This window comes from Pecten maximus, chromosome 13 (genome assembly GCF_902652985.1).
Source record: "Pecten maximus chromosome 13, xPecMax1.1, whole genome shotgun sequence".
In the NCBI taxonomy this organism is placed as follows: Eukaryota; Metazoa; Mollusca; class Bivalvia; order Pectinida; family Pectinidae; genus Pecten; species Pecten maximus.
Window position 1 is genome coordinate 39,218,579 of NC_047027.1, and position 288,358 is coordinate 39,506,936.

The 288,358-nt window shown below is 38.0% G+C and overlaps 7 protein-coding genes across 14 annotated transcripts in view; 2 read left to right on the plus strand and 5 right to left on the minus strand.

The window, feature by feature from the left end:
* Nucleotides 1-10,253: 10,253 nt before the first annotated feature.
* LOC117340996 (brain-specific homeobox protein homolog) lies at nt 10,254-38,919 on the minus strand. The gene is made up of 4 exons (XM_033902791.1): nt 38,438-38,919; nt 24,516-24,801; nt 11,898-12,091; nt 10,254-11,527 (listed from the first exon to the last, which is right to left on the minus strand). Exons 2-4 carry the CDS (start codon nt 24,778-24,780, stop codon nt 11,222-11,224), a joined length of 765 nt encoding a protein of 254 aa, XP_033758682.1. The 5' UTR covers nt 24,781-24,801; nt 38,438-38,919; the 3' UTR covers nt 10,254-11,221.
* Nucleotides 38,920-46,633: 7,714 nt separating this feature from the next.
* Nucleotides 46,634-63,815, plus strand: LOC117340177. The gene is made up of 6 exons (XM_033901938.1): nt 46,634-47,679; nt 48,463-48,555; nt 50,025-50,174; nt 50,783-50,897; nt 53,382-53,505; nt 63,437-63,815. The coding sequence occupies exons 1-6, from the start codon at nt 47,289-47,291 to the stop codon at nt 63,530-63,532; spliced, it is 969 nt and encodes a 322-aa protein (XP_033757829.1). The 5' UTR covers nt 46,634-47,288; the 3' UTR covers nt 63,533-63,815.
* Nucleotides 63,816-71,298: 7,483 nt separating this feature from the next.
* On the minus strand, nt 71,299-120,793 carry LOC117341324. 6 transcript variants are annotated; one of them, XM_033903179.1, is made up of 7 exons: nt 89,645-89,759; nt 88,067-88,162; nt 86,106-86,128; nt 84,309-84,572; nt 74,268-74,444; nt 72,688-73,611; nt 71,299-72,291 (listed from the first exon to the last, which is right to left on the minus strand). In XM_033903179.1, exons 6-7 carry the CDS (start codon nt 73,010-73,012, stop codon nt 71,360-71,362), a joined length of 1,257 nt encoding a protein of 418 aa, XP_033759070.1. In that variant the 5' UTR covers nt 73,013-73,611; nt 74,268-74,444; nt 84,309-84,572; nt 86,106-86,128; nt 88,067-88,162; nt 89,645-89,759; the 3' UTR covers nt 71,299-71,359. The 6 variants fall into 6 exon arrangements, with proteins under 6 accessions (XP_033759070.1, XP_033759071.1, XP_033759069.1 ...); XM_033903180.1 differs by having other exon boundaries at nt 73,210-73,611; nt 89,645-89,758; XM_033903178.1 differs by having other exon boundaries at nt 71,299-72,846; nt 73,345-73,611; nt 89,645-89,755.
* Nucleotides 96,841-155,669, plus strand: LOC117341323 (nicastrin-like). The gene is given in 18 exon segments (XM_033903175.1): nt 96,841-96,909; nt 101,247-101,345; nt 101,582-101,705; nt 103,830-103,951; nt 104,297-104,439; nt 111,231-111,302; nt 111,942-112,121; nt 113,380-113,541; nt 119,026-119,247; nt 119,674-119,843; nt 121,177-121,351; nt 123,407-123,494; nt 131,158-131,309; nt 133,496-133,613; nt 141,896-141,906; nt 141,908-142,000; nt 145,153-145,304; nt 153,136-155,669. Coding segments are annotated over 17 exon segments (2,124 nt in total). The 5' UTR covers nt 96,841-96,851; the 3' UTR covers nt 145,288-145,304; nt 153,136-155,669.
* A 772-nt stretch (nt 155,670-156,441) lies between these two features.
* LOC117341325 (adhesive plaque matrix protein-like) lies at nt 156,442-158,066 on the minus strand. The gene is made up of 2 exons (XM_033903182.1): nt 157,726-158,066; nt 156,442-157,676 (listed from the first exon to the last, which is right to left on the minus strand). The coding sequence occupies exon 2, from the start codon at nt 157,583-157,585 to the stop codon at nt 156,677-156,679; it is 909 nt and encodes a 302-aa protein (XP_033759073.1). The 5' UTR covers nt 157,586-157,676; nt 157,726-158,066; the 3' UTR covers nt 156,442-156,676.
* Nucleotides 158,067-166,748: 8,682 nt separating this feature from the next.
* Nucleotides 166,749-238,098, minus strand: LOC117341171 (dimethylaniline monooxygenase [N-oxide-forming] 3-like). Its single transcript, XM_033903015.1, has 6 exons — nt 237,935-238,098; nt 216,759-216,977; nt 186,987-187,125; nt 177,007-177,143; nt 168,083-168,260; nt 166,749-167,869 (listed from the first exon to the last, which is right to left on the minus strand). The coding sequence occupies exons 1-6, from the start codon at nt 238,057-238,059 to the stop codon at nt 167,237-167,239; spliced, it is 1,431 nt and encodes a 476-aa protein (XP_033758906.1). The 5' UTR covers nt 238,060-238,098; the 3' UTR covers nt 166,749-167,236.
* Nucleotides 238,099-287,100: 49,002 nt separating this feature from the next.
* The window catches only part of LOC117341023, a 51,947-nt gene continuing 50,689 nt past the window's right edge, over nt 287,101-288,358 (minus strand). For all 3 annotated transcript variants that reach the window (XM_033902832.1, XM_033902831.1, XM_033902830.1), the window contains one exon: nt 287,101-288,358. This exon is cut by the window's right edge and continues 2,906 nt beyond it. The gene's annotated coding sequence lies outside the window, so the exon portion shown is untranslated.

A 288,358-nucleotide genomic window follows, 5' to 3' on the forward strand; every position in this document is an offset into this window, starting at 1 on the left:
TGGGTCTGGAGAGATGTCACTGTGTCTGTGTCCGGTATAATGGGTCTGGAGAGATGTCACTGTGTCTGTGGCAAGACATTCCGGTGTAATGGACCTGGAGAGATGTCACTGTGTCTGTGGCATGACATTCCGATATAATGGGTCTGGAGAGATGTCACTGTGTCTGTGGCATGACATTCCGGTATAATGGGTCTGGAGAGATGTCACTGTGTCTGTGGCATGACATTCCGGTGTAATGGGTCTGGAGAGATGTCAATGTGTCTGTGACAAGACATTCCGGTGTAATGGACCTGGAGAGATGTCACTGTGTCTGTGGCATGACATTCCGATATAATGGGTCTGGAGAGATGCCACTGTGTCTGTGTCCGGTGTAATGGGTCTGGAGAGATGTCACTGTGTCTGTGGCATGACATTCGGTATAATGGGTCTGGAGAGATGTCACTGTGTCTGTGGCATGACATTCCGATATAATGGGTCTGGAGAGATGTCACTGTGTCTGTGTCCGGTATAATGGGTCTGGAGAGATGTCACTGTGTCTGTGGCAGGACATTCCGGTGTAATGGGTCTGGAGAGATGTCACTGTGTCTGTGGCATGACATTCCGATGTAATGGATCTGGAGAGATGTCACTGTGTCTGTGGCAGGACATTCCGGTATAATGGGTCTGGAGAGATGTCACTGTGTCTGTGGCAGGACATTCCGGTGTAATGGGTCTGGAGAGATGTCAATGTGTCTGTGACAAGACATTCCGGTGTAATGGGTCTGGAGAGATGTCAATGTGTCTGTGACAAGACATTCCGGTGTAATGGACCTGGAGAGATGTCACTGTGTCTGTGGCATGACATTCCGATATAATGGGTCTGGAGAGATGTCACTGTGTCTGTGGCATGACATTCCGGTGTAATGGGTCTGGAGAGATGTCACTGTGTCTGTGGCATGACATTCCGATATAATGGGTCTGGAGAGATGTCGCTATGTCTGTGGCATGACATTCCGGTGTAATGGGTCTGGAGAGATGTCACTGTGTCTGTGGTATGACATTCCGGTGTAATGGATCTGGAGAGATGTCACTGTGTCTGTGTCCGGTGTAATGGATCTGGAGAGATGTCACTGTGTCTGTGGCAGGACATTCTGGTATAATGGGTCTGGAGAGATGTCACTGTGTCTGTGGCATGACATTCCGGTGTAATGGGTCTGGAGAGATGTCAATGTGTCTGTGACAAGACATTCCGGTGTAATGGACCTGGAGAGATGTCGCTATGTCTGTGGCATGACATTCCGGTGTAATGGGTCTGGAGAGATGTCACTGTGTCTGTGGTATGACATTCCGGTGTAATGGATCTGGAGAGATGTCACTGTGTCTGTGTCCGGTGTAATGGATCTGGAGAGATGTCACTGTGTCTGTGGCAGGACATTCTGGTATAATGGGTCTGGAGAGATGTCACTGTGTCTGTGGCATGACATTCCGGTGTAATGGGTCTGGAGAGATGTCAATGTGTCTGTGACAAGACATTCCGGTGTAATGGACCTGGAGAGATGTCACTGTGTCTGTGGCATGACATTCCGATATAATGGGTCTGGAGAGATGTCACTGTGTCTGTGTCCGGTGTAATGGGTCTGGAGAGATGTCACTGTGTCTGTGGCATGACATTCCGGTATAATGGGTCTGGAGAGATGTCGCTATGTCTGTGGCATGACATTCCGGTATAATGGGTCTGGAGAGATGTCACTGTGTCTGTGGCATGACATTCCGGTATAATGGGTCTGGAGAGATGTCACTGTGTCTGTGGCATGACATTCCGGTATAATGGGTCTGGAGAGATGTCACTGTGTCTGTGGCATGACATTCCGGTATAATGGGTCTGGAGAGATGTCACTGTGTCTGTGGCATGACATTCCGGTATAATGGGTCTGGAGAGATGTCACTGTGTCTGTGGCATGACATTCCGGTGTAATGGGTCTGGAGAGATGTCAATGTGTCTGTGACAAGACATTCCGGTGTAATGGACCTGGAGAGATGTCACTGTGTCTGTGGCATGACATTCCGATATAATGGGTCTGGAGAGATGTCACTGTGTCTGTGTCCGGTGTAATGGGTCTGGAGAGATGTCACTGTGTCTGTGGCATGACATTCGGTATAATGGGTCTGGAGAGATGTCACTGTGTCTGTGGCATGACATTCCGATATAATGGGTCTGGAGAGATGTCACTGTGTCTGTGTCCGGTGTAATGGGTCTGGAGAGATGTCACTGTGTCTGTGGCATGACATTCGGTATAATGGGTCTGGAGAAGATGTCACTGTGTCTGTGGGCATGACATTCAGATATATGGGGTTCTGGAGAGATGTCCACTGTGTCCTGGGGTCCGGTAATAAGGGGCTGGAGAGATGTTCACTGTGTCCTGGTGGCAGGACATTCCGGTGTAATTGGTCTGGATAGATGTCACTGTGTCTGTGGCAGACATTCCGGTGTAATGGATCTGAAGATGTCATGTGTCTGTGGCAGGACATTCCGGTTATAAGGGGGGGGGGGTCTGGAGAGATGTCAACTGTGTCGTGGCAGGACATTCCGGTTAATGGGTCTGGAGAATGTCATGTGTCCTGTGACAAGACATTCCGGTGTAATGGGTCTGGAAAGATGTCAGGTGGTCTGTGACAGACATTCCGATGTAATGGACCTGGAGAGATGTCCACTTGTCTGTGGCATGACATTCCGATATATGGGTCTGGAGAGATTCACTGTGTCTGTGGCATGAATACATTTCCGGTGTAATGGGTCTGGAGAGATGTCACTGTGTCCTGTGGCATGACATTCCGGATATAATGGGTCCTGGAGAGATGTCACTGTGTCTGTGGCATGACATTCCGGTGTAATGGGTCTGGAGAGATGTCACTGTGTCTGTGGCATGACATTCCGGTGTAATGGGTCTGGAGAGATGTCACTGGTCTGTGGCATGACATTCCGGTGTAATGGGATCTGGAGAGATGTCACTGTGTCTGTGGCAGGACATTCTGGTATAATGGGTCTGGAGAGATGTCACTGTGTCTGTGGCATGACATTCCGTGTAATGGGTCTGGAGAGATGTCAATGTGTCTGTGACATGACATTCCGGTGTAATGGACCTGGAGAGATGTCACTGTGTCTGTGGCATGACATTCCGATATAATGGGTCTGGAGAGATGTCACTGTGTCTGTGTCCGGTGTAATGGATCTGGAGAGATGTCACTGTGTCTGTGCATGACATTCCGGTATAATGGGTCTGGAGAGATGTCGCTGTGTCTGTGGCATGACATTCCGGTATAAATGGGTCTGGAGAGATGTCACTGTGTCTGTGGCATGACATTCCGGTGTAATGGGTCTGGAGAGATGTCACTGTGTCTGTGGCATGACATTCCGGTATAATGGGTCTGGAGAGATGTCACTGTGTCTGTGGCATGACATTCCGATATAATGGGTCTGGAGAGATGTCACTGTGTCTGTGGCATGACATTCCGGTGTAATGGGATCTGAGAGATGTCACTGTGTCTGTGGCATGACATTCCGGTATAATGGGTCTGGAGAGATGTCACTGTGTCTGTGGCATGACATTCCGGTATAATGGGTCTGGAGAGATGTCACTGTGTCTGTGGCATGACATTCCGGTATAATGGAACCTGGAGAGATGTCACTGTGTCTGTGGCATGACATTCCGGTGTAATGGGTCTGGAGAGATGTCACTGTGTCTGTGGCAGGACATTCCGGTGTAATGGATCTGGAGAGATGTCACTGTGTCTGTGGCATGACATTCCGGTGTAATGGGTCTGGAGAGATGTCACTGTGTCTGTGGCATGACATTCCGATATAATGGGTCTGGAGAGATGTCACTGTGTCTGTGGCATGACATTCCGGTGTAATGGATCTGGAGAGATGTCACTGTGTCTGTGGCATGACATTCCGGTGTAATGGGTCTGGAGAGATGTCACTGTGTCTGTGGCATGACATTCCGGTATAATGGGTCTGGAGAGATGTCACTGTGTCTGTGGCATGACATTCCGGTGTAATGGATCTGGAGAGATGTCACTGTGTCTGTGGCATGACATTCCGGTATAATGGGTCTGGAGAGATGTCACTGTGTCTGTGGCATGACATTCCGGTATAATGGGTCTGGAGAGATGTCACTGTGTCTGTGGCATGACATTCCGGTGTAATGGATCTGGAGAGATGTCACTGTGTCTGTGGCATGACATTCCGGTATAATGGGACCTGGAGAGATGTCACTGTGTCTGTGGCATGACATTCCGATATAATGGGTCTGGAGAGATGTCACTGTGTCTGTGGCATGACATTCCGGTGTAATGGATCTGGAGAGATGTCACTGTGTCTGTGGCAGGACATTCCGGTATAATGGGTCTGGAGAGATGTCACTGTGTCTGTGGCAGGACATTCCGGTGTAATGGGTCTGGAGAGATGTCAATGTGTCTGTGACAAGACATTCCGGTGTAATGGGTCTGGAGAGATGTCAATGTGTCTGTGACAAGACATTCCGATGTAATGGACCTGGAGAGATGTCACTGTGTCTGTGGCATGACATTCCGATATAATGGGTCTGGAGAGATGTCACTGTGTCTGTGGCATGACATTCCGGTGTAATGGGTCTGGAGAGATGTCACTGTGTCTGTGGCATGACATTCCGATATAATGGGTCTGGAGAGATGTCACTGTGTCTGTGGCATGACATTCCGGTGTAATGGGTCTGGAGAGATGTCACTGTGTCTGTGGCATGACATTCCGGTGTAATGGATCTGGAGAGATGTCACTGTGTCTGTGTCCGGTGTAATGGATCTGGAGAGATGTCACTGTGTCTGTGGCAGGACATTCTGGTATAATGGGTCTGGAGAGATGTCACTGTGTCTGTGGCATGACATTCCGGTGTAATGGGTCTGGAGAGATGTCAATGTGTCTGTGACAAGACATTCCGGTGTAATGGACCTGGAGAGATGTCACTGTGTCTGTGGCATGACATTCCGATATAATGGGTCTGGAGAGATGTCACTGTGTCTGTGTCCGGTGTAATGGGTCTGGAGAGATGTCACTGTGTCTGTGGCATGACATTCCGGTATAATGGGTCTGGAGAGATGTCGCTATGTCTGTGGCATGACATTCCGGTATAATGGGTCTGGAGAGATGTCACTGTGTCTGTGACAAGACATTCCGGTGTAATGGGTCTGGAGAGATGTCAATGTGTCTGTGACAAGACATTCCGGTGTAATGGACCTGGAGAGATGTCACTGTGTCGGTGGCAAGACATTCCGGTATAATAGATCTGGAGAGATGTCACTGTGTTTGTGGCAAGACATTCCGGTATAATGGACCTGGAGAGATGTCACTGTGTCTGTGGCATGACATTCCGGTATAATGGGTCTGGAGAGATGTCACTGTGTCTGTGTCCGGTGAAATGGATCTGGAGAGATGTCACTGTGTCTGTGGCAAGACATTCCGGTATAATGGACCTGGAGAGATGTCAATGTGCTTTTTATATGACATCATGGTGGGATCAGGAGAGATGGGTGGGAGGTGGAGAGATGGGTGGGACCTGGAGTTATGGGTTGGACCTGGAGATATGGGTGGGACCTGGAGAGATGGGTTGTACCTGGAGATATGGGTGGGACCTCGAGAGATGGGTGGGACCTGGACAGATGGGTTGGACCTGGACAGATGGGTTGGACCTGGAGATATGGGTGGGACCTGGAGATATGGGTTGTACCTGGAGAGATGGGCGGGACCTGGATATATGGGTGGGACCTGGAGAGATGGGTGGGACCTGGAGATATGGGTGGGACCTGGAGATATGGGTGGGACCTGGATATATGGGTGGGACCTCGAGAGATGGGTGGGACCTGGAGAGATGGGTTGGACCTGGAGAGATAGACGGGACCTGTAGAGATGGGTTGGGCCTGGAGAGATGGGTTGGACCTGGAGAGATGGGTGGGACCTGGAAAGATGGTTGGGACCTGGAGAGATGGGTGGGACCTCGAGAGATGGGTGGGACCTGGACAGATGGGTTGGACCTGGAGAGATGTGTTGGACCTGGAGATATGGGTGGGACCTGGACAGATGGGTTGGACCTGGAGATATGGTTGGGACCTGGAGAGATGGTTGGGACCTGGAGAGATGGGTGGGACCTCGAGATATGGGTTGGACCTGGAGAGATGGGTGGGACCTGGACAGATGGGTTGGACCTGGAGATATGGGTGGGACCTGGAGAGATGGGTTGGACCTGGAGAGATGGGTGGGACCTGGAGAGATTGGTGGGACCTGGAGATATGGGTGGGACCTCGAAAGATGGGCGGGACCTGGAGAGATGGGTGGGACCTGGAGAGATGGGTGGGACCTGGAGAGATGGGCGGGACCTGGAGAGATGGGTGGGACCTGGAGATATGGGTGGGACCTGGAGATATGGGATGGGACCTGGAGATATGGGTGGGACCTCGAGAGATGGGCGGGACCTGGAGAGATGGGTGAGACCTGGAGAGATGGGTGGGGACCTGGTGATATGGGTGGGACCTGGAGATATGGGTGGGACCTGGAGAGATGGGTGGGACCTCGAGAGATGGGTGGGACCTGGAGAGATGGGTGGGACCTCGAGAGATGGGTGGGACCTGGAGAGATGGGTGGGACCTGGAGAGATGGGTTGGACCTGGAGATATGGGTGGGACCTGGAGATATGAGTTGTACCTGGAGATATGGGTGGGACCTCGAGAGATGGGTGGGACCTGGAGATATGGGTTGGACCTGGAGAGATGGGTGGGACCTGGAGAGATGGGTGGGACCTGGAGATATGGGTGGGACCTGGAATATTATGAGTGTACTTTCACAAATTATATAGGAGACATTTAATTTTGAGTTCAGATCTTCGCTCGTAACATTTGGAAAATGGTCACATGAAATATATTTTCCAATCAAACAATAGTTGAGAATTCACACTTGTCTTTCAGAAAAAAAAGAGAAAAAAAAGAATAAACACACAAGTCAAACATATTTATATTAATTTATTGATAATTTCAATATTACCCTGGTCGAATTTAGACGAAAGCTCCTTAAGCACTAAGACTATGATATGTAACTGGACTTGGTACAGATTGTAATCTGATAAGTAGGTAGAACGTACGATGTACCTAACGAATGAAATAAGGTATACACTTGTACAAATACAAATGTACCTACAAACACTTGTACATGTACAAATGTACCTACAAACACTTGTACACGTACAAATGTACCTACAAACTTATAATAAATGAAACAAGGTGTACACTTGTACACGTACATACGTACCTACAAACACTTGTACACATACAAATGTAGCTACGAACACTTGTACACATACAAATGTACCTACAAACTTATAATGAATATAACAAGGTGTACACTTGTACACGTATAAAATTGTTACGCTGGTAACTATGGCAATGGTGTTAAAGGTTTCAGCGGATAAAATGCGTATATATACATTTACAGTTACTGGATGTTTGTAACAAAAACGCCGTGTTAAAAGATCGGCAAAGCAACTACGTATAGCACATGTTTGTAAGATATTAACAACTGTCAGAATCAGTATATCGAATGCTGCCTATAACCTCGTCACGTGAGTATTACTGTACACTGTATTGCCTTGGAATTTAAATAAATTCGTTTCTGTGTGATCTACATACTATATTGTTTGTGATGTACATATTATATTGTTTGTGATGTACATACTGTATTGTTTGTGACGTATATACTATATTGTTTGTGACGTACATACTGTATTGTTTGTGACGTACATACTGTATTGTTTGTGACGTACATACTGTATTGTTTGTGACGTACATACTGTATTGTTTGTGACGTATATACTATATTGTTTGTGACGTACATACTATATTGTTTGTGACGTACATACTATATTGTTTGTGACGTACATACTGTATTGTTTGTGACGTATATACTATATTGTTTGTGACGTACATACTGTATTGTTTGTGACGTATATACTGTATTGTTTAAATAAATTCGTTTCTGTGTGATCTACATACTATATTGTTTGTGATGTACATATTATATTGTTTGTGATGTACATACTGTATTGTTTGTGACGTATATACTATATTGTTTGTGACGTACATACTGTATTGTTTGTGACGTACATACTGTATTGTTTGTGACGTACATACTGTATTGTTTGTGACGTACATACTGTATTGTTTGTGACGTATATACTATATTGTTTGTGACGTACATACTATATTGTTTGTGACGTACATAATATATTGTTTGTGATGTATATATTATATTGTTTGTGATGTACATACTATATTGTTTGTGACGTACATACTATATTGTTTGTGATGTTTAGAATTTGTACATAAGTTTACTCTCATCATACGACGCCATGTTGAAAACATTTAAGACGAGATTAATTATCAATGAAGTATTTCTTTCTCGGCCTTATTATTCTATAGTAGGTAAGTCACGTGGTATTTGTCATAGTGTATAAAAACATTTACAGTGCATTGTAATAAGAAACATACATTATATATCACACATATAAATAGTTCCTGACAAGGTGTTGGAAGAGCTGGGAGTACAAACATGCTACAGTGAGTTAACAATGTCTACACAACACTGGTGGGTACAGGTCATGATATTACAAGGAACAGTGTTGAATTATGTTAAATCATATTACAGCAATATCGTCATCATAATATAAAACATATAGAGATTTAGCACTGATTAGTTGATACACCGACATGTTGGCCAAGTAGTGAAAACGTGAAGGAAACACATTTATAAACATTCCGCTCGTTAAGTTACATGATAGGTAGATCTAACTGACTAATTAATAAAATACAGTATATAAACCAGAGATAGATGTTATCACAAGTGGGTTAATAACATTGATGATGCTACAAACTGTCGGTCTCGTCCGCTCTGTCGGTCTCGTCCGCTCTGTCGGACAGCTGAGATTTGAGTAGAGACGTCTACGTCATCATAAAAACACGACGTCATTTCTCTTATTGTCTCTCTTGACGCATTTGCCATGACGGCGTTAAGTTGATCAGATTAAAGCAGAAGGAAACAGTAGTAATAAGTAAACATGTGCCAGGACAACTGATATATTACCTGTTTGTGTGATTTGGGTTTGATTTCTCGGTGTGACAATCTGTAACATTTCTCAGGTGATGATGACAACTTGGAGACATTGTGTATAGAGTAAAGCTAAGACGTACACGGATAAACTATAAAAACTTACAACTGTTTACATCATGTGTTAAAAACCTGTTACTTTAAATAAGGTTTTCGTCGTTCATTATTATTAGAGATCTTCCATGAAACTGAATTAAACAAATTACAAATGTATCTCAAACACAAATCCAGAAGGCATACGCATGCGCTTTGCGACTACGCCTGGTTTGGCTACTGGTCTACCATACACCTCACTAACGACAATCAGTTAAAGGTACGACCTCTGGGCGCCATGATGTTACCGTTAATGATGTGTAAGCTACATGTTGGTACTCCTGGTAGGAGAAGGTGTCCTGTAATGTGATGTGGTTGTGGGAGGATTTCCGGATGTTACAGGCGAACCATTTTATCATATTAGTGTCGTAACATAAGTAACACAGATAGTCACGGTTAGTAACTAGTTATCCCAGGTACACGTATGTCTGGTGTGAAAGAAAATACCGGAATTCCAAAGGTAATTTGTTGGTTTGTTTTTATAATGTAAGATTATTTACCTGTAGGGCGACAACCAAATGTCTTACTCTATGGGAATTCATTAAGTAAAAATGTACATATTCTCCTACGTATGTGTATCCGGTATAATTGTGTGAGGTCTGACACCAAATCTTATCAAACAAAGGAAATCTCACGTGGGAAATGAACGAGGACGTTGATAATATCAACTGAAGGTAATCCGTCTTAATTATAAATAATTTACAGTCATCATTTATCAATCACTCATCAATCACTCATCGAATTACACACATCCACACATCCCTAGTTTACCATATTTATAACATTATAACTGCGGTCAACCTAGGTTAGTCTAGTTTAAATCAGGCAAAATGAACTTTGGATGAACGAACATTACATAAATTGTGAAAAGGTGTCGGAAATCGGACACGTACTACAACAATATGTCATAGATTGGATAAAATGTGAAGAGATTTCGGAAACTGGAAAGGTGCAGCTATGATGTGTCGTAAATTGGATAAAATGTAACAAGATGTAGTGACTGGACAGCTATGATATATCTTTACTTGGATAAAATATGAAGACGTTTTGGAAACTGGACAAGAAAGACAAATGTGATGTTCAAAACAGGAACAGTAATTCAAAACTGTCTTAAAAGTTATGAGGATTTGTAAACTTCACAGGAAAAATGACAAAAAAACTATTTATCAAACAGATCATGTGATCAGCTCTAAAGACATAAATAAAAAAAGCACCTATTGAGATTAACAGCACAACACACACATAAATATATATAGTTAGAAAAACGTCAGTGTTCTTGTCGAGTGGAAATGGGGGGAACAAATAAGTTCAAGGACCAACTTACAAGCAGCTTTCACCCTTTGTTTAGCTCTTCAGGTAAAGTTTATTTTCAAAGGACAACTCCGTGACGTCATAAATAACGTGGCGTCATTATGGACATGCGTTCACATAACAAGAATACACAATTTTAGTTTGGCATGTTGAGACAAATTGCACTACTTTGTATTCAGTACTTGTTTTGTGAACCCAGGTACATTGTGACGTCATGTCGTTTATGACGTCATTTGAAAGTAAAACCTGACCGGAAAAATCCCGACAAAAGGTGTAAGCTGCTAGTAGCTTGATCGTCGAACTGTATTCCCCCTGTCATTATATAGACGATGGGACATCTAAACGTTACGGCGTAGTCTATAACAGATATACAACTAGTATCATGTCTTTGGTGAAAGCTTCTATAACATTTTGTCAAAAAGGACAAACAATAGCATTTAATGTAAACGGCAATAACATCTTACTGAACATAAACATTCAGACAACTAAATTGGATCCAGGAATTCATCGAGAGAATGAAATGCGGCTTTAAAACCATATCGATATGATAGTCACGTGATCATTACCCCCGGGACATCTGGATCCGGTGTAAACATCATGTTGTATATATACTGATGACAGTTATAACAGTGACGATATAACGATAACAGCTCATCACGGGATTTTTTCACTGTCAGAGTCCACAACGTCAATTTCCTCATCTGCCTCGTTGTCAGAATCGTCGTAAAGGGTAACATCGGAAGCAATAGACTGCGCATGAACGTAACTGGGATTTAAGCTTCCAACTGATAGAGACGACATCCCATCCAAAGATGAGTTGTCGTTTTGTTTAGACGAAAAGCTGTCCGGAATGTCTGACTCGTCGTTCATATCGTTTGTATTTTCATCGTCATCGCCATCAGCTCCTTTCTTCTGTAACTTTTTATGTTTCATTCTTCTATTCTGAAACCATGTTTTAACCTGAAATGAGAAATAGTCATGTTTTAAAACAAAATAACGATTTCTTATTTTGTTTTGATTTAAACACATCTGATTAAAATACAGTATAACACCGATAAGGTTGTCCTGTAATTAAACACCATACAATTATTTCAGAGTGTATGGAGATTAAGGTTACAAAAGAGAATCTTCATAATATTTCAAATGTGTTAAATAAATGGAAAATATATAAAACCGAGAACTAGGTCATGTTAACATTTCTATTTGTTCCATTTCCTATCTTCTGATTAAAGTTATCGCCATTTCCCAATCACACATCATGTTCGTGTATACAGGTCTATACGGAGTCGACGATAACCATGACATTACATCCCATTATGTGACCCTGTACCTGTGTTTCAGACAGGCTCAGCTGAGAGGCGAGTTCCACTCTTTCTGGAGTTGAGAGATAGCGTTGAGATTCGAACCTCTTTTCCAATCCATTTAACTGTTGGTCACTGAAAACTGTGCGGGCTTTCCTCCGTCGACAGTGACTGTGTTTCCCCGGACTGTCGTGTTGGAAGAGAGGGTTCAGAGGGAATCCGGCTGTAAATAGGAAACGTTTAGATTTCAGATTGTCTGCACTGTATCGATGTTTTACGGTATCATCACAGGCTAAGAAACATTGAATATATTGTAACATTAAAACTTAATTGTAACACATACTGTACGCTGTTTTATTATATGATTGGTATGTAACACTATCACTCATTGGTCCTTATGAGATCACATGACATCAATTATTTACTTGGAAATATCTCATGACATCACCGAGGAGTCAATACTTATATTAACTTCTGCTAAAAATAGAAGCTATGTCATGTGTGCTGAGATGTGTTTTAGCAGAGGTTCATAAAAATTCCACGAACCAGGCGAAACGTTATATTGACCTCCCGGTGATGTGATGAGGTATTTTAAAGGAACTTTCTTAGTTTTTTCTTTTTTTGTAATTTTTTTTTGTGTTTTGTTTGTTTGTTTTTTTTTTTTTTTTTTTTAATTAGCATAAATCATACAAAATTAAGTAAATATATACTTAATTTCGGGCAATCCATGGTTTTACCGACCTTCCCTGAACGATATTTTCCGGGCCAAGTCCGTAAAACCATCGATCGTCCTCAACCTAAATCAAAGTCTTCATATTATTAAGTATTTAGTTGATGATCTTTTCTCTCAGGTACCTGTCTTATCGATATCATAGTGTGTTAATGTATCTCCGGTGCTATTCATGTCGTTGTCACCTCTTGTGAAGAAGGCTGTGGTAAGTTTTGATAATGTAGGTTTAATTCAACTAAAGCTAAACAGTTATTTCTCTATTTACACAGAGAAAACCTCTCGATCGCACATGGTCATAGTGTCACTAACGGATGGTTTAATAGAGACATTTGTATCAATGTAAGAAATCAACTTAAAGTTTGAATTAATATATCAAAATGGAGGGTCTAGAACGCGGAACGACTGATGGAATCTTATTTCTGGTCAAGATAATTTGCATTTATTGAATAGATGTGTAAAACATGATAAAATTGCTGTTATACAAAATTTACTTTGATTAACATACAAGCCTACAAAGCTTCAATAAGGAAACAACATAGCAGAGTTAACTGTCTGTTTCTATATACATTATTTATCGTAATGATATAAGCGACATCATTTTAAATTTGTAATGATAAGGGGACACTATTTCGGCATAAGAGGCAAGACGTTTCCCCTTTACAACAATCGGCAATGCCACATACACACAGATGTGTTTTATGCGTGTCAAGATTATATTCCAATAATACATTAATTAACAACATACTAAAAAGTTAAGCAGACACTTACAACGTGATATATTGTCTTATCTCAATGATGTAAGCGACCGGGCAGTACGTTTATAAATACTGTTAGGCTATTGTGTTCGCTATCATTTCGTCACAGCCTCGGTGTCAAGTATTGTCCCGGAAGTCCTAAAACTGCATGGAGACCGTATCTGAATTACCCACCGAACACTGTACAACGAGTCATGTATTACGAAACCTGTGATAATGTGTGTGTTTAGAACGGAATTATCTCGGGTCTTATCATTACACGCTTAAGTCTCGTTGATTCAGTGATAACGCGAGAAGATACTGTTCAAACGTGCCGTTCATGTCCCAACGACGTTGTGTTGTTGGTGATAACGATATCCTGTGTGAAGTAAAACACCATGTGTGCCATGGAACAGACCGGATCATGGAAACTTCAACAAATAATTATATTAATGTATTGGAGACTAGGCAGCCCTGTTTGACAGACTTGACGGCTAGAAATGTTTATGTACAATTGTATTAGCAAGAGTCAAACAATACTACAGGTTAAAAACGGATCCATACTTATTAGATGAGGATAAACTTGATCGAAAATAGAGATAACGCTGAGACACAGTTATACAAACTGAGACAAAGTTATACACACTGAGACCAAAGTTATACAAACTGAGACCAAAGTTATACACACTGAGACCAAAGTTATACACACTGAGACCAAAGTTATACACACTGAGACAAGGTTATACACACTGAGACAAAGTTATGCACACTGAGACAAAGTTATACACACTGAGACAAAGTTATACACAATGAGACAAAGTTATACACACTGAGACAAAGTTATACACACTGAGACAAAGTTATACAAACTGAGACAAAGTTATACACACTGAGACAAAGTTATACACACTGAGACAAAGTTATACACACTGAGACAAAGTTATACAAACCGAGACAAAGTTATTCACACTGAGACAAAGTTATACACAATGAGACAAAGTTATACACACTGAGACAAAGTTATACACACTGAGACAAAGTTATACACACTGAGACAAAGTTATACACACTGAGACAAAGTTATACACACTGAGACAAAGTTATACACACTGAGACAAAGTTATACAAACTAAGACAAAGTTATACACACTGAGACAAAGTTATACACACTATACACACTGAGACAAAGTTATACACACTGAGACCAAAGTTATACACACTGAGACAAAGTTATACACACTGAGACAAAGTTATACAAACTGAGACAAAGTTATACACACTGAGACAAAGTTATACACACTGAGACAAAGTTATACACACTGAGACAAAGTTATACAAACCGAGACAAAGTTATTCACACTGAGACAAAGTTATACACAATGAGACAAAGTTATACACACTGAGACAAAGTTATACACACTGAGACAAAGTTATACAAACTGAGACAAAGTTATACACACTGAGACAAAGTTATACACACTGAGACAAAGTTATACAAACTGAGACAAAGTTATACACACTGAGACAAAGTTATACACACTATACACACTGAGACAAAGTTATACACACTGAGACCAAAGTTATACACACTGAGACAAAGTTATACACACTGAGACAAAGTTATAGACAAAGTTATACACACTGAGACAAAGTTATACACACTGAGACAAAGTTATACACACTGAGACAAGGTTATACACACTGAGACCAAAGTTATACACACTGAGACCAAAGCTATACACACTGAGACCAAAGTTATACACACTGAGACAAAGTCATACACACTGAGACAAAGTTATACACACTGAGACCAAAGTTATACACACTGAGACAAAGTTATACACGCTGAGACAAAGTTATACACACTGAGACAAAGTTATACACAATGAGACAAAGGTATACACACTGAGACCAAAGTTATACACACTGAGACAAAGTTATACACAATGAGACAAAGTTATACAAACTGAGACAAAGTTATACAAACTGAGACAAAGTTATACACACTGAGATAAAGTTATACACACTGAGACAAAGTTATACACACTGAGACAAAGTTATACACACTGAGACAAAGTTATACACACTGAGACAAGGTTATACACACTGAGACAAAGTTATACACACTGTGACAAAGTTATACACACTGTGACAAAGTTATACACACTGAGACAAAGTTATACACACTGAGACAAAGTTATACACACTGAGACAAAGTTATACACACTGAGACAAAGTAATACACACTTAGACAAAGTTATACACACTGAGACAAAGTTATACACAATGAGACAAAGTTATACACACTGAGACAAAGTTATACACACTGAGACCAAAGTTATACACACTGAGACAAAGTTATACACACTGAGACCAAAGTTATACACACTGATACAAAGTTATACACAATGAGACAAAGTTATACAAACTGAGACCAAAGTTATACACACTGAGACAAAGTTATACAAACCGAGACAAAGTTATACACACTGAGACAAGGTTATACACACTGAGACCAAAGTTATACACACTGAGACAAGGTTATACACACTGAGACAAAGTTATACACACTGAGACAAAGTTATACACACTGAGACCAAAGTTATACACACTGAGACAAAGTTATACACACTGAGACAAAGTTATACACACTGAGACAAAGTTATACACACTGAGACAAAGTTATACACACTGAGATAAAGTTATACACACTGAGACAAAGTTATACACACTGAGACAAAGTTATACACACTGAGACAAGGTTATACACACTGAGACAAAGTTATACACTGTATCTTCTTTTTTAGTGTGAGTTTACCGTAGATAGTTTTGTTTGCTCGCCTACTTTAGCCCCCCCCCCTGTCATCCCCCCCCCCCCCCCCCCCCCCCCCCCCCCCTGTCACCCCTCCTCTTCCCCACCCCAAGATTTTCTGTCCGTGCATTAAGAGCCATTCCTGTTGATATACTAATATATAATCCGAGTGCTATAAAACACATTTTAACAATCGTGATTGATTTCAAACACCAAAGTAATTTGTTCTCTTCTTCTTTTTGTGGGATAAGAGATTATATCTCCGGAGTGAAAATATTGATAGGATTATTATAATCAATTTTTTTTACGTTTTGGAGCTGATTCTAAAAGAGAACCTCCTACCTGTAGGATAAATAATAGAATTGTTATAATGGCTACGGTGTTTAAACTTCCTAGGCACCTTTGTCCATGTAGTGTTCTACTGAAGGGGAAGGGAGATAACTCGTCAATAAGGACAGGCGGAACCTACCAAGGCCCGCCCCTAAACTAGGAACTAATCGGAATGTTATATTATTTTACTTTGATAAATTAATACAGGTACTACATTTCCAGGAACAAATAAATGAATATACAAATAAAAGTTACATACTTATCAACGACCGTCATTACATCGCCGGTATTATTTTCAATTAGTTGGTAACAAATAGATAAATCTAGGGCGCCATTTGTTGGTGTTTATTAGATATATTTTTTAACTAGGGCACCATTTGTTGTTAATTAGATATATTTCATACATCTAGGGTGCCTTTCGTTGGTGTTAATTACAAATATTTCTATAATTAGGGCGCCATTTGTTGGTGTTAATTTTTTTTAGCTTCGTCTGTAGGTGATTGTTACATTATTTTAACTTCGTCTGTAAGTGATTGTTACATTTTTTTAGCTTCGTCTGTAGGTGATTGTTACATTTTTTTTAGCTTCGTCTGTAGGTGATTGTTACATTTTTTTTTAGCTTCGTCTGTAGGTGATTGTTACATTTTTTTTAGCTTTGTCTGTAGGTGATTGTTACATTTTTTAACTTCGTCTGTAGGTGATTGTTACATTTTTTTTTTAGCTTTGTCTGTAGGTGATTGTTACATTTTTTTTTAGCTTTGTCTGTAGGTGATTGTTACATTTTTTTTAGCTTCGTCTGTAGGTGATTGTTACATTTTTTTTAGCTTCGTCTGTAGGTGATTGTTACATTTTTTTTTAGCTTTGTCTGTAGGTGATTGAAACGTTTGTATGAATACAGTCCCGATGAAATGACTGATATACGGTGAGTGACTATAACCACATTGTCTGACCATCACATGTAGCGTCACGTCAAGTGCGCTTAGGAAGTCTGGTCGCTAGTAAGAGTCAGACGTCGGGATCGAAGATTGCCCTCTTTTAATCCCAGCTAGCTGATGAAAGGGGCTGAATTGACTTGTAAAAACAGCAAGAAGAATCAATGTTCTAATTCCCCCGAAATCCCGCCTCGCTGATGAAAGGGGCGAAATCGGCATGTAAAACTGTCAAGGGGATCTACAGATTAAATACAAGACACTCCAGATATAATTATTTTGATAACCTGACAAATCAGCATTAAACAAACTAGTTATTCACGGTATTAACGGAAGCTAATCACGCCACTCTGTTATCATTACTGACAATTATGTCGCGCGAGCTCCCCGCCACGTGCATGCGTGTAATTATGTGGTCAATCACGGTAGTTTGTAAACACCATTGGGCGGAGCCCTGCATGCAGTCTCAACAGTGATCACAATATTGATAATTATTAATTATATCAAAGTCAGTTATTGTGTATTCGTCAAAATTTACATTTCATTATTCAGGTTATAATTTTGACAATCTCATTATCGAATTAGTGGGAATTTTCGTGATCATGCTCAGGAGACAATGGAAAATGAAAACAAAAGGAAGCAGCCCTACGTTGTCAACAGCATCTTCACGTTGGCTATCGAGCATCTCAGTCGCATGGTGACATTCCAATGTCCGTGGACAGTGACGTCATACTAATTCAAACATAACTTAAGGCATTGATAATTACAAATAACATATTTTATTCAAACCATTTTGATGATTTAGCTGATTATGAATTTATAAAAATCAACACTCGGTTATAAAGACAATTAAGTACCCTCTTGTTTAAATCATTGTTATATTTGTCGTCCTAACACTTCATTCTTCTTTCTCCTTCCATTTTTTCTGAAGAGCCCAGTAAAGTACATATGTGTATATTTATCATATATAATTTGTCTATTTATCATATATAATTTGTATATCTATCATATATAATTTGTATATTTATCATATATAATTTGTATATTTATCATATATAATTTGTATATTTATCATATATAATTTGTATATTTATCATATATAATTTGTATATTTATCATATATAATTTGTATATTTATCACATATATGTGTATATTTATCATATATAATTTGTATATTTATCATATATAATTTGTATATTTATCATATATAATTTGTATATTTATCACATATACATGTATGTGTATATTTATCATATATAATTTGTATATTTATCATATATATGTGTATATTTATCATATATAATTTGTATATTTATCATATATATGTGTATATTTATCATGGTCAATGTATGCTGCGGTCGGTGCACTATTAAATACCATCTCATGTATATTAATTAATATTCAGTGTTATTCTAGATAAAGAAACTACCTATATATATATAACTATAGGGATTGTAGGTGTTATTGCGTTTACGGCGGTAGCGCTGTATATTGAATATGTCTGTATCCCATTACGTTCATACCACCGTAAACGCAAAAAAAAAACACCGTTCAATACATAAACAAATCGTTGAAATACCGTATGAAGAAAATAAAAGTCGAGTTGTGTAGCGACATTGTCGGTAACTACAGCAGTCGTGATTGCTAAGATAATATAGTTACAGTGGATCTACGTAAATACACCAGTATTGTTTACAAAATTAAAAGAAACAACTCAACATTTTTGTTTAATATATTTTACGTTAACGTTTTTTACTGCTTTACACTAATTTTAATGCAGTCAGAGATTACTAAGCTGAAGAAGAGAGAGATGTGAATAATATATATGTATAAATAGTGAAGATAAGCGTGAATTATATAGAAGTTACAATTTGTTGATCAGTAATAAATAACCTGTATGAATTACTGTAAACAACGATTATTTATACATGTATACTACATTTTAGACACTGAGAACACAGTATGTGGATGACTCTCGTAGAAATGACAATATGTGTTTTGTACAATCAATCGATAGATGTTAATGTAATATTGGGTGAACTTTTCTATCCTTTCAGACGCCGTCTACCTATTAAACAATGGCCTACATTGATTGACCAGACTATTAATCTGGTGTGTCTCTTGAATAAAAGCATTATTTTACTGATATTTCCTCCTGTTTTACTAATTTTCTATGGTTGAAAATTCGATTTATGTTCAGATGTTTGTTTCTTACAACATCAGTCACACTGCCAGTTTATTCATTTGTCAATAACAAACTTAACAAATATGTATAGATTAAAATGGACGTTTATTAAAACGACATTCATAGTCAAATTCCAAAACCTTACATATCAGGTCATTACGTAATTACTACCTAATTTCATCATGTTAAATGATTTTGTTTGATTATAAATACCAGAAAATATGTTCAGTGTTTTGAAGATGCTACACTGTTCATAAGGATTTCCAAACGACCAAAATGAACTGTTTATGGCCAATTTCGACCAAATAAATATGCTTCATATCGGCAAACCCCCGGTAATTATACGGCTCAAATGATACCTTATGTGGAACAGCATGTAATCGATTGTTAATTCCTAAAACAGGTCTACTGATGAAAAATATGTTTAACTCGCTCTATAAAATATGTCTATATCCCATTTCGTCCATACCACCGTAAACGCAATAAAGACATCGTTCAATCCCTATAACAACAACCATGTGTGCATTCAAATCAGAATTGCGTCATATTTGAACGGTAGGTCGTACCAGTGACCGTCCCTAAAAATTACTTAAGAAATATAATTGTTATTTATATGGTATTTTGGTAGAAAAATATCTTTAACCAATGTCAAATTTTAGTTTTTATTGGTAAATCAGAGCATTGTCTACAATGTATTTTCATGAACTACTGACTGACAATTAATTGATTAAGTAATTAATGTAAAATGTGTTGAGTTTAAAAACATAATGCGGTTCTCGGCAATGCATTATTTCATTTAAGATAACTAACCAGTATTTACACGTAATCTTTCTAAATGAGTTGATATGATGAATACTATTCGTTACGCCACAATGTGTAAAGAATGAAGTGTGAATCATTTGGGCCCAGTTGTTCAAAAGGCGATCACCTTCATCACTTGATTGGTGCAAATATTATTTCTCTTGTACTTCAAAATCTGAGTGTGAATATTCCTTAAAATAGACAGGAAGTACGAGACTGGTGAGTGCTATATCTCATAAAATGTTTAGTTACTTTTACCAGAAATGACGTTATAGGGAGGGAGAGGGGTAAGGAGGGGGTCGTTATCTTCTCCTTTAGTAGGGCCTCATGTGACGTCATGTTTATTGAATTAATGTCTTGAGGTCAATAAGTAATTACAATTGTATCAATGTACAATATAAAAAATATCTGGACATATATATGATGTTTAAGTAAAGTATTTTCGACAATTATATTGAGTAATATTTATAAATTAATTAGTTGACGGACAGTTGTAAACTTACGTGGATATAAAAAGAAGATGGATACTGAATATGTAAATGATATTGTTAGAAATGGCTGTGAAACAAACCTCGAAAGAGTAATCGTGAACAGAACAATATAGCGGACATAATCATGGACAGGAAGTAACGGACAGAACGGCTACCCATTAGGCGTGATAAAATAAACGTAATGATTAACTTGATTGTAAGTATGTATACCCTAGTTACAAATCCCGTCTATACTATAATATGTTTAAATATTAACACGTTTCTATGATGGTGGTGAATTCTAATATATTTTTTTCGTGAACTCTTAAACATATTGGACAAATGAGAATGAAATGGAACTCATCTCCTACCGACTTCTGGTTAAAATAAGTACATACTATACACTCTCAGGAGACATTAGGATATCTCCCATCGTTTATAAGTAGCTGATGAGACAATAAACGGATGTTAGATATCGGTCTAAGATAATGATCTGTGGTAGATTTTGTCATGTAATCAATATTATATCTGTAGTTTATTGTGTAACGCGTGAATCCTTATGCGAGAGGTGATAATGAGCGTGAATGAATTTTGTTCTAATTTGTAAATTATTTCTGTATACTCTTCACATCTTGGAGGAAATAAAGAAATAATAATAATAAAGGTAAAGCATTTACCGTAATCAAATATGTATCAATATACAAATTATATCAAAGTAATCCTTCTAATATTAAAAACAGCAGCCGAATAAAATACAAAGACGAAAATAACGCAAACTTAACATTAAACGGATTTTTTTCAAATACCAATACAACCGTACTTATACATTAAAGATATTACAGCGCCGACTGTCTATACACTGCCTGTCACATATATTATAAAATGGCGTACTACTTATAGATATATATCTAATTAACTACAACAAATGAAAAAAAAAAACAGCGATCATCTATAAGACAGCAAGTTACATACAAAACACAAGTACTGATGTATTCACTTCCAATTAAATAAAGGTAAAAAAAAAGAAACGTTTCGTTTGCAACTTTTGGTATAAAAAGATACAACGCTCTACTGTTGTTTTAAATCAATTGTAATTACCGTTTGTCAGAGACCTTTACATTGTAATTACCGTTTGTCAGAGACCTTTGTTCTCATTAAACATCATTAGTCTAACATATTATCTAAACATTTTGTTGACTATGTATGTCTGCAACCTTACTTAAGTAAGCCTTTTCCGGTTAAATAAAAAAAGGCAATTGTCAAAATACGTTTGTCTTCACATAACCTGTTAATTGACACTGGACGGCACAGAAAAATTCCTCACAATTTAAAATTTTGTCTTTTCTGTAGAAATGACGTAGAAGATGAATACCATTTCATTTTAAAATGTCCCTCCTTTAACAGTCTCAGAATAAAATATATAAAGCCTTATCATCGGGTTAACCCCTCTGTCTATAAGTTAATAAGTTTACTTTCAACGGGTAATGTTAAAAAATTAAGTAATCTGGGCAAGTTTTTATACAGCGCATCTTTACTACGTTCTACTCTGTTGGCTTCTAGTAACTAGTAGTTTGATCCATACTATTCATTTCCTTATTGAGTCATATATATATACATATACAAACATGTGCATGCTATAATGTCATATGCCAGTCCATTGCTCTACCCGAGCTGACTTGTAATATTTTCTTGTATTCTTGTAATTGTATCATGTCGATGAGATGTAACTCTCCAGACTAATTAAGAATTGAATATCTATATCATTGCTTTTCTCATTAAGTGATAAATAACAGGTCGTATCCACTACACTAGATCTACCAGCCTTTAAGGGACCTTCAATTAAAAACATTTGATATTAAGATTGAATGGTACGGACCGTGTTTTTCCTACACAGTATATAATTACCCCGGATCTCTGTAAGATTTTTATTGTACTGATCATATTTGAAGGAGGTTTTTGAATTACTTCCATTATTGGGGTTTTTCCCTTTCCAGTTCTGTTAGATAATAATATAAAAACACTGTGCTTTAGTTGGTCGCTGTGCTGTATAAAAATGTGATAACAAATTGTTTGTAATTGGTTGTATATTTCCTTGAAGAAATATATACGATAACGGATAATATTCCAGTTACGGAGTATAAAAATAAATGACTGTGCCGTACCAGAGAAAGTGTGGTATTAAAACGTTACCTAATTGTTTGTTACTTGTTTGTTCCCTTTTCAAATATTTGTACCATTTTCATATTATGAAATAGTTTTACAATATGCCTATAGTACAGTATTGATATTCAAACAGACTGCAGGACTCTTCCGGGAAATCAGTCCCGGAATATCTTTTCTATATTTCCCCATAACATCATCCAAATAAGTAAATCTATTTCTTATCAAAAATCTATCACTACTTTTAACTACCGGATATGTTAATATGTTAAGATATAAGAAATAAGAGTTACAATAAGGAAATTATAATTGAAAATTGATATAGAAACTCCAGCGAAAGATCTTTATTATTATAATTACCATTCCTATTACTATTGTTGTTGTTGTTCAAATAAGTCAATTCAATCACGTTAAGATTCTTTTTAATGTTATAAATTGTTTTTTTCCAGTAACTTTAATCAAGTTAGTTTATCTTACCACGTTAAGATTTGAATTATTATTGTTATTTTAGTTAGTTTATCTTACCACGTTAAGATTTGAATTATTATTGTTATTCTAGTAAGTTTATCTTATCACGTTAAGGTTTGTATTATTATTGTTTTTCTAGCTGGTTTAATTAGTCAGGTTAAGAATAGTATTGTTATCGTTATTCCAGTTAGTTAGTTTAATCACATTAAGATTTTTATTTTTATTTTATTTATTTTGTTTATCCAGTTATTTTATTTCATCACATTAAGATTTTCATTTTCAATGTTATTTCAGTTAGTTAACTTAATCACGTTAAGATTTTCATTGTTATTTAAGTTAGTTTATTTAATCACGTTATGATTGTCATTGTTATTTAAGTTATTTTATTTCATCACGTTAAGATTTTCATTGTTATTTCAGTTAGTTAACTTAATCACGTTAAGATTTTCATTGTTATTTAAGTTATTTTATTTCATCACGTTAAGATTTTCATTTTCAATGTTATTTCAGTTAGTTTATTTAATCACGTTAAGAGCTTTTTTATAACATGTATCTTGGACTCAATCAACTTTCTTTATTATTGCAACAAAAATTTGTTTATATAAAAATCAATGATACAATAAAAACAATGGTGTCTTTGAAGTTTCCCTTATAAGTGTCAACACCATCTGTGGTACACACCATACCGACGATCAGTGTCCTTGTAAAGAATTTACCGACGATCAGTGTCCTTGTAAAGAATTTATCGACATCAGTGTCCTTGTAAAGAATTTATAGCCATTTCATCTGAACGATTCATGCTTCGTAAAAGCAATGCGATTAAGGTAAGACTTTTTGACTATCATGAATATAGAATATGATATAGTGTTGTACCAGAAGAAAATTTATTTAATATTTCCGTATTTTATACTGAAAATGTGTTTGACTCTATATAGAAAAGTCGTGTCATTTTAAGTATAAGAATAAAAAGATTTATAGTTCAATTTTTGATTAATTCAAACTTGAAAAAAGTCATATAACAACTTACCTGAAGTCGGGACTAAAAACGGATGTTCGGAATGCTTCGGCATGAATCCTTGGGCATGTTGAAAAAACTGGTGTGGGTAGATTACATGAGCGCCCCCTAGGCATGGATATCCGTACTCTGAGAGACCCGGGTGGCGCACTAACGCTGAAAGGGAGCTCACGTCCCGACATAACTGTTTTGGCTTGTGAAGTAAAATGTCTTCGATGAAAAATGAGGTATGACGTGGGGTGGGGTGTCCCTCCGAGCTGAACGGTGTCAAATTCATGTTGTCAAGGTAACCATACGACTGAAATTAGGTGTGGTATGACACATTAATTTTTTCTTCCAACTAATGAAAAATATAAAACTCTTGATTAATTTGTTTGAATGCCGATATTGCAAAACAAAAGCAAACAACCTTACGTATCATACGTATAAAATAATTCTAAAATCGCTTCTAAGACTGAAATATGTAGAACATCATAAGCAATAAAAATATATCAAGTTTTTTTTACATCCCACAACAAATGAGGAAACCAACAACTGAGACGCCAATTGCAAAATACTACTGATTAATTATTCTTACTAATTGATTAATTAACAGGCTCATTGATCTTGAACTTACATCAATAATATTATTTGATGAAAAACTTTTATACAATAATCCTGATTTGAAACTACAGTTAACAGCTCGAGAGCGCGTGTGCCATGAACGACAATGTGTGATCAAAATGAGCCTATATCTACGATCAGCTGTGTTACAGCGCCCGACACTGATAAAAATCAAATCGCTAAATACTATCCTCTTCAACAAAATGCACAATTATCCCTCCGCAAGGACTATTTGTCGACGACGGTGCGAGCGGAGAATGGCGGAGGAAACCGGAGGTGTAGTTAATCAAATGTTATTAGTAAATGGATGAAATTAATCAGCGCAGGGGACTTGTTAATTCCACTTTAAAACACTCTAATTCATCATTTCCTTCTCCTTCCTGTAGTAATTTGCTATTCCGGCCGCCTTATAGCGTTGATTCGTGATCATTTGAAATTGTCATGAAACCATCTGAGCCCTTATGCTTGTGTGTAGAGTATGGGGCTAATTAGGGAAGGCAAGTCGCCGTGTCATTGCGACAGAGGACTTGGAGATGATGCTTGTCTCTTTTACCGTGTAGGGATGATAAAGAAGTTAGGAAAAATAGAATACAATAAATAGTCTTGATCCGGATTCCGGGTTTTCTATTTTCTCTATTAGTTTCTACTTTAATATCATTACAGCGACAGTGTGTTTAATGGAATCATATTATAGTTAATTAAGAAAACAAAACCCATGAGAGCGTAAGTTATGTAATATTAAGTTTGATCCTTTTTAGATGAAGATTGTTTGGTTGGAGTCTATCTCTTCTAACTTCTACTAACGCCGTGAAAACAAAAAGAGGGGTAATATTTTATTATATATATACATGTTTGTCCTACTACGTGTAAAACATATACCAAGGGATGCTAATCGTTAACATATCTGTAATTTTCATAACTTAGTAAACCGTCATGGGAGTTATCAGTACAGATTCATACATTATATGTTAGATAGAGTCTCTCGGTAAGTTTACATAGTCCACCAATAAACAGCTACCAACACATTCAACCGATAAATAAACAACAGGAAACAGATATAAGAACGAAATTAAAAAAAAACCTGGAAAAAAAGAAACAAATATCAATAAACAACAGGAAAACAGATATGAATATCGATAAAAAAAGAACAGGAAAAAGGAAATAAACATCAATAAACAAAAGGAAAAAGATACAAATATCATTAAACAACAGGGGAAAAAAATAAAAATATTAATTAACAACAGGAAAATAGATATAAGTTTCAATTAACAAAAAGAAAAAGGATACATAAACATCAATAAACAAAAGATATAAATATCAATAAACAAAAGATATAAGTATCAATAAACAAAAGGAAAAAAGATACAAATATCAATAAAAACAGTAAAAAGGATATAGATATCAATAAAGAAAAGGAAAAAGATATAAATATCAATAAACAACAGAAACAAATACATGAATATCAATAAATAACAGGAAAAGAGATATAGATATAAAAAACCAGGAAAAAAGATATGAATATCAATAAACAACAGGAAAACAGATATAAATATCAATAAACAACAGGAAAAAGATGGAGATATCAATAAACAACAGGAAAAAATTATAAATACCAATAAACAACAGAAAAAAAGATATAAATATTAATATCCGTTGTGTGAACGTTATGTAACCTTAGTAACAAAGTGTGTGAACGGGAAATTTGATATTTATGAAAACATTGTTAATAGCCGAAACGGTGTACACATGTGCAATTAGTGTGAATGCGCAGTGACTATTTAAAAAAAAAAACAAGAATTATTCCTTAAACTACAGATATAAAAAAAACTAAATGTCAATAAACAACAGAAAAAGAAACAAAATAATAAACAATTTTTTAAACAATCCGGAATTAAGCGAAAAATACACAACATATTAATAATACAGAACAAATTAACAATACAAAACAGATTAACAATGAAAAACAACTCACATCAAGTAAACAACAAGAAACAATTCACAAAAATTTAACAACAGAAAATAATACACCAATGAATTCACAACAGAAAACAATTCACAATAAATTAACAACAAAAAAACAATACACAATGAATTAACAACAAAAAACAATACACAATGAATTAATGAAATAACAACAGAAAACAATACACAATGAATTAATGAAATAACAACAGAAAACAATACACATTAATAAAAATAAAACAATGTACAATCTGTATTTATAAACCTATTTCTATCCAATTTGATAACTTTTTGAATTAATATAATACTTTTGTTTTAAGTTGTTCAGTGACTTTATTTTGACATGGTACAATTATTTTGCAATTTAAATGTATATGAACTACAGTAGTTTCCGAAATAATGAAGTCTTTATAAATCATGTTTATATCGATATCAAAAGTCTTTATAAAACATGTTTATATCGATATTAGAAGTCTTTATAAATCATGTTTATAGGGATATTAGAAGTTTTTATAAAACATGTTTATACGGATATCAGAACTACTTTCCCCTTATGTGCTGCTGCATGTAAGAGGTATCAGCCTATTACAGCCGAACAGACGGACATTGAGGTTTGATATTTTCTTACAGTTACCGTCCTACTTGACCTCAGCAGGGTAGATGCGTGCTTGAATTTGCCAAAGAAAAGTTACAATTGAATTGTGCGCCCCTGATTGAATTGAGGGATATTAGATAAACGCGTCCACCAAAGAAACATTGATTAGGTTGTTTTCCTAACGGTTTTCCGTCATTTGTGAATATGTTTAATTATGGGATGGCGTGTGCGCAGCGCCCCCTAGGGACAGTCTCGCGGCGAGCATTCTGACAAGATAAACTAGTAACTAGGCATGGTAATAGCAAATAAAACGGCTTGATGTGAATATTTTCCCAATTAGGGAAACAAATGAGGACGGAGGGGAAATGCTTGTGTGTCGGGTTTATCCAAATCCCAAAGAGACTAATTTTCTCAAATCTTCGTCTGATGTTCCTTGAACCAACCGGATTGTAAAGTAATATTCTCAGAGGGATTCCGAACAGCAATGCAACTTTTGCCGACCTTTCGTAATGAACCGTTAAGTTGCCTTTATCGTCGTCTCGTGCGCTGAATAGAAAAATCAAAGCTACTTCTCACTCGCCTCTTACCGTATTGTTGGTATTACTTAATTAGGTAGGAGCCTTTTTTTGTCGTTATATACACATTTCCCTGCGAAAATTAGGACATTTTGAGATAATAAACATTTCCTTCATCTCTTCTAATCCTTATGTTGCATACAGTTTCATAGTTTCCTGACCTCGCTGTTTCCTATTGGTTCCAATATTGTGTGTCTATTCTTCAACAATATAATAAACATAGATGGATTAATAAATTGTGTTTAGAAATATTATGAATTAATTAACTTTGTGTGTGATCAATTTGCGGTAACATTGTCATCAGTTGTGTTATTAAGCACCACTCAGCTCTGTGATCACAGCGCCCTCTGGTTCTACGATCAGCTCTGTGATCACAGCGCCCTCTGGTTCTACGATCAGCTCTGTGATCAAAGCGCCCTCTGGTTCTACGATCAGCTCTGTGATCAAAGCGCCCTCTGGTTCTACGATCAGCTCTGTGATCACAGCGCCCTCTGGTTCTACGATCAGCTCTGTGATCACAGCGCCCTCTGGTTCTACGATCAGCTCTGTGATCACAGCGCCCTCTGGTTCTACGATTAGCGTTAAAAAAGAGTGTCCTCTGTTTCTGTTGATCAGTCCTCGAAAATAGTGCTATGATCAGTGTTCATGAAGACTGTACTGTCTTATCATTGATAGGTGTTCCTTTGAACTTGAACCTTGGCCGTTAACGTGTTCCACTGTTTTGTATTAAACGCATGAAACTAGGAATCAATTCCGGAAATATATTAATCCATTTTGGATCTAAGCTAATTTGTCATGGATGACCAACAAATTGGAGATTGCTGTCATATAAATGCTGCTGGAGTTTTGATTTGATTGAGAAATGAACTGTATACAGCTTTAGTATACTATTTACTGTAAAATGCTAATAGTAATTAATTAACGTTTACAATCAGGCGGTCACATTGACAACACTTCACATGCATATCATGTTCATTGCATCCATTTTCATATCAAATTTGAATTTCTGAAAGTTTGCAAGTCTATGAGATTCCCTGACGATCGATCACGTGGTGTTTTCGGCCGAGTTGTTTTCGCTATGTTGTTTCTGTGATCCTAATTCTACACTCGATATGCCTGGTGACTGTCACCGCCCTAGTTCACATTTTGAGAACGTGGTATGTCCCTGACATATCCTGGACTTACATGGTGGGTGTCTGGGATGAATCAGATGGCGGTTCCTTTTTCCTTACAACTGGTCGGTCATGTGCTTTTCAACGATATGTATCTGTTAATACATTGATCAAATTTGAGCTCGATTTACAATTTCATTTTTATCATCATTCGTAATTAATAACAATTTAAACAACATATCAGTGTAAATATACGGAGTATCCATGTGGTTTAAAAAATCCTAAAAATGTAATTATGAACGCTTGTGTCTAAAACAAGTGTAACAAGATATATGTATGAATACTAATATCACATTGTTTCTGATTTCGGCGAAATACCATTGTAAATCTTTTTTTTTATATTTGTTTTATTTTTTAAGACATTTTTAATACATAAATATATAAGAACCACACACACACACACACATCAATTCCAATTGGTATGGTTTGCCTGTCATCATAATCATAATTGTATCATACTAATCATCATCATAACCTCATCATCATCATAGTAATCATCATCATTGTAATCTTATCATCGTACTCAACATCATACTAATCATCATCATCATCATCAACCATTGTAAATCTTAAAGTTTATATCTTTAAATACTTTTATATATAAAAATGTCTAGTTCGCGACTTATTATTATCAGTGAGAGGGGGAGATATGAAAATCTAGCTATTCTTTGTATGCATGTTTTAGTAAACGGTACTATAGCCTTATGCTTTAACATTGTGAATCGAAAAAAAAGTTTCTATGTACAATCATGATGTTAACCATGAAACCTTCCCGTGGTCTTTACAACCTGTATAACTCGAAACCTGCATGTGTTGTTAAGTTCTCCGTCACCTGTCGAGATCTGTCACAGAAATCGTGATTATCGGAACAAGTCAGTGGATAGTTGATTAACTAACATCTAATATGTAACGACAGTAGGCAATGGAAGCAGGGCTATCGCAATCAAGAAATGGAAAATTAAAAGCAGATGGGAATTCTTAGTTAACATTGTAAGCTACCCGAGTGGTTACATATTTTAGGGGCTCCTTGGTGACGTTGTTTTACCGAAATGCATTGTTTTCTTAATTTTTGGTCCCATTTAATGTCTGTCCGTGCGCCTTGTGTAACCAAGCTGAGATTTGTGTTTTCAGTAATTACACTACTGGCCATTTAGTTTTGTATACGTTTCGTATGTAGCCTTCAAACATCATTTCTTACAGAAGAACTTTGGTCAGATTTATGGCAATTGAGATTATTTTATTCACGAGAACTACCGTCAGGTTTCGTGGACAATCTTGTAAGTTATTCAACTTCACATCAACGTAATATATCAATTATCAGAAAAACATATGATAGATTCAGCAATGTTTGTCATGTTTTGAGACACGTTTGATAGTGTAGGAGCCATACTAACAATCCGTAGCTCTCCAACACATCTCGTCTGGTCGGAGTCACGGTGTATGGTAGTCTTACTATATAGACTGAATTATCGAGGTGAGAGAAGCCGTCGACAATGTAATAAGAATTTGTACATAAATCGAACCACATTGGAAACCAACTCAAAACATCGGGCGTTATTGACTTTGAATTCAAAACGTTTTCATCTTTATCTGTAAAGTCGCATGTCGTTTCCAGTCTGATGATAGGTGGCGCTATCAATTTGCGTGTGGAGGAAGGACTTCGCAATCCGCATGGTCGCGTGTGGGCCTTAGGGCTGACAATCAGATTTAAGGCCCGTGGATAATCTCGTGCTGACAGCTATCGTGCGTTTAACTACAGCAATGATCGGAATTAGCCCAAATTAGTTTAATTCTTGCCAGTTCGGTATAGTTTACACGAGAACGACGTGCTCTGAAACACCAAAGTAATGTCCGTACCCGCCATCAACATTCGTCTCAGGAACCGTTTTCAGTCGGTTTAGCAATTTCTGTAATTTTTCTCCCAGCGTGCGTCAGAGAAACAAGCCTCACCAAGACAGTGGGTGTCGGATACAGTAAGTTACAAGCTTTCAGCGGCTAAGCGATTTCTGAACAATATTTAAAAGCTTTCCTAATATGAGTAAATGGGTTTGGCGCGGGAAAATTACTCTTTTAAGTGAAGTAATGCTACTTAATTTCATATAATGAAATGAAAAATGATGCGAATTGGTTTGAAACGATGGTTGTCGAACGATTTTGGACATACAAGTAACGTGAATTATCTTATTTTGTGTCTAATTTTCCCTCACGATGATTTTACTTGTTCAGTGAATTTGGCGTAGGCACGAAACCTTGTATTTTACGTCCTGTAGTAAATCAATATATATGACAGGCTAACGTTGTAGGTATACCATTACCTATCACATCAACACTACCTTGACAGGTTGTTCACGTGGAGAAGTTTAATATGACATGTTTATATACAGAAACTGTTACAGAGTTTTAACACGGGTATTTATTTGAAATATAAATCTAATTATTAAGAATGTATTTTACTAAGACTGATTTTGCACTTGATGGAAGTTGCGTGTGTATTTGAATACTGAGTGATAAGACGTTGGTGTGACAAGTTAATATGATTCCATTGTTCTTAGCTTTGTTCCGTACACACCACTAGAAATCTAGTGATGTAATGTGCAAGTTTAACTTAATGTAGATCAATGGTATATTTGTTGTTATAAGTAAAGAAGAATTAAAGATAAACTTCTTAAAACTGACATGGTTTGGTCTGGCGATATGATATAGTTACAACATACATTATATTGTGTCTAATGTCGGATAGTGACATGGGGATATTCTATCTTTTTTACCATCATCATTTGAAGTTTAAACTGTGTTTTATTTGTCGATTTCCATTTATATATACAACATATAAATTATACAAAAGGAATCAGAGACAAGTGTCAAGACACTTATATAAATCTGACACCTATATATATATAGATTGACGTTACATAACAGTATAGACATGATAAAACACAACATCGTATCATATTGACAATAGAGTCTATTGTGAATACATTAGTTGGGATTTGATCAACTAATTAAATATATTATATATATATATATATATAAGAAGGTAGAAAAACGTGAAAGTAGGATTTGCTGTTTCCATCTGGTGTTCGATATATAGTTAATGTGTTATCAATCTAAAATAATAAACGTACACAATATGTGCATGCTCTACGTTAGTATTGAAAATCTGTTTGATTTTACAAGGAAGTTTTGCACAGCAAGGAATATCCTCGTGTTATTGTCGATAGAAAGAGAAGCATCCCCAGACAGTAATAAACTTACAGTTATGTTATATGGTAAGGTGAGAATATATTTATGTCTTAGATAGGAAAAAATAGTTGATGCACATGCATCAAATTTGATTTGTTTGTACATTGTTGTAAATATGTTTTTCTCTGTACATCTACATAAACCATGTAGTTTGGTGTATTTTTTTCAATCCTAGAAAAAAATTACAAAAATACAAGTGTCGTATATCATATTTTTTTTGTGAAATCACAGATTTCAAAAAAACACACCAAAAATAAATTAGACAAATAAATAAATAAATAAATAAATAAAGATTAAATAAACAAATGAATAAATAACATTAAGATGGGTTTAATTCTGGATTAAAAATAACAAAACAATCCTGACATAGCAAATGATGGATTTATAGTTTTTGGCATCATTAAAGGAACATGTTTGCGAAACAACTATACCTATGTATTTTACATTATTTCACATGTTCGACATTGAAAATGTTTTATTAATGAGAAGTATTAATCTTTAATTTGCAATGTTTTCAGTCAGAAAACACATTGTAGTGCTACCTGCGTACAGAAAGATAAAGGAATACATTTATAGAACTCGGAGTTCAGTTTCAAACTCGCTACTGATCCTTTAATGACTCGAATATCATTACTGTATTAGAGAAAATCTTCAACATCATTAAGGTAAAAAAATAAAAATGGTAGGTGTCCTACTTCTCATTTAACGGGGGACAGATCATGAGACTTTTTGAAACATAATGTTTATAAATCTACATAAATTTCTTGACTTTTTCACATTTTGTTTTTGTGTTCATTATTTCTGAAAATTTAACAACATTTGGTAATTCGTATACGTTCTATTTTTTTTCTGTATTCAAATAAGGATATTTCAATAAATAGTGGAATTCATCTCCGATTTCATGTGTATTGCTATTATGACATATTCTATTTTTATATTCAATATTTTGCCATCTCCCAGTTTCAACTATAAATGTATGATTACAAGTTCTAAATTTACACAATAGCCTTCGCTCATTGTCACTTTATAATTCTAAATAATTTTCAAAATCACAATTATTTTTATATATATTCTATAACAAACAGATTAAGAGGAATTAAAAAATTTCACAGCTAAATTCTTGTTAAAACTCATCATGTAGTATTTGTTTTACAGATAGTTGTACCCAATCTGGGTTACCTATTCCAAAAAAATAGGAATTCCATACCCTCGTCAATCCAAATTCATTCAAAACAGTTTGTATCAATCCCAAGTAAGGAATTGTTTTGTTTTCAACAACAAAAACATGATATAACATAGTATACATGACATAATTCAATTTACCTTTTTTTCGATTGTAGCATTCGTGACCAATAACCTATAACTCTTGAGTTTACTTCTACTAGGAGGGGACATATACTAAGTTCATCATACACTATTTGTACTATGTACTATTTTTCAAACCTAGCAATAATTTACAAAATTTCAAATGGAAACATACAATAGTCTTAATATTTGTGTAAACTCACAGTTCACATCCGTGGATGAGGATAGGTGTTACTATTTTATCGAAGAGTTCATATCTACATTTAATTGATAAATTTAGTTTTCTGCCTTTTTTCAAATATCGTACATAGCAATCTTGGCTTATTTGATATTATGATTTTTAGCATCATTAAAAGAGCACGTGCGTGTGAACACTGTTCCCAGGTACGTACATTTTTCTACATATCCTATTTTTTCACTATCTAAATTGAAAATATTTCTATTTACAAATCTACCTCTGCAAAAAACCATGTATTTTGTTTTATCAATATTTACTTTTAACTTCCATATTTTAGAATATGTAAACATATGGATTATCTTAAAATTATATTGTGTCATCTGTATACAGGAGGATAAAAAGTCGAGTAATGTTAAAAGTTCAGATTTAAATTTATCAATGAGACAATCTACACCTTTAACATTATTTTGTATCATAAATTTTTCGACATCATTTAGATACAGACTAAAAATATGGGAGATAAATTTCCTCTTGTCTCAACTGATGTCAAAGGGAAAATAATTTGATTCTTGACCATTTAGAACAATGTTAGATTTTATACCTTGATACATATTATATATAATATTGTACATCTTATCATTCACATTATTCATCGACAGTTTATTCCAGAGGCCATTCCGCCACACATTATCGAACGCTTTTTCAAAATCGACAAAAATACAGTAAAGCTTTTTTTCCATCTAATTATTAAGATACACTAAGGAATGAAAAATTACAAGCCAACTGAAATAAAAGTTAAAATGATTACTTGCTGAACAAGAATGGTACTGTCTAGAAAAAGTCAATTGAATTTTGTAATTTGTGTCATGTTTTATATAAATAAAAACAGAATTGCCCCATATGTTTTCTACACATTGTTTTGAATCATTGTGAGTTGATGTAAATCTTGAATTCACAACGGTTATAACTCACTACTAGTACAAGGTGTACGATCTATTCTTCCGAAAACAGAAAGGTGATGTTTTTAATTCTTCCATGTTTGTGATGCAGAATGAATAAAAAGGATTGTAATTTAAATATTTGGTTTTTGGTTTTTTAAGGATAATAAAGAACATATGACTTTTCAAGTTCAGAATAAATTATTGATAGTTCAAGTTGTTCATTACCTTGAGTCAAACATAGCGGAGGTGAGGACAAAGGTATGGTGTGTCCGTACCGACATACTTAGGAGTGATGGCTTAATTATCTACTACAATGTCCTTTCTGACTTTAGAAAGAATGTTCATATTTCGGAGATATGTCAAAGAGGACTGTTACTAACACTACCAAAATTTAAAGGAACATCTGGAAAATTGAAAGTTAGTAGCACAGCCAAAACTTAAGTTACTAACACATACACAGCCAAAACTAAAGTTACTAACACATACACAGCCAAAACTAAAGTTACTAACACATACATAGCCAAAACTAAAGTTACTAACACATACATAGCCAAAACTAAAGTTACTAACACATACACAGCCAAAACTAAAGTTACTAACACATACACAGCCAAAACTAAAGTTACTAACACATACACAGCCAAAACTAAAGTTACTAACACATACATAGCCAAAACTAAAGTTACTAACACATACACAGCCAAAACTAAAGTTACTAACACTACTAAAATTGGAACCGTACACGAGAAATACATTTTATGCATCAGAACAATTTATACCAACATATCATCGTTATCATCCTGAAAATAGCGAGTGTTCAGAATTATGTACAAATGTTTGGACACAAATCATTCGAAAAATTCTTCGAAGCTGCATTGGAAGTTATATTTACATGTAAAATATGAAATGCAATGATTGAAACTGATAATTTGATAATTAAAAAAATGTATGATTGTTTAACTTGAACAGTTGAGCAGAGATGACAGTATATATAATGAGGCTTGATGACTTGTATCGTGTTTGTTATATAAAACTTAGGGTCCAGCACCGGTTTGTTTTGATCAATATTTTCATGTGGATATCAAACCAGGTTTAGGTTTCATCATCCGCACCCACCCGGCCTACTGACAAAGTTGACAGTTTCAGGTTTCCTTACCACATTTTATATACATTGATATCCATAGACATGGCTAATGTTGACAGTCGTATGCATACAGTCCATTAAGATAATAATCCAAAGATAGTTTCTTAAAATATATTCTCTGTGAGATTTGAGTGATATATAACTTCCTCGATATCAGCGTGAGTGTTTTCGCCTGGAAACGAGGATGAATTATTTACAGATCACACAGACAAGATTATTATCCGGAATTATTACTGGAGGTACATTTCTACACCGAGGACAGCCCAATGTCACATGATACAATTAAATTGTGTGTGCTATCAAATGAAAATTATTTTGATATAAAGCCATTGACCGTTAAATTAAAAAGAAAATCTTAAACCCGTTTCTTCTGTATACAAACACATTGATTGCTGTGTTAATATATTGGACATGTGTAAGTCTTCTTTATGATGGAGTACATTGCTCGATTTGTCAAGAAATTATCCATAACACGTGTACTACGAAGGGCCAATAATTGTATAGTTGTTGTGTTTAAAAATAATGTTTCTGATAGTACACAAATCAAATGTTCATGTTCAAATTGTAAACAAAAAACAAAACAAAAAAACAGCATTCAATGTTTCCGTCGTGTGAATACTGGTAATAAAACAGCAGCAATGTCACGTGGTTGTGTCACTAAATATATATTAAAACAAGTAATAATTACGTTTAACATATAGATTTATTTTTTTAAAGAAAAAAAATCGATTCCATAAAAATGTTTTCTTTTTTGTATTATCGATGGGACATTTGTAGGATTAATACGCTATGAGCCTTCAGGAAGGTAATAACGGCCAAAGGTAAAATGTCAAGTCAATGTCATCTAATTAAAATTAATGGTTTTTCTGATCATTCATCATAGAAGTTATAAAATATATATATATATATATATCTTCAGAAAGTAACGAAATTATTTGTCAAAAATCATGTCAATAATGAATTTTATTTTCAAGATATCTATTTCGAAATTAGTCTGTTTAGGATTGTTTTTTTTATAATATCAAAAAATATCAAAAGTGTTAAAATAAATGATAACAGAAGCCGACTTATTAAATATTAACTGATATAAAACCTAAAAAAAATAATTGTTTCTTTTCTGGTGTAAAAGGTGATTTCTTTTTGAATATTTAAATGACACACTTTTTGTTAGATAAACAGTTAATTGATGTGTTTTGGGGCTGTTATATATTGATGAAGTCTCGTGAATAAAATAAATCTTAAAATAATAATATCTATCTGGTGTCAATCGGTGAACATGGAAATCGCTCCCTTCTCCTTACTTTTGTACATTTTGTTTATTGAGCAAAAACGGTCTTATTAGTAGGTTTTTACATTAACATGTTCATCGATTTTCTAGGCCCCGGCTATCTGTAACCGGGCACCGTTGTTATAGTTTACAATGATACGATTTTAAACAAATTTTCCTAGTTTTTACATTAGAAATTTCTAACAAAGTTGGGAAACAGAATGTGTAGATTTGTACATGTTTTGACTTCGTGTTATAAGTGTGTTTGTGGTTTAAATCTGCTACATGTTTTATATTTACAGATCACCAGGAAACCTGACTGCCAGCATTACAAAAAAAAAAAATCGATAAACTAATCCACGACTTTCCACGTTGACAATAAACTAATTATTAAGGTTGTATAACAATATAAATTTGTTGGTAATATATTTTGTAACGAATTCATTGATATTAAATAAAAACAGTTACTTCTAAAGTATTTAATTGCCGGATATAATGGAACAAGAATTTATCTCAAATAAATTATTTATTTGATTATGGGTAAATAGATTATACACATATATGGACCTTTTATCATTGTTGTTGAAATAAAATCAACGATTTTAAATTACCATGTTGTCAATAAATATACTTGTCGATGCGTCCTGACATTATTTTGTCGCGACATGTATATACTATAACTATGAATTAATTATTTTGTCATTGATAAACAAAACATACTTGGTTTCAAATTGGACGAGTTAAAATGTCATATTTATATACTTTGACTTTGTTCAAAAATGATTTTGTTATATAGCTAAATTCTTTGGGGTTTTTCCGGGGTATTATTTAAAATATAACATAATTAAATCCTCCACCTTGTAAGAAATATATTCATTACAGCATGAATTGAATTTTAGTGTTCAATTGCTTACTGAATGCGTCAGAATTTTCCTCGTAAAATACTTACCACCGTATTTAGAGGTCTGATGTTTTCAAATCGTCAGCAAAGTTTTGTGAAACATTGTCAATCCGAACAGTCAACGTAGTCTCCCGAGAAATAACACAGGGTTGTTATTTTTTGGCCAATTCCGATAATATACGTTCAGATTTGCTGATGGTGTTTATGAAAATCTATAAACTGAAATCATTGGTTCATTTCGTCAGGGAGAAAGAACTGCAGCACAAAGATATGACACATGTTATCAGATCTGTTGAGTTCCTTTCAAAATCCAGTTTTTGAAATAAAATCCAAAATCAGTTGTAAACTTTACGAATGCGAATCGCTGTATGATGGGAAACACTCGCAGAAAATATAAAAAAAAAACTGTAAAAAAAAGTTTTATAACTTGAAGTTGAAATAATTCTTGATCCTTTCTTATGCCATTGCTCTGCATATAATCAAACGTTCGATTTTCACGTATGTATATATTGACAAGGTGGTCAAGAAAATCGGCCATTTTGAGCTATTTTGATATACCTATTGTATCGGTAATGAATATTCATGACATTGTATTGTCCAGTTGATGACGTATGATTGGCGAGAGAGATCTTTCCTGGGGCACCGACAGGGTATTTATGAGTGTTGCCCAAAACCCGGCCCACTGACGGCGCCATAAGATTGGTTCAGTGTACGGAACTTTGTCAGTTTTCTACCACTTTGGTACGGGAATGAAACATAGATGGTTATCGCAAAATATGTAATACATCTGGAGTATTTCTCACAGGCGTGATCCTTCTTACACTGATATCAACGGAACACTTCATATTGATGGTTATAGCTGACAACAGTCAAACCAATATCGGACAAACCAACACATTATAATTAGGACGTTTTAAAAAATATACTGATCCGATTTTGTCATTGGTACCGTGAAGCACCGCTCGGGACATTGGCCGGACAGACGTATCAATTGCACTTGGGTCGACTTGTATTACGTCATAACAACAACCAACCCGGCACGTCTTTACTAGGCATGTGTGATTGGTTGTTTAAAAAAACTCTTCCAACAATGGTGACTAATTGCTCTCCGGAATTGCCGTTATCCCGTCTGGCGAAAAAAACGGAACAATACAAAGAGTGAATGTGTGGTACGAGTGGTCACTGTGGTGTCTATCTGGGGGAGACGTGTGATCTAACTCGAATCTGGGGGAGTTCACGACAATTGTTGTTATAATAACAGGTGTGATGGCAGTAAGGTCAGTCGGGACACTTATATCGATACCAAGATTAATTTATTTCTCATATTTAAACACAAACTAATGGTATTGAGAATACACAATACAGAATGGTACCTTTTTATAGCAGTAGGCAGCAGTTATTACACAGAGAACCTACTTTATCATGGTAATATTGATAAACATACACAAATTACTCAATTTTCTTACAATAGTACAATTCATTATAGAAGAAAATTTACAAAAAGAAAAAAAAAATCACTCTTTCACAATAGTAATTATCTAGTTGATATTTTCGTTGGACTTTCGTCTCCAATTACACATTGTATATCAGTATACATAGATTTATTACAACATATCCTTTCACTTCCCCCTATTATTTCCCCATCTGCCAATTTCGATTGGTAATCTATGAATGCATATTCTGATTTACACAACAATATTAAATTTCCGACATTGAAAACATCAAGATAATTTTCAAAGCATAAACAATTCCTAAAAATACGATAGCAAACTGTCTGCAATGTTAGTTGATGTTAAATTTCAACTTTTACATCAAATGATCATTCAAGTTGATCTTAACCAGATCACCCAACCACACACACACACGGTTATATCCACTTGGTGTAACCAGGTACTGTATAACCAATTCCATAGTTTTCTAGTGTACTATTGTAAGGGAATGGGATTTGAAAGAAAATATACCACATTTGTACATCAAAAAGATGCAACATTTCTATTGATGAAATCAATGTCTAAATAAAGATTATATAATTGCTTGATTAAATCAATGTCTAAATAAAGATTATATAATTGCTTGATTAAATCAATGTCTAAATAAAGATTATATAATTGCTTGATTAAATCAATGTCTAAATAAAGATTATATAATTGCTTGATTAAATCAATGTCTAAATAAAGATTATAATTGCTTGATTAAATCAATGTCCCTGTACATGTCAAGGAATTAACACCAAAACGTATAGGAAAAAGGGGCACACAAAGACCGTCTGGCCAATTGAGAATTTTCAGGGCTTAATACTTGAAGAAATTCGGTTTTTCTCGAGAATTAAAGCGTCCAATTTATGTGAAGATAATAACTTTTACTGCTTGAGGAAAATACTTATTTCCCCACTAAGTTTCATTTTGACGGCCTAAAGTTTGTCCAAATGCGGTAATGTCCCTTGGATACCAGATAAGTTTATGCCTTTTTCAAACATATTCCATATCATATGATAAGGAAATTGAGAACCATTCTAAAACTACATTTATATATATATATATATATATGTGTGTGTATCTTTTACTTTTTTAAATGTAAGGAAAATGTCTTGCATATACATGTATTAAATTTTAAAATATGAACGGGGACTATATAACTATTATTGCACGTGTTGTTGTGAAGCACGGAGACGAAAGTACGAAGACATGAAGTAGCCATCAGATGATGAATTAAAACAAAACCCCAAGCATTTTTAACATTCGACTGACTTATTATTACTTCTTTTTGTCTGAAAAAAGAGGCTTAACAATTACGTCTGTTTAGAACTGTGCCCATTGATAACTCACAAGGGTGTATAGAAACATGACGATATTTATATGCGTTTTAATTGAAGAAAAGTATCTGAACGATCAAAAAAAAAAAAAATCGAACTTGCCGTTTGTTGTCACTCTGAGAATGCTGTAAGTATGCTGTAACGTGTGAATGACTTCTATCCGCTTGGAACGTTTATCTAAAAAGCAGTGATCCAATATTTGCATAAAAAGTTTAACAACTTAGGATAGCCATAATAATATGGTAAATGTCCCTTCATATGCTAGTGACAGGGGTGGATCCAGGATTGGGGTGGGGGTAGGGGAGGGGGTGGGGGTGGGGGTGGGGGTAGGGGAGGGGGTGGGGTGGGGTAGGGTAGGGGTGGGGATAGGGGAGGGGGTGGGGGACAAATCATTCAGGCGAGGGGCTTGAGTGCTGCCCAAGCCCCCAGAAACTATCCAAGAAATGGTGCAAAAATCCTGCATTCTTAGAAATGGATCTATGGTATATATAATCTATATTTTAAGTATGTTTGTATTATTGGTGTTTTTGTTTTTGTTTCTTTGTTTTGTTTTTTTTATTCTTATTTTTTTCTCTTTTTTTTTCATGATAAACTGTTTAGGATGTACGTAACAAAGGAAACAAGGCGGGAGTCTGGGAGCCGCCCAGGTCCCCAGAAGCTGAGTCTGGGAGCCGCCCAGGTCCCCAGAAGCTGAGTCTGGGAGCCGCCCAGGTCCCCAGAAGCTGAGTCTGGGCGCCGCCCAGGTCCCCAGAAGCTGAGTCTGGGAGCCGCCCAGGTCCCCAGAAGCTCTCGACAAAGTGGTGCATATCATCAAATTCTGGGAGTTTCTGAACTATATTTAATATAGTTTTTCGTTTTAGTTCTTTGTTTTATCTTCAAGATATTATATTCGATGATTAATTGCTCTATAGGGTCAAGAAAATAAGGCGGGCTCTGGAAGCCATGCTTAATTCTTTTTCTGAATGATGTTTTCGGGATTAACTATTAATGTGTACACATAGAAAACAAGGCAGGGATCTGGGGGCCGCCCTAGAAGCTCTTAATACAATAGTGTATTATCATCATATTGTGGAAGTTTCAGGATCACATTTTACCTATTTCAATTTTCGCAATTTTCTAAATGAATTTTCAGGATTAACTGTTTTTAGAGTTTGGGGCATCAAAGAAAATCAAGCGGGGATCTCGGAGCAGTCCAAGACTAATTGGTTTTAAAATTGAGCTAATAACACGTTATGTTATATAATACGTGTGGCTATCTTTAAAAGTGTCCATACAAACTATCACACATGCAGAGTTTTCAGATTACATAGAAAATATAAGGTCGTTTTCTCTTTCAATTTGTTGTCGTGCATTCTTTGTTTTAGATTTTAAATCCTAAGGCACCATAGTCCTCCACCTCCGGGTTGCGAGTTCGAAACGAACATGAACCGGTGAATCAGGACGTGTACAGGATGCATTCCGGACAAACCGAACACCTAACGGATATTAACGCGCGCGTGCAGAAAATACACAAGATATATGCATTTCTCCGGCGATCAGTTGTCAAAAAGTTGCAGTGCTGACTGCCTCGCCAAAATGCCTCGCGGTAGAAAAATAAACAAAAACGTTCCTGCAAAAGCGCAAGACACAGAAGAAGTGTCTGTCGATGCTGTTGATGCTGTTGCACAGGAAACCGAAACTGAAACTGAAACAGAGCATGATAAAGGTGGTGATGATATTCCAGTTGAAGGTGGCGAAGTAGAAGTTGATACTTGTAATGCAGGTGAAGTGGAAGGGTTTGAAGAAGTTGTGCCAAAAAACTTTAAACTTTAAACTTTAGTCTGACATTCCATGCTGACAACTGTCTGTGAATCTAATTTGGAAGCTTCCAAGAACCTTTTTATATGCCTGCGATAATTAATCAGTTTCTGTCGGTAGTCAGTTCCTCCCCCTGTAGGTATCCTGTAGGTATTCTGTATTCATCCGTTCTGTGCGTGTTATCCGTTTTCAATCCGTTTGTCTATTCGTCGTGTCCGGTGTTAATCCTGCAAGCATCCTGTGTTTGCCTATAATACCCTACTTAGTGTCACACTATCACAGCCTGCAAGTTTTCAGATTACATAGAAAATATAAGGTCGTTTTCTCTTTCAATTTGTTGTCGTGCATTCTTTGTTTTAGATTTTAAATCCTAAGGCACCATAGTCCTCCACCTCCGGGTTGCGAGTTCGAAACCTACATGGGGCAGTTGCCTGGTACTGACTGTAGGCCGGTGGTTTTTCCCGGGTACTCCGGCTTTCCTCCGCCTCCAAAACCAGTCACGTCCTTAAATAAGCCTAGCTGTTAATAGGACGTTAAACAAAAACAAAACCAGACACGTCCTTAAATGACCCTGGCTGTTAATAGGACGTTAAACAAAAACAAAACCAGGCACGTCCTTAAATGACCCTGGCTGTTAAAAGGACGTTAAACAAAAACAAAACCAGGCACGTCCTTAAATGAGCCTAGCTGTTAATAGGAGGTTAAACAAAAACAAATCAAATAAACTAAGGTAGCAGGATATTGTTTCGATCGAGAATTTACTAAATGTCTTACTACGGCTATCAAGTGTACACGTAGACATTCTATACACGGAGAAAATGACGATGGAAACGACTGAAAACTGTCAGGGAGGCTGAGAAAGATTTGTGTTTAACCTAGTCACCTTTATATATAACCTTGGTGTCTGACCTAGTCACCTTTATATATAACCTTGGTGTCTGACCTAGTCACCTTTATATATAACCTTGGGGTCTGACCTAGTCACCTTTATATATAACCTTGGTGTCTGACCTAGTCACCTTTATATATAACCTTGGTGTCTGACCTAGTCACCTTTATCGTTAACCTTGGTGTCTGACCTAGTCACCTTTATAGTTAACCTTGGTGTCTGACCTAGTCACCTTTATAGTTAACCTTGGTGTCTGACCTAGTCACCTTTATATATAACCTTGGTGTCTGACCTAGTCACCTTTATAGTTAACCTTGGTGTCTGACCTAGTCACCTTTATATATAACCTTGGTGTCTGACCTAGTCACCTTTAAAGTTAACCTTGGTGTCTGACCTAGTCACCTTTATAGTTAACCTTGGTGTCTGACCTAGTCACCTTTATATATAACCTTGGTGTCTGACCTAGTCACCTTTATCGTTAACCTTTGTGTCTGACCTAGTCACCTTTATATATAACCTTGGTGTCTGACCTAGTCACCTTTATCGTTAACCTTGGTGTCTGACCTAGTCACCTTTATATATAACCTTGGTGTCTGACCTAGTCACCTTTATATATAACCTTGGTGTCTGACCTAGTCACCTTTATCGTTAACCTTTGTGTCTGACCTAGTCACCTTTATATATAACCTTGGTGTCTGACCTAGTCACCTATATAGCTAACCTTGGTGTCTGACCTAGTCACCTTTATCGTTAACCTTGGTGTCTGACCTAGTTACCTTTATTGTTGACCTTGGTGTCTGACCTAGTCACCTTTATCGTTAACCTTTGTGTCTGACCTAGTCACCTATATAGCTAACCTTGGTGTCTGACCTAGTCACCTTTATATATAACCTTGGTGTCTGACCTAGTCACCTTTATCGTTAACCTTGGTGTCTGACCTAGTTACCTTTATTGTTGACCTTGGTGTCTGACCTAGTCACCTTTATCGTTAAGCTTTGTGTCTGACCTAGTCACCTTTATCGTTAACCTTGGTGTCTGACCTAGTCACCTTTATCGTTAACCTTGGTGTCTGACCTAGTCACCTTTATCGTTAACCTTTGTGTCTGACATAGTCACCTTTATTTATAACCTTGGTATCTGACCTAGTCACCTTTATATATAACCTTGGTGTCTGACCTAGTCACCTTTATATATAACCTTTGTGTCTGACCTAGTCACCTTTATATATAACCTTGGTGTCTGACCTAGTCACCTTTATATATAACCTTGGTGTCTGACCTAGTCACCTGTATATATAACCTTGGTGTCTGACCTAGTCACCTTTATATATAACCTTGGTGTCTGACCTAGTCACCTTTATATATAACCTTTGTGTCTGACCTAGTCACCTTTATCGTTAACCTTGGTGTCTGACCTAGTCACCTTTATATATAACCTTTGTGTCTGACCTAGTCACCTGTATATATAACCTTGGTGTCTGACCTAATCACCTTTATCGTTAACCTTGGTGTCTGACCTAGTCACCTTTATATATAACCTTGGTGTCTGACCTAGTCACCTTTATCGCTAACCTTGGTGTCTGACCTAGTCACCTTTATATATAACCTTGGTGTCTGACCTAGTCACCTTTATCGTTAACCTTGGTGTCTGACCTAGTCAACTTTATATATAACCTTGGTGTCTGACCTAGTCACCTTTATATATAACCTTGGTGTCTGACCTAGACACCTTTATCGTTAACCTTTGTGTCTGACCTAGTCACCTTTATCGTTAACCTTGGTGTCTGACCTAGTCACCTTTATTGTTAACCTTGGTGTCTGACCTAGTCATCTTTATATATAATCTTGGTGTCTGACCTAGTCACCTTTATTGTTAACCTTGGTGTCTGACCTAGTCACCTTTATATATAACCTTGGTGTCTGACCTAGTCACCTTTATATATAACCTTGGTGTCTGACCTAGTCACCTTTATATATAACCTTGGTGTCTGACCTAGTCACCTTTATATATAACCTTTGTGTCTGATCTAGTCACCTTTATATATAACCTTTGTGTCTGACCTAGTCACCTTTATCGTTAACCTTTGTGTCTGACCTAGTCACCTTTATATATAACCTTTTTGTCTGACCTAGTCACCTTTATCGTTAACCTTGGTGTCTGACCTAGTCACCTTTATAGTTACCCTTGGTGTCTGACCTAGTCACCTTTATATATAACCTTGGTGTCTGACCTAGTCACCTTTATCGTTAACCTTGGTGTCTGACCTAGTCACCTTTATATATAACCTTGGTGTCTGACCTAGTCACCTTTATATATAACCTTGGTGTCTGACCTAGTCACCTTTATTGTTAACCTTGGTGTCTGATCTAGTCACCTTTATCGTTAACCTTGGTGTCTGACCTAGTCACCTTTATTGTTAACCTTGGTGTCTGACCTAGTCACCTTTATATATAACCTTGGTGTCTGACCTAGTCACCTTTATATATAACCTTGGTGTCTGACCTAGTCACCTTTATCGTTAACCTTTGTGTCTGACCTAGTCACCTTTATATATAACTTTGGTGTCTGACCTAGTCACCTTTATATATAACCTTGGTGTCTGACCTAGTCACCTTTATAGTTAACCTTTGTGTCTGACCTAGTCACCTGTATCGTTAACCTTGGTGTCTGACCTAGTCACCTTTATAGATAATCTTGGTGTCTGACCTAGTCACCTTTATATATAACCTTGGTGTCTGACCTAGTCACCTTTATAGTTACCCTTGGTGTCTGACCTAGTCACCTTTATATATAACCTTGGTGTCTGACCTAGTCACCTTTATCGTTAACCTTGGTGTCTGACCTAGTCACCTTTATCGTTAACCTTGGTGTCTGACCTAGTCACCTTTATCGTTAACCTTGGTGTCTGACCTAGTCACCTTTATATATAACCTTGGTGTCTGACCTAGTCACCTTTATCTTTAACCTTGGTGTCTGACCTAGTCACCTTTATAGTTAACCTTGGTGTCTGACCTAGTCATCTTTATATATAACCTTGGTGTCTGACCTAGTCATCTTTATCATTTACCTTGGTGTCTGACCTAGTCACCTTTATATATAACCTTGGTGTCTGACCTAGTCACCTTTATATATAACCTTGGTGTCTGACCTAGTCACCTTTATCGTTAACCTTGGTGTCTGACCTAGTCACCTTTATATATAACCTTGGTGTCTGACCTAGTCACCTCTATAGTTAACCTTGGTGTCTGACCTAGTCACCTTTATCGTTAACCTTGGTGTCTGACCTAGTCACCTTTGCCCGGTCGCTGCTCTATATAGATTACATGTATGTAAACTATATTGATAAGATTCTTAGACTGTTACCTGTTGATGTTGCCACGTCACTAAACGAGTTGAAATAAATGTATCTTAGATACATTTTTGCGGCATGTTTGACGGCCTGCCTAGTCCAGACTCGCATGCCGTGTAACGACAGCGCATGCGTCCTCCCTGCGTGTCGTTGTTTCTCAGATCGGAGCATTCCCGGATACATCTCTCCGTTTTTAACTCCTCAGATCGTGACAATAACGTTGGAGAAGAGTCTCACTTCTGATTTGAAGCCTCTTTACGATTCGCTGCTAAATTTCCGTAATCCAAACAACTGTAGTATACGAGTGTCCTTCTATATCGACGACACAGGAACAGACTATAATATTGTGTCTAACTATGCCAGTCAGGGACACGAGATCGGGATACAGTCACGGAACGGGACTTCTCCACGTAATTCTACTGACTGGATCGACATGATAAAGTGTAAGTTTTCTGGAGACATTTACAGTTATATGTACCGGATATAGCGTTTTGTGCAAAGGGGAACAACCCTGGGTTGTCATCTTTTACACGTAGACTCTCCGTAATTAACTCCATTCCTACAATAACGATGTGAGTGGACATTAGTCTATATTAAACCCCTATCTGCTATAATTATTTTGGTAAATCGTGTTACCGTATCGCGACATTAGATAATACGATGACAGAAATATGCCACCATTACCGACTACGTACACCATAGATAATGGTTTAAGCTTGAGGTATTTCTTACTAGGCGATTATCGTTAGTTTGAAGCCCGGTCATGGATGAGTTTGAAAATGTCTTCTTTTGTCTTTTGTGCTACGATATGTATATATAGAGGATATCTAACAGTGTCTTCAGTAATACCAAATATATTTCAACGAAAAACCTACCCCGTATGCTAACTAGGCCCACAGCGAAAGTTTGCAAACGTTTACCGCTGTTCCCCCTGTCCAGGTGCTGACATATATGTCGGGCTTTCTGATTGGTCAATTATTTTGGTATTTTCTAATCTTTAATTTGATTGGTCAAATCAGCAAAAGTGATATTTTTCACTAGTGAAATATCACTTTTACAGAATGAATAATTTTTGATATTTCACTGGTAAAAATGTAATAAATATATATATATGCATGTGTGTGTGTATATAAATGTTACTCATACTTCTTTCTAATGCTTCAAAATGAACCATTTTCTTTTAAAACGTCATCACTGATCTTTTTCTTTTTTTATTAATTTGACAGACATGAAGAAAAGACTGAATACCATTGGAATTCCGCACGTGACAGGTGTACGAGCCCCTCTCCTTTCTTTCGGTGGGACAGACGAGTACATAGGTACGGCCAACACTCCTGTTTATTTAACTACAGTTATGTGATCGCACAACGTTCTACGCTGTGCGATGTGCGCACGCACGGTGTGCGGTCTGTGCGATGCGGATCGTGCAGGCAAATATGCGCACGATGGGCGATCGGAACGGTACATGTGCGATATGTATCGTGGTCGATATAAAATGAGGAACGCATCATCTTATTATGTAAACGTGTGGAACGATTGTAAAAGATATACAACGATTAACATTTTACGAGGCAGCTTATTACCATAGTTTTGGTGAAATAACTGCAATAATTATTGTGAATGAAACTAAACACCGATGTATAGTTAAATAAGTTGTCTAAATGATTATTAAAGAACTTTATATAATTTGCTCGGACGTCGTCGAGGACACCACTAGGCCTTGGCGAGTCGAAGAAATGTGTATTCAGCGAGATTATATACAGGCTACTTAATACATGTAGAACTAATCACAAATAAAAAACAACTTGTTATGAATAGAAACATTTCTGCTGTGTTTAAAAAAACATAATATATGTAATTTATGTATTAAGTAAGATAAATAATCGTAGTGATGTCCGTCTACCATTCTGGTACATGTACATGTAGATGTATCACCAGGCCGTCGAAAACATCACGAATACTTGCGAGACAAAATGACGGTACTTAAACGGCAAAAATTAACAGGTCATGCTTGTACATGTTCCATGAATGAAAACAATTGTTATGCAGCACGTATATATAAAAGCGACCATCTTATATCATAATTTTATTTTTTTCGTATATCTTTTCGTATAACTAGTTATTCCGTAATATATATATAACCCTATCGTTAGCTGTGCGGTTTGTATCGCACATCGCACATTTGTGCGCACGATGTGCGCGCGATGTCTGCACGGTGTGCGCACGATGTTTTTGGAACGTTGTGCGATCACACAACTATTTATGAGAAATCACCCTTCAATAGGTATGAAATCTAGGTAAGGTTAAATCGACTTTTGAATAGGAACCAAAATGGTGACAGACACACCACCAGACAAATGATAACTACTGATAACTTTACCCATTGTTTAATCTCTAACCCCCACAGGCATACAGTCAAATGATAACTTCTGATATGTTTACCCGGTTGTTTAATCTCTAACCTCTTCACAGGTATACAGTCAAATGATAACTTCTGATAACTTTACCCATTGTTTAATCTCTAACCTCTTCACAGGTATACAGTCAAATGATAACTTCTGATAACTTTACCCATTGTTTAATCTCTAACCTCTTCACAGGTATACAGTCAAATGATAACTTCTGATAACTTTACCCATTGTTTAATCTCTAACCTCTTCACATGTATACAGTCAAATGATAACTTCTGATAACTTTACCCATTGTTTAATCTCTAACCCCCACAGGTATACAGTCAAATGATAACTTCTGATAACTTTACCCATTGTTTAATCTCTAACCCCCACAGGTATACAGTCAAATGATATGATTTACGACTCAAGCTGTGTGACGTCAGAATTCGTGACCCCTGGAACATTAAAATGGCCATTCACGTATGACTATGACTACGGGTTATTAAAATGCAACATTGGAGAGAGAGTCGACAAGGCATTTCCAGGTAGGCGAAGTGACATTCCAGTACAATCATGTTTCAAATCATTAATCAAATAACCACAAAATAATCCAAAGAATAATTTTCCATTAATTTGTAATTTTAATAATAATTACCCAAAAGAACCCGTAAAGATAGTGGATATACAAGCCTACACAAATATGCCTCATAAGAGGATTTACATACCATTGGTCACATTGCTACCATCCTGTCCAAAATGCCAGGAGTAATCGGTAAGCGCATACCATTGGAATATTTATAACGACTGAAACTTTGCAGCACCTTCCTAACTAAAAATGTCTGTGTTGGGTCAACATAACTTAAAACCTTACATCTATATGCAACTGCTGACACGTATGACCGAGCAAACCGCAAAGCCCCGAAGTGATCAATATGACACAGCATTTACTGCATTTGACGCCACAGGTGGCCAAACTAGCCGCAGGCCATATTCCACCCGGAAGGCCTCAAGTTTCTGTATACAAGTAACTTATATCTTCTTAGTGCTTACTGACAAGGAACTGTAATTCTCAATATTCAATATATTAATTATACTTTAGGACAAAACAAATCTTCCATTGTTCTTTTAACGTGTATGGAGGATTTTGTTTCAGGTCTGTGGCAGGTGATGCTGCCGTCCTACAGGTATCAGGGTACCGACTGTGATGTACCGGACGGTTGTATGAACGTCAAAACAGAGACTCAAGCATTTGACATTCTTAACGAGGCGTAAGTATTAGGTGGGGGAATAAAAAAAAGCCCATTTGGTAGTGAAAGTAGAAGAGGGATAGAGGAACGGTTGACCTAGCCGCAGTCGGAAGTAAAAGTAGAAGATCAAAGTTAACTGTAATTGAGTTATCTGCCCTTTGAACTGATAAATCACGTTCGCTGATGCATTTTGACCGACCTTTCACGTCAGCTTGTCGATTTCTGCGATAAGCTGACTTTGTATATCTTATTACTCATCATTATAATTAGTTGTGTTTATTTTGAGTTTAACGACTCTATTGACACTTACATCAGGATTAGCGACACCTCGTAAAACATCATTAATAGTCAGCGCATTGAACAGATTCAACAATGCAAAGCGGGCATTCGGGCATGGGGGTAGCCCATTCAAATACTATATTAAGAAACTTTGAACGAATCAACCGGTTATTACTCTTGTCATGACATCATGGAAACTCAAATCTACTCGACCAATCAAATTTCAGATAGTTATATCTAAAAATAAGTCCGTAATTTCCCCGGTTTGCTTTGTTGAACGGCAACCGGTGTTAGGTGAAAATCACAGACAAAGAAAAGTTCCGATCAAACAATTTTATTATCATAACATATTTTACACATAACAACCGTTACTTTACGTCGATAATCCTTACAGGATAAAACCCAGCAGTCCAACTTGTCCTTCTATTAGTATTTCTGGTAGCAATATTGTACCTTGTATTCGGTGGATTTGAAAGGTCCCTGTGAAAAAAGGGTAATGGTATAAGCCATATATTCAATGATTTCATACAGAAAGTTGTTACATAAATTATAGCTGGATAAAATGCCATGTGTATATAAAAAAAATTTCATACCTTACCTTTATTTTCAATATTCTCAATTGCTTTACATTCAGCAGTCCAATAAGCTTGTCAAAAGACCCCCCCCCCCCCCCCCCCCCCTACTATACTTACTATAGTAACATTATAACAGGAAACACAATTGCCTAGGCACCGGTTTTCTTTAGCCGACAGTATTCTAATCAATAATTACAATTAGCATGAGATATTTCCAATCAGCGACATATATTTTATAAACTGTGTAAATTGACATCAAAACTTACTTACGAATATGACGAAAGAGCATTTCCATCAGGAGAAATTATCTTTCTCGGTCGCATCTCCGCGTTACCCGCCATTGCCTTGATGGGATGTGCCTTTTCCAATCAAGGGAGATAACTCTATTTTACAGTCAACTTTGATCTGATGGTTGGTCAGGCCTGAGTCGAAAGTGAAAGTAGGAGAGGTATAGGGGAACGGTTGAATAATTGGTCGTGTCTCAGTCAATGAAAGTGAAAGTGGGATAGGGGAACGGTTGGTTAGTCCTCAGTCGAAAGTGAAAGTGGGATTGGGGAACGGTTGGTTAGTCCTCAGTCGAAAGTGAAAGTGGGATTGGGGAACGGTTGGTTAGTCCCCAGTCGAAAGTGAAAGTGGGATTGGGGAACGGTTGGTTAGTCCTCAGTCGAAAGTGAAAGTGGGATTGGGGAACGGTTGGTTAGTCCTCAGTCGAAAGTGAAAGTGGGATTGGGGAACGGTTGGTTAGTCCTCAGTCGAAAGTGAAAGTGGGATTGGGGAACGGTTGGCCAGGCCTCAGTCGAAAGTGAAAGTGGGATTGGGGAACGGTTGGTTAGTCCTCAGTCGAAAGTGAAAGTGGGATTGGGGAACGGTTGGTTAGTCCTCAGTCGAAAGTGAAAGTGGGATTGGGGAACGGTTGGTTAGTCCTCAGTCGAAAGTGAAAGTGGGATTGGGGAAAGGTTGGCCAGGCCTCAGTCGAAAGTGAAAGTAGTAGCGGGATAGCGGAACGGTTGAATAATTGGTCGTGTCTCAGTCAATGAAAGTAGAAGCGAGATAGGGGAACGGTTGGTCGGGCCTTAGTCGAGAGTGAAACTAGAAGGGGGATGAAGACGAGTTCATAAAGTGACCGTCGATGTGGGAAGAGTACAACACTGGGAGTGGGTCCACTGGGATGGGGTACGTAGTACGAAGCTGGTCAGGTACTTTTCCACTTTGGAACGAGGCTGGTCAGGCGCTTCAAGGATAGGGAACAATGCTGTTCAGCTGCTAATACACTGGGAAGAGGAACGATGCTGACCAGGCGCTTATCCACTGAAATGTCCAATGGAATGGGGCATGATGCTGGTCAAACGTTTGTCCATTTAGATGTTCTCTGGGAGGAGTTGTGAGGCTGATCTGGCGCTTGTTCACAGGGATTGGAAACGAGTGTCCCGAGAAGAGCAGTATGTTTAACAAATTACTGCTGTGTATACAAGTGAATGACGTGGAGGGTGGTAGGCGGGGAGGGCGTGTGATAACGGGTTGACGAGGCGTGTGATATCTACTGTGGTTTATCAGAAGGGTTACAATATATGCAGAGATATATTAGTACTATAACACATGTTTTAAGACAAATCTATCAAATACCGATATATACTGTAACGTTTATTGATAGGTTCTTAGACCATTACCTTGGAGACAGAGCACCGTATACTGTAGTTATCTCCCCTGCATGGATGACGACTGACTACAAGAGGGCGGGCCTGTTGCAATTCCTCACCAATATCACCAAACACACCGTAAGTTATCTAGCCTGAGCAAAGGCTACCGACACAATCTTTCATGCGCGAGATAATCTTACACACGTGATAATCTGACATACGTGATAATCTTACACACGTGATAATCTTACATACACGTGATAATCTTACATACACGTGGTAATCTTATATACACGTGGTAATCTTACACACGTGATAATCTTACACACGTGATAATCTTACATACACGTGATAATCTTACATACACGTGATAAGCTTACATACACGTGGTAATCTTACATTCACGTGATAATCTTACATACACGTGATAATCTTACACACGTGATAATCTAACATACACGTGATAATCTTACATACACGTGATAATCTTACATACACGTGGTAATCTTACATACACGTGATAATCTTACACACGTGGTAATCTTACACACGTGATAATCTTACATACACGTGATAATCTTACATACACGTGATAATCTTACACATGTGATAATCTTACATACATGTGATAATCTTACACATGTGATAATCTTACATACACGTGATAATCTTACATAAACGTGGTAATCGTACACACGTGATAATCTTACACACATGATAATCTTACATACACGTGATAATCTTGCATACACGTGGTAATCTTACATACACGTGATAATCTTACATACACGTGATAATCTTACATACACGTGATAATCTTACATACACGTGATAATCTTACACACGTGATAATCTTACACACACGTGATAATCTTACACACGTGATAATCTTACATACACGTGATAATCTTACACACGTGATAATCTTACATACGTGATAATCTTACATTCACGTGATAATCTTACATACACGTGATAATCTTACACACGTGATAATCTTACATACACGTGATAATCTTACATACACTTGATAATCTTACACACGAGATAATCTTACATACACGAGATAATCTTACATACACGTGATAATCTTACATACACGTGGTAATCTTACACACGTGGTAATCTTACACATGTGATAATCTTACATACACGTGATAATCTTACATACACGTGGTAATCTTACACACGTGATAATCTTACATACACGTGATAATCTTACATACACGTGATAATCTTACACACGTGATACTCTTACATACACGTGATAATCTTACACACGTGATAATCTTACATACGTGATAATCTTACATACACGTGATAATCTTACATACACGTGATAATCTTACATACACGTAATGTTACATACACGTGATAATCTTACATACACGTGATAATCTTACACACGTGATAATCTTACATACACGTGATAATCTTACATACACTTGATAATCTTACACACGAGATAATCTTACATACACGAGATAATCTTACATACACGTGATAATCTTACATACACGTGGTAATCTTACACACGTGGTAATCTTACACATGTGATAATCTTACATACACGTGATAATCTTACATACACGTGATAATCTTACATACACGTGATAATCTTACACACGTGATAATCTTACATACACGTGATAATCTTACACATGTGATAATCTTACATACGTGATAATCTTACATACACGTGATAATCTTACATACACGTGATAATCTTACATACACGTGATAATCTTACATACACGTGATAATATTACATACACGTGATAATCTTACATACACATAATGTTACATACAGGTGATAATCTTACATACACGTGATAATCTTACATACACGTGATAATCTTACATACACGTGATAATCTTACATACACGTGATAATCTTACACACGTGATAATCTTACATACACGTGATAATCTTACACACGTGATAATCTTACATACGTGATAATCTTACATACACGTGATAATCTTACATACACGTGATAATCTTACATACACGTGATAATATTACATACACGTGATAATGTTACATACACATAATGTTACATACACGTGATAATCTTACATACACGTGATAATCTTACATACACGTGATAATCTTACATACACGTGATAATGATACATACACGTAATAATCTTACACACGTGGTAATCTTACACACGTGATAATCTTACATACACGAGATAATCCAAATACATGTTACATATTCCAGTGATTGAAGGGAGACAATCTTTACAGAAATGTTTAACTCCTGCAACCTTTAATATAAACAGACTTATCTGGAATATTCTCGAAGAGAGATCTGTCATGATATTTTGTTTACACGTATTTATTGACAAATGGTTGTTTACAAGAAATGTGTTAGAGAATTCTAAATAAAGAGATGGTTGGAGAATGTACTTTGAAAATTTGACAATATACGATGTAGTACAGATACCACGAGAGACAAATTGTTATTAGGAACTGGTTTACAATCGTCAAGGAGAGCTATATTAACTATGTTGGATCATTATGTACTATGTACCCATGTGAGAAGTAACGGTATTCAGACTAGAGACAGTAGTCGTGATAATAATATTAAAGGTATAAAAATAAAATGGAATGATGGACATGCAAAAAATGTTTTCTGAACAGGGTAAAAAAGCACTTTTTGCAGTAGCTAATGTCTGTCAGAAAAACTTTTTAAATATAGAAACACAGCTTCATGTATCTGATACCTATGTTGCTAGCATTTTAAACTACGGTAATGAAGTGTGGCGATTTCATAACGCACCAAGGATAGAAAAACTACATTTAGATTTTTTTAAGAGATTACTAGGAGTTAAAAAATGCACGGCAAATTGTATGATATATCAGGAACTAGGGAGATATCCGATGACCATTATAAGGAAATTGAGGATCTTTAAGTATTGGTATAAATTAAGAAATTCAAATAACTGTATTTTAAACGCTTGTTACCAAGGAATTCTTGAGAAAGGAAGTGAATGGTCTGACAGTATACGAGATGAATTATATAGAATGGGGTTAGGGTATATATGGCAAAGTGACAACGGCGTTGGCAACCATTTTAAAAATTATTAAACGTAGAATGTATAATATGTTCCAACAAGATTGCAACGACAAGATAGTTACATACACAAAATGTTCTTTATACGAACACATTAATGAGGGTTTTAGTTTACAGAAATATTTAACGAAACCTATAGGTAGTCATAATCTGAAACAAATATCGAAAATCCGTATGTCGTCACATAAGCTGAATATTGAGGTAGGTCGTTACAACAATACTGAACGATGCCGTAGAATATGTACATCATGTAATAGCGGGGATATTGAAGATGAGTATCACTTTATAATAATATGTGAATGTTATAAACATATAAGAAACAAGCTTATAAATACATATTATTCTCTAAAGCCTAGTATGTTCAAATTTATTCAATTATTGAAAACAGATAACAAAAAAGATTTGTCAAATTTAGCAAAGTGTCTCAGATTAAGTAACAAAAAGCGAATAGTTAATTAATGCTATGCAACAGCGATAGACAAATATGACATGTGGGTCATAGATTAATGTGAGATTGGTTAATATGATGTGAGAATAATAGTTTGATGAGTAGATGAATGGAATGGGAAAAATTACATAATGTAATGTGAGAATGATAGATAAAGGTAATGTGAATAATAAATCGCTGTAATGTGAGAATGATAGAATGTTAGATAAATGTTTTGAGAACATTGTATCATTATGTATATACTGTGAGAATGATAAATAAATGTATATACAAATAAATCCCTAGAGTAACATTTGAATGTGATGTGAGAATAATAGATGCAATGTGATATATATAATAGATGTAATTGTAGGTTATTGTAATGTGAGAGGTCTCTCTACACTATATATGATGTGAGTGTTGTGTCTGTATATAGTTTGTGTCGTTTTTGTTTGCACTTTATATATATATGCACTGTACTGATGAACCAAATGGTTTAAAGTAATAAAGAACATGAACATGAACGTTAATTGCCTGAAACTGTAGGATTTATAAACATTCTTAATTCTTAAGAAACGGATAGGAAAGATTACTTAAGGACAGCTGTTATCAGATAAGTAATTAACTGTATTGATTTAATACACATTCTTTTGCACCAATTAATTGTAATTGTGAATTATCTCTGTAACCGGCTTAGTTTTGTATACATCATTTAAAATTTGTTTTGAACTTAGCTGCTGGGTTTCATCTTTCTGTTATTATCTCGTAACATAAATTGGTGGCTAGTCCGGGATACGTTTTGTTTAATCAAAATTAAAGATTTGAAATATTAGCATACAGTTTATTTGTCAAATATATTCATACTTTGAAACCAACAGCTTAATAAGTATGGCTGCACGTACAAATGTAGACGAGTTTGTAGGAGTGCCTTCCCTGGATATTCTTTTGAAAGTTAGAAAGAGTGATTTATTGTTATTAGGAAATGCAAATTAAACAAATGAAAATGAAACAATTAGAATTGGAAATGAGACAGAAAAAGATAGAAAAAGAACGAGCATTAAGAGAAAAAGAAACAGAAAACGAACGTAGAGAGAAAGAAATTGAGAGTGATAGACAATAAGAATCAGTAAAAAGAAGTTGACAAAGATTTCATGCATTTTGAGAAAATTACAAATAGTATTAAATGACCTGAGGGTAAACTAACGATGTTACTACAAAGTGTTTTGATAGGTGATGAAAGAAATATTTATTCTTCTTTGTCAGTGGAAAAAACTGCAGACTATCAGTATCAGGTAAATAAAACTATTCTAAAAGCTTATGAGCTCGTGCCGGATGCTTATCGCCAGAAATTCCGAAATTCAAAAAAGAAAGAAGAACAGACTCGTGTAGAATGTTGTCGAGAGAAAGAAAATTTGTTCAATAGGTGGTATGATTCCAAAGAAATTTACAATGATTTTGACAAACTAAGGCAATTATTGTTAATAGAGGAATTCAAACGTTGTTTACTTGGAAATATCGGAACTCATTTAGATGAGATGTCGAATCACTGAGTGATGCGGCTGTAATGGCCGACAGTTACGATCTCACTCAAAAAGGTTTATTTATGACAACCAGTTCTCAAGAGAAAAACAGTGCCACAGGTACTGGTACTACTCAGCCAGTTCTCAAGGGAAAGCGAGTTCCTGTGGTAATCAGCCTAGGAACCCAGCCTTTAGTGACACTTCAAGTAATAAACCTAAACTGGGTGATTAGGCTAGGTCTGATCCCAAGCCAGGTCAAAGGGCAGGTGCGTGTCTCCTTTTGGTCATCTTTGTAATTACTACAAAAAGGTAGGACATGTTATGTCTGAGTGTTATCTCCTCCAGCGTGAGGAGCAAAGACACACTCAGTTCCTTTTATGTTAGTCAAGTCAAAGCCTAGTCAGAAACTTAATGATATCATGGAAGAGTCTAAACTGTCTATTGGGGTTAAGAGCTCAGAGTCTGATGGTGTATTGGAGAAGTACTCTCTATTGAGGTTAAGAGCTCAGAGTCTGATGGTGTATTGGAGTAGTACTCTCTATTGAGGTTAAGAGCTCAGAGTCTGATGGTGTATTGGAGAAGTACTCTCTATTGAGGTTAAGAGCTCAGAGTCTGATGGTGTATTGGAGTAGTACTCTCTGTTGAGGTTAAGAGCTCACAGTCTGATGTGTATTGGAGAAGTACTCTCTATTGAGGTTAAGAGCTCAGAGTCTGATGGTGTATTGGAGTAGTACTCTCTATTGAGGTTAAGAGCTCAGAGTCTGATGGTGTATTGGAGTAATAATCTTTATTGAGGTTTAGAGCTCAGAGTCTGATGGTGTATTGGAGTAGTACTCTCTATTGAGGTTAAGAGCTCAGAGTCTGATGGTGTATTGGAGTAGTACTCTCTATTGAGGTTAAGAGCTCACAGTCTGATGGTGTATTGGAGTAGCACTCTCTATTGAGGTTAAGAGCTCAGAGTCTGATGGTGTATTGGAGTAATAATCTCTATTGAGGTTTAGAGCTCAGAGTCTGATGGTGTATTGGAGTAGTACTCTCTATTGAGGTTAAGAGCTCAGAGTCTGATGGTGTATTGGAGAAGTAATCTCTATTGAGAGCTCAGAGTCTGATGGTGTATTGGAGTAATACACTCTATTGAGGTTTAGAGCTCAGAGTCTGATGGTGTATTGGAGTAGTACTCTCTATTGAGGCTAAGAGCTCAGAGTCTGATGGTGTATTGGAGTAGTACTCTCTATTGAGGTTAAGAGCTCAGAGTCTGAGCGTGTATTGGAGTAGTACTCGCTATTGAGGTTAAAAGCTCAGAGTCTGATGGTGTAATTGAAAAGTACTCTCTATAGGGGTTAAGAGCTCAGAGTCTGATGGTGTATTGGAGTAGTACTCTCTATTGAGGTTAAGAGCTCACAGTCTGATGGTGTATTGGAGAAGTACTCTCTATTGAGAGCTCAGAGTCTGATGGTGTATTGGAGTAGTACTCTCTATTGAGAGCTCAGAGTCTGATGGTGTATTGGAGTAGTACTCTATATAGGGGTTAAGAGCTCAGAGTCTGATGGTGTATTGGAGTAGTACTCTCTATTGAGAGCTCAGAGTCTGATGGTGTATTGGAGTAGTACTCGCTATTGAGGTTAAAAGCTCAGAGTCTGATGGTGTAATTGAAAAGTACTCTCTATAGGGGTTAAGAGCTCAGAGTCTGATGGTGTATTGGAGTAGTACTCTCTATTGAGGTTAAGAGCTCACAGTCTGATGGTGTATTGGAGAAGTACTCTCTATTGAGAGCTCAGAGTCTGATGGTGTATTGGAGTAGTACTCTCTATTGAGAGCTCAGAGTCTGATGGTGTATTGGAGTAGTACTCTATATAGGGGTTAAGAGCTCAGAGTCTGATGGTGTATTGGAGTAGTACTCTCTATTGAGAGCTCAGAGTCTGATGGTGTATTGGAGAAGTACTCTATTGAGGTTAAAAACTCAGAGTCTGATGGTGTATTGGAGAAGTACTCTATTGAGGTTAAGAGCTCAGAGTCTGATGGTGTATTGGAGTAGTACTCTCTATTGAGGTTAAGAGCTCAGAGTCTGATGGTGTATTGGAGTAGTACTCTCTATTGAGGTTAAGAGCTCAGAGTCTGATGGTGTATTGAAGTAGTACTCTCTATTGAGGTTAAGAGCTCAGAGTCTGATGGTGTATTGGAGTAGTACTCTCTATTGAGGTTTAGAGCTCACAGTCTGATGGTGTATTGGAGTAGTACTCTCTATTGCGAGCTCAGAGTCTGATGGTGTATTGGAGAAGTACTCTCTATTGAGGTTAAGAGCTCAGAGTCTGATGGTGTATTGGAGTAATAATCTCTATTGAGGCTAAGAGCTCAGAGTCTGATGGTGTATTGGAGTAGTACTCTCTATTGAGGTTAAGAGCTCACAGTCTGATGGTGTATTGGAGTAGTACTCTCTATTGAGGTTAAGAGCTCAGAGTCTGATGGTGTATTCGAGTAGTACTCTCTATTGAGAGCTCAGAGTCTGATGGTGTATTGGAGAAGTACTCTCTATTGAGGTTAAGAGCTCAGAGTCTGATGGTGTATTGGAGTAGTACTCTCTATTGAGAGCTCAGATTCTGATGGTGTATTGGAAAAGTACTCTATTGAGGTTAAGAGCTCAGAGTCTGATGGTGTATTGGAGAAGTACTCTCTATTGAGAGCTCAGAGTCTGATGGTGTATTGGAGAAGTACTCTATTGAGGTTAAGAGCTCAGAGTCTGATGGTGTATTGGAGAAGTACTCTCTATTGAGAGCTCAGAGTCTGATGGTGTATTGGAGTAGTACTCTCTATTGAGGTTAAGAGCTCACAGTCTGATGGTGTATTGGAGTAGTACTCTCTATTGAGGTTAAGAGCTCACAGTCTGATGGTGTATTGGAGAAGTACTCTCTATTGAGAGATCAGAGTCTGATGGTGTATTGGAGAAGTACTCTATTGAGGTTAAGAGCTCACAGTCTGATGATGTATTGGAGAAGTACTCTCTATTGAGGTTAAGAGCTCAGAGTCTGATGGTGTATTGGAGAAGTACTCTCTATTGAGGTTAAGAGCTCACAGTCTGATGGTGTATTGGAGAAGTACTCTCTATTGAGGTTAAGAGCTCACAGTCTGATGGTGTATTGGAGTAGTACTCTCTATTGAGGTTTAGAGCTCACAGTCTGATGATGTATTGGAGAAGTACTCTCTATTGAGGTTAAGAGCTCACAGTTTGATGGTGTATTGGAGTAGCACTCTCTATTGAGGTTAAGAGCTCAGAGTCTGATGGTGTATTGGAGTAGTACTCTCTGTTGAGGTTAAGAGCTCAGAGTCTGATGGTGTATTGGAGTAGTACTCTCTATAGGGGTTAAGAGCTCAGAGTCTGATGGTGTATTGGAGTAGCACTCTCTATTGAGGTTAAGAGCTCAGAGTCTGATGGTGTATTGGAGAAGTACTCTCTATTGAGGTTAAGAGCTCAGAGTCTGATGGTGTATTGGAGTAGTACTCTCTATTGAGGTTAAGAGCTCAGAGTCTGATGGTGTATTGGAGTAGTACTCTCTATTGAGGTTAAGAGCTCAGAGTCTGATGGTGTATTGGAGAAGTACTCTCTATTGAGAGCTCAGAGTCTGATGGTGTATTGGAGAAGCACTCTCTATTGAGGTTAAGAGCTCAGAGTCTGATGGTGTATTGGAGTAGTACTCTCTATTGAGGTTAAGAGCTCACAGTCTGATGGTGTATTGGAGAAGTACTCTATTGAGGTTAAGAGCTCAGAGTCTGATGGTGTATTGGAGTAGTACTCTCTATTGAGGTTAAGAGCTCACAGTCTGATGGTGTATTGGAGTAGTACTCTCTATTGAGGTTAAGAGCTCAGAGTCTGATGGTGTATTGGAGAAGTACTCTCTGTTGAGGTTAAGAGCTCACAGTCTGATGGTGTATTGGAGAAGTACTATATTGAGGTTAAGAGCTCAGAGTCTGGTGGTGTATTGGAGTAGCATTCTCCTTTCATTTCTGAAGATTTTGTTTCACTTGTCGGTGATAATACCAACTTGACACCTGTGAAGATTTTACGTGATACTGGAGCTTCTCAGTCTTTGATATTTGGTGCCTTTGTCTGCGAAGACTCCCTGTGGTGTTAGTGTTTTACTTCATGGTGTAGAGTTAGGTTTTGTTAATGTGCCTCTCCATTGTGTTTATCTTTAGTCAGACTTTCAGGGCCTGTAACTGATGGTTTTAGACCGGAACTTCCTAAAGAGGGCGTGTCGCTCATTTTAGGCAATGACTTGGCAAGAGAGAATGTTAGGGTATATCCCTTAGTGTCCAGTACTCCTGATAAGACAGGAAGTGTTGAGGCTATTGAACAGGAATTCCTCGTATATTCAAATGTGATCTTCTGAGTAATCCTGTAGACTTTGATGTAGATAGGGGTGTTCTTGGCAAGGGCACTTCTATAGTGGATATGAAGGGTACATCATCCATAGGTCAGGTGTGTTGATGCACAAATGGCTTCCTCCTGATGTGTCTCCTAAGGTCATCAATCAAATAGTTGTCCCACCGAGGTATAGGAAAGACATACCGAGTTTGTCTTTACCTTTAGCATGGCATTTAGGTGTGACATATAACAGGATATTAGATCATTTCTTTTGGCCTAAGTTGAAACATGATGTGGCTGAGTTTTATAGGTAATTCCATACATGTCATGTGGTAGGGAAACCTAATCAGAAAATCTCTGTTGCACCTTAACATCCCAGCTTTTGAGGAACCTTTTAGTAGGATCGTTATAAACTATAGACTGTGTAGGTCATGATGTGATCTTATTGTTTTGAGAGCAAGAGAGATGGAGACGACGGTATACACATGTTGTTTGGTGTAGGAGAGTCTGTACAGGAATGTCAGAAATTGTTATCGTTATTGCCCTGAGCAGTAAGCTGTTTAAGATTATCTCGTGTATAAGATTAATAAAACAAAATGGTCGACAGTTTTTTTTTCAAAATGAGTTGTAACAATGCTCGTATAGAAGTAATCTATTATGTAATATCTCTCCTGTACAGGACGTGTGGCTAGTTTCCCAGGAACAGGCTTTACGGTGGGTCCAGCATCCTACAACATTAGACAATATCATGAAGTTTGAGCCCTGGAAGTGTTGATCGGGCCAGCTGGAGTAGGCCACAGGACTCTTCACAGTGAGCCCTGGAAGTGTTGATCGGGCCAGCTGGGGTAGGCCACAGGACTCTTCACAGTGAGCCCTGGAAGTGTTGATCGGGCCAGCTGGAGTAGGCCACAGGACTCTTCACAGTGAGCACTGCTGTACTGTAACTTATAGGGAAACCCGTCCGATTACTGATAGTAACGGTCTGTTAAAGTAACTCATTCCTTGGCGTTCAAAAAATAATATAAAAACGAAGAAATATTAAATCGTTTCGTATTGACTTCATGTTTTATTTCAATATTTAGTGACAACTTAATGTCGGTAGATAGATGTTGACACGGCCTATTTATAAAAGTTCCAGTTTGGTGTACGGTAGATATCTGTTGACACGACCTATTTATAAAAGTTCCTGTTTGGTGTACGGTAGATATATGTTAACAAGACCTATTTATAAAAGTTCCTGTTTGGTGTACGGTAGATATATGTTAACACGACCTATTTATAAAAGTTCCTGTTTGATGTACGGTAGATATCTGTTGACACGACCTATTTATAAAAGTTCCTGTTTGATGTACGGTAGATATATGTTAACAAGACCTATTTATAAAAGTTCCTGTTTGATGTACGGTAGATATATGTTAACAAGACCTATTTATAAAAGTTCCTGTTTGATGTACGGTAGATATCTGTTGACACGACCTATTTATAAAAGTTCCTGTTTGATGTACGGTAGATATATGTTAACACGACCTATTTATAAAAGTTCCAGTTTGGTGTACGGTAGATATCTGTTGACACGACCTATTTATAAAAGTTCCTGTTTGGTGTACGGTAGATATATGTTAACAAGACCTATTTATAAAAGTTCCTGTTTGGTGTACGGTAGATATCTGTTGACACGACCTATTTATAAAAGTTCCTGTTTGATGTACGGTAGATATCTGTTGAAACGACCTATTTATAAAGTTCCGCGTTGTATGTACGGTAGAAAAATGTTGACCCGCTATATTTCTAAAAGTTCAAGTTTGATGTACGGTAGATATATGTTGACGCCCCCTGTTGTCACAAAGATGTTACGGCATTAACAGTCTATACACTGTCTGTCACAAAGATGTTACGGCATTAACAGTCTATACACTGCATGTTACAAAGATGTTACAGCGCCGACAGCCTATAGACTGCCTGTCACAAAGATGTTTCAGCTCCGACAGTCTATACACTGTCTGTCACAAAGCTGTTACAGTGCCGACAGTCTATACACTGTCTGTCACAAAGATGTTACATCGACGACAGTCTATACACTGTCTGTCACAAAGATGTTACAGTGCCGACAGTCTATACACTGCCTGTCACAAAGATGTTACATCGACGACAGTCTATACACTGCCTGTCACAAAGATGTTACAGCGCCGACAGTCTATACACTGTCTGTCACAAAGATGTTACAGTGCCGACAGTCTATACACTGTCTGTCACAAAGCTGTTACAGTGCCGACAGTCTATACACTGTCTGTCACAAAGATGTTACAGTACCGACAGTCTATACACTGTCTGTCACAAAGCTGTTACAGTGCCGACAGTCTATACACTGCCTGTCACAAAGATGTTACATCGACGAGAGTCTATGCACTGTCACAAAGATACTACAGCCCCGACAGTCTATACACTGCCTGTCACAAAGATACTACAACTCCAACAGTCTATACACTGTCTGTCACAAAGATACTACAGCCCCGACAGTCTATACACTGTCCGTCACAAAGATGTTACAGTGCCGACAGTCTATACACTGTCTGTCACAAAGATGTTACAGTGCCGACAGTCTATACACTGTCTGTTATAAAGATACTACAGCCCCGACAGTCTATACACTGTCTGTCACAAAGATACTACAGCCCCGACAGTCTATACACTGTCTGTCACAAAGATATTACATCGCCGACAGTCTATACACTGTCTGTCACAAAGATGTTACAGTGCCGACAGTCTATACACTGTCCGTCACAAAGATGTTACAAAGCCGACAGTCTATACACTGTCTGTGACAAAGATGTTACAGTACCGACAGTCTATACACTGTCTGTCACACAGATGTTACAGCGCCGACAGTCTATACACTGCCTGTCACAAAGATACTACAGCCCCGACAGTCTATACACTGCCTGTCACAAAGCTGTTACAGTGCCAACAGTCTATACACTGTCTGTCACAAAGATGTTACATCGCCGACAGTCTATACACTGTCTGTCACACAGATGTTACAGCGCCGACAGTCTATACACTGCCTGTCACAAAGATACTACAGCCCCGACAGTCTATACACTGCCTGTCACAAAGATGTTACATCGCCGACAGTCTATACACTGCCTGTCACAAAGATGTTACAGTGCCGACAGTCTATACACTGTCTGTGACAAAGATGTTACAGCGCCGACAGTCTATACACTGTCTGTCACAAAGATGTTGCAGTACCGACAGTCTATACACTGTCTGTCACAAAGATGTTACAGCGCCGACAGTCTATACACTGCCTGTCACAAAGATGTTACAGTACCGACAGTCTATACACTGTCTGTCACAAAGATGTTACAGTGCCGACAGTCTATACCCTATCTGTCACAAAGATGTTACATCGCCGACAGTCTATACACTGTCTGTCACAAAGATGTTACATCGCCGACAGTCTATACACTGCCTGTCACAAAGATGTTACAGTACCGACAGTCTAAACACTGCCTGTCACAAAGATGTTACAGCGCCGACAGTCTATACACTGTCAGTCACAAAGATGTTACATCGCCGACAGTCTATACACTGCCTGTCACAAAGATGTTACAGTACCGACAGTCTATACACTGTCTGTCACAAAGATGTTACATCGCCGACAGTCTATACACTGCCTGTCACAAAGATGTTACAGTACCGACAGTCTATACACTGTCTGCCACAAAGATGTTACATCGCCGACAGTCTATACACTGCCTGTCACAAAGATGTTACAGTACCGACAGTCTATACACTGCCTGTCACAAAGATGTTACAGTACCGACAGTCTATACACTGCCTGTCACAAAGATGTTACAGCGCCGACAGTCTATACACTGTCTGTCACAAAGATGTTACATCGCCGACAGTCTATACACTGTCTGTCACAAAGCTGTTACAGTACCGACAGTCTATACACTGTCTGTCACAAACATGTTACATTGCCGACAGTCTATACACTGCCTGTCACAAAGATGTTACAGTGCCGACAGTCTATACACTGTCTGTCACAAACATGTTACAATGCCGACAGTCTATACACTGTCTGTCACAAACATGTTACATTGCCGACAGTCTATACACTGCCTGTCACAAACATGCTACAGTGCCGACAGTCTATACACTGTCTGTCACAAACATGTTACAATGCCGACAGTCTATACACTGTCTGTCAAAAAGATGTTACAGTACCGACAGTCTATACACTGCCTGTCACAAAGATGTTACAGCCCCAACAGTCTATACGCTGTCTGTCACAAAGATGTTACAGTACCGACAGTCTATACACTGCCTGTCACAAAGATGTTACAGTGCCGACAGTCTATACACTGCCTGTCACAAAGATGTTACATTGCCGACAGTCTATACACTGCCTGTCACAAAGATGTTACAGTACCGACAGTCTATACACTGCCACTCACAAAGATGTTACAGTACCGACAGTCTATACACTGCCTGTCACAAAGATGTTACAGTACCGACAGTCTATACACTGCCTGTCCCAAAGATGTTACATCGCCGACAGTCTATACACTGCCACTCACAAAGATGTTACAGCGCCGACAGTCTATACACTGTCTGTCACAAAGATATTACAGCGCCGACAGTCTATACACTGCCTGTCACAAAGCTGTTACAGTACCGACAGTCTATACACTGTCTGTCACAAAGATGTTACAGTACCGACAGTCTATACACTGTCTGCCACAAAGATGTTACAGCGCCGACAGTCTATACACTGTCTGTCACAAAGATACCACAGCCCCGACAGTCTATACACTGTCTGTCACAAAGATACTACAGCCCCGACAGTCTATACACTGTCCGTCACAAAGATGTTACAGTGCCGACAGTCTATACACTGTCTGTCACAAAGATGTTACAGTGCCGACAGTCTATACACTGTCTGTTATAAAGATACTACAGCCCCGACAGTCTATACACTGTCTGTCACAAAGATACTACAGCCCCGACAGTCTATACACTGTCTGTCACAAAGATATTACATCGCCGACAGTCTATACACTGTCTGTCACAAAGATGTTACAGTGCCGACAGTCTATACACTGTCCGTCACAAAGATGTTACAAAGCCGACAGTCTATACACTGTCTGTGACAAAGATGTTACAGTACCGACAGTCTATACACTGTCTGTCACACAGATGTTACAGCGCCGACAGTCCTATACACTGCCTGTCACAAAGATACTACAGCCCCGACAGTCTATACACTGCCTGTCCCAAAGCTGTTACAGTGCCAACAGTCTATACACTGTCTGTCTACAAAGATGTTACATCGCCGACAGTCTATACACTGTCTGTCACACAGATGTTACAGCGCCGACAGTCTATACACTGCCTGTCACAAAGATACTACAGCCCCGACAGTCTATACACTGCCTGTCACAAAGATGTTACATCGCCGACAGTCTATACACTGCCTGTCACAAAGATGTTACAGTGCCGACAGTCTATACACTGTCTGTGACAAAGATGTTACAGCGCCGACAGTCTATACACTGTCTGTCACAAAGATGTTGCAGTACCGACAGTCTATACACTGTCTGTCACAAAGATGTTACAGCGCCGACAGTCTATACACTGCCTGTCACAAAGATGTTACAGTACCGACAGTCTATACACTGTCTGTCACAAAGATGTTACAGTGCCGACAGTCTATACCCTATCTGTCACAAAGATGTTACATCGCCGACAGTCTATACACTGTCTGTCACAAAGATGTTACATCGCCGACAGTCTATACACTGCCTGTCACAAAGATGTTACAGTACCGACAGTCTAAACACTGCCTGTCACAAAGATGTTACAGCGCCGACAGTCTATACACTGTCAGTCACAAAGATGTTACATCGCCGACAGTCTATACACTGCCTGTCACAAAGATGTTACAGTACCGACAGTCTATACACTGTCTGTCACAAAGATGTTACATCGCCGACAGTCTATACACTGCCTGTCACAAAGATGTTACAGTACCGACAGTCTATACACTGTCTGCCACAAAGATGTTACATCGCCGACAGTCTATACACTGCCTGTCACAAAGATGTTACAGTACCGACAGTCTATACACTGCCTGTCACAAAGATGTTACAGTACCGACAGTCTATACACTGCCTGTCACAAAGATGTTACAGCGCCGACAGTCTATACACTGTCTGTCACAAAGATGTTACATCGCCGACAGTCTATACACTGTCTGTCACAAAGCTGTTACAGTACCGACAGTCTATACACTGTCTGTCACAAACATGTTACATTGCCGACAGTCTATACACTGCCTGTCACAAACATGTTACAGTGCCGACAGTCTATACACTGTCTGTCACAAACATGTTACATTGCCGACAGTCTATACACTGTCTGTCACAAACATGTTACAATGCCGACAGTCTATACACTGCCTGTCACAAACATGTTACAGTGCCGACAGTCTATACACTGTCTGTCACAAAGATGTTACAGCGCCGACAGTCTATACACTGTCTGTCAAAAAGATGTTACAGTACCGACAGTCTATACACTGCCTGTCACAAAGATGTTACAGCCCCAACAGTCTATACGCTGTCTGTCACAAAGATGTTACAGTACCGACAGTCTATACACTGCCTGTCACAAAGATGTTACAGTGCCGACAGTCTATACACTGCCTGTCACAAAGATGTTACATCGCCGACAGTCTATACACTGCCTGTCACAAAGATGTTACAGTACCGACAGTCTATACACTGCCACTCACAAAGATGTTACAGTACCGACAGTCTATACACTGCCTGTCACAAAGATGTTACAGTACCGACAGTCTATACACTGCCTGTCACAAAGATGTTACATCGCCGACAGTCTATACACTGCCACTCACAAAGATGTTACAGCGCCGACAGTCTATACACTGTCTGTCACAAAGATATTACAGCGCCGACAGTCTATACACTGCCTGTCACAAAGCTGTTACAGTACCGACAGTCTATACACTGTCTGTCACAAAGATGTTACAGTACCGACAGTCTATACACTGTCTGCCACAAAGATGTTACAGCGCCGACAGTCTATACACTGTCTGTCACAAAGATACCACAGCCCCGACAGTCTATACACTGCCTGTCACAAAGATGTTACAGTACCGACAGTCTATACACTGCCTGTCACAAAGATGTTACAGTACCGACAGTCTATACACTGTCTGTCAAAAAGATGTTACATCGCCGACAGTCTATACACTGCCACTCACAAAGATGTTACAGCGCCGACAGTCTATACACTGTCTGTCACAAAGATATTACAGCGCCGACAGTCTATACACTGCCTGTCACAAAGATGTTACAGTACCGACAGTCTATACACTGCCACTCACAAAGATGTTACAGTACCGACAGTCTATACACTGCCACTCACAAAGATGTTACATCGACGACAGTCTATACACTGCCACTCACAAAGATGTTACAGTACCGACAGTCTATACACTGCCACTCACAAAGATGTTACAGCGCCGGCAGTCTATACACTGCCTGTCACAAAGATGTTACAGTACCGACAGTCTATACACTACCACTCACAAAGATGTTACAGTACCGACAGTCTATACACTGCCACTCACAAAGATGTTACAGCGCCGACAGTCTATACACTGTCTGTCACAAAGATGTTACAGCCCCGACAGTCTATACACTGTCTGTCAAAAAGATGTTACAGTGCCGACAGTCTATACACTGCCTGTCACAAAGATGTTACAGTGCCGACAGTCAAGAGGTTTGATCGGCTGGCTGATATGTGTCCTATGTACATATTATATCAAAATATGAGAATCAACAGTAATTATAAATCTATTATGTCGCACTCTGCAACGCTCTATAGCATCATATTCCTCTACAATTACACCTCCACCATGGAAACTGAGGTAAAATTGCAGACTAAACAAGAGGCCAAATGGGCCTGCTTCGCTCACCTGGCTTTAATCTGAAACGTGAGTTTAAGGTGAAACACTTAATTGTTAAGCATTATGAGTTTGTTTGGTCGTTTTGGGTTTTATTTCGAGATATACTGTACATATAGGATAGCAACATTGGTGGCATAATTACACATGAATGCAGTTGACAGCAAACATATTCTATGGAATGCACGTCGGTCATTTTGCTATTAAGATGAAATTGATAAAACTTTTTAACACCTTTTTCTGACCTTGAAAGTACATTGAGGTCATTCTTTTTTGTTGATAGCAGGTTATCCAAATATATCATTGGCCAAATGGCATTACACCAACTCTTTTGAATAAATATTTTAAACACATATAATCCTGGTGACTTTGAATGTAGGTCAAGGTCATTCATTTGAACAAACGTGTAAGTCCTTCATACCAGCATGTTACAGGTCCAATATAAGTCTTTTGGTTATTTAGAATAAGTCATTTGAAGATTGTAATACATTTCACCCAACGAAGCTTTAAATGTACGCCAGGAAAATTTTAAAAGAACCCACTTTTAGTTTTGATTTACTTTTTATTCATTTTTAAATATTTCGCAAGGCATGCAATAACACATCACGGTTGTACATAACGATACATGATTGTTGTCACTAAGACGGAAAACAACATTACTATGACATGTCTAGAGTGACGTAAAACACACGAGAACATTACTATGACATGTCTACAGTGACGTACTATGACATGTCTACAGTGACGTAAAACACACGAGAACATTACTATGACATGTCTACAGTGACGTACTATGACATGTCTACAGTGACGTACTATGACATGTCTAGAGTGACGTAAAACACACGAGAACATTACTATGACATGTCTACAGTGACGTAAAACACACGAGAACAACATTACTATGACATGTCTACAGTGACGTACTATGACATGTCTACAGTGACGTAAAACACACGATAACATTACTATGACATGTCTACAGTGACGTACTATGACATGTCTACAGTGACGTAATTTGACATGTCTACAATGACGTAAAACACACGAGAACAACATTACTATGACATGTCTACAGTGACGTACTATGACATGTCTACAGTGACGTAATTTGACATGTCTACAGTGACGTAAAACACACAAGAACAACATTACTATGACATGTCTACAGTGACGTAATTTGACATGTCTACAGTGACGTAAAACACACGAGAACATTACTATGACATGTCTACAGTGACGTACTATGACATGTCTACAGTGACGTACTATGACATGTCTACAGTGACGTAATATGACATGTCTACAGTGACGTAAAACACACGAGAACAACATTACTATGACATGTCTACAGTGACGTAACATGACATGTCTACAGTGACGTAACATGACATGGGTAGAGTGACGTAATATGACATGTCTACAGTGACGTACTATGACATGTCTACAGTGACGTAATTTGACATGTCTACAGTGACGTAAAACACACAAGAACAACATTACTATGACATGTCTACAGTGACGTAATTTGACATGTCTACAGTGACGTAAAACACACGAGAACATTACTATGACATGTCTACAGTGACGTACTATGACATGTCTACAGTGACGTACTATGACATGTCTACAGTGACGTAATATGACATGTCTACAGTGACGTAAAACACACGAGAACAACATTACTATGACATGTCTACAGTGACGTAACATGACATGTCTACAGTGACGTAACATGACATGGGTACAGTGACGTAATATGACATGTCTACAGTGACGTACTATGACATGTCTACAGTGACGTACTATGACATGTCTACAGTGACGTAAAACACACAAGAACAACATTACTATGACATGTGTACAGTGACGTACCATGACATGTATACAGTGACGTACCATGACATGTATACAGTGACGTAATATGACATGTCTACAGTGACGTAAAACACACGAGAACATTACTATGACATGTCTACAGTGACGTAATATGACATGTCTACAGTGACGTAATATGACATGTCTACAGTGACGTAATATGACATGTCTACAGTGACGTAAAACACACGAGAATAACATTACTATGACATGTCTACAGTGACGTAAAACACACGAGAACATTACTATGACATGTCTATAGTGACGTAATATGACATGTCTACAGTGACGTAAAACACACGATAATATCATTACTATGCCATGTCTACAGTGACGTACTATGACATGGCTACAGCGACGTAAAACACACAAGAACATTACTATGACATGTCTACAGTGACGTACTATGACATGTCTACAGTGACGTAATATGACATGTCTACAGTGACGTTAAACATACAAGAACATTACTATGACATGTCTACAGCGACGTACTATGACATTTCTACAGTGACATAATATGACATGTCTACAGTGACGTACTATGACATGTCTACAGTGACGTAATATGACATGTCTACAGTGACGTAAAACACACGAGAACATTACTATGACCTGTCTACACTGACGTGATATGACATGTCTACAGTGACGTACTATGACATGTCTACAGTGACGTAAAACACACGAGAATAACATTACTATGACATGTCTACAGTGACGTAACATGACATGTCTACAGTGACGTAATATGACATGCCTAGATATGACGTAACACATATGGTCCTGAAGAGTCATCAGTCAGCTATTGTAGCTATCAGACCCAGGTTATAAGTCTGAATTCGGATTATCTCTCCTAGATTTAGGACAATCTGTCTAACGTAGGACGTCCTCCTTAGATCTAGGTAATCCTGCTCAGATGTTATTCTGTCCAGATCATCATATTTATTTCATCTTCAGTGATCAAGGGTCTCCTCCTGCAATATGAAAATTAAAGAAATCGTGTCACGTATTTATAGTAACTCTTCGTGTAGACCCGCCTTGGCTTGGTTTTATAGGTTATTTATGTGATTGTTGCGAGGGTGGTCAGGTGGTTAACACCGTCGTCTGTCATGGAACACGTGGATTTTCTCCAGTCTATCCCACTGTAACACCCGTCACGCTTCAATTCCTACCAGCAACATTGATTTTTACTAAAGCAGTGTATTGTAGGTACATGCAAATCATTTTATATATTGATCGATTTTTTTTTAACTTTTGCAGATCCTTACAGGTGAAACTGAAATTTATTAAAATTATTATTCTCTTTCTCCCAATTTCTTGATCTTTATTTCAATAACGTCTTAATCTGGTTGGAAGTTCTCTCGAGATTGCGAGACATACCCACATGACCGAGACAAAATTGTCTCTGAAATGAGGTATTTTTAATCAAACGTGCATAAAGTGTTCTTGAAAATTAAACTTTATATAAGACTTGATGGGTGTTACAATACTGCATGTTGTATATTTGTAGCTGATAATGAACAATAGTACTAACCGAGGTAATTTGCTTTGAATTAATTTGGTTCGTTGGAAATTTTCCATTGTTTTCAATATTGTGTAATTGTTAAAAGTTTTATAAAGCTAGACTTACCTTTTGTTTAGGTGACTATACATGTAGGGTCCAATATGCAGTCTTTCCGCGAATCATCGTAGCCGAGACCCGCCCGACAGCGAATCTTAGACAGCACACTATTGTGACACTCGATGTACATGTTACAGTAGGACGGGTGATGTTGTCGTCCATTGGGCTTCTCACAGGTAACATCAGCTGGGGGACATCAGTTTAGGGTATCACAGTATAAGTAATATATCGCAGTGCATATGTTAATGGTAAAAAGTTTCCCTCGCCGCCATTGCCAATACCCTAGTCATCATTAAAAGTTTATAAATGGCTAGTGTTGATGAAACATGTCTTTTATGTCTTTTGATAAAACACAATGAAATGTAGATAAATTGATATACAAATATATAGTAATTGATATACTCAAAATACTTTAAAGAGGCTTGCCCGCAGAGAGATCAGAAAATTGGCTAATAGAAAAAGATTTCTTACACATGACAGATTGTTGGAATTCTTGAGTTATTCATTTTACTTTCCTTATAAAACGCTGAAAAGTGATATTAAAACCTCATTTTTTAAATATTATTTATTTAATCGCAACCCGCAATAAGTCCCCGCTATAAAGTGGAGTCTAATTTGATAGACACATCAAAGAAACAAGCACGTGCACAGTGCCGCACAGTGATAACTTCAAAGGCAGCGGCGATTTACAAAGAAGATTTGCCGTTATATTCCATACATTTCCCTCTCAGGTTGAGTTTTAAAACGTCTTTTAAATACATATTCTGTAATTGTTTTCAAGAAATAAAGTCGGAAAGCCTCTAATTTTGTCACATAGAAACGTGTACTGAAGTTTATTTAGTGATCGGAGATGTGCCGTTTACCGGTCCGTCTGCGGGTAAGCCTCTTTAAACTAAGTTACTAGATTTGGCGTACTTTCTGTTTTGAGTTATGGTATGAGGATTATAATCAACTGAATCCTATTCTGAGCTACATTTGTATTTACACACATTTACTATTAAATTGTTTGTCGACTGCCTGTTTATGATCACGTTTACCATTAAATTGTTTGTCGGCTGCCTGTTTATGATTACGTTTACCATTAAATTGTTTGTCGGCTGCCTGTTTATGACCACGTTTACCATTAAATTGTTTGTCGACTGCCTGTTTATGATGATCACATTTACCATTAAATTGTTTGTCGGCTGCCTGTTTATGATCACGTTTACCATTAAATTGTTTGTCGGCTGCCTGTTTATGACCACGTTTACCATTAAATTGTTTGTCGACTGCCTGTTTATGATGATCACATTTACCATTAAATTGTTTGTCGGCTGCCTGTTTATGATCACGTTTACCATTAAATTGTTTGTCGACTGCCTGTTTATGATTACGTTTACCATTAAATTGTTTGTCGACTGCCTGTTTATGATCACGTTTACCATTAAACTGTTTGTCGGCTGCCTGTTTATGATTACGTTTACCATTAAATTGTTTGTCGACTGCCTGTTTATGACCACGTTTACCATTAAATTGTTTGTCGACTGCCTGTTTATGATCACATTTACCATTAAATTGTTTGTCGACTGCCTGTTTATGATCACGTTTACCATTAAATTGTTTGTCGACTGCCTGTTTATGATCACGTTTACCATTAAATTGTTTGTCGACTGCCTGTTTATGATCACGTTTACCATTAAATTGTTTGTCGACTGCCTGTTTATGATAACGTTTACCATTAAATTGTTTGTCGACTGCCTGTTTATGATCACGTTTATATTAAATTGTTTGTCGGCTGCCTGTTTATGATCACGTTAACTATTAAATTGTTTGTCGACTGCCTGTTTATGATCACGTTTATATTAAATTGTTTGTCGGCTGCCTGTTTATGATCACGTTAACCATTAAATTGTTTGTCGACTGCCTGTTTATGATCACGTTTACCATTAAATTGTTTGTCGACTGCCTGTTTATGATCACGTTTACCATTAAATTGTTTGTCGACTGCCTGTTTATGATCACGTTTACCATTAAATTGTTTGTCGACTGCCTGTTTATGATAACGTTTACCATTAAATTGTTTGTCGACTGCCTGTTTATGATCACGTTTATATTAAATTGTTTGTCGGCTGCCTGTTTATGATCACGTTAACTATTAAATTGTTTGTCGACTGCCTGTTTATGATCACGTTTATATTAAATTGTTTGTCGGCTGCCTGTTTATGATCACGTTAACCATTAAATTGTTTGTCGACTGCCTGTTTATGATCACGTTTACCATTAAATTGTTTGTCGACTGCCTGTTTATGATCACGTTAACCATTAAATTGTTTGTCGACTGCCTGTTTATGATCACGTTTACCATTAAATTGTTTGTTGACTGCCTGTTTATGATCACCTCGGCTTCGGTGAGTTTCCCTTCAATCTTTTTGAAGAATGATAAATGTATTATTAGCGGATGATTTCCTAGTTACCATAGGACTTTTCTTTCCAGAAATTTTGTATGGTGTAGGTCTTGAACGCTTTGGCCTTAACAGTATCACCAAGTTCCAACTTGTCTGGTTTAATGTACTCCAAAGGTCTGCATACATTGCATTTCCCCTTCGTCATGATATCATTGACGCGAATGTCTAAATGGGAGCTGTTGACTGTTAAATCATTGGACATTGAATATTCTGGAAATGTTGACATTATGTTTCGAGTAAACAAAGCCGGAGGTACATTCGAGGAACTAGGAGCGGCACTTCTGTCATTTCGTAGTTGAATTCTTTGTCTTGATCCGTTATCTGATGTCAATAACGGTGGAATTTCATAATCAGAGAATATTTTGTCCAACTCAGCCGAGCAGAAGATCAGGGCGGAGATTTAACTTCCCAGTCAATCTCCATTAATTCAAGGTACCCCGCTAGTTCTGTAGTTACCTACGTGTTACAGTACCCCGCTAGTTCTATAGTTACCCACGTGTTTATCTACAGTACCCCGCTAGTTCTATAGTTACCTACGTGTTTATCTACAGTACCCCACTAGTTCTATAGTTACCTACGTGTTACAGTACCCCGCTAGTTCTATAGTTACCTACGTGTTACAGTACCCCACTAGTTCTATAGTTACCTACGTGTTTATCTACAGTACCCCACTAGTTCTATAGTTACCTACGTGTTTATCTACAGTACCCCACTAGTTCTATAGTTACCTACGTGTTACAGTACCCCGCTAGTTCTATAGTTACCTACGTGTTACAGTACCCCACTAGTTCTATAGTTACCTACGTGTTACAGTACCCCACTAGTTCTATAGTTACCTACGTGTTTATCTACAGTACCCCACTAGTTCTATAGTTACCTACGTGTTTATCTACAGTACCCCACTAGTTCTATAGTTACCTACGTGTTACAGTACCCCGCTAGTTCTATAGTTACCTACGTGTTTACAGTACCCCGCTAGTTCTATAGTTACCTACGTGTTTATCTACAGTACCCCACTAGTTCTATAGTTACCTACGTGTTTATCTACAGTACCCCACTAGTTCTATAGCTACCTACGTGTTTATCTACAGTACCCCACTAGTTCTATAGTTACCTACGTGTTTATCTACAGTACCCCACTAGTTCTATAGTTACCTACGTGTTTATCTACAGTACCCCACTAGTTCTGTTGTTACCTACGTGTTTATCTACAGTACCCCGCTAGTTCTATAGTTACCTACGTGTTACAGTACCCCACTAGTTCTATAGTTACCTACGTGTTGATCTACAGTACCCCACTAGTTCTATAGTTACCTACGTGTTACAGTACCCCGCTAGTTCTGTAGTTACCTACGTGTTTATCTACAGTACCCCGCTAGTTCTATAGTTACCCACGTGTTTATCTACAGTACCCCACTAGTTCTATAGTTACCTACGTGTTACAGTACCCCACTAGTTCTATAGTTACCTACGTGTTTATCTACAGTACCCCACTAGTTCTGTAGTTACCTACGTGTTTATCTACAGTACCCCACTAGTTCTATAGTTACCTACGTGTTTATCTACAGTACCCCACTAGTTCTGTAGTTACCTACGTGTTACAGTACCCCACTAGTTCTATAGTTACCTACGTGTTTATATACATTACCCCGTTAGTTCTATAGTTACCTACGTGTTACAGTACCCCGCTAGTTCTATAGTTACCTACGTGTTTATCTACAGTACCCCACTAGTTCTATAGTTACCTACGTGTTTATCTACAGTACCCCACTAGTTCTGTAGTTACCTACGTGTTTATATACAGTACCCCACTAGTTCTATAGTTACCTACGTGTTTATCTACAGTACCCCACTAGTTCTGTAGTTACCTACGTGTTTATCTACAGTACCCCACTAGTTCTATAGTTACCTACGTGTTTATCTACAGTACCCCGCTAGTTCTGTAGTTACCTACGTGTTACAGTACCCCACTAGTTCTATAGTTACCTACGTGTTTATCTACAGTACCCCACTAGTTCTGTAGTTACCTACGTGTTTATCTACAGTACCCCGCTAGTTCTATAGTTACCTACGTGTTACAGTACCCCGCTAGTTCTGTAGTTACCTACGTGTTACAGTACCCCACTAGTTCTATAGTTACCTACGTGTTTATATACAGTACCCCGCTAGTTCTGTAGTTACCTACGTGTTACAGTACCCCACTAGTTCTATAGTTACCTACGTGTTTATCTACAGTACCCCACTAGTTCTGTAGTTACCTACGTGTTTATCTACAGTACCCCGCTAGTTCTATAGTTACCTACGTGTTACTGTACCCCGCTAGTTCTATAGTTACCTACGTGTTACAGTACCCCGCTAGTTCTATAGTTACCTACGTGATACAGTACCCCACTAGTTCTATAGTTACCTACGTGTTACAGTACCCCACTAGTTCTATAGTTACCTACGTGTTACAGTACCCCACTAGTTCTGTTGTTACCTACGTGTTGATCTACAGTACCCCGCTAGTTCTATAGTTACCTACGTGTTTACTACAGTACCCCACTAGTTCTGTTGTTACCTACGTGTTGATCTACAGTACCCCGCTAGTTCTATAGTTACCTACGTGTTACAGTACCCCACTAGTTCTATAGTTACCTACGTGTTGATCTACAGTACCCCACTAGTTCTATAGTTACCTACGTGTTACAGTACCCCGCTAGTTCTATAGTTACCTACGTGTTGATCTACAGTACCCCGCTAGTTCTATAGTTACCTACGTGTTACATTACCCCACTAGTTCTATAGTTACCTACGTGTTTATCTACAGTACCCCACTAGTTCTATAGTTACCTACGTGTTACAGTACCCCACTAGTTCTGTTGTTACCTACGTGTTGATCTACAGTACCCCGCTAGTTCTATAGTTACCTACGTGTTTACTACAGTACCCCACTAGTTCTGTTGTTACCTACGTGTTGATCTACAGTACCCCGCTAGTTCTATAGTTACCTACGTGTTACAGTACCCCACTAGTTCTATAGTTACCTACGTGTTGATCTACAGTACCCCGCTAATTCTATAGTTACCTACGTGTTTATCTACAGTACCCCACTAGTTCTATAGTTACCTACGTGTTGATCTACAGTACCCCGCTAGTTCTATAGTTACCTACGTGTTTATATACATTACCCCGCTAGTTCTATAGTTACCTACGTGTTACAGTACCCCGCTAGTTCTATAGTTACCTACGTGTTTACTACAGTACCCCACTAGTTATGTTGTTACCTACGTGTTGATCTACAGTACCCCGCTAGTTCTATAGTTACCTACGTGTTTACTACAGTACCCCACTAGTTCTATAGTTACCTACGTGTTTACTACAGTACCCCACTAGTTCTGTTGTTACCTACGTGTTGATCTACAGTACCCCGCTAGTTCTATAGTTACCTACGTGTTACAGTACCCCACTAGTTCTATAGTTACCTACGTGTTACAGTACCCCACTAGTTCTATAGTTACCTACGTGTTTATCTACAGTACCCCGCTAGTTCTATAGTTACCTACGTGTTTATCTACAGTACCCCACTAGTTCTATAGTTACCTACGTGTTACAGTACCCCGCTAGTTCTATAGTTACCTACGTGTTACAGTACCCCACTAGTTCTGTAGTTACCTACGTGTTGATCTACAGTACCCCACTAGTTCTATAGTTACCTACGTGTTACAGTACCCCGCTAGTTCTGTAGTTACCTACGTGTTTATCTACAGTACCCCGCTAGTTCTATAGTTACCTACGTGTTTATCTACAGTACCCCACTAGTTCTATAGTTACCTACGTGTTACAGTACCCCGCTAGTTCTATAGTTACCTACGTGTTACAGTACCCCACTAGTTCTGTAGTTACCTACGTGTTTATCTACAGTACCCTACTAGTTCTATAGTTACCTACGTGTTTATCTACAGTACCCCGCTAGTTCTATAGTTACCTACGTGTTTATCTACAGTACCCCACTAGTTCTGTAGTTACCTACGTGTTTATATACAGTACCCCACTAGTTCTATAGTTACCTACGTGTTACAGTACCCCACTAGTTATGTAGTTACCTACGTGTTTATCTACAGTATCTACAGTACCCCACTAGTTCTGTAGTTACCTACGTGTTTATCTACAGTACCCCGCTAGTTCTATAGTTACCTACGTGTTACAGTACCCCACTAGTTCTGTAGTTACCTACGTGTTTATCTACAGTACCCCGCTAGTTCTATAGTTACCTACGTGTTACAGTACCCCACTAGTTCTGTAGTTACTTACGTGTTACAGTACCCCGCTAGTTCTATAGTTACCTACGTGTTACAGTACCCCGCTAGTTATATAGTTACCTACGTGTTACAGTACCCCACTAGTTCTATAGTTACCTACGTGTTTATCTACAGTACCCCGCTAGTTCTGTAGTTACCTACGTGTTACAGTACCCCGCTAGTTCTGTAGTTACCTACGTGTTTATCTACAGTACCCCACTAGTTCTATAGTTACCTACGTGTTACAGTACCCCGCTAGTTCTGTAGTTACCTACGTGTTTATCTACAGTACCCCGCTAGTTCTATAGTTACCTACGTGTTACAGTACCCCGCCAGTTCTATAGTTACCTACGTGTTTATATACATTACCCCACTAGTTCTATAGTTACCTACGTGTTACAGTACCCCACTAGTTATGTAGTTACCTACGTGTTTATATACAGTACCCCGCTAGTTCTGTAGTTACCCACGTGTTACAGTACCCCACTAGTTATGTAGTTACCTACGTGTTTATCTACAGTACCCCACTAGTTCTATAGTTACCTACGTGTTACAGTACCCCACTAGTTCTATAGTTACCTACGTGTTTATATACATTACCCCACTAGTTCTATAGTTACCTACGTGTTTATATACAGTACCCCACTAGTTCTATAGTTACCTACGTGTTTATATACAGTACCCCACTAGTTCTATAGTTACCTACGTGTTTATATACAGTACCCCGCTAGTTCTATAGTTACCTACGTGTTTATATACATTACCCCACTAGTTCTATAGTTACCTACGTGTTTATATACAGTACCCCGCTAGTTCTATAGTTACCTACGTGTTACAGTACCCCACTAGTTCTGTAGTTACCTACGTGTTACAGTACCCCACTAGTTCTATAGTTACCTACGTGTTTATATACATTACCCCACTAGTTCTATAGTTACCTACGTGTTTATCTACAGTACCCCACTAGTTCTATAGTTACCTACGTGTTTATATACATTACCCCACTAGTTCTATAGTTACCTACGTGTTTATATACAGTACCCCACTAGTTCTATAGTTACCTACGTGTTTATATACAGTACCCCACTAGTTCTATAGTTACCTACGTGTTTATATACAGTACCCCGCTAGTTCTATAGTTACCTACGTGTTTATATACATTACCCCACTAGTTCTATAGTTACCTACGTGTTTATATACATTACCCCACTAGTTCTATAGTTACCTACGTGTTTATATACAGTACCCCGCTAGTTCTATAGTTACCTACGTGTTACAGTACCCCACTAGTTCTATAGTTACCTACGTGTTACAGTACCCCGCCAGTTCTATAGTTACCTACGTGTTACAGTACCCCACTAGTTCTATAGTTACCTACGTGTTTATCTACAGTACCCCACTAGTTCTATAGTTACCTACGTGTTTATATACAGTACCCCGCTAGTTCTGTAGTTACCCACGTGTTACAGTACCCCACTAGTTATGTAGTTACCTACGTGTTTATCTACAGTACCCCACTAGTTCTATAGTTACCTACGTGTTACAGTACCCCACTAGTTCTATAGTTACCTACGTGTTTATATACATTACCCCGCTAGTTCTATAGTTTCCTACGTGTTACAGTACCCCACTAGTTCTGTAGTTACCTACGTGTTTATCTACAGTACCCCACTAGTTCTATAGTTACCTACGTGTTACAGTATCCCACTAGTTCTATAGTTACCTACGTGTTTATATACATTACCCCGCTAGTTCTATAGTTACCTACGTGTTACAGTACCCCACTAGTTCTGTAGTTACCTACGTGTTTATCTACAGTACCCCACTAGTTCTATAGTTACCTACGTGTTACAGTACCCCACTAGTTCTATAGTTACCTACGTGTTTATATACATTACCCCGTTAGTTCTATAGTTACCTACGTGTTACAGTACCCCACTAGTTCTATAGTTACCTACGTGTTACAGTACCCCGCCAGTTCTATAGTTACCTACGTGTTACAGTACCCCACTAGTTCTATAGTTACCTACGTGTTACAGTACCCCACTAGTTCTATAGTTACCTACGTGTTTATCTACAGTACCCCGCTAGTTCTGTAGTTACCTATGTGTTTATCTCCAAGGCTGCTCTCTGCTTTTTTTTTGAAAGAACTGATAAATATCATATTCTTTATTTCTCTCTGGACTCTGGAATGACACATGTTTCTGTTACAGTTTTTCCCTGTGCACGTCATCTTCATCGTTATCAACAATTTCGACTGGCAATGACAAAGTGAAACAAATGTCGTGCAAATCTCCCCCAGCCAACTGCAACAATCATGTCTTTATGCGCGAGCGGCCTTCGTTACATTCATAGCTACTAGTATCCAATTTATCAACCCATTTTTTTCCTCATTTGATTGATGTCGATCCATCATCTTGGAGATCAAACTGTGGATAGTTGGGGGGATTCGGTATCATTTTCACCAATAGACTGAATATTGAATCAATTTGTTCTACCAGAAACATTAACATTAATTTTATCATCTTAAATTGTCAGATGTCACATCCCTATATCGGAAATGATAAACACATGTTTTGGTCACCATAGTGTGTATCACAATCCTCAATAAATACCCTATATTGTCTATACCTACTGTAAACTTGTAAGGGTATGATCCGGAATGCGGACTTAAAATATCCGCACCTGAATGGCTTGTGCGCATACTGTGCTGTATTAAGGATTTACTTGCGTGGTGAACAATAAATACACATAATACAATTGGTTAAAATATTAAAGTTCATAAACAAGTGTGGAACCATGTCAGAACCTCCCATAACAATCACAGCGCTACTTTTAACTTCGACATAAAATTTGGTTAAAGCCATCGACATATGTAAATGCGCATGCGCTGATAGAACCAATGGATGGACGGACATTTCTACATTCTGTATGTCCTTCGAGAGACTCGCTACGTTAGGGGACAATAAAACACACATTGGTTCATCGTTGATAAATTGCAGTTCCAGAATTATTAGACAAAAAATGCATTTGTTTTATGATTTGAGATTTAAACAATTGTCATTCTCTAAAAGCATGTCTATGTGTCAAATGTCTCGAGGTAAGGACGTGGAAGACATTCGATCTGGAATTTACCCAAATGATATAAATCCTGTATGTCATCGCTAATTTCAGTTAAGTTTCATAAAATGTTCTTCTATCTAGTGAAATATGAGTCCAATACGATTTAGTGCAATGTTTGGACGAGAGTTATCCCGCTCTGTTTACATATTGTAGATATGTCTCTTATATAAAGTATTGTATAACCTTCTACTAAGGTCACTCACCTTCGGGAGGAATCATACACGAGTGTGTGTACTGGTCCCATGCCTGGATCACGTCAGTTCCGGCGACACTAAGGACCGGACACCTGAACAGTGTTGGGGTGTTACCCAGACACTGGTAGTATTTGGTCGAATCTTGACTGTCACGAAAGAACGTTTCTACAGAACAGTCCATGACGCTGGTGGGATCGGTAGTGGTGCTGGGCTCCGTACTAGTTTGGTTTGGTGTCGCTGTTGTCGGGAGTGTGGTCGTGGTGGGGAGGGTGACTGTCAATAACATAATATACAAACTGTACCATACAGACAATCCGGTCGGACCATGACGCTCTGTAGAGCTCCTGCTCTATCGTTTCCTGTGAGTTTCCGACGATGACAAGCAACAGATACTTGAGAAAGTCGGCATTTTCTAGAAAGTTTTTTTTTTTTTTTTGTAATTCCTGAAGTTTTATTTCCTTTTTGATGCAATACGCCCAAAATCACAGCATATTGTTAAACTGACGAAAGGGACTAGGCAAAATAAATTATGTCTGTTTAGGGTCTCCCACCCTTTCTAGAATTTATCCCCAGACCCTAAACTTTTTATTGGCTTATAGATCTCAGTTTTCTGAAAGTTTGCTTTCTTTTCTATGTCCTTTCATATACATTTTAATGATCAATATCAGCATTTGAAACAACATAATCGTGTCAATATTTACAGCGGATATGTCTGCTTCTGACACTTTCAAAATCAATCTTATCACCATCTGTTGTAATTATACACTGTATGTTGATAAAGTGTTGGGAAAACTGTCTAATTCAGTGGTAGACGTATGACAATGACACCTACAAGATATTGATGCAAAAATCCAGGAAAGAAAAATATCATATGGAAAGATGGGTCCGTCTACGTATTTACTCCAGTGTAGAAGGAAATTAATAATTTGTAATAAGTTGGGTGGACATGGGTATATCTGGTACAAGAAAAACAATTTTTATTTAAGATAATTAACAATAATACTTCAGATGTAAGTAATTCACAATCTAAATGAGTACAGATTAACTATAATAATTATTTAAAGTTCTAAAATATGTTCCACATTTAACAAGTATTCAAATCCAATCAGAATCTGCAGAAACACAATTAAACCACCTTAAATCATATGTTAATACAATGGAACATGTGCTTATCAATGATCACGTGATAGATGCCTAGTTATATATGTCGGGCCGGCCATCACTGTCGCGGGAAACATTTTTTAAGGACGTGGATTTGACGCGGTGGTATAACATGTGCTTATTTCTGGCTAGACGATTAGGTTCCGTAGATCGTGAGTTCGAGGCCCGGTCAGGGCACGAGTCATAAAGCTATCTTCCTTCGTCATTTGTGTTACTACATTGTATGTCATATATCTATTTATTACCACACTGTATCATATGTACTATGTGTTGGTGATCCGAAGGTAAAGATTTGAATTTCTGGTCGTAATTGTACTGTGTGGAATATATTTATTTGTGTGCGAAGTGCCTCCCTGTAGGTATATTTATTGCTATCAATGTATTCATGTCAATTCAAAAGCGATTTGTCACTGCGATCATGTCAGGGTATCGGAACGACAATCACTGCACCATGGAAGTGTTCTTTTCTTAAGAACGCGGGTGTGGTGCAGTGGTATAAGCTGTGGGTATTTCTGGCTAGGTGATTAGGTGCCGTAAATCGTGTATAAAACAGCACAACATTTCACCAAAATGTAAACTCGAATAAAATTGAATGAGGGACAAGATGAAAATAATTGTTAAGTACAAAAACATCTTGATACTTACTACAAACTAGTTTCGTTGTTTTCCTGTAAAATATTAAAACAAAAAAGTTCATTATAAATGGCATGTTACAGGTAAAATAGCATATCATATGTTCTGTAAAATATCGGAAGACGTCATGCCATGGTTACGGGCTTACTTGAGCCAACAAGGTAAAAATTTTCGTTGATATTAATACCAATATGGAGGAGGAGGGGGGGGGGGGGGGGGGGGGGGTGTCATTTTGATTTGAGGAAATATAAAATAATATCGTAATAAGATATTACACGGTGTTTTACCCCGACGCAGATTGACAGCCGAAAAGATTATATTACTGAAAGAAAATTAGAAAATAGGTATAATCAGATATTGAACATATCGAACGAACGGAGATAATGACGATACAAATACATACTGATCTTATACTGAACGGAGATAATGACGATATAGATACATACTGATCTTATACTGAACGGAGATAATGACGATATAGATATATACTGATCTTATACTGAACGGCGATAATGACAATACAAATACATACTGATCTTATACTGAACAGAGATCATGACAATATAGATACAGACTGATCTTATACTGAACGGAGATAATGCAATACAAATACATACTGATCTTATATTGAACGGAGATAATGACAATATAGATATATACTGATCTTATACTGAACGGAGATAATGACGATATAGATACAGACTGATCTTATACTGAACGGAGATCATGACAATATAGATACAGACTGATCTTATACTGAACGGAGATCATGACAATATAGATACAGACTGATCTTATACTGAACGGAGATAATGACAATACAAATACAGACTGATCTTATACTGAACGGAGATCATGACAATATAGATACATACTGATCTTATACTGAACGGCGATAATGACAATACAAATACATACTGATCTTATCCTGAACGGAGATCATGACAATATAGATATATACTGATCTTATACTGAACGGAGATAATGACAATATAGATACATACTGATCTTATACTGAACGGAGATAATGACGATATAGATATATACTGATCTTATACTGAACGGCGATAATGACAATATAGATACATACTGATCTTATACTGAACGGAGATAATGACAATATAGATACATACCGATCTTATACTGAACGGAGATAATGACGATATAGATACATACTGATCTTATACTGAACGGAGATAATGACGATATAGATACATACTGATCTTATACTGAACGGAGATAATGACGATATAGATACATACTGATCTTATACTGAACGGAGATAATGACGATATAGATACAGACTGATCGTATACTGAACGGCGATAATGACAAAACAAATACATACTGATCTTATACTGAACGGAGATAATGACAATATAAATATATACTGATCTTATACTGAACGGCGATAATGACAATATAGATACATACTGATCTTATACTGAACGGAGATAATGACAATATAGATACATACTGATCTTATACTGAACGGAGATAATGACGATATAGATATATACTGATCTTATACTGAACGGAGATAATGACGATATAGATATATACTGATCTTATACTGAACGGAGATAATGACAAAACAAATACATACTGATCTTATACTGAACGGCGATAATGACAAAACAAATACATACTGATCTTATACTGAACGGAGATAATGACGATATAGATATATACTGATCTTATACTGAACGGAGATAATGACGATATAGATATATACTGATCTTATACTGAACGGAGATAATGACGATATAGATATATACTGATCTTATACTGAACGGAGATAATGACAAAACAAATACATACTACAAGTATATACACGGTATACTACACACCACACGTGACATATACACGGTATACTACACACCACACGTGACATATACACGGTATACTACACACCACACGTGTTTAACTTGATCTTTATTTTTAACATACATAATATTATTTGCTTTACTTACTCTTTGCAAGATTTGTCTTTCTTGAATAATCTTGTGAATAAGCATTTGATGGGGCCATAGCTTTTCGCTACCTCGGCCGTCTGGCAGATCGTTCCTCTGATTGAAAATAAACAAGCACATCATTACCAAAGTACTCTCCCCTTGTAAACGAGCTGTATATCAGTATGTACTTCATGATATACGGTACGTACACCAGTACAACAAATAAATTACAACAGAGTTAGCTCACCACATAAAATGTATGTATGTTATTTAATTATTTTTTCTGCCTCAATAACACAATTATATCCCCTGCTATGCCGATGTTCACCTCGATAACAGAAATGCGGTATGCCTGTCAGATTATCATCTGTATATGTGACTTTCAGATGTTCACATTTACCTTGAAAATAAGCAAAAGGTTGTATAGGACAAGTGGTAGAAACTTTGTAAGTGTAAATAAGGCAATGGATGAATAGATAAGGTCATACAAGTTTTGAAAAGGTGCAAAATTATACTTGGAATGCAATGGGCTGAAGTTAGCAGCGGATACGTTATCAGATGGTATGATACCTGTAAATCACTATAGCATAGTATCACACCTGTAGAACGCTACTAGAAAGTTATGATATATGATGATTTACCTGTAGAACGTTATGATATATGATGATTTACCTGTAGAACGTTATGATTGACGATGATTTACCTGTAGAACGTTATGATATACGATGATTTACCTGTATAACGTTATGATATATGATGATTTACCTGTAAAACGTTATGATATACGATGATTTACCTGTAAAACGTTATGATATATGATGATTTACCTGTAGAACGGTTATAATATACAATGATTTACCTGTAGAACGTTGTGATATACGATGATTTACCTGTATAACGTTATGATATACGATGATTTACCTGTAGAACGTTATGTTATACAATGATTTACCTGTAGAACGTTATAATATATGATGATTTACCTGTAGAACGTCATGATATACGATGATTTACCTGCAGAACGTTATGATATACGATGATTTACCTGTAGAACGTTATGATATATGATGATTTACCTGTAGAACGTTATGATTGACGATGATTTACCTGTAGAACGTTATGATTGACGATGATTTACCTGTAGAACGTTATGACTGACGATGATTTACCTCTAGAACGTCATGATATATGACGATTTACCTGTAGAACGTTATGATATACAATGATTTACCTGTAGAACGTTATGATATACAATGATTTACCTGTAGAATGTTATGATATACAATGATTTACCTGTAGAATGTTATGATATACAATGATTTACCTGTAGAATGTTATGATATACGATGATTTACCTGTAGAACGTTATGATATACGATGATTTACCTGTAGAACGTTATGATATATGATGATTTACCTGTAGAACGTCATGATATACGATGATTTACCTGTAGAACGTTATGATTGACGATGATAGATACCAACCCGGATGTTAGTTGATATTTACCTTTATTCATACAGTATTGTAATCCTTTTGCATGTTTCATCTGTTTAATACACGAACACACTTTATCGTTAGAATTGTGACATACTCACAGTGACTCTACTTCTGTCGGTACCCACACAAGGAGCAAGCAAAACGCTAGCGAAAATGGAAAAATTGACATCTTGAAACTTCTCGCAAACACCAACTAAATTGTCCCTCTGCTTTGAAAACATTAGAAACATTAAAATAAAATCTCGCATATGACGCGTTATGTTTGCTGACATTCCACAGCGCCATCCGACTGTAAGAGATAGGACGTATCTTACAAATCGGTTTGTTTTTTATGTGATGCCGAAAGGCAGACATGAATTTGCAAACGCTCATGCATGCTAAAGAGGTGTATTAAATATTGGCCCGAGTCAATCTAAATGTCTTATCCACTCCTAACGCTACAAATTCCTTAATTAGCATTTACACGTACTACCTAACATCAAGCAATTTCCGGTAAAAATATAAACACAAACTTGTGTATAGGGCTTGCTGTAGGTTTGTATAAAAACTATCACCAAAAGTCATTCGTAGGTCTTTATGCCATCGCCGAAAATAAATATTATCATTTACAAAAACTAGTTCAACTGCCCATCATCAAGACAAGTCTCAAAGACACGCAACCGAAACTGACACCACACGGCCATCTACCGGTCAGAGGGGAATCCACAGACGGTACATCTACCGGTCAGAGGGGAATCCACAGACGGTACATCTACCGGTCAGAGGGGAATCCACAGACGGTACATCTACCGGTCAGCGGGGAATCCACAGTCGGTACGTCTACCGGTCAGAGGGGAATCCACAGACGGTACGTCTACCGGTCAGAGGGGAATCCACAGACGGTACGTCTACCGGTCAGAGGGGAATCCACAGACGGTACGTCTACCGGTCAGAGGGGAATCCACAGACGGTACGTCTACCGGTCAGAGGGGAATCCACAGACGGTACGTCTACCGGTCAGAGGGGAATCCACAGACGGTACGTCTACCGGTCAGAGGGGAATCCACAGACGGTACGTCTACCGGTCAGAGGGGAATCCACAGACGGTACGTCTACCGGTCAGAGGGGAATCCACAGACGGTACATCTACCGGTCAGAGGGGAATCCACAGTCCACCATCAGACCTTACCTCGGTGACATACATTCAGCCTGCAGACTATTATTTTTATTATTATTCTCTTTATTTCCTCCACTAATGAAAAGTACATAAACGGAATATTTAAAGTACAAACAACATGCAGACGAGGATCTTATAAATATACAGTTATTTTACAAGTAAAATGGCATTAGATAATTATTTGTAATCAAGTGGTTCATACATTTTAAATATTTGATACAAAAATCTTAAATTTGTGAGTCTTAAGTATTCAATAGCTTCATTTGATAATTCATAATTAAATGTACTTCCTAACAAAATATTAGTTAAATCAAAGTCTGATGAATCATGTAGATATATAAAGAAAGTTATACCCATGTTTCTGATTAAATAGCACCACAGTTCGTCTCGGACATATTCAGTTTTATCACAGTGAAGAATTATATGTATTATATTATCACTGTATAACATACCACAGCAATGACATAATTACTCGGTGTTCAACAAGCGAGAACTTATGAAGAATAAAATGAATATGATACTGGGGGTATTTCACAGCAAGTTTCCATAGAAACATGTAATGTGATTCAAGCTTATTATGAATGGATTTAAATCTGAAAAAAATCGTTATCTTTTGACATACGTTCTAACCATGTATTTTCTTCTGTCCTATAGATACTTTTATAAACAAGTTTTTTTTCCATTGTAACTTTCCTGGAAAGTTTTATATAATTAACAAAAATGTCATACAAGGAATATTTCCTCAAAAAAGTATAATATTGAGTATAAAACCCTGTTGCTTTCCACTATTGAAATTAAACGTAAAAAAATCTAGGAAGAAATATTCTGTGAACAAGCATACTACTATCCATATCATACATTCGTCCTAGAAATAATAATTTCTTTATATCAATATATGATTCAATGCTTGTCCAGCCAAGCAATGGTACACACGTCTGTTCTGGTTCATTGTTCCAATCCTTGGATAGATTTAACTATAACAAATTGTGCTCGTTCCAAAATTATAACTTCGGGTTTGGAAAGTAACCAAAGTTCGCACCCAAATAAAGCAGATGGATAAACTTTAATCTTAACTAACTAAGCTACTGTGAGAGGGTTCTTACAGTCCACCAGCAGACCTTACCATTGAATACTACCTCTTAACTAACCTATCTACTGTGAGAGGGTTCTTACAGTCCACCAGCAGACCTTACCATTGAATACTACTATGGATACATAATTTATCGGTTGTGTTTAATGTTAAAATTGATAATGTGATGTACTACCTTTAATATGACATAGATGTTACGCTGAAATGTTTAATTTTATATTGATGTCTGCATATTATCACAGTCGTATTATGAAATAAGCGATTCGATCAACTAAGAAAGGGCATTAAATACTTATTTTAACTTTTTTATGTTTTAGTCTTTTGTACTTATTTATTAGCAATGCAGAAACATAGTCATTAAAATTTATCTACACACGTTATCAGTTGGAAAGATGATTTATGTGAACGTGTTGGCGTCCCTGTGATATTGTTACCCTGGGGCTGGTGATATGGACAGTATCAATCGGGTATCACGTAGAACAGATGTACGCCACGTAACGGAAGATGAATTAAAAAAACATTTGTCAAATAACTGTGGTTTACAATCGGTATCATAAAAAAGACTTCTTTGTCTATCTACCAACAATCATTCTAATACACAGCATGAATAATGATCCTTCATTTACCAGTTCAACTAAATTATGATATATAATGGTATATCTTGAGCTACTTTAGCTTTTCACAAGCATCAACACTTCTAAACAACAAGACAAACAATACCGGATGTTATAAAGGTGACAAATATTAACAAAAGTAATGTCCTCTTAGTCGTAGCATGGATTAAATATCTTCCAAAATTACTTATGACATTATTGCTTGAGAACAGTTTCGCAATTCTGTAAACCGGTGGTCGATGGTAAAAGTATGGATTGATTTCTTTCACTCTTTATTCTGAATAACAATATGAAATGAGTTTCAACTTCATTTCTTTCACAAAGAGTACATATATAGCATTTCAGACCGAGGGATACTATGGTTTGTGCACTCAACCTATATTTAGCTAATATTTGTTGTATTTTCATTATCAGTGGCTTGCTGAGATAGACCTGTGTAACAAACTGGTCAACAATATGTTTATATATTCTTCACTTTGAAGAATTTTCTAAATTATTTCTCAATTCTTGTGTAAAAATTTCAGGTATCATTTGTTTATATAGCAAGAAAAAACATTTTCAATTGAACACACGCTGTGCCACCTATACATCACGAAAACCCGGTGTGCCACCTATACATCACGAAAACCCGGTGTGCCACCTATACATCACCAAAACCCGGTGAACATATAACTCAGGTTTCCGTGCCAGTTTGCCTTACAATTCGGCTTTTTTCTAAAAAGATAATTCGTTATTACAAGACATCAATATACAAGTATCCGTCTTCAGCAATTTAGGTCTCGCTCACCAAAGTAGGCACTCCGATAAGAGGGTGCAATCCTACCAATGCTCTGATGATCAGTAGTACTCATTCTAAGGAGCAGTTGCAAATATAGGTTAAAGTGTAAGCAGTTGCAAATATAGGTTAAAGTGTAATGTTAGTACACTGTGCATTGTCTACAGTCGCACAAAGCCATCTCCGCTATAGCCAAGGCTTCTGATTACATTATACTCGTGGAGTTTAACGTAATCATAAGCCTTGGTTAGCGAAGATGCACAAAGCAAACATACGGGAAGGCCAATTGGGGCTTAGGGGACCTTTGATTACACGGTGGTACATCTTCGTACCTGTGTTTGAAAACAAGAACGCTTTTGCACTTGCGAAAACCTACTACTTTATACCAAATACAATAGATTTTTCTATCTTTACATATTTTCAACCCAGATTTATATATCCCTACAACCATTTCATGTTTTACAAATTTGATTAGAAATGTTTCAGAGTGTTCTTAGCATTTACATATTAATTATGTTTCAAAGGTTTAAAGTAAAGTACAGCAGTTAATTTTATTTTAATTTATTCCTAGGTATGTTATAGGAGGTAACTCTTGATTTGACTCCCCAGGTAAACCAAGTACAGTTCACCCCTCCCAGTACGGTTATAATCCCTCACTAGTATTAATCCCGTCAATTATGGCCGCCGGGCACTCCTACCGCCCGGTAAACGGTGACGAAATACTCTCAGCACCCGATAAAATATGTGGTTTCAGTTTCATATCAACTGGGATGTTCATGTTAACTACAACAAGCTGTATAGACAGACACTATGTTAACCTTATACTGTATCTCACACCACTTAATGTTACGGGAAAACTGGATACCGAGTTACAAGTCTTCCTCAAGTTGTATGTAATGATATGCCAATTATACCATTCCATTAGTAGATTTTGTCAAAGATTAACAAACACAACTTAATGTATTTTACGCTTATTCAAAAGTATGGCACCTTAAACATATTGATAAAACTAAGGTACTGGTTTTCGGTAGAGGGACAGTCTCAACATAAACGTTTCACTTATAATGGTAATGATATCTCATACGGACATTGACAAGAGTTTAAGTATCTTGGGGTTTTTAAGAGGTACGGACAAAAGCCCCCCCCCCCCCCCCCCCCCCGGACATTAGCCCCTAGGACAAAAGCCCCTTCACACTAATCAAAAAGTGGACAAAAGCCCCTTCATATAAAAAATGATATATATTTTTTTTTATGATTTTTAATTGCTACATATACATATGTCATCACTGGCTGCGGCAATGTAAACAACCGGTTCCAACAACAACTACTTGAACTGTCTGTTACATAAACAATAAGCTGTTCCACTTATTACAACGCAGAGCAACATGTTTGGTTAGGTACTTATTATATTATAATTTGAGACACTGTAAATAGGGATCAAAATTTAATGTTTATTGCTTTTGTAGGCATTTCTTTGATTATCAATATTTGAAGTATATTAGGAAGTCAAAACTTATGTGTAATCAGTAACAATTTGTTCATCATGGAGAACTTTCCTAAAATTTTTAGCTGACTTAATAATATTAAGTTTGAAAAAATAAATTATGATGTTTAACCAGACATATAATGCTACGCTGACATTGAACCAAGGACCTTCATTTTCCACACAATTATTCTCCAAATTTCAGAGATAAAAACAACAATATATATATATAGTTTCTGTCTTTCAAAAGTACAGATTTATTTAAAGTATACCAGCTAAATTTATAAAGAAGGGGCTTTTGTCCGGGGGGAGGGGGGGGGGGGGGGGGCTAATGTCCAGGGGGGCTTTCGTCCGGAAGGGCTTTTTTGTCCTAGGGGCTAATGTCCGGGGGGGGGCTAATGTCCAGGGGAGGGGGGAGGGGGGGGGGGGGGGGGGGGGGGGGGGGGGGGCTTTTGTCCTACACTCCTAATTTAAATACCAAGCAATTATATGACATGAAAATGACCTTGTTTGGTGCTATAGCAATATGTAGAAATCATAATCTTTCTATTGACTGTAAATTAGACATTTTTGATAAAGCTTATTACTGTATATACGCTATATGGCTGTGAGATTTCGGGTTTGTGACGCCAAACTTACGGTCTGTACATATGAAATTTTGTAATCATGTTCTATGATGTTGAAAACACCCACACCTAACTTACTGGTATCTGTGGAGAATTCAGTGTAAACATAAAAGTGCGTACTGTTAGACTTTGGGGGAAATGATAGAAGCAGCTAATGACAAACTTTTTAATGTATCATATTTGCAAATAGGATTTGGCACAAGTTATTACAACTTATGAAGCCATTTCCTTACAATAGTTACATAGACAACAGATGATATTACAGACTGATCAACTGCAATACGAAAGAGATATAGGCCTACATAACATTAGGCGCTCACACAAAATAATATAACAAAGTCAATAAAATTTTCAAACATGTTAAATATTGTTAAAATCTTCCGCTGGATTTTATAAAATTTTGTACTTTGTTAAATACAACACAATTTAAATCCAAAGACATATTTTCATTTCCAAAAAGTAATAATCTTAAAGATATATTTATATCTAAATCACTTAAATGATTTAAAAGCACAACTCGAGCATTTGTGTAAGATTGACATTCAAAGAAGAAGTGATAGGCATTCTCACAATAATAGCCACAATTTACACAATTTGAGTTTTGGACCAGATTTGAACGGTAAAGGTCATGATTAAGGGAACTGCATTCATGTCTTAATTTAGTGTGAATAATATTAAGTTTTCTATCACCAATTAAGTAATAAGGGGGTACTGAGCTTGGTAAGTTAGGGGCTAAAGCTGACTTGAAAGCAGAAAAAGGCATGGATCTAATATCAGAATGTATAGAGTTCCACATCGTTGAATACTCGGATAGAACAACATACCAGGGAAAGTATAATTTGTAACATTTGCAACCAGAACGATATTGGAGACGAGTTTCATTATCGATCTAATTGTAGTGATCGACAAATATTACAAACAGGAATCGAACCATTATTGTTTTTACCTCGATACTATTATAACCCGAGTCTCCTCTATGTGAGTAGTGCCGTTGCTTATTTGTTTGTTTAATTTATTCATTTGATTAATTTATTCTATTTATTTTGTTTATCTATACAGTACTCTTTTTGAATTTATTTGTTTTATGAATCCTCGTAGACAACTACGTGTGATTTTTAAGTCTATCTACATGTACTTGGTTGTCGAAATGCATCCTTGCTGTTTTCATGTTTGCATGCCATTTACTGTTTACACTAAATTACATTTTTTTTTTTCGCAATAAAACTCTACACAAAATCTAGCAAATATTTATTGTACAATATATTCGATTTGTAACATTAATATTCTCGTGTCTTCAATCTGCAAATTATGAATTTCTAAGATTACAGACTTTCGTTGAAACAGAAACATAATACAGATTATATTACTTAATAAAAGTTTCTGGTTTAAAGCTTAATATTTTTCAATATTTAGTAGGATTTTTGTAGAAAATTTGAACATTTTTCGTAGACTCAATCCTGAGATCAACAAATGTCCATGCATATAGCGTCCAGTAATCCAGCGTAATTTATTTGATTTACCTCCCTTTTGTCGAAAGCGGAAATGAATCATATTCCTAAACATGGCCGTCACTGTCAGAATCGCTCATGTGATATCATGGTTCTTTCTGTTTACAGTGGGTAAGTAGTCTGTGATATTAGCTGTATCGTTATCACAACAATTTCAGCTTGATGATATAGGAATATACACATCCACATGCCGCTACAGATTAGTTTTATCGGTAGTTTTCCTTAATCCTTCCGGGATAGTCCTGCGATCACGATCATCGAATTCTTTGACGAAATCATCTATCATCTGATTCATCTCGGCATATCGTGTTTATGTAACACCCAGGCAATTATTGACAAGACTAAGGACACTAAGCAATTGTTAAATATATGAATCGATGGATTTTGGTGTGGTGACAAAATCGTCTTTGATTAACAGATTAACAAGGAAGGTATACTGATAGGACAAAGAAAACTCTCTCTCGGTTCGTTTGACAGGTCCCCGTGATTTCGTGTACGCCGCACCCGGTCCCGGACCCGATCCCCGTACCAGGAATATTGATGTTATTTTTTTTCTCAACAACGACTTAATGAATAAATCTCATGTTTTTCTTGTAAATCCAGATTTATATTTCCAAAATCTGACATCTCTAATGAAATGGAAGTTATACATACAATTTTAGTAATCGTCGATTTACATTTTTCAGGGTGTGATTTTGTGTACGCCGCACTCAACCGTGAAGAATTACGGTTTTTGGCTGTTTATTCGTAAACAAGGGTTTATTTTTATGATATTTTCGATTCCATACCTCAAGTAAACCTAGTTGTTGATACAAATATAAGTTTTGATTACAAATACTACTTATTTCATTTCAAATCTTGCCTTTTTTGAGATCGCGGCGATGATCACGGGGGTTTTTGGTTACGCCCGGTCCCGTACCAAGGGCAGACTACTCCCGATCCACCGTGCTAGGACTACTGGTTTATGAGTAGCGTGTATTGTGTAATACCAGATATTTATACATTACTTTTAGTCTAGATACATTAGTAATCAATTATATCGGACAATGTTTTTGTGATGTTAGTGAAAGATTTCGCGAAAATTACAAAAGTGAAAAAGTGAGAGAAAAAAAAGTTAATATTGTGTATACTACGAATATTTATATATAGTTATGCACATGTTTTATTTCAAAATAATAAAACCATTCCTGTAGCTTTTTTCATTCATGATAAGAAATCTACTAGGATTCACGAATTTTTTTGGTGGTGTATCAAGTCTCTTATTCCTAATTTATCGAAGGGTAGTCATGTCATTGTTGTAGACAGGGAATTAGCCATAAAAAATGCCATAGAAGACGTTTTTCCAAATATCAAATTTGTTTTTTGTTGGAACCATGTACGTAGAGACATCAGATTTTGGCTGAACCAGCATAGGGGTAGTAGTGACATTTCTATTTATATGGAGGACGTTCTACAGCTTTTGAGATGTGATAGTGAAAGTGAGTTTTTGTTTTTGTTAGATAAGGTGTCTGAGAAATGGAGTGAACCTTTTGTAGATTATTTCAATTCTAGTGTTAAGGGAGATATAGTGAAATATGCAGGTTGGTGGGTACTAGCGGAGCTTGGTATAGGAAACAAGTATACAGATATTACAAATAATATTGTTGAAGGGACAAATAGTTTAATCAAATCTTTACATAACTGGAAAAAAGTTTCGTTAGATACCGCAGTTCTATCATTATATTATCTCCAGAATTACTATAGCAACGAGAAAACGGGTAGACACAGATACAGGGTACGCACCAGTTTTGAAAAACGGTAAGTTGGATTATGCATTGCGAATGGAACCAACTACAGCAGCAGCAGCAGCAGCAGCACAAATCCATCATACAGGTGAGGACCATTGGGTAGTATCAGTAAAAGAGGTAGATGGTAGCGAAGTATATATACTTGATAGCTTGATAAGTAATACTAAATATAAGGGTCATTTGTCAGCTTCCTTAGAAATGCAGGTATCATCAGCATATGGGGAAAATAGGATTTAGAATTCGATACTGATTGTATGAGACGTCATCTTGTTGATTGCATTTCAAATGGTAGATTTTCAAAATTTCCAAGGAAAAAAATCAGTAAATATAGGAAAAAGAAAAATTCTCAAACTTTATCCTTTGATATTTTTATGGATTGTGAATCCGAGGGATGTCATCTTTCTAATGTATTTGACGATATGGTTACTTGTGACGCTGGCTGTAACAGATGGTTTCATAATAGATGTGTCAGTGATAAGTCAGGTTTACATTTTTCAAGGGATAGTTTTGTTTGGCATTGCAGTAAATGTTCGTAGGCAAGTAAGTAGGTACAGTGTAGGTAGGTTCGTAGGTTATGTAAGGTTAGATTATGTTAGGTTAGGTTAGGTTAGGTTTAGATTATATTAGGTTAGGTTAGGTAGGTAGGTAGGTAGGTAATGTAGGTAGGTAGGTTAGTTAGATACATAGATAGGTAGGTGTGTAGGTAGGTAGGCAGGCAGGCAGGTAGGTAAAACAAATATATCAATGGGCTCTTTGTAGAACTGCGTCCTCGTCGCAGAGCCCGGTAACATTCTTTATAGGATGGCTGAAGGTTCTACACATTTTAGATAAAGACATTTACATTCATAAGACAGGTTGCCATATAACATCTGTTATATGCATGTATACAGACAATACACGCTACTCGTAAACCAGTAGTCCTAGCACGGGGCAGTGGATCGGGAGTAGTCTTCCCTTGGTACGGGACCGGGCGTAAACAAAAACCCCCGTGATCATCGCCGCGATATAAAAAAGACAAGATTTGAAATGAAATAAGTATTATTTGTAATCAAAACTTATATTTGTATCAAGAACTAGGTTTACTTAATGTATGGAATTGGAAATATCATAAAAGTAAATCTTTATTTACGAATAAACAGCAAAAAACCGTAACTTTTCACGGTTGAGTGCGGCGTACACAAAATCACACCCTGAAAAATGTAAATCGACGATTACTAAATTGTATGTATAACTTCCATTTCATTTGAGATGTCAGATTTTGGAAATATAAATCTGGATTTACAAGAAAAACATGAGATTTATTCATTAAGTCGTTGTTGAGAAAAAAAATAACATCAATATTCCTGGTACGGGGATCGGGTCCGGGATCGGGTCCGGGACCGGGTGCGGCGTACACAAAATCACGGGGACCCGTTTGACACCCCCAGTCCCTTTACAGACGCTCTGAGTCGTTATAATTGTAACATTGCTGTTCACTTGTTTGACCTCTTGTTACACACTCTCAAGTGTGTCCGAGATCAGTAATAAACATCTTGAATCTTGATTTGTGTCTGCACTCATCGACACGAAGGTGGCATTTTGTTCAGTGATTTGGTAGTTTGTCATCTTTGAAAATTGATGAGATAATACAGAACATCACACAATATACCGTGTTATAAATGCAGTGTACAGAAAACGAGATGTAGAGACTGTATTTATCACTCCAACATCCATTAGCCTACTTGTCGATAGTTTGTCTATCTGGTCGGCTGCCATATGATCCATCATGTATGAAAGTAATCGTGGATTATGGGGCTAAGAACTGGGCCCAATACACAAAACCAGATGGCACCGTCGTATATTGAATAATCGTATAAAGTTAGTAAAATTTATCAATATGAACACTATTAAATGGAGAGAGAAAAGTGTCACCTTTGTACAAGGGTGTCTCTTGTGTCAGCATTACACCCCATGCCAACACGATAACAATATCTGACAGTAGAGTCAATGCATTCTCTCCAGAAAGCTGGCTCTGGCAGCCATACTGTTAATCCTTCAAATTCTTATATATGCAACAAGGAATTTGATTGGTCTGCTATTTTAGTCATTTTAACACATTGAAACAAAAGCTACAACTTTTAACGCATTAAACGAACGAAGCTGTTTATCACGTTAAATGCTAGCTAGCTTAGTAACAAATTTAACACGTTAAAATTCCAAGAAAACATTTAACGTGTAAAGATTTAACACGTTAAAACTTTACACGTTAAATCTTAACAGTTAAATCTTAACGCATTAAAACTAGTTTCAATGCGTTAAATGTTATGTTTAACGTGTTAAATGTGTTTAACGCGTTAAATGCTAACACGTTAAATGTATCTGGTTTTTTACATGAGCAGCCTTTCATAGCATACACCATACTGTAGGGTCCTATAGACTGCTGGCCATTTTCTGATGTTATTATTTTATATTTTTCACTCTTGCTGTGCACTCATGAAAAATATCAAAATTCTAGCCCCACTCATGAAGTATATTTGGTATTACTGAAGACATTGTTACATATCCTCTATATCATTTCTAAAATATAATTAAAAATAGTTTGATCTAGAATCATTTGATTTTTGCATTGGAATGTAATATTAAATTTCTGTTGATATTATCACTTGTCTTTTACTATTCCAGCTAACTGTGAAAGAGTGAGCAACAAGACTTACGTGGAGATCAATGGCGTGTCTGCCTGCTTCAGACGATTCAATGCCACTCATCAAGTTGGATGTACTTGTAAGGGTTATTCTATTTATAGAATCTAGCAATATATAATAGCCATTGTAATAGACCATATATCTGATCTGTGAGTATATCAGTTTGTAGTTCTTGAAATGTCTTATAAACTATATATAATTACAATATAATGTACACACATGACATTTTGTAATCAGAGAGTTGTATAAAAGGCAGACATTCTGACCTGATAATACAGAAATGTTCTCAAACTGTATACAAATTTGATGTTTCAGCTAAAGCGTCTGGGAATGTTGGGGTGGTCTACTATGTGGAATCCATTAACGATATCAACTATATAATCAAGGAGGCAAACCAGCCACCATACGCCATCCTCATGGGACCGGAGTTGTTCACCCTGTAAGTACATGATACAGGGGCGCATTATAGCCCCTGTTGTTACTTTAATTAAGTATATGTTTCTGCTCATGCTATAAACATTTGCCTTTTTGTTATTAACAAAATTGATTCTGTATTTGCCCCCTTACAGAAGATTTATGAAACAAGAAATGTTTGCAAACTCCTATTTAGAAAGTTTTCACTCTAACACGACAGACATTTCTTAGTCTAAGAAATGTCTAATAGACATAACTATGTAACTATCACAGGACTGTACACACCACATAGGAACAGGAATAGTTGTTATCATCTGGTTGAAGGACCACAGTTAGCTTATTCCTGTGGCCTGTTGCAAATTGTCCTTCATCCATCAGTTGTCTGCTGTCTATCAACTTGTCCTAAAAATTGCTGCAGTGTACAAGTCAAGACCAACTAAATTGATTTTGACCATATTTGGTCTGAAGCATCCTTCAAGCAGGAAACGAAAATATTGAACTGTTTCCTCCGTCTCATTTTATTCATTGATTAAACTTTTTGAGTTAAGATATCATCCACTTAAAACTTCCATTATATATAAAATAGATATCTCAGTGTATGTACTGTATATTTTGAATGATTACCTGATGCCACAAATCAGGAGACAACACAATACATACATTTGTACATGTTTATGTTTATACACAACAAAACAGTATGAAAGTCAAAAAAATATTGAATGGAACCAATAACTTGTTCAGGCTCATATTAATTATTAAATGTTTTGGCATTCTTAGGGGCTGCTCATTCTTACAACTAAATAACAATATTACATAATAAAATTTAACTCACTACTAAAAAAGATACACCTAAACAATTAAAATACTAATGATACTATTGGGACATGCAACCCCCAAGCTAGAGCGATCATAGCTTAGCTAGCTATGACTGATAGAAAGGAGAGATACCTAGCTTGAGCGACCTCAAGCCACAGAGTAAGCAGTTAATTGATAAATACACAAAATATGATATAATGAATTGGGGGCAAAAAATTCCCCGAATTTACAAGTTCAAATCAAAGAGGTTACATATAAAAAAAGTAACTGGATGTCAGCCCCCAAGATATGTTAGGCATAGGCAGGGCTTTTTCTGGGGGCTTTTGGGGGCCGTTAATGGGCCCCATTCCCAATTGAAATTATTTCATATTTAAGCCAAATTCCCAAAATTTGCAGTTTACTCCTGAAAAAATCTTTTCCAATTTACCAATTTTCTTCCTAAAATGAGACAAACAGGCCCTTTCCGAAACCTGTGAGAAAAAGCCCTGATAGGATCCAGGACTACTCACTAACTCATTCTGCAATACGTGTACACAAGTTTCTTGCATAACTCGACCATTGCTTGAATGTGTCTACCTTGGATTTTGACAGTGAAGATTAGTTTCACTATTTCATAAGAAGTACTGGATAGATCTTTCTGAAATTTCATGTGTATGTTTAGTTTTCTTTGCTTAGCTGTACATGTGCCCTTTTGATTTTGGGACTGATCAAAAAAACAAAATGGTTGGCATCTCAGATATCTTGATGATCATTTACCACTCACAAATTGTTTGCAGTTACATCACGATCACATTGAAATCAGATTAATCGATGTAACCTTCACTTCAAGGTTAAAAGCTTTGTAACAATATGTATGTACTAAAATACTATGATTTTCCCCACCTAAACCTGTCAATTTGTTTCAAGTCATTTCGTCCTACATAGCATAGCTATATACATGCTGTGCCGAAATGGTTTGCTTCAGATGTATGATAGGATGAAATGGTTTCCTCTAATTTCATCGACAAATAGACAATTGCCCTGAAAGTGACATACACATATCTCAAAGGTCATCGGAACGTGACCCCATATGGGATGTTGTTAGATGTTCATGTAACGTAGTGAGAATGACCATCTAGATTTTAATTAGATTGGCCATAGTGATATCTATAGCGCCATATAACATTATGTAGCATCGATCATAGTAATATTCTTTAGTTCTATATAGTTATAGTACTGTGTTTCTTATGTTCTTGTTTCTGGACTTGATACAGGAAAAAAGTAATAAAATTAAGATTGAATGGAATGACATTGTCACCAAATGAATCATCTTATGACTTTATGTAATTTATAGGAAAAATGTGCAGAATTTATGGAATTCTGGAAAGATCAATGGAATGATGGTGATACATTTGGACACAACTCCTATACCGGACACGTTCTCTCCGGACACCACCTGTCCTAATGACCCATATGGTAAGTTTATCATCTAAACATCAAACTAGTATTATTATATAATTATACGTAGTTCAATGAAATAAATTCTATTTATCAATACCCTTAACAAATTGAGATGTAATGCTTCAAAGATACAAAACAGCATCAACAATTCCCAAAGAATCCTTTTGGACTCTGAACAGTCAAAATAAATCCCTCCAAACCAACCCTCTCCTAACCCACCAAATATTCATGTACTGTACGTACGTGATCGGTTTATAGGAAAGCTCCTCTATGATTGTACATTGTATTTAATAAGTATTGAAAGCTTATTGAAATTCATTACTCAATGTTTTGCTCACCTGTCATTATTTTATAATGTAGGTCTGTACCATGGTAACAGTGACTATGGCAACTGTAGGGAGGGGCAGTGGAACCTCAATGGTAACAGTATGATGTTCCATGATTACGCCTTCCCCATCTTTGTGATGAAGGATGAAGAGGAAGTGAACTACTTGATACATGATGTAAGTATTGGACAAATCTACCTATCAACAACTGACTCAGTCAAATCAAAATTCAACACTGTGACATAAATCCAAATAATAGAAATACAGGAGATTTCCTGTCTTTCTGTAGGAAATATGTTAAAAGGTTAACAACCATGTGGGAAGATAACGATAGACCAATTTATCTATTAGATTTGCCGTTGGTCTATTTAAGATATATACACAAAAGACAGAATGTCTTTAAGAATTTTTCCATTGGTGTACTCTTAGACTAAATGGCACAAAACTTTATGAAAAGGTGTTTTCAAAACAGTTGAGTCGACCAACAGGCCACATTTTCCTAGTATAACAGTTGAGAATTGTATTGTTTGGTAACTATTTCTGTAGACTCCATTCTTATCAGGTTACTTTGATTATTTCTTGGGATTTCCGCAGCACAAATTACCAGATAACAGGGACGTCAAGGGTGCGGAAGTGAAAGTCAAAACAAAGATTTCACCTCATTGTAATGGTTTCTTTCTTCTATCCAGACATTTGATTATAAGTAACAACATTATTTATTACAAATTCAACGATAATTATTTATAAATAAAGTTGATCTCAGTTGACACATCAATATATATATGGCTCTATTTATCCAGAACAGTGATGTTGTGGGTTGTTGGTTACCTTGGAGTTTGGAGAAGGAAATCAATTTTGTATAAACAGTAAATCTACCCCCACACAAAAGCAGCAGTGTCCATTGTCTGTTAGAGAGATATATAACAGCAGTGTCCATTGTCCATTAGAGATATATATAACAGCAGTGTCCATTGTCCGTTAGAGAGATATATAACAGCAGTGTCCATTGTCCATTAGAGATATATGACAGCAGTGTCCATTGTCTGTTAGAGAGATATATAACAGCAGTGTCCATTGTCTGTTAGAGATATATAACAGCAGTGTCCATTGTCTGTTAGAGATATATAACAGCAGTGTCCATTGTCTGTTAGAGAGATATATAACAGCAGTGTCCATTGTCCGTTAGAGAGATATATAACAGCAGTGTCCATTGTCCATTAGAGATATATATTACAGCAGTGTCCATTGTCTGTTAGAGAGATATATAACAGCAGTGTCCATTGTCCGTTAGAGAGATATATAACAGCAGTGTCCATTGTCCATAGGAGAGATATATAACAGCAGTGTCCATTGTCTGTTAGAGAGATATATAACAGCAGTGTCCATTGTCTTTTAGAGAGATATATAACAGCAGTGTCCATTGTCTGTTAGAGAGATATATAACAGCAGTGTCCATTGTCTGTTAGAGAGATATATAACAGCAGTGTCCATTGTCTGTTAGAGATATATAACAGCAGTGTCCATTGTCCGTTAGAGAGATATATAACAGCAGTGTCCATTGTCTGTTAGAGAGGTATATAACAGCAGTGTCCATTGTCTGTTAGAGATATATAACAGCAGTGTTCATTGTCCGTTAGAGATATATAACAGCAGTGTCCATTGTCCCTTAGAGAGATATATAACAGCAGTGTCCATTGTCTGTTAGAGAGATATATAACAGCAGTGTCCATTGTCCGTTAGAGAGATATATAACAGCAGTGTCCATTGTCCCTTAGAGAGATATATAACAGCAGTGTCCATTGTCTGTTAGAGAGATATATAACAGCAATGTCCATTGTCCGTTAGAGAGATATATAACAGCAGTGTCCATTGTCCGTTAGAGAGATATATAACAGCAGTGTCCATTGTCTGTTAGAGAGATATATAACAGCAGTGTCCATTGTCTGTTAGAGATATATAACAGCAGTGTCCATTGTCTGTTAGAGAGATATATGACAGCAATGTCCATTGTCCGTTAGAGAGATATATGACAGCAATGTCCATTGTCTGTTAGAGAGATATATAACAGCAGTGTCCATTGTCTGTTAGAGAGATATATAACAGCAGTGTCCATTGTCCCTTAGAGAGATATATAACAGCAGTGTCCATTGTCTGTTAGAGAGATATATAACAGCAGTGTCCATTGTCCGTTAGAGATATATAACAGCAGTGTCCATTGTCCCTTAGAGAGATATATAACAGCAGTGTCCATTGTCCGTTAGAGAGATATATAACAGCAGTGTCCATTGTCCGTTAGAGATATATAACAGCAGTGTCCATTGTCACTTAGAGAGATATATAACAGCAGTGTCCATTGTCTGTTAGAGAGATATATAACAGCAGTGTCCATTGTCCATTAGAGAGATATATAACAGCAGTGTCCATTGTCTGTTAGAGAGATATATAACAGCAGTGTCCATTGTCCATTAGAGAGATATATAACAGCAGTGTCCATTGTCTGTTAGAGAGATACATGTATATAACAGCAGTGTCCATTGTCTGTTAGAGAGATATATAACAGCAGTGTCCATTGTCTGTTAGAGAGATATATAACAGCAGTGTCCATTGTCTGTTAGAGAGATATATAACAGCAGTGTCCATTGTCTGTTAGAGAGATACATGTATATAACAGCAGTGTCCATTGTCTGTTAGAGAGATATATAACAGCAGTGTCCATTGTCTGTTAGAGAGATATATAACAGCAGTGTCCATTGTCTGTTAGAGAGATATATAACAGCAGTGTCCATTGTCCATTAGAGAGATATATAACAGCAGTGTCCATTGTCCCTTAGAGAGATATATAACAGCAGTGTCCATTGTCCGTTAGAGAGATATATAACAGCAGTGTCCATTGTCTGTTAGAGAGATATATAACAGCAGTGTCCATTGTCTGTTAGAGAGATATATAACAGCAGTGTCCATTGTCTGTTAGAGAGATATATAACAGCAGTGTCCATTGTCCATTAGAGAGATATATAACAGCAGTGTCCATTGTCTGTTAGAGAGATATATAACAGCAGTGTCCATTGTCCCTTAGAGAGATATATAACAGCAGTGTCCATTGTCTGTTAGAGAGATATATAACAGCATTGTCCATTGTCCGTTAGAGATATATAACAGCAGTGTCCATTGTCCCTTAGAGAGATATATAACAGCAGTGTCCATTGTCCGTTAGAGAGATATATAACAGCAGTGTCCATTGTCCGTTAGAGATATATAACAGCAGTGTCCATTGTCCATTAGAGAGATATATAACAGCAGTGTCCATTGTCCGTTAGAGAGATATATAACAGCAGTGTCCATTGTCCATTAGAGAGATATATGACAGCAATGTCCATTGTCCATTAGAGAGATATATAACAGCAGTGTCCATTGTCCCTTAGAGAGATATATAACAGCAGTGTCCATTGTCCGTTAGAGAGATATGTAACAGCAGTGTCCATTGTCTGTTAGAGAGATATATAACAGCAGTGTCCATTGTCTGTTAGAGAGATATATAACAGCAGTGTCCATTGTCTGTTAGAGAGATATATAACAGCAGTGTCCATTGTCCATTAAAGAGATATATAACAGCAGTGTCCATTGTCTGTTAGAGAGATATATAACAGCAGTGTCCATTGTCTGTTAGAGAGATATATAACAGCAGTGTCCATTGTCTGTTAGAGAGATATATAACAGCAGTGTCCATTGTCTGTTAGGGAGATACATGTATATAACAGCAGTGTCCATTGTCCGTTAGAGAGATATATAACAGCAGTGTCCATTGTCTGTTAGAGAGATATATAACAGCAGTGTCCATTGTCTGTTAGAGAGATATATAACAGCAGTGTCCATTGTCTGTTAGAGAGATATATAACAGCAGTGTCCATTGTCTGTTAGGGAGATACATGTATATAACAGCAGTGTCCATTGTCCGTTAGAGATATATATAACAGCAGTGTCCATTGTCCGTTAGAGAGATATATAACAGCAGTGTCCATTGTCCGTTAGAGAGATATATAACAGCAGTGTCCATTGTCCGTTAGAGAGATATATAACAGCAGTGTCCATTGTCCGTTAGAGATATATATAACAGCAGTGTCCATTGTCCGTTAGAGATATATATAACAGCAGTGTCCATTGTCCGTTAGAGAGATATATAACAGCAGTGTCCATTGTCCGTTAGAGAGATATATAACAGCAGTGTCCATTGTCTGTTAGAGAGATATATAACAGCAGTGTCCATTGTCTGTTAGGGAGATACATGTATATAACAGCAGTGTCCATTGTCTGTTAGAGAGATATATAACAGCAGTGTCCATTGTCCGTTAGAGATATATAACAGCAGTGTCCATTGTCCGTTAGAGAGATATATAACAGCAGTGTCCATTGTCTGTTAGAGATATATAACAGCAGTGTCCATTGTCTGTTAGAGAGATATATAACAGCAGTGTCCATTGTCCGTTAGAGAGATATATAACAGCAGTGTCCATTGTCCGTTAGAGAGATATATAACAGCAGTGTCCATTGTCCGTTAGAGAGATATATAACAGCAGTGTCCATTGTCTGTTAGAGAGATATATAACAGCAGTGTCCATTGTCTGTTAGGGAGATACATGTATATAACAGCAGTGTCCATTGTCCGTTAGAGATATATATAACAGCAGTGTCCATTGTCCGTTAGAGAGATATATAACAGCAGTGTCCATTGTCCGTTAGAGAGATATATAACAGCAGTGTCCATTGTCCGTTAGAGAGATATATAACAGCAGTGTCCATTGTCCGTTAGAGATATATATAACAGCAGTGTCCATTGTCCGTTAGAGATATATATAACAGCAGTGTCCATTGTCCGTTAGAGAGATATATAACAGCAGTGTCCATTGTCCGTTAGAGAGATATATAACAGCAGTGTCCATTGTCTGTTAGAGAGATATATAACAGCAGTGTCCATTGTCTGTTAGAGAGATATATAACAGCAGTGTCCATTGTCTGTTAGGGAGATACATGTATATAACAGCAGTGTCCATTGTCTGTTAGAGAAATATATAACAGCAGTGTCCATTGTCCGTTAGAGATATATAACAGCAGTGTCCATTGTCCGTTAGAGAGATATATAACAGCAGTGTCCATTGTCTGTTAGAGATATATAACAGCAGTGTCCATTGTCTGTTAGAGAGATATATAACAGCAGTGTCCATTGTCCGTTAGAGAGATATATAACAGCAGTGTCCATTGTCCGTTAGAGAGATATATAACAGCAGTGTCCATTGTCCGTTAGAGAGATATATAACAGCAGTGTCCATTGTCCGTTAGAGATATATATAACAGCAGTGTCCATTGTCTGTTAGGGAGATACATGTATATAACAGCAGTGTCCATTGTCTGTTAGAGAGATATATAACAGCAGTGTCCATTGTCCGTTAGAGATATATAACAGCAGTGTCCATTGTCCCTTAGAGAGATATATAACAGCAGTGTCCATTGTCTGTTAGAGAGATATATAACAGCAGTGTCCATTGTCCGTTAGAGAGATATATAACAGCAGTGTCCATTGTCCGTTAGAGAGATATATAACAGCAGTGTCCATTGTCCGTTAGAGAGATATATAACAGCAGTGTCCATTGTCCGTTAGAGATATATATAACAGCAATGTCCATTGTCTGTTAGGGAGATACATGTATATAACAGCAGTGTCCATTGTCTGTTAGAGAGATATATAACAGCAGTGTCCATTGTCTGTTAGAGAGATATATAACAGCAGTGTCCATTGTCCGTTAGAGAGATATATAACAGCAGTGTCCATTGTCCGTTAGAGAGATATATAACAGCAGTGTCCATTGTCCGTTAGAGATATATAACAGCAGTGTCCATTGTCTGTTAGGGAGATACATGTATATAACAGCAGTGTCCATTGTCCGTTAGAGAGATATATAACAGCAGTGTCCATTGTCCGTTAGAGAGATATATAACAGCAGTGTCCATTGTCCGTTAGAGAGATATATAACAGCAGTGTCCATTGTCCGTTAGAGAGATATATAACAGCAGTGTCCATTGTCCGTTAGAGAGATATATAACAGCAGTGTCCATTGTCCGTTAGAGATATATAACAGCAGTGTCCATTGTCCGTTAGAGAGATATATAACAGCAGTGTCCATTGTCCGTTAGAGATATATAACAGCAGTGTCCATTGTCCGTTAGAGAGATATATAACAGCAGTGTCCATTGTCCGTTAGAGAGATATATAACAGCAGTGTCCATTGTCCGTTAGAGAGATATATAACAGCAGTGTCCATTGTCCGTTAGAGATATATAACAGCAGTGTCCATTGTCCGTTAGAGAGATATATAACAGCAGTGTCCATTGTCCGTTAGAGATATATAACAGCAGTGTCCATTGTCCGTTAGAGAGATATATAACAGCAGTGTCCATTGTCCGTTAGAGAGATATATAACAGCAGTGTCCATTGTCCGTTAGAGATATATAACAGCAGTGTCCATTGTCCGTTAGAGATATATAACAGCAGTGTCCATTGTCCGTTAGAGAGATATATAACAGCAGTGTCCATTGTCCGTTAGAGAGATATATAACAGCAGTGTCCATTGTCCGTTAGAGATATATAACAGCAGTGTCCATTGTCCGTTAGAGAGATATATAACAGCAGTGTCCATTGTCCGTTAGAGATATATAACAGCAGTGTCCATTGTCCGTTAGAGAGATATATAACAGCAGTGTCCATTGTCCGTTAGAGAGATATATAACAGCAGTGTCCATTGTCCGTTAGAGAGATATATAACAGCAGTGTCCATTGTCCGTTAGAGAGATATATGACAGCAAATTCTTAAAATCCTTCAGATGTGTTTCCCCATGTTCAATGCAATATCCAGGTGGTCGAAACATCTGACCCTCTTGTTGATAGATATTCTGTAGAAAATTAAATCTAATTTCAGTGTTTTGAGAGTTTCAACAAACCAATTGATGGAAATCCGCGGAACTACCCCCTTTGTGCTGTTGAATTAAAGGTAAGACATAATACAAAAATATCTAATTTCATGCAGAAATACATTTTGCCTCTGGATGTCCATTCCTTCTTTCATTGACTTTATTGGGCAGTACATACACAGATACTGTCCTGCTTAATCATGAAAATACTTTCCAATAATTAGTGCATCACATGACAAAATACTGACTTAAGTCTAATTGGCAACACGAATTGGTACAAATTGTGAATTTCATATTTCTGGGGTCTCCCGTTTGCCCTGGGGAGGGGGTAAAGTTTCGTATTATAGTTCATGTATTCAAACCCTGAGTTTAGTTACAGTGTGAACATCCGACAGATTAGATGAATTCTAATTTTTTGTTGTATTTTTTGGTGAAAACCTTAATTTTGAGAAATTGATATAAAATCTTTATTGGTTCTCCCAGATTAATTGATTTACAAATGTGTTTGTAGCCAAATTGGAATTAATTCTTTATATCAATATCATAATAATCATATTTTCCTCTCAATTTTTAGAAAGAGTGATTTTTAGAGTAAAAAATACTCATCATTTAGGTGAATTTATGTTCAACAAGACTAGTACATGTTAAAATTAGCTTGCCAAAGGCAATTTAGTGTTTCTGTGAGCCCTGATCTGAGTTAAATGTACATGTATTTGTAGGACAGTATGTCTGGGTCCAAGGATTCTGTGACGTGTATCCGTCGTAACAATATGCAAGCCAGCCTCGATCCTGAGACGTATTGTGACCCTCTTGGTGATAAAAATATTGTGGCTCCCCTGAAGTCTGTACCTAGTACAGAGGACTACCCGGACAACTCTGTCATAGTGGCAGCTGCAAGGGTAAGATTGATAAGCTTACATATACTTAGCTAACTATAAGTTTACATGTACTTGTATTAGAAATTTATATGCAAATTTGTTGTTAGCCATTAAGTCATGCTTAAGTCAGACGGACAGACGGTTTGTCTGCCAGCACTTTTACGTAACTTGAGTTTCCTTGGGCTGATCTACCTCTAACTACAGTGCATTATAAGGGCTTGCTTGGGATTACTTTCTGTTAAAATGTCAAGGTCACTGATGCTAAATATAGTAAATCAGTTTCATACAATAACTTGTCTTTTGCCAGTCAAACTGATAGTTGAAAACGATCTACCTCCACCTTCATGCAGTACTGTTTCCTTATTGGAAGTGCTTTCCTGGGATTGCTTTTATCAGTGCAATTGTCAAAGATCAAGGTCGCTTTTACTATAAATAGAAAATCAGTGTTAAGCAATAACTTTTTCCTTGGGCAATTGTAGCTTAAACTTCATACAGTGCTTCCTTATTGAATAGCTTGCTTAGGCATTTACAGCATCAAAATTTAAAGGTCAAGGTCAATATCAATAAACAAATCACTTTCCATGCAAAATCTAAAGTTTGCTTTGGCCAATTTAACACACAGTCAGTACTTCTCTTCTTAAAGTGGTTACTTAGAATTGATTTACAGTTTGAAAGGTCAAGGCCACTTTTACCTACATATTTCTATAATGTATTCTGGCCGGGTAATTCCTAACCCATACAATGAAGTGAAGGAATTTTGGTTGTTTTTGGAAAAAAAAATTTGAATTTTTTGTGAATTTTGGAGTTTTCTAATATTGTCCAGAGCCTGACCCTTGCAATAGAGACACCTCGTTCACATTTTGGGAAAACCCGCAGAAACTTGTGTGATTATTATATTACCAAACTGACAAAGTGGGACAGACAAGACATATATTAATTACTACTTGTAATACTTCAATATTCAAATGGCTAATATAGGTGACTAATTAGCAGCATTTACCTGATGTTATCATTTCATTCCTGGAATGATAACAGGGTTATCTCCCCCACGCTTTATTCCATACTACATACGGTTATCAAATTTTGTTTGTAAGTTCTCTTGTTTGTCAACAGAATATGTCAGTAATATTAAACTCGATAAAAGGAAAGATAATGATAAGAGTACAAAACTGTACTGACTGTTTCAAAAACAAAAATACACATCGTATAACTTATACCCCATAGACAAAGACTAAAATCTTGTGACATTAACTTTTGCTTTATTTAATTACATAATCAGATGGACACATTTTCCATGTTTGAAAATGAATACCCTGGAGCTGACAGTCATGTGACAGGAATTGTCGGACTACTCGCTGCAGCTGAGGCCATCGGTAAAGTAAAGGAGAGCATCATCAAGGGAGACAACTCCAAAGATATTCTGTTTGCCTTCTTCCAGGGTGTAAGTATAAATTGTTTAATTGTTGCATGTGAACAGCCAGGTTTGTTTTTCACTGAATAACACAAAGGAGGCCCTTTGCTTGTTGTAGAGCAATTGGGGGTCTTATTCAAATCACAACCACAACACGTACACAACATCCGCAACATGTACAGTACACAACAACCACAACATGTACAGTACACAACAACCACAACATGTACAGTACACGACAACCACAACATGTACAGTACACAACAACCACAACATGTACAGTACAAAACAACCACAACATGTACAGTACACAACAACCACAACATGTACAGTACACGACCACAATATGTACAGTACACGACAACCACAACATGTACAGCACACGACAACCACAACATGTACAGTACACAACTACAACATGTACAGTACACGACAACCACAACATGTACAGTACACGACAACCACAACATGTACAGTACACAACAACCACAACATGTACAGTACACAACAACCACAACATGTACAGCACACAACTACAACATGTACAGTACACGACAACCACAACATGTACAGTACACAACTACAACATGTACAGTACACGACAACCACAACATGTACAGTACACGACAACCACAACATGTACAGTACACAACAACCACAACATGTACAGTACGAAACAACCACAACATGTACAGTACACAACAACCACAACATGTACAGTACACAACAACCACAATATGTACAGTACACAACAACCACAACATGTACAGTACACAACAACCACAACATGTACAGTACACAACAACCACAACATGTACAGTACACGACAACCACAACATGTACAGTACACAACAACCACAACATGTACAGTACACAACAACCACAACATGTACAGTACACAACAACCACAACATGTACAGTACACAACAACCACAACATGTACAGTACGAAACAACCACAACATGTACAGTACACAACAACCACAACATGTACAGTACACAACAACCACAATATGTACAGTACACAACAACCACAACATGTACAGTACACAACAACCACAACATGTACAGTACACGACAACCACAACATGTACAGTACACGACAACCACAACATGTACAGTGCACAACAACTACAACATGTACAGTACACAACCACAACATGTACAGTACACAACCACAACATGTACAGTACACAACAACCACAACATGTACAGTACACGACAACCACAACATGTACAGTACACGACAACCACAACATGTACAGTACACGACAACCACAACATGTACAGTACACAACCACAACATGTACAGTACACAACCACCACAACATGTACAGTACACAACCACAATATGTACAGTACACAACAACCACAACATGTACAGGAACAACAACCACAACATGTACAGCACACAACAACCACAACATGTACAGTACACGACAACCACAACATGTACAGTACACAACCACAACATGTACAGTACACGACAACCACAACATGTACAGTACACGACCACAATATGTACAGTACACAACAACCACAACATGTACAGTACACAACAACCACAACATGTACACAACAACCACAACATGTACAGTACACAACCACAACATGTACAGTACACGACAACCACAACATGTACAGTGCACAACAACTACAACATGTACAGTACACAACCACAACATGTACAGTACACAACAACCACAACATGTACAGTACACAACAACCACAACATGTACAGTACACGACAACAACATGTACAGTACACGACAACCACAACATGTACAGTACACAACAACCACAACATGTACAGTACACAACCACAACATGTACAGTACACAACAACAACAACATGTACAGTACACAACCACAACATGTACAGTACACAACAACCACAACATGTACAGTACACAACAACCACAACATGTACAGTACACAACAACCACAACATGTACAGTACACGACAACAACATGTACAGTACACAACAACCACAACATGTACAGTACACAACAACCACAACATGTACAGTACACGACAACCACAACATGTACAGTACACAACAACAACATGTACAGGAACAACAACCACAACATGTACAGTACACAACAACCACAACATGTACAGTACACAACAACCACAACATGTACAGTACACGACAACCACAACATGTACAGTACACGACAACCACAACATGTACAGTACACGACAACCACAGTACACGACAACCACAACATGTACAGTACACGACAACCACAACATGTACAGTACACAACAACCACAACATGTACAGTACACAACAACCACAACATGTACAGTACACAACAACCACAACATGTACAGTAAACAACAACCACAACATGTACAGTACACAACAACCACAACATGTACAGTACACAACAACCACAACATGTACAGTACACGACAACCACAACATGTACAGCACACAACAACCACAACATGTACAGCACACAACAACCACAACATGTACAGTACACAACAACCACAACATGTACAGCACACAACAACCACAACATGTACAGTACACAACAACCACAACATGTACAGTACACAACAACCACAACATGTACAGTACACAACAACCACAACATGTACAGTACACAACAACCACAACATGTACAGTACACAACAACCACAACATGTACAGTACACAACAACCACAACATGTACAGTACACGACAACCACAACATGTACAGTACACAACAACCACAACATGTACAGTACACAACAACCACAACATGTACAGTACACAACAACCACAACATGTACAGTACACAACAACCACAACATGTACAGTACACAACAACCACAACATGTACAGTACACAACAACCACAACATGTACAGTACACAACAACCACAACATGTACAGTACACAACAACCACAACATGTACAGTACACAACAACCACAACATGTACAGTACACAACCACAACATGTACAGTACACGACAACCACAACATGTACAGTACACGACAACCACAACATGTACAGTACACAACAACCACAACATGTACAGTACACAACCACAACATGTACAGTACACAACAACCACAACATGTACAGTACACAACAACCACAACATGTACAGTACACAACAACCACAACATGTACAGTACACAACAACCACAACATGTACAGTACACAACCACCACAACATGTACAGTACACAACCACCACAACATGTACAGTACACAACAACCACAATATGTACAGTACACAACAACCACAACATGTACAGTACACAACAACCACAACATGTACAGTACACAACCACAACATGTACAGTACACGACAACCACAACATGTACAGTACACGACAACCACAACATGTACAGTACACAACAACCACAACATGTACAGTACACAACCACAACATGTACAGTACACAACAACCACAACATGTACAGTACACAACAACCACAACATGTACAGTACACAACAACCACAACATGTACAGTACACAACAACCACAACATGTACAGTACACAACCACCACAACATGTACAGTACACAACCACCACAACATGTACAGTACACAACAACCACAATATGTACAGTACACAACAACCACAACATGTACAGTACACAACAACCACAACATGTACAGTACACGACAACCACAACATGTACAGGAACAACAACCACAACATGTACAGTACACGACCACAATATGTACAGTACACAACAACAACAACATGTACAGTACACAACAACCACAACATGTACAGTACACGACAACCACAACATGTACAGTACACAACAACCACAACATGTACAGTACACAACAACCACAACATGTACAGTACACAACAACCACAACATGTACAGTACACAACTACAACATGTACAGTACACAACCACAACATGTACAGTACACAACAACCACAACATGTACAGTACACAACAACCACAACATGTACAGTACACAACAACCACAACATGTACAGTACATGACAACCACAACATGTACAGTACACAACAACCACAACATGTACAGTACACGACAACCACAACATGTACAGTACACAACAACCACAACATGTACAGTACACAACAACCACAACATGTACAGTACACAACCACAACATGTACAGTACACAACCACAACATGTACAGTACACAACAACCACAACATGTACAGTACACAACAACAACAACATGTACAGTACACAACAACCACAACATGTACAGTACACAACCACAACATGTACAGTACATGACAACCACAACATGTACAGTACACAACAACCACAACATGTACAGTACACAACAACTACAACATGTACAGTACACAACAACTACAACATGTACAGTACACAACAACCACAACATGTACAGTACACGACAACCACAACATGTACAGCACATGACAACCACAATATGTACAGTACACAACAACCACAACATGTACAGTACATGACAACCACAACATGTACAGTACGAAACAACCACAACATGTACAGTACACGATAACCACAACATGTACAGTACACAACAACCACAACATGTACAGTACACAACCACAACATGTACAGTACTGTACATGTTCAACATGTATATAACACACAACAATTTAACAACACAGAATAGCCCACGTTTTTATCTCCTTGGGTATAAGATTGATATATATCACCACATCAGATGTTAGGCTATTCAACTCAACCATGTATCTGTTTCCATAAATAATTTATTGCTTATCACTATTTCTTGAGAAGTTCTGGGTTCTTGTTTAATTATTATTCTGAAATGGACTATTGTCCTTGGCATTCTATTTAGGCATTGTTGCGATATACATTCAGTACAAATCTTATTGTTAGTGATTGTTTTCTCTGGATGTAGTCCGAGTCTTATTGTATCTATTAGTATAATAATAGTTATTACTTACAAATTAAACAAAGTCATCCTATTATCAGTGAGCAGAAGCACACCTGCTGATAGCAGCCATATTGTTTGTTATGACAGCTGTATAGATAGAGCTAGCTAGCTAGACTGAAGTTTCGTATTTTTTATGGCTAACACGTGCACTTCCATGGCCAACTAAATTCCTATATAGCAGACAATATTTATATTGTATTTTAACTCTTAATTGTTTGGTAATCTGGCTGGACTGGCCAGAATAACTTACAGCCATCAGGTTCTATTGTCATCTGACTGGACGGGCCAGAATGACTTACAGCCATCGGGTTCTGGGTCATCTGACTGGACAGGCCAGAATCATGACTTACAGACATTGGGTTCTGGGTCATCTGACTGGACGGGCCAGAATGACTTACAGCCATCGGGTTCTGGGTCATCTGATGTCCGCTGTTTGTAAACATTTTCACATTATTTAGTTCTCTTCAACCCCTGAACCAGTTAATGTCTCTGTATCTACTCAGGAATATGGTAGCTTGAGCTCAGGACATTTCCTGATGTAATGTAATAGATGTATAAACTAAATGTCAGTTACATTTAATAATTTTCTCATTGTGTAAATCATTTTGTGTGATTCAGGAGGCCTTTGATTACATCGGTAGCAGTCGAACTGTGTATGACATGGAAAAGGATAAGTTTCCTCAGGAACCAGTATCCGGGGAGACCCACGTCCATCCCATCAACCTTCAACATATATCTCACTTCGTAGAGGTTAGCCAGCTCGGTCTCCGTGACGATGACAAGCTATGGATTCATACTGACCCAATTAGTGTGAAAAGTAGCAAGAAAATTTCTGAAGAGGTGAAGTTTCCTAATTAGGTCAAGAGCAATTGGTTCATTGTCTGCTGTCAATCAATTAAAAACTTTTCCCTTTCATCTGTAGGTTAATAAATTTGTCCTATTTTATATGTGGTGGAAACTGACAACTAGATAAGGTTTTTAGGTTTTGCAAAAATCAATCATGTTTTATTAAGTTTTCATTCAAGCTGTAAACAGATTCAGGAATTGCAATGTGATATCGTTGTCTATTACAAGTAACCCCTACAACCTGATAAAGATTTTATTTCTGTCAACATTGCTCTGATTAGAAGAAATTCTATGTGAGAATTTACGTATGGTATGGGGTAAAACTGAAATAGGACAAGAGTTAAATGGCTACTCAAACTTTTGTTACATTTTGTTTTCTAAATTTGGGAATGTTCATTCAATTTTACACTTGATTTGCAGGTAGATGTAATGATAAAAAACATCACAGACTTGGCCAGGATGGTTGATTTAGACATTGGTAACATCACCACAAACAAACCCCTACCACCTTCTTCTGTCCAGCGCTTCCTGAAGAAAAGGCAGATACCAGCCATTGTCATGACTGATCACCAAGGCAGCTTCACCAATAAGTATGGCAGCAATTCGTTTATATTTCATGTTTAGATTATTTCATTATAGTCGGCAATTTCGTTAGTCCCCCACAGGTACATACTTGATTATGAAGCTACTTAGGGGGCATCGTGAGGTTGACCTTGATTACGTGTATTTAACCTTTGACTTACATTCGGTTAGGAACTAAAAGATTGGAATTGTCTGGATATATTATCTTCATTTATGATTTAAAACACCTGAACAAAAGTCTAATGCAAATTTATATACAAACAATGATAATATACAAACGAAAACAGGGATGACAAAATATACCAGTCTCACTCACTTCCATAACTTAATACACAATAATACATATGGCCAGATAGATACAATAAGAGAGTAGGCAAAGTTCTACTCAATATATTAATAGATGGCATCATCATCGAGTAGGCTGATGTCCGGATAAAAATTAATATCAATTTCAATATTTACGAAGTTCCAATGCAAGGGGTTAAATCTGCATACTCCCAAATAACCTAAAATTCTAATATATACATGTATTAATGGCAGTCCAAGAGGTGCCCACTCTCCTAACATCAAAATGACCGTTGGAATGGACGCTTGTCCGGGGTAGTCCTTGTCACATCAGTGTATAAAAATAACTCCCCACAATTGATTTTAAAGCAAGATTTTCATGGAGCCGAGAATGAGACTACAACAACGTACATTAACAAAAACTACACATATGGCCGTTGTTTACATATCAAGTATGCGTGAACTTGCCTATTAATGCTTTCATTTGAACATATTACTTGTACCAAAACATTCTCGCAATAACTGATCAATATAGACAAACATACAATTAAATACTTATTTCAAAATATAGCAATATCAATACAACAAAACATCGATAAAAATCAGATCAGTGAAGTTAACAATGTACGAGGAATACAGAAAAAGTTTACCAGCAATCCGACTTCCGGCAAAATCAGAATTTGAGTCTGTTCCCTTTTTCTTCTCTTGCTATAAGTTTCAATGAATCAATTCATCTCCCAAGAAAATCCTGAGGTTTTGCCGGTTCCAGTCCCTTTTGTTTCTTTTTGGCAGAATCTGTCAGAGTTTTGGCAGGCACATGCTTTCTGCGTTACATTTCTCCTAAACAGAACTACAACATTCTAGTATACAGGACCAGTTCCTGTTTAACACTGGACCACAACGTTGTTGACAAGGCCGTTCCAACGGTTTATAAAGCTGATCGTCGAAGTTAATGGCCGGCTCTGTTTATAGCACCAGGTACTCTATATTGATGATCATTAAGTTTCTGTTACCTATTGTTATGACTTTGATTGATTGTGTCTGTTCTAATTATAGGTACTACAATAGCAGGTTTGACCGTGCCTCTACAATACAGGCAAACTCTACCAGTTACGATATGGTCACAGAACAGGCACAAAAATTGACCAAGGTCGCTACCACACTGGCAAGATCACTGTTCCTCCTGGCAACGGATGGGAATACGACTGAGGTCGAGGCGAATGTAACAAGTGTATGTAACTATTTTGTTGAAAACACATTTGATTGGATTAGCATGCTATCCTCGATCTATCGCGGGTCTGTTGTAATTATGTGAACATGGGCTTTGATTGATTTTTTTTCCCAACAGACAAATTTAAACTTTTTCAATTCCATCAGTGCTACGAAAAATGATCCAAGATGATCCCAACTAAGTCCTGTTTAAATTGAAGTTTAATTTGTTACCATTATGTCTCCGAAAGGACTTAAAGGATCTTTCTCTCGTATGTAGAATACCCATAGTTCCTTTTGTGGCATATTCATATTTTCAGACTGATGGGAAAACGAATTGGCCAAGGTGGCCATATTTAATTTTGACTGGTTGAAAATCATAACTTCAATGTCACAGGAAGTATTCAATTAATCTTTTTCAAAATTCTTATTGTAAGTTCTCCTTGTTCCCTAGATATGTGTATTCAAATGTCTTATATAAGTTCTGCTTGATTTGTCCCTGGATATGTGTATTTAATTTTTAGACTGACCAGTTTGCTATTTCTCAAAGATTTCTTCATGAATCTTTCTTCAGTTTTGTAATACTGATTGGAAAACAAAATGGCCGACTGGTGGCCATTTTGGATTTTGATTTTTCAAGTTTGTTGTCAGTACTATTTCTTCAGAAGTCACTGGAAGGATATTCTCAGTCTTATGTGCAGGTTCCCCTTGGTTGCTAGTTGTGCCCACTTAATTTGAAAATAGTTTTAATTGGAAAACAAAGTGGCCATCAAGTGGCCATTTTCATTTGAAGTTTGTTATCACTATTCCGTATTCATACAAAACTTTTATCCAATAGACTCATTGAAGATGTCATATTGGTTTCCTTTGAAAGAAGATATTCAAAAGCAAAAGAGAGAAAATCAGAGTAATGGCCAGTCTTACATATAATCATTCAAGTTCATTCAATGGTGGGTGCATGATGCCCATAATTCCTTTGGGATCTCTCCCTCTGAGATCTCTCCCTCTGAGATCTCTCCCTCTGAGATCTCTCCAGCTGGGATCTCCCCCTCTGAGATCTCTCCCTCTGAGATCTCTCCCTCTGGGATCTCTCCCTCTGAGATCTCTCCCTCTGAGATCTCTCCCTTTGAGATCTCTCCCTCTGAGATCTCTCCCTCTGATATCTCTCCCTCTGAGATCTCTCCCTCTGAGATCTCTCCAGCTGAGATCTCTCCCTCTGGGATCTCTCCCTCTGAGATCTCTCCCTCTGGGATCTCTCCCTCTGAGATCTTTCCCTCTGAGATCTCTCCCTCTGGGATCTCTCCCTCTGGGATCTCTCCCTCTGAGATCTCTCCCTCTGGGATTTCTCCCTCTGAGATCTCTCCCTCTGGGATCTTTCCCTCTGAGATCTCTCCCTCTGGGATCTATCTCTCTTAAGGATCTCTCTCTCTTTGAGATCTCTCTTTCATGGATCTCTCCTCTCTGGGATCTCTCTCTCTCCCCCTCTCTCTCCTTCTGGGATCTTTCCCTCTGAGATCTCTCTCTCTGGGATCTATCTCTCATAAGGATCTCTCTCTCTTTGAGATCTCTCTTTCAAGGATCTCTCCTCTCTGGGATCTCTTCTCTCAGGAATCTCTCCCTCTTGGATTTCTCCCTCAAGGATATCTCAATTGTTTTCTGAAACACTCAATATAACACAGTCAACCGCTACTGTGTATGTATACTAATCTTAGCTACTCAATATAACACAGTCAACCGCTACTGTGTATGTATACTAATCTTAGCTACTCAATATAACACAGTCAACCGCTACTGTGTATGTATACTAATCTTAGCTACTCAATATAACACAGTCAACCGCTACTGTGTATGTATACTAATCTTAGCTACTCAATATAACACAGTCAACTGCTACTGTGTATGTATACTAATCTTAGCCTCGTAGCTGGATCTTTATAGCCATCTGATGGCCGGTAGGTTTTCTATTAAATTTCTTACTGCACAGCTGTTAATGTTAATGAAACAATTTCATAGCTTATTGGAAGTTATTGTTAATAGAAGTAATCACCATGTTGCCTTCTGTTGTTTTCCTCTACAGGTGACACACATGCTCTATTGTTTCCTGATCAACAAAACCTGTGACCTATTCCAGGAAATCATTGATGAAGACAACTTGGACACATTATGTAAGTCTGATGCATTACATCTTAATATTTACATTTACACTGCAGCCCCACTATATAACTTTACCAAGCTCACTTGGAAGTTACGAGTCCATAACTTCCAAATCTTTATTATGACGCCATTATTATAGTGACGTCATAATTGTCACGTCGGCAATAACGAAAGATGGCTGTTGAAAAGGCTGATCCGTCTTTGACGATAATAATTTGTTCATTCATTATCAAAGTAAAATTCCTGGATATAGTCTTTCAAATTCGTTGTCAAATGTAAATATAAGCATTGAACTGCTTTCATTTGGAAGTTATGGGCTGATGAATGCCAACTGGACAAAGGCAAATTCAACATGAAGCACTAGCGCGCTTCATTAAATTTACCTTTGTCCAGTTGGTATTCATCAGCCCATAACTTCCAAATGAAAGCAGTTCAATGCTTATAAATAAGTCAAATATTGTTTATTCTAATCATAAATAAATGAACTATTAAACAATAGATTGAAAATCTTTTGATCTTATTAACAATTTACAGTGTCATATTTAAGCATATCTGCATAACTTTACAACTTTTATGAATTTTCATGCTGGAGAAAAGAGTGTGTGTGCGACTTAAGTAAACAAAAATTTAATTTAAATTTAATTTGCTACAGAAAAATTTCTTTCCATTCTGATCACCTGCCTCCACTCCCAAGTTCAAATAAAGGTTCAATTTCAAACTTGGCCTTTTATCTAACTGTTATAACAGAATTGCAGTCAGTAGCAATAAAAAAGGTTTGTTTTTTTTTCGTTGAAAATTACCTGTATTTCTGAGAATTGTTTATCAGAATTCTAAATATTTTATCTAAAGCATGTTTTTAATAACTGCTTTAAAATTCCTTTGTGCATGTTAATTCTGTCTGTACTTTCATTCTTCTGTCTCTCCCTTCATAAACAATTTTTGTTACCACTGTTTCTCAGAAAGTACTGATAAACAGAATGGATCTTCCTCAAATTTGATATGTTGGTTCCCTTTGGTCCCCTTTGGTCCCTATTTGTGCATGTTCGTCTTTGAGACTGAGTTGGGGGGAAAATGGCTACAGGCAGCCATTTTTTATTTTGACAATTAGAGTTTGCTACTGCTATTTCTCAAAAAGTTACTGATAAATCATTTTCGGTCGTCTGAACCAAGGGGTCAGGACAACCTGATGCCATCATTGTATGACATATAGCCATTGTATTTCGTAATATGTCCTGTTTGCCATGCGCTTTCTGTTAACTTTCCACATTTCAAACTTCTTCTCAAGTTCCACTTGTTGGACTCAGCTCCAATTAACCTGAAATGATCAGGAGATTTTTATGATGAAGTGCAGTTATTTTTATAAGGTTTGTCAAAAATCCACGATGGCAGCAATTGCTTCTATCATGGAAAACACATTTTAAACTTTTCCAAGTTCCGCTGGTGCCATTGAGCTGAACATATATTGGTGAAGATATTAAGGAAAGGAAGTTGACAAAAAGTTGTTATTTTTCAGCCTCATGTTAAGGAAAGTGGCCAATTTGTAATATGATTGCATATAACCATCGTTTTCCTGAGCAACACAACACCTATTTTGAACTTCTCAAGTTCCACAATTTTGATAAAATTCTTTTACCATAAGAATTAGCCTTCTTAAGGAAAAATAAGAGAAAATCATATATCTGTACACTTATCTACCTCTTTTGCAAAACAGGATATATGAATTAACTGTATATATAGATAGATCAGATCAACTGCAATATTCTGTACCGATTGGCCAAAACCTTAAAGAAGAGGCATTTCATTGAACAAATATTGAATTATCAAAATAGCTAAAAAGCATTTTAAACTTGACAATGTTAGCTTTTTTGTTTTTATTAAATGAGGAATAAATTAAAGTAAGTATTTATGTAGAAATCTAATTTAAATTTGACTAACTGTATATATTTGGTTCTATAAGCTAGCTCACTTGGCTCAAAGGGCCAATGAGCTTACACCATGGTGCCGCATCCATTGTCTGTCAACATATATCCCGCATTGCCTCGAAATTGCTACTAGTCCTGAAAAACTGAAGGAATTTTTGATGAAATTTGTTTTGGTCAGTATTTTTTATTGTTTAACAAAGGAGATCTAATGTTGTATGAACAGGGGTGTACATTTGGTTTCCTTGAGGCTGGAGAGGTAGGACTATAGGGGAAATAGAGCAAAAAGATTTAAAATTCTTCTTCCACTTTAAAAATGACAGCATTTGGTCTGCACTTGGTTTGAATAACTTTAGGAAGAAGCAGCTAAGGGATTAAAAAATATTAGAAATATTTGCAGTAATATTTCTCATATGAACTATTTCTCGTATTTTGTCTTGATAACTGAAATATCTAGGTGAGCGATGCAAGCCCTCTGGGCCTCTTTTTTCAAGCAAAAACTGAACAATAAGCCTACTTCAATCTGTAACATTTGAATTGGCAAGGAAATACTTCCAAACTTAATTAATTTCATGTATTTGTGTATGTACAGCACTTAGTACAATGAGTATATTTGTGTACATGTATGTACAGTACTTAGTACAATGAGTATATTTGTGTATGTACAGCACTTAGTACAATGAGTATATTTGTGTATGTACAGTACTTAGTACAATGAGTATATTTGTGTACATTTATGTACAGTACTTAGTTACAGTGAGTATATTTTGTAATGTATGTACAGTACTTAGTACAATGAGTATATTGTGTATGTGTACTAATAATTAGTACAATGAGTATATTGTGTATGTACAGTACTTAGAACAATGAGTATATTTGTGTATGTACAGTACTTAGTACAATGAGTATATTGTGTATGTACAGTACTAGCACAATGAGTTATATTGTGTATGTACAGTACTTATTACAGTGGAGTGAGTATATTGTGTGTACATGTATGTACAGTACTTAGTACAATGAGTATATTTGTGTACATGTATGTACAATACTTAGTACAATGAGTATATTTGTGTATGTACAGTACTTAGAACAATGAGTATATTTGTGTATGTACAGTACTTAGTACAATGAGTATATTTGTGTATGTACAGTACTTAGTACAATGAGTATATTTGTGTATGTACAGTACTTAGTACAGTGAGTATATTTGTGTACATGTATGTACAGTACTTAGTACAATGAGTATATTTGTGTACATGTATGTACAGTACTTAGTACAATGAGTATATTTGTGTATGTACAGTACTTAGTACAATGAGTATATTTGTGTACATGTATGTACAGTACTTAGTACAATGAGTATATTTGTGTACATGTATGTACAATACTTAGTACAATGAGTATATTTGTGTATGTACAGTACTTAGTACAATGAGTATATTTGTGTACATGTATGTACAGTACTTAGTACAATGAGTATATTTGTGTACATGTATGTACAGTACTTAGTACAATGAGTATATTTGTGTACATGTATGTACAGTACTTAGTACAATGAGTATATTTGTGTATGTACAGTACTTAGTACAATGAGTATATTTGTGTATGTACAATACTTAGTACAATGAGTTTATTTGTGTACATGTATGTACAATACTTAGTACAATGAGTATATTTGTGTATGTACAATACTTAGTACAATGAGTATATTTGTGTATGTACAATACTTAGTACAATGAGTATATTTGTGTACATGTATGTACAGTACTTAGTACAATGAGTATATTTGTGTATGTACAGTACTTAGTACAATGAGTATATTTGTGTATGTACAGTACTTAGTACAATGAGTATATTTGTGTATGTACAGTACTTAGTACAATGAGTATATTTGTGTATGTACAGTACTTAGTACAATGAGTATATTTGTGTATGTACAGTACTTAGTACAATGAGTATATTTGTGTATGTACAGTACTTAGTACAATGAGTATATTTGTGTACATGTATGTACAGTACTTAGTACAATTAGTATATTTGTGTACATGTATGTACAGTACTTAGTACAATGAGTATATTTGTGTACATGTATGTACAGTACTTAGTACAATGAGTATATTTGTGTATGTACAGTACTTAGTACAGCGGGTATATTTGTGTACATGTATGTACAATACTTAGTACAATGAGTATATTTGTGTATGTACAATACTTAGTACAATGAGTATATTTGTGTACATGTATGTACAGTACTTAGTACAATGAGTATATTTGTGTATGTACAGTACCTAGTACAATGAGTATATTTGTGTACATGTATGTACAATACTTAGTACAATGAGTATATTTGTGTACATGTATGTACAGTACTTAGTACAATGAGTATATTTGTGTATGTACAGTACTTAGTACAATGAGTATTTGTGTACATGTATGTACAGTACTTAGTACAATGAGTATATTTGTGTATGTACAATACTTAGTACAATGAGTATATTTGTGTATGTACAGTACTTAGTACAATGAGTATATTTGTGTACATGTATGTACAGTACTTAATACAATGAGTATATTTGTGTATGTACAATACTTAGTACAATGAGTATATTTGTGTATGTACAGTACTTAGTACAATGAGTATATTTGTGTATGTACAGTACTTAGTACAATGAGTATATTTGTGTACATGTATGTACAGTACTTAGTACAATGAGTATATTTGTGTATGTACAGTACTTAGTACAATGAGTATATTTGTGTACATGTATGTACAGTACTTAGTACAATGAGTATATTTGTGTATGTACAGTACTTAGTACAATGAGTATATTTGTGTATGTACAGTACTTAGTACAATGAGTATATTTGTGTATGTACAGTACTTAGTACAATGAGTATATTTGTGTACATGTATGTACAATACTTAGTACAATGAGTATATTTGTGTATGTACAGTACTTAGAACAATGAGTATATTTGTGTACATGTATGTACAGTACTTAGTACAATGAGTATATTTGTGTACATGTATGTACAGTACTTAGTACAATGATTATATTTGTGTATGTACAATACTTAGTACAATGAGTATATTTGTGTATGTACAGTACTTAGTACAATGAGTATATTTGTGTATGTACAGTACTTAGTACAATGAGTATATTTGTGTATGCACAGTACTTAGTACAATGAGTATATTTGTGTATGTACAGTACTTAGTACAATGAGTATATTTGTGTATGTACAGTACTTAGTACAATGAGTATATTTGTGTATGTACAGTACTTAGTACAATGAGTATATTTGTGTATGTACAGTACTTAGTACAATGAGTATATTTGTGTATGTACAGTACTTAGTACAATGAGTATATTTGTGTACATGTATGTACAATACTTAGTACAATGAGTATATTTGTGTATGTACAATACTTAGTACAATGATTATATTTGTGTATGTACAATTCTTAGTACAATGAGTATATTTGTGTACATGTATGTACAGTACTTAGTACAATGAGTATATTTGTGTACATGTATGTACAGTACTTAGTACAATGAGTATATTTGTGTATGTACAGTACTTAGAACAATGAGTATATTTGTGTATGTACAGTACTTAGTACAATGAGTATATTTGTGTACATGTATGTACAATACTTAGTACAATGATTATATTTGTGTATGTACAATACTTAGTACAATGAGTATATTTGTGTACATGTATGTACAGTACTTAGTACAATGAGTATATTTGTGTACATGTATGTACAGTACTTAGTACAATGAGTATATTTGTGTATGTACAATACTTAGTACAATGAGTATATTTGTGTACATGTATGTACAGTACTTAGTACAATAAGTATATTTGTGTATGTACAGTACTTAGTACAATGAGTATATTTGTGTACATGTATGTACAGTACTTAGAACAATGAGTATATTTGTGTATGTACAATACTTAGTACAATGAGTATATTTGTGTATGTACAATTCTTAGTACAATGAGTATATTTGTGTACATGTATGTACAGTACTTAATACAATGAGTATATTTGTGTACATGTATGTACAGTACTTAGTACAATGAGTATATTTGTGTATGTACAGTACTTAGAACAATGAGTATATTTGTGTATGTACAATACTTAGTACAATGAGTTTATTTGTGTACATGTATGTACAGTACTTAGTACAATGAGTATATTTGTGTATGTACAGTACTTAGTACAATGAGTATATTTGTGTACATGTATGTACAGTACTTAGTACAATGAGTATATTTGTGTATGTACAGTACTTAGTACAATGAGTATATTTGTGTATGTACAATACTTAGTACAATGAGTTTATTTGTGTACATGTATGTACAGTACTTAGTACAATGAGTATATTTGTGTATGTACAGTACTTAGTACAATGAGTATATTTGTGTACATGTATGTACAGTACTTAGTACAATGAGTATATTTGTGTATGTACAGTACTTAGTACAATGAGTATATTTGTGTACATGTATGTACAGTACTTAGTACAATGAGTATATTTGTGTACATGTATGTACAGTACTTAGTACAATGAGTATATTTGTGTACATGTATGTACAGTACTTAGAACAATGAGTATATTTGTGTATGTACAATACTTAGTACAATGAGTATATTTGTGTATGTACAATTCTTAGTACAATGAGTATATTTGTGTACATGTATGTACAGTACTTAATACAATGAGTATATTTGTGTACATGTATGTACAATACTTAGTACAATGAGTATATTTGTGTATGTACAGTACTTAGAACAATGAGTATATTTGTGTATGTACAATACTTAGTACAATGAGTTTATTTGTGTACATGTATGTACAGTACTTAGTACAATGAGTATATTTGTGTATGTACAGTACTTAGTACAATGAGTATATTTGTGTACATGTATGTACAGTACTTAGTACAATGAGTATATTTGTGTATGTACAGTACTTAGTACAATGAGTATATTTGTGTACATGTATGTACAGTACTTAGAACAATGAGTATATTTGTGTATGTACAATACTTAGTACAATGAGTATATTTGTGTACATGTATGTACAGTACTTAGTACAATGAGTATATTTGTGTATGTACAATACTTAGTACAATGAGTATATTTGTGTATGTACAATTCTTAGTAGAATGAGTATATTTGTGTACATGTATGTACAGTACTTAGAACAATGAGTATATTTGTGTATGTACAATACTTAGTACAATGAGTATATTTGTGTATGTACAATACTTAGAACAATGAGTATATTTGTGTATGTACAATACTTAGTACAATGAGTTTATTTGTGTACATGTATGTACAGTACTTAGAACAATGAGTATATTTGTGTATGTACAATACTTAGTACAATGAGTATATTTGTGTACATGTATGTACAGTACTTAGTACAATGAGTATATTTGTGTATGTACAATACTTAGTACAATGAGTATATTTGTGTATGTACAGTACTTAGTACAATGAGTATATTTGTGTATGTACAGCAGTTAGTACAATGAGTCTGATCCAAAAACAAAATGGCCAACTGCTTTCAAATTATTGGTGTGGCTGTTATGCAAGATTGGTGCTGCTAGACACACTGTATTGGTGCACACAAAAATTTGTGGCAGTAATAAAGCCACTGTAAGGGTGAAGTGTTCTGTAATATACTATCAGTGTTTATATACTACTATATATATAGCTACTTGTCTTTTGTTTTAGTGGAAAGTTCTACCCCATACCCATTCTACGTGGGGGTTACCACCACAAATAACCACGTGACAAGTCTGACGAAGCGCCTCCTGAGTTTGTATCTAGGAGATCGGAAGGTCAACGTTACAAAGGACAACTGTAATACTCCAGACAAGGATAAGGTAGGTCCATACATGTCAAATAGAAACTGTCACTCCCAAGGTAGGTCCTTACATGTCAAATAGAAACTGTCACTCCCAAGGTAGGTCCTTACATGTCAAATAGAAACTGTCACTCCCAAGGTAGGTCCATACATGTCAAATAGAAACTGTCACTCCCAAGGTAGGTCCATACATGTCAAATAGAAACTGTCACTCCCAAGGTAGGTCCATACATGTCAAATAGAAACTGTCACTCCCAAGGTAGGTCCTTACATGTCAAATAGAAACTGTCACTCCCAAGGTAGGTCCATACATGTCAAATAGAAACTGTCACTCCCAAGGTAGGTCCATACATGTCAAATAGAAACTGTCACTCCCAAGGTAGGTCCATACATGTCAAATAGAAACTGTCACTCCCAAGGTAGGTCCTTACCTGTCAAATAGAAACTGTCACTCCCAAGGTAGGTCCATACATGTCAAATAGAAACTGTCACTCCCAAGGTAGGTCCTTACCTGTCAAATAGAAACTGTCACTCCCAAGGTAGGTCCATACATGTCAAATAGAAACTGTCACTCCCAAGGTAGGTCCATTACCTGTCAAATAGAAACTGTCACTCCCAAGGTAGGTCCATTACATGTCAAATAGAAACTGTCACTCCCAAGGTAGGTCCATACATGTCAAATAGAAACTGTCACTCCCAAGGTAGGTCCATACCTGTCAAATAGAAACTGTCACTCCCAAGGTAGGTCCATACATGTCAAATAGAAACTGTCACTCCCAAGGTAGGTCCATACATGTCAAATAGAAACTGTCACTCCCAAGGTAGGTCCATACATGTCAAATAGAAACTGTCACTCCCAAGGTAGGTCCTTACCTGTCAAATAGAAACTATCACTCCCAAGGTAGGTCCATACATGTCAAATAGAAACTGTCACTCCCAAGGTAGGTCCTTACCTGTCAAATAGAAACTATCACTCCCAAGGTAGGTCCATACATGTCAAATAGAAACTGTCACTCCCAAGGTAGGTCCTTACCTGTCAAATAGAAACTGTCACTCCCAAGGTAGGTCCATACATGTCAAATAGAAACTGTCACTCCCAAGGTAGGTCCTTACCTGTCAAATAGAAACTGTCACTCCCAAGGTAGGTCCATACATGTCAAATAGAAACTGTCACTCCCAAGGTAGGTCCATACATGTCAAATAGAAACTGTCACTCCCAAGGTAGGTCCATACATGTCAAATAGAAACTGTCACTCCCAAGGTAGGTCCATACATGTCAAATAGAAACTGTCACTCCCAAGGTAGGTCCATACATGTCAAATAGAAACTGTCACTCCCAAGGTAGGTCCTTACCTGTCAAATAGAAACTATCACTCCTGAGGAAGGTCCATATGTGTATCATTCCCGAGGTAGGTCCATACCTGTATCATTCCCAAGGTAGGTCCATACCTGTATCATTCCTGAGGTAGATCCATACATGTAAGTTTAAGTGGTACTCAGTAAAGATCATTAAATGGTGGACACCTCCAAGAGTAATTACTGTGCTTCTTAAGTTATTTGTGTGAAATGATTGTCTTGTAAGGGTTAACTATGTGCTACAGCTCCAAAGTAGTAAAATCAGTCTAACAGAGATCCAACAAAGATCATTCAATTATAGGGGCCAAGATCTGGGGTCTGTTGTGATATTGGGGCCAAGATCTGGGGTCTGTTGTGATATTGGAAGATTGTTATCACTATTTCTTGAGAAATACTTTAAGGATATTTCTGAAAGTTGATGAGTATGTACCTCTTACTTCCTAGTGCATGATGACACACGATATCTATCACATTGTTTTTTTTCATCAAAATCATAATAATTAGCTAATGAAGTCATATTTTTGTGAGAATTACTTTAATATATTATCTGTTGTTTACTTTAACAAGATAATTATGGAAGTTAATTAGCACCACAGTTAAAACGTTCCTTGTCTTCTGTATACAAAAAGAGTTAAAAGAATGTGTTGACTGCTGTGCACGAGTGTGGCAGATCCTAATCTGGGTAAAGTATTCGTAGTGTTTTGCCAAAATCACTGAAATATTCAGGTGAATGATGCAGCCCTATGGGCCTCTTGTTAGATAATTTATGGAAGTCTAGTCTATCGAAGTCTATTAATACCATATACTTTAAATAGTATCTTGTCAATAAATCACACAATTTAATTACAGGTATATGAATACACATGGATGCAAGGTCCACTGAAAACTGACCAAACACGTGAAGGAGTCTGTATACAGAGTTCTGTGAGCCTCACTTCTGCAAAATCTCCAGCCTTCGACATCACAGGTTAGTAAAAAAAAGTTATATACAGGTAAATACTCAATATGAAGATTTTCATCAAATTTCATTAAGTTGGTCAAGTATTTGAATACCTCAAATGAGTTGGCCTCCAGACTTAAAATGCATGTATACCTGGCATGTGAAGGAATTTGTATCGTTAAAGCTATGCCTTGTTATATAAGCACATCTTTGTTAGTACTTGAAAGGAAATCATATTAAGACCTAATTTAGTCAATAGAAATTGTTGCTGACATATATCAAGTTTTTATTGTACCAGTTTTGGGGATTCTTTAGAAGAGTTTTTCCTGCAATTTACTGTGACATCTGTGTAACATAATAATAACTAGTATCTGACTTCACAGTGACATCTGTGTAACATAATAATGGTTACCTCACTACACTGACATCTGTGTAACATAATAATGGTTACCTCACTACACTGACATCTGTGTAACATAATAATGGTTACCTCACTACACTGACATCTGTCTAACATAATAATGGTTACCTCACTACACTGACATCTGTCTAACATAATAATGGTTACCTCACTACACTGACATCTGTCTAACATAATAATGGTTACCTCACTACACTGACATCTGTGTAACATAATAATGTTTACCTCACTACACTGACATCTGTAACATAATAATGGTACCTCATTACACTGACATCTGTGTAACATAATAATGGTACCTCACTACACTGACATCTGTAACATAATAATGGTACCTCACTACACTGACATCTGTAACATAATAATGGTACCTCACTACACTGACATCTGTAACATAATAATGGTACCTCACTACACTGACATCTGTAACATAATAATGGTACCTCACTACACTGACATCTGTAACATAATAATGGTACCTCACTACACTGACATCTGTAACATAATAATGGTACCTCACTACACTGACATCTGTCTAACATAATAATGGTTACCTCACTACACTGACATCTGTAACATAATAATGGTACCTCACTACACTGACATCTGTGTAACATAATAATGGTACCTCACTACACTGACATCTGTGTAACATAATAATGGTACCTCACTACACTGACATCTGTAACATAATAATGGTACCTCACTACACTGACATCTGTAACATAATAATGGTTACCTCACTACACTGACATCTGTAACATAATAATGGTACCTCACTACACTGACATCTGTAACATAATAATGGTACCTCACTACACTGACATCTGTGTAACATAATAATGGTACCTCACTACACTGACATCTGTAACATAATGATGGTACCTCACTACACTGACATCTGTAACATAATGATGGTACCTCACTACACTGACATCTGTAACATAATAATGGTACCTCACTACACTGACATCTGTAACATAATAATGGTACCTCACTACACTGACATCTGTAACATAATAATGGTACCTCACTACACTGACATCTGTGTAACATAATAATGGTACCTCACTACACTGACATCTGTAACATAATAATGGTACCTCACTACACTGACATCTGTAACATAATAATGGTTACCTCACTACACTGACATCTGTAACATAATAATGGTACCTCACTACACTGACATCTGTGTAACATAATAATGGTACCTCACTACACTGACATCTGTAACATAATAATGTTACCTCACTACACTGACATCTGTGTAACATAATAATGGTACCTCACTACACTGACATCTGTGTACATAATAATGGCACCTCACTACACTGACATCTGTAACATAATAATGGTTACCTCACTACACTGACATCTGTAACATAATAATGGTACCTCACTACACTGACATCTGTGTAACATAATAATGGTACCTCACTACACTGACATCTGTAACATAATAATGGTACCTCACTACACTGACATCTGTAACATAATAATGGTACCTCACTACACTGACATCTGTGTAACATAATAATGGTACCTCACTACACTGACATCTGTAACATAATAATGGTACCTCACTACACTGACATCTGTAACATAATAATGGTACCTCACTACACTGACATCTGTGTAACATAATAATGGTACCTCACTACACTGACATCTGTGTAACATAATAATGGTACCTCACTACACTGACATCTGTAACATAATAATGGTACCTCACTACACTGACATCTGTGTAACATAATAATGGTACCTCACTACACTGACATCTGTGTAACATAATAATGGTACCTCACTACACTGACATCTGTAACATAATAATGGTACCTCACTACACTGACATCTGTAACATAATAATGGTTACCTCACTACACTGACATCTGTAACATAATAATGGTACCTCACTACACTGACATCTGTAACATAATAATGGTTACCTCACTACACTGACATCTGTCTAACATAATAATGGTACCTCACTACACTGACATCTGTAACATAATAATGGTTACCTTACTACACTGACATCTGTAACATAATGATGGTACCTCACTACACTGACATCTGTGTAACATAATAATGGTACCTCACTACACTGACATCTGTGTAACATAATAATGGTACCTCACTACACTGACATCTGTAACATAATAATGGTTACCTCACTACACTGACATCTGTGTAACATAATAATGGTACCTCACTACACTGACATCTGTAACATAATAATGGTTACCTCACTACACTGACATCTGTAACATAATAATGGTTACCTCACTACACTGACATCTGTGTAACATAATAATGGTACCTCACTACACTGACATCTGTAACATAATAATGGTACCTCACTACACTGACATCTGTAACATAATGATGGTACCTCACTACACTGACATCTGTAACATAATGATGGTACCTCACTACACTGACATCTGTAACATAATAATGGTACCTCACTACACTGACATCTGTAACATAATAATGGTACCTCACTACACTGACATCTGTAACATAATAATGGTACCTCACTACACTGACATCTGTAACATAATAATGGTACCTCACTACACTGACATCTGTAACATAATAATGGTACCTCACTACACTGACATCTGTAACATAATAATGGTTACCTCACTACACTGACATCTGTGTAACATAATAATGGTACCTCACTACACTGACATCTGTGTAACATAATAATGGTACCTCACTACACTGACATCTGTAACATAATAATGGTACCTCACTACACTGACATCTGTAACATAATAATGGTACCTCACTACACTGACATCTGTAACATAATAATGGTTACCTCACTACACTGACATCTGTAACATAATAATGGTACCTCACTACACTGACATCTGTAACATAATAATGGTTACCTCACTACACTGACATCTGTGTAACATAGTAATGGTACCTCACTACACTGACATCTGTGTAACATAATAATGGTACCTCACTACACTGACATCTGTAACATAATAATGGTACCTCACTACACTGACATCTGTAACATAATAATGGTACCTCACTACACTGACATCTGTGTAACATAATAATGGTACCTCACTACACTGACATCTGTGTAACATAATAATGGTACCTCACTACACTGACATCTGTAACATAATAATGTTACCTCACTACACTGACATCTGTGTAACATAATAATGGTACCTCACTACACTGACATCTGTATAACATAATAATGGTACCTCACTACACTGACATCTGTAACATAATAATGGTACCTCACTACACTGACGTCTGTCTAACATAATAATGTTACCTCACTACACTGACATCTGTAACATAATAATGGTACCTCACTACACTGACGTCTGTGTAACATAATAATGGTACCTCACTACACTGACATCTGTAACATATTAATGGTACCTCATTACACTGACATCTGTAACATAATAATGGTTACCTCACTACACTGACATCTGTAACATAATAATGGTACCTCACTACACTGACATCTGTAACATCATAATGGTACCTCACTACACTGACATCTGTGTAACATAATAATGGTACCTCACTACACTGACATCTGTAACATCCATGTGGTCTGTCCTGTAATCATTCTGTAGAGAGACACCACGTGATCTGCCCTGTAATCATGCTGTAGAGTGACACCTCATACAGATGGAAAGGTTTTGTGTTGAAAAGTGCCCAACAATAGAAAACATTGAACACAAACATTTAATTTGTTTTTATTTCTCCTGCGTTGATAAATATAACTTGTTCATGTATGTTTACATGATGAAATATATCTAACACTTATGAGTACCATATCTAACACTGATGAGTACCATATCTAACACTGATGAGTACCATATCTAACACTGATGAGTACCATATCTAACACTTATGAGTACCATATCTAACACTGATGAGTACCATATCTAACACTGATGAGTACCATATCTAACACTTACGAGTACCCTATCTAACACTTATGAGTACCATATCTAACACTGATGAGTACCATATCTAACACTCATGAGTACCATATCTAACACTTATCAGTACCGTATCTAACACTTATCAGTACCATATCTAACACTTATCAGTACCATATCTAACACTCATGAGTACCATATCTAACACTTACGAGTACCATATCTAACACTTACGAGTACCCTATCTAACACTTATGAGTACCATATCTAACACTTATGAGTACCATATCTAACACTCATGAGTACCATATCTAACACTTACGAGTACCCTATCTAACACTGATGAGTACCATATCTAACACTTATGAGTACCATATCTAACACTTATGAGTACCATATCTAACACTCATGAGTACCATATCTAACACTTACGAGTACCCTATCTAACACTTACGAGTACCATATCTAACACTGATGAGTACCATATCTAACACTGATGAGTACCATATCTAACACTCATGAGTACCATATCTAACACTTATCAGTACAATATCTAACACTGATGAGTACCATATCTAACACTGATGAGTACCATATCTAACACTGATGAGTACCATATCTAACACTTACGAGTACCATATCTAACACTTACGAGTACCATATCTAACACTTATGAGTACCATATCTAACACTGATGAGTACCATATCTAACACTTACGAGTACCATATCTAACACTTATCAGTACCATATCTAACACTTATGTGTACCATATCTAACACTCATGAGTACCATATCTAACACTTACGAGTACCCTATCTAACACTGATGAGTACCATATCTAACACTTATGTGTACCATATCTAACACTGATGAGTACCATATCTAACACTGATGAGTACCATATCTAACACTCATGAGTACCATATCTAACACTTATCAGTACAATATCTAACACTGATGAGTACCATATCTAACACTGATGAGTACCATATCTAACACTGATGAGTACCATATCTAACACTTACGAGTACCATATCTAACACTTACGAGTACCATATCTAACACTTATGAGTACCATATCTAACACTGATGAGTACCATATCTAACACTTACGAGTACCATATCTAACACTTATGAGTACCCTATCTAACACTTATGAGTACCATATCTAACACTCATGAGTACCATATCTAACACTTATCAGTACAATATCTAACACTGATGAGTACCATATCTAACACTGATGAGTACCATATCTAACACTGATGAGTACCATATCTAACACTGATGAGTACCATATCTAACACTGATGAGTACCATATCTAACACTCATGAGTACCATATCTAACACTTATCAGTACAATATCTAACACTGATGAGTACCATATCTAACACTGATGAGTACCATATCTAACACTGATGAGTACCATATCTAACACTTACGAGTACCATATCTAACACTTACGAGTACCATATCTAACACTGATGAGTACCATATCTAACACTGATGAGTACCATATCTAACACTGATGAGTACCATATCTAACACTTACGAGTACCATATCTAACACTTATGAGTACCCTATCTAACACTTATCAGTACCATATCAAACACTTATCAGTACCATATCTAACACTGATGAGTACCATATCTAACACTGATGAGTACCATATCTAACACTTATGAGTACCATATCTAACACTTATGAGTACCATATCTAACACTTATCAGTACCATATCTAACACTGATGAGTACCATATCTAACACTTATTAGTACCATATCTAACACTTATGAGTACCATATCTAACACTTATTAGTACCATATCTAACACTGATGAGTACCATATCTAACACTTATCAGTACCATATCTAACACTTATGAGTACCATATCTAACACTGATGAGTACCATATCTAACACTTACGAGTACCATATCTAACACTGATGAGTACCATATCTAACACTTATGAGTACCATATCTAACACTCATGAGTACCATATCTATCACTGATGAGTACCATATCTAACACTTATGAGTACCATATCTAACACTTATGAGTACCATATCTAACACTTATTAGTACCATATCTAACACTTATTAGTACCATATCTAACACTTATTAGTACCATATCTAACACTTATTAGTACCATATCTAACACTTATTAGTACCATATCTAACACTTATTAGTACCATATCTAACACTTATGAGTACCATATCTAACACTTATGAGTACCATATCTAACACTTATGAGTACCATATCTAACACTTATGAGTACCATATCTAACACTTATGAGTACCATATCTAACACTGATGAGTACCATATCTAACACTGATGAGTACCATATCTAACACTGATGAGTACCATATCTAACACTGATGAGTACCATATCTAACACTCATGAGTACCATATCTAACACTTATCAGTACCATATCTAACACTTATGAGTACCATATCTAACACTTATCAGTACCATATCTAACACTTATGAGTACCATATCTAACACTTATCAGTACCATATCAAACACTTATGAGTACCCTATCTAACACTTATGAGTACCATATCTAACACTTATGAGTACCCTATCTAACACTTATCAGTACCATATCTAACACTTATGAGTACCATATCTAACACTGATGAGTACCATATCTAACACTGATGAGTACCATATCAAACACTTATCAGTACCATATCTAACACTTATCAGTACCATATCAAACACTTATGAGTACCCTATCTAACACTGATGAGTACCATATCTAACACTTATCAGTACCATATCTAACACTTATGAGTACCATATCTAACACTTATGAGTACCATATCTAACACTTATTAGTACCATATCAAACACTTATGAGTACCATATCAAACACTTATGAGTACCCTATCTAACACTGATGAGTACCATATCTAACACTTATCAGTACCCTATCTAACACTTACGAGTACCATATCTAACACTGATGAGTACCATATCTAACACTGATGAGTACCATATCTAACACTGATGAGTACCATATCAAACACTTATCAGTACCATATCAAACACTTACGAGTACCATATCTAACACTTATTAGTACCATATCTAACACTGATGAGTACCATATCTAACACTTATGAGTACCATATCTAACACTTATGAGTACCATATCTAACACTTATGAGTACCATATCTAACACTTATTAGTACCATATCTAACACTGATGAGTACCATATCTAACACTTATTAGTACCATATCTAACACTTATTAGTACCATATCTAACACTGATGAGTACCATATCTAACACTTACGAGTACCATATCTAACACTTATCAGTACCCTATCTAACACTGATGAGTACCATATCTAACACTTATGAGTACCTTATCTAACACTCATGAGTACCATATCTAACACTTATGAGTACCATATCTAACACTTATCAGTACCATATCTAACACTGATGAGTACCATATCTAACACTCATGAGTACCATATCTAACACTGATGAGTACCATATCTAACACTTATCAGTACCATATCTAACACTTATGAGTACCATATCTAACACTTATTAGTACCATATCTAACACTTATGAGTACCATATCTAACACTTATGAGTACCATATCTAACACTGATGAGTACCATATCTAACACTGATGAGTACCATATCTAACACTTATGAGTACCATATCTAACACTGATGAGTACCATATCTAACACTGATGAGTACCATATCTAACACTTATGAGTACCATTTCTAACACTTATCAGTACCATATCTAACACTGATGAGTACCATATCTAACACTTATCAGTACCATATCTAACACTTATCAGTACCATATCTAACACTGATGAGTACCATATCTAACACTTATGAGTACCATTTCTAACACTTATGAGTACCAAGCTTTTGATTTCTTTATTTACTCTCAGATTATGACTGGTACTTCTGGTGAATTTTCCACTTGGACAGAAAGTAGTTGGAAGCAAGATGCAATCAGCATTCGTGTGTTTCTCATCCCGAGTGAACAGATGGAGGTATTTATTTAATCATTTATAGCAGGTTTTATTGTTCTTACATTGTATTTGCACCATATTGTAGAGTCAGTAAATATATAAATTTGGTGATTAAATTTAAATGTTATGTGTTTCATTGTTTGTGTTGAATATCCGTAAGAATATCAAATATCTATAATGATCTGAAGTTTTAATCTATGTTTCTATACAATTAAATAAAGAAAAAAAAGACTTGTAAAATTTATTTTAATGCAAATTAAGACCAAAAATTAGAACTTTTCCTGTTAAACTCTGTCAAATGATACTGCGCACATTCTTATGACCTCCAACTGTCTCAATAGCTGTACCTGTTGAACAAAAACCGTTAGAGGTCATCTGTCTAAGGTAGTCCTGGGATCAAAGGTCATCTGTCTAAGGTAGTCCTGGGATCAAAGGTCATCTGTCTAAGGTAGTCCTGGGATCAAAGGTCATCTGTTTAAGGTAGTCCTGGGATCAACATACAGGCTATGCGGTTGTTGACAACCCCTCTCCGTCATATGCCTCTCCAATTTTCCATCAGAGGAAATATGACACAATAAAATAATATATAGAAAAAAGTTTAAGCAGATAATTTCATGACAAGCACTGATCATATTTGTATAAAGCACATTTATTGTAAATAATACATGTACTTACCTCTGAATCCATGCTTTGCTGGCAATTTTTGTGGCTTTTATTTTATCGGATTTCCTGATTTATAATCAATCAGAATGCTGATACGGTACCCCATCAATTATGATAATGACAGTGAAAACCAAAATCATGTGAGGTAATATATGACAAATATTTCAAAGTAGCATTTTAGCCAGAAAAAATGTAAATCTAAATTAAACTTTTCAAATTATAAATAAGTCCAAAAAATCAAATTGAAGACATATAACTTGATAAACATTCCAAAATTTAATTATTAGCTCTGTGACACCAGTAATTAATGCTCACATCTACATCCCACTTTAAAGTTAGTTTTTGAAAGTCTTCGAATCGAAAAGTATTAAGTACAGCTGTCATTAGAGGCCTACAGATGGGATAGAATAAGGTGTGTGAATGTGGAACATTTTAGATATTTTGAATTTAGTTGACACAGACAGGAATAAAAAAAATTCTAATTACTTTGAAATTCCACATACATATCTAACGTCTTGATGTATAAATTTCATTAATTTTAAATATGAGATTTTATATCCTTACATATTTTAAAACCTTTATAATGTGTAAGCTTGATGTGACAGCTGCTGCCAATAAGCATGGCTATCAATGACAGTCGCTTGTCTTGACTTGAAATTAAGATTTGTCTTCTGATGATCAACCCTGAAATGTTCTCCCAAATGCACAATTTCATATCGATGGAAATCTGCACTTCTTTTTTCATATTTGAGGTATGAAAATTATCATTATTTCAATAAAGTTACTGACAACTATTAGATATGATAAGCCAGCTACAACTGTTACAGTAAACTCTGTCTAAATCTGACTCCATAGGGACTATCCATAGGGTCTGACTCCATAGGGACTATCCATAGGGTCTGACTCCATAGGGACTATCCATAGGGTCTGACTCCATAGGGACTATCCATAGGGTCTGACTCCATAGGGACTATCCATAGGGTCTGACTCCATAGGGACTATCCATAGGGTCTGACTCCATAGGGACTATCCATAGGGTCCGACTCCATAGGGACTATCCATAGGGTCCGACTCCATAGGGACTATCCATAGGGTCCGACTCCATAGGGACTATCCATAGGGTCCGACTCCATAGGGACTATCCATAGGGTCTGACTCCATAGGGACTATCCATAGGGTCTGACTCCATAGGGACTATCCATAACTCATAACCTGTACTGCTTCCATACAACTTTTTTTTTACTTTTAGTAAAACCAAACAAGGTTCACACATATCTTTTAAATTTGTTTATAAAATGCATTTCATTCTGAATTAAGGAATCAATTTTATTATTTAATGAACAGAAATCTGCTTTTTTGAGTTTAAAGTTTCGCTAGTTGTTACTATTTTACAAGTTTACAAACTTTATACAATGGTTAAGGACCATAATATCTCAGATAAATTCAAGTTTCATGGTTTTTGGGTCAAGGTCACTTACTTTTTTTAGTGAGGGCCGGTAGGAGACATGGTGCTTTAGCAATATATACACAGTTTTCTTGTTTTTATTAAAAAGAATTTAATCATTCTTGAATTTTCATACTATGTACTAACAAAGAAATGGATAACCCTATAATTTGCATGATTCTGTGTTTTGAAGCTAGTGATACCACTGTAACTTTCCTGTATCGTTCTTAAATAGTTTCAACTTAATATCAGAAATAAAGAGAAATGTGATGCTTTGCCAAAAGTATTTGTGATTTTCGAAAAAGGGCCATGTCATGGTTAGCTTATAATGCAGTCAAACATAATTGTTATAAGATTATTAAGTCATCTCCCCCAGGTGCTAGAAGGGCAGGGCAAATAAGGGTCAAATTGGCCGAAAAAAAATCCCCTTCTGGAGATCCAGATAAGATACTAGAACCAAATACTCTTCATAAATGAAAGGGTCTATAAATGTGCTTTACCAAAATATTGAATTCCATGACCCCTGCATGATGAGGGCCCACACTTTCCACTGGGGAAGGGAGTAAACTTTACTGGATTTTATTTTGGGAAATACATTTTTAGAGCATGGTTTTTTATTGCGAACTATTAAAGGGAATGGTACAAATTTACTTAGGAAGTAATCAATATTGGATGCCAGGTTGATGGTATTGCACATATTGGCCCTGACTGATCCACAGGGGCCTGAGGGGCAGGGCAAGAACATGACAAATTTGTTAGTTGACTATTTATATTGTCCTGTTTCAAATATCTCAATTTTAATCGTACATTATGATATTTGAATATCAGTGGGGTGCGTTGTATTATTCTATATTTTCATATTTGGCCACAAAGCTTCAGAATACAGTTTAAACATGTGTTTTGCTATTCTTATATTTGTCTTGCAGTATAACTTTATTTTGTATCCTGTGATTCTGATTATTTTTTCACATTAATTATTATATTTTATTATTTCTTTTGTCAGTGTAGCTTTGTCTGATTGTGTATAATTCACCTTTCTCCTCCACTCACACTGTTTGAATTCCAGGTGGTGTTACTCTGCTCTGGTTTGGCCCTGTTTGTCGTTTCATTGGCCATTTCATATTTCATCAACAAGAAGTCTTCAATATTGTTCCAAACACCCCAGAACTTAGACCCTCCAACAGAAAACTCCAGAATATGAAAAAATAGTATATAGAGGTGTGTTTTCCTTCCTTTTTTAATTTTTTGGAATTTTTATATTGCTTATTTCAAATTTCTTAAGATTTTTGAAGCCAAACTTTTCTTTAAAATATTCCTATTGATTGAGCTACAAACACTGATTGTAAACACTGTCTGTACCTCAACACCACAGGGACACAGTAAGGTGGGTATGGGCTGGTATGACAGCTAGGCGGCTTTAATACACTTGTATACTAACATCAATTTCTATCTATTTGATATGAGTTTGTCAATATTTGACGAAAAGGGACAGAATGCTATCATCATCGGTCCATCATCACACGCTGGCTGTAAACTTTTCCGCATTTTTAGGTCATCTGACCTGAAGGGTCTGCACTTTTTGCATTTTAAACTTCTTCTCAAGTTTCGTCTATGGGATTCAGCTCTAACTTTCTTGAAATGATCCTGAGATGGCCCTGGCCAAGTGATGTTTTGTTTTTTTAGATCATCCCAAAATCCAAGATGGCAGCCATCTTGAAAAACACATTTTAAACTTCTTCTGCAGTTCCACTAGTGCCATTTAGCTGAAAATTGTTGAGGAAGTTAAAGAAGGAGACCCAACAAAGATTATTATTTTGGCCTTATAAAAACTACAACATGGCAGCTATGGCGACCATTTTGTAACATGATTGCACAATCATGGTTTTCCTAACAATGGCATCAACTATCTTATGTTACATGTAGCTAGAGCTTCTCAAGTTCCACGTGTGAGATTCAGAGCTAGAGCTTCTCAAGTTCCACGTGTGGGATTCAGGTCAAACTTGCCTAAAATGGTCCTGAGATGGTCCTGACCAAGTTTTGTCATTTTTCAGATTAGTCTGAAATCTTCAGATGGCCATTTGACCATCTTGAAAAACACATTTCCAGGGATAACTCTGGATGGGGCCATTTGCCCCATATTTTCCAAAATGGCCCGCCAAAACTCACACATTTCTTCAATTTTCTATGTTTTGGCCCATACGATTTCTGAAATCTTGTCAAAATGGCCCATTGTTTTTGGTTCCAGGGTGAACCCTGCATTTCAGTCTTCTTCTCAGGTTCTAATAGTCAAGGATTGAGCTCAAACTTGCCTGAAATGATCCTGACATAGTCCTCGCCAAGTGTTGTTAATTTTCAGGTCGTTCAATAATCCAAATTGCCATATATGGCCGACACAGAGCATTGCACAATTGTTCCCAGTACTACTTTAATACTGCTACTGAGTATATACATATTACAGTTATCATAATTATAAGGTCTGTAAACAGATAACCATTAAGGCCCATTGGGCCTCTTGTTGATATCTAGCTGATTCAAATTATATCTCTGCTGAACCAATTTTGATAAGAAAAAAATTCAGGAATCTTCCGTGGCATAAAATGAACCAAAATTGAGAATTATACGTTCCCCACCACCCTAATGCCAGAGGGGCAGGGCCAAAAGTGCCAAATTGACTGAAATTTCAACAATCTTCTTCAGATCCAGATATATGTCAAAAATTAAATTTAGGTTAAGTCAGGGTATGTATTATCTACTGTATAAGTATTGAGGTTATGTTAAAGCATGTTATATTAATTTATAGTTCTGTTAATGGGTAACCATATTTTGTATTTTAAGTAAAATCTTTAATGAAAATCAGATGATCTTTAAGGCCCTTGGAACTCCTATTTTTATTTTGATTGGTTGAGTAATTTATATATTATACAACTTTATAATTATTGTATGCCATTGAAGGTTCAACTTGATCAAAGATTGTCGGATAGATGTTTTGATTGATTGTACAGCTACATATCCATGCATGATATGCCATAAAGCTAACATCATATAGATCTGCTTTTTGCTTGTTGAATTTAGCTGTAAACTTGCTTCTTTTTTCGTATACTGCTGTTGGTTTTGATTTCATGTAATTTATATTTTATTATATAATTGGCCTGTTGTGCCAAGTAATACAGCTACATTGTCCAAAATATTGTGACATTTGATCTACTATATCATTTCACACGGTTATCTCTGTAGAGGGACAAATTATATCAAGAACGGAACTAGCTTGTTATCACCTTATTGCAAATGTAACCCTATCTTAAGGTGACCTTAGCAAGTTTGAAGCTCTCTTAGGTCGAAAAAGATTGAAATAATCATATCACCCATTTTTGTATTGTAGACCCTCCTGTAGATTTGTGTCCTTATACACTAAGGGAACTTCTACCCTTAAAATCATAAAGATGTTATAAGATGGCATTTTTCTTCTTTATCATGAACAGTGTGTTACACAACTGTTTTGCAACAAAAGGATACTGTTGATCTATTTGCGAGCTGCATTCATGACTCCTCATATTGTCAACAAATGCTCTCGTTCCAATTCCCCTGTGTAATGTAACAAAGAAATATTTAAAAAACAAAAAAAATATTGTAAGATAATTTGGCTTTGATGTTTTAGAACTATTCAAGCCGAACCTATAGCAAGCTGAAGACATCTTCATGACTGTCATTTTTAGGAAGTTTGAGAAAGGTTTTTAGACCTGCCTTTGGAAAGCAATGCTGCAATGCTAATAGCATTAATATCACTTTGAGATATCATGTGTGGTTGTAGGAATTGATATTTTAAAATTTAGTGAACTTCGATAGTTGTGACATTTGATTATAATATTTTGAAAGTAATTTAAATCAGGTGAAAGATTTTAGCTAGTGTTTGAGGTATTTTTTGGGGGTCAATGAGTTGCAGATTCTTAGTATACTTCACCTTCTGATATTTTTACATTGCAGTTTGATGATAGTTTAATGCATATTAAGGTCATAGAAGTAAAAACTGTTTAAAATATTTCAACAACTTCTTAATAACCAACAGATGTAGACCAAGGCGTATTCCATAAAACATGTTTCCAACTGCATTCATACAGTGTATGTGTTCTGTATATCTGGAAATAAAATCTGCAACAAGCAACCATCAATGACATCTACATTGCCACAGTAATAAAAGATAAAAAAATCACAATACTTAAATGTTTCACTTTAAACCCACAGATTAATGCCCGGTGAGTGGTACTGGCCCATTATGACCCTTCTGACTACAAACATGTTGGAAGCAGATGTTTGTTTGAATCGAAATTGTTGTGTGTATGACATTATTTCTATTATCTGCCCAGGCTATAGTCCTTCTTATTTCCTTCCTCTGTTCTCGGTCCTTCATCGTCCGTCCACACTGGTAACACACTGATAACACACTGATAACACACTGGTAACACACTGATAACACACTGGTAACACACTGATAACACACTGATAACACACTCGTAACACTGACGACACACTGATAACACACTGGTAACACACTGGTGACACACTGGTAACACACTGGTGATACACTGACAACACACTGGTAACACACTGGTAACACACTGGTAACACACTGGTAACACACTGATAACACACTGATAACACACTGGTAACACACTGGTAACACACTGGTGATACACTGGTGACACACTGGTAACACACTGGTAACACACTGATAACACACTGATAACACACTGGTAACACACTGGTAACACACTGGTGATACACTGATAACACACTGACAACACACTGGTGACACACTGGTAACACACTGATAACACACTGGTGACACACTGGTAACACACTGGTGACACACTGGTAACACACTGGTAACACACTGGTAACACACTGATAACACACTGATAACACACTGGTAACACACTGGTAACACTGGCAACACACTGATAACACACTGGTAACACACTGGTGATACACTGATAACACACTGGTAACACACTGGTAACACACTGGTAACACACTGGTGATACACTGGTGACACACTGGTAACACACTGATAACACACTGATAACACATTGGTAGCACACTGATAACACACTGATAACACACTGGTAACACTGACGACACACTGATAACACACTGGTAACACACTGGTGACACACTGGTAACACACTGATAACACACTGGTGACACACTGATAACACACTGGTAACACACTGGTAACACACTGGTAACACACTGGTAACACTGACGACACACTGATAACACACTGGTAACACACTGGTGACACACTGGTAACACACTGGTAACACACTGGTGATACACTGATAACACACTGGCAACACACTGATGACACACTGGTAACACACTGATGACACACTGGTAACACACTGATAACACACTGGTAACACTGGCAACACACTGGTAACACACTGATAACACACTGATAACACACTGGCAACACACTGATAACACACTGGTGACACACTGGTAACACACTGATAACACACTGATAACACACTGGTAGCACACTGGTGATACACTGATAACACTGGTGATACACTGATAACACACTGGTGACACTGGTGACACACTGACAACACACTGGTAACACACTGATAACACACTGGTGATACACTGATAACACTGGTGATACACTGGTAACACACTGGTAACACTGGTGACACACTGACAACACACTGGTAACACACTGATAACACACTGGTGATACACTGATAACACACTGGTAACACACTGATAACACACTGGTAACACACTGGTAACACACTGATAACACACTGGTAACACACTGGTGACACACTGATAACACACTGGTGACACACTGGTAACACACTGGTGATACACTGATAACACACTGGTAACACACTGATAACACACTGGTAACACACTGATAACACTGGTGACACACTGGTAACACACTGGTAACACACTGATAACACACTGGTAACACACTGATAACACTGGTAGCACACTGGTGACACACTGATAACACACTGGTAACACACTGACAACACACTGACAACACACTGGTAACACACTGGTAACACACTGATAACACTGGTAGCACACTGGTAACACACTGGTGACACACTGATAACACATTGATAACACACTGATAACACACTGGTAACACACTGACAACACACTGATAACACACTGACAACACACTAGTAACACACTGATAACACATTGATAACACACTGATAACACACTGGTAACACACTGACAACACACTGGTAACACACTGATAACACACTGGTAGCACACTGATAACACACTGATAACACACTGGTAACACACTGACAACACACTGATAACACACTGACAACACACTAGTAACACACTGATATCACATTGATAACACACTGATAACACACTGGTAACACACTGACAACACACTGATAACACACTGACAACACACTAGTAACACACTGGTAACACACTGATAACACTGGTAACACACTGACAACACACTGGTAACACACTGGTGACACACTGGTAACACACTGACAACACACTGGTGATACACTGATAACACTGGTGATACACTGATAACACACTGGTGACACTGATAACACTGGTAACACTGGCAACACACTGATAATACACTGGTAACACACTGGTGATACACTGATAACACACTGATAACACACTGGTGATACACTGATAACACACTGGTAACACTGGTGATACACTGGTAACACACTGACAACACACTGGTAACACACTGGTGACACACTGGTAACACACTGACAACACACTGGTGATACACTGATAACACTGGTGATACACTGATAACACACTGGTGACACTGATAACACTGGTAACACTGGCAACACACTGATAATACACTGGTAACACACTGGTGATACACTGATAACACACTGATAACACACTGGTGATACACTGATAACACACTGGTAACACTGGTGATACACTGGTAACACACTGATAACACACTGATAACACACTGGTGACACACTGATAACACACTGGTGACACACTGGTGACACACTGGTAACACACTGGTGATACACTGATAACACACTGGTAACACTGACAACACACTGATAACACACTGGTGACACACTGATGACACACTGATAACACACTGATAACACACTGGTAACACACTGGTGACACACTGATGACACACTGGTAACACACTGGTAACACTGGTAACACACTGGTAACACACTGGTAACACACTGATAACACACTGATAACACACTGGTAACACTGACAACACACTGATAATACACTGGTAACACACTGATAACACACTGGTGATACACTGAAAACACACTGATGACACACTGGTAACACACTGGTAACACACTGGTAACACACTGATAACACACTGACAACACAATGGTAACACACTGGTGACACACTGGTGATACACTGATTACACACTGGTGACACACTGATGACACACTGATAACACACTGATAACACACTGATAACACACTGGTAACACACTGATAACACACTGATAACACTGGTAACACACTGGTAACACACTGGTGACACACGGATGACACACTGGTAACACACTGGTAACCCACTGATAACACACTGATAACACACTGGTAACACTGACGACACACTGGTGATACACTGATAACACACTGGTAACACACTGACAACACACTGGTGATACACTGGTAACACACTGATAACCCCCATGGTAACACACTGGTAACACTGGTAACACACTGATGACACACTGGTAACACTGGTAACACTGGTAACACACTGGTAACACTGGTAACACACTGACAACACACTGGTGATACACTGGTAACACACTGGTAACACACTGATAACCCCCATGGTAACACACTGGTAACACACTGATAACACACTGATGACAGACTGGTAACACACTGATGACAGACTGGTAACACACTGATGACAGACTGGTAACACTGGTAACACACTGACAACACACTGACAACACACTGGTAACACACTGACAACACACTGGTGATACACTGGTAACACACTGGTAACACACTGATAACCCCCATGGTAACACACTGGTAACACACTGATAACACACTGGTAACACACTGGTGATACACTGATAACCCCCATGGTAACACACTGGTAACACACTGGTAACACACTGGTAACACACTGATAACACACTGATGACAGACTGGTAACACACTGATGACAGACTGGTAACACACTGGTGATACACTGATAACACACTGGTGACACACTGATGACACACTGGTAACACACTGATAACACACTGATGACACACTGATAACACACTGATAACACTGGTGACACACTGATGACACACTGATGACACACTGATAACACACTGGTGACACACTGGTAACACACTGGCGATACACTGATAACACTGGTAACACTGATAACACACTGATGACACACTGATGACACACTGGTAACACACTGGTAACACACTGATAACACACTGATGACAGACTGGTAACACACTGATGACAGACTGGTAACACACTGGTGATACACTGATAACACACTGGTGACACACTGATGACACACTGGTAACACACTGATAACACACTGATGACACACTGATAACACACTGATAACACTGGTGACACACTGATGACACACTGATGACACACTGATAACACACTGGTGACACACTGGTAACACACTGGCGATACACTGATAACACTGGTAACACTGATAACACACTGATGACACACTGATAACACACTGGTAACACACTGATAACACACTGGCAACACACTGGTAACACACTGGTAATACTGATAACACACTGGTAACACTCTGGTAACACTGATAACACACTGGTAACACACTGATAACACACTGACAACACACTGACAACACACTGGTAACACACTGACAACACACTGGTAACACACTGGTAACACACTGATACAGTTGTATCTATGCTGACACTACTAGGCATTCTAATGATTTTTCTCTGCACACCAGGTATATATACTTCAGATTACATCAGATGACTATTTTTGCTATTTTTCAGACAATTATATTGGCCTCTGGAGTAATCCTCACCCTGCTGTCCTTGCTGTTGGGCTACTTCATCAACGCTAGAGCTGGAATCATCTTCTCCTCAACGCATTCCTCCAGATATTTCTCTTATTGAGGGCAGGATTCAACAGGCTACCATAGAGTACCTGTCGTTATCAAATATAACAGTCGCAGAGGAGCTGTTGTGTCATTATAACAGATACTGTCAGAGGATTTGTCATGTCATTATAATAGATACCCTCAGAGGAGTTGTCATGTCATTATAACAGATACTGTCAGAGGATTTGTCATGTCATTATAACAAATACCCTCAGAGGAGTTGTCATGTCATTATAACATACTCTCAGAGGAGTTGTCATGTCATTATAACAGATACTCTCAGAGGAGTTGTCATGTCATTATAACAGATACCCTCAGAGGAGTTGTCATGTCATTATAACAGATACCCTCAGAGGAGTTGTCATGTCATTATAACAGATACCCTCAGAGGAGTTGTCATGTCATTATAACAGATACTCTCAGAGGAGTTGTCATGTCATTATAACAGATACCCTCAGAGGAGTTGTCATGTCATTATAACAGATACCCTCAGAGGAGTTGTCATGTCATTATAACAGATACTCTCAGAGGAGTTGTCATGTCATTATAACAGATACCCTCAGAGGAGTTGTCATGTCGTTATAACAGATACTCTCAGAGGAGTTGTCATGTCGTTATAACAGATACTTTCAGAGGAGTTGTCATGTCATTATAACAGATACTGTCAGAGGAGTTGTCATGTCGTTATAACAGATACTCTCAGAGGAGTTGTCATGTCATTATAACAGATACTCTCAGAGGAGTTGTCATGTCATTATAACAGATACCCTCAGAGGAGTTGTCATGTCATTATAACAGATACTGTCAGAGGAGTTGTCATGTCATTATAACAGATATTCTCAGAGGAGTTGTCATGTCATTATAACATACCCTCAGAGGAGTTGTCATGTCATAATAACATACCCTCAGAGGAGTTGTCATGTCATTATAACAGATACTCTCAGAGGAGTTGTCATGTCATTATAACAGATACCCTCAGAGGATTTGTCATGTCATTATAACAGATACCCTCAGAGGAGTTGTCATGTCATTATAACAGATACTCTCAGAGGAGTTGTCATGTCGTTATAACAGATACTGTCAGAGGAGTTGTCATGTTATCAAATATAACAAATACTTGCGGAGGCATTGATGTGATATTGGATCCTCTCAGATTTAACTGTTGTTGTCATTAGATACTTTTAGAGGAGCTATTGTTACCAAATGTAAGAGATACACGCAGTGGATATGTCGCGTATGTTATCAGATATAATAGGAGATTCTTGTCGTGGAGCTGTTGTGATATCCAATATAACAGATACCTTGCAGATTAACTGTTGTGTTATCTTTAGATATTATATAGATATTCTCAGAGGAGCTGTTATCAAATATAACAGATACTCGCAGAGAATATGTCATGTTATCATTTATTACAAATATTTTGAATAATCTTATATTGTGAAATGATGGGAAATATTACAAATAAGTGACTATGTGGTATTATGTATGACAGAATAAATGATGGTAAGCATTGTGGTAGAAGCGTTGTGGTATCTTGTATGACAGAATAAATGACGGTAAGTGTTGTGGTATATTGTATGACAGAATAAATGATTGGTAAGTGTTGTGGTATCTTGTATGACAGAATAAATGACGGTAAGCGTTGTGGTATATTGTATGACAGAATAAATGATTGGTAAGCGTTGTGGTATCTTGTATGGCAGAATAAATGATTGGTAAGCGTTGTGGTATTTTGTATGACAGAATAAATGATTGGTAAGCGTTGTGGTATATTGTATGACAGAATAAATGATTGGTAAGCGTTGTGGTATCTTGTAGGACAAAATAAATGACGGTAAGCATTGTGGTATATTGTATGACAAAATAAATGATTGGTAAGCGTTGTGGTATCTTGTATGACAGAATAAATGATGGTAAGCGTTGTGGTATCTTGTATGACAGAAACAATTATTGGTAAGCGTTGTGGTATTTTGTATGACAGAATAAATGATTGGTAAGCCTTATGGTATCTTGTATGACAGAATAAATGATTGGTAAGCGTTGTGGTATATTGTATGACAGAATAAATGATTGGTAAGCATTGTGGTATTTTGTATGACAGAATAAATGACGGTAAGCGTTGTGGTATATGTGGATTGACCCTTCATATTAAGTGTGTAATCCAGTGATGTCCATGTTGTAATTTAACTGTTATGGACCTTAGTGAACCTGTTACAGCCATCACCTTCCTAACAGTTGGATATAACAACCTCATGATCAGGGGTCAGACAATGTCTGCTACACTAAGTATACCATTTAGCTGACTTTATTTTTACTCCAACTGTCATGTTACATTTCTCATAAGTTGTATCATCAATGTCTTTTTCATTCATACTTCTTGTATAAAAATTGACACAATCTGTTGTATGAGTAAAATATGTGATGTTTCATGGGTTTTACAATTTCCATTTATTACACTTTTTGGTCACCTGAGACAAGTCTTAAGTTGCCAATTCTAATCGGCTTTTGTCCATCGTTTTGTGTGTTGCTTTTGTCCATCGTTTTGTGTGTTGAGCTGTCAGTTATGCATCTGTACACAATTCAATGCATTTTCAACTTTCCGCAACCCCTTAACATGCAGGGGCCGCGGTGGCCGAGTGGTTAAGGTGTACCGACACTTTAACGCTAGCCTTCCACCACTTGGTTGCGAGTTCGAAACCTACGTGGGGCAGTTGCCAGGTACTGACTGTAGGCTGGTGGTTTTTCTTCTGGTACTCCGGCTTTCCTCCACCTCCAAAACCTGGCACGTCCTTAAATGACCCTGGCTGTTAATAGGACGTTAAACAAAAACAAACCAGGCACATCCTTAAATGACCCTGGCTGTTAATAGGACGTTAAACAAAAACAAAACCTGGCACGTCCTTAAATGACCCTGGCTGTTAATAGGACGTTAAACAAACAAACAAACAAACAAACCTTAACATGCAAAGTCAATCAAATTTTGCTGAAACCTTTCATGGCAAAAGATCAACCAAATCGGTGAATTTGACAGAAATTTCTAAAATCTTCTCATGATCCAGACATACATGTAGGAGACAAACACTTTTCATAAATGAATGGGTCTTAAGGTACTTATAACCACATTTGTGAAGTTTATAACCTCGGAATCTCACATTTTTCCCTTTAGGAGTGGTTAAACATTACCCAGGTTTTTTTTTTGAGAAATTGCATATTGGAACATCATTTGATGAATTGCCATTGAAAATAATTCAAACTTGATTAAAATTATCAGTATATTAAGGAAGTTTGATGGTATGTACATATGTGTGACATGTCAAATTGACTGAAATATATATCACTCAGGGGACTGCTAAGGCTCCAGGCCCTCTTGTTATGAAAAGTATATTAGCAATGATAAAATTGGAATTGTGATGAAGACATTGCTGCATTGAAATCTATTGTAAACAGGTACAAACAGATATGTCTCTGGGTACATGTCTCTGGGTACATGAGATATGTCTCTGGGTACATGAGATATGTCTCTGGGTACATGTCTCTGGGTACATGAGATATGTTTCTGGGTACATGTCTCTGGGTACATGAGATATGTCTCTGGGTACATATCTCTGGGTACATGAGATATGTCTCTGGGTACATGTCTCTGGGTACATGAGATATGTCTCTGGGTACACGAGATATGTCTCTGGGTACACGAGATATGTCTCTGGGTACACGAGATTTGTCTCTGGGTACACGAGATATGTCTCTGGGTACACGAGATATGTCTCTGGGTACATGAGATATGTCTCTGGGTACACGAGATATGTCTCTGGGTACACGAGATATGTCTCTGGGTACACGAGATATGTCTCTGGGTACATGAGATATGTCTCTGGGTACACGAGATATGTCTCTGGGTACATGTCTCTGGGTACATGAGATATGTCTCTGGGTACATGTCTCTGGGTACATGAGATATGTCTCTGGGTACATGTCTCTGGGTACATGAGATATGTCTCTGGGTACATGAGATATGTCTCTGGGTACATGTCTCTGGGTACATGAGATATGTCTCTGGGTACATGTCTCTGGGTACATGAGATATGTCTCTGGGTACATGTCTCTGGGTACATGAGATATGTCTCTGGGTACATGTCTCTGGGTACATGAGATATGTCTCTGGGTACATGTCTCTGGGTACATGAGATATGTCTCTGGGTACATGTCTCTGGGTACATGAGATATGTCTCTGGGTACATGTCTCTGGGTACATGATATATGTCTCTGGGTACATGTCTCTGGGTACATGAGATATGTCTCTGGGTACATGTCTCTGGGTACATGAGATATGTCTCTGGGTACATGTCTCTGGGTACATGATATATGTCTCTGGGTACATGAGATATGTCTCTGGGTACATGTCTCTGGGTACATGAGATATGTCTCTGGGTACATGTCTCTGGGTACATGTCTCTGGGTACATGAGATATGTCTCTGGGTACATGAGATATGTCTCTGGGTACATGCAGTACTCAATGCAGCTCCACTGTTTTCTAATCGTGGTTTTATCTGTCAATAAATACATTATGTTGTGTAGTAAATGTTTTTGCAAAATTGTATAAAAGCAATCTGTTGTTTCATCTGAATGTGCAGCTTTTAATATTGATAATTAATAAATGTACTTGGAGTATTCTGTCACGTTTTGTATCAGATGTATACAGTTTGATATATAATGACGGGATAGAATATTGCTTTGTCGTGTGTTTTGAATAATGTCATGGTAATTTATTTCATACTTTGTCACTACATTGTACTTCATGTTTCTGTAATAATAAACATTCCAAAAACTCACTTTAACCTTGTTTCAAACTTTATGCAGGATAGAGAAATGGCCTACTTACATTATTCAGTTTCCCCGTTCCCAATTTATGAACCAGTGACGAAAACCATGTCCCGAAACAAATCAGTGTTATACTCAATGTCGGGTATACACGTGAAGGTCCCGGTACACGTCAGTGTTATACTCAATGTCAGGTACACACGTGAAGGTCCCGGTACACGTCAGTGTGGTACAATGTCGGGTGTACACGTGAAGGTCCCGGTACACGTCAGTGTGGTACAATGTCGGGTACACACGTGAAGGTCCCGGTACATGTCAGTGTGGTACAATGTCAGGTATACACGTGAAGGTCCCGGTACACGTCTGTGTGGTACAATGTCGGGTACACACGTGAAGGTCCCGGTACACGTCAGTGTTGTACAATGTCGGGTACACACGTGAAGGTCCCGGTACATGTCAGTGTGGTACAATGTCAGGTATACACGTGAAGGTCCCGGTACACGTCAGTGTGGTACAATGTCGGGTATACACGTGAAGGTCCCGGTACACGTCAGTGTGGTACAATGTCGGGTACACACGTGAAGGTCCCGGTACACGTCAGTGTGGTACAATGTCGGGTACACACGTGAAGGTCCCGGTACACGTCAGTGTGGTACAATGTCGGGTACACACGTGAAGGTCCCGATACACGTCAGTGTGGTACAATGTCGGGTACACACGTGAAGGTCCCGGAACACGTCAGTGTTATACTCAATGTCGGGTACACACGTGAAGGTCCCGGTACACGTCAGTGTGGTACAATGTCGGGTACACACGTGAAGGTCCCGATACACGTCAGTGTTATACTCAATGTCAGGTACACACGTGAAGGTCCCGGTACACGTCAGTGTGGTACAATGTCGGGTACACACGTGAAGGTCCCGGTACACGTCAGGGTGGTACAATGTCGGGTACACACGTGAAGGTCCCGGTACACGTCAGTGTGGTACAATGTCGGGTATACACGTGAAGGTCTTGGTACACGTCAGTGTTGTACAATGTCGGGTACACACGTGAAGGTCCCGGTACACGTCTGTGTGGTACAATGTCGGGTACACACGTGAAGGTCCCGATACACGTCAGTGTTATACTCAATGTCGGGTACACACGTGAAGGTCCCGGTACACGTCAGTGTTATACTCAATGTCGGGTACACACGTGAAGGTCCCGGTACACGTCAGTGTGGTACAATGTCGGGTACACACGTGAAGGTCCCGGTACACGTCAGTGTGGTACAATGTCGGGTACACACGTGAAGGTCTCGGTACACGTCAGTGTGGTACAATGTCGGGTACACACGTGAAGGTCCCGGTACACGTCAGTGTTGTACAATGTCAGGTACACACGTGAAGGTCCCGGTACATGTCAGTGTTGTACAATGTCGGGTACACACGTGAAGGTCCCGGTACACGTCAGTGTGGTACAATGTCGGGTGTACACGTGAAGGTCCCGGTACACGTCAGTGTGGTACAATGTCGGGTATACACGTGAAGGTCCCGCTACACGTCAGTGTGGTACAATGTCGGGTACACACGTGAAGGTCCCGGTACACGTCAGTGTTGTACAATGTCGGGTACACACGTGAAGGTCCCGGTACACGTCAGTGTGGTACAATGTCGGGTACACACGTGAAGGTCCCGGTACACGTCAGTGTGGTACAATGTCGGGTACACACGTGAAGGTCCCGGTACACGTCAGTGTGGTACAATGTCGGGTACACACGTGAAGGTCCCGGTACACGTCAGTGTGGTACAATGTCGGGTACACACGTGAAGGTCCCGGTACACGTCAGTGTGGTACAATGTCGGGTACACACGTGAAGGTCTCGGTACATGTCAGTGTGGTACAATGTCGGGTACACACGTGAAGGTCCCGGTACACGTCAGTGTGGTACAATGTCGGGTACACACGTGAAGGTCCCGGTACACGTCAGTGTGGTACAATGTCGGGTGTACATGTGAAGGTCCCGGTACACGTCAGTGTGGTACAATGTCAGGTACACACGTGAAGGTCCCGGTACACGTCAGTGTTATACTATGTCGGGTATACACGTGAAGGTCCCGGTACACGTCAGTGTGGTACAATGTCGGGTGTACACGTGAAGGTCCCGGTACACGTCAGTGTGGTACAATGTCGGGTATACTAGTGAAGGTCCCGGTACACGTCAGTGTGGTACAATGTCGGGTGTACATGTGAAGGTCCCGGTACACGTCAGTGTGGTACAATGTCGGGTACACACGTGAAGGTCCCGGTACACGTCAGTGTTATACTATGTCGGGTATACACGTGAAGGTCCCGGTACACGTCAGTGTTATACTCAATGTCGGGTACACACGTGAAGGTCCCGGTACACGTCAGTGTGGTACAATGTCAGGTACACACGTGAAGGTCCCGGTACACGTCAGTGTTATACTCAATGTCGGGTACACACGTGAAGGTCCCGGTACACGTCAGTGTTATACTCAATGTCGGGTACACACGTGAAGGTCCCGGTACACGTCAGTGTTATACTCAATGTCGGGTACACACGTGAAGGTCCCGGTACACGTCAGTGTTATACTCAATGTCGGGTACACACGTGAAGGTCCCGGTACACGTCAGTGTGGTACAATGTCAGGTACACACGTGAAGGTCCCGGTACACGTCAGTGTTATACTCAATGTCGGGTACACACGTGAAGGTCCCGGTACACGTTAGTGTGGTACAATGTCAGGTACACACGTGAAGGTCCCGGTACACGTCTGTGTGGTACAATGTTGGGTACACACGTGAAGGTCCCGATACACGTCAGTGTTATACTCAATGTCGGGTACACACGTGAAGGTCCCGGTACACGTCAGTGTTGTACAATGTCGGGTACACACGTGAAGGTCCCGATACACGTCAGTGTTATACTCAATGTCGGGTACACACGTGAAGGTCCCGATACACGTCAGTGTTATACTCAATGTCGGGTACACACGTGAAGGTCCCGGTACACGTCAGTGTGGTACAATGTCGGGTACACACGAAAAGTTCCCGGTACACGTCTGTGTTGTACAATGTCGGGTACACACGTGAAGGTCCCGGTACACGTCAGTGTGGTACAATGTCGGGAACACACGTGAAGGTCCCGGTACACGTCAGTGTGGTACAATGTCGGGTACACACGTGAAGGTCCCGGTACACGTCAGTGTGGTACAATGTCGGGTGTACACGTGAAGGTCCCGGTACACGTCAGTGTGGTACAATGTCGGGTACACACGTGAAGGTCTCGGTACATGTCAGTGTGGTACAATGTCGGGTACACACGTGAAGGTCCCGGTACACGTCAGTGTGGTACAATGTCGGGTACACACGTGAAGGTCCCGGTACACGTCAGAGTGGTACAATGTCGGGTACACACGTGAAGGTCCCGGTACACGTCAGTGTGGTACAATGTCGGGTACACACGTGAAGGTCCCGGTACACGTCAGTGTTGTACAATGTCGGGTACACACGTGAAGGTCCCGGTACACGTCAGTGTGGTACAATGTCGGGTACACACGTGAAGGTCCCGGTACACGTCAGTGTGGTACAATGTCGGGTACACACGTGAAGGTCCCGGTACACGTCAGTGTGGTACAATGTCGGGTGTACACGTGAAGGTCCCGGTACACGTCAGTGTGGTACAATGTCGGGTATACTAGTGAAGGTCCCGGTACACGTCAGTGTGGTACAATGTCGGGTGTACACGTGAAGGTCCCGGTACACGTCAGTGTGGTACAATGTCGGGTACACACGTGAAGGTCCCGGTACACGTCAGTGTGGTACAATGTCGGGTGTACACGTGAAGGTCCCGGTACACGTCAGTGTGGTACAATGTCGGGTATACACGTGAAGGTCCCGGTACACGTCAGTGTGGTACAATGTCGGGTGTACACGTGAAGGTCCCGGTACACGTCAGTGTGGTACAATGTCGGGTACACACGTGAAGGTCCCGGTACACGTCAGTGTGGTACAATGTCGGGAACACACGTGAAGGTCCCGGTACACGTCAGTGTGGTACAATGTCGGGTACACACGTGAAGGTCCCGGTACACGTCAGTGTGGTACAATGTCGGGTGTACACGTGAAGGTCCCGGTACACGTCAGTGTGGTACAATGTCGGGTATACTAGTGAAGGTCCCGGTACACGTCAGTGTGGTACAATGTCGGGTGTACACGTGAAGGTCCCGGTACACGTCAGTGTGGTACAATGTCGGGTACACACGTGAAGGTCCCGGTACACGTCAGTGTGGTACAATGTCGGGTGTACACGTGAAGGTCCCGGTACACGTCAGTGTGGTACAATGTCGGGTATACACGTGAAGGTCCCGGTACACGTCAGTGTGGTACAATGTCGGGTACACACGTGAAGGTCCCGGCACACGTCAGTGTTATACTCAATGTCGGGTACACACGTGAAGGTCCCGGTACACGTCAGTGTGGTACAATGTCGGGTACACACGTGAAGGTCCCGATACACGTCAGTGTTATACTCAATGTCAGGTACACACGTGAAGGTCCCGGTACACGTCAGTGTGGTACAATGTCGGGTACACACGTGAAGGTCCCGGTACACGTCAGGGTGGTACAATGTCGGGTACACACGTGAAGGTCCCGGTACACGTCAGTGTGGTACAATGTCGGGTATACACGTGAAGGTCTTGGTACACGTCAGTGTTGTACAATGTCGGGTACACACGTGAAGGTCCCGGTACACGTCAGTGTGGTACAATGTCGGGTGTACACGTGAAGGTCCCGGTACACGTCAGTGTGGTACAATGTCGGGTATACACGTGAAGGTCCCGGTACACGTCAGTGTGGTACAATGTCGGGTACACACGTGAAGGTCCCGGCACACGTCAGTGTTATACTCAATGTCGGGTACACACGTGAAGGTCCCGGTACACGTCAGTGTGGTACAATGTCGGGTACACACGTGAAGGTCCCGATACACGTCAGTGTTATACTCAATGTCAGGTACACACGTGAAGGTCCCGGTACACGTCAGTGTGGTACAATGTCGGGTACACACGTGAAGGTCCCGGTACACGTCAGGGTGGTACAATGTCGGGTACACACGTGAAGGTCCCGGTACACGTCAGTGTGGTACAATGTCGGGTATACACGTGAAGGTCTTGGTACACGTCAGTGTTGTACAATGTCGGGTACACACGTGAAGGTCCCGGTACACGTCTGTGTGGTACAATGTCGGGTACACACGTGAAGGTCCCGATACACGTCAGTGTTATACTCAATGTCGGGTACACACGTGAAGGTCCCGGTACACGTCAGTGTTATACTCAATGTCGGGTACACACGTGAAGGTCCCGGTACACGTCAGTGTGGTACAATGTCGGGTACACACGTGAAGGTCCCGGTACACGTCAGTGTGGTACAATGTCGGGTACACACGTGAAGGTCTCGGTACACGTCAGTGTGGTACAATGTCGGGTACACACGTGAAGGTCCCGGTACACGTCAGTGTTGTACAATGTCAGGTACACACGTGAAGGTCCCGGTACATGTCAGTGTTGTACAATGTCGGGTACACACGTGAAGGTCCCGGTACACGTCAGTGTGGTACAATGTCGGGTGTACACGTGAAGGTCCCGGTACACGTCAGTGTGGTACAATGTCGGGTATACACGTGAAGGTCCCGCTACACGTCAGTGTGGTACAATGTCGGGTACACACGTGAAGGTCCCGGTACACGTCAGTGTTGTACAATGTCGGGTACACACGTGAAGGTCCCGGTACACGTCAGTGTGGTACAATGTCGGGTACACACGTGAAGGTCCCGGTACACGTCAGTGTGGTACAATGTCGGGTACACACGTGAAGGTCCCGGTACACGTCAGTGTGGTACAATGTCGGGTACACACGTGAAGGTCCCGGTACACGTCAGTGTGGTACAATGTCGGGTACACACGTGAAGGTCCCGGTACACGTCAGTGTGGTACAATGTCGGGTACACACGTGAAGGTCTCGGTACATGTCAGTGTGGTACAATGTCGGGTACACACGTGAAGGTCCCGGTACACGTCAGTGTGGTACAATGTCGGGTACACACGTGAAGGTCCCGGTACACGTCAGTGTGGTACAATGTCGGGTGTACATGTGAAGGTCCCGGTACACGTCAGTGTGGTACAATGTCAGGTACACACGTGAAGGTCCCGGTACACGTCAGTGTTATACTATGTCGGGTATACACGTGAAGGTCCCGGTACACGTCAGTGTGGTACAATGTCGGGTGTACACGTGAAGGTCCCGGTACACGTCAGTGTGGTACAATGTCGGGTATACTAGTGAAGGTCCCGGTACACGTCAGTGTGGTACAATGTCGGGTGTACATGTGAAGGTCCCGGTACACGTCAGTGTGGTACAATGTCGGGTACACACGTGAAGGTCCCGGTACACGTCAGTGTTATACTATGTCGGGTATACACGTGAAGGTCCCGGTACACGTCAGTGTTATACTCAATGTCGGGTACACACGTGAAGGTCCCGGTACACGTCAGTGTGGTACAATGTCAGGTACACACGTGAAGGTCCCGGTACACGTCAGTGTTATACTCAATGTCGGGTACACACGTGAAGGTCCCGGTACACGTCAGTGTTATACTCAATGTCGGGTACACACGTGAAGGTCCCGGTACACGTCAGTGTTATACTCAATGTCGGGTACACACGTGAAGGTCCCGGTACACGTCAGTGTTATACTCAATGTCGGGTACACACGTGAAGGTCCCGGTACACGTCAGTGTGGTACAATGTCAGGTACACACGTGAAGGTCCCGGTACACGTCAGTGTTATACTCAATGTCGGGTACACACGTGAAGGTCCCGGTACACGTTAGTGTGGTACAATGTCAGGTACACACGTGAAGGTCCCGGTACACGTCTGTGTGGTACAATGTTGGGTACACACGTGAAGGTCCCGATACACGTCAGTGTTATACTCAATGTCGGGTACACACGTGAAGGTCCCGGTACACGTCAGTGTTGTACAATGTGGGGTACACACGTGAAGGTCCCGATACACGTCAGTGTTATACTCAATGTCGGGTACACACGTGAAGGTCCCGATACACGTCAGTGTTATACTCAATGTCGGGTACACACGTGAAGGTCCCGGTACACGTCAGTGTGGTACAATGTCGGGTACACACGAAAAGTTCCCGGTACACGTCTGTGTTGTACAATGTCGGGTACACACGTGAAGGTCCCGGTACACGTCAGTGTGGTACAATGTCGGGAACACACGTGAAGGTCCCGGTACACGTCAGTGTGGTACAATGTCGGGTACACACGTGAAGGTCCCGGTACACGTCAGTGTGGTACAATGTCGGGTGTACACGTGAAGGTCCCGGTACACGTCAGTGTGGTACAATGTCGGGTACACACGTGAAGGTCTCGGTACATGTCAGTGTGGTACAATGTCGGGTACACACGTGAAGGTCCCGGTACACGTCAGTGTGGTACAATGTCGGGTACACACGTGAAGGTCCCGGTACACGTCAGAGTGGTACAATGTCGGGTACACACGTGAAGGTCCCGGTACACGTCAGTGTGGTACAATGTCGGGTACACACGTGAAGGTCCCGGTACACGTCAGTGTTGTACAATGTCGGGTACACACGTGAAGGTCCCGGTACACGTCAGTGTGGTACAATGTCGGGTACACACGTGAAGGTCCCGGTACACGTCAGTGTGGTACAATGTCGGGTACACACGTGAAGGTCCCGGTACACGTCAGTGTGGTACAATGTCGGGTGTACACGTGAAGGTCCCGGTACACGTCAGTGTGGTACAATGTCGGGTATACTAGTGAAGGTCCCGGTACACGTCAGTGTGGTACAATGTCGGGTGTACACGTGAAGGTCCCGGTACACGTCAGTGTGGTACAATGTCGGGTACACACGTGAAGGTCCCGGTACACGTCAGTGTGGTACAATGTCGGGTGTACACGTGAAGGTCCCGGTACACGTCAGTGTGGTACAATGTCGGGTATACACGTGAAGGTCCCGGTACACGTCAGTGTGGTACAATGTCGGGTACACACGAAAAGGTCCCGGTACACGTCTGTGTTGTACAATGTCGGGTACACACGTGAAGGTCCCGGTACACGTCAGTGTGGTACAATGTCGGGAACACACGTGAAGGTCCCGGTACACGTCAGTGTGGTACAATGTCGGGTACACACGTGAAGGTCCCGGTACACGTCAGTATGGTACAATGTCGGGTGTACACGTGAAGGTCCCGGTACACGTCAGTGTGGTACAATGTCGGGTATACTAGTGAAGGTCCCGGTACACGTCAGTGTGGTACAATGTCGGGTGTACACGTGAAGGTCCCGGTACACGTCAGTGTGGTACAATGTCGGGTACACACGTGAAGGTCCCGGTACACGTCAGTGTGGTACAATGTCGGGTGTACACGTGAAGGTCCCGGTACACGTCAGTGTGGTACAATGTCGGGTATACACGTGAAGGTCCCGGTACACGTCAGTGTGGTACAATGTCGGGTACACACGTGAAGGTCCCGGTACACGTCGTCAATGTATATGTTCATTTTCTTGCTTTTTATTTAATAGAGAAAACATGTTTGAGTGTAATTAAACCAAAATTGGTAGCTGATGCTTGTGATATTATTTAATTCCAATTAAATTAAAACATTGAAAACATTGTTATATTTAAGAGACTACAATACTAAGTACAGGTACATGTATAGCCTTTTTATCAATTAAATCTTTCTGACAAATCAAAACAGTTCAGTTAAACATCAAATTGGCATCCATACTTTAATTTTCAGTTAGAATAGTTACTTGTCTAGGTAGTAATTGCTTTAGGTTCAGTTGGAAGATACGTGTATTGGGGAGGAAGAATTTCAGAATGTACATGTTCAGAAACACCCAGTCAACTGTATTCTGTTACTCGTTATATATTAAACATGCTTGTGTAAGTCTTCCTGTTTCACAGACAAAACGGTAAACAATGTCTGTAAACATACTTCAAATATACATGAAACGTGGTACGCATTGCCGATCGCCCTGCGAAATGTACTAGATATTCCATTGATGTTCTGTAAAATTGTCAACTATGGATAGCTCTCGGCACTGATGATAAATATTTTAGTTGCTTACGCCAAATGATTTGGAATCTTTGTAGAAATAGTTTTTCTTGCGGAAATTGCCAAAGTCCCCGCTTCTGGTCATCTGTACGTGTTCCAACATGTCCTTGACAACCTGTGGGACTACCTCGAAACCACACAGCTCGGCGTGATCTTTATTCATCCTCCATTGCAAATCACCTTTTCCCATATAATGTGCATGTAGGTGGGTCATGTCGAATTCTTTTCTCTTTTGCTGAAAGTCCTTCTCGGCATCTTCCATCATCTCTTGTTCTGACGGGAATCTAACACCGCCCTCTAGGATAATGGAAGCCGCCCTGGCCTGTTCATATGACTGTGCGAAATACGACACACACCTCGCAAGTCCAACAAAAAGAAGATTCGGGTATTTGATGTGTACCAGATGTTTATACAATGGCGTTATCCTTTCATCCTTCAACTGTATGATGTCGTCAGCCAGAAACGGGAAATGATAACTGTATCCGGTACAGAGAATTATGCTGTCAATTTCCGCTTCAGACCCGTCTTTAAACACGACTCGGTTGCCCTCCGCTAAGTGATTGACATCCGGACGCTCTAAGACATTGGCTGGAATCTTAGTCGATAGCTCCGAGTCCCTGTGTCCTATATAAATCTGAAATGACAATATACATTTGTTGTATATTATTTCTAATAAAAAATACTCATGCCTAGACACTCTATAAAGACTATTTACACTGGGTTCCAGTAATTATTATTCTACATCTAAATTGTTTTATTTTCTGAATAACTGATCAGTGATGAGCAGAAAAATGAACTGTCAAAAACAGAAATATCCTTCTTATGACTATATCTGTTTTGCTGTCACCTGTTTGGCCATTGTTGACAGATCAAAGGCTATGTCCAGACCGGAGAAGGAGGCGCCAAGTATCAAGACTCTCTGACCCTTGTAAACCTCTGGTCTCCTGTAATCTCGGCTGTGGATGACACTCCCCTTGAACTTGTCTCTCCCTTCCACGTGTGGAATGTGGCACTTTGAGTAGTGACTGCAAAACAATAAATGTTGTCTCGATCGAGAAACTGAAAGTTACTACCGTTTTGTCTATATGGATTTCCATTACAGCCATTAATACTATATATATAACATTTCAGTGATCAGGGTAATAAACAAGGGAAATTCTTAAAAAACAAATCTACCCGAACACAAACAATCGGAAGGGAACACGTGCTCTGGCATAGAGGGGGTTCATATTCCATCTATACATGACCAAAATTAAAAGTCAATGCTGTATCAATCTATTCTCAATTTCGACAAATGTGGCAGCATCACTTCATTACTAGTTCAATGTACATCAACGTCCCCGTACTAACGATATCCCGGGAGAACCTTCCCCGTACTAACGATATCCCGGGAGAACCTTCCCCGTACTAACGATATCCCGGGAGAACCTTCCCCGTACTAACGATATCCCGGGAGAACCTTCCCCGTACTAACGATATCCCGGGAGAACCTTCCCCGTACTAACGATATCCCGGGAGTACCTACCCCGTACTAACGATATCCCGGGAGAACCTTCCCCGTACTAACGATATCCCGGGAGAACCTTCCCCGTACTAACGATATCCCGGGAGTACCTACCCCGTACTAACGATATCCCGGGAGTACCTTCCCCGTACTTACGATATCCCGGGAGAACCTTCCCCGTACTAACGATATCCCGGGAGAACCTTCCCCGTACTAACGATATCCCGGGAGAACCTTCCCCGTACTAACGATATCGCGGGAAAACCTTCCCCGTACTAACGATATCCCGGGAGAACCTTTCCCGTACTAACGATATCCCGGGAGAACCTTCCCCGTACTAACGATATCCCGGGAGAACCTTCCCCGTACTAACGATATCCCGGGAGAACCTTCCCCGTACTAACGATCTCCCGGGAGAACCTTCCCCGTACTAACAATATCCCGGGAGAACCTTCTCCGTACTAACGATATCCCGGGAGTACCTACCCCGTACTAACGATATCCCGGGAGAACCTTCCCCGTACTAACAATATCCCGGGAGTACCTACCCCGTACTAACGATATCCCGGGAGTACCTACCCCGTACTAACGATATCCCGGGAGAACCTTCCCCGTACTAACGATATCCCGGGAGAACCTTCCCCGTACTAACGATATCCCGGGAGAACCTTCCCCGTACTAACGATATCCCGGGAGAACCTTCCCCGTACTAACGATATCCCGGGAGAACCTTCCCCGTACTAACGATATCGCGGGAAAACCTTCCCCGTACTAACGATATCCCGGGAGAACCTTCCCCGTACTAACGATATCCCGGGAGAACCTTCCCCGTACTAACGATATCCCGGGAGAACCTTCCCCGTACTAACGATATCCCGGGAGAACCTTCCCCGTACTAACGATATCCCGGGAGTACCTTCCCCGTACTAACGATATCCCGGGAGAACCTTCCCCGTACTAACGATATCCCGGGAGAACCTTCCCCGTACTAACGATATCCCGGGAGAACCTTCCCCGTACTAACGATATCCCGGGAGAACCTTCCCCGTACTAACGATATCCCGGGAGAACCTTCCCCGTACTAACGATATCCCGGGAGAACCTTCCCCGTACTAACGATATCCCGGGAGAACCTTCCCCGTACTAACGATATCCCGGGAGTACCTACCCCGTACTAACGATATCCTGGGAGTACCTACCCCGTACTAACGATATCCCGGGAGTACCTTCCCCGTACTTACGATATCCCGGGAGAACCTTCCCCGTACTAACGATATCCCGGGAGAACCTTCCCCGTACTAACGATATCCCGGGAGAACCTTCCCCGTACTAACGATATCGCGGGAAAACCTTCCCCGTACTAACGATATCCCGGGAGAACCTTTCCCGTACTAACGATATCCCGGGAGAACCTTCCCCGTACTAACGATATCCCGGGAGAACCTTCCCCGTACTAACGATATCCCGGGAGAACCTTCCCCGTACTAACGATCTCCCGTGAGAACCTTCCCCGTACTAACAATATCCTGGGAGAACCTTCTCCGTACTAACGATATCCCGGGAGTACCTACCCCGTACTAACGATATCCCGGGAGAACCTTCCCCGTACTAACAATATCCCGGGAGTACCTACCCCGTACTAACGATATCCCGGGAGTACCTACCCCGTACTAACGATATCCCGGGAGAACCTTCCCCGTACTAACGATATCCCGGGAGAACCTTCCCCGTACTAACGATATCCCGGGAGAACCTTCCCCGTACTAACGATATCCCGGGAGAACCTTCCCCGTACTAACGATATCCCGGGAGAACCTTCCCCGTACTAACGATATCGCGGGAAAACCTTCCCCGTACTAACGATATCCCGGGAGAACCTTCCCCGTACTAACGATATCCCGGGAGAACCTTCCCCGTACTAACGATATCCCGGGAGAACCTTCCCCGTACTAACGATATCCCGGGAGAACCTTCCCCGTACTAACGATATCCCGGGAGAACCTTCCCCGTACTAACGATATCCCGGGAGAACCTTCCCCGTACTAACGATATCCCGGGAGAACCTTCCCCGTACTAACGATATCCCGGGAGAACCTTCCCCGTACTAACGATATCCCGGGAGAACCTTCCCCGTACTAACGATATCCCGGGAGAACCTTCCCCGTACTAACGATATCGCGGGAAAACCTTCCCCGTACTTACAATATCCCGGGAGAACCTTCCCCGTACTAACAATATCCCGGGAGAACCTTCCCCGTACTAACGATATCCCGGGAGAACCTTCCCCGTACTGACGATATCCTGGGAAAACCTTCCCCGTAATAACGATATCCCGGGAGAACCTTCCCCGTACTAACGATATCCTGGGAGAACCTTCCCCGTACTAACACTATCCCGGGAGAACCTTCCCCGTACTAACGATATTCCGGGAGAAACTTCCCCGTACTAACAATATCCCGGGAGAACCTTCCCCGTACTAACGATATCCTGGGAGAATCTTCCCCGTACTAACAATATCCCGGGAGAACCTACCCCGTACTAACGATATCCCGGGAGAACCTTCCCCGTACTAACGATATCCCGGGAGAACCTTCCCCGTACTAACGATATCCCGGGAGAACCTTCCCCGTACTAACGATATCCCGGGAGAACCTTCCCCGTACTAACGATATCCCGGGAGAACCTTCCCCGTACTAACGATATCCCGGGAGAACCTTCCCCGTACTGACGATATCCTGGGAAAACCTTCCCCGTAATAACGATATCCCGGGAGAACCTTCCCCGTACTAACGATATCCTGGGAGAACCTTCCCCGTACTAACGATATCCCGGGAGAACCTTCCCCGTACTAACGATATCCCGGGAGAACCTTCCCCGTACTAACGATATCCCGGGAGAACCTTCCCCGTACTAACGATATCCCGGGAGTACCTTCCCCGTACTAACGATATCCTGGGAGAACCTTCCCCGTACTGACGATATCCCGGGAGTACCTACCCCGTACTAATGATATCCCGGGAGAACCTTCCCCGTACTGACGATATCCCGGGAGAACCTTGCCCGTACTAACGAAATCCTGAGGGAACCTTCCCCGTACTAACGATATCCCGGGAGAACCTTCCCCGTACTAACGATATCCCGGGAGTACCTTCCCCGTACTAACGATATCCTGGGAGAACCTTCCCCGTACTGACGATATCCCGGGAGTACCTACCCCGTACTAACGATATCCCGGGAGAACCTTCCTCGTACTAACGATATCCCGGGAGAACCTTCCCCGTACTAACGAAATCCTGAGGGAACCTTCCCCGTACTAACGATATCCCGGGAGAACCTTCCCCGTACTAACGATATCCCGGGAGAACCTTCCCCGTACTAACGATATCCCGGGAGAACCTTCCCCGTACTAACAATATCCCGGGAGAACCTTCCCCGTACTAACGATATCCCGGGAGAACCTTCCCCGTACTAACGATATCCCGGGAGAACCTTCCCCGTACTAACGATATTCCGGGAGAACCTTCCCCGTACTAACGATATCCTGGGAGAACCTACCTCGTACTAACGATATCCCGGGAGAACCTTCCCCGTACTAACGATATCCTGGGAGAACCTTCCCCGTACTAACCATCTCCCGGGAGAACCTACCCCGTACTAACGATATCCCGGGAGAACCTTCCCCGTACTAACAATCTCCCGGGAGAACCTACCCCGTACTAACGATATCCCGGGAGAACCTTCCCCGCACTAACAATATCCCGGGAGAACCTTCCCCGTACTAACAATATCCTGGGAGTACCTACCCCGTACTAACGATATCCTGGGAGAACCTTCCCCGTACTAACGATATCCTGGGAGAACCTTCTCCGTACTAACGATCTCCTAGGAGAACCTTCCCCGTACTTACAATATCCCGGGAGAACCTTCCCCGTACTAACGATATCCCGGGAGAACCTTCCCCGTACTAACGATATCCTGGGAGTACCTACCCCGTACTAACGATATCCTGGGAGTACCTACCCCGTACTAACGATATCCCGGGAGAACCTTCCCCGTACTAACGATATCCCGGGAGAACCTTCCCCGTACTAACGATATCCCGGGAGAACCTACCCCGTACTAACGATATCCTGGGAGAACCTTCCCCGTACTAACGATATCCTGGGAGAACCTTCCCCGTACTAACGATATCCCGGGAGAACCTTCCCCGTACTAACGATATCCCGGGAGAACCTTCCCCGTACTAACGATATCCCGGGAGAACCTACCCCGTACTAACGATATCCTGGGAGAACTTTCCCCGTACTAACGATATCCTGGGAGAACCTTCCCCGTACTAACGATATCCCGGGAGAACCTTCCCCGTACTAACGATATCGCGATAAAACCTTCCCCGTACTAACGATATCCCGGGAGAACCTACCCCGTACTAACGATCTCCTGGGAGAACCTTCCCCGTACTAACGATATCCCGGGAGAACCTTCCCCGTACTTACAATATCCCTGGAGAACCTTCCCCGTACTAACGATATCCCGGGAGAACCTTCCCCGTACTAACGATATCCCGGGAGAACCTTCCCCGTACTAACGAAATCCTGAGGGAACCTTCCCCGTACTTACAATATCCCGGGAGAACCTTCCCCGTACTAACGATATCCCGGGAGAACCTTCCCCGTACTAACGATATCCTGGGAGTACCTACCCCGTACTAACGATATCCTGGGAGTACCTACCCCGTACTAACGATATCCCGGGAGAACCTTCCCCGTAATAACGATATCCCGGGAGAACCTTCCCCGTACTAACGATATCCCGGGAGAACCTTCCCCGTACTAATGATATCCCGGGAGAAACTTCTCTGTACTAACACTATCCCGGGAGAACCTTCCCCGTACTAACGATATCCCGGGAGAAACTTCCCCGTACTAACAATATCCCGGGAGAACCTTCCCCGTACTAACGATATCCTGGGAGAATCTTCCCCGTACTAACGATATCCTGGGAGAACCTACCCCGTACTAACGATATCCCGGGAGAACCTTCCCCGTACTAACGAAATCCTGAGGGAACCTTCCCCGTACTAACGATATCCTGGGAGAACCTTCCCCGTACTAACGATATCCTGGGAGAACCTTCTCCGTACTAACGATCTCCTAGGAGAACCTTCCCCGTACTTACAATATCCCGGGAGAACCTTCCCCGTACTAACGATATCCCGGGAGAACCTTCCCCGTACTAACGATATCCTGGGAGTACCTACCCCGTACTAACGATATCCTGGGAGTACCTACCCCGTACTAACGATATCCCGGGAGAACCTTCCCCGTACTAACGATATCCCGGGAGAACCTTCCCCGTACTAACGATATCCCGGGAGAACCTACCCCGTACTAACGATATCCTGGGAGAACCTTCCCCGTACTAACGATATCCTGGGAGAACCTTCCCCGTACTAACGATATCCCGGGAGAACCTTCCCCGTACTAACGATATCCCGGGAGAACCTTCCCCGTACTAACGATATCCCGGGAGAACCTACCCCGTACTAACGATATCCTGGGAGAACTTTCCCCGTACTAACGATATCCTGGGAGAACCTTCCCCGTACTAACGATATCCCGGGAGAACCTTCCCCGTACTAACGATATCGCGATAAAACCTTCCCCGTACTAACGATATCCCGGGAGAACCTACCCCGTACTAACGATCTCCTGGGAGAACCTTCCCCGTACTAACGATATCCCGGGAGAACCTTCCCCGTACTTACAATATCCCTGGAGAACCTTCCCCGTACTAACGATATCCCGGGAGAACCTTCCCCGTACTAACGATATCCCGGGAGAACCTTCCCCGTACTAACGAAATCCTGAGGGAACCTTCCCCGTACTTACAATATCCCGGGAGAACCTTCCCCGTACTAACGATATCCCGGGAGAACCTTCCCCGTACTAACGATATCCCGGGAGTACCTACCCCGTACTAACGATATCCCGGGAGAGCCTTCCCCGTACTAACGATATCCCGGAAGAACCTTCCCCGTACTAACGATATCCCGGGAGAACCTTCCCCGTACTAACGATATCCCGGGAGTACCTACCCCGTACTAACGATATCCCGGGAGAGCCTTCCCCGTACTAACGATATCCCGGAAGAACCTTCCCCGTACTAACGATATCCCGGGAGTACCTTCCCCGTACTAACGATCTCCTAGGAGAGCCTTCCCCGTACTAACGATATCCCGGAAGAACCTTCCCCGTACTAACGATATCCCGGGAGAACCTTCCCCGTACTAACGATATCCCGGGAGTACCTACCCCGTACTGACGATATCCCGGGAGAACCTTCCCCGTACTAACGATATCCCGGGAGAACCTTCCCCGTACTGACGATATCCTGGGAAAACCTTCCCCGTAATAACGATATCCCGGGAGAACCTTCCCCGTACTAACGATATCCCGGGAGAACCTTCCCCGTACTAATGATATCCCGGGAGAAACTTCTCTGTACTAACACTATCCCGGGAGAACCTTCCCCGTACTAACGATATCCCGGGAGAAACTTCCCCGTACTAACAATATCCCGGGAGAACCTTCCCCGTACTAACGATATCCTGGGAGAATCTTCCCCGTACTAACGATATCCTGGGAGAACCTACCCCGTACTAACGATATCCCGGGAGAACCTTCCCCGTACTAACGAAATCCTGAGGGAACCTTCCCCGTACTAACGATATCCCGGGAGAACCTTCCCCGTACTAACGATATCCCGGGAGAACCTTCCCCGTACTAACGATATCCCGGGAGAACCTTCCCCGTACTAACAATATCCCGGGAGAACCTTCCCCGTACTAACGATATCCCGGGAGAACCTTCCCCGTACTAACGATATCCCGGGAGTACCTTCCCCGTACTAACGATATCCTGGGAGAACCTACCTCGTACTAACGATATCCCGGGAGAACCTTCCCCATACTTACAATCTCCCGGGAGAACCTACCCCGTACTTACGATATCCCGGGAGAACCTTCCCCGTACTAACAATATCCCGGGAGAACCTTACCCGTACTAACAATATCCTGGGAGTACCTACCCCGTACTAACGATATCCTGGGAGAACCTTCCCCGTACTAACGATATCCTGGGAGAACCTTCCCCGTACTAACGATCTCCTAGGAGAACCTTCCCCGTACTTACAATATCCCGAGAGAACCTTCCCCGTACTAACGATATCCCGGGAGAACCTTCCCCGTACTAACGATCTCCTAGGAGAACCTTCCCCGTACTTACAATATCCCGAGAGAACCTTCCCCGTACTAACGATATCCCGGGAGAACCTTCCCCGTACTAACGATATCCTAGGAGAACCTTCCCCGTACTAACGATCTCCTAGGAGAACCTTCCCCGTACTAACGATCTCCTAGGAGAACCTTCTCCGTACTAACGATATCCTGGGAGTACCTACCCCGTACTAACGATATCCTGGGAGAACCTTCCCCGTACTAACGATATCCCGGGAGAACCTTCCCCGTACTAACGATATCCCGGGAGAACCTTCCCCGTACTAACGATATCCTGGGAGTACCTACCCCGTACTAACGATATCCTGGGAGAACCTTCCCCGTACTAACGATATCCTGGGAGAACCTTCCCCGTACTAACGATATCCCGGGAGAACCTTCCCCGTACTAACGATATCCCGGGAGAACCTTCCCCGTACTAACAATATCCCGGGAGAACCTTCCCCGTACTAACGATATCCTCGGAGAACCTTCCCCGTACTATCGATATCCCGGGAGAACCTTCCCCGTACTAACGATATCCCGGAAGTACCTACCCCGTAATAACGATATCCCGGGAGAACCTTCCCCGTACTAACGATATCCCGGGAGAACCTTCCCCGTACTAACGATATCCCGGGAGAACCTTCCCCGTACTAACGATATCCCGGGAGTACTTACCCCGTACTAACGATATCCCGAGAGTACCTACCCCGTACTAACGATCTCCCGGGAGAACCTTCCCCGTACTAACAATATCCTGGGAGTACCTACCCCGTACTAACGATCTCCCGGGAGAACCTTCCCCGTACTAACAATATCCTGGGAGAACCTTCTCCGTACTAACGATATCCCGGGAGAACCTTCCCCGTACTAACGATCTCCCGGGAGAACCTTCCCCGTACTAACAATATCCTGGGAGAACCTTCTCCGTACTAACGATATCCCGGGAGTACCTACCCCGTACTAACGATATCCTGGGAGTACCTACCCCGTACTAACAATGACGCCATCAAACCGTTGGGTGTCGGTTTCGTCGACATTGTACCTGTTACAGTACGTCACATCCCACGTGACCTGGTTGTCCTCAGTCGGAACTGGACGAATACTATTAATGATAGTATTTAACTGAAAATTAAGAGAGAGATAAAGAGACAATAAAAGTCAGAGTAGAATATGATGATGTCAAACACTGAAACGTCAGAGTAGAATATGATGATGTCAAACACTGAAACGTCAGAGTAGAATATGATGATGGTCAAACACTGAAACGTCAGAGTAGAATATGATGATGGTCAAACACTGAAACGTCAGAGTAGAATATGATGATGTCAAACACTGAAACGTCAGAGTAGAATATGATGTTGTCAAACACCGAAACGTCAGAGTAGAATATGATGATGGTCAAACACTGAAACTTCAGAGTAGAGTATGATGTTGTCAAACACCTAAACGTCAGAGTAGAATATGATGATGTCAAACACTGAAACGTCAGAGTGGAATATGATGATGTCAAACACTGAAACGTTAGAGTAGAATATGATGATGTCAAACACTGAAACGTCAGAGTGGAATATGATGATGTCAAACACCCAAACGTCAGAGTGGAATATGATGATGTCTGAAACAGCGTATCTAATGGCCAGGATGAGTTACAATTCTATGATTGAGAATTTGTGACGTTGATAACCTGGCCACGTGATGTTTTCACAAAAAAAAATGATATATTAAACAGGATTCAAATAAGAAATAAGAAAGCTTCTAATTCGAGAAAGGAATCTTCAAAATTATTGTTGTGTTGGGCCAGAATTCTCAAAGAAATATATTTGAATATAAAATTAAAGAATCGAGCAAGTGATTGATTTAATTTCATCAATAGATTTTAAATACATCACAATAGAGACATAAAACAGAGCAACCTAGAAGTATTTCACCATAAAATAAACAATGTATTAAAAGGATATTAAAGGATTTCCCCTGTCAAACCGTAACGGTCCTAACGTATTTCCACACTATCTGACAGTAGGTCGTATGTAATCATCTGACAGTCCAAAAATCACATACATCGTATTCTGTATACATGATGGTAGTTTAAGTTGACTATTTAGTTCGTCACCATCAAGTGCGTTCAAACAACCAGGTATGTATTCCTGCTAAAGGAAGGCAGTTGCACAATATATCGAAAAAAGCAAAATTTTTATCTGTATTAAGTGTTTTTTCGAAAATACGTTTCAACATCGATGAATCAAAATAATGACTACAAATACATACAGTAGACAACTATACCACAGACAGGGTAACTCCTAGTAGACAACTATACCACAGACAGGGTAACTCCTAGTAGACAACTATACCACAGACAGGGTAACTCCTAGTAGACAACTATAACACAGACAGGGTAACTCCTAGTAGACAACTATACCACAGACAAGGTAACTCCTAGTAGACAACTATAACACAGACAGGGTAACTCCTAGTAGACAACTATACCACAGACAAGGTAACTCCTAGTAGAAACCTATACCACAGACAGGGTAACTCCTAGTAGACAACTATACCACAGACAGGGTAACTCCTAGTAGACAACTATACCACAGACAGGGTAACTCCTAGTAGACAACTATACCACAGACAGGGTAACTCCTAGTAGACAACTATACCACAGACAGGGTAACTCCTAGTAGACAACTATACCACAGACAGGGTAAGTCCTAGTAGACAACTATATCACAGACAGGGTAACTCCTAGTAGACAACTATACCACAGACAGGGTAACTCCTAGTAGACAACTATACCACAGACAGGGTAACTCCTAGTAGACACCTATAACACAGACAGGGTAACTCCTAGTAGACAACTATACCACAGACAGGGTAACTTCTAGTAGACAACTATACCACAGACAGGGTAACACCTAGTAGACAACTATACCACAGACAGGGTAACTCCTAGTAGACAACTATACCACAGACAGGGTAACTCCTAGTAGATAACTATACCACAGACAGGGTAACTCCTAGTAGACAACTATACCACAGACAGGGTAACTCCTAGTAGACAACTATAACACAGACAGGGTAACTCCTAGTAGATAACTATACCACAGACAGGGTAACTCCTAGTGGGACAACTATAACACAGACAGGGTAACTCCTAGTAGACAACTATACCACAGACAGGGTAACTCCTAGTAGACAACTATAACACAGACAGGGTAACTCCTAGTAGACAACTATACCACAGACAGGGTAATTCCTAGTGGGACAACTATACCACAGACAGGGTAACTCCTAGTAGATAACTATAACACAGACAGGGTAACTCCTAGTAGACAACTATACCACAGACAGGGTCACTCCTAGTAGACAACTATACCACAGACAGTGTAACTCCTAGTAGACAACTATACCACAGACAGGGTCACTCCTAGTAGACAACTATACCACAGACAGGGTCACTCCTAGTAGACAACTATACCACAGACAGGGTAACTCCTAGTAGACAACTATACCACAGACAGGGTAACTCCTAGTAGACAACTATAACACAGACAGGGTAACTCCTAGTAGACAACTATACCACAGACAGGGTAACTCCTAGTAGACAACTATACCACAGACAGGGTAACTCCTAGTAGACAACTATACCACAGACAGGGTAACTCCTAGTAGGACAACTATACCACAGACAGGGTAACTCCTAGTAGACAACTATAACACAGACAGGGTAACTCCTAGTAGACAACTATAACACAGACAGGGTAACTCCTAGTAGAAAACTATACCACAGACAGGGTAACTCCTAGTAGACAACTATACCACAGACAGGGTAATTCCTAGTAGGACAACTATACCACAGACAGGGTAACTCCTAGTAGACAACTATAACACAGACAGGGTAACTCCTAGTAGACAACTATACCACAGACAGGGTAACTCCTAGTAGACAACTATACCACAGACAGGGTCACTCCTAGTAGGACAACTATACCACAGACAGGGTAACTCCTAGTAGACAACTATAACACAGACAGGGTAACTCCTAGTAGACAACTATACCACAAACAGGGTAACTCCTGGTGGGACAACTATAACACAGACAGGGTAACTCCTAGTAGACAACTATTACACAGACAGGGTAACTCCTAGTAGATAACTATAACACAGACAGGGTAACTCCTAGTAGACAACTATACCACAGACAGGGTAACTCCTAGTAGACAACTATAACACAGACAAGTTAACTCCTAGTAGACAACTATACCACAGACAGGGTAACTCCTAGTAGACAACTATACCACAGACAGGGTAACTCCTGGTGGGACAACTATATCACAGACAAGGTAACTCCTAGTAGACAACTATAACACAGACAGGGTAACTCCTAGTAGACAACTATACCACAGACAGGGTAACTCCTGGTGGGACAACTATATCACAGACAGGGTAACTCCTAGTAGACAACTATACCACAGACAGGGTAACTCCTAGTAGACAACTATACCACAGACAGGGTAACTCCTAGTAGACAACTATACCACAGACAGGGTAACTCCTACTAGACAACTATAACACAGACAAGGTAACTCCTAGTAGACAACTATACCACAGACAGGGTAACTCCTAGTAGACAACTATACCACAGACAGGGTAACTCCTAGTAGATAACTATACCACAGAGAGGGTAACTCCTAGTAGACAACTATACCACAGACAGGGTAACTCCTAGTAGATAACTATACCACAGACAGGGTAACTCCTAGTAGACAACTATACCACAGACAGGGTAACTCCTAGTAGACAACTATACCACAGACAGGGTAACTCCTAGTAGACAACTATACCACAGACAGGGTAACTCCTAGTAGACAACTATATCACAGACAGGGTAACTCCTAGTAGACAACTATACCACAGACAGGGTAACTCCTAGTAGACAACTATACCAGAGACAGGGTAACTCCTAGTAGACAACTATACCACAGACAGGGTAACTCCTAGTAGACAACTATATCACAGACAGGGTAACTCCTAGTAGACAACTATAACACAGGCAGGGTAACTCCTGGTGGGACAACTATACCACAGACAGGGTAACTCCTAGTAGGAAACAGGGTAACTCATAGTAGATAACTATACCACAGACAGGGTACCTCCTAGTAGACAACTATACCACAGACAGGGTAACTCCTAGTGGGACAACGGTTAGTTAGAAATAAGTATATACAGTTGTGTAATATCTCATATTTGTTTGATGAACGCGAAAAGAAAGAATGAGATAATACATTGTTATTGGCTTTGTATATATATAGACTTCTTTGTTATATTACCACCTTCATCGTAAGTAGTTCGTCCGAGGATATATTACTTCTGCAGAATGTATTCAGTTGTTTTGTAATAAACAAAAATAGAGAAAATATCTGTATTCAAAAAATGATAATCAAATCCTCATAGGAAATTGTGCATTGGACATGTTTGACAAGCTAAAAAGTTTTTTTTATCGGTTTTGAAATCTCCTCAAGTAGATTCTGTACAAAGTACAGTGTGAATGGAAAAGTTTAAAAGCAGTGCAAAATATCGATTATGATTACAACTATAGACGATGCTGGATGCATTTTAGATTTTGTGAAAATTTTGCATGTTTGTTTTAATTAAATGTATCACTATGATTACCTCATCAATGACAATATGATTTTTGTCATCAAAATAACATTTTTTAATCGACTGCAAACAGTTATTTAATTTTTTTTTTACATTAGGCTGTGAAAATGATTTACCATTTTATTAGGGTACCCCCTTCACTCAACTTGACATTATCCAATACGACTCTCAGTAGCAGACTAACAATCTATATGCTGGTATGGTTTGTTTTCATGCAACAAGGAATAGTGTGAAATAAATAAAAGTAACAACACCACAGTCTAGTAACAACATCACAGTCTAGTAACAACACCACAGTCTAGTAACAACACCACAGTCTAGTAACAATATCACAGTCCAGTAACATCATCACAGTCCAGTAACAACACCACAAACTAGTAACAACATCACAATCTAGTAACAACACCACAGTCTAGTAACAACACCACAGTCTAGTAACAACACCACAGTCTAATAACAACATCACAGTCTAGTAACAACACCACAGTCTAGTAACAACATCACAGTCTAGTAACAACATCACAGTCTAGTAACAACACCACAGTCTAGTAACAACATCACAGTCTAATAACAACATCACAGTCTAGTAACAACATCACAGTCTAGTAACAACACCACAGTCTAGTAACAACACCACAGTCTAGTAACAACATCACAGTCTAGTAACAACACCACAGTCTAGTAACAACACCACAGTCTAGTAACAACATCACAGTCTAGTAACAACATCACAGTCTAGTAACAACATCACAGTCTAGTAACAACACCACAGTCTAGTAACAACATCACAGTCTAGTAACAACATCACAGTCTAGTAACAACATCACAATCTAGTAACAACACCACAGTCTAGTAACAACACCACAGTCTAGTAACAACACCACAGTCTAGTAACAACACCACAGTCTAGTAACAACACCACAGTCTAGTAACAACACCACAGTCTAATAACAACATCACAGTCTAGTAACAACATCACAGTCTAGTAACAACACCACAGTCTAGTAACAACATCACAGTCTAATAACAACATCACAGTCTAGTAACAACATCACAGTCTAGTAACAACACCACAGTCTAGTAACAACATCACAGTCTAGTAACAACATCAAAGTCTAGTAACAACATCACAGTCCAGTAACAACACCACAGTCTAGTAACAACATCACAGTCTAGTAACAACATCACAGTCTAGTAACAACACCACAGTCTAGTAACAACATCAAAGTCTAGTAACAACATCACAGTCTAGTAACAACACCACAGTCTAGTAACAACACCACAGTCTAGTAACAACACCACAGTCTAGTAACAACATCACAGTCTAGTAACAACACCACAGTCTAATAACAACATCACAGTCTAGTAACAACATCACAGTCTAGTAACAACACCACAGTCTAGTAACAACATCAAAGTCTAGTAACAACATCACAGTCCAGTAACAACACCACAGTCTAGTAACAACATCACAGTCTAGTAACAACACCACAGTCTAGTAACAACATCACAGTCTAGTAACAACACCACAGTCTAGTAACAACACCACAGTCTAGTAACAACATCACAGTCTAATAACAACATCACAGTCTAGTAACAACACCACAGTCTAGTAACAACATCACAGTCTAGTAACAACACCACAGTCTAGTAACAACACCACAGTCTAGTAACAACATCACAGTCTAATAACAACATCACAGTCTAGTAACATCATCACAGTCTAGTAACAACATCACAGTCTAGTAACAACATCACAGTCTAGTAACAACACCACAGTCTAGTAACAACACCACAGTCTAGTAACAACATCACAGTCTAATAACAACATCACAGTCTAGTAACATCATCACAGTCTAGTAACAACATCACAGTCTAGTAACAACATCACAGTCTAGTAACAACACCACAGTCTAGTAACAACACCACAGTCTAGTAACAACATCACAGTCTAATAACAACATCACAGTCTAGTAACATCATCACAGTCTAGTAACAACACCACAGTCTAGTAACAACACCACAGTCTAGTAACAACACCACAGTCCAGTAACAAAACCACAATCTAGTAACAACATCACAGTCTAGTAACAACATCACAATCTAGTAACAACACCACAGTCTAGTAACAACACCACAGTCTAGTAACAACATCACAGTCCAGTAACAAAACCACAATCTAGTAACACCATCACAGTCTAGTAACAACACCACAGTCCAGTAACAAAATCACAGTCTAGTAACAACATCACAGTCTAGTAACAGCATCACAGTCCAGTAACAAAATCACAGTCTAGTAACAACATCACAGTCTAGTAACAACACCACAGTCTAGTAACAAAATCACAGTCTAGTAACAACATCACAGTCTAGTAACAACACCACAGTCTAGTAACAACACCACAGTCTAGTAACAACATCATAGTCTAGTAAAAACATCACAGTCTAGTAACAACATCACAGTTTAGTAACAAAATCACAGTCTAGTAACATCATCACAGTCTAGTAACAACATCACAGTCTAGTAACAACACCACAGTTTAGTAACAACATCACAATCTAGTTACAACATCACAGTCTAGTAACAACATCACAGTCTAGTAACACCATCACAGTCTAGTAACAACATCACAATCTAGTTACAATATCACAGTCTAGTAACAACACCACAGTCTAGTAACAACACCACAGTCTAGTACCAACACCACAGTCTAGTAACAACATCACAGTCTAGTAACAACACCACAGTCTAGCAACAACACCACAGTCTAGTAACAACATCACAGTCTAGTTACAACATCACAGTCCAGTAACATCATCACAGTCTAGTAACAACATCAGAAACTAGTAACAACATCACAGTCTAGTAACAACATCACAGTCTAGTAACAACATCACAGTCTAGTAAAAACATCACAGTCTAGTAACAACACCACAGTCTAGTAACAACACCACAGTCTAGTAACAACACCACAGTCTAGTAACAACACCACAGTCTAGTAACAACACCACAGTCTAGTAACAACATCACAATCTAGTAACAACATCACAGTCTAGTAACAACATCACAGTTTAGTAACAACACCACAGTCTAGTAACAACATCACAGTCTAGTAACAACACCACAGTCTAGTAACAACACCACAGTCTAGTAACAACATCACAATCTAGTTACAACATCACAGTCTAGTTACAACATCACAGTCCAGTAACAACACCACAGTCTAGTAACAACATCACAAACTAGTAACAACATCACAGTCCAGTAACAACATCACAGTCTAGTAATAACATCACAGTCTAGTAACAACATCACAGTCTAGTAACAACACCACAGTCTAGTAACAACATCACAGTCCAGTAACAACATCACAATCTAGTTACAACATCACAGTCTAGTAACAACACCACAGTCTAGTAACAACATCACAGTCTAGTAACAACATCACAGTCTAGTAACAACATCACAGTCCAGTAACAACACCACAGTCTAGTAACAACATCACAGTCTAGTAACAACATCACAGTCTAGTAACAACATCACAGTCCAGTAACAACATCACAGTCTAGTAACAACATCACAGTCTAGTAACAACACCACAGTCTAGTAACAACACCACAGTCTAGTAACAACACCACAGTCTAGTAACAACATCACAGTCTAATAACAACATCACAGTCTAGTAACAACATCACAGTCTAGTAACAACATCACAGTCCAGTAACAACATCACGATCTAGTTACAACATCACAGTCTAGTAACAACATCACAGTCTAGTAACAACATCACAGTCTAGTAACAACATCACAGTCTAGTAACAACACCACAGTCTAGTAACAACATCACAATCTAGTTACAACATCACAGTCTAGTTACAACATCACCTTCTAGTAACAACATCACAGTCTAGTAACAGCATCATAATCTAGTAACAACATCACAGTCTAGTAACAACATCACAATCTAGTAACAACATCACAGTCTAGTAACAACATCACAGTCCAGTAACAACATCACAGTCTAGTAACAACAACACAGTCTAGTTACAACATCACAGTCCAGTAACAACACCACAGTCTAGTAACAACACCACAGTCTAGTAACAACATCACAATCTAGTTACAACATCACAGTCCAGTAACAACACCACAGTCTTGTAACAGCATCATAGTCTAGTAACAACATCACAGTCTAGTAACAACATCACAGTCTAGTTACAACATCACAGTCTAGTAACAACATCACAGTCTAGGAACAACATCACAGTCTAGTAACAACATCACAGTCCAGTAACATCATCACAGTCCAGTAACAACACCACAAACTAGTAACAACACCACAGTCTAGTAACAACATCACAATCTAGTTACAACATCACAGTCTAGTAACAACATCACAGTCTAGTAACAACACCACAGTCTAGTAACAACACCACAGTCTAGTAACAACATCACAATCTAGTAACAACACCACAGTCTAGTAACAACACCACAGTCTAGTAACAACATCACAGTCTAGTAACAACATCACAGTCCAGTAACAACACCACAGTCTAGTAACAACACCACAGTCTAGTAACAACATCACAGTCCAGTAACAACACCACAGTCTAGTAACATCATCACAGTCTAGTAACAACACCACAGTCTAGTAACAACACCACAGTCTAGTAACAACACCACAGTCTAGTAACAACATCACAGTCTAGTAACAACATCACAGTCTAGTAACAACATCACAGTCTAGTTACAACATCACAGTCTAGTAACAACACCACAATCTAGTAACAACACCACAGTCTAGTAACAACATCACAGTCTAGTAACAACACCACAGTCTAGTAACAACATCACAGTCTAGTAACAACATCACAGTCTAGTAACAACATCACAGTCTAGTAACAACATCACAGTCTAGTAACAACGCCACAGTCTAGTAACAACATCACAGTCTAGTAACAACATCACAGTCTAGTAACAACATCACAATCTAGTAACAACATCACAGTCTAGTAACAACACGACAGTCTAGTAACAACATCACAGTCTAGTAACAACATCACAGTCTAGTAACAACAACACAGTCTAGTAACACAGACTAAGACAATATTGTTTCGTTGGCGATGTTAATGTCATCCTGGTTGCTGTGTAACACGACTCCCATGAAGGTTGATTTTAATGTGATATACCAGTGTGTTGTGCTAGACAGCATGACATAGATTAACATAAATATGTTGACATAATAAGGAATTCTATATATCTACATATTATTGAAACGTCAATGGTTCACGTGATTCCTTAGCTGATACCTTTACGTATTGATCCAGGTGATAGTGGTTGGAGAATGCCTGGACGTACTTTAGTATTTGTGTATGATGTAGGTACGAATTACCACTCTGGTCGTGCGGATATCCAGGAATTGTCATTAACTGTTTGGGGCCATTTGTCCTAAAAGACAAAACGCAAATAAATACTAACACTCTCGAGTAAATAAAACAACAGAGGTGAGGGATGTATCGGATTTTCATACTTATATATAAAACAAGAGGCCAAGGGCCTCGTAGCTCTCCAGACGTTGATTTGAAATCCAGCTTGTTTGTACTTTCAATTTTTTTCTAAATTTAGCTATATATACTTTGTATTTTCAACTTTTTCAATGAATTTTCCTGACTTTGTGTATTGATCGTTTTAAATGAAATTTTGTACTCTTATAGAGAATTGTTTCCTGTTTCATCTCATAATATTTTCACTGTTTTCCGATGTATATGACGAGAAATAATATTTTTTTTACAATACCTAATTTTTTGAACGCCATTTTGACGTTATTTTAGTAACGTCATATAGAGAAATGGCGTCACGCGGAAATTATCAGTGTAGACAATTCTGTATTGCTCCATAAATACTCAACGGAAAAATAAATAAATATTATGAGAAGAAACTATGGACATTTCTTCATAACATGACGAAATATTGTCAAAATATACCTCGCGAGACACTCTGTACACTGTAGCAGACGACATAATGTGTATAAAGTAACACGCATAGCAGCAATTTTTTGCAGCGGCTCAGGTATACGTGTGTTGCAGCACATTACTATATACACATTACAGTGGGTTGATATAGGAACTCTGCCTCATAACTCCTCAGAATAACGTTCGGCATGTCCCTGTGACACCGAGTATGTCCAAAATGACACCGTAAATTGACGATTACTCGAAAATGAAAACATTTAACAACTCAAATTTCTTGTCAAATCTAGTTCGTGTCGACCCCAATCATGTGTCTTGACAGTCCCACTGTTTCTGATATCCTCTGTCCACAAAATTTTAATAATTCTACTTCCGGTGAATGACTGCGTAAGCTCTCCTGGACTAAAAACACATCCCAACTTTAAACCCCAATAAAAACTTAAAATCAAAACGCACATTTATAAACTGTCCATTTTTTAAACGATGACATCAATACAATTTGATTAGTATGTAACTTCATTCACAAATATCATTTTCAGTTTGATGTACAAGGCGTTTTAAATAGATCTTCATTTTACATAATTTTGAAAAATAAGGTCATTTCACTACTACGTCATCGCTACACTAGTGCCATTATTTGGTTCTCTGATGAAAGAACTTCTAATATAGCTGAGAGAGTGTTAGCATGCTGGCTGTCCGATACATTTTGGGACAACTTAATGTCACGGCTCACTGAAATTGAATGGCCGCCACACTCAAAGGATATGAAACCTTTAATTTGTTTCCCTGTAGGATTACATTAAGGTCATGTGTACCCCCGTCCCCGCCTCCCCACCCCACCCCCACCCCCATCCCCCACCCCCGAAAGATATTGGCGAATTTAAAACAACAATAACAAGTGAACTGAAAAGGATTTCTAGCACGACTTGCAAAAATGTGACGGCCACTTGGAGCACACAATAAAGTAACGTCATAATGACGTTGGTTGTAGTGAGATCACGTTAATTTTCAAAATTATGTAAAATACAAATTTTCTAGAATGCCTATGTGCATTTCCAGTTTTACTTTTTTTAATGGGGTTAAAAGTGGGGAAATATTTTCTAAAACACCCTGTATATTACGGAATGTGATAGTCATACTGACATCATGTTATTGCAAGTATATTACGAAGAGTGTCTATCATACTGACATCATGTTATTGTATATTACGGAGTGTGATAGTCATACTGACATCATGTTATTGTATATTACGGAGAGTGATAGTCATACTGACATCATGTTATTGTATATTACGGAGAGTGATAGTCATACTGACATCATGTTATTGTATATTACGGAGTGTGATTGTCATAGTGACATCATGTTATTGTATATTACGGAGTGTGATTGTAATACTTACATCATGTTATTGTATATTACGGAGTGTGATTGTCATACTGACATCATGTTATTGTATATTACGGAGTGTGATTGTTATACTGACATCATGTTATTGTATATTACGGAGAGTGATAGTCATACTGACATCATGTTATTGTATATTACGGAGTGTGATAGTCATACTGACATCATGTTATTGTATATTACGGAGTGTGTCTATCATACTTACATCATGTTATTGTATATTACGGAGTGTGATTGTCATACTGACATCATGTTATTGTATATTACGGAGTGTGATTGTTATACTGACATCATGTTATTGTATATTACGGAGAGTGATAGTCATACTGACATCATGTTATTGTATATTACGGAGTGTGTCTATCATACTTACATCATGTTATTGTATATTACGGAGTGTGATAGTCATACTGACATCATGTTATTGTATATTACGGAGAGTGATAGTCATACTGACATCATGTTATTGTATATTACGGAGTGTGATTGTTATACTGACATCATGTTATTGTATATTACGGAGAGTGATAGTCATACTGACATCATGTTATTGTATATTACGGAGTGTGATAGTCATACTGACATCATGTTATTGTATATTACGGAGTGTGATAGTCATACTGACATCATGTTATTGTATATTACGGAGTGTGATTGTCATACTGACATCATGTTATTGTATATTACGGAGTGTGATAATCATACTGACATGATGTTATTGTATATTACGGAGAGTGTCTGTCATACTGACATAATGTTATTGTATATTACGGAGAGTGTCTATCATACTGACATCATGTTATTGTATATTACGGAGTGTGACTGTCATACTGACATCATGTTATTGTATATTACGGAGAGTGTCTATCATACTGACATCATGTTATTGTATATTACGGAGAGTGTCTATCATACTGACATAATGTTATTGTATATTACGGAGTGTGATTGTAATACGTACATCAAGTTATTGTAGATTCCGGAGTGTTATAGTCATACTGACATCATGTTATTGTATATTACGGAGAGTGTCTATCATACTGACATCATGTTATTGTATATTACGGAGAGTGTCTATCATACTGACATCATGTTATTGTATATTACGGAGTGTGTCTATCATACTGACATCATGTTATTGTATATTACGGAGTGTGATAGTCATACTGACATCATGTTATTGTATATTACGGAGTGTGATAGTCATAGTGACATCATGTTATTGTATATTACGGAGTGTGATTGTCATACTGACATCATGTTATTGTATATTACGGAGTGTGATAGTCATACTGACATCATGTTATTGTATATTACGGAGTGTGATTGTAATACTTACATCATGTTATTGTATATTACGGAGTGTGTCTATTATACTGACATCATGTTATTGTATATTACGGAGAGTGTCTGTCATACTGACATCATATTATTGTATATTACGGAGTGTGATAGTCATACTGGCATCATGTTATTGTATATTACGGAGTGTGATAGTCATACTGACATCATGTTATTGTATATTACGGAGTGTGATTGTCATACTGGCATCATGTTATTGTATATTACGGAGTGTGATAGTCATACTGGCATCATGTTATTGTATATTACGGAGTGTGATAGTCATACTGACATCATGTTATTGTATATTACGGAGAGTGTCTATCATACTGACATCATGTTATTGTATATTACGGAGTGTGATAGTCATACTGACATGATGTTATTGTATATTACGGAGAGTGTCTATCATACTGACATCATGTTATTTTATATTACGGAGTGTGATTGTCATACTGACATCATGTTATTGTATATTACGGAGTGTGATTGTCATACTGACATCATGTTATTGTATATTACGGAGAGTGTCTATCATACTGACATCATGTTATTGTATATTACGGAGAGTGTCTGTCATACTGACATCATGTTATTGTATATTACGGAGTGTGATTGTCATACTGACATCATGTTATTGTATATTACGGAGTGTGATTGTCATACTGACATCATGTTATTGTATATTACGGAGTGTGATTGTCATACTGGCATCATGTTATTGTATATTACGGAGTGTGATTGTCATACTGACATCATGTTATTGTATATTACGGAGTGTGATTGTCATACTGGCATCATGTTATTGTATATTACGGAGTGTGATTGTCATACTGACATCATGTTATTGTATATTACGGAGTGTGATAGTCATACTGGCATCATGTTATTGTATATTACGGAGAGTGTCTATCATACTGACATCATGTTATTGTATATTACGGAGTGTGATAGTCATACTGACATCATGTTATTGTATATTACGGAGTGTGATAGTCATACTGACATCATGTTATTGTATATTACGGAGTGTGATTGTCATACTGGCATCATGTTATTGTATATTACGGAGTGTGATAGTCATACTGACATCATGTTATTGTATATTACGGAGTGTGATAGTCATACTGGCATCATGTTATTGTATATTACGGAGTGTGATAGTCATACTGACATCATGTTATTGTATATTACGGAGTGTGATTGTCATACTGGCATCATGTTATTGTATATTACGGAGTGTGATTGTCATACTGACATCATGTTATTGTATATTACGGAGTGTGATAGTCATACTGGCATCATGTTATTGTATATTACGGAGTGTGATAGTCATACTGACATCATGTTATTGTATATTACGGAGAGTGTCTATCATACTGACATCATGTTATTGTATATTACGGAGTGTGATAGTCATACTGACATCATGTTATTGTATATTACGGAGTGTGATAGTCATACTGACATCATGTTATTGTATATTACGGAGTGTGTCTATCATACTGACATCATGTTATTGTATATTACGGAGTGTGATAGTCATACTGACATCATGTTATTGTATATTACGGAGTGTGATTGTCATACTGACATCATGTTATTGTATATTACGGAGTGTGATAGTCATACTGACATCATGTTATTGTATATTACGGAGTGTGATAGTCATAGTGACATCATGTTATTGTATATTACGGAGAGTGTCTATCATACTGACATCATGTTATTGTATATTACGGAGTGTGATAGTCATACTGACATCATGTTATTGTAGATTACGGAGTGTGATAGTCATACTGGCATCATGTTATTGTATATTACGGAGTGTGATAGTCATACTGGCATCATGTTATTGTATATTACGGAGTGTGATAGTCATACTGGCATCATGTTATTGTATATTACGGAGAGTGATTGTCATACTGACATCATGTTATTGTATATTACGGAGTGTGATAGTCATACTGGCATCATGTTATTGTATATTACGGAGAGTGTCTATCATACTGACATCATGTTATTGTATATTACGGAGTGTGATAGTCATACTGACATCATGTTATTGTATATTACGGAGAGTGATTGTCATACTGACATCATGTTATTGTATATTACGGAATGTGATAGTCATACTGGCATCATGTTATTGTATATTACGGAGAGTGTCTATCATACTGACATCATGTTATTGTATATTACGGAGTGTGATAGTCATACTGACATCATGTTATTGTAGATTACGGAGTGTGATAGTCATACTGGCATCATGTTATTGTATATTACGGAGTGTGATAGTCATACTGGCATCATGTTATTGTATATTACGGAGTGTGATAGTCATACTGGCATCATGTTATTGTATATTACGGAGTGTGATAGTCATACTGGCATCATGTTATTGTATATTACGGAGAGTGATTGTCATACTGACATCATGTTATTGTATATTACGGAGTGTGATAGTCATACTGGCATCATGTTATTGTATATTACGGAGAGTGTCTATCATACTGACATCATGTTATTGTATATTACGGAGTGTGATAGTCATACTGACATCATGTTATTGTAGATTACGGAGTGTGATAGTCATACTGGCATCATGTTATTGTATATTACGGAGTGTGATAGTCATACTGGCATCATGTTATTGTATATTACGGAGTGTGATAGTCACTGACATCATGTTATTGTATATTACGGAGTGTGATAGTCATACTGACATCATGTTATTGTATATTACGGAGTGTGATAGTCATACTGACATGATGTTATTGTATATTACGAAGTGTGACTGTCATACTGACATCATGTTATTGTATATTACGGAGTGTGATTGTCATACTGACATAATGTTATTGTATATTACGGAGTGTGATAGTCATACTGACATGATGTTATTGTATATTACGGAGTGTGACTGTCATACTGACATCATGTTATTGTATATTACGGAGAGTGTCTATCATACTGACATCATGTTATTGTATATTACGGAGTGTGATAGTCATACTGACATAATGTTATTGTATATTACGGAGTGTGATAGTCATACTTACATCAAGTTATTGTATATTACGGAGTGTGATAGTCATACTGACATAATGTTATTGTATATTACGGAGAGTGACTGTCATACTGACATGATGTTATTGTATATTACGGAATGTGATAGTCATACTGACATCATGTTATTATATATTACGGAGTGTGATAGTCATACTGACATCATGTTATTGTATATTACGGAGTGTGTCTATCATACTGACATCATGTTATTGTATAGTACGGAGTGTGATTGTCATACTGACATCATGTTATTGTAGATTCCGGAGTGTGATTGTCATACTGACATCAAGTTATTGTATATTACGGAGAGTGTCTATCATACTGACATCATGTTATTGTATATTACGGAGAGTGTCTATCATACTGACATCATGTTATTGTATATTACGGAGAGTGTCTATCATACTGACATGATGTTATTGTATATTACGGAGTGTGTCTGTCATACTGACATCATGTTATTGTATATTACGGAGTGTGATTGTCATACTGACATCAAGTTATTGTATATTACGGAGAGTGTCTATCATACTGACATCATGTTATTGTATATTACGGAGTGTGATTGTAATACTTACATCATGTTATTGTATATTACGGAGTGTGATTGTAATACTTACATCAAGTTATTGTATATTACGGAGTGTGATTGTAATACTTACATCATGTTATTGTATATTACGGAGTGTGATTGTCATACTGACATGATGTTATTGTATATTACGGAGTGTGATTGTAATACTTACATCAAGTTATTGTATATTACGGAGTGTGATTGTAATACTTACATCATGTTATTGTATATTACGGAGTGTGATTGTAATACTTACATCAAGTTATTGTATATTACGGAGTGTGATTGTAATACTTACATCATGTTATTGTATATTACGGAGTGTGATTGTAATACTTACATCATGTTATTGTATATTACGGAGTGTGATTGTAATACTTACATCAAGTTATTGTATATTACGGAGTGTGATTGTAATACTTACATCAAGTTATTGTATAGTACGGAGTGTGATTGTCATACTGACATCATGTTATTGTATATTACGGAGTGTGATTGTAATACTTACATCAAGTTATTGTAGATTCCGGAGTGTGATTGTAATACTTACATCATGTTATTGTATATTACGGAGTGTGATTGTGTAATACTTACATCATGTTATTGTATATTACGGAGTGTGATTGTCATGCTGACATGATGTTATTGTATATTACGGAGAGTGTCTATCATACTGACATCATGTTATTGTATATTACGGAGTGTGATAGTCATACTGACATCATGTTATTGTATATTACGGAGTGTGTCTGTCATACTGACATCATGTTATTGTATATTACGGAGTGTGATTGTCATACTTACATCATGTTATTGTATATTACGGAGTGTGATTGTCATACTGACATCATGTTATTGTATATTACGGAGTGTGTCTATCATACTTACATCATGTTATTGTATATTACGGAGTGTGATTGTCATACTGACATCAATGTTATTGTAGATTCCGGAGTGTGATTGTAATACTTACATCATGTTATTGTATATTACGGAGAGTGTCTATCATACTGACATCATGTTATTGTATATTACGGAGTGTGATTAGTAATACTGACATCATGTTATTGTATATTACGGAGTGTGTCTGTCATACTGACATCATGTTATTGTATATTACGGAGTGTGTCTATCATACTGACATCATGTTATTGTATATTACGGAGTGTGATTGTCATACTGACATCATGTTATTGTAGATTACGGAGTGTGATTGTCATACTGACATCATGTTATTGTATATTACGGAGTGTGTCTATCATACTGACATCATGTTATTGTATATTACGGAGTGTGATAGTCATACTGACATCATGTTATTGTATATTACGGAGTGTGTCTGTCATACTGACATCATGTTATTGTATATTACGGAGTGTGATAGTCATACTGACATGATGTTATTGTATATTCCGGAGTGTGATAGTCATACTGACATCATGTTATTGTATATTACGGAGTGTGATAGTCATACTGACATGATGTTATTGTATATTACGGAGAGTGTCTATCATACTGACATCATGTTATTGTATATTACGGAGTGTGTCTATCATACTGACATCATGTTATTGTATATTACGGAGTGTGATAGTCATACTGACATCATGTTATTGTATATTACGGAGTGTGTCTATCATACTGACATCATGTTATTGTATATTACGGAGTGTGATAGTCATACTGACATCATGTTATTGTATATTACGGAGTGTGTCTGTCATACTGACATCATGTTATTGTATATTACGGAGTGTGTCTGTCATACTGACATCATGTTATTGTATATTACGGAGTGTGTCTATCATACTGACATCATGTTATTGTATATTACGGAGTGTGTCTATCATACTGACATCATGTTATTGTATATTACGGAGTGTGATAGTCATACTGACATCATGTTATTGTATATTCCGGAGTGTGATAGTCATACTGACATCATGTTATTGTATATTACGGAGTGTGATAGTCATACTGACATGATGTTATTGTATATTCCGGAGTGTGATAGTCATACTGACATCATGTTATTGTATATTACGGAGTGTGATAGTCATACTGACATCATGTTATTGTATATTACGGAGTGTGATAGTCATACTGACATCATGTTATTGTATATTACGGAGAGTGATTGTCATACTGACATCATGTTATTGTATATTACGGAGAGTGTCTATCATACTGACATCATGTTATTGTATATTACGGAGTGTGATAGTCATACTGACATCATGTTATTGTATATTACGGAGTGTGATTGTAATACTTACATCATGTTATTGTATATTACGGAGTGTGATTGTTATACTGACATCATGTTATTGTATATTACGGAGTGTGATAGTCATACTGACATGATGCTATTGTATATTACGGAGTGTGTCTGCCATACTGACATCATGTTATTGTAGATTCCGGAGTGTGATAGTCATACTGACATCATGTTATTGTAGATTACGGAATGTGATAGTCATACTGACATCATGTTATTGTAGATTCCGGAGTGTGATAGTCATACTGACATCATGTTATTGTATATTACGGAGTGTGATTGTCATACTGACATCATGTTATTGTATATTACGGAGTGTGTCTGTCATACTGACATCATGTTATTGTATATTACGGAGTGTGATAGTCATACTGACATCATGTTATTGTATATTACGGAGAGTGTCTATCATACTGACATCATGTTATTGTATATTACGGAGTGTGATAGTCATACTGACATCATGTTATTGTATATTACGGAGTGTGATAGTCATACTGACATGATGTTATTGTATATTACGGAGTGTGATAGTCATACTGACATGATGCTATTGTATATTACGGAGTGTGATAGTCATACTGACATCATGTTATTGTATATTACGGAGTGTGATAGTCATACTGACATGATGCTATTGTATATTACGGAGTGTGTCTGCCATACTGACATCATGTTATTGTAGATTCCGGAGTGTGATAGTCATACTGACATGATGTTATTGTATATTACGGAGTGTGTCTGTCATACTGACATCATGTTATTGTATATTACGGAGTGTGATTGTAATACTTACATCATGTTATTGTATATTACGGAGAGTGTCTATCATACTGACATCATGTTATTGTATATTACGGAGTGTGATTGTAATACTTACATCATGTTATTGTATATTACGGAGTGTGATAGTCATACTGACATCATGTTATTGTATATTACGGAGTGTGATAGTCATACTGACATCATGTTATTGTATATTACGGAGTGTGTCTGTCAAACTGACATCATGTTATTGTATATTACGGAGTCTGATAGTCATACTGACATAATGTTATTGTTTATTACGGAGTGTGATAGTCATACTGACATCATGTTATTGTATATTACGGAGTGTGATAGTCATACTGACATGATGCTATTGTATATTACGAAGTGTGATAGTCATACTGACATCATGTTATTGTATATTACGGAATGTGATAGTCATACTGACATCATGTTATTGTATATTACGGAGTGTGTCTATCATACTGACATCATGTTATTGTATATTACGGAGTGTGATAGTCATACTGACATCATGTTATTGTATATTACGGAGTGTGATAGTCATACTGACATCATGTTATTGTAGATTCCGGAGTGTGATTGTAATACTGACATCATGTTATTGTATATTACGGAGTGTGATAGTCATACTGACATCATGTTATTGTATATTACGGAGTGTGATTGTCATACTGACATCATGTTATTGTATATTACGGAGTGTGACTGTCATACTGACATCATGTTATTGTATATTACGGAGAGTGTCTATCATACTGACATCATGTTATTGTAGATTACGGAGTGTGATAGTCATACTGACATCATGTTATTGTATATTACGGAGTGTGATAGTCATACTGACATCATGTTATTGTATATTACGGAGTGTGATTGTCATACTGACATCATGTTATTGTATATTACGGAGTGTGTCTATCATACTTACATCATGTTATTGTATATTACGGAGTGTGATAGTCATACTGACATCATGTTATTGTATATTCCGGAGTGTGATAGTCATACTGACATCATGTTATTGTATATTACGAAGTGTGATTGTCATACTGACATCATGTTATTGTATATTACGGAGTGTGTCTGCCATACTGACATCATGTTATTGTAGATTCCGGAGTGTGATAGTCATACCGACATCATGTTATTGTAGATTACGGAATGTGATAGTCATACTGACATCATGTTATTGTAGATTCCGGAGTGTGATAGTCATACTGACATCATGTTATTGTAGATTCCGGAGTGTGATAGTCATACTGACATCATGTTATTGTATATTACGAAGTGTGATAGTCATACTGACATCATGTTATTGTATATTACGAAGTGTGATAGTCATACTGACATCATGTTATTGTATATTACGGAGAGTGTCTATCATACTGACATCATGTTATTGTATATTACGGAGTGTGATAGTCATACTTACATCATGTTATTGTATATTACGGAGTGTGATAGTCATACTGACATGATGTTATTGTATATTACGGAGTGTGATAGTCATACTGACATGATGCTATTGTATATTACGGAGTGTGATAGTCATACTGACATCATGTTATTGTATATTACGGAGTGTGATAGTCATACTGACATGATGTTATTGTATATTACGGAGTGTGTCTGCCATACTGACATCATGTTATTGTAGATTCCGGAGTGTGATAGTCATACTGACATGATGTTATTGTATATTACGGAGTGTGTCTGTCATACTGACATCATGTTATTGTATATTACGGAGTGTGATAGTCATACTGACATAATGTTATTGTATATTACGGAGTGTGTCTGTCATACTGACATCATGTTATTGTATATTACGGAGTCTGATAGTCATACTGACATAATGTTATTGTATATTACGGAGTGTGATAGTCATACTGACATCATGTTATTGTATATTACGGAGTGTGATAGTCATACTGACATGATGCTATTGTATATTACGAAGTGTGATAGTCATACTGACATCATGTTATTGTATATTACGGAATGTGATAGTCATACTGACATCATGTTATTGTATATTACGTAGTGTGTCTATCATACTGACATCATGTTATTGTATATTACGGAGTGTGATAGTCATACTGACATCATGTTATTGTATATTACGGAGTGTGATTGTCATACTGACATCATGTTATTGTATATTACGGAGAGTGTCTATCATACTGACATCATGTTATTGTATATTACGGAGAGTGTCTATCATACTGACATCATGTTATTGTATATTACGGAGTGTGATAGTCATAGTGACATCATGTTATTGTATATTACGGAGTGTGATAGTCATACTGACATCATGTTATTTTATATTACGAAGTGTGATAGTCATACTGACATCATGTTATTGTATATTACGGAGTGTGATAGTCATACTGACATGATGTTATTGTATATTACGGAGTGTGATAGTCATACTGACATCATGTTATTGTATATTACGGAGAGTGACTGTCATACTGACATCATGTTATTGTATATTACGGAGTGTGATTGTAATACTTACATCATGTTATTATATATTACGGAGAGTGTCTATCATACTGACATCATGTTATTATATATTACGGAGTGTGATAGTCATACTGACATCATGTTATTGTATATTACGGAGTGTGATAGTCATACTGACATCATGTTATTGTATATTACGGAGTGTGTCTATCATACTGACATGATGTTATTGTATATTACGGAGAGTGTCTATCATACTGACATCATGTTATTGTATATTACGGAGTGTGATAGTCATAGTGACATCATGTTATTGTATATTACGGAGTGTGATAGTCATACTGACATCATGTTATTATATATTACGAAGTGTGATAGTCATACTGACATCATGTTATTGTATATTACGGAGTGTGATAGTCATAGTGACATCATGTTATTGTATATTACGGGGAGTGACTGTCATACTGACATGTTATTGTATATTACGGAGTGTGATAGTCATACTGACATCATGTTATTGTATATTACGGAGTGTGATAGTCATACTGACATCATGTTATTGTATATTACGGAGTGTGATAGTCATACTGACATCATGTTATTGTATATTACGGAGAGTGTCTATCATACTGACATCATGTTATTGTATATTACGGAGTGTGATAGTCATACTGACATCATGTTATTGTATATTACGGAGTGTGATAGTCATACTGACATCATGTTATTGTATATTACGGAGTGTGATAGTCATACTGACATCATGTTATTGTATATTACGGAATGTGATAGTCATACTGACATCATGTTATTGTATATTACGGAGAGTGTCTATCATACTGACATCATGTTATTGTATATTACGGAGAGTGTCTATCATACTGACATCATGTTATTGTATATTACGGAGTGTGATAGTCATACTGACATCATGTTATTGTATATTACGGAGTGTGATTGTAATACTTACATCATGTTATTATATATTACGGAGAGTGTCTATCATACTGACATCATGTTATTATATATTACGGAGTGTGATAGTCATACTGACATCATGTTATTGTATATTACGGAGTGTGATAGTCATACTGACATCATGTTATTGTATATTACGGAGTGTGTCTATCATACTGACATGATGTTATTGTATATTACGGAGAGTGTCTATCATACTGACATCATGTTATTGTATATTACGGAGTGTGATAGTCATAGTGACATCATGTTATTGTATATTACGGAGTGTGATAGTCATACTGACATCATGTTATTGTATATTACGAAGTGTGATAGTCATACTGACATCATGTTATTGTATATTACGGAGTGTGATAGTCATAGTGACATCATGTTATTGTATATTACGGGGAGTGACTGTCATACTGACATGTTATTGTATATTACGGAGTGTGATAGTCATACTGACATCATGTTATTGTATATTACGGAGTGTGATAGTCATACTGACATCATGTTATTGTATATTACGGAGTGTGATAGTCATACTGACATCATGTTATTGTATATTACGGAGAGTGTCTATCATACTGACATCATGTTATTGTATATTACGGAGTGTGATAGTCATACTGACATCATGTTATTGTATATTACGGAGTGTGATAGTCATACTGACATCATGTTATTGTATATTACGGAGTGTGATAGTCATACTGACATCATGTTATTGTATATTACGGAATGTGATAGTCATACTGACATCATGTTATTGTATATTACGGAGAGTGTCTATCATACTGACATCATGTTATTGTATATTACGGAGAGTGTCTATCATACTGACATCATGTTATTGTATATTACGGAGTGTGATAGTCATACTGACATCATGTTATTGTATATTACGGAATGTGATAGTCATACTGACATCATGTTATTGTATATTACGGAGTGTGTCTATCATACTGACATCATGTTATTGTATATTACGGAGTGTGATAGTCATACTGACATCATGTTATTGTATATTACGGAGTGTGATTGTCATACTGACATCATGTTATTGTATATTACGGAGTGTGATAGTCATACTGACATCATGTTATTGTATATTACGGAGTGTGATAGTCATAGTGACATCATGTTATTGTATATTACGGAGAGTGTCTATCATACTGACATCATGTTATTGTATATTACGGAGTGTGATAGTCATACTGACATCATGTTATTGTAGATTACGGAGTGTGATAGTCATACTGGCATCATGTTATTGTATATTACGGAGTGTGATAGTCATACTGGCATCATGTTATTGTATATTACGGAGTGTGATAGTCATACTGGCATCATGTTATTGTATATTACGGAGAGTGATTGTCATACTGACATCATGTTATTGTATATTACGGAATGTGATAGTCATACTGGCATCATGTTATTGTATATTACGGAGAGTGTCTATCATACTGACATCATGTTATTGTATATTACGGAGTGTGATAGTCATACTGACATCATGTTATTGTATATTACGGAGAGTGATTGTCATACTGACATCATGTTATTGTATATTACGGAATGTGATAGTCATACTGGCATCATGTTATTGTATATTACGGAGAGTGTCTATCATACTGACATCATGTTATTGTATATTACGGAGTGTGATAGTCATACTGACATCATGTTATTGTAGATTACGGAGTGTGATAGTCATACTGGCATCATGTTATTGTATATTACGGAGTGTGATAGTCATACTGGCATCATGTTATTGTATATTACGGAGTGTGATAGTCATACTGGCATCATGTTATTGTATATTACGGAGTGTGATAGTCATACTGGCATCATGTTATTGTATATTACGGAGAGTGATTGTCATACTGACATCATGTTATTGTATATTACGGAATGTGATAGTCATACTGGCATCATGTTATTGTATATTACGGAGAGTGTCTATCATACTGACATCATGTTATTGTATATTACGGAGTGTGATAGTCATACTGACATCATGTTATTGTAGATTACGGAGTGTGATAGTCATACTGGCATCATGTTATTGTATATTACGGAGTGTGATAGTCATACTGGCATCATGTTATTGTATATTACGGAGTGTGATAGTCATACTGGCATCATGTTATTGTATATTACGGAGTGTGATAGTCATACTGGCATCATGTTATTGTATATTACGGAGTGTGATAGTCATACTGACATGATGTTATTGTATATTACGAAGTGTGACTGTCATACTGACATCATGTTATTGTATATTACGGAGTGTGATTGTCATACTGACATAATGTTATTGTATATTACGGAGTGTGATAGTCATACTGACATGATGTTATTGTATATTACGGAGTGTGACTGTCATACTGACATCATGTTATTGTATATTACGGAGAGTGTCTATCATACTGACATCATGTTATTGTATATTACGGAGTGTGATAGTCATACTGACATAATGTTATTGTATATTACGGAGTGTGATAGTCATACTTACATCAAGTTATTGTATATTACGGAGTGTGATAGTCATACTGACATAATGTTATTGTATATTACGGAGAGTGACTGTCATACTGACATGATGTTATTGTATATTACGGAATGTGATAGTCATACTGACATCATGTTATTATATATTACGGAGTGTGATAGTCATACTGACATCATGTTATTGTATATTACGGAGTGTGTCTATCATACTGACATCATGTTATTGTATAGTACGGAGTGTGATTGTCATACTGACATCATGTTATTGTAGATTCCGGAGTGTGATTGTCATACTGACATCAAGTTATTGTATATTACGGAGAGTGTCTATCATACTGACATCATGTTATTGTATATTACGGAGAGTGTCTATCATACTGACATCATGTTATTGTATATTACGGAGAGTGTCTATCATACTGACATGATGTTATTGTATATTACGGAGTGTGTCTGTCATACTGACATCATGTTATTGTATATTACGGAGTGTGATTGTCATACTGACATCATGTTATTGTATATTACGGAGAGTGTCTATCATACTGACATCATGTTATTGTATATTACGGAGTGTGATTGTAATACTTACATCATGTTATTGTATATTACGGAGTGTGATTGTAATACTTACATCAAGTTATTGTATATTACGGAGTGTGATTGTAATACTTACATCATGTTATTGTATATTACGGAGTGTGATTGTCATACTGACATGATGTTAATTGTCTGCGACCGACGAGTGAGGCTATTACTGAGTGTGATGTTAATACTTACCGCAGTTACTTGTATACTTGATCCGGGCTACTGAGTGTAATTGTAATACTTACCATGACATGGAATTATTGTAGTAATTACGGGAGTGTGATTGTAATACTTACACTCCAAGTTATTCGTTATTACTGAGTGTGATGTTGTAATACTTTTACATCAATGCTTTATTGTAATATTACGGAGTAGTGATGGAGCTTGGTACGAAAGGCCGGTGCACCGTTGAGGCACATTCATGCGGTTGTTGAGGTTATGTATAAATTACGAGTGTGATTGTAATAAGCTATACATCAGAGGTTATTGTATACTTCTAGGCGGGCCCTCGGGGAGGTGGTGATTGCTGGGTACGAGCGAGGGCATTACGGGGGCACAAGATTATTGATATACGTACCGGATGTGCTTGTTCACTTACTGACATCACCTGGTTATTGTATATTACATTACGGAGTGTGATCCTGTCATACTGACATCAGTTTATTGTATATTACGGAGTGTGATTGTCATACTGACATCATGTTATGTATATTACGGAGTGTGATAGTCATACTGACATGATGTTATTGTATATTACGGAGAGTGTCTAGTCATACTGACATCATGTTATTGTATATTACGGAGTGTGATAGTCATACTGACATCATGTTATTGTATATTACGGAGTGATGTCTGATCATACTGACATCATGTTAGTGTATATTACGGAGTGTGATAGTCATACTACATCATGTATGTATATTACGGAGTGTGATAGTCATACTGACATCATGTTATTGTATATTACGGAGTGGTCTAGTCATACTGACATCATGTATTGTATATTTACGGAGTGTGATATGTCATACTGACATGGTCTAGTCATACTTACATCATGTTATTGTATATTACGGAGTGTGATTGTAATACTGACATCAAGTTATTGTAGATTCCGGAGTGTGATTGTAATACTAACATCATGTTATTGTATATTACGGAGTGTGTCTGTCATACTGACATCATGTTATTGTATATTACGGAGTGTGATTGTAATACTTACATCATGTTATTGTATATTACGGAGTGTGATTGTCATACTGACATCATGTTATTGTATATTACGGAGTGTGTCTATCATACTTACATCATGTTATTGTATATTACGGAGTGTGATTGTAATACTGACATCAAGTTATTGTAGATTCCGGAGTGTGATTGTAATACTAACATCATGTTATTGTATATTACGGAGTGTGTCTATCATACTGACATCATGTTATTGTATATTACGGAGTGTGATAGTCATACTGACATCATGTTATTGTATATTACGGAGTGTGATAGTCATACTGACATGATGTTATTGTATATTCCGGAGTGTGATAGTCATACTGACATCATGTTATTGTATATTACGGAGTGTGATAGTCATACTGACATGATGTTATTGTATATTACGGAGAGTGTCTATCATACTGACATCATGTTATTGTATATTACGGAGTGTGTCTATCATACTTACATCATGTTATTGTATATTACGGAGTGTGATAGTCATACTGACATCATGTTATTGTATATTACGGAGTGTGTCTATCATACTGACATCATGTTATTGTATATTACGGAGTGTGATAGTCATACTGACATCATGTTATTGTATATTACGGAGTGTGTCTGTCATACTGACATCATGTTATTGTATATTACGGAGTGTGTCTATCATACTGACATCATGTTATTGTATATTACGGAGTGTGTCTATCATACTGACATCATGTTATTGTATATTACGGAGTGTGTCTATCATACTGACATCATGTTATTGTATATTACGGAGTGTGATAGTCATACTGACATCATGTTATTGTATATTCCGGAGTGTGATAGTCATACTGACATCATGTTATTGTATATTACGGAGTGTGATAGTCATACTGACATGATGTTATTGTATATTCCGGAGTGTGATAGTCATACTGACATCATGTTATTGTATATTACGGAGTGTGATAGTCATACTGACATCATGTTATTGTATATTACGGAGTGTGATAGTCATACTGACATCATGTTATTGTATATTACGGAGAGTGATTGTCATACTGACATCATGTTATTGTATATTACGGAGAGTGTCTATCATACTGACATCATGTTATTGTAGATTACGGAGTGTGATAGTCATACTTACATCATGTTATTGTATATTACGGAGTGTGATTGTAATACTTACATCATGTTATTGTATATTACGGAGTGTGATTGTTATACTGACATCATGTTATTGTATATTACGGAGTGTGATAGTCATACTGACATGATGCTATTGTATATTACGGAGTGTGTCTGCCATACTGACATCATGTTATTGTAGATTCCGGAGTGTGATAGTCATACTGACATCATGTTATTGTAGATTACGGAATGTGATAGTCATACTGACATCATGTTATTGTAGATTCCGGAGTGTGATAGTCATACTGACATCATGTTATTGTATATTACGGAGTGTGATTGTCATACTGACATCATGTTATTGTATATTACGGAGTGTGTCTGTCATACTGACATCATGTTATTGTATATTACGGAGTGTGATAGTCATACTGACATCATGTTATTGTATATTACGGAGAGTGTCTATCATACTGACATCATGTTATTGTATATTACGGAGTGTGATAGTCATACTGACATCATGTTATTGTATATTACGGAGTGTGATAGTCATACTGACATGATGTTATTGTATATTACGGAGTGTGATAGTCATACTGACATGATGCTATTGTATATTACGGAGTGTGATAGTCATACTGACATCATGTTATTGTATATTACGGAGTGTGATAGTCATACTGACATGATGCTATTGTATATTACGGAGTGTGTCTGCCATACTGACATCATGTTATTGTAGATTCCGGAGTGTGATAGTCATACTGACATGATGTTATTGTATATTACGGAGTGTGTCTGTCATACTGACATCATGTTATTGTATATTACGGAGTGTGATTGTAATACTTACATCATGTTATTGTATATTACGGAGAGTGTCTATCATACTGACATCATGTTATTGTATATTACGGAGTGTGATTGTAATACTTACATCATGTTATTGTATATTACGGAGTGTGATAGTCATACTGACATCATGTTATTGTATATTACGGAGTGTGATAGTCATACTGACATCATGTTATTGTATATTACGGAGTGTGTCTGTCATACTGACATCATGTTATTGTATATTACGGAGTCTGATAGTCATACTGACATCATGTTATTGTATATTACGGAGTGTGATTGTCATACTGACATCATGTTATTGTATATTACGGAGTGTGATAGTCATACTGACATCATGTTATTGTATATTACGGAGTGTGATAGTCATACTGACATCATGTTATTGTATATTACGGAGTGTGATAGTCATACTGACATCATGTTATTGTATATTACGGAGTGTGTCTATCATACTGACATCATGTTATTGTATATTACGGAGTGTGATAGTCATACTGACATCATGTTATTGTATATTACGGAGTGTGATAGTCATACTGACATCATGTTATTGTATATTACGGAGTGTGATTGTCATACTGACATCATGTTATTGTATATTACGGAGTGTGATAGTCATACTGACATCATGTTATTGTATATTACGGAGTGTGATTGTCATACTGACATCATGTTATTGTATATTACGGAGTGTGATTGTCATACTGACATCATGTTATTGTATATTACGGAGTGTGACTGTCATACTGACATCATGTTATTGTATATTACGGAGAGTGTCTATCATACTGACATCATGTTATTGTAGATTACGGAGTGTGATAGTCATACTGACATCATGTTATTGTATATTACGGAGTGTGATAGTCATACTGACATCATGTTATTGTATATTACGGAGTGTGATTGTCATACTGACATCATGTTATTGTATATTACGGAGTGTGTCTATCATACTTACATCATGTTATTGTATATTACGGAGTGTGATAGTCATACTGACATCATGTTATTGTATATTCCGGAGTGTGATAGTCATACTGACATCATGTTATTGTATATTACGAAGTGTGATTGTCATACTGACATCATGTTATTGTATATTACGGAGTGTGTCTGCCATACTGACATCATGTTATTGTAGATTCCGGAGTGTGATAGTCATACCGACATCATGTTATTGTAGATTACGGAATGTGATAGTCATACTGACATCATGTTATTGTAGATTCCGGAGTGTGATAGTCATACTGACATCATGTTATTGTAGATTCCGGAGTGTGATAGTCATACTGACATCATGTTATTGTATATTACGAAGTGTGATAGTCATACTGACATCATGTTATTGTATATTACGAAGTGTGATAGTCATACTGACATCATGTTATTGTATATTACGGAGAGTGTCTATCATACTGACATCATGTTATTGTATATTACGGAGTGTGATAGTCATACTTACATCATGTTATTGTATATTACGGAGTGTGATAGTCATACTGACATGATGTTATTGTATATTACGGAGTGTGATAGTCATACTGACATGATGCTATTGTATATTACGGAGTGTGATAGTCATACTGACATCATGTTATTGTATATTACGGAGTGTGATAGTCATACTGACATGATGTTATTGTATATTACGGAGTGTGTCTGTCATACTGACATCATGTTATTGTATATTACGGAGTGTGATAGTCATACTGACATCATGTTATTGTATATTACGGAGTGTGTCTGTCATACTGACATCATGTTATTGTATATTACGGAGTGTGATAGTCATACTGACATAATGTTATTGTATATTACGGAGTGTGTCTGTCATACTGACATCATGTTATTGTATATTACGGAGTCTGATAGTCATACTGACATAATGTTATTGTATATTACGGAGTGTGATAGTCATACTGACATCATGTTATTGTATATTACGGAGTGTGATAGTCATACTGACATGATGCTATTGTATATTACGGAGTGTGATAGTCATACTGACATCATGTTATTGTATATTACGGAAGTGTGATAGTCATACTGACATCATGTTATTGTATATTACGGAGTGTGTCTATCATACTGACATCATGTTATTGTATATTACGGAGTGTGATAGTCATACTGACATCATGTTATTGTATATTACGGAGTGTGATTGTCATACTGACATCATGTTATTGTATATTACGGAGAGTGTCTATCATACTGACATCATGTTATTGTATATTACGGAGAGTGTCTATCATACTGACATCATGTTATTGTATATTACGGAGTGTGATAGTCATAGTGACATCATGTTATTGTATATTACGGAGTGTGATAGTCATACTGACATCATGTTATTTTATATTACGAAGTGTGATAGTCATACTGACATCATGTTATTGTATATTACGGAGTGTGATAGTCATACTGACATGATGTTATTGTATATTACGGAGTGTGATAGTCATACTGACATCATGTTATTGTATATTACGGAGAGTGACTGTCATACTGACATCATGTTATTGTATATTACGGAGTGTGATTGTAATACTTACATCATGTTATTATATATTACGGAGAGTGTCTATCATACTGACATCATGTTATTATATATTACGGAGTGTGATAGTCATACTGACATCATGTTATTGTATATTACGGAGTGTGATAGTCATACTGACATCATGTTATTGTATATTACGGAGTGTGTCTATCATACTGACATGATGTTATTGTATATTACGGAGAGTGTCTATCATACTGACATCATGTTATTGTATATTACGGAGTGTGATAGTCATAGTGACATCATGTTATTGTATATTACGGAGTGTGATAGTCATACTGACATCATGTTATTATATATTACGAAGTGTGATAGTCATACTGACATCATGTTATTGTATATTACGGAGTGTGATAGTCATAGTGACATCATGTTATTGTATATTACGGGGAGTGACTGTCATACTGACATGTTATTGTATATTACGGAGTGTGATAGTCATACTGACATCATGTTATTGTATATTACGGAGTGTGATAGTCATACTGACATCATGTTATTGTATATTACGGAGTGTGATAGTCATACTGACATCATGTTATTGTATATTACGGAGAGTGTCTATCATACTGACATCATGTTATTGTATATTACGGAGTGTGATAGTCATACTGACATCATGTTATTGTATATTACGGAGTGTGATAGTCATACTGACATCATGTTATTGTATATTACGGAGTGTGATAGTCATACTGACATCATGTTATTGTATATTACGGAATGTGATAGTCATACTGACATCATGTTATTGTATATTACGGAGAGTGTCTATCATACTGACATCATGTTATTGTATATTACGGAGAGTGTCTATCATACTGACATCATGTTATTGTATATTACGGAGTGTGATAGTCATAGTGACATCATGTTATTGTATATTACGGAGAGTGTCTATCATACTGACATCATGTTATTGTATATTACGGAGTGTGTCTATCATACTGACATCATGTTATTGTATATTACGGAGAGTGTCTATCATACTGACATCATGTTATTGTATATTACGGAGTGTGATAGTCATAGTGACATCATGTTATTGTATATTACGGAGTGTGATAGTCATACTGACATCATGTTATTGTATATTACGGAGTGTGATAGTCATACTGACATCATGTTATTGTATATTACGGAGTGTGATAGTCATACTGACATCATGTTATTATATATTACGGAGTGTGATAGTCATACTGACATCATGTTATTGTATATTACGGAGTGTGATAGTCATACTGACATCATGTTATTGTATATTACGGAGTGTGTCTATCATACTGACATCATGTTATTGTATATTACGGAGTGTGACTGTCATACTGACATCATGTTATTGTATATTACGGAGTGTGATAGTCATACTGACATCATGTTATTGTATATTACGGAGTGTGATAGTCATACTGACATCATGTTATTGTATATTACGGAGTGTGATAGTCATACTGACATCATGTTATTGTATATTACGGAGTGTGATAGTCATACTGACATCATGTTATTGTATATTACGGAGTGTGTCTATCATACTTACATGATGTTATTGTATATTACGGAGAGTGTCTATCATACTGACATCATGTTATTGTATATTACGGAGTGTGATAGTCATAGTGACATCATGTTATTGTATATTACGGAGTGTGATAGTCATACTGACATCATGTTATTATATATTACGAAGTGTGATAGTCATACTGACATCATGTTATTGTATATTACGGAGTGTGATAGTCATACTGACATCATGTTATTATATATTACGAAGTGTGATAGTCATACTGACATCATGTTATTATATATTACGAAGTGTGATAGTCATACTGACATCATGTTATTGTATATTACGGAGTGTGATAGTCATACTGACATCATGTTATTGTATATTACGGAGTGTGATTGTCATAGTGACATCATGTTATTGTATATTACGGGAGTGTGATAGTCATACTGACATCATGTTATTGTATATTACGGAGTGTGATAGTCATACTGACATCATGTTATTGTATATTACGGAGAGTGTCTATCATACTGACATCATGTTATTGTATATTACGGAGTGTGATAGTCATACTGACATCATGTTATTGTATATTACGGAGTGTGATAGTCATACTGACATGATGTTATTGTATATTACGGAGTGTGATAGTCATACTGACATGATGCTATTGTATATTACGGAGTGTGATAGTCATACTGACATCATGTTATTGTATATTACGGAGTGTGATAGTCATACTGACATCATGTTATTGTATATTACGGAGTGTGTCTATCATACTGACATCATGTTATTGTATATTACGGAGTGTGATTGTCATACTGACATCATGTTATTGTATATTACGGAGAGTGTCTATCATACTGACATCATGTTATTGTATATTACGGAGAGTGTCTATCATACTGACATCATGTTATTGTATATTACGGAGTGTGATAGTCATAGTGACATCATGTTATTGTATATTACGGAGTGTGTCTATCATACTGACATCATGTTATTATATATTACGAAGTGTGATAGTCATACTGACATCATGTTATTGTATATTACGGAGTGTGTCTGTCATACTGACATCATGTTATTGTATATTACGGAGTGTGATTGTCATACTGACATGATGTTATTGTATATTACGGAGAGTGACTGTCATACTGACATCATGTTATTGTATATTACGGAGTGTGATAGTCATACTGACATCATGTTATTGTATATTACGGAGAGTGTCTATCATACCGACATCATGTTATTGTATATTACGGAGAGTGTCTATCATACTGACATCATGTTATTGTATATTACGGAGAGTGTCTATCATACTGACATCATGTTATTGTATATTACGGAGAGTGACTGTCATACTGACATCATGTTATTGTATATTACGGAGACTGACTGTCATAGTGACATCATGTTATTGTATATTACGGGGAGTGATAGTCATACTGACATCATGTTATTGTATATTACGGAGAGTGTCTATCATACTTACATCATGTTATTGTATATTACGGAGTGTGATAGTCATACTGACATCATGTTATTGTATATTACGGAGTGTGATAGTCATACTGACATGATGTTATTGTATATTACGGAGTGTGTCTATCATACTTACATCATGTTATTGTATATTACGGAGTGTGTCTATCATACTGACATCATGTTATTGTATATTACGGAATGTGATAGTCATACTGACATCATGTTATTGTATATTACGGAGAGTGTCTATCATACTGACATCATGTTATTGTATATTACGGAGTGTGATAGTCATACTGACATCATGTTATTGTATATTACGGAGAGTGTCTATCATACTGACATAATGTTAATGTATATTACGGAGTGTGATAGTCATACTGACATCATGTTATTGTATATTACGGAGTGTGATAGTCATACTGACATCATGTTATTGTATATTACGGAGTGTGATAGTCATACTGACATCATGTTATTGTATATTACGGAGTGTGTCTAGTCATACTGACATCATGTTATTGTATATTACGGAGTGTGATAGTCATACTGACATCATGTTATTGTATATTACGGAGTGTGATAGTCATACTGACATCATGTTATTGTATATTACGGAGTGTGATTGTAATACTGACATCATGTTATTGTATATTACGGAGTGTGTCTGTCATACTGACATCAAGTTATTGTATATTACGGAGTGTGATTGTAATACTGACATCATGTTATTGTATATTACGAAGTGTGATTGTAATACTGACATCATGTTATTGTATATTACGGAGTGTGTCTGTCATACTGACATCATGTTATTGTATATTACGGAGTGTGATTGTAATACTTACATCAAGTTATTGTAGATTACGGAGTGTGATAGTCATACTGACATCATGTTATTGTATATTACGGAGTGTGATTGTAATACTTACATCAAGTTATTGTAGATTCCGGAGTGTGATTGTAATACTTACATCAAGTTATTGTAGATTCCGGAGTGTGATTGTAATACTTACATCAAGTTATTGTAGATTCCGGAGTGTGATAGTCATACTTACATCAAGTTATTGTAGATTCCGGAGTGTGATTGTAATACTTACATCAAGTTATTGTAGATTCCGGAGTGTGATTGTAATACTTACATCAAGTTATTGTAGATTCCGGAGTGTGATTGTAATACTTACATCAAGTTATTGTAGATTCCGGAGTGTGATTGTAATACTTACATCATGTTATTGTATATTACGGAGTGTGATTGTAATACTGACATCACGTTATTGTAGATTCCGGAGTCTGATAGTCATACTGACATCATGTTATTGTAGATTCCGGAGTGTGATTGTAATACTTACATCAAGTTATTGTAGATTCCGGAGTGTGATTGTAATACTTACATCAAGTTATTGTAGATTCCGGAGTGTGATTGTAATACTTACATCAAGTTATTGTAGATTCCGGAGTGTGATTGTAATACTTACATCAAGTTATTGTAGATTCCGGAGTGTGATTGTAATACTTACATCAAGTTATTGTAGATTCCGGAGTGTGATTGTAATACTTACATCAAGTTATTGTAGATTCCGGAGTGTGATTGTAATACTTACATCAAGTTATTGTAGATTCCGGAGTGTGATTGTAATACTTACATCAAGTTATTGTAGATTCCGGAGTGTGATTGTAATACTTACATCAAGTTATTGTAGATTCCGGAGTGTGATTGTAATACTTACATCAAGTTATTGTAGATTCCGGAGTGTGATTGTAATACTTACATCAAGTTATTGTAGATTCCGGAGTGTGATTGTAATACTTACATCAAGTTATTGTAGATTCCGGAGTGTGATTGTAATACTTACATCAAGTTATTGTAGATTCCGGAGTGTGATTGTAATACTTACATCAAGTTATTGTAGATTCCGGAGTGTGATTGTAATACTTACATCAAGTTATTGTAGATTCCGGAGTGTGATTGTAATACTTACATCAAGTTATTGTAGATTCCGGAGTGTGATTGTAATACTTACATCAAGTTATTGTAGATTCCGGAGTGTGATTGTAATACTTACATCAAGTTATTGTAGATTCCGGAGTGTGATTGTAATACTTACATCAAGTTATTGTAGATTCCGGAGTGTGATTGTAATACTTACATCAAGTTATTGTAGATTCCGGAGTGTGATTGTAATACTTACATCAAGTTATTGTAGATTCCGGAGTGTGATTGTAATACTTACATCAAGTTATTGTAGATTCCGGAGTGTGATTGTAATACTTACATCAAGTTATTGTAGATTCCGGAGTGTGATTGTAATACTTACATCAAGTTATTGTAGATTCCGGAGTGTGATTGTAATACTTACATCAAGTTATTGTAGATTCCGGAGTGTGATTGTAATACTTACATCAAGTTATTGTAGATTCCGGAGTGTGATTGTAATACTTACATCAAGTTATTGTAGATTCCGGAGTGTGATTGTAATACTTACATCAAGTTATTGTAGATTCCGGAGTGTGATTGTAATACTTACATCAAGTTATTGTAGATTCCGGAGTGTGATTGTAATACTTACATCAAGTTATTGTAGATTCCGGAGTGTGATTGTAATACTTACATCAAGTTATTGTAGATTCCGGAGTGTGATTGTAATACTTACATCAAGTTATTGTAGATTCCGGAGTGTGATTGTAATACTTACATCAAGTTATTGTAGATTCCGGAGTGTGATTGTAATACTTACATCAAGTTATTGTAGATTCCGGAGTGTGATTGTAATACTTACATCAAGTTATTGTAGATTCCGGAGTGTGATTGTAATACTTACATCAAGTTATTGTAGATTCCGGAGTGTGATTGTAATACTTACATCAAGTTATTGTAGATTCCGGAGTGTGATTGTAATACTTACATCAAGTTATTGTAGATTCCGGAGTGTGATTGTAATACTTACATCAAGTTATTGTAGATTCCGGAGTGTGATTGTAATACTTACATCAAGTTATTGTAGATTCCGGAGTGTGATTGTAATACTTACATCAAGTTATTGTAGATTCCGGAGTGTGATTGTAATACTTACATCAAGTTATTGTAGATTCCGGAGTGTGATTGTAATACTTACATCAAGTTATTGTAGATTCCGGAGTGTGATTGTAATACTTACATCAAGTTATTGTAGATTCCGGAGTGTGATTGTAATACTTACATCAAGTTATTGTAGATTCCGGAGTGTGATTGTAATACTTACATCAAGTTATTGTAGATTCCGGAGTGTGATTGTAATACTTACATCAAGTTATTGTAGATTCCGGAGTGTGATTGTAATACTTACATCAAGTTATTGTAGATTCCGGAGTGTGATTGTAATACTTACATCAAGTTATTGTAGATTCCGGAGTGTGATTGTAATACTTACATCAAGTTATTGTAGATTCCGGAGTGTGATTGTAATACTTACATCAAGTTATTGTAGATTCCGGAGTGTGATTGTAATACTTACATCAAGTTATTGTAGATTCCGGAGTGTGATTGTAATACTTACATCAAGTTATTGTAGATTCCGGAGTGTGATTGTAATACTTACATCAAGTTATTGTAGATTCCGGAGTGTGATTGTAATACTTACATCAAGTTATTGTAGATTCCGGAGTGTGATTGTAATACTTACATCAAGTTATTGTAGATTCCGGAGTGTGATTGTAATACTTACATCAAGTTATTGTAGATTCCGGAGTGTGATTGTAATACTTACATCAAGTTATTGTAGATTCCGGAGTGTGATTGTAATACTTACATCAAGTTATTGTAGATTCCGGAGTGTGATTGTAATACTTACATCAAGTTATTGTAGATTCCGGAGTGTGATTGTAATACTTACATCAAGTTATTGTAGATTCCGGAGTGTGATTGTAATACTTACATCAAGTTATTGTAGAGTCCGGAGTGTGATTGTAATACTTACATCAAGTTATTGTAGATTCCGGAGTGTGATAGTCATACTTACATCAAGTTATTGTAGATTCCGGAGTGTGATTGTAATACTTACATCAAGTTATTGTAGATTCCGGAGTGTGATTGTAATACTTACATCAAGTTATTGTAGATTCCGGAGTGTGATTGTAATATTTACATCAAGTTATTGTAGATTCCGGAGTGTGATTGTAATACTTACATCAAGTTATTGTATATTCCGGAGTGTGATTGTAATACTTACATCAATTTATTGTAGATTCCGGAGTGTGATTGTAATACTTACATCAAGTTATTGTAGATTCCGGAGTGTGATTGTAATACTTACATCAAGTTATCGTATATTCCGGAGTGTGATTGTAATACTTACATCAAGTTATTGTAGATTCCGGAGTGGGTTTGATTTCCATACTCATCAGTAGTTCTCTCGGTGTAGGACCAGATTCCGCCGACCTCATGATGTTTTTCAAAAGCTGTTGGTTGGAAGGTTTGCGGCTTCTGAGAGAGATGTTTGAGGGCACAAAGCCCGGACACACCCGCTCCAATCACGGCTATTTTCTTCACTCCGACTCCTGGGAAGTCATTATTCCTATGGATCAAAGTAAAGGTTAGATTTGAAAAGCAAATATCAGCTAGATGCATATATCACCCAATATATTATACTTCTAGCCATACTACAAACCTATAGTCACACTACAAACCTGTAGTCACACTACAAACCTATAGTCACTCTAAAAACCTGTAGTCACACTACAAACCTGTAGTCACACTAAAAACCTGTAGTTACACTATTAACCTGAAGTCACACTACAAACCTGAAGTCACACTACAAACCTGAAGTCACACTACAAACCTGTAGTCACACTAAAAACCTGTGGTCACACTACAAACATGTAGTCACACTACAAACCTGTGGTCACACTACAAACCTGTAGTCACACTACAAACCTGTAGTCATTCTACAAACCTGTGGTCACACTACAAACCTGTAGTCACACTACAAACCTGTAGTCACACTACAAACCTGTGGTCACACTACAAACCTGTGGTCACACTACAAACCTGTAGTCACAGTACAAACCTGTAGTCACACTATAAACCTGTAGTCACACTACACTCTCATAGTCATAATCATATCCCCTAGATATCGTATAGTTAGTGCGGCTATTTTGTCATGCTAGATGGAATACTCAATAACATACAAAACAGATCTTCATAGAGGAGTTCCTGAAAGATTTTGGTTTACCACGGGATTCAAATATTCCCGCGGTTCGCAGTAGAAGCGGGAATAATTTGTCTCGTGCGGCACTATTGCATTTACCGCGCGAGCGGTCGTACAGGTATGGTCACGTGGTTAGAGGCCGGCGATAGCCGCGTAGGGCACTGACGTGTCATTTTCTAGCCGCCCAGCAGGACGCGCGGTACTACTATATCATTAGAATGGATAAGTCCGAAACTGAAGCGTATTTATCAGAGAGGATCAAGGATGCTGTGGTCAGCTCTCAGAATCAAGTGCTTTCTCATTTGGACACGCTCTTAAGTAGTAAGCTAGAGGAGTTTGAATCACGCATTGGTTCTAAATCTGAGGAGCAAATTTCTGTGCTTAAAAACACTTTTGAAATCACGGACGTTCATAAATTTTCCAAGAAGAGCTGTGAGGACCAATGTAAATTCAATGTCAAGCTCAAGGCCAAGCTGACGGAGGCCGAGCATGCCACACAGCTCGGGGCAGGGTGCGCCGCTGCGAAAATTTCGCAAGGTATGGCCATGTTAAACTACCGTCAGAAGCTAATTAAATTGGCGGATACTTCTGAGGCTGGATGGAAGGCCGTGGACGAGTACATAGCTAACCCTATCGCCTCTGATTCTGAGGACGAAAAGAAGATGGAAAGGGCTACCTCCAAGGCCAACAGGAAAATTAAGGCCGCTAAAGTAAAGACGGGCAAGAGTGCGAGGGGCAAATTTTCTCCATATCCTCGCCGTTTGGTCGGGGACACGCTCATGGGCAATACGACGACGTTATCCAACCCGGACGACCGGGCGAGTTGGAGGTCTCAGCGCCCCGGCTTATGTCACCGATGTGGGAAGCCGGGTCATTGGCGTCTGGAGTGTCCAGGAGTGTCCGGCGCAGCGCCAGCATTGAACGGAAATAAGTTAAGTACATTTTTGTTTCTTAACCACGTTCGCTCGGTCATTTCTGACAATGTTGTAAATGTCACAATGTCATTGTCAGATACTGGTAAGTCGCATGTCGGCGTTATGGGTGAATGTGTCGAAAGGTCAGTTGATAAGGTCAAATTACCTGTATCTCCAGTAGGTAGGTTGAGAAGCAGGTTGGGGTTTTGGCGTGAGAAAGGCGCGTGTGATGCTGTTTTAGTCATTGTGTCGGACGGTTATAAACTTCCGTTCCGACGTATTCCCATAATGGTTGAACTGTCGAACAATAAGTCTGCTAGGGATGATCCCGTATTCGTTGAGAAAGAAATAGAAAAGTTGTTAAATATAGGGTGCGTTTCAGTAGTAGCCACGCCCCCGCACGTGGTCAACCCGCTGACTGTCGCCTATAGTAAAACAGGTAAGCCACGCCTCGTGTTGGACTGTCGACACATCAATCAACACCTGCACTCATTCAAATTTAAATATGAGGACGCCAACACGGCACGTGACATGTTCACGCATGGTGAGTTTTTGTTTACATTCGACCTAAAGTCCGCCTACCATCACGTGGAGATATTTCCGGACCACAGGACTTACCTGGGTTTTAGCTGGAAGTCTCATGGCGAGACAAAATATTACGTATTTAACGTACTGCCTTTTGGTCTAGCTACGGCCGGCTACGTTTTTAGCAAGGTATTGCGGGAGGTTGTTAAGCATGTACGTTCATTGGGTAACAAGTTAATCATGTACCTCGATGACGGTATTGGAGGTCACGAGGATTTGGAGAGCGCTAACGAGCTTAGCAGGTATGTACAGGGCGTATTAGGCAAATACGGTTTTTTGATAACAGACGAAAAATGTCAATGGGGCGCGTCGCAGTTTGCGACGTGGCTCGGTTGCACGTGGTCTATGGCTGATGGTTTGGTCCGAGTGACGGACTCTCGGGTGGAAAGTTTGTATAGAATGTTAGCACACGCAATAACACTCGTGGAACAACGCGGTCTGCTGTTATTGACAGTCAGGTACGTAGTGAGCATGGTAGGAAAGATAATTTCCATGCAGAATGTGGTCGGTCCCATAGCTAGATTACGTACACGTGAGATGTACAAGTGTGTGATGTCAAGGTCAGGCTGGAACGCCCAGGTAATGATTTCTGACAGTGCTTTGGCTGAAATAAAGTACTGGTTAGTAAATGTACACAGATTGAATGAAATTGGTTCCAAGATGAAGGAAAGTAGGGTTTGCACTAGTATGGTGTGTACTGATGCGTCTGGCATTGGTTACGGTGGGTTTGTGTCCCCCGATGTTTGTTTGCCTTTTGAGGCTTGTGAGTTTGTTGATGACAAACCGGTCATGCTTGACGGCATGTGCACGCGCGCACAGGTGGTACGCGCACGGACAGGTTCCGTTACGGTTAACGGTAAGTCTACTGCTAGCATTCCTAGCGTTGCTGATCTGGTTTGTGTTAGTAATGTGGTCGGCACATGGGATGCCAATGAGATGTCACATAGCTCTACATGGAGAGAGTTGGAGGCAGCTAAGCGTGTACTGTATACCGTGTCGGATGAGGTTAAAGGTAAAAACGTCAAGTTGCTTATGGACAATAAAAACGCATGTTCCATTGTGAATGTCGGTAGCAGCAAGGTAGATCTACAGGATATCGCACATGAGTTGCATGGTTTTCGTTCCAATGCAGGTATAAACTTGGATACTCAATGGGTTCCTAGATCATTTAACAGTACTGCAGATTATCTTAGCAGGTGTACAGATTGTGATGACTGGTGTGTTCAAGGTTGGGTTTTCGAGTTATGTCGGGCGCAGTGGGGGACTTACGAGGTCGACAGGTTCGCTACTGACTTACAACGCGAAGTGTTCGCGTTTCAATTCCAGGTGGTGATGCCTGGGTACGGAAGCTATAGATGCATTTACAGTATCGTGGTCTGGGTCTAACAATTGGTTAGTGCCTCCACCAAGGTTGGTTTGCGACACTGTTCACAAGATGAAGTCGGATTCTTCATACGGTACTTTGATTGTACCGGAATGGAGGTCTGCGCCATTTTGGCCATTGCTTTTGAATTCTCATGAGCATTTGGAAAGTTTTGTTAAGGACTATCGACGTCTCGGACGTAAGGATGTTACCTTTATGGGGAGGGGGAACAACGGTTGTTTTGGGGAGTCGTTTTTGGCATTTGACATGCTTGCATTACGCATTGATTTTAGAACATAAATACCAAGCATTTTTGCTCATTGTCTTTACAGGCTTAGGACTAAGTGATACACTCAATGACGTCATGCGGACTTCCGGGATAGAGCTGGGATCTTCCATGTTTTACTGTTCTGAGGGGCTTGCTGAGCGTTTAGTGTGTAGCAGAAGCGACAATACTAATAGAAAATACCAAGGAAGTTTTAAGAGGTGGCAGATTTTCATTTCGTCACATGGTTTCTCTGCTTTACCGGCGAGTCCAATTCACGTCGTGTTGTACTGAATCAGCTTTTGAACTCCGGGGCATCTTATTCTGTCGTGTCAGCTGGAGTGTATGCCATAAAATGGGCACATAGCTTGCATGGGTTCCCGGATCCTACCACGAACACTTTGGTCCAAAACCTACCCGCGGCTCGGACGAGTTACTTGTTATTAGAGACTTGGCTAGGATTTTGGTTTGTTTTTCTGGGTTTTTAAGATTTAGTGAACTAAGCAGTTTACGCTGCGCAGATCTAAACAGTTTTGATAACTATTTTAGGCTGTTTATAAGAAAGAGCAAAACTGATCAATATCACCATAGGAATAAAGTGGTTATCAATGAAGGTCGTACTTCCGCTTGTCCGCTCGCTATGATAGTGAGATACGTAGCTGTAGGTAATGTCAATCTAGATTCCGATGATTTTTTATTTAAACAAGTGTACAGATCGGGTAAAACGTGTGCTTTGATTAGTAAAGCTAAGCCTTTGAGTTACACCTGTGTCCGCGAGGCTATGTTGAAAAGATTGAAGCTCGTTACGGACGGCAACGTCGGTTTGCATTCTCTGCGGTCGGGAGGGGCCACAGCTGCGGCCAACAGCGGAGTCAATGAGAGGTGTTTCAAAAGGCACGGGCGTTGGAAATGCGATTCCAGTAGGGATGGATATGTCAAAGATTCGATTGAAAGCAGGTTGTTTGTAACAAAGAAGTTAGGGCTTTAGGTTTTTTTTTGTTTTTTTTTTCGTGACCTGGTTAACTTACAGGACGTACATTATTTTTTTTTTTTTTTTTTAATCAATTCATTGTCCGTATGTGGTGAGCGATACGCGTCGTCGAGGTAATAATTTGATGTTTTCTGATCTTCCTCCTTTGTAATTTTCTACGTCCTATCGGCGAGCTAACGGCAAATTGATATTTGCGTTTTGTGTTTTTCAATTGCTCAGTGGAGTGAGACTCAAATATTCCCGCGGTTCGCAGTAGAAGCGGGAATAATTTGTCTCGTTCGGCACTATTGCATTTACCGCGCGAGCGGTCGTACAGGTATGGTCACGTGGTTAGAGGCCGGCGATAGCCGCGTAGGGCACTGACGTGTCATTGTCCATCACGTAGGAGCTTGGGTGCTTGTCATTGATATTTGTTCATTTGTATGTTATATGATTAAATGCCTACCGCCACTACGTCCTATCGGCGAGCTAACGGCAAATTGATATTTGCGTTTTGTGTTTTTCAATTGCTCAGTGGAGTGAGACTCAGTATAAATAAACACCTAATAAAAAATCTCTCTTGTGTCACGTGATAATTGTTGATATTGTCGTTCATATAGGCCTGATTTGTTTGAGATAATGTGTCCACTATCGCCAAGTCATGGACCAACACTGATCTAGTAGAACATATACTAATCATTATTGAAACTATCCCTGAATATAAACAAATCTTACCACGAATATAAGATACAGTTTCTCATGGAGATTTTGAATAAGACATTTGATGTAAAAGATATCTTATAGAAGAACTTTACACATTGATTGATATCATTTAAACATTAAAGTCATCTTATAAAGGAACGAAATATCTAATTAATATAAAAGCTGTGTTATAAAGAAATAAGACAAATTATATAATTTGGTTGAGTAGGGTATTTTAAATTGTAGATAGAGAGCTTCTGTTCTGGATTGTTTATATGTAATTTATGTATGATTTGCGTCATAGATTTGTAAATGTAGGGTTTGTGTTTTTGAATTGTAGATGTATGGTTTGTGTTTTGAATTGTTGATGTATGATTTGTGTTTTGAATTGTTGATGTAGGGTTTGTGTTTTGAATTGTTGATGTAGGGTTTGTGTTTTGAATTGTAGATGTATGGTTTGTGTTTTGAATTGTTGATGTATGGTTTGTGTTTTGAATTGTTGATGTAGGGTTTGTGTTTTGAATTGTTGATGTATGGTTTGTGTTTTGAATTGTTGATGTATGATTTGTGTTTTGAATTGTTGATGTAGGGTTTGTGTTTTGAATTGTAGATGTATGGTTTGTGTTTTGAATCGTAGATGTAGGGTTTGTGTTTTTAATTGTTGATTTATGGTTTGTGTTTTAAATTGTTGATGTAGGGTTTGTGTTTTGAATTGTAGATGTAGGGTTTGTGTTTTGAATTGTAGATGTAGAGTTTGTGTTTTGAATTGTTGATGTATGGTTTGTGTTTTGAATTGTAGATGTATGATTTGTGTTTTGAATTGTTGATGTATGGTTTGTGTTTTGAATTGTAGATGTAGGGTTTGTGTTTTGAATTGTAGATGTATGATTTGTGTTTTGAATTGTTGATGTATGATTTGTGTTTTGAATTGTAGATGTAGGGTTTGTGTTTTGAATTGTAGATGTATGGTTTGTGTTTTGAATTGTTGATGTAGGGTTTGTGTTTTGAATTGTTGATGTATGATTTGTGTTTTTGAATTGTTGATGTAGGGTTTGTGTTTTTGAATTGTAGATGTATGATTTGTGTTTTGAATTGTTGATGTATGGTTTATGTTTTGAATTGTAGATGTATGGTTTGTGTTTTGAATTGTAGATGTATGGTTTGTGTTTTGAATTGTAGATGTATGGTTTGTGTTTTGAATTGTAGATGTAGGGTTTGTGTTTTGAATTGTAGATGTAGGGTTTGTGTTTTGAATTGTTGATGTAGGGTTTGTGTTTTGAATTGTAGATGTATGATTTGTGTTTTGAATTGTAGATGTAGGGTTTGTGTTTTGAATTGTTGATGTATGATTTGTGTTTTTGAATTGTTGATGTAGGGTTTGTGTTTTGAATTGTTGATGTATGATTTGTGTTTTGAATTGTTGATGTATGATTTGTGTTTTGAATTGTAGATGTATGATTTGTGTTTTGAATTGTAGATGTATGATTTGTATTTTTGAATTGTAGGTTTATGATTTGTGTTTTTGAATTGTTGATGTATGGTTGGTGTTTTGAATTGTTGATGTATGGTTTGTGTTTTGAATTGTAGATGTATGGTTTGTGTTTTGAATTGTAGATGTATGGTTTGTGTTTTGAATTGTCGATGTATGATTTGTGTTTTGAATTGTAGATGTATGGTTTGTGTTTTGAATTGTTGATGTATGGTTTGTGTTTTGAATTGTAGATGTAGGGTTTGTGTTTTGAATTGTAGATGTATGGTTTGTGTTTTGAATTGTAGATGTATGGTTTGTGTTTTGAATTGTTGATGTATGGTTTGTGTTTTGAATTGTAGATGTATGATTTGTGTTTTGAATTGTAGATGTATGGTTTGTGTTTTGAATTGTTGATGTATGGTTTATGTTTTTGAATTGTAGATGTATGGTTTGTGTTTTGAATTGTTGATGTATGGTTTGTGTTTTGAATTGTTGATGTATGGTTTGTGTTTTGAATTGTTGATGTATGATTTGTGTTTTGAATTGTAGATGTATGGTTTATGTTTTGAATTGTAGATGTATGGTTTGTGTTTTGAATTGTTGATGTATGGTTTATGTTTTGAATTGTAGATGTATGGTTTGTGTTTTGAATTGTTGATGTATGGTTTGTGTTTTGAATTGTTGATGTATGGTTTGTGTTTTGAATTGTAGATGTATGATTTGTGTTTTGAATTGTAGATGTATGGTTTGTGTTTTGAATTGTTGATGTATGGTTTGTGTTTTGAATTGTTGATGTAGGGTTTGTGTTTTGAATTGTTGATGTATGGTTTATGTTTTGAAGTGTAGATGTATGGTTTGTGTTTTGAATTGTAGATGTATGGTTTGTGTTTTGAATTGTAGATGTATGGTTTGTGTTTTGAATTGTTGATGTATGGTTTGTGTTTTGAATTGTTGATGTATGGTTTGGTGTTTTGAATTGTTGATGTATGGTTTGTGTTTTGAATTGTTGATGTATGGTTTGTGTTTTGAATTGTTGATGTAGGGTTTGTGTTTTGAATTGTTGATGTATGGTTTGTGTTTTGAATTGTAGATGTATGGTTTGTGTTTTGAATTGTTGATGTAGGGTTTGTGTTTTGAATTGTTGATGTATGGTTTGTGTTTTGAATTGTTGATGTATGGTTTGTGTTTTGAATTGTAGATGTATGGTTTGTGTTTTGAATTGTAGATGTATGGTTTGTGTTTTGAATTGTAGATGTATGGTTTGTGTTTTAAATTGTAGATGTATGGTTTATGTTTTTGTCCAGTGAATTATTTTATGTTAATACAGTTGATAATCAACCGTTAATATTCGTGTTCCTGATTGAACCCCTCAGTAGAAGGTCAGCCCAATAACACGACTAGGATACTTTATATTCGTGTTCCTGATTGAACCCCTCAGTAGAAGGTCAGCCCAATAACACGACTAGGATACTTTATATTCGTGTTCCTGATTGAACCCCTCAGTAGAAGGCCAGCCCAATAACACGACTAGGATTCTTTATCATGTTTTCCCGACAAAACAGCTACACAAGTAGGGATTTTAGGTTCATTTAACTTGATAAGTGTTAGGTAACTACAGATAGTCACCTCGACAGGAATGTTTGATAAGATACCATTCGTCTTTACTGGAATATCTTGTGAAATAGAAAGACAATTATAATTCTCTAAAAGTAATTGTACATTGCTGGATAGTAACAAATGAAGCTCGTGTTAAATGTAAAAGTAAGCATTAAAATTTTACTTTTCATTTTTTTTTTTTTTTTTACTTTAAATTATGTTTTTCGTGTATATTTTTCCAAATCTCTATCTAGAATAATTTGTTATGTATTTCTTCCTCTTCGTTTTTTCCTTTTCTATTTTTTCAATTTTACATTCCATTATAGCTATAATCCTTCCTAGCATATTTCCTTACTCGAGTATCACTGACACAGATACCGAGATCTGAGAACTCTAGATTTAATGTTATTAATCAAATTATGTAAATACATTTGATAACCTTAACTAATTAATGTTATTTAACCAATATAAATAATTGCTCATATTTGTTTACATTTTAATGATTAGACGAGCTAATTTGTCATACTACCTGTTTTTAAAGGCACATTGAGCGTGAGCACCCTGCTCAGTAAATTTACCATTATTATAATATAATACCACATTAAATCATCACCATTTTTAATGACCCGTCAACGTTCCCTGACTTGTTTCCAAATCTCTTGTAATACCACAGCACGGTAGAATTTCTCACACCTCCCAAATGCAAGTTGGAATACCTTTTTTTAACGCCACGAAAAGTGATAAAATTATGACCATATACGCCCCTGATGTATAGGAATCGAATTTCATCGACACAAATTTTGATATGGCGTAATTTTTAAGTATTTTGGAACAAAAGAGTCGTTTTCGAAATGCTTTGGTTTTGCATTTGGGCATTCTTCAGAAAAAAACGAGGTAAATGTGGTATCTGAAATAAATCACTGTAGCTGAGAGTTTGTTTGATATCACTGTAGGTGAGAGCTTGTTTGATATCATTGTAGCTGAGAGAGCTTGTTTGATATCACTGTAGCTGAGAGCTTGTTTGATATCATTGTAGTTGAGAGCTTGTTTGATATCACTGTAGCTGAGAGCTTGTTTGATATCACTGTAGCTGAGAGCTTGTTTGATATCACTGTAGCTGAGAGCTTGTTTGATATCACTGCAACTGAGAGCTTGTTTGATATCACTGTAGTTGAGAGCTTGTTTGATATCACTGTAGCTGAGAGCTTGTTTGATATCACTGTAGCTGAGAGCTTGTTTGATATCACTGTAGCTGAGAGCTTGTTTGACATCACTGTAGCTGAGAGCTTGTTTGATATCACTGTAGCTGAGAGCTTGTTTGATATCACTGTAGCTGAGAGCTTGTTTGATATCATTGTAGCTGAGAGCTTGTTTGATAGCATTGTATCTGAGAGCTTGTTTGATATCCCTGTTGTTGAGAGCTTGTTTGATATCACTGTAGTTGAGAGCTTGTTTGATATCCCTGTTGTTGAGAGCTTGTTTGATTTCTTTGTAGCTGAGAGCTTGTTTGATATCACTGTAGCTGAGAGCTTGTTTGATATCACTGTAGCTGAAAGCTTGTTTGATATCACTAGCTGAGAGCTTGTTTGATATCCCTGTTGTTGAGAGCTTGTTTGATATCACTGTAGTTGAGAGCTTGTTTGATATCACTGTAGTTGAGAGCTTGTTTGATATCACTAGCTGAGAGCTTGTTTGATATCTTTGTAGCTGAAAGCTTGTTTGATATCAATGTAGCTGAGAGCTTGTTTGATATCACTGTAGCTGACAGCTTGTTTGATATCACTAGCTGAGAGCTTGTTTGATATCACTGTAGTTGAGAGCTTGATTGATATCACTGTAGCTGAGAGAGCTTGTTTGATGTCACTGTAGCTGAGAGCCTGTTTGATATCACTGTAGTTGAGAGCTTGTTTGATATCACCGTAGCTGAGAGCTTGTTTGATATCATTGTAGCTGAGAGCTTGTTTGATATCATTGTAGCTGAGAGCCTGTTTGATATCATTTTAGCTGAGAGCTTGTTTGATATCACTGTAGTTGAGAGCTTGTTTGATATCACTGTAGCTGAGAGCTTGTTTGCTATCACTGTAGCTGAGAGCTTGTTTGACATCACTGTAGCTGAGAGCTTGCTTGACATCACTGTAGCTGAGAGCTTGTTTGATATCACTGTAGCTGAGAGCTTGTTTGATATCACTGTAGCTGAGAGTTTGTTTGATATCACTGTAGCTGAGAGCTTGTTTGATATCACTGTAGTTGAGAGCCTGTTTGATATCACAGTAGTTGAGAGCTTGTTTGATATCACCGTAGCTGAGAGCTTGTTTGATATCTCTGTAGCTGAGAGCTTGTTTGGTATCATGGTAGCTGAGAGCTTGTTTGATATCATTGTAGCTGGCTGGGAGCTTGTTTGATATCATTGTAGCTGGCTGGGAGCTTGTTTGATATCATTGTAGCTGGCTGGGAGCTTGTTTGATATCATTGTAGCTGGCTGGGAGCTTGTTTGATATCATTGTAGCTGGCTGAGAGCTTGTTTGATATCATTGTAGCTGGCTGAGAGCTTGTTTGGTATCATTGTAGCTGGCTGGGAGCTTGTTTGGTATCATTGTAGCTGGCTGGGAGCTTGTTTGATATCATTGTAGCTGAGAGCTTGTTTGATATCACTGTAGCTGAGAGCTTGTTTGGTATCATGGTAGCTGGCTGGGAGCTTGTTTGATATCATTGTAGCTGAGAGCTTGTTTGATATCACTGTAGCTGGGAGCTTGTTTGGTAGAAAATGGTAATGTCGTGATGAAAAGTAGTTTTCTTTAAGTATGGTAATGACGAACCACGTGTTGAAAACGTGCTACCTTGGATGTCACTTGTAAATAAAGTTGATCTCAACAAAGGCGCAAAACTCCCTGCTCATATCTTGTAAGTCAAGTCTTTTATTCACTAGGACACTTTATACCTGAAATATACACTTCGATCACGAGTTGATTTTCTTATATTAAAAAAAAATCATACACTGTCAAGTTTGTTTACGGTCATGAGGGTTCACCGGCAATGGCGGCGACAAAAGTTGTTTTACAATATCCATCCGCTGCCAATTTATAAGATTCTTATTGATAGTTAACGTAATAAGAGCGCCGAAGGCGCCCGAGCGAAGCTCTCTAAATACTGGAAAACGGTACCTCCAACAAGAGTTGCCTCCCTTCCCATATAATGTACATACGAACAAAGAAAATCGTATGGTCCAAAAAACCGGAACAGGAATGGCTCAAATCCGGATGTAGTATTCCCATGGGCAATAAGCTTGAACAAATATCAACACTTAAGTCTCACAATAGTGTTTTAACATTAGTTATATATGACTTTTGTTTTCAGATGAAAAGTGAATAACAAAAAAGTGATATTCTTTCTCTTTTATTTTTATCATGTCGTCCGTAACCGATCGGGAATTACCGTATGTCACCGACTCCATTCAAGTCTGACCTATATTGTACACAACAAGACACGCGAGTACGTTGGAATTAAACTCAGTATAGTCATTATTTTTGTATGCGGTTCCATTCTGATCTGATCAAAGGTAGGCATTTGCCGGTAACACTGTGTTATGATCGATTCTGTCGTAAATATTTAGGCCGCCTTGTTGATTTATTTTCTCAGCGTTAACGTTAGGCTTACGTCACAAGCACTTGATTTACATCGTAAACAATAACATGCCGAAAGACAGCTAGGCCTATGCATAGGAAACAAGTGCCTGTCAGTTACGTCCCAGCTTTTTATTGTTAGTTACAGACGATGCGATATATCATATGTGTCTGACTGGCATTGTTTATTAGAAGTAGGTTATATTATTAGCTACAGCACAGGGGCTAGTAACGATTTAAAATGTGTCGGAGTAATAGGCCTACTAGCTAGCTATAGGCTATATATATATATGTATAAGCCCATGTGATAACCCTAGATTTTTATCGTATGTGTAGTTAGTCTACATTAGTCAGCAGAAATCGTCATTATTGACGGAAGGGAGTTATTATAAGAAGAAGATCAACATGGCAAATATGTAGTATAGGTTGTACCAAAAATAAGGATTAAATTTTAAATGAAATTTATCTGAAAAATAATTCCTTTGCAATGTTAATAAAATTATTGTCATATTATACTGTTGAGAGTGTTATAGATCAGATTTCTATTGCTAAGTATAGTAGCTGTTTATTTCACAAAATTATTGCCCGGAATTTATAAAAAGGAAATTTTAAAAACAAATTTTTGTATTCAATGTCAAAACATACAAGGGCCGTTTTTTGTTTTTTTTTTTTTTTGTGCGTGTTCTTAGGTGTACGAAGTTCCAACACTTTTTCACTAGCCCTAGGGATCCACTTCTCTGAGTTGATAGTTCAAAACTGACTGGCTCATACAGGGTGCCTTTGCCAGGTACTGACATTAGGTCGTGGTTTTTCCTGGTGCTCTGGATTTCCTTCTCCAATGCCTGGCATGTTCTTAAATGACCCTGGCAGTTAATAAGACTTTAGAGGGACATTCCTTCTTTCGGATATCAGAACCATGTACAATTTTTACTGATGAAATCCACTTTTGAACAGGGAAATGAATCAATGCCAAAATGTACAGAAACATGATGGATCCTACAAAAATACTGACTGGCTTTCAAGTAATAAGTGATATATGGGTAGAATTGAAGAATTTGTAGGACTTAGAACTGGGAGAACTTGTGTTTATTACCATGCGAGTTAAACTGTCTTATTTGTTTTATGTAAACTAAAGATTCCAACATTTACTTTTTGGGAAAAAATCATATTTTCCAATAAGTTTAATTTTGATGACCTAACCTTTGAATTAAAACTAATGAAGAAATGACCCTTTAAATGAAGTAAACCAAACCAAATTTATTACTATGTTTATGAACACGTGTACAGTGTAATATGGTTTAAACCTTATAAACAACTGCTGTTAATTCCCGAAGCCTGGAAGAGTATAGAATTTCTAGTATAATTATTTTGTAACTAATCATAATTACAAAAGGAGAGTAATTGTCTATGGTGTTGACTCTTAGCAGGTTTAATTTAAATTTGCTACAAATTCTGTTTTAGTGGAGACAAGAGAATACATGTACAATTGTACTTACAATCAAAATTAATTAACTCTAACTATGATAACTCAAAAACACTGATCATAAATTGAAGTATCTCACTTGTCCAAGTCAAAATCTTTGTTTTTATAGTAATAAAATATATATAAGATAATTCAAACTCTGACAACTCGAAAAACTCTGATATAAAGAACTAAATTTAAATTTCCACCCAAATATTACAGAATTGACAGAACATTATATACTGATTTAATACCAAAGTTGATTCATATTTTATTTTGAAAGGCCCACAATGTTAACTGTTAAGTGAATTTTTATAAAAGTTCTCTCTAAACTGATCATTAAATCATATGCTATAAATATAAGTCATCGGTCCAATGCGGTTTGGCCCTAAAAAGGGTTGAAGTGACTGAATAACAGTTCAAAATGTTCTATTCCATTCCCAATATATGGTAGAATCAAATATTACACATGGATAGAAGGATCTTCAATTCAAGTCCTTTAAAGTTAATGTAATTTCATGCACCTTGGGTCTGTAGTTTTTTTTTCAGGTGAGGGGACCTGGGTTATTAGTTTACTCTGCAGTAATTAAGAAAATACAAAAACAGAAATAATATTGAATATTGCTATTGGAAATAATACAGTATCAGAATGGGAGATCTGTGCAATAGTATACACACACATACTGTATATATACACAATGTATATATATATTGGCACTATGACTGATCCACGGCGGCCTGAGTAGTGGGACCAAAAAGCGTAAAATTGACGAAACTTCTAAACTTCCAGATATGAAGAAATCAAACATTCTTCATGGATGAAAGAGACTTAAGGTAGTACTTTTCAAAAAAAATAGTTTTTCTGACCACAGGGTGTCCTGTTACCCCTTTAGGGATGGGTTAGAAATAATTATTTAATTCATATACAGAAATCACACTTTTTGGCCTTATTTAATTTGTTCAATTAATTTATTAAATAAAAGCGAGTTTACAACCATCACTATTTAATAGCAGCGGTGTCAATATTTGTATAAAGTCCACTTTTGACAGCGTTATTGAGTTGCATGCTGTCAGATTGAATTGAAACTGGTGAGGGTACTGATACAATCATACTGTTGTACATGAATGCACCTATACTGTACATGCACCTATTCATCATTTAGAGTTTTAATTTTTTCCAGGTTCACCTATTTTGGGGTAAAAATATATACCAACAGTGAATTTTGTGAAGTTATGTTAAGATTCACTTTAAACTGTGTTATAAAAGCAATATTAATCTAATTAAAACTTTGTGACTGACTCTAGATCTATTACACTGAACTTGCAACCATAATAAATGTTTTTATAGATTCACATATTTTGGTCTGAAAACTGAATTTTGAGAATTTTCATTAAAGTACAATTTTCACCCTATCTCATTGAATTGAATCATGGTAAGGTTACTGTTACTATCATGCTGAAGACTGGGTTACTGATATTATTTAATATCCATAAATTGAAGGATGTTATCATGACAAAGGGGAAAGATGAGACATATAATTCTGCATAATTCTTGTAATATAAGGCCTTTTGATGACTTATCATGACCTTGTGATTTCAGGTTTCCCCCACAAGAGGAGGTTAATTTCTTAAATCATACTATAAAATATTAGAGTATATACTGCAGTAGACATAGAGGATATTTTTATGTATATCATGCCACAACAGAATTTTTTTTTATGATATCTCTAATGGATTTATGTGGGTTTTAAGGGATAACCTTTTGGCAAATTTCATAAATCTGCTAATATGATAAAAAAGAATATATATATTACATAAACATATACGTCTGCAAGTGGCAATTAGATTAGCTGTGCTCTTCCAAGGCTTTGCCTTCATTCATATTAGCCAAATTAAATGATTGTTTAAGGTAGACCGACCCTTCTGTGACGTCACAGACATGAGTCCGGCGATCCGGCGATCCGGCGTCCGGCGATCCGAGCCCTTGATTATATTTAAGGATTGATTGTCAATTTTGTTGCTTGCATGGATGATGGACTGCTGAAGGGAACTGCGAAGCAGTTCATGTACCATTTGCACGAGGTTCACTTCCCTTCATCAGTCCATGCAAGCAACAAAATTGACAATCGATCCTTATATTTACGTTAACCAAATTTAAAACTTCGCCACCAGATTGCAAAATTCGGTCGCAACAGTGTGACGTAAGTGCGTCACTTTGTAACATTGTTATACTTATCGTACATGTGTGTGCAGTAGTGGAACAGCAGACAGTCAACTATTCTCGTCGCCAAGGCAACACAAAATAGAGTGCCATACACGTTATGATTATTACGATGTTGATACACATAGATACGATATTTTCAAGGTAAAATATTCATTTATAACAAATATTTATGATATTGTATAATAAAAACTAAGCAATACCCATATAAATACGAATTTAAAGTACAGTGTTGACAGTATAATATGTGTGTGATTTGGTCACTCGAGACCCAGGGACTCGGTTAAAAAAATGATGTGATGCAGTCTACTAGCCGGGATATTCAGAACTCGAGAAAAAGTGTAACAATGTGGATTTTAGTCGCAGGTTAGCTGGTGATGTACATGGTGTTCTTGACATATTGGATTTCATTGTCGCACTGGCGTTTTGGGATGTAAATTATGATAATAGTAAGTAAAGCAACATTGGCGGTATTCGACGGCCGGAAACTTGTGTCCTCCATATGTTTAGATTGAGTCAAATTACGACAATAATGTGTCCCTGTTCTCGATATAGCATACTTCTGCTACCAGTCTGTTTAGTGTTGTTAAATAGTGTTTAAATTTAGCTTTATTTTCTGTGACCACTGAAATAGTATTAAGCATGACATTCGAGATACAGCTAACGTTAGACCTACTGCGCTACGTAGGTCATGAGCTCGGTGCTATCGAGAGTGTCAGTGTTCTGTCAAATCCTGTTTTCTAAACTGTCTGCATTATACTGGCATTTTTATTAGCACATAAAGCAGCTATTCCACTTGTGTTCATATACGTTTATAACAATGTTACACAATTCACAAAGTGAAAGTGCATTCAAGTCTGAGGCGGTACAGAACTCGGTCGCCATTGTAAACTCAGTGAATGTATTCACACGCTTGCAAGAGAGTGATTCGTCTCTCAGAACAGAAGCACGCGACCCAAAATCTTTAAGGGGAAATGAAGTGATCTGAGTTTACTATGTTCATTAAGGCGGAGCGATGTGAAAATGTAAATATTCACGAATAGTTACATCTGGTTTAATTTTCAAGTCAGCTGGGAGATAAATGTTTAGGCCTACAGCACGATGCGGTCAAGAGGTAAAGGGGTCAGTTTTGTAAAACTAAAATACTAGGTAAGGCTTATGCTTTCAATGAAGTGAGAACATAAAGATGGTCCATTGAAAACAAGGACAGCGCCGATGTATCACATAATGTGCCAATGTGTGACGACCATATAACGTTAGTTACAGTCTCGGCGGAGACAATTTATATCAAGTTAGGAAGAGGTTAGCACATCTCCAATTTATGGCAATGTAGAACAAGAGGACACTTCATGGCGCACGGGCCGACGCATAGTGGAGTTGGGGACTTTGGCCGATGCTCTAAAAGCATGTGCACTTTGCGGCAACCAACAATTACTTCAGTATGTACTCCATCTGTCAGATTGCATATTGTTAGGGGAACGTAAGTTCGGCCTTGCGCACTTTACATGTGATATATTGTTATTCAGAATGCGAGGTTGTCAACCATATTCCAACCGCGGGTAGACACAGATCAGAAAAAAGAAACGCATGGGACGTAAACACAAAACTTGCAACATGCATTGATGGTATAAAAGATCTATATAAACTCTCACGAAATTTACGTTGACATTTGACAATTTTTCAAAAACCTAAAACCCGTGAAATTGATGTAGATGTCAAGTGCCTTTTTACTCATATTCTGGATATATTATAAATATTGTATTTAATTAACTGTAGGCCTATAAAACACGTTTCTTGTGATCGGTCTAGGCTGGAGATTTCACTCCATGGGGAGCTCTCTACCAGGTTCGAGCAGTTTTATAAATAGATCATAACAAAAACGAATGACGGATTGACAAGCACAAATTCGGACCCTTTAAAGAGGCATGTCCGTGAATGAATTGTAACGAGTTGCATAAATGCAAAAAATACATAAACAAAAACCATCAAAAGGCCAACTCTGGTAATTTCTACATCACTACCATGTCAGCAAATTGCGGCGCCCGGGTGTTAAGCTCAAGAGCGTCTTCGTTGCCACAGGTGTAAAATACGGAAATGTTTAATTTTCCTATTTAACTATTACCAATCAATCCAATGAGACTTGACCATGTCAAAATATATAATTCCGATAAACTGTGAGATTTACAGTCATTTCGATCGCGGATTTTGCTGTATCTGTTGCATAATTCGTGGATTGCGGCATAATTTGGTCATACACGCCTACAATGTGGACGAATTAGCAAAAAATGAGAGGTGTTTTTCCTGTCAGTTATCCTTGCAAGTTATAGCCAATTTATCATTTTGTTCCGTGGTCGGGTTATTTTCCTTGAAGGACATCATTATCACATCAAAAAAGAGAAAAAATATCCCAACCGTTCTTCCGATCCCGTCTTCGGCGTTCATTTTCTATAGAAATTATCGCGGGTTTAACCCCTTGTGGAGGCCCTAAATTCGCTTTCCTGTTATATATATCATGAAGATATTGTTGTATCGTCTGTCCTTTTACGTTGTTAGTAGCAAAGAAATATGGCAGTAGAATACTGATGCCATTATTAAGTGCACGATCATTTGGAATCCAACAATGCAAAATAAAGACAATGAAATTCACATCAGGACAAACAATAAACAATTCTGTCTGCAGTGTTCGAAAGTAAAGGTGGTCCGATGGCCAGAGGCTATAGAAAACCTGGTCGGTCTATGTAAAATGTCTTAGTGTTGGCCCCAATGGTTGTGAAAAGTTTGAGGCCTGACATACATAACAATTCATGTAAACAACATTCCAATATTTTCTGACAAATGATGATATGAAATCAGAGCTTAAAATAGAGGTTTTTTAAACCCATAATAGCGTGTTATTACTGGATGATGCAAGCGTTTGCGTGACAGTTATGCAACTGTTCAACAATATGTTTACAAAATGGGTCTATGGAAAAATGACTTGGGCTATGGGATTTCAATTTTCTGTAGACATACTGTCTAAGGAATTTTCATATATACTTTCATGTATAGATGTTTAGATGTAATACATAGTTTATGTTACAATGTGTTTACATGTTTAGATTTAGATTTTTTAAAAAGGGGGGTATAATCACCTATTATATTTCGGCCTAGTTTGTAGCATTTTTTGAGTGTCATTCTTTTAAATTACCCCCCCCCCCCCCCCCCTAAAAAAAAGTCTAAAATCTGAAAATGTGGTAGTATATACATGTTACGGTGAGTGATTACTGTGATAGCTGCGCTCTTCTAAGGCTTCATTCAAATTACATTATCGCATAGGTTGGAACGCTCGACACTCGACACTCGAGCAACATTGTTTAGCGCTGCAAATGAAGCTCATAATGTGCATGTTCTGGCATTCTGTATCACCGATACGCTTCGTTTGACATGGTGTATTAGAAGGAAGCGTCTGAAGGACCGTTAGTGTAATGTTCTAATTTTCATCCGGTAAAGAGGAAAATATCCGGAAAATGTTAATTGCGGTTGGGAAATCAAACAAATAAAATTCTTTAAAAAAAAAAAAGCACCAGTAACATAGATTACAACATAATTTATGAAAGAAAATGGTAAAGATTTAACAAAAAAATTCATCAATCTCAGATTCCAAAATAACTGCTCTAATTTGGTAATTTGAGCCATACTTGAAGCAAAAGTTTTGGGGTACCAGCAAAGTAAACGGCCATAGTGTGAAAAGTAATATGGTGAGGTGTTATTTTTATTTTTTTTCTTAAAGCATACATATGAAATTTTTAATTAAGCAAAAAAAAGGGGGTCATTTTTCTGTTCATTTTTCAGGAAAAAAATAAACGTGTATTTTTCTAAATCATTTTTTCACTAAAAATAACAGGTTTTTCGTATAAAAATAGCCATATTTTGTTAACCACCAAAAGAATATTATCTTTTTTTGATAATTATGAATGATATGCTCATACTGATGATATGAATAGGATATAAACTTCTTTTTATGCTTGAGGTGAATATTATCGGGGAAAGATAAAATCTACCAAAATCCTTAAAAATATGGTTCAGCTATTAATTAATACGTATCTTTATGTGGACCTGGTAGTAAAACGAACGTGGTGACATATGTTTTTATGTGCTTTTTGTGATAAGAGCATAATTAACATTGAAATAAAAATAAAATTAAGGAGATCTATCACAGGAAACCCGAAGGGTCGGTCTACCTTAAAAGTTTGTTTAACATCATAATGTTGTTAATTATTCTTAAGAATGGGCCGTTGTTTATGCTGAATAACACAATATTTCCTGTGAGTATTATACCGGAATATTGCAGTATATCGTTAGGTCATTTCCGGCGAAGACATTTGACTTCACACGAAAAAAAGGTAGACGATGACAGATGGTTTTTAGTGTCGTGTTAATAATCTATTGTTTAACGTGGGAATGCGGGACCATTTATTTCAATAATATCAAAATCACCAGTCTTTTTCCCACACGTGTAACACATTGTTTTTAAGTCATGGTTAATGAACCATCTAGTGTTTATATTGTAAATTACCCCCCTCATTATCCATCCTGTCACTTTACGTATTTTCCCCGTTTCGTTAGCGGAGATGTTTATACTTTCAATTATCAGTCCAAATGTCTAAAAAAACAACAACATAAATTACGGGTCAAAAGTAAGTTGACTGTTCATGCAATCATTTGATATCTCTCCAGCTTTTTTAAGTATTTTTTTCTGCGTTAATATATGGAAAATTCGTCTGAATTGCTAAAACATTTCAAACACGTTCAAGTCTCGCTGTGATATCGTGTAAGGGATTCATGAAAGATGGTCAAATTTAATAACCAATCTAGAAGTCTGTTGCTTAGAGAACTTTTTACACATTTTTAAATTACCAATTTGGCGGCCATTTTGAAAATGTGTATTCCCTGCACTTCATGAAAATCCCAAAATTTCATATTATTGACTCTTAATCTTTTGAATCACTAATATAACACTATTGTTTCTTAGCTACAACATTTTGAAAAAGTAGAAATAAATTGACTGACAATTTTGACTGTTTTAATCGCTATCTTCTTATCGGATTATCAGATTATCGGCCCTCTTAGAACACACGTTTTGTGACCAATGGTCTAGCACAAACTGACTACTTACTTCGAAACACGTTTGATATCACTGCTAGAGACAGGCTTCACCCAGGTCTTCTCAAAGTTGTCTGTAGTTAACGTTGAATAGCTAATGCGTGTTGGTCCTGTCAACAAACGAATAAAGCGAAACATCTCCAAGGAATTTACAAGGTGGTATTTCAGTCGCAAAACAGGCGTACTGAAATATGCGAGTTTCTAACTTTATATATACGAAACTGTAGGAAAACAGTCAGCAATGGGTTATCCAATCAGCAGGGGTTGATAGGACATTCCCTATCGGGAGTTTTTTTTCTTCTTTTTCTTAAAAAGCCGACACAGATTCCTGATACACCATGTACTTAGTGACATCTCTGTCAACTTACACACCTGTATCAATGATTGTACAACATACACACCTGTACCAATGATTGTACAACATACACACCTGTACCAATGTTTGTACAACATACACTTACACATCCAATCAAGGAATGGCTACAGTAGAGAAAAAAGTAAATCAGACTGCACAGTCAAGGACTCATTGATACCAGGGACCTCAATAATGTATACCTAGAAAGCGACGGAGCCAACTCAAATTAGGTGGAAAAAATGTTAAAATCTTGAAAGGCAGGAGCAATATTGCTATATTTCAATAAATGATGATTTCAATATTGAGTTTCAAAAGAATGTCATAAACAAGCGTATATTTTGGAATGCTCTTCCCTTTGTAAAACAGGAATAGTTTATTAGTTTAATTGTGTCAATCTATTGTTGGTCTCCTGTACATTCCCACGTACGTACGTATACTGATGTTAGCTGTGACATTCCCACGTACGTACGTATACCGATGTTAGCTGTGACATTCCCACGTACGTATACTGATGTTAGCTGTGACATTCCCACGTACGTATACTGATGTCAGCTGTGACATTCCCACGTACGTACGTATACTGATGTTAGCTGTGACATTCCCACGTACGTACGTATACTGATGTTAGCTGTGACATTCCCACGTACGTATACTGATGTTAGCTGTGACATTCCCACGTACGTATACTGATGTTAGCTGTGACATTCCCACGTACGTATACTGATGTTAGCTGTGACATTCTCACGTACGTACGTATACTGATGTTAGCTGTGACATTCCCACGTACGTACGTATACTGATGTTAGATGTGACATTCCCACGTACGTACGTATACTGATGTTAGATGTGACATTCCCACGTACGTACGTATACTGATGTTAGCTGTGTCATTCCCACGTACGTACGTATACTGATGTTAGCTGTGTAATTCCCACGTACGTACGTATACTGATGTTAGCTGTGACATTCCCACGTACGTACGTATACTGATGTTAGCTGTGACATTCCCACGTACGTATACTGATGTTAGCTGTGACATTCCCACGTACGTACGTATACTGATGTTAGCTGTGTCATTCCCACGTACGTATACTGATGTTAGCTGTGACATTCCCACGTACGTACGTATACTGATGTTAGATGTGACATTCCCACGTACGTATACTGATGTTAGCTGTGACATTCCCACGTACGTATACTGATGTTAGATGTGACATTCCCACGTACGTATACTCATGTTAGCTGTGTCATTCCCACGTACGTACGTATACTGATGTTAGCTGTGACATTCCCACGTACGTTTACTGATGTTAGCTGTACATTCCCACGTACGTACGTATACTGATGTTAGCTGTGACATTCCCACGTACGTACGTATACTGATGTTAGCTGTGACATTCCCACGTACGTATACTGATGTTAGCTGTGACATTCCCACGTACGTACGTATACTGATGTTAGCTGTACATTCCCACGTACGTATACTGATGTTAGCTGTGACATTCCCACGTACGTACGTATACTGATGTTAGCTGTGAAATTCCCACGTACGTATACTGATGTTAGCTGTGTCATTCCCACGTACGTACGTATACTGATGTTAGCTGTGATATTCCCACGTACGTACGTATACTGATGTTAGATGTGACATTCCCACGTACGTACGTATACTGATGTTAGCTGTGATATTCCCACGTACGTATACTGATGTTAGATGTGACATTCCCACGTACGTACGTATACTGATGTTAGCTGTGATATTCCCACGTACGTATACTGATGTTAGATGTGACATTCCCACGTACGTACGTATACTGATGTTAGCTGTGATATTCCCACGTACGTATACTGATGTTAGCTGTGACATTCCCACGTACGTACGTATACTGATGTTAGCTGTGACATTCCCACGTACGTATACTGATGTTAGCTGGGACATTCCCACGTACGTATACTGATGTTAGCTGTGACATTCCCACGTACGTACGTATACTGATGTTAGCTGTGACATTCCCACGTACGTACGTATACTGATGTTAGCTGTGACATTCCCACGTACGTACGTATACTGATGTTAGTTGTGACATTCCCACGTACGTACGTATACTGATGTTAGCTGTGACATTCCCACGTACGTATACTGATGTTAGCTGTGACATTCCCACGTACGTACGTATACTGATGTTAGCTGTGTCATTCCCACGTACGTACATATACTGATGTTAGCTGTGACATTCCCACGTACGTACGTATACTGATGTTAGTTGTGACATTCCCACGTACGTACGTATACTGATGTTAGCTGTGACATTCCCACGTACGTATACTGATGTTAGCTGTGACATTCCCACGTACGTATACTAATGTTAGCTGTGTCATTCCCACGTACGTATACTGATGTTAGCTGTGACATTCCCACGTACGTACGTATACTGATATTAGCTGTGACATTCCCACGTACGTACGTATACTGATGTTAGCTGTACATTCCCACGTACGTACGTATACTGATGTTAGCTGTGACATTCCCACGTACGTACATATACTGATGTTAGCTGTGACATTCCCACGTACGTACGTATGCTGATGTTAGCTGTGACATTCCCACGTACGTACGTATACTGATGTTAGCTGTGACATTCCCACGTACGTATACTGATGTTAGCTGTGACATTCCCACGTACGTACGTATACTGATTTTAGATGTGACATTCCCACGTCCGTATACTCATGTTAGCTGTGTCATTCCCACGTACCTACGTATACTGATGTTAGCTGTGTCATTCCCACGTACGTACGTATACTGATGTTAGCTGTGTCATTCCCACGTACGTATACTGATGTTAGCTGTGACATTCCCACGTACGTACGTATACTGATGTTAGCTGTGACATTCCCACGTACGTACGTATACTGATGTTAGCTGTGTCATTCCCACGTACGTATACTGATGTTAGCTGTGTCATTCCCACGTACGTACGTATACTGATGTTAGCTGTGACATTCCCACGTACGTATACTGATGTTAGCTGTGACATTCCCACGTACGTATACTGATGTTAGATGTGACATTCCCACGTTCGTATACTCATGTTAGCTGTGTCATTCCCACGTACGTACGTATACTGATGTTAGCTATACATTCCCACGTACGTACGTATACTGATGTTAGCTGTGACATTCCCACGTACGTATACTGATGTTAGCTGTGACATTCCCACGTACGTATACTGATGTTAGCTGTGACATTCCCACGTACGTACGTATACTGATGTTAGCTGTGACATTCCCACGTACGTACGTATACTGATGTTAGATGTGACATTCCAACGTACGTACGTATACTGATGTTAGCTGTGACATTCCCACGTACGTACGTATACTGGTGTTAGATGTGACATTCCCACGTACGTACGTATGCTGATGTTAGCTGTGACATTCCCACGTACGTACGTATACTGATGTTAGCTGTGACATTCCCACGTACGTATACTGATGTTAGCTGTGACATTCCCACGTACGTACGTATACTGATTTTAGATGTGACATTCCCACGTCCGTATACTCATGTTAGCTGTGTCATTCCCACGTACCTACGTATACTGATGTTAGCTGTGTCATTCCCACGTACGTACGTATACTGATGTTAGCTGTGTCATTCCCACGTACGTATACTGATGTTAGCTGTGACATTCCCACGTACGTACGTATACTGATGTTAGCTGTGACATTCCCACGTACGTACGTATACTGATGTTAGCTGTGTCATTCCCACGTACGTATACTGATGTTAGCTGTGTCATTCCCACGTACGTACGTATACTGATGTTAGCTGTGACATTCCCACGTACGTATACTGATGTTAGCTGTGACATTCCCACGTACGTATACTGATGTTAGATGTGACATTCCCACGTTCGTATACTCATGTCAGCTGTGTCATTCCCACGTACGTACGTATACTGATGTTAGCTATACATTCCCACGTACGTACGTATACTGATGTTAGCTGTGACATTCCCACGTACGTATACTGATGTTAGCTGTGACATTCCCACGTACGTATACTGATGTTAGCTGTGACATTCCCACGTACGTACGTATACTGATGTTAGCTGTGACATTCCCACGTACGTACGTATACTGATGTTAGATGTGACATTCCAACGTACGTACGTATACTGATGTTAGCTGTGACATTCCCACGTACGTACGTATACTGATGTTAGATGTGACATTCCCACGTACGTACGTATACTGATGTTAGCTGTGTCATTCCCACGTACGTACGTATACTGATGTTAGCTGTGTCATTCCCACGTACGTACGTATACTGATGTTAGCTGTGACATTCCCACGTACGTACGTATACTGATGTTAGCTGTGACATTCCTACGTACGTACGTATACTGATGTTAGCTGTGACATTCCCACGTACGTACGTATACTGATGTTAGCTGTGACATTCCCACGTACGTACGTATACTGATGTTAGCCGTGTCATTCCCACGTACGTATACTGATGTTAGCTGTGACATTCCCACGTACGTACATATACTGATGTTAGCTGTGTCATTCCCACGTACGTATACTGATGTTAGCTCTGTCATTCCCACGTACGTATACTGATGTTAGCTGTGACATTCCCACGTACGTACGTATACTGATGTTAGCTGTGACATTCCCACGTACGTATACTGATGTTAGCTGTGACATTCCCACGTACGTACGTATACTGATGTTAGCTGTGACATTCCCACGTACGTACGTATACTGATGTTAGCTGTGTCATTCCCACCTACGTATACTGATATTAGCTGTGTCATTCCCACGTACGTATACTGATGTTAGCTGTGACATTTCCACGTACGTATACTGATGTTAGCTGTGACATTCCCACGTACGTACGTATACTGATGTTAGCTGTGACATTCCCACGTACGTATACTGATGTTAGCTGTGTCATTCCCACGTACGTACGTATACTGATGTTAGCTGTGTCATTCCCACGTACGTACGTATACTGATGTTAGCTGTGACATTCCCACGTACGTATACTGATGTTAGCTGTACATTCCCACGTACGTACGTATACTCATGTTAGCTGTGACATTCCCACGTACGTACGTATACTGATGTTAGCTGTGTCATTCCCACGTACGTATACTGATGTTAGCTGTGTCATTCCCACGTACGTACGTATACTGATGTTAGCTGTGACATTCCCACGTACGTATACTGATGTTAGCTGTGACATTCCCACGTACGTATACTGATGTTAGCTGTGACATTCCCACGTACGTATACTGATGTTAGCTGTGACAATCCCACGTACGTATACTGATGTTAGCTGTGACATTCCCACGTACGTATACTGATGTTAGATGTGATATTCCCACGTACGTATACTCATGTTAGCTGTGTCATTCCCACGTACGTACGTATACTGATGTTAGCTATACATTCCCACGTACGTACGTATACTGATGTTAGCTGTGACATTCCCACGTACGTATACTGATGTTAGCTGTGACATTCCCACGTACGTATACTGATGTTAGCTGTGACATTCCCACGTACGTACGTATACTGATGTTAGCTGTGACATTCCCACGTACGTACGTATACTGATGTTAGATGTGACATTCCCACGTACGTACGTATACTGATGTTAGCTGTGACATTCCCACGTACGTACGTATACTGATGTTAGATGTGACATTCCCACGTACGTACGTATACTGATGTTAGCTGTGTCATTCCCACGTACGTACGTATACTGATGTTAGCTGTGACATTCCCACGTACGTACGTATACTGATGTCAGCTGTGACATTCCCACGTACGTACGTATACTGATGTTAGCTGTGTCATTCCCACGTACGTATACTGATGTTAGCTGTGATATTCCCACGTACGTACGTATACTGATGTCAGCTGTGACATTCCCACGTACGTACGTATACTGATGTTAGCTGTGACATTCCCACGTACGTACGTATACTGATGTTAGCTGTGACATTCCCACGTACGTACGTATACTGATGTTAGCTGTGACATTCCCACGTACGTATACTGATGTTAGCTGTGACATTCCCACGTACGTATACTGATGTTAGCTGTGACATTCCCACGTACGTACGTATACTGATGTTAGCTGTGACATTCCCACGTACGTACGTATACTGATGTTAGCTGTGTCATTCCCACGTACGTACGTAGAGCAAGGGTACTTAATTTCGCTCAGTTCGTGGATTCGGATACCTGACTATTGTTTGGGTTTTTTCTCCAAGTGATCGAGAACTATGCTTTGTGTTGTTTTTTGTTTTGTTTTGTCAACATGATGACTTTCGTCGTACTTTTGCCATTTTAAATATATACTTTCCTATTTTACATTTGTTTTGTATTTTTGAAAAGTATTTTAATCATGGCACTGAGCTTAACTTAGTTAAGAATGTTGTTTATCTACAAAAGTTTTGAAAACTATTTCTATCAACAAAATCAAAGAAGTTGATGGGTGTGCGGAATTAGTTTCCCATTCGTTTTCAAACCCAGAAATAAACACAAGTTAACAACAGCTTCCATGCCTAAGTGATACGCACATCAGGTTACACACTAAATTAAACGTTAATAAACGTCTGGTTTATTGTCAATGTGTAAATAAACGTCTGGTTTATTGTCAGTGTGTAAATAAACGTCTGGTTTATTGTCAGTGTGTAAATAAACGTCTGGTTTATTGTCAATGTGTAAATAAACGTCTGGTTTATTGTCAATGTGTAAATAAACGTCTGGTTTATTGTAAATGTGTAAATAAACGTCTGGTTTATTGTCAGTGTGTAAATAAACGTCTGGTTTATTGTCAATGTGTAAATAAACGTCTGGTTTATTGTCAATGTGTAAATAAACGTCTGGTTTATTGTCAATGTGTAAATAAACGTCTGGTTTATTGTCAGTGTGTAAATAAACGTCTGGTTTATTGTCAATGTGTAAATAAACGTCTGGTTTATTGTCAGTGTGTAAATAAACGTCTGGTTTATTGTCAATGTGTAAAGAAACGTCTTCTTAATTGTTAATTGAAATAAACGCTTGCTTTAATGTTTAGACTCCTGCGGATATAATTGATGAAAAAAATGAAACAAATGGATATTTTTAAGTAAAGGAAATTGTGTTATTTTTGTGACAGCATCAGACGATATATCACCAAAACGATCGAAATATGAAAAGAAAAAAAAACTACACTATTGTCAGCGATGTGCCCCATCGATAGGCCTATCGAAACGGTCTCCGGGGTCAGTGGGAACAGACAGGCCAAAGTTACTAAGAGAGAGAGGAGAACAGACAGGCCAAAGTTACTACGAGAGAGAGGAGAACAGACAGGCCAAAGTTACTAAGAGAGAGAGAGGAGAACAGACAGGCCAAAGTTACTTAGAGAGAGAGAGGAGAACAGACAGGTCAAAGTTACTACGAGAGAGAGGAGAACAGACAGGCCAAAGTTACTAAGAGAGAGAGAGGAGAACAGACAGGCCAAAGTTACTAAGAGAGAGAGGAGAACAGACAGGCCAAAGTTACTAAGAGAGAGAGAGGAGAACAGACAGGCCAAAGTTACTTAGAGAGAGTGGAGAACAGACAGGCCAAAGTTACTAAGAGAGAGAGGAGAACAGACAGGCCAAAGTTACTAAGAGAGAGAGAGGAGAACAGACAGGCCAAAGTTACTAAGAGAGAGAGGAGAACAGACAGGCCAAAGTTACTAAGAGAGAGAGAGGAGAACAGACAGGCCAAAGTTACTAAGAGAGAGTGGAGAACAGACAGGCCAAAGTTACTACGAGAGAGAGAGAGAACAGACAGGTCAAAGTTACTAAGAGAGAGAGGAGAACAGACAGGCCAAAGTTACTAAGAGAGAGTGGAGAACAGACAGGCCAAAGTTACTAAGAGAGAGAGGAGAACAGACAGGCCAAAGTTACTAAGAGAGAGAGAGGAGAACAGACAGGCCAAAGTTACTAAGAGAGAGAGAGAGGAGAACAGACAGGCCAAAGTTACTAAGAGAGAGAGAGGAGAACAGACAGGCCAAAGTTACTAAGAGAGAGAGTGGAGAACAGACAGGTCAAAGTTACTACGAGAGAGAGGAGAACAGACAGGCCAAAGTTACTAAGAGAGAGAGAGGAGAACAGACAGGTCAAAGTTACTACGAGAGAGAGGAGAACAGACAGGCCAAAGTTACTAAGAGAGAGAGGAGAACAGACAGGCCAAAGTTACTAAGAGAGAGAGTGGAGAACAGACGGGCCAAAGTTACTAAGAGAGAGAGAACAGACAGGTCAAAGTTACTAAGAGAGAGAGGAGAACAGACAGGCCAAAGTTACTACGAGAGAGAGGAGAACAGACAGGCCAAAGTTACTAAGAGAGAGAGGAGAACAGACAGGCCAAAGTTACTAAGAGAGAGAGAACAGACAGGTCAAAGTTACTAAGAGAGAGAGGAGAACAGACAGGCCAAAGTTACTAAGAGAGAGAGTGGAGAACAGACAGGCCAAAGTTACTAAGAGAGAGAGAGAGGAGAACAGACAGGCCAAAGTTACTAAGAGAGAGAGGAGAACAGACAGGCCAAAGTTACTAAGAGAGAGAGAACAGACGGGCCAAAGTTACTAAGAGAGAGTGGAGAACAGACAGGCCAAAGTTACTAAGAGAGAGAGGAGAACAGACAGGCCAAAGTTACTAAGAGAGAGATGAGAACAGACAGGCCAAAGTTACTAAGAGAGAGTGGAGAACAGACAGGCCAAAGTTACTAAGAGAGAGAGGAGAACAGACAGGCCAAAGTTACTAAGAGAGTAAGGAGAACAGACAGGCCAAAGTTACTAAGAGAGAGAGAGAGGAGAACAGACAGGCCAAAGTTACTAAGAGAGAGTGGAGAACAGACAGGCCAAAGTTACTAAGAGAGAGAGGAGAACAGACAGGTCAAAGTTACTAATAGAGAGAGGAGAACAGACAGGCCAAAGTTACTAAGAGAGAGTGGAGAACAGACAGGCCAAAGTTACTAAGAGAGAGAGGAGAACAGACAGGCCAAAGTTACTAAGAGAGAGAGGAGAACAGACAGGCCAAAGTTACTAAGAGAGAGAGAGAGGAGAACAGACAGGCCAAAGTTACTAAGAGAGAGAGGAGAACAGACAGGCCAAAGTTACTAAGAGAGAGGAGAACAGACAGGCCAAAGTTACTAAGAGAGAGAGAACAGACAGGCCAAAGTTACTAAGAGAGAGAGGAGAACAGACAGGCCAAAGTTACTAAGAGAGAGAGAGAGGAGAACAGACAGGTCAAAGTTACTACGAGAGAGAGGAGAACAGACAGGCCAAAGTTACTAAGAGAGAGAGGAGAACAGACAGGCCAAAGTTACTAAGAGAGAGAGAGAGAGGAGAACAGACAGGCCAAAGTTACTAAGAGAGAGAGGAGAACAGACAGGCCAAAGTTACTAAGAGAGAGGAGAACAGACAGGCCAAAGTTACTAAGAGAGAGAGGAGAACAGACAGGCCAAAGTTACTAAGAGAGAGAGAGGAGAACAGACAGGTCAAAGTTACTACGAGAGAGAGGAGAACAGACAGGCCAAAGTTACTAAGAGAGAGAGTGGAGAACAGACAGGCCAAAGTTACTACGAGAGAGAGAACAGACAGGCCAAAGTTACTAAGAGAGAGAGGAGAACAGACAGGCCAAAGTTACTAAGAGAGAGAGTGGAGAACAGACAGGCCAAAGTTACTACGAGAGAGAGAGAACAGACAGGCCAAAGTTACTAAGAGAGAGAGGAGAACAGACAGGCCAAAGTTACTAAGAGAGAGAGTGGAGAACAGACGGGCCAAAGTTACTACGAGAGAGAGAACAGACAGGCCAAAGTTACTAAGAGAGAGAGGAGAACAGACAGGCCAAAGTTACTACGAGAGAGAGGAGAACAGACAGACCAAAGTTACTAAGAGAGAGAGTGGAGAACAGACAGGCCAAAGTTACTAAGAAAAGCGCCAAATGAAGATTTAAAGTCTGAATTCCGAAGTAAAACTACTGTCATAACTAGAAATATTTTGATTTCAAAGAAATTTCAACATTTTAACTACAAAGACCAGACCTTAGTTGTATCAAAGTCTCTTAACTTTACTCAAAATGTTGCAGCACTTTTACTTTGCCGGTGTCCAAAAATGTCCAATGTAATTACAAGTCTTACCATATGTTTTTGTTTCGAGCTTTTCTGTAGTTTAGATGTTATTTGGAGCTGACCGCATTTGGAGAAAAAAAAACGTCCCTTCAACCCATTTGCCCAAGGACAATATTTCTAGGTCTCTAGGTGTGCTAACCCCGAAGCTGCTGGATTTCGTCCACAGATAAACCGATCGTCTATACTGGCCCTAGATATTGAGGAAATCTACGCTTCCCTTCACAACATTATCATATTTGGATAACAGTTTGGAGTACTACTTACAATAGGTATGCAGGTTTACATGTCCTCTCAAAATAGCTGATAGTTTGTTTAATCTGCTTGGTAACCTTCTTCTGGATCAAACGAGATCACATGTTTTGCGCACTTGAGAAATTTACAGGGACCGGCAAAGTAAATTCTATAGTTTTTATCTACCTTGTTGACCGAAAAAATATGTGTTGAGAAACATGTACAAGTTGTTTAAAAAAAATCTGCTGTTTGAAAATAATATTTGATTACGTAACAATTCCTCAGACCCGGATACACTGATTAGCATTACGGGATTACCTAGTGTGGTAAGTGGTTCGTTCGTGACGACTTCGTCTGGATAAACAAACATATCATGATAACATTAAACATGATGCCTTGAGGTCACTCTGGTACTTACAGACGCAGTAAAACTTTTCATTAGTCTACTGTACATCAACAGCGGGGATCAGAATCTCTTCACTAGTCTACTGAACACACACAGCGGACAGAAACTCTTCACTAGTCTACTGAACACACAGCGGACAGGAACTCTTCACTAGTCTACTGAACACACAGCGGACAGAAACTCTTCACTAGTCTACTGAACACACAGCGGACAGGAACTCTTCACTAGTCTACTGAACACACAGCGGACAGGAACTCTTCACTAGTCTACTGAACACACAGCGGACAGGAACTCTTCACTAGTCTACTGAACACACAGCGGACAGGATCTCTTCACTAGTCTACTGAACACACAGCGGACAGGATATCTTCACTAGTCTACTGAACACACAGCGGACAGGATATCCTCACTAGTCTACTGAACACACAGCGGACAGAATATCTTCACTAGTCTACTGAACACACAGCTGACAGAACCGCTTAACTAGTCTACTGAACACACAGCGGACAGAAACTCTTAACTAGTCTACTGAACACACAGCTGACAGAACCTCTTAACTAGTCTACTGAACACACAGCGGACAGGATCTCTTCACTGGTCTACTGAACACACAGCGGACAGGATCTCTTCACTAGTCTACTGAACACACAGCTGACAGAACCTCTTCACTAGTCTACTGAACACACAACGGACAGGAACTCTTCACTAGTCTACTGAACACACAGCGGACAGGATCTCTTCACTAGTCTACTGAACACACAGCGGACAGAAACTCTTCACTAGTCTACTGAACACACAGCGGACAGAACCTCTTCACTAGTCTACTGAACACACACAACTGACAGGAACTCTTCACTAGTCTACTGAACACACAGCGGACAGGATCTCTTCACTAGTATACTGAACACACAGCGGACAGAATATCTTCACTAGTCTACTGAACACACAGCGGACAGAACCTCTTAACTAGTCTACTGAACACACAGCGGACAGAAACTCTTCACTAGTCTACTGAACACAAAACGGACAGAAACTCTTCACTAGTCTACTGAACACACAGCGGACAGAATATCTTCACTAGTCTACTGAACACACAGCGGATAGAAACTCTTCACTAGTCTACTGAACACACACAACTGACAGAAACTCTTCACTAGTGTACTGAACACACAACTGACAGAAACTCTTCACTAGTCTACTGAACACACAACTGACAGAAACTCTTCACTAGTCTACTGAACACACACAACGGACAGAATCTCTTTACTAGTCTACTGAACACACAGCGGACAGAATATCTTCACTAGTCTACAGAACAAACAGCGGACAGGAACTCTTCACTAGTCTACTGAACACACAACGGACAGAATCTCTTCACTAGTCTACTGAACACACACAACGGACAGAATCTCTTCACTAGTCTACTGAACACACACAACGGACAGAAACTCTTCACTAGTCTACTGAACACACAGCGGACAGGATCTCTTCACTAGTCTACTGAACACACAGCGGACAGGATCTCTTCACTAGTCTACTGAACACACAGCGGACAGGATCTCTTCACTAGTCTACTGAACACACAGCGGACAGGATCTCTTCACTAGTCTACTGAACACACAGCGGACAGGATCTCTTCACTAGTCTACTGAACACACAGCTGACAGAATATCTTCACTAGTCTACTGAACACACAGCGGACAGGAACTCTTCGTTAGTTAATTCGTGTTTGTTGTGTATGGTATTTCCTTTACTGTCTTAATCTTTTTTTTAAAGCTACTTAAATGTGAATCAGTCATGGTGAGTGTGGATTTCCACGCTAGACCATGACACGACTGGCTCACAGCTGGTGATCATGATTGAACTAGCCAACTATCATGAACTGTATGTATATATGTTTATATGTATGTATGTATGTATGTACATGTATGGTATGTATGTGTGGTATGTATGTAATGATCATGGGTTAGTAAATATAATACAATGCTAAAAAAAAAAATAGTCGATGATGTAACCGGAAATGTAGAAATAGGTGCCTTTAGGAAAGCTTTATATCTTGAATAATTACATTTGCCTAATATTTTTAGATATATTGAAGGCGTTTGCACGGGTTGACCATAACGGTCTGTTACTAAATTTGAGTGCATGTGGCATATGAGATGATCGTGTTAATTGGATAAAAAAATATACATAAAACAAAAAACCAAAAAAAAACCCTCATCTTACAAATTACTATTTTCCGAGGACGTTATACCAATTCATTATGTCTTAGATTTCATTTGTAGAACAGGATGATTCATATCAGTTTTTATTATCCTACTAATTATAATACTTTCTGTCTTTTTCGGATTAAAATGTATTAACTATTAAAAAGGAAAAAAAAAAGGGGTATTTAAGTATGATGTAAGGATGCAATTTGTAAATTTTAAACTTATTTCAAAGAAATGTATTTATTTCATGTACAGTGTATATATATTGTTGATAACTTATATACAGGTATGCCTGTAATTGACAATTTCTCTCGATCTTTAAGTAAGGGACATAACTCCTAGGTGTTTCGTACATTAGACAAACCAAAATCAGTAGTGATATGTAGATTAATGATACATGTATCTATATGATTGAGAAAGCTTTCAAAGAAAGTTTTTATTCACAATCATTGTGTTTAATAGATTTTGTTCTCAAAGAGAGGAATGCAGATTGTTCTGTAAAGAGAGTCCCTGTATTTGATATTTCTGAACTATCAGGGCGATATGTTAATACATGTATGAAATTTTCATTTTTCATGTGGCTGTGGTCACTCAGGCCTTTAAATCATCTGCTGATTGTAGTCCAGGTATCACAATATTCATTAATGCAGGATAATACATTGTACCAAATATGTCCTATTTTTATACATTGGTTTATCTATTAATATGTCTCTTTACTATATATAAAAATTATATTAACAAAAAAAAAAAAAAAAAAATTAGAGAGAATAGTATACGAAAGATTGTTGGGTTATTGCCCCTTGAACAGCTGCTGTACTGCCCGACGCACGCGCGCGTTACTGAGAATTAGATACGCACAGTTCTTATTGTCTGTTAATCTTACAATAAAGTACCATTATTAAACAAAACCGATCTGAAAGATGTGCTCATTGTCTCGCACTTCACCTGTATACTTACTGATTGAGACAAATGGTCCATACACCTTACTTCAGACCCCTTACTAGTTAGTGTGGCGCAATACAGAGTTACTAACAAAAACATTCCCATCAAAGTATTCTCTGCGTCTAAAGCTAGAAATATAGAACGAATGCAAATGTGTATTTTATCCTTTCAAACAAGACGTTTCCTGTTTAACACTGGTAACTAACTAATACGTGTTAGCATATCACATGTATTATACAATTATTCCTTACTATTCTACTATTCTTATCATAAATTAAATCACCAGACAAGATTAGGAATAACGTGTGTTTGTTTACGTCAGACCGTACGGACAACCATGTTATGATGCTATCCCCCCACCCCCTCCCAACCCCAACCCCAATAAATCCCTCTCAACACTCACCATTCGTGGAATACTTTGTCGTCCAGTGACTATCCGTGGAAATCGGGGTCGGGGAAGGTAGGCTTTACTTTAAACGTTTCGCGTTAATCATAGTATACATCGACCGTTCTTTGTGTTACCTCTATATCACTTATATCGATACCAACACAAATTAGTGACTGCATATACCGTGTGTGTACCACTGTTAACTAATTATGGGAACTGTACCATACGGCTACCAATTCCCGAGAACACGGACTTGTGGTAATGTAAACTTTGTGTAGGTGCTCATCGGCAAGGACATTCTATATCTATTGTAATTATGACCGCATAAAAGGCCATATATGTTATGATATTCATCACATCACAATCATGATCTAATTGCCAGGATAACACAGCAATCTCTGCATAAGTTTACTCATCAATATGCAGTGAGTGTCATTATTACAAGCGCTTGATGTTTGTCACTCGAAAACTAATGCATACAAACGTCAAGTTGATTCTGTTACGCTTCCATCAAGCTTCCTTTTGAAATCGATATGGATACGGAAAACATCATATCTTCTTGATTAAAAATCGATTTTAATAAAAGATTATTTTAGTGTGTTTGTATAGATTACAGTTACCAGAGCAGTCATTATCACGGTAACGAGATAACGTCTTTTTATTTTTTGTTTGTTTGTTTGCTGCATTTATCATCCCGGGAACAGATATGGTCGTTTTGAAGCGCTGTCTTCTTGTAGCAGTTGGTGACTACCTCACTAAATAACATGCGGGAGGCTCATCGCATGTCATCCAGGGCAATTGGGGTATAGTTTTTTGCCAAAGGACACAACCACGACAGCACAGACCGGCCGGCCAGTCTCTCAGCTTTCCGAGAAACACAATATGACACAGGCAGGGGGCGTCAAATCACGAAACTTGACGTCACGTGGCCTGCGCTCTAACCGACTAAGTTATCACGGCCCCTACAACTTAGGTTACATGGCCTGCGCTCTAACCGACTAAGTTATCACGGCCCCTACAACTTAGGTCACATGGCCTGAGCTCTAACCGGCTAAGTTATCACGGTCCCTACAACTTAGGTTACGTGGCCTGCGCTCTAACCGACTAAGTTATCACGGTCCCTACAACTTAGGTTACGTGGCCTGCGCTCTAACCGAACTGAGTTTATCACGGCTCCACTTAACTTAGGTCACGTGGCCGGCAATCTAACCAACTGAGTTATCATTGGTCACTTAACTTAGGTCTCGTGGCCGGTGCTCTAACTGGCCGAGTTATCACTGCCCCCTCAACTTAGGTCACGTGGCCGGTGCTCTAACTGGCCGAGTTATCACTGCCCCCTCAACTTAGGTCACGTGGCCGGTGCTCTAACCAACTGAGTTTATCATTGCCCTCTCAACATCGGTCTCGTGGCCGGTGCTCTAACTGGCCGAGCTATCGCGGCCCTCTCAGGTTACGTGTCCGACACTCTAGCCGACTGAGTTATTAGGATCCTCTCGGCAGCCTAACCGACCCGGGGTCCTCTCAAATCAGGTTACTACGCATACGTATGAAATCACATCAGATGAGAATTGTAATTTGTTTTATTACCTTTAATGCATTCTAAAATCACGATGACGTCCAATTGAGTACTATATAATGTAAATGTATCGTGTACATGTATAATATATAACTTAGCAACACAAATGACGAAGGAAGAAAACTTTATGACTCGTGCCCTGACCGGGCCTCGAACTCACGATCTACGGCACCCGATCGCCAAGCCAGAAATACCCGCAGCTTATGCCGCTGCGCCACATCGGCGTTCTTAAAAAAGGACGTTTCAAAGGCGCAGTGATGGTCGGCCCGATACCCTGACATGATCATTGTGGAAGTCGTCTATAAGGTGATATAGAATACCTGGATCGCAATGTATTTACATACATGGATACGAATTGTACATATATTATATATATTTCTCTCGGTAAAACTACGACAGGAAATTCAAATCTATATCTTCGGATCACCAACACATAGTGTATATGATACATAGTAACACAATTGACGAAGGAAGACAACTTTATGACTCGTACCCTGACTGGGCCTCGAACTCAAATATATAACATTCTCAACGACAAAACAAAAAATAGTCCACATTCTATAAGAATTTTCCACGGTCGTATTAAAATAAGGACACATCATAATTATGCCAACTTAAAATCTTATGTACAAAGTGTATGAAAAATAATCCCAAATTAAAATTTGTAATTCTAATCTAACATCTTTGTTATTTAATTTGAGAATCAGGGGTGACTGTAATGAGTGTTTTAGGTAAATTTAATGTGACAGTCATGAGTGATTATAATGTGAGTGTTGGATTAAAAGTGAGAGTCAAGAGTGATTATAATGTGAGTGTTGGATTAAAAGTGAGAGTCAAGAGTGATTATAATGTGAGTGTTGGATTAAAAGTGAGAGTCAAGAGTGATTATAATGTGAGTGTTGGATTAAAAGTGAGAGTCAAGAGTGATTATAATGTGAGTGTTGGATTAAAAGTGAGAGTCAAGAGTGATTATAATGTGAGTGTTAGATTAAAAGTGAGAGTCAAGAGTGATTATAATGTGAGTGTTAGATTAAAAGTGAGAGTCAAGAGTGATTATGATGTGAGTGTTGGATTAAAAGTGAGAGTCAAGAGTGATTATAATGTGAGTGTTAGATTAAAAGTGAGAGTCAAGAGTGATTATGATGTGAGCGTTGGATTAAAAGTGAGAGTCAAGAGTGATTATAATGTGAGTGTTGGATTAAAAGTGAGAGTCAAGAGTGATTATAATGTGAGTGTTAGATTAAAAGTGAGAGTCAAGGGTGATTATAATGTGAGTGTTGGATTAAAAGTGAGAGTCAAGGGTGATTATAATGTGAGTGTTAGATTAAAAGTGAGAGTCAAGAGTGATTATAATGTGAGTGTTAGATTAAAAGTGAGAGTCAAGGGTGATTATAATGTGAGTGTTGGATTAAAAGTGAGAGTCAAGGGTGATTATAATGTGAGTGTTAGATTAAAAGTGAGAGTCTACAGTGATTATAATGTGAGTGTTGGATTAAAAGTGAGAGTCAAGAGTGATTATAATGTGAGTGTTGGATTAAAAGTGAGAGTCAAGAGTGATTATAATGTGAGTGTTAGATTAAAAGTGAGAGTCAAGAGTGATTATAATGTGAGTGTTGGATTAAAAGTGAGAGTCAAGAGTGATTATAATGTGAGTGTTAGATTAAAAGTGAGAGTCAAGAGTGATTATAATGTGAGCGTTGGATTAAAGTGAGAGTCAAGAGTGATTATAATGTGAGTGTTGGATTAAAAGTGAGAGTCAAGAGTGATTATAATGTGAGTGTTGGATTAAAAGTGAGAGTCAAGAGTGATTATAATGTGAGTGTTGGATTAAAAGTGAGAGTCAAGGGTGATTATAATGTGAGTGTTGGATTAAAAGTGAGAGTCTACAGTGATTATAATGTGAGTGTTGGATTAAAAGTGAGAGTCAAGAGTGATTATAATGTGAGTGTTGGATTAAAAGTGAGAGTCAAGAGTGATTATAATGTGAGTGTTAGATTAAAAGTGAGAGTCAAGGGTGATTATAATGTGAGTGTTGGATTAAAAGTGAGAGTCAAGAGTGATTATAATGTGAGTGTTAGATTAAAAGTGAGAGTCGAGGGTGATTATAATGTGAGTGTTAGATTAAAAGTGAGAGTGAAGGGTGATTATAAAGTGAGTGTTGGATTAAAAGTGAGAGTCAAGGGTGATTATAAAGTGAGTGTTGGATTAAAAGTGAGAGTCAAGGGTGATTATAATGTGAGTGTTATATCAATGTAAAGTGAGAGCCATCAAATGATGCTGTATGATGGTATATATCACGGGTTGATACTGTATGATGGTATATATCACGGTTTGATACTGTATGATGGTATATATCACGGTTTGATACTGTATGATGGTATATATCACGGTTTGATACTGTATGATGGTAATATCACGGTTTGATACTGTATGATGGTATATATCACAGTTTAATACTGTATGATGGTATATATCACGGTTTGATACTGTATGATGGTATATATCACGGTTTGATACTGTATGATGGTATATATCACGGTTTGATACTGTATGATGGTATATATCACGATTTGATACTGTATGATGGTATATATCACGGTTTGATACTGTATGATGGTATATATCACGGTTTGATACTGTATGATGGTATATATCACGGTTTGATACTGTATGATGGTATATATCACGGTTTGATACTGTATGATGGTATATATCACAGTTTGATACTGTATGATGGTATATATCACGGTTTGATACTGTATGATGGTATATATCACGGTTTGATACTGTATGATGGTATATATCACAGTTTGATACTGTATGATGGTATATATCACGGTTTGATACTGTATGATGGTATATATCACGGTTTGATACTGTATGATGGTATATATCACGGTTTGATACTGTATGATGGTATATATCACGGTTTGATACTGTATGATGGTATATATCACGGTTTGATACTGTATGATGGTATATATCACGGTTTGATACTGTATGATGGTATATATCACGGTTTGATACTGTATGATGGTATATATCACGGTTTGATACTGTATGATGGTATATATCACGGTTTGATACTGTATGATGGTATATATCACGGTTTGATACTGTATGATGGTATATATCACGGTTTGATACTGTATGATGGTATATATCACGGTTTGATACTGTTATGATGGTATATATCACAGTTTGATACTGTATGATGGTATATATCACGGTTTTGATACTGTATGATGGTATATATCACAGTTTGATACTGTATGATGGTATACGTGGCATACTGTATGATGTATATAACGGTTACTGTATGATGTATATATCACGGTTTGATACTGTATGATGGTATATATCACGGTTTGATACTGGTATGATGGTATATATCACAGTTTGATACTGTATGATGGTATATATCACGGTTGATACTGTATGATGGTATATATCACGGTTTGATACTGTATGATGGTATATATCACGGTTTGAATACTGTATGATGGTATATATCACGGTTTGATACTGTATGATGGTATATATCACAGTTTGATACTGTATGATGGTATATATCACGGTTTGATACTGTATGATGGTATATATCACGGTTTGATACTGTATGATGGTATATATCACGGTTTGATACTGTATGATGGTATATATCACGGTTTGATACTGTATGATGGTATATATCACGGTTTGATACTGTATGATGGTATATTCACGGTTTGATACTGTATGATGGTATATATCACGGTTTGATACTGTATGATGGTATATATCACGGTTTGATACTGTATGATGGTATATATCACGGTTTGATACTGTATGATGGTATATATCACGGTTTGATACTGTATGATGGTATATATCACGGTTTGATACTGTATGATGGTATATATCACGGTTTGATACTGTATGATGGTATATATCACGGTTTGATACTGTATGATGGTATATATCACTGTTTGATACTGTATGATGGTATATATCACGGTTTGATACTGTATGATGGTATATATCACGGTTTGATACTGTATGATGGTATATATCACGGTTTGATACTGTATGATGGTATATATCACGGTTTGATACTGTATGATGGTATATATCACGGTTTGATACTGTATGATGGTATATCACGGTTTGATACTGTATGATGGTATATATCACGGTTTGATACTGTATGATGGTATATATCACGGTTTGATACTGTATGATGGTATATATCACGGTTTGATACTGTATGATGGTATATATCACGGTTTGATACTGTATGATGGTATATATCACTGTTTGATACTGTATGATGGTATATATCACGGTTTGATACTGTATGATGGTATATATCACGGTTTGATACTGTATGATGGTATATATCACAGTTTGATACTGTATGATGGTATATATCACGGTTTGATACTGTATGATGGTATATATCACGGTTTGATACTGTATGATGGTATATATCACGGTTTGATACTGTATGATGGTATATATCACAGTTTGATACTGTATGATGGTATATATCACGGTTTGATACTGTATGATGGTATATATCACAGTTTGATACTGTATGATGGTATATATCACGGTTTGATACTGTATGATGGTATATATCACGGCTTGATACTGTATGATGGTATATATCACAGTTTAATACTGTATGATGGTATATATCACGGTTTGATACTGTATGATGGTATATATCACGGTTTGATACTGTATGATGGTATATATCACGGTTTGATACGGTATGATGGTATATATCACGGTTTGATACTGTATGATGGTATATATCACAGTTTGATACTGTATGATGGTATATATCACGGCTTGATACTGTATGATGGTATATATCACGGTTTGATACTGTATGATGGTATATATCACAGTTTGATACTGTATGATGGTATATATAACGGTTTGATACTGTATGATGGTATATCGTGGTTTGATACTGTATGATGGTATATATCACAGTTTGATACTGTATGATGGTATATATCACGGTTTGATACTGTATGATGGTATATATCACGGTTTGATACTGTATGATGGTATATCGTGGTTTGATACTGTATGATGGTATATATCACAGTTTGATACTGTATGATGGTATATATCACGGTTTGATACTGTATGATGGTATATATCACGGTTTGATACGGTATGATGGTATATATCACGGTTTGATACTGTATGATGGTATATATCACAGTTTGATACTGTATGATGGTATATATCACGGTTTGATACTGTATGATGGTATATATCACGGTTTGATACTGTATGATGGTATATATCACAGTTTGATACTGTATGATGGTATATATCACGGTTTGATACGGTATGATGGTATATATCACGGTTTGATACTGTATGATGGTATATCACGGTTTGATACTGTATGATGGTATATATCACGGTTTGATACTGTATGATGGTATATATCACGGTTTGATACTGTATGATGGTATATATCACGGTTTGATACTGTATGATGGTATATATCACGGTTTGATACTGTATGATGGTATATATCACGGTTTGATACTGTATGATGGTATATATCACGGTTTGATACTGTATGATGGTATATATCACGGTTTGATACTGTATGATGGTATATATCACGGTTTGATACTGTATGATGGTATATATCACGGTTTGATACTGTATGATGGTATATATCACGGTTTGATACTGTATGATGGTATATATCACGGTTTGATACTGTATGATGGTATATATCACGGTTTGATACTGTATGATGGTATATATCACGGTTTGATACTGTATGATGGTATATATCACGGTTGATACTGTATGATGGTATATATCACGGTTTGATACTGTATGATGGTATATATCACGGTTTGATACTGTATGATGGTATATATCACGGTTTGATACTGTATGATGGTATATATCACGGTTTGATACTGTATGATGGTATATCACAGTTTGATACTGTATGATGGTATATATCACGGTTTGATACTGTATGATGGTATATCACGGTTTGATACTGTATGATGGTATATATCACGGTTTGATACTGTATGATGGTATATATCACGGTTTGATACTGTATGATGGTATATATCACGGTTTGATACTGTATGATGGTATATATCACGGTTTGATACTGTATGATGGTATATATCACGGTTTGATACTGTATGATGGTATATATCACGGTTTGATACTGTATGATGGTATATATCACGGTTTGATACTGTATGATGGTATATATCACGGTTTGATACTGTATGATGGTATATATCACGGTTTGATACTGTATGATGGTATATATCACGGTTTGATACTGTATGATGGTATATATCACGGTTTGATACTGTATGATGGTATATATCACGGTTTGATACTGTATGATGGTATATCACGGTTTGATACTGTATGATGGTATATATCACGGTTTGATACTGTATGATGGTGATATATCACGGTTTGATACTGTATGATGGTATATATCACGGTTTGATACTGTATGATGGTATATATCACGGTTTGATACTGTATGATGGTATATATCACGGTTTGATACTGTATGATGGTATATCACGGTTTGATACTGTATGATGGTATATATCACGGTTTGATACTGTATGATGGTATATATCACGGTTTGATACTGTATGATGGTATATATCACGGTTTGATACTGTATGATGGTATATATCACGGTTTGATACTGTATGATGGTATATATCACGGTTTGATACTGTATGATGGTATATATCACGGTTTGATACTGTATGATGGTATATATCACGGTTTGATACTGTATGATGGTATATATCACGGTTTGATACTGTATGATGGTATATATCACGGTTTGATACTGTATGATGGTATATATCACGGTTTGATACTGTATGATGGTATATATCACGGTTTGATACTGTATGATGGTATATATCACGGTTTGATACTGTATGATGGTATATATCACGGTTTGATACTGTATGATGGTATATATCACGGTTTGATACTGTATGATGGTATATATCACGGTTTGATACTGTATGATGGTATATATCACGGTTTGATACTGTATGATGGTATATATCACAGTTTGATACTGTATGATGGTATATATCACAGTTTGATACTGTATGATGGTATATATCACGGTTTGATACTGTATGATGGTATATATCACGGTTTGATACTGTATGATGGTATATATCACGGTTTGATACTGTATGATGGTATATCACGGTTTGATACTGTATGATGGTATATATCACGGTTTGATACTGTATGATGGTATATATCACAGTTTGATACTGTATGATGGTATATATCACGGTTTGATACTGTATGATGGTATATATCACGGTTTGATACTGTATGATGGTATATATCACGGTTTGATACTGTATGATGGTATATCACGGTTTGATACTGTATGATGGTATATATCACGGTTTGATACTGTATGATGGTATATATCACGGTTTGATACTGTATGATGGTATATATCACAGTTTGATACTGTATGATGGTATATATCACGGTTGATACTGTATGATGGTATATATCACGGTTTGATACTGTATGATGGTATATATCACTGTTTGATACTGTATGATGGTATATATCACGGTTTGATACTGTATGATGGTATATATCACGGTTTGATACTGTATGATGGTATATATCACTGTTTGATACTGTATGATGGTATATATCACGGTTTCGATACTGTATGATGGTATATATCACGGTTTGATACTGTATGATGGTATATATCACGGTTTGATACTGTATGATGGTATATATCACGGTTTGATACTGTATGATGGTATATATCACGGTTTGATACTGTATGATGGTATATATCACAGTTTGATACTGTATGATGGTATATATCACGGTTTGATACTGTATGATGGTATATATCACGGTTTGATACTGTATGATGGTATATATCACGGTTTGATACTGTATGATGGTATATATCACGGTTTGATACTGTATGATGGTATATATCACAGTTTGATACTGTATGATGGTATATATCACGGTTTGATATTTTATAATGGTGTATCGTGGTTTTAAACTTTGTGATGGTATACCGCATTTGTACTATTGACGTTTTCCTATTTATATATAGATATATATACTGTGATAAATCGCGTGAGATGAGGATTCATACATCACCATAGTGATCAAACAAACAATACAGCTTTCGAGATGAAATCACACTAGTATATTAGCCTGTCGCCATGGCAATAGGAATAACAAAAATACACACGGAGTCTCAATTAGCTTTTACGATAGCATGTGCCACTTTAGAGTTAGATCGAATTGATATTATGTCGAGATTACAACTGATGTGGATACACGGTGTGATTGTGAATGGTGAGGATACACGGTCTGATTGTGAATGGTGATGATACACGGTCTGATTGTGAATGGTGAGGATACACGATCTGAGTGTGAATGGTAAGGATACACGGTCTGAGTGTGAATGGTGAGGACACACGGTGTGATTGTGAATGGTGATGATACACGGTGTGATTGTGAATGGTGAGGATACACGGTCTGATTGTGAATGGTGAGGATACACGGCCTGATTGTGAATGGTGATGATACACGGTGTGATTGTGAATGGTAAGGATACACGGTCTGATTGTGAATGGTGAGGATACACGGTCTGATTGTGAATGGTGAGGATACACGGTCTGAGTGTGAATGGTGAGGATACACGATCTGATTGTGAATGGTGAGGATACACGATCTGATTGTGAATGGTGAGGATACACGGTGTGATTGTGAATGGTGAGGATACACGGTCTGATTGTGAATGGTGAGGATACACGGTCTGATTGTGAATGGTGAGGATACACGGTCTGATTGTGAATGGTGAGGATACACGGTGTGATTGTGAATGGTGAGGATACACGGTCTGATTGTGAATGGTGAGAATACACGGTCTGATTGTGAATGGTGAGGACACACGGTCTGATTGTGAATGGTGAGGATACACGGTGTGATTGTGAATGGTGAGGATACACGGTTGATTGTGAATGGTGAGGATACACGGTCTGATTGTGAATGGTGAGGATACACGGTCTGATTGTGAATGGTGAGGATACACGGTCTGATTGTGAATGGTGAGGATACACGGTGTGATTGTGAATGGTGAGGATACACGGTCTGATTGTGAATGGTGAGGATACACGGTCTGATTGTGAATGGTGAGGATACACGGTGTGATTGTGAATGGTGAGGATACACGGTCTGATGTGAATGGTGAGGATACACGGTCTGATTGTGAATGGTGAGGATACACGGTGTGATTGTGAATGGTGAGGATACACGGTCTGATTGTGAATGGTGAGGATACACGGTCTGATTGTGAATGGTGAGGATACACGGTGTGACTATGAATGGTGAGGATACACGGTCTGATTGTGAATGGTGAGGATACACGGTCTGATTGTGAATGGTGAGGATACACGGTCTGATTGTGAATGGTGAGGATACACGGTCTGATTGTGAATGGTGAGGATACACGGTCTGATTGTGAATGGTGAGGATACACGGTCTGATTGTGAATGGTGAGGATACACGGTGTGATTGTGAATGGTGAGGATACACGGTCTGAGTGTGAATGGTGAGGATACACGGTCTGATTGTGAATGGTGAGGATACACGGTCTGATTGTGAATGGTGAGGATACACGGTCTGATTGTGAATGGTGAGGATACACGGTCTGATTGTGAATGGTGAGGATACACGGCCTGATTGTGAATGGTGAGGATACACGGTCTGATTGTGAATGTTGAGGATACACGGTCTGATTGTGAATGGTGAGGATACACGGTGTGATTGTGAATGGTGAGGATACACGGTCTGATTGTGAATGGTGAGAATACACGGTCTGATTGTGAATGGTGAGGATACACGATCTGATTTTGAATGGTGAGGATACACGGTGTGATTATGAATGGTGAGGATACACGGTGTGATTGTGATTGGTGAGGATAGACGATCTGAGTGTGAATGGTGAGGATACACGGTGTGATTGTGAATGGTGAGGATACACGGTCTGATTGTGAATGGTGAGGATACACGGTCTGATTGTGAATGGTGAGGATACACGGTCTGATTGTGAATGGTGAGGATACACGGTCTGATTGTGAATGGTGAGGATACACGGTCTGATTGTGAATGGTGAGGATACACGGTCTGATTGTGAATGTTGAGGATACACGGTCTGATTGTGAATGGTGAGGATACACGGTGTGATTGTGAATGGTGAGGATACACGGTCTGATTGTGAATGGTGAGGATACACGGTCTGATTGTGAATGGTGAGGATACACGGTCTGATTGTGAATGGTGAGGATACACGATCTGATTGTGAATGGTGAGGATACACGGTCTGATTGTGAATGGTGAGGATACACGATCTGAGTGTGAATGGTGAGGATACACGGTGTGATTGTGAATGGTGAGGATACACAGTCTGATTGTGAATGGTGAGGATACACGGTGTGACTATGAATGGTGAGGATACACGATCTGATTGTGAATGGTGAGGATACACGGTCTGATTGTGAATGGTGAGGATACACGGTCTGATTTTGAATGGTGAGGATACACGGTGTGATTGTGAATGGTGAGGATACACGGTCTGATTGTGAATGGTGAGGATACACGATCTGATTGTGAATGGTGAGGATACACGGTCTGATTGTGAATGGTGAGGATACACGGTCTGATTGTGAATGGTGAGGATACACGGTCTGATTTGAATGGTGAGGATACACGGTGTGATTGTGAATGGTGAGGATACACGATCTGATTGTGAATGGTGAGGATACACGGTCTGATTGTGAATGGTGAGGATACACGGTGTGATTGTGAATGGTGAGGATACACGGTCTGATTGTGAATGGTGAGGATACACGGTCTGATTGTGAATGGTGAGGATACACGGTCTGATTGTGAATGGTGAGGATACACGGTGTGATTGTGAATGGTGAGGATACACGGTCTGATTGTGAATGGTGAGGATACACGGTCTGATTGTGAATGGTGAGGATACACGGTCTGATTGTGAATGGTGAGGATACACGGTGTGATTGTGAATGGTGAGGATACACGGTGTGATTGTGAATGGTGAGGATACACGGTCTGATTGTGAATGGTGAGGATACACGGTCTGATTGTGAATGGTGAGGATACACGGTCTGATTGTGAATGGTGAGGATACACGGTCTGATTGTGAATGGTGAGGATACACGGTCTGATTGTGAATGGTGAGGATACACGGTCTGATTGTGAATGGTGAGGATACACGGTCTGATTGTGAATGGTGAGGATACACGGTGTGACTATGAATGGTGAGGATACACGGTCTGATTGTGAATGGTGAGGATACACGGTCTGATTGTGAATGGTGAGGATACACGGTGTGATTGTGAATGGTGAGGATACACGGTCTGATTGTGAATGGTGAGGATACACGGTCTGAGTGTGAATGGTGAGGATACACGGTCTGATTGTGAATGGTGAGGATACACGGTCTGATTGTGAATGGTGAGGATACACGGTGTGACTATGAATGGTGAGGATACACGGTCTGAGTGTGAATGGTGAGGATACACGGTGTGATTGTGAATGGTGAGGATACACGGTCTGATTGTGAATGGTAAGGATACACGGTCTGATTGTGAATGGTGAGGATACACGGTCTGATTGTGAATGGTGAGGATACACGGTGTGACTATGAATGGTGAGGATACGCGATCTGATTGTGAATGGTGAGAATACACGGTCTGATTGTGAATGGTGGGGATACACGGTCTGATTGTGAATGGTGAGGATACACGGTCTGATTGTGAATGGTGAGGATACACGGTGTGACTATGAATGGTGAGGATACACGATCTGATTGTGAATGGTGAGGATACACGGTCTGATTGTGAATGGTGAGGATACACGGTCTGATTGTGAATGGTGAGGATACACGGTCTGATTGTGAATGGTGAGGATACACGGTCTGATTGTGAATGGTGAGGATACACGGTCTGAGTGTGAATGGTGAGGATACACGGTGTGACTATGAATGGTGAGAATACACGGTGTGATTGTGAATGGTGAGGATACACGGTGTGATTGTGAATGGTGAGGATACACGGTCTGATTGTGAATGGTGAGGATACACGGTCTGATTGTGAATGGTGAGGATACACGGTGTGATTGTGAATGGTGAGGATACACGGTCTGATTGTGAATGGTGAGGATACACGGTCTGATTGTGAATGGTGAGGATACACGGTCTGATTGTGAATGGTGAGGATACACGGTCTGATTGTGAATGGTGAGGATACACGGTCTGATTGTGAATGGTGAGGATACACGGTCTGATTGTGAATGGTGAGGATACACGGTCTGATTGTGAATGGTGAGGATACACGGTCTGATTGTGAATGGTGAGGATACACGGTCTGATTGTGAATGGTGAGGATACACGGTGTGACTATGAATGGTGAGGATACACGGTCTGATTGTGAATGGTGAGGATACACGGTCTGATTGTGAATGGTGAGGATACACGGTCTGATTGTGAATGGTGAGGATACACGGTCTGATTGTGAATGGTGAGGATACACGGCCTGATTGTGAATGGTGAGGATACACGGTGTGACTATGAATGGTGAGGATACACGGCCTGATTGTGAATGGTGGGGATACACGGCCTGATTGTGAATGGTGAGGATACACGGTCTGATTGTGAATGGTGAGGATACACGATCTGATTGTGAATGGTGAGGATACACGGTGTGATTGTGAATGGTGAGGATACACGGTCTGATTGTGAATGGTGAGGATACACGATCTGAATTGTGAATGGTGAGGATACACGGTGTGATTGTGAATGGTGAGGATACACGATCTGATTGTGAATGGTGAGGATACACGGTGTGATTGTGAATGGTGAGGATACACGGTCTGATTGTGAATGGTGAGGATACACGGTCTGATTGTGAATGGTGAGGATACACGGTCTGATTGTGAATGGTGAGGATACACGGTCTGATTGTGAATGGTGAGGATACACGGCCTGATTGTGAATGGTGAGGATACACGGTCTGATTGTGAATGTTGAGGATACACGGCCTGATTGTGAATGGTGAGGATACACGGTCTGATTGTGAATGTTGAGGATACACGGTCTGATTGTGAATGGTGAGGATACACGGTCTGATTGTGAATGGTGAGGATACACGGTGTGATTGTGAATGGTGAGGATACACGGCCTGATTGTGAATGGTGAGGATACACGGTCTGATTGTGAATGGTGAGGATACACGGTCTGATTGTGAATGGTGAGGATACACGGTCTGATTGTGAATGGTGAGGATACACGGTGTGATTGTGAATGGTGAGGATACACGGTCTGAGTGTGAATGGTGAGGATACACGGTCTGATTGTGAATGGTGAGGATACACGGTCTGATTGTGAATGGTGAGGATACACGATCTGATTGTGAATGGTGAGGATACACGGTCTGATTGTGAATGGTGAGGATACACGGTCTGAGTGTGAATGGTGAGGATACACGGTGTGATTGTGAATGGTGAGGATACACAGTCTGATTGTGAATGGTAAGGATACACGGCCTGATTGTGAATGGTGAGGATACACGGTGTGACTATGAATGGTGAGGATACACAGTCTGATTGTGAATTGTGAGGATACACGGTGTGACTATGAATGGTGAGGATACACGATCTGATTGTGAATGGTGAGGATACACGGTCTGATTGTGAATGGTGGGGATACACGGTCTGATTGTGAATGGTGGGGATACACGATCTACCATCTTATCACAAAACCTAGGACCAGGGTATCATTGCCAGAGCAGAAAGCAAAGTAATTTTCCTATCAATAGCATTGATAGATTACGCCGTAAAAGACCGACCATTCCATTGGAAATAAACAGTGTGTTGGTTTACATTAAGAAAAGACGATGATGTTTACTAGTTGTTTGTTGAATATATTTCCTAAGGGAACATGATCTACCTGATATAAAATGATTGGTCACATATTTCATTTCCCTTCATAGGAAATAAGATTATATATACCCACATGGCAAACGTGAAACAGTATAAGGTTGAATGATTTTAGGGCATTAATGTATATGATATTGCCTAGATTTTCTTCCTTGTTTAGATAACACAGGAAGCATCTGCTCATTTCACTATAAAATGGTGACCCTGTGTATTTGTATCACTCGTCTAGCATTTTGGTTCAAGCATCTATCGTTAAGTATTATGAGTTTGTTTTGTAAGGTAGAAGTATTTGATATTTAATTGTTTAAATTGTTTTAAGATAGCAGCTCCATTGAATGAATTGTTAAAACCAGAGGTGGAATTTAAATGGACAGAGGATTGTATGTCAGCTTTTGAAATTCTCAAAACAAGTCTGACAACTGCACCTATTCTGGTGTTTCCTGATTTTGACAGGGAATTTATTCTCTATACTGATGCTTCAACTAAAGCCATCGGTTATATACTCGGTCAGAGAGTTTGGTTTGTTTTTGTTTAACGTCCTATTAACAGCCAGGGTCATTTAAGGACGTGCCAGTTTTAGGAGGTGGAGGAAAGCCGGAGTACCCGGAGAAAAACCACCGGCCTACGATCAGTACCTGGCAACTGCCCCACGTAGGTTTCGAACTCGCAACCCAGAGGTGGAGGGCTACTGATAAAGTGTCGTTACACCTTAACCACTCGGCCACCGCGGCCCCCGGTCAGAGAGACAGAGATGGCAAAGAAAGAGTCATAGCTTACGGTGGTAGAGCACTACGAAAAGCAGAAAAGAACTGGGGTATTACAGACTTAGAAGGTCTAGCGTTAGTGGAAGGAATTAGGTATTATCATGTGTACTTAGCCTCAAAGAAGTTTATAGTGTATACTGATCACATGGCTATTAAAACTATACAGAATAGTAAACAAAACGCTGGTCGTGTTGCTAGATGGGCTTTGTTGCTTCAAGGTTACAACTTTGTAGTGGAACACAAGTCAGGTAAACAGCATTCTAATGCTGACAGTCTTTCACTTAGAGAATATCATTCAGAGAAAGATTATCAAAATGACAAAGTACATGACGTAGTGATAGCATCAATGAAAAAGTCCAGTGACAATCAATTTGGTGAAATGGAATACACATTACACGTGTGCCTCGATGGCAGGGTTAATCAAGTCAAATGAGGTTAGAAAACAAGAACTCTCTATAGCTTCAGAAGCAACGAATGAAAAGTCTGGGGGTCAGACAAAATCAGTTGCAGCCATGAGTTCTGAGGAGATGAGAGACATTCAACTCAAAGACACAGATTTAAAACCTACCATAGACTATCTTGAGACTAGAGCACTTCCTGAAGACAAGAAGTTAGCTCATACTGTTGTAGTGGAATCAAATGACTTTTTGATGGATAATGGTGTTTTATATAATTTATATTATGCACGAGGAAAGGGGTTGAAAAGTGAGAGAGTCATAAAACAGTTGGTGGTTCCAAAGTCTCTACAGAATGAGATTTTACTTTCTTACCACGATGCACTCACAGCAGGTCATCAAGGAATTGAACGCACCTACCATAGTATTAGACTGAACTATTTTTAGTATAAAATGTTCCAGGATATTCAATACTACTGTAAGTCATGTGAGTTGTGTGCGAGGGCAAAACGAGATACTCATCTAAGTTCAGCCCCACTCAGACCTCTACCTGTAGAGGACGTCTTCAGTCGTATTCTTATGGATATCTTAGGTTCTCTTCCCAAAACAGCCCACTTGGGTTTGGATTGAAGCTGACTGTAACAGCAGGGAGAGTACGCCGGACATGTCAGCTGGCCAGTGTCGGTAGATTTGGGAATTTAAACACTATACGATCACTTGGTTTTGTCTCGCCGACGCTGGCCCGGAACGTTCCGGGCGGACCCTCCCTATTTTTATGACGTCATAGGTACAGTAATCACAATGTAATTTACTCTTTGAGAAGTATTACTGTGACGTCATAGGTACAGTAATCACAATGTAATTCACTCTTTGAGAAGTATTAGTGTGACGTCATAGGTACAGTAATCACAATGTAATTCACTCTTTGAGAAGTATTACTGTGACGTCATAGGTACAGTAATCACAATGTAATTTACTCTTTGAGAAGTATTACTGTGACGTCATAGGTACAGTAATCACAATGTAATTCACTCTTTGAGAAGTATTACTGTGACGTCATAGGTACAGTAATCACAATGTAATTTACTCTTTGAGAAGTATTACTGTGACGTCATAGTCAGTAATCACAATGTAATTCACTCTTTGAGAAGTATTACTGTAACGTTTGAGGTAGTAAGGTGACATTGGTGATAACCATGTCGCTTTAAGTGAGTGATGTCACCGTTCAAAGTTATAGGCTTGGACTTGCACCTTTAATGAAACGGCGAGTTTTCTGTGTGACGTACTAGTAGTCATGTACTCATTAACCGTTTTTGTGATTGTATCGGTTATATTACCTCTGAACTTTCCCTACAACACCATGGCAATTTGATCAACCCCTCTTTAGTTCACTCTACCACGACTTGTTCAGTTACTCACTTTGACAATAATTATCCCAGCATGAAGGTAATTACAGTCTCAATAAGAATCGATCTTTCGATATTTAAAAATAGCTCATAAATTACATTGCCCACGGTCTGTTACACTTAGCGACAGTAACGCGTGTTAAATAACTATCGTTAAGGTATTGTCAATATAAAGTTGGGCTGATTGCTACACGGTATGGGTGTGTCTAACTTACAAAACTCACTTCCTGTCACCGTGATCCGGACCTAAAAACGGAAATTAATCGGCGTATTATTTCTAGGTTCCCTCGTCTCACTACACTGCCTAGTTTGATATAGGGATGCAATTTTTTCAATATACATTGTATATATGAGTACGATATTTTTACAATAAACTCTGTACACATTATAGTTGATCTAATAACCATATGCATGACTTAATATAGGATTGTCGAAATTGTACTGAATATCTCAGAGTATTTTATACCTCATGTGCGGCTCTGTATAAGTAGATATTAAAATTTCTAATTTAGATGAGAAAGGATTCTCTTGTTCATGAGTCAAGGAATGGAATAAGGAAAGTGCTTAAAGGTTTTGTTTTGAATCCGAATATTAGGTTTTAATCGAGGAAGTTATCTGATTTTCGTTGTGACATCACCCTGGGATGTCATACTTACAGCACGTGATGATGGTGACATGCAAAACCGATGATTTATTAATATTTATATCCACATTCGAACACGTTAAGGCCTACATTATGTATGGCTATCTTTATGTGAGTTATGTTTGATATGTTTCCATTAACATAAAGTTTCTTTGGTTTCTTTACAGCAATTACAAAACTTAGTCGCATAGGAGAACGGCCAGGGTGTGGCCACTGTGCTACGGCTACCTGACCACTAGATTCGTCAATTGTGTGTGTGTTTTTTTAAAAATAAATTTCTGAACAGGACAGATGTATGGCAAGCCAAGTTATCAATTATTCGCGGAGCAATGTTGATTCAGTATTTTACCAAATTATATAAGATATATTATATAAGATGTATATAAGTATGTTTATGAACTTTCTTGTATGTTTATGAGATATATAATATATAAGATATCTTATATCTTTTATGAAATATCTTATATATTATATGAAATATCTTATAAGGTAAAGAATATAAGATAACTTATACAATTTTTAATTATATAAGATATCTTATATAATCTAGTAAAATCCTGGATCAACGTTACTCCGTGAATAAATTACATCTTTGCTTGCTACACACTACCTTTACCTTTGATAATAATAGAAGGGTCAATTTGCAAAGAATCAATGACACATTTATAAATTGCTTTTAATTTGCTGTTGATCACTATTTTCCAAAGAAATTTTTTTCAAACTATCAATAACAAGAACTTTTAGGAGGTTTGTATTCTGATTTGTTATAAATTAATGCATCTGTTTCAGCCATACAGCTTTCTCCTTCTTCATTACAAAATCTATCACAGAGCCAAAGAATTCTACCAAATTATAGAATATCTACCTTTTGTTTTTCATTATTACATCTAGATGGAGTTTTTTAAGACCTTTAGCTTATAAGCTAATTTCTTCTGTTGTTAATTTTCTTTTTGATATAACTTTGGGAAGAGTTTTTTTTCTACCTCACTTGCCGTAGTCTCGTTTCTCGTAATACTTTCGATATGCTCCTCCGCCTTTGTTTGGAATTTGATATTGTCCTAAAAAGTTATTGCGTACACTTTGTGCTGTAGGAGATGGTGTAAATGGAGTAGTTGTATCAGCTGTAGTAGGAGATGGTGTAAATGGAGTAGTTGTCACAGCTGTAGTAGTAGATGGTGTAAATGGAGTAGTTGTCACAGCTGTAGTAGTAGATGGTGTAAATGGAGTAGTTGTCACAGCTGTAGTAGGAGATGGTGTAAATGGAGTAGTTGTCCCAGCTGTAGTAGTAGATGGTGTAAATGGAGTAGTTGTATCAGCTGTAGTAGTAGATGGTGTAAATGGAGTAGTTGTATTAGCTGTAGTAGTAGATGGTGTAAATGGAGTAGTTGTATCAGCTGTAGTAGGAGATGGTGTAAATGGAGTAGTTGTGTAATGAGTTGTCAGCTGTAGTAGTAGATGGTGTAAATGGGAGTATGTTGTATAGCTGTAGTAGTGTAGTAAATGGTGTTGTAAATGGTAGTAGTTGTATAATGAGTAGTGAGTGTATAGATGGTGTAAATGGAGTAGTTGTATCAGCTGTAGTAGTAGATGGTGTAAATGGAGTAGTTGTATCAGCTGTAGTAGTAGATGGTTTTGTAATGGAGTAGTGATGTTAGGTGTTCAGCTGTAGTAGTAGATGGTGTAAATGGAGTAGTTGTATCAGCTGTAGTAGTAGATGGTGTAAATGGAGTAGTTGTCCAGCTGTAGATGTTTAAATAAGGTTGTAATGTGTAGTGTAATGAGTAGTTGTATCACTGTAGTAGTAGATGGTGTAAATGGAGTAGTTGTACTCAGCTGTAGTAGTAGATGGTGTGTAAATGGAGTAGTTGTATCAGCTGTAGTAGTAGATGGTGTAAATGGAGTAGTGAGTTAGTAGTGAGTGTAAATGGAGTAGTTGATCAGCTGTTAGTAGATGGTGTAAATGGAGTAGTTGTATAGCTGTAGTAGTAGATGGTGTAAATGGAGTAGTTTGTTCCCAGCTGTAGTAGTAGATGGTGTAAATGGTTGTAGGGTAGTAAGTGGTATAGTAGTTGTCCAGCTGTAGTAGTAGATGGTGTAAATGGAGTAGTGTTGTATCAGCTGTAGTAGTAGATGGTGTAAATGGAGTAGTGTTAGTAGTATAGATGGTGTAAATGGATAGTTGTCAGTAGTAGAGATGGTGTTGTTAAAATGGGTAGTAGTGTATCAGCTGTAGTAGTAGATGGTGTAAATGGAGTAGTTGTCCCAGCTGTAGTAGTAGATGGTGTAAATGGAGTAGTTGTATCAGCTGTAGTAGTAGATGGTGTAAATGGAGTAGTTGTCATCAGCTGTAGTAGTAGATGGTGTAAATGGAGTAGTTGTCTCAGCTGTAGTAGTAGATGGTGTAAATGGAGTAGTTGTATCAGCTGTAGTAGTAGATGGTGTAAATGGAGTAGTTGTATCAGCTGTAGTAGTAGATGGTGTAAATGGAGTAGTTGTCCCAGCTGTAGTAGTAGATGGTGTAAATGGAGTAGTTGTATCAGCTGTAGTAGTAGATGGTGTAAATGGAGTAGTTGTCATCAGCTGTAGTAGTAGATGGTGTAAATGGAGTAGTTGACTCAGCTGTAGTAGTAGATGGTGTAAATGGAGTAGTTGTATCAGCTGTAGTAGTAGATGGTGTAAATGGAGTAGTTGTATCAGCTGTAGTAGTAGATGGTGTAAATGGAGTAGTTGTATCAGCTGTAGTAGTAGATGGTGTAAATGGAGTAGTTGTCATAGCTGTAGTAGTAGATGGTGTAAATGGAGTAGTTGTATCAGCTGTAGTAGTAGATGGTGTAAATGGAGTAGTTGTATCAGCTGTAGTAGTAGATGGTGTAAATGGAGTAGTTGTCATAGCTGTAGTAGTAGATGGTGTAAATGGAGTAGTTGTATCAGCTGTAGTAGTAGATGGTGTAAATGGAGTAGTTGTCTCAGCTGTAGTAGTAGATGGTGTAAATGGAGTAGTTGTCATCAGCTGTAGTAGTAGATGGTGTAAATGGAGTAGTTGTCATAGCTGTAGTAGTAGATGGTGTAAATGGAGTAGTTGTATCAGCTGTAGTAGTAGATGGTGTAAATGGAGTAGTTGTATCAGCTGTAGTAGTAGATGGTGTAATGGAGTAGTTGTATCAGCTGTAGTAGTAGATGGTGTAAATGGAGTAGTTGTATCAGCTGTAGTAGTAGATGGTGTAAATGGAGTAGTTGTCATCAGCTGTAGTAGTAGATGGTGTAAATGGAGTAGTTGTCCCAGCTGTAGTAGTAGATGGTGTAAATGGAGTAGTTGTATCAGCTGTAGTAGTAGATGGTGTAAATGGAGTAGTTGTATCAGCTGTAGTAGTAGATGGTGTAAATGGAGTAGTTGTCACAGCTGTAGTAGTAGATGGTGTAAATGGAGTAGTTGTATCAGCTGTAGTAGTAGATGGTGTAAATGGAGTAGTTGTCATAGCTGTAGTAGTAGATGGTGTAAATGGAGTAGTTGTATCAGCTGTAGTAGTAGATGGTGTAAATGGAGTAGTTGTCATCAGCTGTAGTAGTAGATGGTGTAAATGGAGTAGTTGTATCAGCTGTAGTAGTAGATGGTGTAAATGGAGTAGTTGTCATCAGCTGTAGTAGTAGATGGTGTAAATGGAGTAGTTGTCACAGCTGTAGTAGTAGATGGTGTAAATGGAGTAGTTGTATCAGCTGTAGTAGTAGATGGTGTAAATGGAGTAGTTGTATCAGCTGTAGTAGTAGATGGTGTAAATGGAGTAGTTGTATCAGCTGTAGTAGTAGATGGTGTAAATGGAGTAGTTGTCACAGCTGTAGTAGTAGATGGTGTAAATGGAGTAGTTGTCACAGCTGTAGTAGTAGATGGTGTAAATGGAGTAGTTGTATCAGCTGTAGTAGTAGATGGTGTAAATGGAGTAGTTGTATCAGCTGTAGTAGTAGATGGTGTAAATGGAGTAGTTGTATCAGCTGTAGTAGTAGATGGTGTAAATGGAGTAGTTGTATCAGCTGTAGTAGTAGATGGTGTAAATGGAGTAGTTGTCACAGCTGTAGTAGTAGATGGTGTAAATGGAGTAGTTGTCACAGCTGTAGTAGTAGATGGTGTAAATGGAGTAGTTGTCACAGCTGTAGTAGTAGATGGTGTAAATGGAGTAGTTGTCACAGCTGTAGTAGTAGATGGTGTAAATGGAGTAGTTGTATCAGCTGTAGTAGTAGATGGTGTAAATGGAGTAGTTGTCACAGCTGTAGTAGTAGATGGTGTAAATGGAGTAGTTGTATCAGCTGTAGTAGTAGATGGTGTAAATGGAGTAGTTGTCACAGCTGTAGTAGTAGATGGTGTAAATGGAGTAGTTGTATCAGCTGTAGTAGTAGATGGTGTAAATGGAGTAGTTGTATCAGCTGTAGTAGTAGATGGTGTAAATGGAGTAGTTGTCACAGCTGTAGTAGTAGATGGTGTAAATGGAGTAGTTGTATCAGCTGTAGTAGTAGATGGTGTAAATGGAGTAGTTGACTCAGCTGTAGTAGTAGATGGTGTAAATGGAGTAGTTGTCACAGCTGTAGTAGTAGATGGTGTAAATGGAGTAGTTGTATCAGCTGTAGTAGTAGATGGTGTAAATGGAGTAGTTGTCACAGCTGTAGTAGTAGATGGTGTAAATGGAGTAGTTGTATCAGCTGTAGTAGTAGATGGTGTAAATGGAGTAGTTGACTCAGCTGTAGTAGTAGATGGTGTAAATGGAGTAGTTGTCTCAGCTGTAGTAGTAGATGGTGTAAATGGAGTAGTTGTATCAGCTGTAGTAGTAGATGGTGTAAATGGAGTAGTTGTCATAGCTGTAGTAGTAGATGGTGTAAATGGAGTAGTTGTCACAGCTGTAGTAGTAGATGGTGTAAATGGAGTAGTTGTATCAGCTGTAGTAGTAGATGGTGTAAATGGAGTAGTTGTCTCAGCTGTAGTAGTAGATGGTGTAAATGGAGTAGTTGTATCAGCTGTAGTAGTAGATGGTGTAAATGGAGTAGTTGTATCAGCTGTAGTAGTAGATGGTGTAAATGGAGTAGTTGACTCAGCTGTAGTAGTAGATGGTGTAAATGGAGTAGTTGTATCAGCTGTAGTAGTAGATGGTGTAAATGGAGTAGTTGTCATAGCTGTAGTAGTAGATGGTGTAAATGGAGTAGTTGACTCAGCTGTAGTAGTAGATGGTGTAAATGGAGTAGTTGACTCAGCTGTAGTAGTAGATGGTGTAAATGGAGTAGTTGACTCAGCTGTAGTAGTAGATGGTGTAAATGGAGTAGTTGTATCAGCTGTAGTAGTAGATGGTGTAAATGGAGTAGTTGACTCAGCTGTAGTAGTAGATGGTGTAAATGGAGTAGTTGACTCAGCTGTAGTAGTAGATGGTGTAAATGGAGTAGTTGTATCAGCTGTAGTAGTAGATGGTGTAAATGGAGTAGTTGTCACAGCTGTAGTAGTAGATGGTGTAAATGGAGTAGTTGTCCCAGCTGTAGTAGTAGATGGTGTAAATGGAGTAGTTGTATCAGCTGTAGTAGTAGATGGTGTAAATGGAGTAGTTGTATCAGCTGTAGTAGTAGATGGTGTAAATGGAGTAGTTGACTCAGCTGTAGTAGCAGATGGTGTAAATGGAGTAGTTGTATCAGCTGTAGTAGTAGATGGTGTAAATGGAGTAGTTGTATCAGCTGTAGTAGTAGATGGTGTAAATGGAGTAGTTGACTCAGCTGTAGTAGTAGATGGTGTAAATGGAGTAGTTGACTCAGCTGTAGTAGCAGATGGTGTAAATGGAGTAGTTGACTCAGCTGTAGTAGCAGATGGTGTAAATGGAGTAGTTGTATCAGCTGTAGTAGTAGATGGTGTAAATGGAGTAGTTGTCTCAGCTGTAGTAGTAGATGGTGTAAATGGAGTAGTTGACTCAGCTGTAGTAGCAGATGGTGTAAATGGAGTAGTTGTATCAGCTGTAGTAGTAGATGGTGTAAATGGAGTAGTTGTATTAGCTGTAGTAGTAGATGGTGTAAATGGAGTAGTTGTATTAGCTGTAGTAGGAGATGGTGTGCTATCATTGGTTTGGCTGATATATTTACTTGGAGATTTTTTTGATGCTTGGAACGAAGATGAATTACAGAATGAATATATCATTATGTTAATAAATTTAATCAAATCATTGAACTAAAGTTTTACAGAATGAATGAATTACAGAATGAATGAAATGTGTGATAATTGATTATCAAATTAATGAATTACAGTTTTGCACAGTGAATAAATTACAGAATGAATTAAGTGTGGTGAATGAGAGCCCTCTTGCATGTGGACACCTATTTGTACGGATACTAAATGCACGGTCCCAACCTTGGCAGTAGTCTATACATGTATGGATACTAAATGCACGGTCCCAACCTTGGCAGTAGTCTATACATGTATGGATACTAAATCCACGGTCCCAACCTTGGCAGTAGTCTATACATGTATGGATACTAAATGCACGGTCCCAACCTTGGCAGTAGTCTATACATGTATGGATACTAAATCCACGGTCCCAACCTTGGCAGTAGTCTATACATGTATGGATACTAAATGCACGGTCCCAACCTTGGCAGTAGTCTATACATGTACGGATAATAAATCCACGGTCCCAACCTTGGCAGTAGTCTATACATGGATGTTCTTCTGGCAATAATTTGTACATGAAAATAAATGAATAAAGAAATAAACACATGAAAATATCACAAAACAAAACGAGACCCGTATTCATTAAAAAATAATTGCAACAACGCTTAAATGTCTTAAATCGATTAAAAGTAATACGAGTACGTCAAACGTTGTACAGCACTGTGTTTGTATACTTTAAGGACAGTTTAACATGTAATTTCCATGGTTACAGTTTTGAAAATGGTGCTGCAACAACACAGAGACATACTTTTTTTCTTTTCAGAATTGAAACAGGCTTTAATTATTCTTTCAAAATAACCTTAGTAAAACTAAAGTTAATTGTCGAAAATATTCACCTCAGAATTTCGTGCATGCTTAAGGGGTCAATGGAACTTTTATAATGAAATCTGATTTCTTTAGACATTGTAACGGCGCACAATACCGATGACCAATATTGTGTGTTAAAATATGCTATATATGATACAGAACGTCGAGACAATAACTGTAATACGAGGTACATTTGTATTGAGTTTAAAATTATTTTTAAATGAAAATAGTTCACACCTTAAAACGTGATAAATTCAGTGATCATGACCTCGAATAAAGAGGTACGGTAGCCGCACTGGGTTGACACTTGTTCAATTACATTTACTTAAAGCGGACTAATGGTCACAGCACTCTGTCAATAGCTGGTCCTTTTGAGAAGATGTCATGATGGATTGTGTGCGAAAATTATTTATATGCTATTAATACATCACACATGTACTGCCTTTCAACACATCACGCATATTTTTAAAAACCTGCCGCCAGGCCTGATTAAGTTTGTCGTACCTGTCTGTACTTCCCATGTCGACATGTTCATTATGTAGTAATCCCAAGGCTCAGTAGTAACCCCCGTCAGCTCAAACACGGGATGTTACTCAGATTAGATAAGACTGTAAAACATTCTGTCAATAAAAGGCAGTAATGCTTGTATCTCATTGCTGGCCAATGGACGTAAAATGATTAATATTGTCAAAACGGGCATCACATCACGGAATAGATAAAGTATATTCTGGGCGTAAATTGTGTAAAGATTGAACTTCCGTTTTCGTTGTATGCATCGATATTGCCCAATCCTCTTGTACATATTGATACAAATAAAATATGTTTAAATCAAATCATCGATATTCTAATTTATAAAAAGATGTATGAAGCATGAACTTTGGCGTTAGTCAAACACATGTCGCATGCCAGTAGATGGAGCAGTTTTATATTAATATGTTATCTAGTTGTAAATAATATGGTGATGATCCACTACTTGTTGTAAGGGACAATAACACTAAGATGAATTGATCAGGGCTCGTCATAGCTTGATGTGACATATCTGTGAATATAAATGCCCCCCTTACTTATCTTTCAGTTTAAACGACCGTGGAAGGTGCTGTATAATGTTCTGAACAAGGTCATAGTTTGCATGGTTTCGCAGTCGTTGCAGATTCAGGACTCCTCCTGTGGACTTTTTTTTATTATGAGCTTAACAAACATAATCACACCATATCACATGATCATTTGATTACTCACCATATCACATGATCATTTGATTACTCACCATATCACATGATCATTTGATTACTCACCATATCACATGATCATTTGAGTACACACCATATCACATGATCATTTGATTACTCACCATATCACATGATCATTTGATTACTCACCATATCACATGATCATTTGATTACACACCATATCACATGGTCATTTGATTTCATACCTTCAGGAATATCAGACAAAGCATGCGTTATATAAGATATCTTAAAACAAAAAAAATGTTAACGTTAAATGTGTGGTGTGAAAATTTATTCCGGGTCGATGCTCTTCGTGTTTTGATGAAATTTAACAGCAAAAACATCACAACCGTGTTTCATGTGGAAATCTCCATTGCGTTGTAAATCAAAGGCTTACACATCTATGTCTGCATTACACTAGAAGTGGTGTTTTTTTTTTGTTTTTTTTTTACATACACAATCCTTTTAATAGAAATATTATTTGAACAAAACACGGAAATAACTGATACCTACAAAGAAAATCGAATCATATATCAATCTAATGATAAATACCTTATATCTTATTAAAGAGGCTTGCTCGCAGAGAGATCAGAAAAATTGGCTAATAGAAAAAGATTTTTTTACACATGACAGATTGTTGGAATTGTTGAGTTTTTCATTTTATTTTCCTTATAAATCGCTGAAAAGGGATATTAAAACCTCATTTTTTAAATATTATTTATTTAATCGCAACCCACAATAAGTCCCCGCTATAAAGTGGAGTCTAATTTGATTGACACATCAAAGAAACAAGCACGTGCACAGTGCCGCACAGTGATAACTTCAAAGAAGTGGTGTTTTAATTTCCCAAACGATCCTTTATGCTGTAAACGTCAATATTGTGTTTTGACTAAGATTATCATATCTCAGTGTTTACTGTCACATCTTATCTCTACTAAAGACTTTGTGACCTTGTAAGAATTGTCCACATTGCATGGTTCGTAAGAGGTGGCTGATTTTGGGATCCTATTTGTTCTCTTTCGCCTATTTAACGTTTTCCTAATGTTTTCCTGAAAATGCCTCATTTTTGGCCTGTAGTAGAGTGTTAGCCGAGGTTTAAGAAGACCGAGACAAACAAAACTTTGAAATGGGTTGCTGCTACCTACATATCGATCAGCGTTCTTGTTTCTTGTGAGAGGGGGGGTTGTTCGCTCGTTGTCAGTATAATTTAACCGGATGTGTGTCAGGCTGGTGTTAGCATCTTTTGCGATCACAAGGAGACAAACTCTCACACACTCACACATGCACTTATCACACGGGGAAGGTCACCCTTGAATTACCTTTGACCTTTGCTGTTGAAGGACGTTAAACAATATAAAACCATACTAGACATAGCCTTGATTAAATTAGATGCAAGAACATGCATCGAGTTTCAATTTGTGTGAGATTTTGACACTTTCAAGCATATCAATATATTGCATATTGCTTTTGAATATTTTCTATCAATGGGGATTGTGTTGTGTCCGCCCTTCCGTTGTTCCGCTTTTTATAACTCTTTGTCCAGTTACTTAGGTAAAATTATTTATTACAGAATGTTAAGACGCCACGCCATAATAATAATGCTACTAACAACATAAAAAAGTGAGACAAAGAAGAATATTAAGGTCATGAGATCCAAAGTTCAAGGCCGATTGTTTTTGGTAGGTCAATTGAAGTAACCATATTACACTGCATTGCCATTTAAGTATACCCTATCATTTCTTTAACTAGGTGAAGGTCATACTTTAAACAATGAAAAAGAAAAAAAGAAAAAAATTATTCATAACGACAACAAAGCGACAATGACAGTCATACAAGCTTACATACCATAACACATTCAAATAACACGAGAAAAAGGTAACCTGGGAGATATGATGCTGATTTATCCTCAACTGTGACTGTGACTGTGAATTTGCCATAGCTAATTTTTTGAGGTTCCTTGATGATTATTTTATTATATGGCCTCCTGATAAGGATGTACATGAATTTCACCATATATAATGTTGAATACTCTTCATCTATCAATTTGCTATACAATGGACTGTAGTGAGATTTCGATACCATTTTGAGATGTTTTAATTCGGATATATATTGATAGAAATATTACAACTGACTTGTATTGTAAAACCATTGATTCACATTATAACCTCAATTTTCATTCAAATCATAGTAAACATATTAAAGTTAATATTCCTTTCAACCTTCCTTCGAAGATTATAACAATTGTTAGCGAGAAGAAAGTGCAAGACATTAGACTTTGTCAATTACAATAGTATCTTTAAGTTAAATGCTATCCGGTTGAGGTGATAGAATATGGTATAAGAAAAGCTATTGAAAAGGGACGTTTTACATCACGTGCACGTAAACAAAAAAGTAGCACCTACAATGCATTTTTAAAAAACCATAATTTTACATTGGTCAAACTAGTAATGAACTTAGAACTCGTATGACTGTACATAGGCAGCAATCAAAGACTCAATCATTACGTAATGTATATGTGAATAAGCATATTGGTGACTGTGCTGGTGACCTATTCAATATAGTAGCTTTATATCGCTAAAGACCAGTTTTCGAGTTTTTCTTTTTCTTTATAATTAAAAGTAAATAATGTCCTTGTGATGGATATACATAATAATAATAAAATACACAATCCAGAAGATCACATGCTTTCAGAGCAAGCTCTTCAGGTGAAGATTTACACCTGAAGAGCTTGCTCTCAAAGCATGTGAAAGCGCTTGTGATTTTCTGGTTTGTGTATTTCATTATTATTATTATATATACGTGATGGTCTGGGCCAGCTACTGGAGATGATCATCACTCCACCAGTGACACACCACCAGCCCCGGAGGAGAAAACATAAGCAAACCACAAAAACACAGTTGTCATTCTATCTGATCACACCTGAGTGCCCAAGAGAATTCATTTCTCTCTAAAGGTTTAAACTTCTGCCTCATCCCACGGAATCCCAACAATGCAGAACTGGAGCAGGATATGGAGAGCTTCTACAGACGAAGACTCGAATGACTCTGTCACAGAGGGCCCTGTTAATCCATTTAAGAAAAAAAGGACATGGAACCCTCCACCCAGTAAAGTACCAGCCCTGGAGGTATTCATAGATGCTGTAAAACAGGAGATATCCGATCACAACACCATGACTCACACCCAAAGAGACAACCTGCGTTCTACCGTAAAGTCGATACGGATTTAACGGTGGAGCATGCTCAAAAGGGCAATACCGCCATCAGCAGGATACAACTCAAAGGAGATATTGACAGTTGTCATCCACCCCATACTACAAGGAGCATACCATATTCCCAGGTTTTGAAGATCAGGCGTATCGTGTCTGAAGACTATAACTTCAGGCGTCGTTATGTAGGACTAAGATCCCATCTTGTCAATAGAGGGTATGGGGCAGCCCTGATTGATCGTGAGATCGACAGGGTGAAAGATTTGGACAGGGCGAGTACACTGGAATACAAAGCCAGACAGAAAACTGGAAGAGTACCTTGAATGGTAACCTTTCATCATGACATGCCAGCATTGTCAGCAATCTTCCAGAAAACACACCGTGTTGTTGTCCAGGAAACTCGAGGTTATTTTCCCGATATCCCCTATACTAGCTTATCGCAGACCAAAATACATCAAATATTTGGTAGTCAGTGGTAAGCTACATTCTCCCTCCCATGCTAGTGCCACTGGCTTCGAGACATGTAACAGTAAGAGGTGTAAACTCTGTCCGTATACTCACACCACCAATTCATTCAATTCCAGTTTCGACCAAACTCTCATGACCAATTTGATGTCAAAGGGATGGAGTTGATGGATAACGAGGTTGGGACTCATTACAAAATGTGAGGAAAAGAGCAATATTTCCGGGGACATTTTGAGTCAAGACAGTTAAAAATAATGGTAGACCTAGACCAGTGATTGATTTGAGGAAACTAAATGAATGTATAATGTATCACCATTTCACGCAAGATACTATTGGTGTAGTGCTGGAGTCAATAGGGACGGGATATTTCACTTCCTTTGAATTGAAGGATGCTTATTGAAGCATACAGGAAATACTTGAAATTTAGCTTGAGACGTTTGTGTCTTTGCCGTTTTGTCTTACCAAAGTCATTAACATATTTTTGCGAAGGTTCGTAGCTTATGAATAGTGGCGTTCTATTGCATTGATGGTTGCCAGGTCAATGAAGTAAGGTGTGTGAAATACGTGGTATGGTTTTGGTCAATAGTTTTGTACAGAAAGGATTTAAATTTTATCAGGAAAAGTCTATGAGGGATCTGTCATCACTCACACTGGTCATGTGATTGATTCCATTTCGTTCACAGTATCTTTGTCCTAGGTGAAGCTAGGGAAGATATGTCTCACTTCTAGTCGTATACCTGAGAGTTAACGAAAATGATAGGTACTTTCATTTCTTCTAACGGTTTTTGGTCACAGGACGAACGAAAATACCGCATAAGACCATTCAGTCACTGTTCTCGGGGGTTCATAAGGAGCATATCAAAATAACGTCTGACATTACATATGGCCTACACAAACATACCTGGTGGTTACTATGTGAGGAAAGGAATGTCAGCATGCCGGTGTAGGCTAAAAGACTGTCTAGGTCGGATAACCTTTGCGTGACAGAGATTTAAGTTTGGTGTTAAATTTGTACAAAATTGATGAACTGGCTTTTTTATCTTGAATTTTTTATCTGCATTTTGTACTATTGTCGTTTTTGTCAAAATATTTGAAGAAGCTGATATAACCGGACAGCCGGAGGGTCAAATGGAAGGGATTCCCCTCGTCTAGACACATCCATGTTATGGGAGAGAGGGATTCTTGTAATGAAAACACATATGCTAGAAGTTTACAATCTATACCTAACGGGTTTTTCTTCCCCGGAGTCCAGTTGTGTTTGCAAACAAAGCTGCCGAGATAATCCAATCATTCGTTACAATCTTTGAAATAAAAAAGGAGAAAGTATTGAGGATTATTTTCCTACACCTTGATGAAATCTTAACAAAAATAACCCTAACGCATTTATAACTCGTCTTTTTCTTTATGTTAATTCTCAATACAAAATGTATAAAATATTTCAACACTGCAACCGAAATTATAATATTCCAGCAAATATAACTACGTTTTCACCACATTGTGTTAGTTTGTAAAACAGCTCTAACCAAAACATAAAGATTATAGGTTATAGTTGAAACTTTATTCGTAATAATATTTATAAAAGAAGAGATAAAACCACAGTTAGCTCTGAAAAATATGTTCTGGCTATTCACAAAAAATAATACTATTCATTATTCTTATAATGCATATGACATTTTGCATATTTTTGTATGGTTGATGTTTCTAATATGATGACAAATATTGATATTGAAGCAATGAACAGTGGTTTTAATGTTGTTATTGTCGATATGGCAGCGAGATGTGTGGTGGGCAAATGGCATGGGAACCCGTTGTTCAATACTTATATTTACATTGTCTTACCATTTCCATCAACTTTGAAAAAAACTGAACCAACAAAAAAATCCCGCCTATTTTAATGTCACATGACCCACTGGGTGTTATAGGCGTATGGTGGCAACAACCTCTTAGCATTGTGTCAATGGGGAAATGCGGAACAAATGTAAATATAAGGACTATAGTCACTCATGTCTTAGTTCCATAAAATAAACCAATTCTCTCTTGCTAAAAGCTAAATCTGCTTCGCATATAACAATTTCATTTCCCTATATTTTTTGAGTTATGTAAGACATGTCATTTAGTACCATAAACATATTGACAAGTAGATGTATTCATTCAAAACAGGATATGAAATGAAGTAAATAATGTCATTTGACTAAGAAAAACATTAGTAATATTAATGGCGGTTTAGTTAAATATGTCAGTCTAACTTCCTTATCTGGCACTGTTAATTAAACATGCATTTATTTGCACTTTACTTATACAGAGCAACAAATCTGACAATCACAGAGAAGAGTGTATGGGGCTGGTAGTAGATAAAAGCTGGCAAGAACAAATGCATCAATAAAAGTCGTAAATACAATGAATAAAGGTTACCTTAATGACAGTCCGGGGATCTTCATTTTCTGTCGTTTGTTTGACCAAACAAGTTCAACATTTCGCCTCCCCTGCCGTGGAGTTATGATTCTATATCCACTGGCGATTGCTTTTCGTCTACTAGTACCTAGCATGAAGCTATAGACGCAAAACCGACGATTTCTGACTGATGGTCGTCCTCAGAGGGTGGCATTGCATGAATTAATTGTGATCGAATATCTCTGTTGATATTCTGCAGTCGTTAAGTTGCTTCTGTTTTGTTCAACTCTTCAGTCGAGTTTTGGGAATTTTACCCATGGTAAAATACGTATAAATAAAGTGAAAAGCTGCCAAAAGTATCGATGTCACTATTCATAGCTTAGTCCAAACTAGTCTTACCCTGTATCCGCCTAAGGCATTTCCGCTTTGTCAACATGGCTCTTGTTACATACATTGGGTCACACACCAACTTACATTTTTAAAGATTTATTTTGTTCTTTTTCATTTGTTACAGTTTTGTTTCTTTCTAAAATTAACAGTTGCGTGAAATTTCTTTCATTTAATTTCATAATTAGTATATAATTTACCACTTTGATATGTCATAATTAGTATATAATTTACCACTTTGATATGTCACATTTGTGCCCAGTCATACAGAAGCAACATTATAAATATTTCACTCAAAAATAACATAATCACTCTATCAACATCAATGAAAGGACATAAGCCTTAATTTCTGGGAAAAAACTACTTTACGAGTTTGCACCAAACTTAATAAACTTACTTGTGATGACCTCCATTCATGTATATATAGCTCATTTACATGTAGCTACCATATAGTAATGTCTTTCAATACACACATTGCACATATTTCACGATACATGCAGGTAGCTACATTTACTACTACGACGTCATCACAAGTGATTTGTTGGAGGTTTGTGCGAATTCTTGAGGCAGCAATATTTTTTTTTAAACAAGGAAAACTATATCTGAAAATTATATTGTAGCCCAAATATGACATATCAAAATCTGTTAAGAAACATAGTTAGGCCATTGGCCTAAATTTACTAGACAAAGACCTGGTGACAAAGTAGAAATGTCTTTACTATACTGCTATGGGCGAATGAGAGATTGTCCCTAGCAATACATTATCTAGCGGATGTATATAGTAGTAAGATTAATGCGGCCTAACCACGGCTGATCTGTGTGCAATTTGACAACTGCGGCGATTTGTAGCATGTCGTAATAAATACCAAAGAAGACTATCAAACAACAAACAACCCCGTTTTCATTGATTTTCTAAGCCAAGAAAAAAATTGCTATCACAAATACAAAATGACTCTTGTAATGCTATCCTTTTTATTATATTTTGGGAAGAGTTATCATCGGTGTCCGGCATATAATGTGTTAAAATTGACTTTCAAACATCCTCCAGGGCCAAGTTTACACATCGGGCGGAAAGTAGTACAAATCATGGCCGTGTCCTGTCATACAACGAGTATATACTCTATACCAGGTCCATATCCTGTCATACAACGAGAACATATTCTATACCAGGTCCATACCCTGTCATACAACGAGAACATATTCTATACCAGGTCCATACCCTGTCATACAACGAGAACATATTCTGTACCAGGTCCATACCCTGTCATACAACGAGAACATATTCTATACGTGGTCCATATCCTGTCATACAACGAGTACATATTCTATTCCAGGTCCATACCCTGTCATACAACGAGTACATATTCTATACCAGGTCCATACCCTGTCATACAACGAGAACATACTCTATACGTGGTCCATATCCTGTCATACAACGAGATACATATTCTATACGTGGTCCATATCCTGTCATACAACGAGTACATATTCTATTCCAGGTCCATATCCTAACATATAACGAGTACATATTCTATACCAGGTCCATACCCTGTCATACAACGAGTATATACTCTATACCAGGTCCATACCCTGTCATACAACGAGTACATATTCTATTCCAGGTCCATACCCTGTCATACAACGAGTACATATTCTATACCAGGTCCATATCCTGTCATACAACGAGTACATATTCTATACCAGGTCCATATCCTAACATATAACGAGTACATATTCTACACATGGTCCATATCCTGTCATACAACGAGAACATATTCTATACGTGGTCCATACCCTGTCATACAACGAGTACATATTCTATACGTGGTCCATACCCTGTCATACAACGAGTACATATTCTATACGTGGTTCATATCCTGTCATACAACGAGTACATATTCCATACGTGGTCCATATCCTGTCATACAACGAGAACATATTCTATACGTGGTCCATACCCTGTCATACAACGAGTACATATTCTATACATGGTCCATATCCTGTCATACAACGAATACATATTCTATACCAGGTCCATATCCTGTCATACAACGAGTACATATCATAAACCAGGTCCATATCCTGTCATACAACGAGTACATATTCTATACGTGGTCCATATCCTGTCATACAACGAGTACATATTATATACGTGGTCCATATCCTGTCATACAACGAGTACATATTCTATACCAGCTCCATACCC

Bases quoted from the DNA above. Each gene is read 5' to 3' on its own strand.
- LOC117340996 (XM_033902791.1), bottom strand. From the start codon at position 24,780: ATGAATTTGACACCGTTCAGCTCGGAGGGACACCCCACCCCACGTCAT. The intron at 12,092-24,515 runs GTAAGTTGTTAT...TCCTATTTACAG, and splicing joins GTTTTTAGTCCCGACTTCAG to CCGGATTCCCTCTGAACCCT. The intron at 11,528-11,897 runs GTACAGGGTCAC...TTCTCATTTCAG, and splicing joins TGAGCCTGTCTGAAACACAG to GTTAAAACATGGTTTCAGAA.
- LOC117340177 (XM_033901938.1), top strand. From the start codon at position 47,289: ATGTATCTTAGATACATTTTTGCGGCATGTTTGACGGCCTGCCTAGTC. The intron at 50,175-50,782 runs GTAGGCGAAGTG...ATTTTGTTTCAG, and splicing joins AGTCGACAAGGCATTTCCAG to GTCTGTGGCAGGTGATGCTG. The intron at 50,898-53,381 runs GTAAGTATTAGG...GTTTATTGATAG, and splicing joins TTTGACATTCTTAACGAGGC to GTTCTTAGACCATTACCTTG.
- LOC117341324 (XM_033903177.1), bottom strand. From the start codon at position 73,012: ATGTTCTTGTGTGTTTTACGTCGCTGTAGCCATGTCATAGTACGTCAC.
- LOC117341325 (XM_033903182.1), bottom strand. From the start codon at position 157,585: ATGTACCCAGAGACATATCTCATGTACCCAGAGACATGTACCCAGAGA.
- LOC117341171 (XM_033903015.1), bottom strand. From the start codon at position 238,059: ATGTTTCGCTTTATTCGTTTGTTGACAGGACCAACACGCATTAGCTAT. The intron at 216,978-237,934 runs GTAAGTAGTCAG...TTTGATCCATAG, and splicing joins GATATCAAACGTGTTTCGAA to GAATAATGACTTCCCAGGAG. The intron at 167,870-168,082 runs GTGACAGCAAAA...TTGTCATTTCAG, and splicing joins TGTCAACAATGGCCAAACAG to ATTTATATAGGACACAGGGA.